The sequence below is a fragment of the Lynx canadensis genome, chromosome A2, assembly GCF_007474595.2.
Source record: "Lynx canadensis isolate LIC74 chromosome A2, mLynCan4.pri.v2, whole genome shotgun sequence".
Taxonomy (NCBI): domain Eukaryota; kingdom Metazoa; phylum Chordata; class Mammalia; order Carnivora; family Felidae; genus Lynx; species Lynx canadensis.
In genome coordinates this window covers 16464416-16751221 of record NC_044304.2, presented here as the reverse complement: position 1 = coordinate 16751221, position 286806 = coordinate 16464416, and the positions used below count along the sequence as shown (strand labels likewise).

At 45.6% G+C, this 286806-nt stretch overlaps 4 protein-coding genes, 1 long non-coding RNA gene and 1 other non-coding gene across 18 annotated transcripts in view; 3 read left to right on the top strand and 3 right to left on the bottom strand.

The window, feature by feature from the left end:
* The window catches only part of LOC115508009 (SREBF chaperone), a 72647-nt gene extending 6136 nt beyond the window's left edge, over nt 1–66511 (top strand). Inside the window, exons 1-23 of one of the 3 annotated variants that reach the window (XM_030306440.1) lie at nt 27531–27744; nt 29852–30071; nt 43387–43516; nt 52728–52885; nt 53668–53888; nt 54066–54171; nt 54811–54983; nt 55380–55506; nt 57061–57173; nt 58183–58277; nt 59491–59589; nt 59738–59956; nt 60791–61167; nt 61655–61843; nt 61937–62138; nt 62218–62333; nt 62440–62962; nt 63058–63143; nt 65091–65173; nt 65284–65441; nt 65599–65679; nt 65859–66065; nt 66147–66511. In XM_030306440.1, coding sequence (XP_030162300.1) covers nt 29950–30071; nt 43387–43516; nt 52728–52885; nt 53668–53888; nt 54066–54171; nt 54811–54983; nt 55380–55506; nt 57061–57173; nt 58183–58277; nt 59491–59589; nt 59738–59956; nt 60791–61167; nt 61655–61843; nt 61937–62138; nt 62218–62333; nt 62440–62962; nt 63058–63143; nt 65091–65173; nt 65284–65441; nt 65599–65679; nt 65859–66065; nt 66147–66392 — 3831 coding nt within the window. In that variant the 5' untranslated portion in view covers nt 27531–27744; nt 29852–29949 and the 3' untranslated portion in view covers nt 66393–66511. Of the gene's footprint in view, nt 1–27530; nt 27745–27789; nt 27910–29851; nt 30072–43386; nt 43517–52727; nt 52886–53667; nt 53889–54065; nt 54172–54810; nt 54984–55379; nt 55507–57060; nt 57174–58182; nt 58278–59490; nt 59590–59737; nt 59957–60790; nt 61168–61654; nt 61844–61936; nt 62139–62217; nt 62334–62439; nt 62963–63057; nt 63144–65090; nt 65174–65283; nt 65442–65598; nt 65680–65858; nt 66066–66146 lie in introns of those variants that run through there. The other 2 variants (XM_030306442.1, XM_030306441.1) reach the window with 2 other exon arrangements.
* Nucleotides 2879–2981, bottom strand: LOC115509471. The gene has a single exon (XR_003967372.1). It is a non-coding gene; the product is annotated as a U6 spliceosomal RNA (small nuclear RNA).
* A 335-nt stretch (nt 66512–66846) lies between the features above and the next one.
* On the bottom strand, nt 66847–101830 carry PTPN23 (protein tyrosine phosphatase non-receptor type 23). 2 transcript variants are annotated; one of them, XM_030306437.1, is made up of 25 exons: nt 101690–101773; nt 93282–93356; nt 75560–75687; nt 75231–75307; nt 74535–74584; nt 74245–74376; nt 73898–73978; nt 73672–73803; nt 73529–73576; nt 73118–73174; nt 72919–72977; nt 72680–72759; nt 72451–72565; nt 72292–72357; nt 71775–71920; nt 71163–71483; nt 70934–71088; nt 70695–70846; nt 70422–70601; nt 68545–70348; nt 68258–68442; nt 68067–68171; nt 67850–67988; nt 67638–67751; nt 66847–67559 (listed from the first exon to the last, which is right to left on the bottom strand). In XM_030306437.1, the coding sequence occupies exons 1-25, from the start codon at nt 101771–101773 to the stop codon at nt 67080–67082; spliced, it is 4965 nt and encodes a 1654-aa protein (XP_030162297.1). In that variant the 3' UTR covers nt 66847–67079. The 2 variants fall into 2 exon arrangements, with proteins under 2 accessions (XP_030162297.1, XP_030162299.1); XM_030306439.1 differs by lacking the exon at nt 93282–93356 and having other exon boundaries at nt 101690–101830.
* On the top strand, nt 71851–72605 carry LOC115508054. Its single transcript, XR_004343141.1, has 2 exons — nt 71851–71941; nt 72237–72605. It is a non-coding gene; the product is annotated as an uncharacterized LOC115508054 (long non-coding RNA).
* A 27129-nt stretch (nt 101831–128959) lies between the features above and the next one.
* Nucleotides 128960–184902, bottom strand: KLHL18 (kelch like family member 18). Of its 5 annotated transcripts, XM_030306398.1 has the most exons (12): nt 184671–184760; nt 178103–178207; nt 176839–177071; nt 151277–151407; nt 148708–148848; nt 144462–144660; nt 141485–141645; nt 140134–140270; nt 138545–138782; nt 135297–135401; nt 133184–133295; nt 128960–132192 (listed from the first exon to the last, which is right to left on the bottom strand). In XM_030306398.1, exons 4-12 carry the CDS (start codon nt 151339–151341, stop codon nt 131806–131808), a joined length of 1545 nt encoding a protein of 514 aa, XP_030162258.1. In that variant the 5' UTR covers nt 151342–151407; nt 176839–177071; nt 178103–178207; nt 184671–184760; the 3' UTR covers nt 128960–131805. The 5 variants fall into 5 exon arrangements, with proteins under 5 accessions (XP_030162258.1, XP_032447743.1, XP_030162251.1 ...); XM_032591852.1 differs by lacking the exon at nt 176839–177071 and having other exon boundaries at nt 138545–138767; nt 184671–184823; XM_030306391.1 differs by lacking the exon at nt 176839–177071.
* A 257-nt stretch (nt 184903–185159) lies between these two features.
* On the top strand, nt 185160–242281 carry KIF9 (kinesin family member 9). Of its 6 annotated transcripts, none has more exons than XM_030306334.1 (22): nt 185160–185259; nt 186268–186509; nt 189888–189985; nt 191726–191891; nt 193662–193768; nt 196335–196559; nt 203229–203312; nt 203442–203534; nt 204306–204453; nt 205524–205588; nt 208177–208254; nt 215780–215848; nt 216553–216657; nt 217818–217873; nt 218879–218969; nt 219426–219559; nt 220885–221076; nt 223086–223300; nt 227620–227796; nt 228248–228363; nt 228773–228877; nt 240021–242281. In XM_030306334.1, exons 2-22 carry the CDS (start codon nt 186473–186475, stop codon nt 240069–240071), a joined length of 2412 nt encoding a protein of 803 aa, XP_030162194.1. In that variant the 5' UTR covers nt 185160–185259; nt 186268–186472; the 3' UTR covers nt 240072–242281. The 6 variants fall into 6 exon arrangements, with proteins under 6 accessions (XP_030162194.1, XP_030162187.1, XP_030162203.1 ...); XM_030306327.1 differs by having other exon boundaries at nt 186265–186509; XM_030306343.1 differs by lacking the exon at nt 186268–186509.
* Nucleotides 242282–286806: the final 44525 nt, after the last annotated feature.

Here is a 286806-nt window from a genome sequence, read left to right as displayed (position 1 = left end):
GCCTGGAGCCTGCTTCGGATTCTGTGTCTCCCTCTCTCTCCCTGCCTCTCCCTTGCTCATGCTCTGTCTCTGTCTGTCTCTTGAAAATAAACGTTAAAAAAAAAGTCTCCCTGCATAAAAAAAAAAAAAAATATATATATATATATATAGACACACATACACATACATATATATAAAACACATTTCATCCCTATTCTAAACATTACTGTAACTATATTGTAACCGAATCTCTGTTCCCCTATTTCCTTTCCTTCTAATACACTTAATCCCTCCTAGCCCTGTCTTCCTCCCCCCTACCCCCTCCTGTGTGCTCCTTCTTTTTTGTTGTTTAATTTTTTTATTGTGGTAAATATATATAAAACTTGTCATCTTAATCATTTTAAGTGTACAGTTCAGTGGTTTAAATAAATTCATAATGTGCAACCATTAATACCATTCATCTCCCATTTCTCTTTATCTTGGAAAACCAAGACTCTATACCATTGAACAGCTTCCCATTCCCTTCTTCCCCAGGCCCCTGGCAACCACCATTCTACTTTCTGATTTTGTCTACTCTAAGTACATCATATAAATGGAATCATACAGTATTTGTCTTTTTGTGACTGGCCTATTTCATTTATCATGATGTCCTCGTGATTCATCCATGTTGTAGCATGTGTTAAAATGGAATTTATATATCATATTTTATTTACCCATATATCCAGTGATGGATATTTGGGTTGTTTGTACCTTTTGTATATTGTGAATAATGCTGTTATGGATATGGGTGTACAAATATTCAAGTTCCTGTTTTCTGTTTTGGGTATATACATAAATGGAATTATTGGATCATATAGTAATTCTTTGATTAATTTTTTAAGGAACCATCATACAGTTTTCCACAGTGGCTGTACCATTTTACATTATCACTAGTGATGAACAAGGTTTCCAGTTTCTCCACATCCTTGCCAGCACTTGTTATTTTCTGGGGTTTTGTTTTGTTTTGATGGTAGCCATCCTAGTGGATGTGAGATGATATCTCATTGTAGTCTTGATTTGCATTTCCCTAATGGTTAGTGATGTTGAGCATCTTTTTATGTGCTTATTAGCCATTGATGTATCTTCTGTAGAGAAATGTTTATTCAAGTCCTTTGCCCAGTTTTACATCAGATTGTTTGTTTTTTTGTTGTTTTAGGAGTTCTCTGTGTATGCTGGATAGTAATCCCTTACCAGGTACTTGATTTGTAAATATTTTCTCCCATTCTTTGTGCTGCCTTTTCACTCTGTTGCTGGTGTATTTTGGTGCACACAATTTTAACATTGTTAAGAAGTCCAATCTGTTTTTTTTTTTTTTTTTAATTTTTTTTTTCAACGTTTATTTATTTTTGGGACAGAGAGAGACAGAGCATGAATGGGGGAGGGGCAGAGAGAGAAGGAGACACAGAATCGGAAACAGGCTCCAGGCTCTGAGCCATCAGCCCAGAGCCCGACGCGGGGCTCGAACTCACGGACCGCGAGATCGTGACCTGGCTGAAGTCGGACGCTTAACCGACTGCGCCACCCAGGCGCCCCAAGAAGTCCAATCTGTTTTTTTCTTTTGCCTGTGTCCTTAGTGTCATATCCAAGAAATCATTGCCAAGTCCAATGTTGTGAAGCTTTTGCCATTTTTTTTTTTTTTTTTAAGTTATCTTACACCCAACATGGGGCTTGAACTCATGACTCTAAGGTTAACTGAGCCAGCCAGGTGCCCCTTGCCCTAGGTTTTCTTATAAGAATTTTATAAGGATGCCTGGGTGGCTCAGTTGGTTGAGTGTCCAACTCTTGATTTTGGTTCAGGTCATGATCTCATGGTTGTGGGATTGTGTGCGTGGGGTTCTCTCTCTCTCTCTCTCTCTCTCTCTCTCTCTCTCTAAATAATAAATAAAGCATAAAGAAAAGAATTTTATAGTTTTAGGCCTTCAGCTTAAGTCTTTTAACCTTTTTTTTTTTTTTAAGTTTATTTTTTTTAGTAATCTCTACCCAATGTGGAGCTCAAACTCCCAACCCCCAGATCAAGAGTCGCATGCTCTTCAACTAAGCCAGCCAGCTGGAAGGTCTTTGAACCTTGCGTATTCATTCTTGCTAAATTTTGTAAGGGGATAAATTCTAAAAAGGTTTCACACATTACAAAGACTTCCTTGTTTATTAATGTTTATTATGGTAAAATTCAAATATATACAAAAGCAGAGAGCAGTGAGCTTTTGTGTGCCTATTATTCAGTTATATCTGTTATTTACTAATTAACTCAGGGCACTCTTGCTTCATCTGTATCTTTCACTCTTCCTCTTTTTATACTTTCATTTTTTCTTTCTAAATTGTTTTATTTTTAACTTTTTAATTTTAATTTTTTTTACATTTAAAAAAATGTTTATTTTTTTTTTACTTTGAGAGAGAGCATACATGCGTGCAAGCAAGGGAGCAGAGAGAGAATCCCAAGCAGGCTCCACACTCAGCACGGAACCCAACATGGGGCTTGATCTCATAACCATGAGATCATGACCTGAGTCAAAAATCAAGAGTTGGATGCTTAACCAACTGAACCACCCAGGCACCCCCTTTCTAAATTATTTGGTGAGTTTTTTTTATTGTGATAAAATATACATAACGTAAAATTTATCATTTTAACCATTAAATTTTTTTTAATGTTTATTTTTGAGAGAGAGAGACAGACTGTGAACAGGGAAGGGGCAGAGAGAGAGGGAGAGACAGAATCCGAAGCAAGCTCCAGGCTCTGAGCTGTCAGCACAGAGCCTGACATGGGGCTTGAACTCGTGAACCACGAGATCGTGACCTGAACCAAAGTTGGACACTTAACAGACTGAGCCACCCAGGCACCCGTAACCATTTTTTTTGTTTGTTTTAATACATGGAATGCTTCATAAATTTGTGTGTCATCCTTGCACAAGGGCTATGCTGATCTTCTCTGTCATTCCAGTATTACCATATGTTACTGCTGAAGCACCATTTTAACCATTTTTAAGTGTACCTTTCAGTGGCATCAGATATATTCACAGTATTGTACAACCATCACCACTGTCCATTTCCAGAACTTTTTCATCATTCCAAACACAAACTCTGTACTCATTAAACAACTTCCCATTCTTCCCTCCTCCTACCCCTGGCAACCACTATTCTCCTTTCTGTTTCTATGAATTTGCCTATTCTAAGTTCCTCGTATAAGTGGAATCATACTGTGTTTGTCCTTTTATATGTGGCTTATTTCACTTAACATAGTGAACATTGTTCAACCATGTTGTATCATGTGTCAGAATTTCATTTTCTTTTCATTCCTTTTGTAATATTTTCCAAATATTCTCTTGTATGTATATCCACATTTTATTTATCTCTTTATCTGTCGGCAGACATTTGGGCTGTTTCTCCCTTTGCCTATTGTGAATAATGGTACTATAAACATGACTGTACAGATATCTGTTCAAATCCCTACTTTCAGTTCTTTGGATATATACCCAGGGGAGGAATTGCTGGAACATATGGTAATTCTGTATTTAACTTTTTGAGGAACTGCTAGATTGTTTTCCACAGTGGCTGCCCCATTTTACTTTGTACCAGTAACTTACAAGGGTTCCCAGTTGCTCCACATCCTTGGCAACGTTACTTTCCATTTTTATTTGTTTTTATTTATTATTTTTAAAGATGTTTAAATGTTGACTTATTTTTGAGAGAGAGAGAGAGAGAGACAGAGGGAGAGGGCATGCGTGCAGAGCAGGGGCAGATAGGGGGAGAAAGAATCCCAAGCAAGCTCTGCACTGTCAGCACAGAGCCTGACATGGGACTTGAACCCATGAACCACCAGATCATGACCTGAGCCGAGATCAGGGGTTGGACATTTAACTGACTGAGCCACCCAGGTGCCCCTGTTTTTATTTTTTAATAATAGCTATGCTTGTGGATGTGAAGTGATATCTCATTATGGTTTTTGTTTTTAATTTTTTTTTTCTCATTTTTTGGAGACAGAGACAGAGTGCGAGTGGGGGAGGGGCAGAGAGAGGAAGACACAGAATCTGAAGCAGGCTCCAGGCTCCGAGCTAGCAACACAGAGCCCGACGCGGGGCTTGAACCCACGAACCGCGAGATCATGACCTGAGCTGAAGTCGGACACTTAAGTGACTGAGCCACTCAGGCACCCCACTGTCATTATGATTTTAATGTCATTATGGTTTGCATTCCCTAATGATTAGTGGTGTTGGGCATCTTTTCATGTGCCTCTTGGCCATTAGTATATCTTCTCTAGAGAAATGTCTATTCCAGTCCTTTTCCCATTTTTGAATAGGCTTTTTTGGTTTTTTGTTGCCAAGTTATAAAAGTTTTTTTTATGTGTTCTAGATATTAAGTCCCTATCAGGTATGATTACTTTTTCCCACTCTGTGGGTTGTCTTTTCAGTCAATAGCTTCCTTTGATGCACAAAAATTCAGTTTTTGAGGTCCAATTTTTTTTTCTGCCTGTGCTTTTGGTGTCATATTCAAGAAATGCTTGTCAAATCCATTATTCTGAAGCTTTTACTCTACTTTCTTTTAAGAGTTTTATAGTTTTAGCTCTTTGTTTAGGTATTTGATGAATTTTGAATTTTTATATGTGATGTAATGGTCCCATCTAACTATTTTGCATAGTGGCTGTCCAGTTTTCCCAGCACCATTTTTTGAAAATGGCTGTGTCAAGGAGAAGAGCTCCAGGTGAACTTCATCTCAAGCTCTCTCTCACAGTGCTTTTGCAGATTTATGTTGGGAATGAAACCATTTTCTGTGTAGCGTTTATATTAGAAGCTTTTGTGACAGTAATGAAAAAGAGTCTCTTCACACTCTCACTTCAGGGTAAGCTATCAAGAACCGTGGTGCCCTCCATCAGGCCACACTTCTGTCAGGAAACCAGGCAAGGGGCCTCTGTCCTGTGTGGATATGGCTGTGCTTGCCCACGGTTAGCTGGGAGCAGGCGGCTGGTCCTCGCCATGCTCCTGCCAGCACCTGCTGGGACTGAGACCGAGGGCACCCTCCCCCTCAGCCAGAAGTCTTATGAAATGACTGGGCTGTCCCATTGGGTTCCTGGGTTGCTTCTAGGTTTAAAACAAATTTCTTTGCCTACATTCTTAGCAGGGGTCAGTTCAGTCCCTGACCAGGTCAGAAGGGAATAAGAATGTGGTAGCTGGCACTGTGGAAGAAAATCTGTAATATATTTGTTGTTGTCCAGTTGTGAAGAGAGTCGGCGTCATGTACGTGGTTACTTGTGATGACCATCACAACCAGTTGATATAATTTGGTCTTCCCTTCAATCTGGGTATCTGGGTATTGCTGTGCCATCCTAACAGTTACTCTAAATGTGGCAGTAATCATCCTCTTGAATATATATGTATTTTCAGGCTTCAAGTTCTCTGAAATCAGCTTTCATTCATGAAGTGAAACTCCTCTCTCTGTTCATTTACTTTTAACTTGGTCTGCTGAGAATTCTCTGGATTGTTTGGCTAATTTTGATGCTTTCAGAAGCAGAATTTCCTGTCCTTATCATTGGGCCGCCTTGCAAAACAACTTTCCGAAAAAATCTTCTTTCCCCCAAGGATGAATTGTTTGCACCAGTGGACTAGTTTAGCACAGTGAACAGACTTGCAGTGACTTTCCGCTCGGCACCAAATGAGATGCTGGGTACTCTAGGGAACACAAAGGCGATTCAGCTGTGACCTTCTTCCCAAAGGGACCATAATCAATCAGAGGAGGCTCAGAGAGTCAGAACGAACACAGGCATGGGGGAAATACACAGTGACAGAAATTCAGGGAAGACTGCTGCTTCCACAGGGAAGCATTGTTCATTATTTTTAATTTTAGCTTTTCAGTGCAGTAATACATTCACATGGCACAAAATTCAAAAGGAACAACAGAGTATACACAGGGAAGTTTCCCTTCCATCTTGCACTGGCCACCTCATCCTCTCCCTAGAGGCAGCCAGTGTTACCAGTTCTCCAGTATCTGCAGGGGTGTTCTTTGCATAATACAGGCAGATACACAGAGAGCTCTTTGCTTTTACATGAAAGTAGCCCACTATATCCCTTGCTTTTTTTCTCTGTTTGTGATAGTTCATTATCGATACATAAGAACTTTCTCATTGTCTTTCACAACTGGATAATTTTCCATTGTCAGGATATACCTTTATTTAGCCAGAGCTCTGTTGATGGACATATAAGGTGTTGTCAATTTTGCTAGTGCAGAAACACTTCTGTAGGCATCATTTGATGCATGGCCAAGTGCATCTGTCTGGTCACTTAGCAGAGGCAGGATTGCTGGGTTGATGAGTATGTGCTTTTGCAATTTTGATAGCTCTTTGCAGATAAACCTCCATAGAGGCTATGTCCAGTATGCTCCTCAGCTGTGTGTGGCAGTGGCCTCACCGGCACTGTGATAGCACACAGTTTGATCTTTGCCAGTTTGATAGGTGAAAAAATTATTCCTCTGTATATTTTTTCTTCCAAGCTTAGTTCAACCTATAGAAAAGTTAAGAGTAGTAGAGTGAACACTCCTATCAGGTGTAGTTTTAATTTGTATCTCTCCTGTTGCTATAAGGTTGAAGGACTGTTTTCCATTTTCTTTTCTGTGAATAAGTTGTTCATATCCTTTGCCCATATTTCTATTGGGCTTTGGTGTATTTATTATTTTTTAAAATTTATTTAGAGAGAGAGAACATGAGTGGGGGAAGGGCAGAGAGAGAGGGAGAGAGAATCCTGAGCAGGCTTCATACTGTCAGTGCGGAGCCTGATGTGGGGCTTGAACTCACAAACTGTGAGATGGTGACCTGAGCCAAAACTGAGTCAGACACTTAACTGACTGAGCCACCCAGGCACCTTGGGCTTTGGTGTTTTTAAAATTGATTTTGTAAAAATTTTTTGTATATGGAGGAACGTAGCACCTTGCTAATGATATAACTTGCAGTTATATTTTTCCAGCTTGTTATTTATCTTTTTATTTAGAATGATTTTGTCGTGAAAAAAATTTTAATTTAAATTCACGTTAGTTAACGTACAGTGTAGTCTTGGCTTCAGGAGTAGAACCCAGCAATTCATCTCTTACATATGACATCTAGTGCTCATCCTGAAAAGTGCCCTTCTTAATGCCCATCACCCATTTAACCCATCCCACGACCCACCTCTCCTCCAGCAACTCTGTTCTCTGTATTGAAGAGTCTTTTATGGTTTGCCGCCTCCTCTATTTTGATCTTATTTTTTTTCTTCCCTTCCCCTATGTTATCTGTCAAGTTTCTCAAATTCCACATATGAGTGAAATCATATGATATCTGTCTTTCTCTGACTGACTTATTTCACATGGCATGAATACCCTCTAGTTCTTAATTAGGTCATACTCATTGAACTTTTAAGGCTTCTTGGTTCTCTATCATACCTAGAAAGATCTTCCCTAGTAGAAGAGTATGAAAAATTATCCTGTGGTTCCTTAAAGTACTTTTAGAATTTCATTATTTACCTTTAAATCTCTTATCCATTTGGAATTTATTTTGGTGAAAAGTGTGGGTCCAACTTAATTTTTTCCCAAATGGCCCCCCATTTGTTGCAATGCCTTGTATTAAACAGGTCATCTTTCTTGCACTTGTTCAAATATCCTTTACTATATGTTATATACTTTGCCACATGTCATATACATTTGGGTGTATTTCTGGACTTTCAATTCTGTACGTCAATTTGTGTATTTATGTTTCAGTACACGTTTTAATTTTCTAGTTTTAGAGCATGTTTTGATATTTGGCAAAGTGAATTCTCATTCATTACCTTTAATTTTCAGAATTTTCTTGGCTATGCTTTACTATATGAACTTTAAGGTAGATTTGCCTGTTTCAAAAAAATCCTTTTTGTTTTTATTGGTACTGTGTTACATTTTTAGGTTAATGTAGGAAGAATGACATTTAGGTGATGAGTCTTTGCCACTGAGAAGATTGTATGCCTTTCTCTTTGCTCAAGCCTTCTTCTGTGTCCCTCAGAGTTTGAGAGATTTCTTGGCATTTCTTGTTAAGTTTATTCTCAGGTCTTTTTCTTTGTTTTTGGTGGTATTGAAGCATTTTATCTTCTACCTTCTTGTTGATGGTGTATGTGAAAGCATTATTTTCTATATATTAATTTTCACCACCTTACCTGATTACAAAACTATAAAGGTTTTTAGTTGATTCTCTAGGTATATAATAATATCATCTGCAAATAATGGTCATTTTACTTTTTCTTTTACATTTACATTCCTGTGTTTTCTTTCAATCACCTAATTGTGACAGCTCATACCTCTACAACAGTAGTAAAAGGGATAGGCTTGTTTGGCCTTTGACTTTGATGGAAATTATTCTAATGTGTTCTCATTGGACTTGATTTTAGCTTTAGGGTTGAAAAGGATATAAATATGTAGCTGAAGTTTGTATCTTTGTGTGTGTGTGTGTGTGTGTGTGTACAATGTAAATGACAGGATTTCTTTCTTATGGCTGGATAATATTCCATTGTATATATGTACCACATCATCTTTATCCACTTCTCTGTTCACATTTAGGTTGTTTCCATATCTTGACTCTTGTGAATACTGTTGTACTGAACATGGAGATGCAGATAGCTCTTTAAGATAATGATTTTGTTTCCTTTGGATATACCCAGAAGTAGGATTGCTAGATTATAAGATAGTTGTTGTTTTTTAATTTTTGTGGAACTTTCATACTGTTTTGCTTAATGACTATACCAGTTTACATTTCCACCAACAGTGTACAAGGATTCCCTTTTCTCCACATCTTTCCCAACATGTTATCTATTGTCTTTTTAAATAAAAGCCATCCTAACAGGTGTGAGGTTATAACTTGTGGTTTTGATTTGCATTTCCCTGATGATTAGGGATGTTGAGCACCTTTCCATGTACCTGTTGGCCATTTGTATGTTTTTTTAAAATCTGTTAGCAAATTATTAGAGCTACAGTTACTAATAGTTTTGTCTTTTAACTTAAAACAATTTTTTTAATGTTTATTTTTGAGAGAGAGACAGAGTGCAGATGGGGGAGGGGCAGAAAGAGAGGGAGACAGAATCTGAAGCAGGCTGTCAGCACAGAGCCTGACACGAGGCTCGAACTCAAGAGCTGTGAGATCATGACCTGAGCTGAAGTTGGAAGACTAACCGACTGAGCCACCCAGGCGCCCCTTAACTTTTATATTAGAGTTAAGTGATTAGCAAACCACCATATTCTGAATTTGATGGTATACTTGCCTTTACCCAGGGTATGTTTTCCTTTTCCTGGTTAGTATCCTTTCATATTGGCTGAAGAACTGCTTTGAGCATTGCTTGTAAGTGAGGTCTAATGGTGATGAATTCTCTGAACTTTTGTTTATCCATGAAAATCTTTATCTCTCCTTCATTGCTTTTTTTTTTTTAATTTTTAAATTTTTATTTACTTTTGTGATAGAGACAGAGTGAGAGTTGGGGAGGGGCAGAGAGAGAGGGAGGCACAGAATCTGAAGCAGGCTCCAGCCTCTGAGCTGTCAGCACAGAACTGGATGTAGGACTCGAATTCACGGACAGTGAGATCCGTGACGTGAGCTGAAGTCAGACGCTTAACCGACTGAGCCACCCAGGTACCCCTTTCCTTCATTTCTGAAAGACACCTTTGTTGGATATTCTTGGTTGGCAGTTTTTCCTTACGATACTTTGTGGTTTTTTGTTTGTTTGTCCTAAATCTTTATCTGAATCACCCAGTACTCATCACAAGTGCACTTCTTAATCCCCATTACTTATTTCACTCTTCTCCTCATCCCTCCTCTCTATAGTTAAGAGTCTGTTTCTTGGTTTGTCTCTTTTTCCCTTTTGCTAGTTTGTTTTGTTTCTTAAATTCCACATATGAGTGAAATCATATGGTTCTCTGACTTATTTCACTTAGCATTATACTCTCTGGCTCTGTCCATGTTATTGCAAATGGTAAGATTTCATTCTTTTTTTTTTTTTTAGGCTGAATATTCCATTGTGTATATATACCACATCTTTATGTGTTCATCTGTCGATGGGCACTTAGCTACTTCCATATCTTGGCTATTCTAAATAATGCTGCTGTAAACATAGGGGTGCATATATCTCTTTGAATTCGTGTTTTTGTATTTGTTGAGTAAATACACAGTAGTGCAATTGCTGGATTGTAGGGTAGTTCTATTTTTAATTTTTTGAGGAACCTCCATACTCTTTTCCACAGTGGCTGCACCAGCTTGCATTCCCACCAACACTGCAAGAGGGTTTCTTTTTCTCCATATCCTTGCCAAAATCTGTTGTTTCTTGTGTTTTTGATTTTAGCCATTCTGACAGGTGTGAGATGATATCTCATTGTAGTTTTGATTTGCATTTCCCTGATAAGTGACAATGAGCATTTTTTTTATGTTGGCCTGTTGGTCTGTTGGCCATCTGAATGTCGTCTTTGGAGAAGTGTCACTTCATGTCTTCTGCCCATTTTTAAATTGGGTTAGTTTTTTGGGTGTTGGGTTTTATAAGTTCTTAATATATTTTGGATACTAACCCTTTAGCAGATAGGTCATTTGCAAATGTCTTCTCCCATCCTGTAGGTTGCCTTTTAGTTTTGTTGATTGTTTCCTTTGCTATGCAGAAGCTTTTTATTTTGATGTTGTCCCAATAGTTTAGTTTTGCTTTTGCTTCCCTTGCCCTAGGGGACATATCTTAAAAAAAAAAAAAAAAAAAAAAAAAAGCTGCTAAAGCTGATATCAGATTAATTACTGCCTGTGGTCTTTTGTAGGATTTAAAAAAAATTAATGTTCATTTATTTTTGAGACAGCATGAGTGGGGGAGGGGCAGAAAGAGAGGGAGGCACAGAATCTGAAGCAGGCTCCAGGCTCTGAGCTGTCAGCCCAGAGCCTGATGTGGGACTCGAACTCACAGACTGCAAGATCATGACCTGAGCCAAAGTCAGATGCTTAACCAACTGAGCCACCCAGGCACCCCTCTTTTGTATGATTTTTATGGTTTCAGACCTCACATGTAGGTTTTTCATCCATTTTGAATTTATTTTTGTGTGTGGTGGAAGAAAATGGTCCAGTTTCATTCTTCCACATGTTGCTATCCAGTTTTCCCAACACCATTTGTTGAAGAGACTTTTTTCCCATTGCATATTCTTTCCTGCTTTGTCAAAGATTAATTGACAATATACTTACGGGTTTATTTCTAGATTTTTTATTTTGTTCCATTGATCTATGTGCCTATTTTTGTGCCAGTACTTTGTGATTACTACAGCTTTGTAATGTAACTTTAAGTCTGGAATTATGATGCCTCCAGCTGCTTTTCTTTTTCAAGATTGCTTTGGCTATTCAGGGTCTTTTGTGGTTCCATACAAATTTTAGGATTGCTTGTTCCAGTTTTGTGAAAATTTCTGTTGGTATTTTGATAGAGAGTACATTAAATGTGTAGATTGCTTTGGGTAGTATAGACATTTTAACAATATTTGTTCTTCCAGTCTATGAGCATGGAATTTTTTTTCATTTCTTTGTGTCATTTTGGATTTCCTTCATCGGTGGTTACAGTTTTCAGAGTGATAGGTTTTTCACCTCTTTGATTAGGTTTATTCCTAGGTATCTTCTTATTTGGGGTGCAGTTGTAAATGGGATTATTTTTTAAATTTAATTTATTTTTTAAACTACATCCAAATTAGTTAGCATATAGTGCAACAATGATTTCAGGAGTAGATTTCTTAATGCCCCTTACCCATTTAGCCCATCCCCCCTCCCACAACCTCTCCAGTAACCCTCTGTTTGTTCTCCATATTTAAGAGTCTCTTATGTTTTTGTCCCCCTCCCTGTTATTATATTATTTTTTGCTTCCCTTCCCTTATGTTTATCTGTTTTGTATCTTAAAGTCCTCATGAGTGAAGTCATATGATATTTGTCTTTCTCTGATTCGCTTAGCATAATACCCTCTAGTTCCATCCACATAGTTGTAAATGGCAAGATTTCATTCTTTTTGATTGCTAAGCAATACTCCATTGTATATATATACCACATCTTTATGCACTTATCCATCAGTGGGCATTTGGGCTCTTTCCATACTTTGGCTATTGTCGATAGTGCTGCTATAAACATGGGGGTGCATGTGCCCCTTTGAAATAGCACACTTGTATCCCTTGGATAAATGCCTAGTAGTGCAATTGCTGGGTCATAGGGTAGTTCTATTTTTAGTTTTTTGAGGAGCCTCCATACTGTTTTCTAGGGTGGCTGCACCAGTTTGCATTCCCACCAGCAGTGCAAAAGAGATCCTTTCTCTCCACATCCTTGCCAACATCTGTTGTTGCCTGAGTTGTTAATGTTAGCCATTCTGACAGGTGTGAGGCGGTATCTCATTGTGCTTTTGATTTGTATTTCCCTGATGATGAGTGATGTGGAGCATTTTTTCATGTGTCAGTTGGCCATCTGGATGTCTTCTTTGGAGAAGTGTCTATTCATGTCTTTTGCCCATTTCTTCATTCTGTTTTTTGGGTGTTGAGTTGGTAAGTTCTTTATAGATTTTGGATACTAACCCTTTATCTGATATGTCCTTTGCAAATATCTTCTCCCATTCTGTCGGTTGCCTTTTAGTTTTGCTGATTGTTTCCTAAGCTGTGCAGAAGCTTTTTATTTTGATGAGGTCCCAGTGGTTCATTTTTGCTTTTGTTTCCCTTGCCTCTGGAGACGTGTTGAATAAGAAGTTGCTGTGGCCAGGGTCAAAGAGGTTTTTGCCTGCTTTCTCCTCGAGGATTTTGATGGCTTCCTGTCTTACATTTAGGTCTTTCATCCATTTTGAGTTTATTTTTCTCATGGTGTAAGAAAGTGGCCCAAGTTCATTTTTCTGCATGTCACTGTCGAGTTTTCCCAGCACCATTTGCTGAAGAGACTGTCTTTATTCGATTGGATATGCTTTCCTGCTTTGTCAAAGATTAGTTGGCCATATATTTGTGGGTCCATCTCTGGGTTCTCTAGTCTGTTCCATTGATCTGAGTGTCTGGTTGTGTGCCAGTGCCATACTGTCTTGATGATTATAGCTTTGTAATACAGTTTGAAGTCTGATAAATGGGATTTTCTTAATTTCTTTTTCTGCTACTTCATTACTGATGTATAGAAATGCAACAGATTTCTGTATATTGAATTTGTATTCTGCAGCTCTACTGAATTCATTTATGAGTTCTAGCAGTTCTGGGGTGGAGTCTTTTGGGTTTTCTACATATAGTATCATGTTATCTGCAACTAGTAAAAGTTTGACTTCTTCCTTGCTGATTTGGATGCTTTTTATTTCTTTTTGCTGTCTGATTGCTGTGACTAGGAATTTCAGTACTATGTTTAATAAAAATAGTGAGAGTGGACATCCTTGTGTTGTTCCTGACCTTAGGGGAAAGGCTGTCAGTTTTTCCCCATTGAGAATGATATTAGCTGTGAGTTTTTCACACATGGCCTCATAAAAACAACATGTTTTTATGTTGAGGTATGTTCCCTCTAAACCTACTTTGTTGAGGGATTTTATCTTGAATGGATGTTGTACCTTGTCAGATGCTTTTCCTGCATCGATTGAAGTGATCATATGGTTCTTATTTCTTTCTGTTATTGATGTGATATATTACATTGATTGATTTGGGAATATTGGACCACCCTTGCAACTCAGGAATAAATTCCACTTGATCGTGGTGAATGATTTTTTTTCTTTTAAGTTTGTTTATTTATTTTGAGAGAGAGTGCGAGTTGGGAAGGAGCAGAGAGAGGGAGAGAGAATCCCAAGTAGACTCTATGCTGCCAGTGCAGAGCCTGGTGTGGGGTTTGGACTCATGAAACCACAAGATCGTGACCTGAGCCGAAACCAAGAGTTGGACACTTAACCAACTAAGCCATCCGGGCACCCCTGTATCATTTATTTCTGCTCTAATCTTTATCATTTCCTTTCTTCTGCTGGTTTTAGGTTTTGTTGTTCTTTTTCTAGCTCCATTAGCTGTAAAGTTAGGTTATTTATTTGAGATTTTTCTTGCTTCCTGAGGTAGACCTGTATTACTGTAAACTTCCCTCTTATAACAGCTCTTGATACATCCCAAAGGTTTTGAACCATTATGTTTTCATTTTCATTTGTTTCCATGTACTTTTAATCTTTACTTTTTTATTTTTTGAGAGTGAGAGCATGGGCAGGGGAGCGGCAGAGAGAGGGGGACAGAGGATCTTAAAGTAGGCTCTGTACTGACAACAGTGAGCCTGACATGGGACTCAAACTCACCAACTGTGAGATATGACCTGAGCCAAAGTTGGACCCTCAGCCGACTCAAACTCACCAACTGTGAGATATGACCTGAGCCAAAGTTGGACTTTATAATTTCTTCTTTTGTTTTCTGGTTGACTCGTTGATTTTTTTTTAAAGATTTTTTAATTTTTAGATAATCTCTATATTGAACATGGGGCTTAAACTTACAACCCAGAGATCAAGAGTCGCATGCTCCATTGGCTGAGCCAGCCAGGCACCCCTCATTCATTGTTTAGTTGCATTTTTTTTTTTTTTTTTAAGTAGACTTCATGCCCAGCATGGAGTCCAGTGTGGGGCATGAACTCATGATCCCGAATTTAAGACCTGAACTGAGATCAAGTGTCGGTTGCTTAACTGACTGAGCCACCCAGGCACCCCTAGTTGCATGTTATTTAAACTCTATATATTTGTGGTCTTTCCAGATTTTTTCTTGTGGTTGACTTCTTGTTTCATAGTGCTGTGATCAGAAAAGATGCATGGTATAAATTCCGTATTTTTTAATCTGTTGAGGCTTGTTTTGTGGCCTAATATGTGATCTTCTCCGGAGAATGTTCCATATGCACTTGAAAAGAATGTGTAGTCTGCTGCTTTTAGGATGGAATGTTCTGAATAGATATGTTAGATCTACCTGGCCCAGTGTGTCATTCAAAGCCATTGTTTGCTTGTTGATTTTCTGTTTAGATGATCTGTCCATTATGTAAGAGGGGTGCTAAAGTCTCCTACTATTACTATATTATTATTGGTTTGTTCTTTTATGTTTTAACTGTTTCACGTATTTGGATGTTGCCATGTTGGGTGCATAAGTATTTATAATTGTTATATTTTCTTGTTGGATTTTCCTCTTTATCGTTATGTAGTTCTCTTGTCTCTTATTACAGTCTTTGTTTTTATGTCTATTTTGTCTGATGTAAGTATTGCTACTCCGGCTTTCTTTTGACAGCCGTTGCGTGACAAATGTTTCTCCATCTCCTCACTTTCCAGTCTGCAGGTGTCTTTAGGTCTAAAATGAGTCTCTTTTAGGCAGCATATAGATGGGTCTTTTTTTTTTAACCTGTTCTGTCACCATGTCTTTTTAGTAGAGTGTTTAGTCCATTTGCATTTAAAGTAATTATTGATAGACACATATTTTTGCCATTTTATTACTTGTTTTGTTGTTGTTTGTGAAGATTTTCCCCGATCCTTTCTGTCTTTCATGTGGATCTTCTTTATGCTGGTTTTCTTTAGTGCTATATTTGGATTTCTTTCTTTATATTCTTTACATATTTATTAGTGGTTTTTGATTTGTGGTTACCATTAAGTTTCTATTAATATATTCTGCATATAGCAGCTTATATTAAGTTGATGGTTGTTTAAATTTGAGTCCATTCTTTACTTTTCCCCATGTCTTAGGTGTAAGATGTCATATTTTACATCATTTTGTGTTCCTTGACTGATTTTTTACAGAAATACTATTTATTTTTTAAAGTTTATTTATTTTAAGAGAACATGCACACAAACGGGAGGGGCAGAGAAGGAGAGAGAAGCCCAAGCAGGCTCTGCACTGTCAACATGAAGCCTGACGCAGGCCTTGAACTCACAAACTGCAAGATCAAGAGCTGAAACCAAGAGTTGAATGCTTAACTGACTGAGCTACCCAGACATGCTCAGCAATATTTATTTAAAATTTTTTTTCATGTTTATTTTTGAGAGTGAGAGAGAGAGTGAGAGTGAGTGGGGGAGGAGCAGAGAGAGAAGGAGACACAGAATCTGAAGCAGGCTCCAGTTCTGAGCTGTCAGCGCAGAGCCCAATGTGGGGCTCGAACCCATGAACTGCAAGGTCATGACTTGAGCCAAACTCAGAAGCCCAACTGACGGAGCCACCCAGGTGCCCCTGGAAATATTTATTTATTTATTTATTTATTTATTTATTTATTTATTTATTAAAAAAATTTTTTTTAATGTTTTTATTTATTTTTGAGACAGAGAGAGACAGAGCATGAGCAGGGGAGGGGCAGAGAGAGAGGGCGACACAGAATCCGAAGCAGGCTCCAGGCTCTGAGCTGTCAGCACAGACCCTGACGCAGGGCTCAAACTCACAGACTGTGAGATCATGACCTGAGCTGAGGTCAGACACTTAACCAACTGAGCCACCCAGGCACCCCTGGAAATACTTATTTTTAATGCTTTTGTGTTTCCTATCTTCATACTGTCATTTTTCATCTTTCCTTTCACTCAGAAAAGTCCCCTTTAAGTAGGTTCCACTCTGGGCATGGAACCCAACATGGAACTTGAACTCACAACCCTGAGATAAAGACCTGAGCTAGGATCAAGAGTCAGAACTCAACCAACTGAGCCATCCAGGTGCCTCCTCCAAAAGTCCCCCTTAGTATTTCTTGCAGGGCTGGTTAATGGTCATGAACTCCTTTAGTTTTTGTTTGTCTGGGAAATTCTTTCTCTCTCATATTCTGAATGATAGCCTTGCTGGACAGAGTATTCTTGGCTGAAGGTTTTTACCAATTAGCACTTTGAATATTGATTCATGCCACTCCTTTCTGGCTTAGAAAGTTTCTGCTGAAAAATTCACTGATAGCCTTATGGTATTTCCTTTGTATGTAACTGTCTTCTTTTGTATTGTTGCTTTTAATACTTTTTTTTTTTTTTTTAACGTTTATTTATTTTTGAGACAGGGAGAGACAGAGCATGAACGGGGGAGGGTCAGAGAGAGAGGGAGACACAGAATCTGAAACAGGCTCCAGGCTCTGAGCTGTCAGCACAGAGCCCGACGCAGGGCTCAAACTCATGGACCACAAGATCATGACCTGAGCCGGAGTAGGATGCTTAACCGACTGAGCCACCCAGGCACCCCAGCTTTTAATACTTTTTTATTTACCACTATATTTTGCCATTTTAATTACAATTAAATTTTAATAAATTTAAATACAAATTAAATGTCTTGGGGTGGATCTGCTTTTCTGATTTTGTTGGGGGTTCTGTGCTTCCTGGATCTGGATGTTTGTTTCCTTGCCCAGTTTAGGGAAGTTTTCAGCTATTATTTCTTCATATAGATTCTTTGCCCCCTTTCTCTTTCTTCTTCTTGTGGTACTTCTATAATACTGTTATGTTTGAGGGAGTCACAGAGTTCCCTAAGTCTATTCTCATTTTGCATAATTCTTTTCTCTTTTGTTCAGCTTGATTACTTTCCATTGCTCTGTCTTCTAGGTCATGAATTCATTTCTCTGCTTCTTCCAGCCTGCTGTTCATTCTATCAGGTGTGTTTCTCATTTTGTTTATTGAGCCTTTTAATCTTTGCTGTGTTATTCCTTATCTCTATGTTAATGGTTTCACTGATGTCCTCCATTTTTTTCAAGTCCAGTGAGTATCTTTATGATTATTACTGTAGATTACTGTAGGGTTTTTTTTTTTTTTACTGTAGGTGTTTTTTTTTTTAATATTTTTAAAAGATGTTTTTGTTTATTTTTGAGAGAAGAAGAGAATGCAAGTAGGGAAGGGGCAGAGAAGAGAGGCAGAGACAGAATCTGAAGCAGGCTCCAGGCTCTGAGCTGTCAGTACAGAGCCTAATGTAGGGCTCAAACCCATAAACTGCAAGATCATGACCTGAGCTGAAGTTAGATGCTTAACCAACTGAGCCACCCAGGTGCCCCCCCGCCATTATTTTTTTAAATAAGCTTTTTATCCCTTTCTCCTTCTGTTTTCCTTCTAGGATACCAACAGGGCTCAGATAGTTTCGATGGTGTCTTATCATTCACATGGGCTTTCTTTTCTCTCTCTCTCTCTCTCTCTCTCTCTCTCTCTCTCTCTCTTTTTGCTCTACTCTGACTGGATAATTTCAAGTGACCTATAAATTCACAGATTCTTTCTTCTGCTTTGATCGCATCTGCTGATGGTATTCTTTACTGCATGTTTCATTTCATTCGTTGCATTCTTCACTTCCAGGATTTCTGTTTGGATCTTTTTTATAATTTCTTTTTTTTTTTTTTTTTTTTTTTTTTTTTTTCAACGTTTATTTATTTTTGGGACAGAGAGAGACAGAGCATGAACGGGGGAGGGGCAGAGAGAGAGAGAGACACAGAATCGGAAACAGGCTCCAGGCTCCGAGCCATCAGCCCAGAGCCCGACGCGGGGCTCGAACTCACGGACCGCGAGATCGTGACCTGGCTGAAGTCAGACGCTTAACCGACTGCGCCACCCAGGCGCCCCTCTTTTTTATAATTTCTGTCTTTCTGTTAAGCTTCTGGTTTTGTCTGCGCATTGTTTCCTGATTTCACTGAATTGTCTTTCTGTGTTTCCCTGTAGCTTACTAAGCTGAATTCTTTATTAGGCAGATTGCAAATCTCTATTTCTTTGGGGTCAGTTACTGGGAAACTGTTCTTGGGTGTCTTGTGTTGCTGTCTTCGCATTTGAAGAAGCAGTCACCTTCTCCAGTCTTTACTGACTGGCCTTGGGAGAGAAATACTTTCTTCTGTCAGTCTGCTGGGGATTCTGAGGCTTTCCCAGTGCATGATATTCCAAATGCTTTTTAAATGGTTGTCAAGTTCTAGAATCAACCTATACAAAATGTACTAGAGATTTTTGTAACAGTTTAAGAAGTAAATATAAACGTTTACAACATATGAAGAGATAAGCATCACAATAGCTAAAATCAGAAATGTGTTCCAATAAGGGCACCTGGGTGGCTCAGTCAGTTAAGTGTCCGACTTTGGCTCAGGTCATGATCTCATGGTTCATGGGTTTGAGCCCCGTGTCAAGCTCTGTGCTGACAACTCAGAACCTGGAGCCTACTTTGGATTCTGTCTCCCTGCCCCACCCCACCCCCACCTCCCTGCTTGCACTCTGTTTCTCTCAAAAATAAATAAACATTAAAAATATATGTGTGTTCCAGTACTATTTGTATAAATGTATATGTACTACTTTTGTAACTGAAAAGCAATCACTATTGGGGCGCCTGGGTGGCTCAGTCGGTTAGGTGTCCGACTTTGGCTCAGGTCATGATCTCACAGTTTGTGAATTCAAACCCCGCATCGAGCTCTGTACTGACATCTCAGAGCCTGGAGCCTGCTTCAGATTCTGTGTCTCATTCTCTCTCTGCCCCTCCCCTGTTCGTGTGCGCGCTCTCTCTCTTTCTCTCTCTCCCTCTCTCTCAAAAATCAATAAACGTTACAAAAAGAAAATTAAAAAAAAAAAGAAAAGCAGTCACAATTGTGGCTGGTAATGGGGAACTTTTTTTTTTTTTTTTTTTTAATTTTTTTTTTTCAACGTTTATTTATTTTTGGGACAGAGAGAGACAGAGCATGAACGGGCGAGGGGCAGAGAGAGAGGGAGACACAGAATCGGAAACAGGCTCCAGGCTCTGAGCCATCAGCCCAGAGCCTGACGCGGGGCTCGAACTCCCGGACCGCGAGATCGTGACCTGGCTGAAGTCGGACGCTTAACCGACTGCGCCACCCAGGCGCCCCGAGCTCAAGGGAACTTTTGGGTAATACTCCTTGATGTGAGTGGTATTTAGGTTAAATGACTATGTTTACTTTCATGGAGCTGTATGCTTGTAATTTGTATACTTTTCTGTAATATTTATGCTAAATTCAAAAAGTTTAAGATAAAAAGGCAGTACTCATCATAAAAAATGTAAAAGTACAGAAAGTTGACTTAAAATGTCTCTCCACATACTCATATCACATGAAGACCAGCAACCAGTACTAACATTTTCTTCCATTCTTCTGATGTGTATTTTTTGCCTATAACCTTTATTTCATTATTTCAGATTGTAAAAAGATTCTGTGAGATTGTAAAAAGATTCATGTAAAAAGAATACATGCCCTGTATAGAAAACTTGTTAAACACAGTAAGACACTACATACTTCTCACAATGGAATATGATTGACAGAAAGATGCCAACAAGTATAGTGTAACCATTAAGTTTCTTTAATGGCAAAGAATATAGGAATTTATGAAGATATTTACATTAAAAAATGAAAGGGTTCTGGGGCGCCTGGGTGGCGCAGTCGGTTAAGCGTCCGACTTCAGCCAGGTCACGATCTCGCGGTCCGTGAGTTCGAGCCCCGCGTCAGGCTCTGGGCTGATGGCTCAGAGCCTGGAGCCTGTTTCCGATTCTGTGTCTCCCTCTCTCTGCCCCTCCCCCGTTCATGCTCTGTCTCTCTCTGTCCCAAAAATAAATAAACGTTGAAAAAAAAAAAAAATTAAAAAAAAAAAAAAAAGAAAGGGTTCAGGGGTGCCTGGGTAGCTCAGTCAGTTAAGGGTCTGACTCTTGATCTCAGCTCAGGTCTTGATATTAGGGTAGTGCGTTCAAGCCCCATATTGAGCTCTACGCTGGGTGTAGAGCCTACTTAAAAAAAAAAAAAAGGTTTCTGATTCTGGTCAAGATGTAGTAAGCACATTCTATCCTTTCTCTCTGATTGAATACAACTAAAATCTCTGGACAGATTGCATGCATCAGTTGAGTATCCTGGAAGATAATGGTAGCAGGTGGTTTGGGGAAGGAAACTTTTTGTTTTTTGTTTCTAAAGAATACCTTTCAGTCTTGGGGCACTTGAGTGGCTCAGTTGGTTAAGCATCTGACTTAAGCTCAGGTTCAGGTTGTGATGTCACCATTTATGGGTTTGAGCCCTGCATCTGGCTCTCTGCTATCAGTGCAGAGCCTGCTTGGGATCCTCTGTCCTCCTCTCTCTATGCCCCTCTCCCGTGTGCACACTCTCTCCCTCTGTCAAAAAATAAATAAACACTTAGCATACCTTCCAGCCTGGACTCAAAGGTAGAGGAAAATCTGGAACTGGGTGCATACAGAATAAGGTCCAAGAGAATCCCTCTCTAGTCTCAAGAGCAGGAAAGGGGATTCCTATGGGTCAGAGAGTAGAGGTGGATGAAGATCTTTTTGTTGTTGTTGTTCACATGCCTCCCTCCCCCATTTTCTCCTGCCCTAGCCCCCATGAAAGTCTATAGCAGTGGAGGCAGCAGTGACATTGGCAGCCAGATGGGAAAGGAGCCCTTTTATTTTTAGGGATTATGGTCCCAAGAGCATGGTGACATTCACTGGTTTTGTTTTCTCTATCCTCTCACCACTTTACCCTAGGGACAATCACAGTAGTGGGAGGTACTCAGCAGAGAAGCTAAAGCCTTTCCTTTTTAGCCAAAAGACCAGGAAAGGGGCCCCTGAGAGCTGAAAAGTGTTAGGAAGATTGCAGAGAGGAAGGAACTCAACAAAGTGAACCCATAGTATTGTGTATGAACTCCTGGGCTCTCCTTTGAAATAGCATGCATGCATCTGACCCCTGAACAGCATACCAAGAGCTTTGAGGATTCAGCGGTGAAGTGTGCTGGCCACTGCATGGTATACCTGGGACAGATCACAGTAGTATTACAGGGGCTGTGAAAACTAAACTGACATCACAACACAGCCCACAAAAGATGGATAGGAACTTGTGGGTTGGACCTAATCAATGTAGTTACTGTTCAAACAAACAAAAATCCACTGTTTTCCATTGCACCTAAACAAGATCCAGAGTAACATAGCATAATATCCAGAAATTCAAAATTGTCCCGTATATGAAGAGTTGGGAAAATCTTACTGTCTCCTAAGGAGAAGGGACAGTCAACAGATGGTAACTATGACATGTTATAGATGTTGGGATTATCAAAGAATTTAAGGCAAAAAGCATAATTAAAATATAATTAAAACTTCAAGAAGTAGGGGTGAACACCCTGGAAACAAATGGGAAATTAGACATTTAAATTTAAAATTGTAGGGGCGCCTGGGTGGCTCAGTTGGTTAAGCATCTGACTTCAGCTCAGGTCATGATCTCGCAGTCCATGGGTTTGAGCCCCGCGTCGGGCTCTGTGCTGACAGCTCAGAGCCTGGAGCCTGTTTCAGATTCTGTGTCTCCCTCTTTCTCTGATCCTCCCCTGTTCATGCTCTCTCTCTCTCTCTCTCTCAAAAATAAATAAACGTTAAAAAAAATTAAAAATAAAATTGTAAAATTTATAACTAAAACTAAATTAAAAATTCCTTAAAGGGACTCAGTAACAGGGTGGAGAGAAAAGAAGAGTGAGTTAACTTGAAGGTAGAACAGTGAAAATTATCTGGTCTGACCCAATAGGAATTATTAAACTGAAGAGAAGTGAACAGAGCTTCAGGGAATTATGGGATGATAACAAAAGGTTTAGCTTTTCATGTTATTGAAGTCCCAAAAGGAGAGGAGATGGAGTAGTACAGAAAACTGTTTGAAGAAATTATGGAAAGGAAGAAATAAATGCAACCCTATTTGCAGATGACATGATAATCCACGTCGAAAATCCCAAGGAATCTACAAAAAGGACTCTAGATCAAACAGTTTTGAATGGGAGGAATCAGAATACCCATTTCAAAACTTTTTTATAGTTTCGGTAATCATGAGTAGTATTGGTAGAGGGATAGACACATAGATCACTGGACCTAGGAAACCTAGAAATACATCCACACAAGTACAGCCAACTGCTTTTTGAATGTTTGTGACTCCCCCAAATTTACATTTTAAAATCCTAACCCCGGTGTGATGATACTAGGAAGGTGGGGGACTTTGGGAGGTGATTAGGTTATAGGGTGAAGCCCTCAAGAATGGAATCAGTGCTGGGGCGCCTGGGTGGCTCTGTCGGTTAAGCATCTGACTTCAACTCAGGTCATGATCTCGCGGTTTGTGGTTTCGAGCTCTGCGTCCAACTCTGTGCTGACAGCTTAGAGCCTGGAGCCTGCTTCGGATTTTGTGTCTCCCTCTCTCTCTGCCTCCCTCCTGCTCCCACTCTATCTCCCTCTCAAAAATAAATAAATAAACGTTTAAAATTTAAAAAAAAAAATGGGATCATTGCCCTCATAAAAGAGACCCCAGAGAGCTCTTACCTCTTACTCTCTGTCATGTAGGGATGCAGAAGATAGCCATCTGTGAACCAGGAAGTGGGCCTTCCCCAGAAATGTAGTCTGCTAGTGCCTTGATCTTCTATTTCCCAGCCTCTGGAGCTGTGAGAAATAAATATATATATGTTGTTTAAGCCACCCAGTGCATGATATTTTTGTTGTAGTAGTTCGAACAGACTAACATGTGTCAGGACAGTTCAGTGGAGGAAGGGTAGTCTTTTCAACAGTTGCTGTGGGAACAATTGGATATCTATGGGGTGGTCGGGAGAGAACAACCTAGGCCTAAGCTTCACAGCATATAAAAAAAGTAACTCAAATGGATCATAGATTTAAATGTAAAACTATAAAAAATGCTAGAAGAAAACATCAGAGAAAATTTTCAGAAGCACAGCAGGGTAAAGAATTCTTATACATGGCAAATAAAGCATGATCCATAAAAGAAGAAAAATGGATAAATTAGACTTCATCTAAATTAGAAACTTTGGCTATGTCAAAAAGTTTGTAGAAAGAATAAAAAGACAAGCTACAGAGTGGGAGAAAATATTTCCAAAGAGCATATCAGACAAAGACTCCTATTGAAAGAATATAAGGAAACCTCAATAACAACCCCTAAAAACCCAGTTATCAAAGAAGAAAGCATAAGAGAAATGAGAAAATACTTTGAGGTGAATGAAAACAAAATTACAAATATGAAAACTTACAGGATGCAGCTAAAGTAGTTTTTGGAGGGAAATTTATAGCTGTCAGTGCTTATATTAAGAAAAGAGGAAGAGGGGCACCTGGGTGGCTTAGTTGGTGGCTCAGGTCATGATCTCATAGTTCATGAGTTCGAGCCCCACATTAGGCTTTGCACTGACAGCTCAGAGCCTGGAGCCTGCTTCAGATTCTGTGTCTCCCCCTCTCTCTCTGTCCCTCCTCCATCTGTGCTCTCTCTCTCACCCTCAAAAGCAAATAAATAATAAAAAGAAGAGGAGGATATCAAGTCAATAACCTCAACTATTAAGGAGGTAACTATTCTTCAACTTTAAGAAACTAGAACAAGAAGAGTGAAATAAACCCAAGGCAAACAGAAGGAAGAAAATTATGAAACTAGAGTGGAAACAAATGAATAGAGAATAGGAAAACAACAGAGTAAGTAAAACTAAAAGTTGATTCTTTTAAAAGATCAACAAACTTGGCAAGCCTTTAGCTAGAATGACCAAGCAAATAAGATTCAGATTACTAGAATTATTAATGAAAGTGGGGACAATACCACCCACCTTCCAGAAATAAAAATGATTGCAAGGATATACTATGAATAGTAAATACTACGCCAGTAAATTAGTTAACTTAGATAGAATGGGCAGATCCTGAAACAAACTAAGAAAACTGACTTAAGAAATAGATGGGAATGCAAGCTCGTGCAGCCACTCTGGAAAACAGTATGGAGGGTCCTCAAAAAACTAAAAATAGAACTACCCTACAACCCAGCAATTGCACTACTAGGCATTTATCCAAGGGATACAGGTATGCTGTTTCCAAGGGACACACACACCCCCATGTTTATAGCAGCACTATCAACAATAGCCAAAGTATGGAAAGAGCCCAAATGTCCATCAATGGATACAGAAGATGTGGTGTATTACTCGGCAATCAAAAAGAATGAAATCTTGCCATTTGCAACTATGTGGATGGAACTGGAGGGTATTATGCTAAGTGAAATTAGAGAAAGACAAAAATCATATGACTTTACTCATATGAGGACTTTAAGAGACAAAACAAATGAACATAAGGGAAGGGAAACAAAAATAATATAAAAACAGGGAGGGGGACAAAACAGAAAAGATTCATGGAGAACAAAGGGTTATGGGAGGGGTTATAGGAGGGGAGATGGGCTAAATGGGTAAGGGGCACTAAGGAATCGACTCCTGAAATCATTGTTGCAATATATGCTAATTTGGATGTAAATTAAAAAAAAATAAAAAATAAAATGAAATCACAAAAAAAAGAAGAAATAGAAAATCTGAATAGCAGGAAACAAGGAAAGAGTTTGAGTTAATAATTTTAAAATGTCCCACTAAAAACAAAACAAAAAACTTGCCACTAATAAAAGCCCATTATCTGATGGCTTTACTAGTGAATTCTGCCAGATGTTTAAAGATTTATCATGAACTCTTCCAAAAAATAAGAAGGGAGCACTTCCAAATCATCCTGTGAGGCCAGCATTACCCTAATACCAAATGCTGGACAAAGATGTCATAAAAAAAGAAAACTGCAGGGCAGTATCCCTCATGAATACAGATACAGTAGCCCTCAACAAAATATTAGCAAACCTGGTCTACTAACATTTAGAAGTAATGCAAAGTTGGTTCAAAATATGAAGAAAACTCAGTCTTTATAAACCTTGTTAGGATAAATAAACACAAGATTATCTCAAAAGACACAAAAAACAATACTCTTTAATGATTTTTTTAAAAACGTCTCAAACTAGGAATAGAGGCCTGATAAAGGCATTTATGAAAAACTTCCATGTAATGTCATATTTAATGGTGAAAGACTGAATGTTCTCTTCCTGAGCTCAGGAATAAGATGAGGATTCATTCTCACCAGTGCAATTCAACATTGTACTAGAAGGTCTAGCCAAGACAGTTTTAGAAGAAAAACACATAAAAAACATCGAAATTAGAAAAGAAATTAAACTAACTGTATTTGCAAATGACATGATCTTGCATATATAACATCCTGAGGCATATACACACAGACATGTGGCACACGTGTGTGTTCAGTGTCACTGGTCATTAGGAAAGGATAACTTAGGACCCAATTAGCTATCAGTACACACCTGTTGGCACAGCTAAAAAAAAAAAAAATAGTGGAAATACTGAATGATGGTGGATGAGAAGAAATAGTTTCATATGTTGCTGGGGGGAATGTAAAGTGGTACAGGCACCCTGGAAAATATTTTGGCAGTTTCTTAGAAAATGTAAACATAACCATAGTACCCTAGGTGTTTCACTTCTAGGTGTTTATTCCAGAGAAATGGGATAGTCCGTAAACCTTTGTGGTAAGAACAAGTGTGACAGTTCCAGTGTAGCCAAAGATTGGGGGAGATGGTGAGTATTTTCAACAGTCCTGGAAAGCTGTGGGACAGAGCCTGTAGTCTGTATAGTTTTTTACATCTTTTTTCCCTATTCCTCCACCTTCCTTTGGCACATTTATTTTTCTTGGTTGATTTTTTTTTTTTAATCTTTTTTTAACATTTTTTTATTTTTGAGAGAGGAGTGGGAGAGGGGCGGGGAGAGGGAGACAAAGAATCCGAAGCAGATTCCAGGCTCTGAGCTGTCAGCACAGAACCTGACGCAGGGCTTGAACCCACGAACTGCAAGATCATGACCTGAGCCACTGTCAGGAGCTTAACTGACTGAGCCACCCAGGTGCCCTTTTCTTGGTTGATTCTTAATGTGTGAGTTGGTTGAAGAGAATTTTAAATGTTGAGTGGTGAATATAGGCGCAAAAAGACCATCATCTTAAAAAAAATTGTGTCTTATGTTAACATATCGTGTATGTGTGGATTTTTCTGAAACTTTCACATGTATTTTCATAATTTGGCGCTGGTTCAGAACTGTGGGCACCTCAAGCGAGCTCACAGCAAAGTGGGATGCGCCTGCCTCCCCAGTCTGTCCTCATGGACTCATTCCATTCCTAGTGCCCTTTATTTTCTGAGCCAGAGTGACTGACTTGATCTATGCTTGTTCCTCTGTAAAATTCCTGAGGGCTGTTCTGACTGGTTCTAGGAGTTTTTTCCTTCGTGTGCACAGCTCTGTAATTTAGGTGTCTAATAACAAACCCCTTTGTTTTTGCTTATAGTGGGGTCTCCCACAAATGCAGGCAGCAGGGTTGTTTACATTTTTATGTAATGTGGTCCACTCAGGCCTCCTGGCCTCCATCCTTTGTGCATGTTGTGTCTCTCTCTTTAAATTCAAGGAGAGCCATAGGTTTTGATCTGAAGAAACCTATGAGTATGGGGCAATGTAAGAAAAACAGGTTTTTGGATCAGGTTGGGTAAATTTTGCTTTGGAGTAGCTTTGCATTAAAATGTGTACAGTGGAGTAGAGATGAATAATGTCTCCTCTTGGTAGGTTCAGGTAGGTTGGCTGTGTCATGAACTAGAATTTTTTTTTTTTTTGCTTTGTTTTCCAGGTGCTGTGAAAATTAACTATTAGTATAACTACTAAAGGTCAGTGGGAGGTGAAATTAACTAAGATCATATCAGAAAGAGTTGCATTTGCTGCAAACCGGAAGTGAATTGGATAGTTTTTTCTCTTGTCTATAGTTCCGCTTGTAAGAGCTGGACTGCAGGGGTGCGACCTGACCCCTCCTGTATTGCCGATGTGTGTGCAGAGGCCAAGAAGGAGATTGGAATTACAAAATCAGAATTCCCTGGAGGGCTTGGTTTTGCGACACTTCAGGGAAGTGACGAGAGATTTGTCAGAGGACAGAGGTTGGAAAAGCTAGTTTATGGCCTTCGGTCTTCAGGGATCCTCTTGATAGTGTCTCTCCACAGGTGTGCATCTCATCAAGGTTTGTTTCCCCACCCCCACCCCAGGGGCAGGATGGAAGGCCGGTGGCGAAGGAGCAGTAACAAATGCTTCCCAGAATCCTTGTTTATGCTGGGTGGTGAGCACTATTGTGGGTCGCCTGCTGTGGGTGCACTGCTAGAGACTTCTTTGACCTGTCACGCTCCAGGTGAGCCTTGTGAATTGTTGAGCTATTGTGAACACCTCTGCTACTTGGGCCAGCAGCTGCTACCTACTGGCTCCTCTATCCATTTCCTATTGAATTGACCCACAGAGGATTCTTTGTATTTCCTTAGAGGGTTGCTGGACTGGAAAATTGCATATGCACTGAAGGCTTGTGTTTCCAGGAAGGTGGAAAGATTGGCAGCCATTTGTCTTCTTGTGAATTGGCTGTCGTGTGACTCCTTTTGCTTCTCGTTTCTGGTCTTGACACTGCTGGAGTCACCTCTTTGGCCTAGGTTTCCATCAGTGAGCCTGATCAAGCCAAGACACAAGTCCCAGCAGGTTCCCTGTAGCACAGACCAAAGAAAACAGCAACGGGGAACAGGAGAAGTAGGTTTATTCTAGGGTAACATTGGAGAGCTCAGTAAGGAAGGGAATTCTAGATCCCTGGCTTCTGCTGGAGTTTTCTATTCTGAATTTACTGGTTTAAGGTTTTCTGGTTGGAAGCAACAGAACTTAATTTTGACTCGTACAAGCAGAAAGGATTTATTGGATATAGGATGGCTCACAGACTGGAAAGAAAAGCTGTGGAGCCTCATCTTCAGAAAGTGCTGGTGTCAGAGGAGCCGTGATCTTAGGAGCGGGAACCTCTTGGGGTTGAATAAGCACCACCACATCCAGTTCCTGCTGCTGTCTGTTCAGAAGTCAAAGTCCAGGGACAAAGGCCCAGCCGGCCTGGTGTGGGTCAGGGAGTGGCACCTTGACTGACAGTCTGTCCGGGCCCAATCCTGTGGAGGGAGGTGGTTCCCTTGTGCCAGAAAGAAGACAGCTGCTGGGCAGGCAGCAACAGGATTGTGTCCCAGGAACAACTGCCTCACCAAGAGCAGCAGCTTCCACCTAATGATGCAGCCACAGTGAATTTGTTTTCTATCAGGAGCCTGGGTTTTTTGGTGTTTTTATGTTAAAGGCTGACTCCACTGAACATTTTTTTTTTTTTTTTTGAGAGAGCGAGTGCACAAGTGGGGAGGGGTAGAGAGAGAGGGAGAAAGGGAGAAAGAGAATCCCAAGCAGGCTCTGCACATTCAGCGCAGAGCCTGATGCGGGGCTCAAACAAACCATGAGATCATGACCTGAGGCAAAACCAAGAGTGGGACGCTTAACTGACTGAGCCACCAAGGTGCCCCTCCATTGAACATTCTTTACCAGTGGAACACTGTGCAAGAATATGTTTTCTGAGGGGTCACCTCTGTGTGAAGTTTTCCCCCAAGGATTTCTGTCGATCTGCCTGTGCCTAGAGAAAGGTGGGGAGGGTGTCCAGAACACCCCTCTGTCAGAGGGCAGCTGAAGGTGGTATCTGTTACTCAGCTGTGCTTTCTTGTGCCACCTGTGAGAACAATGCCCTGTCTGGGGAGTGGTCTTTTTTTTTTTTTTTTTCAAGAGAGAGGGGGCACACATGCGTGTGTGCGCATGTGAACAGGGGAGGGGTAGAGGGAGAGAGAATCCCAAATGGGCTCTACACTTAACTCGGGGGCTTGATCCCACAACCCTGGGATCATGACCTTAGCCGAAATCAAGAGTCAGACACTCAACTTGACTGAGCCACCCACCCAGGAGCCCCTGGGGAGTGGTCTTTTAGAAATTCCTTCTATGGAAGAGGGTTGAGAGTTTGTTATCAGAACTAGAGGGGCAGTCTTTTGGCCTCTTTAGTTAGACTGACTTAGAAACTGCCCACAGTCACTAAGAGCTGACCAGGGGTGTTTGTGTGTGTGTGTGTGTGTGTGTGTGCGCGCGCGCGCACGTGCGCACGTGTGTGTTGGGATTGAGGTCTCCAGATTTTGCATGTGGGCATCCTGAAACATGTCTCCACCCACGTCACAGCTGCCTCCCCCAGCAGCCCTAGTGTGCAGAACCAGTACTAGCTGTTAATGTTGGCTTTTCTCCCTTGCCAGGTATCTGCAGATGGTGTCCATTGTCAGTGCTGTCCAGCGTGCACCAGGCTGATCCATGGTCACTTTCCGGGATGGCAGCAAGGTGACTTCAGCTGAGGATGACCCTGACTGAAAGGCTGCGTGAGAAGATATCTCAGGCCTTCTACAACCATGGGCTGCTCTGTGCATCCTACCCCATCCCTATCATCCTCTTCACGGGGCTCTGCATCTTAGCCTGCTGGTATGTTTCTGAGTTGTCCTGGATATGTTGGGCCAGTGTGTTGGGACAGTAGGTTTCCTAATTCTGACTGCTCCGTAGCCCTTGGACTGTGTATACTTTTTATACACTGACTGGCGGCTGGTTGAAGCTGCTGGTTGGAGAGCTCTAGTCCTGGGGTATTTAGCCACTAGACTGAAATAGACCAGTCTGGCCCTGACATAGGGATTCTCCAGATTTGTTCAAAATTATTTCAGAATAATGTTTAAATGCTTTTAAGAAACCACAAGATGATTGAAAGGCATGATTTTTTAATTTTCCTTCTCAACAGTGACAGTTTCATTTTGGTACATTTTGGTACCTGGTTGAGAGCAGGAGCATTTGAGTGTGTTGCAAAACCAAGTCCATTTGAACAATTTCTTGGACACCCTCGTTCAGGCTCACCCAGAGACTTGGTTCTGTGCTCTCCAGTCATTTTCTTGTGGCCACGAGGAGCCTCTTTCTGATCTCTTGCTGATTCTCAGGGCCAGCTGTGGTCACCAAGGACTGTTGTGGTAGCTGCCTTCCATCCACATCTGTCTTTCTGTCACAGGGCCTCACAGAAGCTGAAGGCTGTGGCTTATAAAAGGATAGGCTCGGTGTAAGAAGATATCTGATGGCCTTTTTGGCTCCAAAACACTGACACCCATGAAAAGAGCCAACTGTATGATCCTTGCCTCTGGAAAGAATTCTGGTTTCCATATTCATTGTACATCTGACATTTGTTAGATGTAGTCATTGCTGTGCTGGAAGGAGGGTGGCTCAGGACTGAGCTCACTGTTCAGTTTGTTAATGATCCCAAGCTCTTTTCTAATTAGGACTAAGAAAGATGAGCATCTTTCATTGAGAATTTCCTGCTGGGTGCTTCATAATAACCTTGGGAAGCAGTCCAGTTATATTTCCATTTAACCAAAGTGAGGTCGAGGATTGAAGACTTGCATGGTGTGCAAAGTTAATAAGCAGGGACGCTGGGATTTAAATCTAGGCTTAGGGATTCTGGTGCCAGCACTATGGCACTCTGTCACCCTGACTGTCCTCGCTGTGGATGTGTATTTATACTGACGTTTAAATTTTGTTACATTGTGTTGTACAGGATACTTATGGCTACATCCTATAGGAGATAAATTAGTAGAACATAGCTCTTGTTTTTTCCTCTAGGTTAATTATTTCTTTCAGAATCTCTTTCAAGATCATACTTTTCAAAAATCGTCTCTCTCCTTCAAAATCGTACTTTCCCAGGCTTGGCCTGTGTGATAAGTCCATGGCTCTTAAACCTGAGCTGGCAACAGAATCACCTGGACGGCATGCTAAACACAGATTGCTGAGCACCACCCTAGAGTTTCCATTCATCAGGTCTGAGATAAGCCCAAGAATTTACATCTCTAACAAGTTCCCAGGCCTGGGGACCATGTGCTGAGAACCACTAGACTGTGTCTTTCTTGAAAATTTCTCTGAAGTTCTATCACCTTTCAGTGAAAAGAGTTTTCTCTCTTATTCTGATTCTTGGAGCAGCAGTGTGTGGGGACACTCATGGTTATTATCACTGATGTTGCCTTCTGTTGAGGGTGGTAGAACTTAGCTTCCCCTCCACTAAGTTCTCAGCTCCTCGATGGCCTCTTTACACATGCCTCAGCACATGGGAACATGGTAAGAAATACTTGATGGATGAGTACATTGGATTAAACTTGTCTGCTCGGTGAGCAGTTTGAGTTGAGGAGGTGGTAGTTGTGATTCCCCTTCCACAAACACAACTCTGGCTACGGGAAACGGAAAGTATGTTTCCTCTTTGCTGTTCATCTTCTGGGTATTGGGTGTAGCCAGCTGAGACCAGGCAGCTTCCTGGACAGGGAATGTAGGATATGTGTAGCAGCTGCTTGGGTGCAGTTGGGCCTTATCTTTGAATGAATAATTTGATATTACACAAATGTTTCAGAACAGACAGTCCTTGGATTTATGATATGAGGGCCTCTGGTATGAAAACCTTAGGAGACAGCTGACATGTCAGGTTTGGAGAACTCCCTCTTGACTCATGGTGAATTAGAATAGGATGGAAGTTGGGGAAGAGGCAGATGTGATGAAAACAATATTTAACAACCAGTACAGTCCAGATGCAGCCAAGCCTGCCTTATATTTCACAGGTGCTTCTGGCTGAACATCAGTCTAGAGGAAGAGGTGGGTGGTGAGGCTCAGGGTAGGACTAGGCTGATGGGAAGGAAAGGAAGACTGATCTTCATTGACCTCCGGCTTTGTAGGTCCTTTGATGTTTTTCCTTTCACACACACACTGTTCCATTTGGTGCCTGACATCCTTGGAGGGGGTGGTTGTGTCCTAGATTTTTTTTTAAGGGTGATTAAACTAGTGTGGAGAGCTGGTAAGTGGTAAATATTATGACTGGCAGGTCCCTGTGGAAAGCCCTGTACTTTCTCTACTTCACCCAGGTGATAGGAACGTTTTGAAGAATACTATTTGGTGCTGATAGCTTTCATTGCAAGATGTTTGCTCTCTGAACAAGAAGCCTGAGAGAGATGGTCTCAGTTGCAGTGGGCCAGGATTAGGGCCTGGCAGGATCTGCCTAGACAGAGAACAGTCTTTTTGAGGCAGTAGCCCTATATAACAGAAGTTGGGGAGAGAGCACAAAGTTGGGTTTTCTCAATAAAGATGGCTTAAAAAAACAAAAGATGGCCATAATAAATGCCAAGCACTATGCCAGACCAGTGATGCACACATCATTCCTCTCAGAAGTGCACAATTGTGGGTCTAAGACATTGGATATTGTGCCCAGCAGATGTGACCTGGCCTTGGGGCAAAGGGAGACAATGTCAGGGAGGCTTCTTTGGAGGAGAGCCTCTGAGCTGAACCCTGCGGGAAGAGTAAGTGGTGTCTTCGTCTTCATCATTTAAGGTCATCAGTCAGCTCGTTCAGCAAATGGGCAGGGAAGGGAGTATCCCGGCAAGCCCCTCCAAGAACCTGCTACCTCCTCTGGTCCCGCCCTCTGACGGCACCACAGTTTCCTCATGTCTTTGCAGTCCAAAGTTTTTCTTTGAAGAGAAAAATCAGCCTTGTACTCTCCCATTCTTAGTGCTGTGTACTTACTTTCTCAAACCAACATCTTTGTCGAGTTATCTCAAAAGAGTTTTTTAACAACTTTTCTTAAAATCTGATTGGCTTAGGAAACATTTTCCAAGGCTAGATGAAGTCTCTTAGCCTCCAAAAATGATAAAGTTTGTATCAGAGAATCCACGGGTTGTGGGTCTTTTGGGGCAGGAGATGAGATGTTGTGGACTCAGGGCACAAGCCTCCGTGTCCTCTTCTGACCCGGGAACCTTCCCTCTGCAGAGCAGCTTCCTGCTTCTGTTCAGAGCCTCGGGTTGCCTGCAGAAAACAGAGTGTGAGTAATAGCATTTAGTAGTTTCATTAGATACCTAGATTCTGTTTAGTTGTTCATCTTGTATTGTTCCTGGAATGAGACCCTTGTGCAGCTTGAACTCAAAGGGCCCTGCACTTGATGTCCTTGTTCAGATCTGGCAGCCACCTGAGCTGTAGACCCCATTCTTCAGCACTGGACCACCCTGGGAACAGTGAATGCTTTTTCCTCCAGGAAAATCTGATGAAACTTGCAGCACGTAGACACTGGCAAGAGGTGTCTTCACATTTCCTAGAGGTTAGGCCATCAGGACCTGAGGGTGTGGCCCAGCAGCAGCCCAGCAAGGCAGAGGGCGCCGTTGCTCCCATTGCGCCCTGGGATGTGGTGGGTGCACTGTTGGGTGAAGAGAGAGTGCTCGAGCGCCAGGCTAGCGAACTGCCTGTGTGCAGAACAGAGGTCACCGTGAGGGTCGTTGGGTCACTTGTTGATCCTACAGCCTGCTGCTCATGGCTAGAGATGGTGATTTTCATTTGGAGAGCAAGTTAAATCATAGTGAGGCCATTCTAAACCTCATGAAGGACGGTAATCTTGCAAACTATGTGGGTATTCCAGAGCAGGCTTGGCCCCTTTCCTCGTCCATTTTCTCTGGCAGAATGCAGTACCTTTGAGCTGAGGCTGCACATCTCCGTTGCATGGTCTCTGTCCACCTCTCCCCCCATCTCCCCACATCTCAAGTTTCCCCAGATCACCATGAGTCCTTGGGAAGTGTGCATACAGGGGCCTGTATTAAAGGTTCCTTCTTTCTACGCCCATGTGGTCACTGTAGACACATTTATATTCTCTTTGTGATCAAGAAAGAAATCTAAGTAACTGAAGCCTTATGTGCAATTGTGCTTTGGAGAGCCAGCTGGGTAGCTGAGAATGAGTCCCAGAGCACCCCTCGTCTCTGCCCTGAAGCCTGCACTTGAGAGCCCAAGGGACCAGCTCCTGCAGCTGCTCCAGGATGCTGACCTGTTCAGCATGCCAGAGCCAAAGCCTCCCCCCAGCAGAAGTTAACTCCTGGCCTCACAAACAAGCTCTGGAAAAGTTCTGAAATGCCTGTGGGAGATCAAAGACTCCTTTACCACCCCAAATTTCCTCAAGCAGGAAAGGGCAGGAGATCTCAGAAATACCGCCTTCTAGTCTTTTGCTACCCCACCTCTAGCCCTGTACTGTTCTCCCCTGAGAGGCGAAGAGAGAAAACATCTCCCACCCTGATGCCTCCAGATAAGTGCCTTGTGCAACATCTCTGAGTGTCATTTCTGAGGCTGATGTTTCCATCTGTCTTCGGCATCTCCTGAACCTCCATCCTAGATGACTGGGAGTGAGGAGGAGTTGAGACTAGAGCCAGTAGCATCCGTGTAATTGTGGGATGCAGGGCAACAGGACAGTGCACGGAAGCTTGGTCAAGAAGCAGGGGAAAGGACCATTAAAGGTCCTAAATATACTTGCATGGGAGTGGTTGAAAAGTCCCCCCTCCCCATCCAAAAGCCCACCCTGGCCCAGGGGATGGCCGTCGCCTCACCCTGCCCCAAGACACAACGGGATGTGTACATCTGACCCTTGTTTTTATATTCAGGCCCCTGCCAGGGTGGCAACAAAAGGGATATATGGACAAGAAGGGCAGGGCAAGGTCCTGGGATGTGAGAGGGCAGAGGAGCTGGTGGTCAAGAACCTGTCCCAGGGAGGAGGGACCATGGGTGAGCCTACAGTCCGTACCCTCAGCACATGCTGTGTTGTGATGGACTTCACTTCAAAAGCAAGTTTAAAGATAAATTTATTAAGAATTTCCATACCAATGAAGACATCCAGATGGCAAACAAACACATGAAAAGATGTTCAACATCACTCATCATCAGGGAAATAAAAATCAAAACCACAATGAGATACCACCTCATACTGGTCAGAGTGGCTAAAATTAACAACTCTGGAAACAACAGATGTTGACCAGGATGTGGAGACAGGGGAACCCTCTTGCACTGTTGGTGGGAATGCAAACTGGTACAGCCACTCTGGAAAACAGGAGATTTCTTGAAAAATTAAAAACAGAATTACCCTGTGACCCAGCAATTGCACTACTAGGAATTTATCTGAAGCATATACAAAAATGCTGATTTGAAGGGCACATGCACCCCAATGTTTATAGCAGCACTATCAACAATAGCCAAATTATGTATATACAATGGAATACTACTCAGAGATGAAAAAGAAGGAAATCTTGCCATTTGCAACAACGTGGATGGAACTGGAGGGTAGTATGCTAAGCGAAATAAGAGAAAGACAGATATCACATGATTTTACTCATATGTGGAATTTGAGAAATTTAACAGGATCATAGGGGAAGGTAAGGAAAAATAAGATAAAAACAGAGGAAGGCAAACCATAAGAGACTCTTAAATACAGAGAACAAAGTGAGGGTTGATGGGCATGGAGGGTGGGGAAAATGGGTGATGGGCATTAAGGAGGGCACTTGTTGGGATGAGCACTGGGTGTTACATGTAAGAGATGAATCACTGGATTCTGCTCCTGAAGCCAAGACTACACTGTATGTTAACTAACTTGAGAATAAAATAAGTAAGTAAGTAAATAAATGAGAATTTCCATAGAGCTACTGCAGAGCATTAAACCCCAAGCGCCGAGACCTTCTGAGCGCAGAGTCCTGTGCAGCCATATGGGTTATGAAGCCAGCCTCGTGCGTGGAACATCTGGTAGATAAATAATCCTGAACATTTCCTGAACATCTTTTATGTGACTGATATTGGGGATGCAGAAATTAAAATGGCATGGACCCTCCCTGTACATTTCTTATATTAATCATGCAGATGAGAAGTCTCTAGGATCAGTGTTTGCAGGCTGCCATGGAGAACAGAAGACATGTGCCTACCTGCCTGGGATTGGAGGAATACAAAGGCTGTGTTGCCCTGAAGGACAAGCAGGAATTTGGCTGGCCTTGGGGAGAGCAAGGGGAGCCATTTCGTTTTGGGCTCCCCTGAGACAAGGATTTGAGTACATACATGTAGCTAATGTGTAAAATGAAGTGAGCACTGGTAGGAAGGTGGAAAAGTGAAATAGGAAGGAGCATCATCCAGCAACTTACCACCACAGGAAGCTGTGTAATCTCACTGGGGCACGCTGAGAAATGGTACAGGACGTCCACCTCAGAGCTCGTTACCTGGGTGTGGGGGAGCCAGACTGTGTCAGGGTCAGCACACTCTTTCCCTACAGGGCCGCTTGGTAAGGCCACATACGGTCTCTATCACGTAGTTTTGTTTTGTTTTTTTAGTAACTCTGTAAATGTGTAAAAACCATTCTTAGCTCACAGGTCACACAGAAACAGGCCAGGGGCTGTAGTTTCCCAACCCCTGATCTACACAACATCAGCCACTGGTTGAGGGCTGCCTCCAGCCAGCATCAGTTCCCACCGCCTAGTCAGAGAGGCCTCCAGCGGCAACAGAACAGTCTCAAGCGAGAGAGATGCAGATGCTAACAGTTGGAAGTTGAGCCAGCATGCCCAGAAGTAAGACTAGAAGGGAGAAGGGGAGGGCAGCAGCCTCTGGGGATGTGTTGGGCGGCCAGATGTGGGGAGCAGGCCATACAGGCGTGGTAGCAGGTGGTGTGTGGGCTGGGTGGGGGGGAGATTGGAGATTTTAGTTCCGTATTTGATTAAGAGATAAGTGATTTCAGGGGTAGAAGCGGGGAGTCTAGCTGGGCTAGTGCATTCATTGCTCTAGGTGAGAGGTGATTGTTGCTTAGTCTAAGCTGAAGGTCTGGAGGTGGTGAGATGTGGTGGTGTCTGGATATATTTTGAAGGTGGAGCCTTCAGGATTGTCTGAAGACCAGATGTGGAATATGAGAAAAAGAGGATCAAGATCAAAGTGCTTGGCCTGAGCAGCTGGATGGGTGGAGCTGAGACAGGAAAGGCAGGGGAGGTTTTGGAGACCTGGTTCATTTCCTTTGCCCCTGTAAGATCAGTCCAAGCCAAGATATAATCTGGTCTTAGAAACGAGTTTTGCGGAAGCAACATGGGGGTGGTTGTAGAAATCTCCAGACAGTTTCTTTCTTTAAATGTCTAGTCTGTTTTCCAACCTTGGAAAAGTGAGTGTTTTTACTTTTGCCTGACGGTTTTCTTCCAGGTTTTCCTTTTGGCTAGAATTTGGTAGCTGTGGATGATGATTATTCCCTTGCATTTTGCAATTTTGTAGACTCTTTTTCTTGCGTGTTTTTCTTTTGCCTATGTTAAAAGGAATGTGTGGATGTTTCAGTTTTTTAACAAGACAGAAATGCAATACACGGTATTAGAGTGTGACGTTAAGAGCACAGACTCTGATGCCTGTGCTGACATCCTGGTTTTGTCACCTTCTGGTGAGGATATAGCTTCTGCATGTCACACTGGGTTGTGCTGAGGCTTAAATGAGCAGATAGATGGAAGGCACTTGGATTGGTGCCAGACACATAGTAGGTGCTCAGTGAGAGGAACCATGGCTAGTATAGAGACAGAGACAGGCAGGTCCGCTGCCAATGGTAAGAACCATGTTGGGGTGAGTGTAGGGTCCTTTGGTAGCTCACAGAAGGAGGGGCCCCGACCCAGATTTGGGGAAAGATTTCCTACAGCAAGTGGTACTGCAAGTGAGGCCGCCAAGGTGAGTTATCTAGGAGAAGAATAGGCAAGTGTGTTCCAGCAGGGGCAGAGCCTCAGAAGCAAGAGAGCAGTTGTGTGACTCCGAGGCAAGGTTGGGGAATGGCTGGGAGCCTTTTGAAGAACTTCAAGGCCTGTAGACTTCATCCTGAGAAAGCTGGATGCTCTGGAGTGTGCTGCCCTTCTTTTTCTTCCTGCTGCCATGTTTAGACTCCTGGAATTCACAGATATTTTTTAATTCACAGTTTGAGAAGCAGGCTGCCTTTGGTTCAGTCAGTGTGTTTTGGGCAGCTGTGGTATGGAAAGTGAATGTAGATGTAGAGTGGACTGCCTGCTTTCATCTTGCAGTGAAGCTAAAGCTCCATCATTCTTAGCTCTGGGCCCCGAGACTCCTCTCCACATTCAGAGCCCAGAGGTTAGTCTGTGTTGTGCAGGGCTTTCCAAAGCAGAACCTTAGCTGAATCTCCAGAGACAGCCTTTGACGCCTGTCTCCAAACAGCTGAACCTTGGCTTTTGGAAGCATCGAGAGAGAAGCAAGTGTTCATGTACAAGGGAGTCTCCATGTGATTGACAGCTGATTTCTCCTCAGAAACCATGGAGGCCAGAAGGCAATGAGAAAACGTTTAAATTTTGAATGAAAAAAATCAAGTATCCTATATTCTACAAAACTAGTCTTCAGTAATGAAGGAGAAATAGAGATATCCATATAAACAAAAGCTGAGCGGGCCTGCACTACAGGAAACACTAAAGCAAGTCCTTCAGGCTGAAGTGAAGGGATACTAGACAGTAATTTGAAACCATAAATAAAAGTAACACTAGTAAATATAACCAGACTTTTATATTTTTGGTTTGGTTTGTAACGTCTGTCTTTTATGATTTAAAAGGCAGGGGCACTGAATAGTAATTTTAGATCTGTAGTGATGGGCATACAATGTATAAATCGTAATCTGTGGCAATAACAATATAGAAGGGAAGAAACAGATATATAGCAAAGTGTTTAGATACTATGGAAACTAAGCTTCTCAGGCTGGATAATTTTCAGCTGTCTTATTTTCAAGGTCACTGATCTTTCTCCTGCCTGCTCACATCTGCAGAACCCCTCTTTAACAATGCTATTCGATCTGGGTTGTTAATAATAATTGTAATCCCTATGGTAACCAAACAGTAACTTGAAAATACAGAAAATGAAAGAAGAAGGGAGTCAAAGTGGCACATAAAAAAATTAGCCAAATACAAAAAAGGGCAGCAATTGGAGGAATTGAGGAACAAAAGTCATACAAGACATAAAATGGCACAAGTAAACCCTTCCTTATTAGTAATCACATAAAATGGGAGTGGATTTAACTCTTCTATTAAGAGAGACATTGGGGTTGCTTGGGTGGTTTGGTTAAGTGTCTGGCTCTTGATTTCAGCTCAGGTCATGAACTTACGGTTGGTGTGATCGAGCCTCGCACTGGGTTCTGCGCTGACAGTGCTGGCTGCAGAGCCTCTTTGGGATTCCGCTCCTTCTCTCTCTCTGCCCCTCCCCCACTGGCACGCTTGTACATGCGCTCTCTTTCAAAAAATAAACATTAAAAAAAATAAGAGGGGCGCCTGGGTGGCTCAGTCGGTTAAGCGTCTGACTTCAGCCCAGGTCATGATCTCACGGTCCGGGAGTTCGAGCCCCGCATCGGGCTCTGGGCTGATGGCTCAGAGCCTGGAGCCTGCTTCCGATTCTGTGTCTCCCTCTCTCTCTGCCCCTCCCCCATTCATGCTCTGTCTGTCTCTGTCTCAAAAATAAATAAACGTTAAAAAAAAAAAATGAGTAACTTTAAAAAAAAAAAATAAGAGAGAGGCACCTCGGTGGCTCAGTCGGTTAAGCGTCCAACTTCGGCTCAGGTCATGATCTCACGGTTTGTGGGTTCGAGCCCCACATTGGGCTTTGTGCTGACAGCTCAGAGCCTGGAGCCTGCTTCGGATTCTGTGTCTCCCTCTCTCTCTGCCCCTCCCCCGTTCATGCTCTCTCTTTCTCTCAAAAGTAAATAAACATAAAAATTTTTAAAAAAATAAGAGAGACATTGGCAGATTAAATTTACAAAGAATCTATATACTGTCAACAAGACACTTCAGATACATAGTACACTTGAGATATAAGAACACAAAGAAGTTGAAAGTAAGGATGGAAAAATATATTCCATGCCAAACAGTAACAGAGAGAGAGACCTAGAGTGGCTCTATGATTGTCAGACAACATCTAAAAGGTAACAAAATAAAGGACATTACATATTGATAAATGCTTTAGTACAGCAAGACTGCATCACAGTTATAAACATTCACACACCTAATAACAAGGCTACAAAATAAATGAAGCAAAAACGGACAGAATTGAAATGAGAAATTGAGAAATCCACAGTTATAGTTGGATATTTCAGTTCTGTGCTGTCAGTACTAGATACAAGAAGAGACAGCAAGATAAGGAAACGGAGGACTTGAGCAACAGTGTCAACCAGCCAGACCTAACAGACATGCAGAGAGCACCCAGCGACAGCAGAAGACATGTTCTCAAGTGCTCGTGGAGCAGTCTCCAGGATAGACCATCCGTTAGGCCACAGACAAGTCTTGATGAATTAAAGAAGACTGAAATCAGATAGAATATCTTTTCCAATCGCAGGGGAATGAAACTAAACATACTAGAAGGAAAACTGGAAAATTCACAAGTAGGTGGAAGTTAAACAGGATATTCTAAAACAACCAATGAGTCAAGAAGTCAGAAGGGAAATTCAGAAAATACCTTGAGGTGAGGACAAAAACAAAGACCCGAAATACCAAATCTTTTTTTTTTTTTAATTTTTAACGTTTATTTATTTTTGAGACAGAGAGAGACAGAGCATGAACGGGGGAGGGTCAGAGAGAGAGGGAGACACAGAATCCGAAGCAGGCTCCAGGCTCCGAGCCGTCAGCCCAGAGCCCGACGCGGGGCTCGAACTCACGGACCGCGAAATCGTGACCTGAGTTGAAGTCGGACGCTTAACCGACTGAGCCACCCATGCGCCCCACGAAATACCAAATCTAATGGGATGCTGTGATAGTCGTACTACGAGGGAAATGTGTAGCTGTGAGGACGACTCAGTACTCCTGTCTAGAATATATAAAGAACTAAAAATCAATGAGGAAAAGACAGCCAACCCAATTAAACAGAAGAGGGACTTCACAAGAGGTTATGTCTGAATGGCCAGCAAGCATATGAAAGAATTTTCCACATTGCTGCACATTGAAACCGCAGGGAGATACCACTACGTCCTCTTCCACGTGGTTACATTTAATTGGCCTGACAGTGTCAAGAGGTGGCAAGGATTTGGAACAGTTGGAACTCTTGTCACAACTGCTGGTGGGAACATACGTTTGTACAACTACTTTGGAGAATTGGTATTCTCTACAAAGCCAAACACATACACTATAAAGTAACACTTCCTTCTGGGAACACACCCAACAGAAATGAGTGCTGATGGCCACCAAAAGCCATCTATGAAAATGACCGTAATAACTCCATTCTTCATAACTGAAACCAGAAACAGCCGCAGGTTCCTCGACAGTGGAATGGATAAATGCAGGGTAGTGTATAATTCAGCGGAATAGCACATACCTACAGGAAAGAATGATCTGATATGTATGGATGAATCTAGCAGATAAAATTTAGGTGAAAGCAGCCAGTCACAAAAGAGAACACCCGTAGCATGGGTGATTTTATGTATAAGTCATTACAAAGGCAAAACGAGTTTATGGTGATGGAAGTTCTGATAGTAGTTTGGGGTGCTCTTCACTGGGCAAGGGCACAAAGCTGCCTTCTGAGGTCCTGGAAATGTTCTATAGCTTGATCTAGGCAGCGGTTACCCAGGTGTGTGCCTATGTAAAAGTTCATTGCACCAGATAGTTAAGGTTTGTACATGTATTGTATCAAAGTTGTAAGTTAAAATTAAAAACAAAAGTTTTGTTAAAAAGTGAGACATGACACAAAATGAAAACGTACATGGGTTTGCCAGCTTTTTGTTGTAAGGCCAGGGCTTTTCCTGTGTGAGTGGTGGGTCTAGTGTAAAATCTAGTGTAAAATACACTCTCAGTGTGTTATATACAATTTTTGTGGTCTTTTTAAATTGGAGCAGTTGCCCAGCAATGTACATCAGGATCCTTCTGGATTTTTATTTTTATTTTTATTTATTTATTTATTTATTTAATGTTTATTTATTCTTGAGAGAGACAGAGACAGAGTGTGAGTGGGGGAGGGTCAGAGAGAGAAGGAGACACAGAATCCGAAGCAGGCTTCAGGCTCTGAGCTGTCAGCACAGAGCCTGACACGGGGCTCAAACTCACAAACTGGTAGATCATGACCTGAGCTGAAGTCGGACGCCTAACCGACTGAGCCACCCAGGCGCCCCTCCTTCTGGATTTTTATACATCCCCCCCCCCCCCGGTTTCTTATTGTTGTCTTACTTTTAATTTGACAAGGTTTTTTTTTTTTTTTTTTTTTAGCATCTTTATTATGTCTCTAAAAATATTCATCCAGTCTGTTTTATCAATTGGACTTCCTTGTAAGCTTTCTGTGGCTAAAAATAAGCTTGAAAGTTTTTTTTTTTTTAATGTTTATTTTTGAGAGAGAGAGAGAGAGAGAGAGAGACAGTTGCGAGCAGGGGAGGGGCAGAGAGAGAGGGAGACACAGAATCTGAAGCAGGCTCCAAGCTGTCAGCACAGAGCCCAACGTGGTGCTCAAACCCATGAACTGTAAGATCATGACCTGAGCCGAAGTTGGATGCCTAACTGAGCCATCCACGCATCCTGTTTTTTTTTGGAAAAGTTCTTTTTTCTTTTTCTTTTTCTTTTTTTTTAAGTTTGAGAGAGAAAATGGGCACATGTGTGCAAGTGGGGAGGGGCAGAGAGAGGAGAGAGAGAATGAATCCCAAGCAGGCTCCATCCTGTCAGCTCTGAGCCCAACATGTGGCTTGATCTCACAAACCATAAGATCATGACCTGAGCTGAAACCAAGAGTCGGACACTTAACTGGCTGAGCCATCCAGGTGCTCTGAGCTTGAAAAATTCTGATATTCTGATCTGGGTGTCTTCTGAGTGTCTTTCTAGTTCCGAAGTTTTATGACTCCGATATTGTGCACACACATACAGTCCCAGCAGGGAGAATGCAGTGCGACTGTGCTGGCCCCTGTGTCACTCATTTCGGCGCAGATTGTGCTCCTGCCGTGTCCTAACCCTTCTCTCCTTCTTGTTCGTCCCAGCTGCCCACTGCTGAAACTGCCCCTACCAGGGACAGGACCGGTGGAGTTCACCACTCCTGTGAAGGACTACTCGCCCCCACCTATGGCCTCTGACCACAAACCAGGGGAGCCCAGTGAGCGGCCAGAGTGGGTAGGTGCTCAGTGTGTGTCTGGGGAGAGCCCCGAGGGTTTGGGTGGAAATTGGCCAAGGCAGGGGTTCTGGGAGTGAGAGTGAGGGTGGCCAGCTTCGGATTGGTGGGCACATGTACTTGAACAGCTTTTACAAAGGCACCACAAATATTTCATTACACAGTTAATGAATAACCTTTTTTGAAAGGAAACGCCAAGTGACACAAAAATGTGACTGTCCTCAACAGCCAGGTGGGATCTGTGGTGGTTGTAGCTATGGCCAGATGGGTCTGGAGTCCTACCTGGACTGCTCACATACCATGCCCGGGCCCAAGCAGTGCTCTGGCAAGCAGGCCATCTCCTCCTTGTCCCAAGTGGTCACGAGAGCCATGGAGCATCCTTAGAGAATTTTCTGTGATCAGGGTCTCATATATCAGTGTGCACCTCATGTTTTCAGATGTCACGTCTGATTTTCTCCTCACAATGAAGTTTGGTAAAAAGTGTTGAGTTTTTGTGTTTTGGGTTTTTTAAATCTCTTTTATAGTTAGGGAAGGGGGCCCAGGGTGATGAAGTGCCTCAGTTACCTAGTTATAGATGGGGTCAGCACTGGATCAGAACTCCAGGACTCCTGACCCCAGGTCCCTGCTTGTTCTGGGCCATAGTATTCTCAGTTGATTGCCTCTGAGCTGAGCACTGATGTAGCGGAGGACGTAACGGTTGCTCTAGCTGAGGGTCTCAGGTAGAGGACTTAACCCGCTGTGACGCTGGACTCGTTATCTGGAAATCTTACAAGCTCGATTAGCCCATCTCGAAAGCTTTTACCTGCCAGGTAGTAGATGAAGTGTCCTTCCTTCATACATTGTGCTTTGGTCCCATGGATTTGTGCTGGACTGAGTGTATTGTTGAGGAGGAAAACCAAAGCCTGGGGAACAGAGCTCTTCCTTTTCCGCCCTGTCTCTGACAATGATGATACATTCCTCTCTGTCTTTTATAGGTAATATAGCAGTCAGGTAACTTGTTGTAAACTTGCCCCTCCTGTTGCTGAAATAGAGACATAGCTGGTAAGATAGGTGTGTGTTAAACCATATATTAATCTGGCTTAATGGGACTCTGTCCATGAAGGTCAGAGGAAGCATGGTGTGGTGCTGGCAGAAACTGGTTCTGTAACTTCATGTACCAGCTTGACCATTGGTTCACTATGGGACCTTCTTGGTTCAGACCTTTTACCTTCATTAATCTCTTGAAGCAGTTATACCACATTATGGAACTGATGGTTTGTGGTCACAACAGGGGAGTCTGTGTTTGTGGATGTTTCATGACTAGAAGAGTTCGGTTGGCCTGATAATACATGGTAGGTATTTAATGGTACGGCTGTTGGGGAGGTGACTTGTTTGTGAGCTCTTTAAACTTCCTTAATGCCCTTCATTGGTCTGGGATGATGATAGTAAGTAGGTGTACAAATAACTTCAGGGCTCAGCAGTCAGAAGATTGGCTGTTTTCTCTCTCTTTGGAGCCCCCACCCCTTGAAGGATTGAGAAGGACCCAGGCCTCAGTGCAGTCACCTAGTGTTTTGCAGGTCAGGGGTCAGTTCTCTTACCTCCACTGACCATCCATGATAAAAATTCAGGCCAGCAATATAGGAGCAGTAAGGACTGATTTAGTTATAAGGAACAGAAATCTACTCAGCTCAAACCAGAGTAATCAAAAGGAATTTTTTAGAGTCCTAGAACTCAAGAACACTATGGTTTGGGCCTCAAAAGGAGTTCACCTCTCGGCTCTTTTGGCTCCACTCTTGATCTGCTTAAAAGCTCCAGCAGCTTGAGCCTTATGTTCTTGCAATATCTAATCCAGTGCAGGACAAGAAGGTGCCAGGTTGTATCTAAGTGAGGTAGCTTGCCTGTCCCCAACCCAAATCCTGTGATGAAGGTGGTGCTTTGTTGACTGGCTTCATCAGCTAGTTGTCACCATCACTAGGCTTAGAACAAGAGAGGACCATTTCCAAAGGAAAATCAGGAGGCTCGGGCACTGGGCACAACAATGCAAGCACCTGCTGCCCACTAAGGAACCAGAACATCCTTCATTCCTCCATTCATTCCTGTATTCAGCATATGTTTACATTCTGCAGTGTACCCAGCAGGATGATCTAGGGGACACGTAGAGCCTCACAGCTTCTGGGGAGATCTGTCTGGTTAGAAAGAGAAGACAAAGATGTCAGTTCAAAATAAATATATGTCAAAGGGACACAGGAGCCAACTGAAAGAGTTCCCAATGGCCAGTGCTGGAAAACAAAAGATATTTTGCAATAAAATAAAGTAGTATTGGATTATAACCCAGAGTGTAAAATATCTTGAGTTCATGTGATTAAGTAAATGGGGGAAAATAGATAAATCCAGGCAAAAATTCTAAATAATTTATGTAAATACTCTCCCTCAAGGGATTAGAATATAACTTCTCTTCCTTAAGCATGGACTGTGTGTAGTGACTTCCTTCCAAAGAATACTATATGGAGAGAGGGAGCAAAGAATCACTTTACAGTAGAGAACCAGACAGTTACCTCCCCAGCAAGGAGGTCAGGGTCAATGTCAGCAGTGATAGATCAGGCTGATAGTACATACCCTTGATGTATGACAGGTGAGGCACTCTACCTCTGGTCTTTCTCCCAGAAACCCATAACCCCAGCCTAATTATGGGAAGTTGGATGAATCCCACTTGAGGGACTTTTTATACAGTACCTGACCACTACTCCTTAAAATTGTCAAGGTTATCAAAAACAAAGAAATTCTGAGAAACTGTCACTAAGGAAAACTAAGGAAACCAAATTTTCTTAGTTTTTACCTAATGTCCTTTTTCTGTCCCAAGATTCCATTTAGGGCACCACATTAAATTTAGTGGTTACTTTCCCTGTGGCCTCCCTTGGCTACAACAGTTTTGCAGACGTCCCTTATCTTTGATGACCTTGACAGTTTGGAGTGGCGGCCAGGTATTTTGTAGAGTGCTCCTCCAGTGGGATTTGTCTGTTTTTTTCTAGATTAGACTGGGGTATGGGTTTGGGGAAGACCGCGGAGGAGAAATGCCATTCTTTCCACATCCGTCAGCCTCTTAAGTTATTTTTTACATTCCCAAACATTAAAGTTCAGTCTTCAGGCCATAAAACTCTTGGCACAAAATTTTTAAAAAGCTTTCTAATGGATGTATAGAGTAATCTCCCTATGGTTTTAATTTCCGTTTCCCAGATGACTAATGTCGTGTTTATTGTATTTGCATATCTTTCTCTTGGTGTTTTTAGGTGTTGCCCATTTTGAATGAAGTTGTTTGGATTTCTTTTTATTGAATTGTAAGTCTTTCCATATGCTGGAGGTGGCTTTCTGTACAGTCGTCTTTCTCCCCTTTAGCTGTAGTGGCCCCATAGTGTGATGACAGCTGCAGTGTGCATTTTTGCTTTTGTGTGTCCTGCAGAGGGGACTCTGATCCACCCTGCCAGGTCCTGGTGCTCTTAGGCCCATCCTCTGTTGGAATCACTAACCAGTAGCCTTGTTGGGTTCAGAGGGACACTTCTTTCTGAAAGAGGGATGTTTCTACCAACGGAAAGGAAGAGCAAAGCAGAAATGGTAGAGACTTTCCATTTTGCACACGCGTGTGACCTTGGGCAAGTTACTTAATACCTTTGTTCCCTCGTTTCTGCATTCAGAAAATGGGGATGATAATCATACCTACGTTAGACGTTGTCAGAGGATTACATGAAGGCATGCAAAGGCTTAGTGCAGTGCCTGGCCCATCACTTGCACTTGACACATGTTTGTGGCTAGCACTGTTGTCATTGTCCTTGATCAGATCTGGCCAAAGTTCTGGAGGGTGACCAAAGTTCACATGCTTGGACTGCCCTTTGGGGCGCACCAGGCTTGCACTCCTTATCCTTTAGCCTGAGCTCAGATGCCACTGTCTCCAGGAAGCCTTCCCCAGCTCTCTTGCAGATTCGTGACCTGTCTCCCCTCTGTGCTCTGTTTCCACCCACTAGAGATCATTTTCCATTCAAACGTATATAGTCCAACATTTTAACATAGTAGATGCTCAAGAAAGTCTTCTTGTTGAATAGAGAAACAGCACGGCTTATTTAGCAGACCAAGAGTGTAAAGTGAGGCATTTTTCTTGGAGCATGATAGTTGATAAGGTGGGACCAAGTTGAACCCCAGGTTGTGGGGTTTCAACTTTAATTGGGCAGTGGGAAGCCAGTCCCCCAGAAGCATCAGCTTGAGGAAAGTGGCGATAAGAAGATCAGTTGTATTGAACTTGGAGAAACTTAGAGACAGAGGTGACCATGCTTAGGGAAAGGGTCGGGGTGTGCAAGGGATGGAGAGAGAGATCCTCAGGAGATGCCAAATCCAATTATAATAGTTTTAAGCCATGATAATGTGACTACATATAAGTGACCTGTTTTTGGCCACTTTGCCAGATGGTTATGTGTGTTGTTTTGTTTGGTCTTCGCAGTGATGAGGTGAGGTCTGGGACTCCATCCCTGTTCCCTAGTAAGAGACTGGGGCTTAGAGAATGTAGACACCATTGTCCAAGGTGCACAGCCAGGGCTGACACTGGAAGTTGAACCCAGGTGGGTCCCCTGAGACCGCCATTCCCACCACACCACACCCGCTTACCTGCCCAGGGCTGGAGGACAGATCAGCAGCCACGTTTTCCAGAAGAGCTGAGTTAACAGGAGTCCTCTGTCATGTTCTGAAGAGAGCTTCTGGGTGTGTCAGTGTGAAGGTAAACTCCCTGGAGTTTGCTCTGTCTGCATGTAAAGGAAGGACTGTGTTTTAAACAAAACAAGCCTGAGGTCTCTTGCACTGGCCTGGCTCTCCCAGACCAGGTCATCATGAAACCTGAACTTCACACTAAGCCCTACCTGGCAGGCCGCAGAGCTGGTTAGGCTACCAGGGGCAGCATTGCAATGTTTGTGGTGGCTGGCTGAGCCTGGACACGGAATTCCAAGGAGCCCTGGTCAGGGGCCTCATACTGTCAGTGCTGGTGGCCAGAGACCCCAGGGATCCCTAGGACCTCAGCTCCCCTCCTACACTGTTCATGTTGGGCCTTCCCATCTGTTTCCTGCAGGAACTCTCATGGTTCCCAACCACCCAGGCATGCTGGCTGTTGAGAAACAACAGGATTGAGAATTGGGCAGCCCTGGCTTTAATCCTGGCTCGACTGTCTGTCAGCTGTGTCCTTGGACACATCCTGTTGTCTCTCTGGGCCTTGGTTTTCTTATCTGGGTCCCATAGCTCCCGGTCTCCCAAGGCTGAACTCAAGGTGGCAGCCAAGGCTGCACTCTTCTCCAAGCCCGGTGGGGGGACACCTGACTTGCAGGCTCTCTCAGCACCCACCTGGCAACAGGCTCCTTGCAGGCTGTTGAGCTGAGGGTCTTCATTCCTCACCGGGTGTTGGCCGAGGGCCCCTTTAATTCCTTGTTTCGTGGACCTTCCAGAGCAGCTGACACATGGCTGACTTCATCAGAGTGGTGGTTCCAAAAGAGGGGGGCAGAGGAAGAATCATAGTCCTTTTTTCCTTCCAATTTTTACTTTTGTGTGTGGCAAAATACAACATAAAATTTATCATCTAAACCCTTTTTAAGTGTATAGTGCACTGGTATTAAATACATTCATGTTGTGCAACCATCCATCTCTATAACTTTTCGTCTTGTAAAACAGAAACTTTGTACCCATTAATACCCCTGCCACCTGCCATTCTTTCTGTCTGTATAAATTTCACGACTTTAGGTACCTCATATAAGTAGAATTGTACAGTACTGACTGGCTAATTTCACCCAGCATAACGTCCTCAAGAATCATAGTCTTGTGTAACCAAGTCTCAGAAGTGACATGTCATTACTTTTGTTGTAGTCTGTTTGCCAGAAGCAGGTCGCTGGGTGTAGCCCTCTCTCCGAGGGGATTGCCTGTGGGCAGGAGCACCAGGAGGTGGGGGTTACTGGAGCCGTGTTAGAAGACTACCTGCCACAGCCTCCATCTAGTGAGGAGTCCGCCCTCTTTGCCCACAGGCATCTGGATCCACTGGCCCTTATGCTTCCTCCATCGCTCACTTTGGATACCATGTGTTGTGTCTGTTTCCATGTCTGTTTCTCCCTTGAACGTCCAGTAGTGATTATGATAGGGCCTAGTGCAGTGAGTGGTGGGCCCTGCCCACATCCCGGCTACCCGTTTATTTTAGTGCCTGCCTGCCTGCTTTCCAGCCACCAGTTTCTGCATCTCATACATCAGAGATCTCTGGTGAAGGCCTGAGGTGCTGGAGGATTCATGCCCCCTGGGAGCAGCACTCAAGCAGTAGCTGCAGGGGTTGGTATGTAATACCTCAGCTCTCTGATCTTTCAGATGGGATGACTCAGCTAAACCCCATTACCGACAGAGGTCACTTGTCCAGTAACACCCTTTGTTGGCTGCTTTCCCTCCCTTGTTCCTGCCTTTACTCCCCTTCCTGTATTTTCTGTACCTTCCAAATAAACCACCACCCAGCTTAGGGTCTGCTACTGGGGATCCCAAACTGAGGTAGTGAATGACAAGAGTCAGGCGCATGCCTATTGAATAAACCACTGTAAGAGAATTTTGATGCCCATAAGAGGGGGTTGCGGGCACATATGTTGGGTGACGAGTTTGCTACGATCGTGATAAATGAGGGGACTCAAGATCTTGGAAGAGTTGGAAAAACTTGGAATAGCTGCTTGAGAAGTTCATTTGGAAGTCAGGGAGGGTGTATCAAGAGCTGCCAGCAGAAGGAGGCCAAGGCCGGGAAGCAGGGATGTGCAGTAAGAATCACTGGTACGTGGTTCTTGTTTGTTGAGGCTGGCCACCTGAGGCATGCAAACAAAGGAGCTGTGGATTTACCCAGCGCTGGTGGAAGGATAAAGGAGAGAGAGGTCTGGGGTGAAGGAGTTACATGTTCCTGTGAAAATCTGATGAAAGCCTGGATCCTCTCCCCTAAAACTGATGATGGTAGTAGTAATATGTACACTTCCAGGCAGAAACTTAAAAATATTTGGGAAGCAGTGTGCTCCTAGAACTCCTAGAGCCATCCCTAGAGCCCAGGGAGAGGGCTCTAGTTTCTGAGATGTTCATTAGTACTTCATTGAAATGGTGGTCCGAATGGTCCTGGCTGGGGAGAAGGTGCCTGGGTGGGAAGGAGGCTGGAGAAGAAGCGGAGGTCCCAGGAGCTAGAAGGAGTTTTGTACCCAGAAACTAAGGGCTCAGTTGCACAGGCTCGGTGGGCCTGAGGGTGGAGGTGGAAGTGGAAGGCAGAAGAGGTGGTATGTGCAGTCACAGCCTTGTGCCCAGTGGGAACAAACCCAGGTCTGGAGGCTTCCTGGTGTCATGCTATCCCTGGATGATACGCTGTGTCCCTCACAGGGCTTGAGGATGATTGCCCTGGGGATGGCTCTCCTCGTAGAGCTGTTCGTCTCCAGACAGCTCCTCCCCATTCAGGCCTGTGTGAGGACTTGAGTCGATGACCTGCTATTCAGGTCAGAGCCTGCGGCAGCGAGCTCCATCCAGGTTCCTCTGTGCCTTTAGGCAGCTTCTAGCAGCCTGAGTCCGGTGCAAATGACAAAGCAGGTGCAGCCTTCTGTCCCCAGAGCCTTTGTAAGACATGGCTTCATAAATGTAAACTTCACAAAGGCGTAGGTGGTTGCCTTGAGTTGTTCCTTTGTGTCCAGGGGCCCAGGAGGCCTTAACTTGCCATTCGTGTTCAGCATCCTGACCTTCGCCCGTGCGATAACCTGTAGTCAGGCATCATCGAGGGGCTAAGTGGCCTTTCATCTACTCCCCCACCCTGTGGAGTCCCTGATGGCGGCACAGGTGTGGGGATCTCCCTCTCAGCTCCCTCCAGCCAGCACCACAGTACGTCACGGCCGTGGACGGTGTTCCCTGCCTCCAGTTGGATGACAGTGTAACTCCAGGGCAGCCTTCCAGAGCACTGCGTTCATCTGGTCACCATCTCAGAGACACTCAGGGGCTTTTCTTTGGCAACTGGTTAGAATCCAGGCAGCTCAGTCAGGCGTCATCATAGCCACCCCTCATTTTAGCTGTGATTTGTGTTACTACCTGACAGGACTCCTTAGTGCTATCTAGACCGTCTGTGCTCTCAGTGTCCCTGGCACCCCTGAGGCCCTCACCGTCCCTCTCCTGCCAGTCCTTGCCCACCTCGTGGCTCCACTCACCTTCTCCCTTGGCTGTAATCCTGCCACGGCTAATCCAGTACCTCATTATGGGGGTGCTCCATGACCGCTCCATCACTGGGAGTTCCTGGCTTGCGTGAGACATGTCTGAACACTTTGGTTACTTAGGTGCTTGTTGTTAGCTCTTTCAGGGCAGATGGCAGGTTCTAGTGAAAAAGTGTGTGATGTCCATTGAGGAGACATAGGTTTGAGACCTTGCAGCACCCTGCGGGAGTTATGAAGCCCCAGCTAGTCACCTTGCGTCTCAGAGGACTGTTGTGGGGGGTGGATGAAATGATGTGCCACACTGTCTATTGCTAACATTTCCATTAATACCTGTCTCTGCACGCGCTATTTGTATACACACGTGTGTCTGTGTGGTGTGAGATGTGTGTGCATCTTGATGCTGCAGGGTGAATGTCAGTCACCCCCTTTCACGGTGAGGAAACTGAAATCCAGAGAAGTCAAAAATGTTTCCAGGGCCATACACTTGGAGAGCTGGGATTTAAAGTTGGGTCTTTCGGTCTTTAAAAACCGCTGACCTGCAAATGGCAGGATCAGTAAGACAGGCTGCACCCTGTTGGGAGCTGATGGTCTACTGTGAATTCGGCAGACGTTTTCCATAGAGGGCTAGATGATGAATGTTTGAGGCTTTGTGGGTTACACGGTCTCTGTTGTGAACACTCACCTCTGCCGTTATTGTGGGAAAGCAGTCGTGGACAGGACGGAATGGAGTGGGCCTGGTTGTGTTCCAGTAAAACTTGATTTAGAAAAGCAGGCGCTGGGCTTGATTTAGCCTGTAGCCATAGTCTGCTGACCCCTGATCTATGGGGAAGTGTGTAGGAATGTGGTTCATAAATTGCAAAGAACCCCTTGGAGACGTCTTCACTTTTGAAGGCCCATCCTTTGGGCCCCACAGTGCTTTACCCATAGTAGATGCTCAGTAAATCCTTATTGAGTGTGGGCCCGTTTCTCCCTCATGTGCCGAGCTGACATTTTCACCCCTGCCCTGTTTCTTCTGCAGTACGTGGGTGCCCCGGTGGCTTATATCCAGCAGATATTTGTGAAGTCTTCAGTGTCTCCCTGGCACAAGAACCTCCTGGCAGTAGATGTGTTTCGTTCACCTCTGTCCCGGGCATTCCAGCTGGTGGAAGAGATCCGGAACCACGTGCTGAGAGACAGGTATCCCTGTCAGTGCCCCCAGCCTCCCTGAATCTGTTCCCTACTGAAGGTGGAGGGCGTACGGTCCTCGGTGTGATTCCACTGCTCCAGCCAGTGCTGCAGAAATTGCACAAGTGAGAATGGCGGGTGAGCCACTTTCACATTGTGGCCCCACTACCCCTCGACCTACACGGATGGCACACATAGTTTCATCCGCAGGTCTCAGAGTAGGTGTCCACGGGGCTGACCCTGTGATGAGCTGACGGGGAACTGCCTGCCTTGCGCCTCAGATGGCTTATTGCCCAACGGTTATGAGATGTGGATATGGTGGTGGTAGCCGAGCTGAGGAGAAGCACACTTCCCCTGGGGATCGCTTCTGAAGCCCCAGCCCGGGTGGCGCTCCCCAGCCTGTGCTGGCTTCACAGGCTGCTTCACCCGCTCCGCTGGGTTTTAGTTAGCTGAGGGCTTTGACATGCATTCTGGTGAATGAAATGAAGCCCCTAATTTTCACCCTCGCCTCTTTGCCCACTGAATTGGCTGAGGTGTCTTCATCGGTGGGAGGTTGTGCATGTTCCCAGAACTTACTTAGAGAGGCTTGGGCCCCAAATGTACTTTGGAGGTCAGTCAACCACATGGTTTGGCTGTTGGCCACCTAAAAGAACTTTCTCCTGCTGCCCTAATCCTTAGGCTCTTAGAGATACCAGGCATCTGGGAACCTGATGACAGAGGGTCCCTCTGTAAGTGCAGTGGGCCTGCCCTGTGCTCGCAGACATGACAGATGCCTTGTCCTATGTCCTGCACAGTTCCGGGACCAGGGGCCTGGAGGAGGTATGCCTGCAGGTGACCGACCTACTGCCTGGCCTCAGGAAGCTCCGGAACTTACTTCCTGAGCATGGGTGCCTGCTGCTATCCCCTGGGAACTTTTGGCAGAATGACCGGGAACGCTTCCATGCTGATCCTGACATCATCGGGACCATCCACCAGCATGAGCCCAAAACCCTACAGACCTCAGCCACGCTCAAAGGTACCCCAGGGCAGATTCCCTAGGGGCCCGCAAAGGTGCCTGTTGGTCACTTTGTCCTTTTTGATGGGTGCTCTGACAGATCAGCGGTTACCCTATGTTTTTTAGGGTGGGAGGGGTCCTTGGCGGCTCTACGGCAGCTGCCTTTTTCTGTCAGTACCCCCTGGTTTCCATCTGCAGACTTGCTGTTTGGTGTTCCTGGGAAGTACAGCGGGGTGAGCCTCTACACCAGGAAGAGGATGGTCTCCTACACCATTACCCTGGTCTTCCAGCGCTACCATGCCAAGTAAGGCTGTCGGCTCGGGGCTCCTGGCTGGGAATGGTATGAAGCTTTGAGTAGTCCCTGTTCTGGTCTAGGGTGTCCAGAATGCCCCCCTGGGAACTTAGAGTTTTCAGGCCTCCTGTTGAAATGTTTCTCTCTCTTAGATTGAGGGATGCTGTCTTTTCACATTTGAGCGGGGTGACCTGACTCCTGGTTAAGAATAGGGACTAAGGCAGGGCTGGCAAATTTAGTGTCTTGATGCCTCCACACGGCTTTCTTGAGCCTGTGGCAGGGGTCCCCAGCTGGAGACTACTGAGCCTCATGTGGCCTCAGGCCTCCCCAGCAAAGTGCTGTAGGCAGCTCCCTAGCAAGGGAGAGAGTGCTTGAGATGCCTCCGGTTGGCTGTCCTGGTGGGCGTTTGGCATTGATAGGTTGAGAAAGGGACGTTGAGGAAGGAGCAGGGCAGGGTGGGGTGGGGGGCTCCTGAGACAACTTGAGAATTCTTCCAAGACCCCTTAGAGACTGCAAGGAAGTTCGGACACCACAGAAAAGCCCCCTCCAACATGGGGAGGAGGGAAGCCCTGATGGGCCTTCCTTTCAGGGATTGCCTTTGCCCCTGGCCCAAGAGGGCCGGTCCATCTATCCCACCTGCTCCATGACCAGGTTCCTGGGCAGCCTGCGGGCCCGTCTGATGCTCCTGCACCCTAGCCCCAACTGCACCCTTCGGGCGGAGAGCCTGGTCCACGTGCACTTCAAGGAGGAGATTGGCATCGCGGAACTCATCCCGCTTGTGACCACCTACATCATCTTGTTTGCTTACATCTACTTCTCTACGCGTAGGTCCAGAGCACAGAGGCTAGGGGCTTCCTCCAGGCTAAACGGGCATTCCAGACCGCCTGCTTCCCTGCCTCTGGAGGTGGCTTGGGGAGAGATGTCAGACACGCCCAGGGCTTCATCCCCCAGCAGAGTCTCAGGGGCTTGGGTGGGTCCATGGCTTTTCTGGCTTCTCAGGAAAAGATCTTTCCTGGGTTAGGGTTCCCAAAAGACACACTTCTCCTCTGAGACTGGGAAGTATGAAGTATACATGGTCATCCTTTTCTTAGGTTAAACCAGGGGCCGTCCCTTCCTCAGCTGTCAGGGCACACTCTACTCCTAGGAGCTCTGCACAGAAGGGCCCTGTGAGTCTGGTTCTGGGAGAGATGCAGCCCTGATGTGCCCTCTCTGCCCTCCAGGCAAGATCGACATGGTCAAGTCCAAGTGGGGGCTGGCTCTGGCTGCCGTGGTCACAGTGCTCAGCTCGCTGCTCATGTCTGTGGGGCTCTGCACACTCTTCGGCCTGACACCCACCCTCAACGGCGGGTAGGTCCCCACTAGGCTCCGCTGAGCTTCAGGGAGTACCCTCAGGCTGGAGAGCCCCTGGGCTTGCCGTTACCCTATATCTTCACGTTGTTATTTTGACATTTAAGAGGTACACTTTTTACCTTTGAGTTACTGGGCTTATATTCATATACGTGTATATGTAGTATATCTATATATACATATATATAGGCATGTGTGTGTACATACATGTGTGTATATGTGGAACGTGTATTCGTGTATGTGTATATAAGTGTGCATGCATATGTATACCCTTGTATTGCATGTGTGTGTGTGTATATAGGTGTCTGTGTGTTCACATATTACATATACTCCTGCATTCTACTCCTTGATGGCTTAAGGCACACACGGGTTTTCCCTTTTTTTTTTTTTTTTTTTTTTTTTTTTTTACTATTAAAACATTTAAGTGACTAATAGAATAGGTCATTTCAGAGTAAGTTTTTAAAAGACCATAAGCACAGGGGCACCCAGGCGGCTCAGACAGTTGAGTGAGCGACTCTTGATTTTGGCTCAGGTCGTGATCTCATGGTTTGAACCCTGCATAAGCTCTGCACTGTCAGTGTGGGGCCTGTTTGGGATTCTCTGTCTCCCTCTCTCTCGGTTGTTCCCCTGCTTGCACTAGCATGCACTCTCTGTCTCTCTGTCTGTCTCTATCAAAAATAGATGGATAAACGTCATTTAAAAAAAAAAAAAGACACAAGCACACTTGAATTTGCCGCCTTTCCAATGATATTTGCTTTCTTTTGTCCTTTATCTCCCAGTCGGCTGGAAGCCCTGTCTCCTAGGCCCCGCCCACCTGTCTGTTAGTGGTCACTGACTGGCTGTCCCCTCCCTGGCTTGTCAGGCCAGTTGCAGGAGCAGCAATGTTGTGTTCTCTGTTACTTCCCTTACTCGTAGAACACTTGCTTCCTTTCCTGAACCTGATGCTAACACCCCTCCCCCGTGGCTGGCTGCTGTGCCAGAGCCTCCTCAGAGCCCTCATTTCCACTGCCCCACAGCAGAGGTCCCATGAGGCACACACCTCAGCTGGTGTGCCCTGTTCATCTCCAGTGGTGTGAGCCTGTGGTCCCAGAGAGCTTAGTAGTTTTCTTTAGGACCAGTTCTCCAAACAGTCTCTCCAGAGCCGAGCAGGGCTTGGAGCTCCTCTCGTTCCGCTTCCACTTAGTCCCGATGGCTTGGCCTGCAGTGCTGCCGAGGGGTCCTGGCCACGGTCCTTTCCTCTGGCCAGCAGAGTCCTGTGTGGGAGAAGGCTGCTCCGACAGCTGGGGGCTCCTCTGGCCCTCCTTCCGCTGTGCTGCATAGTCAGAGGCAGGGATGCTTGCCGGCCTGAAAGCCGAGAACTGGGTAGGCAGAGGCCCTATGTAGCACAGCGGGGGAGTCTAGGGTTTCTGCTCTGTGCTTCTGGAAGTCACTCAGCTGCCTCTCACTACAGGCTTCAAACCCCACAGCCTTCCTGGGGCCCAAACCTGTTGAGAACCAGCCTGTGTTGGGGGCCCTCCTCAGCACTGTCCTCACCCTCTCCCTCTCTGTCCTCAGAGAGATTTTCCCCTACCTTGTGGTGGTTATTGGGTTAGAGAACGTGTTGGTGCTCACCAAGTCCGTGGTCTCGACCCCAGTGGACCTCGAGGTGAAGCTGCGCATTGCCCAAGGTAACACGGCCGGCTGTGGGGGTGCGCCAGGGCGGGCGGGCGGTCTGTGCTGGGCTTCCTCCTGCGGGGGAGATGGGGAGCCCCAGACGTCACCCTCGCTTTGCCCTCTAGTGTAATCTGGTGTGGGCCACCAGGCCTTGGCAGCTTGTTAGCGTGTGCCCCGAGGAACCAAAGAGTCACTGGACTTCACCGTGTCCTGGTTCACATGTCAGTAAGAACACAAACTGGACTCTGCTGCGGGACTCGTGTGTTCAGTGGCCCTTTGTCCAGACTGGTACCTGGTGCTTTCTCTCCCTGCCACACTCCACCACACTAGGTCCAGGCTTCTGTGGCTGCTCACTTCAGAGACGCTGTCTCCACAACTGCCAGAAAAGGCCCCGTGGACTCAGTGCCAGGAGCTGGGGATCGGGGTTCTCAGGAAAGTGGGCAGGGAGCCTAGGCCTGAAAGTCTGAAGTGTTGCACTTCCTCCTCCGGACCCCAGGTCTGTGGGAACAAGGCCAAGGGTAGACTGTTTGTTCATTCGAGGAACCTTCGTGAGCTCCTGTGAGAGGCCAGGCCCTGCACTAGATGGGGAGCTCTGAGGATGTGAGGGGACATGGCGCCTTTCCCACCAGGGGCTCGCTATGGGGGAAGGGCTGGAGGAAGAACAGCTGGCACTTCCATTGCTCGGGCCTCTGCCACGTGTGGGCAGGCACACTCACACCATGCCCGTGCTGACCGGACAGGACAATCCGTGGAGGCCGGCTGTGCCAGAGTGGGTGGCACTGCTCACCTTGGCACCCTGCCTCTCCCTGCCTCTGTGCCCCCCTCGGCCCCTTCTTCATGGCGACTGTGCAGTGACGGCAGCACCTGGAGCCTGGGCCCCGGCAGCGTCCCGAGCCAGGGGCGCCGTGGTGGAGTCGCCGCCTCAGAAGGCTGGGCGCCCTCCCCGTGCCTCTCCCCTCTGAGGAGCACAAGGTTGTGCGCAGACATGTGCTGGCCCCAAGGCCCTGTTGTTGTCCTCTGCAGGCCTAAGCAGCGAGAGCTGGTCCATCATGAAGAACATGGCCACAGAGCTGGGCATCATCCTCATTGGCTACTTCACCCTGGTGCCCGCCATCCAGGTAAGGCCCCAGGGCCCGCCACTCGGGTGAGTGCAGAAGCGGTTGACCAGTTCCCCAGCTGTGCAGCTCTGTGCAGGGTGCACCCTTCTCAACACAGGCACCCTCACCTGGGAGATGGGACCTCTCTGCTGCCGGGATGGTGGTTCTGTGCACAGTGCTCCTGGCAGCCCTGGTTCAGAGGTTCTCAGCCCAGTTCCAGTCACACCTGTTTCTCTTTTCTCAGGCAGAAACATTGTGGGGTCCCTGAATCTGTGCCCTCCTCTTTCCTAGGCTTAGCCCTGACCCCCATATGTGGCCTCCAGACACATGGCCACCACCCATTGCTCAGAGTGGCTCCTCCTCTTGGCCAAGTGCCTCACTCAGCTGTGGGGCTGTGAGCAGGTGGAGGAGGACCTCCACTGAGCCAGAACCTGGACTCGATGACTGTTGCTTGAGGGGTTGACGGAAGGGAGTGATGTCCTCCCTGTCCTTCCCCAACGCTGGTGGGCCTACTGAGTTGTGGGGGTGAGCAGAGAACAGAGGGCTGCAGGCTTTTACCCAGAGGGCATCTGCAGGACATATTGCCATCTTGTGACATAGGAGCGGACTTGGCCACTGTGCCACCATGGGCTAGATCCCTCCTCTGCCCCCCAGATTCGAATGGCAGCTGTGGTGAAGGGCAGGGGAAGAAGGCTGAAATGTGAGCAGAGTTTGGGGAGCAGAGAGACTACCTTTATTCATTTTCAGGGCAGAAATTAATTCCCTCCTGTCCTCTCGCCCACTTTGGACCCTTGCAGTCACTGGCCAGGAAGCTTTCTGAGAGTCCTGATGATGGGTCAGCCTGGGCTCCAGGCAGGTGTTGGTCATAGCATTTGAGTAGGGCCAGGGGGTTAGTGGGGGAGGGCTTTTTGGGGGGCAGGCTGGTGGGGCTCAGAGCTTTCAAGATTGGATCAGGCCCTCCTCTCTCGGGGGATGGAAGATGTAGGGAAAGCTCACACCCTTCAGCCTTCTGTGCATAAAGGTGCATGGGGTCTCTGCTGCCCCCTGGTGGGGCGGTGGGAGCAGCTGGCATTGTCCCTCCTTGGCCACTCCCAGACTCAGAACTTACCAGCATCTCTTTTTTGCTGTGCTCTGCCTGCCACTGCCTTGCAGATTCTGAGGTGCCTGCAAGCAGGGAGCTGCTTCTCGGGTGCTAGGCCATGATGTCATCGTGTCCCCTCATCTTTGATTCCAGGAGTTCTGTCTCTTTGCTGTTGTGGGCCTGGTGTCAGACTTCTTCCTTCAGATGCTGTTTTTCACCACTGTCCTGTCCATTGACATTCGCCGAATGGAGGTAGGAGTGGGCTGTGCCTTGCCCCACCAGCCTCCCCCCTGGCTCTCGCCATGCTCAGGGCTTGGGGTGAGAGCAGTGCGGGCTTTGGTCAGGGGCGGTCCCCCGCCTCCCGTGCAGCCTTGAGCCCTGACTACCGTGCCCCCAACAGCTAGCAGACCTGAACAAGCGGTTGCCCTCTGAGGCCTGCCTGCCCCCAGCAAAGCCAGTGGGGCGGCCGGCACGCTTTGAGCGTCAGCTGGCTGTGCGGCCGTCCACACCCCACACCATCACACTGCAACCGTCGTCCTTCCGAAACCTGCGGCTCCCGAAGAGGCTGCGTGTCATCTACTTCCTGGCCCGCACTCGCCTGGCACAGCGCCTTATCATGGTACCTGCCACCCCTGCCCTGCCCTTCGAGGGCCAGCACTCAGTTCCCTCCAGACTCTTGCACTTTGCCTTGGAGGTTGGGGTGCTCCTTAGGCCATCATGGCCCCATGAAGCCTGACTTTGGGAGGCTGCCCACCGTACCTTCCTGGCCAGAGCCTGGTGGCTTCTGAGGTGAAGCCTATCTCTGGGAGAAGCAGCCCCAGGGGCATCAGGTAGAAGAGTCGTCATCTCCCGAGAGGGACCCAGGACAGGAGCCTGGTAGACAGGGCGGAACCACCATGGTTGGAACTACCATGGTTCCCTGAGCAGGGTTTCCCTGCTACATAGTGCGCAGGCATCAGAAAATTCTGGCCCACATAATTCACTGGCTGGACTGGGGAGCAGCAGAGGAGCAGGGCTGGCCGTTGGCCAGCCGTGGTGCCCCCATGGAGCTACAGTGAGAGGGAGCAGGACTGAGGTCCTCTGAGGATGGGCGCACCCGTAAGTGTCTCTGGAACAGGTCAGCCAGCCCGTCCTTCTTGCTGTGCTGACCGTGGGAATGGTGGCCACTTTTTGATATGGGGGTTGGGGAAGTTCTGAGGATGTTCTTTGTATTTCTAGGCCAGGAAACCCAAACTGTGACCATGGAAGGGGAACTAGGTCCCTTTAATGGCAGTTGGCCCAGGTGGTAGTGAAAGGACATGACCAGGCAGAAGGGAAGACAGATTGGGGCCTGTGTCCTCTCCCCATCCCCAGACGTGAGGTCCCTGTGCTGCTGCTTCCTGGCACGACGGCCAACGCTGCCGGGGCTCGGGGCCACCCAGAGGCCACACTAAGCACCCACTGCCCCCTGTAGGCTGGCACGGTTGTCTGGATCGGCATCCTGGTGTACACGGACCCGGCAGGGCTGCGTACCTACCTTGCCGCGCAGGTGACAGAACAGAGCCCGCTGGGCGAGGGCGCCCTGACTCCCATGCCCGTGCCTAGCGGCGTGCTGCCTGCCAGCCACCCGGACCCTGCCTTCTCCATCTTCCCCGCTGATGCCCCTAAGTTGTCCGAGAACCAGACGTTGCTGGGAGAGCCACCCGAGCCTGGGGGTCCAGCAGAGGGCGCCCAGGACAGCCCAGTGCCAGAGGTAACCTGGGGGCCTGAGGATGAGGAACTTTGGAGGAAACTCTCCTTCCGCCACTGGCCTACGCTCTTCAGCTACTACAACATCACCCTGGCCAAGAGGTGAGCTGGGCTGTGCCAGGTGCTACCTCCCCACTCGGTGTCAGCTCACCCGCTCCAGAGGGGGAGACCCACCGGTTTGAATTCTGCGTTTCCTTTCAGAAAAACAGCATAGGGTTGTGAGGTAGGAACTAGGGCTCAAGTCAGCAGCATTGCGCTGTGCTCCAGGGAGTCCCAGGCCGCTGCCAGCCCCTGGGCTGGAATGAGATCGACTCGCGTGGGCCTTCGCCCGCTCTGTGCCACGATGGGTGGTGGGGGCGGCCGGCATTCGGTGGCGGCAGTATGGGTACTGCTGCCTGTACCAGAGCAGGGTTGGGTGCCCTGAGCTGGGCCGGGAGGGACAGGACTCTGTACCGCCCCCACCCACCCAAGACCGTCCCCAGAGGGTGGGCTTGGAGTCCGGCAGGTTGAGCCAGTCCGCCTGGCAAGCGGGGAAGGCCCTTCTGAAGGCACCCCGCCGACCGCGCCCCCCTCCCCCGCCCTCCCCCAGGTACATCAGCCTGCTGCCCGTCATCCCGGTCACGCTGCGCCTCAACCCCAGGGAGGCCCTGGAGGGGCGGCACCCTCAGGACGGCCGCAGCGCTTGGCCCCCGCGGCGGCCCGGGCTGGGTGGGCCCTGGGAGGCCGGTCCCAGGGCGCCGGGGACGGCGCAGGCCCACGGCGACGTCACCCTGTACAAGTAAGGCCCGCGGGGGGGGGGGGGGTCGGCGGGGGGGGGGGTGGTGGTAGGCGGGGGCCGGCGACGCGCCTAACCACGTTCCCGCCCGCGCAGGGTGGCGGCGCTCGGCCTGGCGGCCGGCATGGTGCTCGTGCTGTTGCTGCTCTGCCTCTACCGCGTGCTCTGCCCGCGCAACTACGGGCAGCCCGGCAGCGGGCCCGGCCGGCGGCGGCGCGGGGAGCTGCCCTGCGACGACTACGGCTACGCGCCGCCGGAGACGGAGATCGTGCCGCTGGTGCTGCGCGGGCACCTCATGGTGAGCGTTGCGGGCCGGGGGGGGCGGGGCCGGGGGCGGGGCCAGGTTCTGCCCATGCCCACGTGCCCCGTCCCCGCAGGACATCGAGTGTCTGGCCAGCGACGGCATGCTGCTGGTGAGCTGCTGCTTGGCGGGCCACGTCTGTGTGTGGGACGCGCAGACCGGGGACTGCCTCACGCGCATCCCGCGCCCGGGGTAGGTGCCCGGCCCCACCCGTGCCCCACCCTCCTCCCACACTCCCTGCCCGTCACCCCCTTCCGTCCTCACTCCGTCATCCCGGCCCCCCCCCCCCCCCCGACAGGCAGCGCCGCGACAGTGGCGTTGGCAGCGTGTTCGAGGCTCAGGAGAGCTGGGAACGGCTGTCCGACAGCGGGAAGGGGGGCCCGGAGGAGCCGGGGGACAGCCCTCCTCTGCGGCACCGCCCCCGGGGCCCTCCGCCGCCCGCCCTCTTCGGGGACCAGCCAGACCTCACCTGCCTGATCGACACCAACTTCTCGGCGCAGCCTAGGCTCTTGGAACCCGTGCAGCCCGAACCCCGGCACCGGGCCGGCTGCAGCCGTGCTCGTGACGGCCCGGGCTATGACTTCAGCCGCCTGGTGCAGCGCGTGTACCAGGAGGATGGCTTGGCGCCGGGGCCCGCGCCAGCCCTGCGCCCGCCCTCCCCTGGGCCCGGGCCGCCCCTGACCCCTGAGGAGGACGGGGTCTGTCCTCCAGAGAAGGGCTCCCCGTCCCTGGCCTGGGCTCCCAGCGCAGACGGCTCCATCTGGAGCTTGGAGCTGCAGGGCAGCCTTATCGTGGTGGGGCGGAGCAGCGGCCGCCTGGAGGTGGGCAGGGACCCCGGGAGTGGGCAGAGGGCAGTCCCCACGCGGCTTTGAGGGCCTCCCCGGCCCACAGGTGCTCACCGCCTCTGGGTCTGCAGGTGTGGGACGCCATCGAGGGCACGCTGCGCTGCAGCAGTGAGGAGGTGTCCTCGGGTATCACTGCCCTCGTCTTCCTAGACAAGAGGTGAGAGCACTGGGCTGCTTGCCCTGTCCCTAGATGTTCCCTTCCTCGTCCCTTCCCGGTACTCAGCCCCACATCTGTGAACAGGGGTAAACCACACAGTGGGAGGTGACCACTAAAGCCCTCAGAATAGGCCCTTGACCACTGTGACAGCATGCAAGAGGGAAACCACAGAGTTTTCTTTCCCCCATTAGCCTATCACTGCTGACCTGATCCGGTCTTGGCTGCATTTTCAGTGGCAGAAAAATGCTTTTTCAGCAGAATTTTTGTGTGAAAACTTCCCTTCCTGGTTGGTGCTGGACACCTCCCTCGCCTCCTTCCTTGGCATGCCTGTTGGCTGTGGGTGCTCCCTGGACTCCACCTGCTCACACTGCCTGCGGGCCCGGCCACCAGAGCTTTTGCTCCCTGTTCTGGGCTGATAAACCCAGGACTCGCTGCGACCAGATGCCTCCTCAGCACTTCACCTGTCCGTCCGTGCTGGCCCTGCCCTCCGGGGTCCCTGATATCTAAGCTAGAGCTGGAGCCTTTTTCTTCTCGGGGCCAGGGTACCCATTGCCCTTAGCGCTCAGGTTCTGGTGGCTGCTGTTGTTATTTTTGCCCCGTTAGGCTGTGATTGCAAAGGCCATGGCTGATACCCTCCCCTTCAGCCTGGCCAAGTTCTTTGGGTCCCTTCACACTTGTAAATTCTTCCCCGCTGTTTGTTTCATCAGGTTTAGGGAAGGCCCCCAGGTCTCGGCCGAGCCCTCTGACACGATACTTTTGCAGGCTTTGGCTCAGGCCCTTCAAAGTCAGGGCTTGTAGGCCTTTTGCTGGAGTAAGATTTTATTTTATTTTTTTACTTTTTTTTTTTTTAAGTTTATTTTTGACAGCGACAGAGACCCAGAGCTCGAGCAGGGGAGGGGCAGAGAGAGAGGGAGACAGAATCTGAAGGAGGCTCCAGACTCTGAGCTGTCAGCATGGGGCTCAGACGCTCAACCAAGTGAGCCACCCCTATTTTGTTTTTTAAAATTTTTTAATATTTATTTTTGAGAGACAGCAAACAGGGGAGGGGCAGAGGGAGAGGCTGACAGAGAACCCGATGAAGGAGCTCCAACCCACAAACCAGGAGATCATGCATGACCTGAGCCAAAGTCATGCTCAACCAACTGAGCAAGATTTTTTTTTTTTAAATGTTTTTATTTTTGAGACAGAGCATGAGCAGGGGAGGGGCAGAGAGATGGGGAGACACAGAATCTGAAGCGGGCTCCAGGCTCTGAGCTGTCAGCACAGAGCTCGATGCGGGGCTTGAACTCACTAGCTGTGAGATCGTGACCTGAGCTGAAGTCGGACGCTCAACCAACTAAGATTTTAAACTCCTGGAGTTTAAAATCCAACCCCTGGAGTAAGATTTTAAACTCCACTCACTTTGAGGTTTTGGGGCCACTGGGCAAATGCCCCCACCTCTGCTTAGGAATTCCTGGGCTGTGAAGAAAATCTTTTCTTTGTGAAAAAGGACGTAGAGTGGGTGGTACTTGGACTGAAGCTGCTTTAAGAGGGGACGCCCAACAGTACCTCCTGTGGCTCCGACACACAGCCTTTCCTTGGGGCTGATTTCCCCTCCTCAGAAGCCCCTCTGTGAGCTCCAGGCCGTGGAGGGGAACCCCACCCAGCACGTGCTTGTTTTTTTAACTTCCAGTCTCACATGATGTTCTCCAGGTACCACCTCACACACTATCCCTCGTGACTACCCTGTAAGGTGGGCAGTTGTCCCCATTTCACAGATGAAGAGACTGAGACACAGAACAGAATTGTAACCTGGGTCCCTCGGCTTCAGCATGTTCCCCAGCCCCTGCGCTTGCCTCTTGGCCACGGTCCCTACGTCTGGTGGAGTTGACCTGGCGGGTGCCCACAGTGCTCGGCCCCGGGCCTGGGCGTTCTGAGGGAGAGCCATCAGCGGCCACTCTTTTCCAGGATCGTGGCTGCCCGGCTCAACGGTTCCCTCGATTTCTTCTCCTTGGAGACCGGCACTGCCCTCAGCCCCCTGCAGTTCCGAGGTCAGAGGGCCCAGGCTGGGTGGCTGAGTGCGTGCACCTGGCAGGTGGAGTGTGGTGGCTGCCTGCACGGTGTCTTCTCGGAGATCCCTGACTGGGCCTGTCGTCCCCAGGGCGGAGCAGTTCCCCCGCATCCCCTGTGTACAGCAGCAGTGACACGGTAACGTGTCGCCTGACCCACACCGTGCCCTGTGCACACCAGAAACCCATCACGGCCCTGAAGGCGGCAGCTGGGCGCCTCGTGACTGGGAGTCAAGACCACACGCTGAGAGTGAGTCGGCTCCATCTCTTGGGTGCCGGGTGGCCTGCCACAGGTGGTGGGGGGCATCCGGGGGTCAGCCAGGGAGGGGATGCAGGAGGGACTTCCTGGCCCACATGTAATTGGGAAAATGCCAGAGGTCAGAACTTGATGCCCGTCCCTGCCCCAGGTGTTCCGTCTGGAGGACTCGTGTTGCCTCTTCACCCTGCAGGGCCACTCGGGGGCCATCACAACCGTGTACATTGATCAGGTGAGGGGGCCGTGTGTGGGGTGCAGGGATACCAAGCCATGGGTTTTGTTTCTGACTCTCAGCAGCTGGCCCTCAGAACCTGGGAAGCAGTGAGGATCCCTACTCCCAGGGCACCGGGACACCCTTGGGTCCAAAGGTGTTCCACCGGTGACCCGGCTCCCTTGGGCCTATTCCTTTAGACCATGGTGCTGGCCAGTGGAGGACAAGATGGGGCCATCTGCCTGTGGGATGTACTGACTGGCAGCCGGGTCAGCCACATGTTCGCTCACCGTGGGGATGTCACCTCCCTCACCTGCACCACTTCCTGCGTCATCAGTAGTGGTCTAGATGACCTCATCAGCATCTGGGACCGTAGCACAGGCATCAAGCTCTATTCCATTCAGCAGGTGGGCACACTGGGGGCCACAGGACTGTTGGTGTTGTAGAGAGGGATTCAAGACACTAAGTTATCCTGTCTTTGCCTCTAGGACCTGGGCTGTGGAGCAAGCTTGGGTGTCATCTCTGACAACTTGCTGGTGACTGGCGGCCAGGGCTGTGTCTCCTTTTGGGACCTAAACTACGGGGACCTGTTACAGACTGTCTACCTGGGGAAGAACAGTGAGGCCCAGCCCACCCGCCAGATCCTGGTGCTGGACAATGCCGCCATCGTCTGCAACTTTGGCAGCGAGCTCAGCCTGGTATATGTACCCTCCGTGCTGGAGAAGCTGGACTGAGGCGGGGTGGGGGGCAGGAGCTGCGGTGCAGAGCTGAGGCTTCTGGAAGCTGCCTCTAGAACTGTTCTGCCTCGTTGACTGTAATATTAAAGGTTTTTTTGGTTTTTTTTTTTTTTAAATCCCATCTGTCACGGGCCTTTCAAACCACTTGCATCTTCCCCTCGAGCTGCTCCATCACTTCTGCGTGCCCTCCGTGTGCCTGAACCCCAGCACTTAGTCACATGCTTCTGAGAGCTGCTCCAGGCAGGAGCTGTACACGACTGTAGAGGGGTGGTTACAGGGTGGAGCAGTCCAGCAAGCCAGTGCTGCAGGCCTTCTTTCTTAACCTTTCCGAGGTGTGGACACCAGGGGGAGACCCCACTGTCGTCCTCCTACCTGTCCACGTCCAAGCTTGCTAAGAGGTTCCGGCTCCCTCCCTAAGGCAGCAGTGGGCAGACACTGGCCACAGAACGGGTTGGTTGATTACTTTAATAGCAAAGAGCTGAAAAATGTCAGGTCCCACAAAGGAGAACTTGACCCAAGGGCCGCGATACGTCTCAACCCCACAGGGGTGCGGGCTGGGCCAGGTAGGGCTGAAGGCAGTGGGAATGGGAGTGAGAGGCCAGGCCCACCTGAGAGGCCCTGCTAGGCATGGGCAGACCGGCGTGGGAGATGATGTGGCGGAAAAACCGGGTAGGCAAAGCCTGTTCAGGTCTTGTTGAGCGTCCAGAGCGGATCCAGAAGACTAAGGGGGTCATCGGTGGGCCTGGCAGCCCGCAGACCCTGCCCATTATGGGCCTGCAGAAAGTTCTGCTTGCTCATCCGCTGCTTTCCTCGCAAGGAGCTGTCCAGGGAGAAGGCCTCCGGAGTTAGGGAGGCCAACAGCTCCAGGGAGGAAGAGGGGGGCCCCAGGCTGGGAGGCGCAGGTGCTGGCTGTTCCTCCTCAGGCTGGGGGACCTCGGGCAGCGGTGAAGAGAGAGGGGGTGGGGAGGAGGAGGGGAGCTGGGCAGACTCCGGGAGGCTGGCTGGCGGCAGGCCTGCGGGCTCTACAGGGGCAGGGAGGCCGGCAGCCGGAGAATCCAGGCCCCCAGCAGGCCGAATGCTGAGCTTGGCGATGGTGGCCTGGATGGAGCTGATGGGCACGTCTCCACCAAGAACCAGGTCCTGGGAGTCCTGAGGAAGGTGATTCTGTGGACACAGAGGCACGTGAAAACGAGTCCACGGGGCTGTGGCCGGCCCAGCCGCCCCCAGGGGCGCCTTCCTCACCTTCTGACTGCTGCCTGTGCCGGCCGGAGCCCTGCCCGGAGGGGGCACACCGTGGCGCTGCAGCACTTGCTCCACGTGTCTCACCACCGCCTCGTGGCAGAACCTGAGGTGCAGCTGCAGCGGTGCCCCCGGCCCGGTCAGCTAGGCGGGGCCTCGTCACCCCCGGGGCAGGCCCCCCGCCCCGTCCAGCGCCCACCGGCCCAGCCCCTTACTTTCTCCTGCAGCATGTGTTTCCTCTGCTGCCGCATGCGCCGCACCAGCCGGGGCAGCTCGGGGATCCCGTTTCCGGCCTCTACCTCCTGCACAGCCGCGTAGAGCAGCGCAAAGGCCCCGGTCCGGCCCACCCCGGAGCTGCGGCGGGAAGGGGGCGTGAGGCCGGGGCCGGAGGACCCCCGCGGGCGAGTGCCCGCTCCTCGCTCCGTGCCTTACCTGCAGTGCACGATGACCGGCGTGTGCAGGGGCCGCTGATGCAGGTAGTGCGCGTGCACCTCCTGGATGAAGCGCAGCAAGTTGCTGGGGCTGTCGGGCAGGCCTCTGCGGGGGTGGGGGCAGGACCCGTGAGCCGGAGGGGGACCCCATCCGACGCCCCGACCGTCCCCACCCCGGGGCAGCAGACGCACAACTCGGGCCACGTGGGGAAGTGGAGGTGCACGAGCGAGCGCTTGAGGCTCTGGTCGCGGAACTGCAGGCTCAGCACGCGCTCCACGTGGGTCTCGGTGGCGCGGACGCTGCTCAGCGCCAGGCTCAGGGCACCGTGCACCATGGGCTGGCCCCTCTCAGTGGGGAAATAGCGTGCCACCTTTTGCTGAGAGAAAACAGATGAGGCAGTTAGGGCTCTTTGCAGGGTCCTTCTTGGGCACCCCCTGCCCCCTCTTACCTTCTCCGGCACCCCTCCCTCCCCCCTTACCTTCTCCATCTCAGCCTCAGACACCAGCATGACAATGACCGACACCTTCTGCTCGTGCACCATGAGCCAGAAGTCAGCGGCTGTGCCGGGCAGTGGTGCCTGGGTGGCCACCAAGGGCGGGCAGTACGGCGAGAGCCCCTCCACGCGGCTGGCGTTGATGTAGTCATCCTTGCCCGAGCGCAGCACCACGCGGTTACTGTCATAGGGCATGACGTCCTGGTGCCGGTTCTTCAGCGAGTAGCAACGCGCGATGGCGATGGACCGGCCCCGGGCGTCCTGTTCCTGTGCTTCCTGCAGCTCTCGCCACACGGCGTCCAGAGCCCCTGCGTCGCCCAGCTGGCCCCTGAAGGCCTCCAGCTCCTGCTGCAACTGCTGCAGCCTCTCGGGGCGCTCGTAGGGGTCCCGCTCAATCAGCCGCAGGGCCTGTGGCCGGCGGCCCTCAGCCGCGTCCACCTTCGTAGGCTGCAGCAGGGGCTGCCCACCCCCGGGGGGCTGTGCGCCCCCGTGCTGACTCTCAGGGCTGGAGGAGAGCAGGTCCGCGGTCGCGGTGCCCCGGCGCGCGCACGGGGGCGGCTCTGCTGCGGGGGGCTGAGGAGGTACTGGGCCAGGCCCTGGTGATGGGGCCGGAGAAGGCACCAGGTGGGGGTTGGGCGGGGGCTGGCCAGCAGGTGAGGGACCTCGAATGGAGAGAGGGGCTGCCTGGGGGCCCAGAGGCCGGGAGGAAGGGGCAGGACCATATGCCAAGGTGGGATGGGGAGACTGAGGTGGCCCAGGGCTGGGGAAGGGCAGAGCCCCTGAATGGGGGGGCAGAGGGTCCTGAGAGGGGCCCGGGTAGAGCGGTGTGTGCAGGGGCGGCGTTGGCTGTCCCAGGACACCAGGCTGAGGGGTAAAGGGATAGGGAGGCTGGGGGGGCTGGGAGGGCTGGAGGGGTACCCGCCCTGGAGCCTGGGGTGGGAAGAGGTTCGGATGCTGGAGTGGAAGGGGCTGCTGGGGGGGCTGGGGCCCAAATGCTACTCCTGTGGGATGAGGCTGGGGCTGGGGCTGGGGCTGGGGCCCCACCCTCGGGGCTGGAAAACCTGGGGGAATCCCAGGAGGAAAGTGGTGCTGGGCAGGGGGAGCTGTGAGGGGTTGCTTGGTCCCCAGAGGGTAGGTGTAGGGTGCAGGGAGCAGTTGTGGCTGTGGTGGGGACACCGGGAAGCAGGGCTGGGGAGGAGCAGGGCTAGGGTTTGGCCGTGGTGCCGTGTGGCTGGAGATGGGGGCCTGGATGCTATCTACCGTGGTGGTGGCTGGCCGAACCCCCATGGCCAACTCGGGGCCCGAAAACTGGGGAGGTGGGGCTGAGGGTAGACCTGCCACCGGCGGGGGTGGCCCTACCCCCGCATAGGGGCCGCTCACCACGCCGTGCTGTGGGGAGGATCGGGGCACGAGGCCCAGCTCCGGTGCGTAGGCAGGGGCCGGGTAGAGGGCAGGTCCGGGGGCCATGGCCATTGCAGGGTGTCCTGGGGCCTGGGGGACCCTGGGTGGCAATACCTGGGTGTGGCCCGAGTAGGTACCAGGAGGTAAGGGTCCTGAGAGATAGTGGGGTCCCGGGCCTGCAACACTGGGGAAGGGGCCGGGAGGAAAGTGGAGAGGGGCGGCGGCTCCCAAGTAGGTGTCGGGTGGCCGCGGGCCGGCCACCATGTCTGGAGGCAGGCTACGCAGCTCTTCAGGCAGATCTCCTGTCTCTACCACCTCTCCTTCCTCCCTCCGGGGCAGCAGTGGCTTCGGGGCGGTGGGCCGTGGGGGTGGCTTCTTCTTCAGCTCCCTGCAGAACGAGGTGAGGAAGTCATGGAGCCAGACCCCTGTCGGCCTAGCCTGGGGTGTGGGGCCACACCCACCTGTCCAGGAGCTGCTGGCGGGCAGCCTCTCGGGCCTGGCAGGTGGACTGGGCCCGTTCCAAGAGGGCAGCCACCTTGCTCTCCAGGTCGGCATAGAAGTCCTTGCCCTCCTGGGACTTTTTCATCAGGTCCTCATAGGCTTCACAGGAGGCCACCAGGGTCTGCAGTGTGGACTTCCACCTGGGGGGCAGAAGGGCCAGCACGAGGTGAGCAGCTTAGGCCGCGCTCTGGGCGGGAGGCTGGGCAAGAAAGAGCAGGGGGCCGGACACTGACTTTTGGTCCAGGTCACTAAGCACCCGCCGCACGGCCGCGTACTGCACGTTGGCCTCTGTCAGTGCCCGCAGGACGTTGTCCTGGGCCGCCAGGTTCTGCTCCAGGTACACCCTCAGCTGGTCATACTTCTTCAGCTGCTCCTCGAACAGCTTCTGCGGGAAGGAGGCGGAGGACAGACACTCAGGGCCTCGCCGCTTACAGGCGGAGCCCAGAGACACTCCCCCTGCTCACCCACCCACCTTTATCTCCGAGTGGTCCGTGGTCACCAGTGACGCGGTGATGTCATCCTTCTGGATAAGCTCACGCAGCTGCTGCTCCAGGGACACGCGCTGGTCCCGCATCTCCTGCACCTTGGCCAGGATGCGCTTCAGATTCTGCAGCACGGCCTTGTCCTCTGGGAGCAGCAGTGGTCGTGAGCCTGGAGCCTCCAGCCCTGCCTCCCTTGCCCTGGGGAGGGGAGGGACTCACCTGGGGTGAGGGCTGGCGTGGGCAGGGCAGCCCGGACCTGGTCCAGCGGCCCGCTGAGCAGGCGCAGGTTACCGACGTGCAGATTCATGGCGCGGTGCAGCTCGCTGTTGGTGAAGGAGGCCTTCTCGTGGACCTCCATGTACTTGGCCCAGTCTCGCCTCACCTCGGCCAGCTCTGCCTTGCAGCCGGCCCCTCCCGCCAGGCTGGCCCCGGCCTGGCCCAGGGTCTCCTGCAACTTCTGCTCAAGCAGCTCATCCTCCTCCAGCAGCTCCCTGATGTCCTTCAGGGAGGCCTCCACATCCGTGAACACACCTGACAGCACTAGGGGGTGTCGGGGGAGGGGGGGGCGCAGTTCCTGAGGTAGGCACACTAGGCACCCGTTTGTGTCCATCCTCAGGGAGACAGAACCACCCACTCAGTCAAGGGCCCGTGTGTGACCCAGTGCTCGCCGAGCAGGGCACACAGGGTGCAGGGGGGATCCACGGAGGGATGGAGGTGGGCGCTCCTGCCTAGTGCTCAGAAGTCTAACCTCTGTCCTCGGGGAACAGAGGACACGGAGGCGGCCACTACAGGTGACCTCCGCCACCCACTTGTTTCTCCCCACTTGCTCACCCTGCATGGACTGGACAAGGTTCCTGACGGTGTCGGGCCGGACACTGAGAGCGGCACACTTTTCCATAAGCTGGGGCGGGATGTGGCTGTACGCATCAAGGTTGTCCACGGTCTCCGGATCCAACTGCATCGAATCCATGAACTGGCTGTGAGGGCAAGAGGACCAGGTGGGTGTTGACCTAACTTCTCACTCCTCTCCCGAGAGCGAGCCCCACCACTGAAACTGGGTCTGAGGTCCTAGCAAAGGGCAAGTTCGCATCCTGACTCTACCACTGGAGGTCTTGACCTGGCCCCACAGAACAGACCCAGGGCACTGGTGAAGAAAATGCGACAGAGGGACACTGTCCTCCCAAGACATGTGACTTTCACCCTCTAAATCCAGCACCCGAGACCACGGGCAGGAAAAGCAGTACTAGGAAACCTGGGGCAAGAGGACATTCGTTATTCCTTTCCCTGCTGCAGGCAGCACTGGGGACCCCACAGACATCTGCTGTGTCACCTCCAGCCCCACACTCACTCCAGGACTTCATTCTTGTCCTCAATCTTGGCCATCATCTCCCGAAGCAGCTTGGCCTTCTCCTCACTGCAGAAGTGACAGAGCAGTTGTTGGAAACCTATGTCCTGAGACATCCCAACCCCACGTGTGCTAAGAACGGGGCCGGCCCCTCCCGCCCACCTGTACAGTGACGACGCTTCGTGGGCAGCCATGGGTACCAGTTTGGCAAAGATGTCAGGGCCCGTGACGGCCGGGTCTGTGGGGTTCACTGGTAAGGGCTTTACCAAGGGGGCACCTGGGAGGGAGAGGAACAACTGGAGACCAAGTCCACACAAGCGGAGTCTGCCTCTGTTCTGTCCTCCCGTCTTCACCCCCTACCCCAAGCCTCAGCCGCGGCTCAGCTCCAGACCTTTCACGGGCTGCAGGGTGTCCAGTACTGGGACAGCCTCGTGGTAGATGAAGTCATTGTCCTTTTTGGCAGAATTGTACCTGGGGTCAGAAGGGGAAGTGGAGAGTCCAGCAATCAGCAGGGATCCAGGACCTAGCGTCCCAGGGGGCCCACTATTCTCAGGTACATGATGCAGGCAAAGGGCCAAGACCCTTCCCAACAAATAGGAACCAGGGCCACCACCAGCCCCACAGACTCACTTTCCCCCAATGACATCCATAGTGAAGCGAAGTGCATCTTGCACAGTGTCAGGCTGGCCCTGTAGGACAGGGAAGGTGGGGGGGGACGGGGAGTGGGGAGGACACTCAGCACCAAGTCAAGCCGGCGTCAGGACAACCCTCAGTCCCACCATGTACTCTCAGGGCTCTGAGGGGCAGCCATGCTCTTCCTCAGCTTTACCTTGGCTAACTTGATGGCTTCATTAAGCTTGTCCAGGGCACTCTGGAAGTATGCGACCTGTACGGGGCAGCAGGCAGAGCCCGGTCCATCCTTCCCTCCTCCTGCCACCCCATTAAGCCCTGCCTGGCCATCGGGTGACCCATTAGAAGACCAGAAGCTGAGGAAGCAGCCAGGCACCAGCCAAGCCAACAGCTTAGTGTCACCCCCTGCCCCACCTCCTCAGGCCTCTTGGGATCAGGGTGAAAACAGATGGGACAACATAAAAGAAACACCAGGCCTACAGCCAGCGGTGGCCAAGGATGTGGGCGTGAGGGACGGCCAGGACAACCTCTCCTACTCCGTAAGGGAAGTTTCCCCTCTAGCACCCCCTAGGCTGCACTTAGTCCTAACCCCCTGCCGTGGCTCACTCACCCGCTCCCCGAACTTCTGCTGCTCCTCAGCCTGCTTCCCCATGTGCAGCTGGCGAGAGAGAAGAGACGCCACCACTTACTTCCCAGCTGTGGCAGCCCCACCCCCGGCCCATCCCCCCCCCTCAGTGGTCACAGTGCTCGCACATGAGCCACAGCTGCAAAGTAGTAGATCTTCATCTGTACGAGCTTCTTCCAGTCCTTCTGGATCCGGCCCAGCAGCGAGGCGGTGTCAGGGTTCTCCAAGGCCCGGCATGCCTCCTTGTAGTAATCCACCACCTGGGAGCCAGGATGGGGCCGTCAGTGGGGGTCAGGAGTGAACTAAAGGCCTGCTCTCAGTCCCTTGAGGGCCACCACCCACCCCCGTCCCTACCTGTGCGCTGATGCGGGCCACCAGAAAGCTCTTCCTGTTGTCCAACATTGACTTCTCCAGAAGGCACTCCTGAGCCTGGCCCTGGACCAACAAATGCAGGTGCGTTCGCTTGTTTACCCGGAGATCTTACCCTTCCCATCAGGGGGACCACAGAGGGATTCCCCTCCCCTGTCCTCGCTCCTCCAACCTCCCCTACTCCAAGAAGCGCTGCCCTGCTCTGATCCACCGGGGCTCAAAAGCTCAAAGCCAAGGCCCCACTGCCATCTGCACAGGGCCTGGTCTAGGAGCCGGCACCAGCCGTCCCCATCCCCGGATTCAACCGGGCCCCAACAAGGGCACCTCCTCACCAGCATGAGGTTGACATTGAGAGTGAGGATCTGGCGGCTCATGTCAACGCTGTAGGCATGAGGGAAGTGCTCACGCAGGTAGGCAAAGGCGCCTGCCGCGCACTGGAAGTGAGTGCAGGAGACCTTCATGCCCTGGGAGGGGAAGAGGCGGAGGATGGCCAGAGGCAGAGCCAGACAGCTGCCCGTGTCCACTCCCACAGGACAGGACGCAAACTCTGGAGGTGAAGGACACTCAGCACCCCTCCTGGGTTATGTCCTCTGTCCCACCCACTGCCCCTCCCCCTCCTCACCTCCTCAGACACCCGCTTGTCCATGGCCCCCAACATGGAGTGCAGTGCCCCTGGGGAGTCAGAGAACATGGTGTCAGGGCTGGCCTGGGGCTGCTCCCCAGGCTGCCCACACCTTTGTCAAGTGTAAGGCAGAGGGGGCAGTGTTGTCACTCACAGGAAAACAGGGATCTGAAAACTGGGGCTGCTGGCCCAAGGACACATCAGAAGTCCAGCCTAGCCCCTCAGTCTACTGCTCTACACCAGGCAGAGGTGTGGGTGTTGGAAGGAGGAGCTCCCATCCATAGCCCCTAGCCTACAGGTCCAGTCTTGAAGCCCCAGGGGTGCCTACACAGGACTCTGGGGCTCCCCAGGCGCCTCCCCTGAGCCACACTAAGGCCAAGTCATCAGGGCTAGATGAGAGCAACCAGAAGCCAAGGCAGTGCTGTCCAGTCTATGAAGACAGGTCGCTACTCCTGGCCAGAGCACACAGCAGCAACACCATGTGGCAGCCAGCCCAATGGAGCTTCTCCCCAGCAGGTGGCTGCCCACGGCCCAGAAAAGAGGTGCTGGCAGAGCTATGGGGGAGGCAGTGAAGGGGTCAGAATCTGGGGACCTTCTGTCCATGAGCACACTGCCTTTGTGACTTTCTGCTGAGCTGAGATCCTGGGTTGGCGGGCCTGGGAGGTAGGGACATGGAGAAGGGGTTAGGCAGCTCACCGAGGTTGTAGAGAATGCAGGCCTGCTCATACTTGATGTCCTCATGGGCCACAGACTTGCCAGAGAAGATCTCGGTCCTGCAGACAGGCCACCCCCATCATCTTAAGGGAAGGAGCTGGCCGGGACCTTGAGGCCAGGTGATGGGACCAGCTACCCCACTGCAGGTCAGAGGGAGGCCTGGGGAGACCACACCAAGCCACTCCCCATCCTCGGCAGCAAGGAAGGGGGCGGGGAGGAGAGTAAAGGGAAGGGACACCCCCACCATCCAAACACCCTGGGCTGCCCAGGCACCCTCCATGCTCCCCCCAGCCCTGCCTGCCAGCTCTTACCAGGTGACAGGAACAGCGGCCTCTTGGCCCGAGCCCATGGGGACCCGACTCTGCAGGTAGTGGAGCTGGCCTAGGTACTTGCGGAGGACACTGCAGCCCTCAAAGTCCCGTGGGACACGGACCGCATTCTGGGGGGCAGATGGGAGAAGCAGGCCTGCCATCATTTGGGGTAGAGTACAGGCAGGTCTGTCTGCCCACAGATGCCCAAGAAACATACATCTGAGCTAGGAGACTGCACACTCCAAGGGATGCAAAGAAAGCCAAAGCTATACCTGTAGTTGTTCAACACCCATCCCACCAGCCAGGGCTGGCTGGCTGGCTCAGTCCCACCTTTCTGGAAGGCAGTTTTAAAACATACATTAAAAATGTTAATGTACGATGTGTCTGGGTGGCTCAGTTAAGCATCTGACTTCAACTCGGGTCATGATCCCAGGGTTTGTGAGTTCCAGCCCCACATCAGGCTGTCTGCTGTCAGCTCGGAGCCTGCTTCAGATCCTCTGTGCCCCGCCACCCCTAGCTTCTCTCTGCCCCTCCCCGCTGCTCTCAAAAAAAATAAATACTAGGAAAAAAACGTTAAAGTACTTAATGCTGACCCACAGTTCTGTATCTAAAACCTACAGTAAAAGATACCCAGTAAAGCAAATGCTTGGATGAACACACAGGGTATTTATCACAGTATTATTAACAGGGCCAAATACTGGATGCCACCAAAATTTCCATTAAAGAGGACTGTTTAAATAAATTATGTCAAACCTACCCACAAAAGAGAATACTCTACAGCCACAAAGGCTGAAGACAAGAGTCTCTATTATGTTTAGATGTTTATGAAATATTTATCATTGGGGGAAAAAAAAAGTAACCGATGAGCAGTATGATTTCATTTATGTAAAATTACATAGATACTGAGAGCCAACTAGGTATATACACAAAGACAAAAGATTCTAGAAGGTTATACACCAAAATGTTATGTGATTACCACTGGGTCTAAGTAATTTATCCTATTCTCTATATACATAGGGATATGTATTTAATACTCTATTTTTTATATTGAATACTTTTACTCTTTATAAAAAACAAAACTTTTCCCATTTTGGGGAAACAAAACAAAGCAGACAAAACCTGTGCTCAAAGAGAAGAGTAGACAACATACTCTCCAAGAAGCAAGTGCCCAACACAAAAAAGGGCTGGGCCGGAGGCACTGTGCACGCCCTCGCCCCCCAGCTGGGTGAACCAGCCCCCCCCCCCCCCGGACTCCAGGGGACAGCTAGCCAGCACCACCTGCTAGAAGAAACCCTCCAGGACACCACCCTGTGGAGCCGGGCTCCAAGGCCCCTGCCTCAGAAGGGAGAGCTGGGGCCCGTCCCACTCGGCAGCTCTCCCCCGGGGCCCCGTCGTCCTCTCGGAGCAGGAATGTAAGCTCCCTTGTGGAGCAGCCTCCAGAGGGCGCAGAGCAAGGCGAAGGCTCACGGCCATGCTGGTAAGGTGTGACCGGTCCCTCAGGCCAGGGCGTCTGGAATCTAGTCACCACCCCCTCCCCATCAGAACCTCTGCTGTCATCAAATACCATGGGGACTTAACCTTTCCCTTCAGGCTGACGCCATTTTTCAAAGCGGGAGCCACATCTTAAGCAGCCACCTCTTTGAAACAACAAATCTGATGTGCTAGCTACACATTTTTTAAAATACTCGATAAAGCACATATAAAAAGGTTAAAATAGAGAAGATTTGTCTTTGTACTTCCTAACACCGTCTTTGGGAGACAACGGAAGCAACCCTCCCTCCAAGCCACACAACTCCACTGGCACTTTTAATCCAGCCAAGAAACGCGGCCCTCCGTGTCCCACCTGCCATGTTCTCTGTCGCCTACACACGGAGGAGCCAAGCAGAACAGGAGTCAGAAAGGAAGCTCTGAAGCCGCAGCACTCCCACCACCCTCATGAGCCCCTCACCACGCCTGCCAGCTTTATGCCCTGTAGTCACAGAACTGAGAATTTTGGAGTTACAACTGGAAGGTCTTCTTAGAGGACGACTCTTCCAGCCCCTGCTTTTCAGGTGAGGAACCTGGGGCCAGATCGCACAAAGAGGGTTGCCCATAGCTTCTCAACTTATATCCACCCTCCACTTGAACTACAAATCACAGAGTCATGGTAAAAGCTTAACTTCACTTATGCTGACTCTGCTTTGCATGTCTCTCTGCTTTGACACATTTTCTGTAATTCACTAGACCAGTGTTAAAAAATTGCTGTAATAGTTATTTTTAAATTTTTTTTTTAACATGGAATTTATTGTCAAATTCATTTCCATACAACATCCAATGCTCATCCCAACAGGTGCCCTCCTCAGTACCCCTCACCCACCCTCCCCTCCTAATTTAAACCCTTATTTTCACTTCATGTACTGCTGAACTTGGGAGGTTTTTTGGTCTGGATTATACACAAAAGTTTGTTTGCTGAAGAAACACGAATCCAGTCCAATTCTCACACTTTCTGGATAAAAAAAATCAAGTCCCGGCTAGAGGAAGTAGCTATCCTAGTCTCTGTCCTCCCAGGGCCTGGGAAGAGCCTTGGGTCCCGGGCCGGTGCTCTCCAGCCCACTGCTCTGTGCAGGCCGCCTGCCCCACACCTGAAAGAATGTGGCGCAGAAGAGGTTTTGGCGACCAGGAGGAGTGCTGCTCCCAGGGCGTGGCATGTGCACACAATGGTGGCAGTCCTGGGGGTTAAGATTCTCTCACTAGTTTGCAAACTGTCCAAGTAAAACCTTTTTAAAAAATTTATGAGGAATATTCTGGGAAGTGGAAGAGCAGGAAGCAGCAGAAACCTGTGCCCACCAAAACAATGGCACTGGTGGAATCTGTCTGAGGTGACTATTTTGGAGCTCTGGAGTCTACTGAAGGCTTGTAGCTCACAGAGGAAGGCTTAGGTGGTAAATTTTGGTGAATTTTAGCTCTTGGCACAGTAGCAGCTACCCAGCCCCCAGCCCTGCACGTGTTTCTGGAGCAGCCTGCACAGTCTGTGGGAGCCAGAGTAGGCAGCAAGGACTCTGTCCTCCAGATACGGGGGATCTGTGCTCTGATCACGGACTGCTGCTTCCGATCCCAGAGGAGCAAAGGGGAAGGTGGACAAACACCTCCCTCCACTGCTGCACCTTCCCTCAGGTGGAAGTGACTTCAAAGGGGATTTAAAGCTCCAGTGCTGGGGGACCTGGGTGGCTCAGTCAGTTGAGTGCCCGGCTCTTGATTTTGGCTCAGGTTGTGATCTCACGGTCTGAGTTGAGCCCCATGTCAGGCTCTATGCTAGCAGTGCAGAGCCTGCTTGGGATTCTCTCTCTCCCTCTCTCTCTCTCTGCCCCTCCCCTGCTCACACTCTCTCTCAAAATAAACACATTTTTTTTTAATTTTTTTTTTCAACGTTTATTTATTTTTGGGACAGAGAGAGACAGAGCATGAACGGGGGAGGGGCAGAGAGAGAGGGAGACACAGATTCGGAAACAGGCTCCAGGCTCTGAGCCATCAGCCCAGAGCCCGACGCGGGGCTCGAACTCACGGACCGCGAGATCGTGACCTGGCTGAAGTCGGACGCTTAACCGACTGCGCCACCCAGGCGCCCCAACACACATTTTTTAATAAATAAAGCAACAGTACTTCTCCTTCCACTCACCCCTCCATTTGTCTTTTTTCCCTTCTCTGAGCCAGAGTGACATGTGGGAGCCAGACTGACATTCAAAAGCAACCATATACACAGGGGAAATGAGAAAGTCACCATGCGCATCCAGGGAAAGGCACAGGCTTAGAAGACTTGAGAAGACCTTAAGTTCAGAAACCTCAGCTAATTCTTTTCCTTTTTTTCTTTTTGATATTTATTTTTGAGAGAGAGAGAGAGAGAGAGAGAGCGAGCGCGCAAGCCAGGGTGGAGGGGGTGGGAGGAGGTTTGCAGACAGAGAGGGAAACACAGAATCCGAAGCAGGCTCCAGGATCTGAGCTGTCAGCACAGAGCCTAACGCAGAACCTGAACTCATGAACTATGAGGTCATGAGGTCATGAGCTGAAGGTGAATGCTTAAGTGACTGAGCCACCCAGGCACCCCTAAACCTCAGCTAATTCTTGACACACAGGCTACAACAAAAAACAAAAAACAAAAAGCCCAGCAAACCCCGAGGAAGGGAGAGATTCTGATTTCCAGAGTTACCGCATCATTAGATTCAAATGTCCAGTTTTCAACAAAAAAGCACAAGGCATACAAAAAAACAGGAAAGTGTGGCCCATTCAAATGGAAAAACAAAACAAAACAAAAAAACAGAAATTGTCCCTGAAGGGGCACCCGGATGGCTCAGTTGGTTGAGTGTCCAATTCTTGATTTCAAATCAAGTCATGATCTCACTGCTTCATGAGTTTGAGCCCCCCATCGGGGCTCTGTACTGACAGCACGGAGCCTGCTTGAGATTCTCCCTCTTTCTCTGCCCCTCCCCTGCTTGCACTTTCTCAAAATACATTAACTTAAAAAAAAAAAAAATTGCTCCTGAAGACGACTTGGTGGTAGATGTACTAGACAAATACTTTAAAACAACTATCTTAAAGATGCTCAAAGAACTGGGGCACCTGGGTGGCTCAGCTGGTTAAGCATCCGACTTCAGCTCAGATCATGATTTCATGCTTTGTGAGTTTGGGCCCCACACTGAGCTCTGTGCTGAAAGCACACAGCCTGCTTCGGATCCTCTGTGTGTGTGTGTGTGTCTCTCTCTCTCTCTCTCTCTGTCCCTCTCCAGTTTGTGTGCTTACTCTCTCAAAAATAAACATTAATAAAAATAGAAATAAATTTTAAAAAGAAGATGCTCAAAGAACTAAAGGAAGATGTAGAGAAGGCCAAGAAAACAATGTAAGGAAAGATGCAAACATCAACAAAGAGAAAATGTAAAAAGAAACCAAAAAAAAAAAAATCTGAAGCTGAAAAGTACTATAACTACACTGAAAAATTCACCACTAGACTGAAAAGCAGATTTGCACAGGCAGACAAAAGAATCAGTGGACTTGACAATAGGACAACTGAAATTACCAAGTCTAAGGAACAGAAAGAAAAAATACTGAATAAAAGTGAACACAGTCTAAGGGACCTGTGAAGACATCTTCAAGCAGACCAACAAAAGCACTGTAGAAATCCCAGAAAAAGAAGAAAGAAAGGGACAGAGAAAACATCTGAAGAAATAATGGCCTAAAACTCCTTAGGTGAAAGACATGAAACTTAAAAAACTCAAAGTAGGATGAACTCAAAAGACCCACACAAGACGCTGTAGTCAACTGTCAAAAGCCAAAGACACGGAGAATCTGGAAAGCAGCGAGAGAGAAGCGACTCATCACATACAGGGGATCCTCAAAGAGATTCTCAGATCTCTCGCCAGGAACTCTGGAGACCAGAGGCAGTAGATCCATACATTCAAAGAACTGAAAGAAAAACGCCTGCTAAGGTGCCTGAGTGGCTCAGTCAGTTAAGCATCCAGCTCGACCTCAGCTCAGGTCTTGATCTCAGGTCTTGATCTAAGTTCAAGCCCTGCACTGGGCTCCACACTGGACATGGAGCCCTACTTTAAAAAAAGAAGAAGAAAAAGAAAAAAACCCTGCAAACAAAAATCCTATATCCAGCAAAACTGTCCTTCAAAACTGAGGAGACATTAGGACATTCCCAGATAAACAAAAGCTGAACAAATTCACTACCACCGGATCTCCCCGGCAAGAACTGCTAAAACAAAAGGACACTTGATAGTAACCTGAAGCCACATGAAGAAATAAAGATCACAGTAAATGTACATACGTGGGCAATTATAAAAGCTAAAATTATTTTAACAAAGATGTGTGACTCCACTTTTTGTTTCCTACATAAGAGACTAATATATTTCAAAAAAAAGGAAAAAATTCAATTTATACACAGTAGTTTACCTCTTTAGTATATATAAACATAGCAACTGGGGCACCAGGGTGGCTTAGTCAGTTGAGCGTCTGACTTTATTTTGGCTCAGGTCATGATCCCAGGGTCATGGGATCAAGTAGCACATTTGGCTCCACACTGGCTGTGGGGCCTGAGTAAGATTCTCTTTCTCTCTGCACCCTCCTACTGGCACATGCTCATGTGCTCTCTCTCTAAAATAAAACAAGAAAAAAAAAAAAAAAACAATTATCCCTGCTTTGGGAGAAAGACACAATCTCCTACACTTTGAAATTGTAAGTAAAATATTTATTTCAACTTTTTGTTATTCAGATAGGAAAAGTTGTTTTTAACTTCTTTGAAACAGAGTAGCGAGATATTTCACCTTTTGGACAGATTTCCTAAGAACAGTGTCACCTTCTACAAAAGTCAGTTAAGTTCCTCTATTTCAACATAATAAAGGCCATATGTGAAAAACTCTTAACTAACATCATATCAAACTGGTAAAAGCCTGAAAGCTCTTCCTCTATGACTAGGAATAAGACAGGCTTCCCACTTGTACAACTTCTATTTAACATCATACTGGATTGCCAGAGCAATCAGGCAAGAAAAAGAAATAAGAGGCATCTAAACTAAAAAGGAGGAAGCAAAAATTATCTCTGTATACAGACATGATTTTATATATAGAAAGCCCTAAAGAGTTCATAAAAAGCCTGTTAAAAATAAATTCAGCAAAATTGCAGAATAAAAAAATCAGTACACAAAATTCATTTGTTTGTATATAATCACAATGGACAATTAGAAAATGAGAAATTTAAAAAAAATTCCATTTACGATAGCATCAAAAAGAATTACACAGAAGTAAACTTAACCAAGAACACAAAAGACTACAAAATTTTGCCAAAAACTTTAAAGACATAAATAAATGGATAGATATCCATATTCATGTATTAAAAAAATTTAATACTAAGGTGGCAAACCTCCCCCAAAATGATCTACTTTTTTGGATTTTTGATCTTTAGGGATTCAGTGAAATCCTTATCAGAATCCCAATGGCATTTTTTGCAGAAAGAGAAAAATCCATTCTAAAATTCATATGGAATCTCAAGGGACTCCAAAGAGCCAAAACAGTCTTGAAAAAGAAGAACAAAGCTAAAGATTTCACAATTAATTTAAAAAAAAATTTTTTTAATGTTTTATTACATTGTGTGTGCGGGCGCACCAGTGGGGGAGGGGCAAAGAGAAAGGGGGACAGAAGATCTGAAGTGGGCTTCCAGGCTGACAGCAGAGAGCCTGATGCGGGGCTTGAACTCATAAACCATGACATCAGAACCTGAGCCAAAGTCGGACAATCAACCGAGAGTCACCCCGGGGGGGGGCCCCTCACAACTGCTAATTTCGAAACTTATTACAAAGCTACAATAATTGAAACAATGTGATACTGGCATAAAGAGACATATACACCAATGAAAGAGAGGAAAGAACCCAGAAATAAACCCTTGCATATATGATGTTATGAGCTGAACTGTACTGCCCCCAATTGATATGTTGAAGTCCTACCCCCGTCATTATCTCAGAATGTGACTGTATTTAGAGATAAAGCCTTAAAAGAGGTAAAGTAAACTGAAATTATACAAATGGGCATTAGTCCAATAGGACTGTTGTCCTTATAGGAAGAGATTAGGACACAGACATGCACAGAAGGACAACTATGTGAAGATACAGCGAGAAAATGGCCATCCACAAGCTCAAGAGAGAGGCCTCAGAAGAAATCAACCCTATCAACACCTTGATCTCAGACTTCCAGCATCTAGAACTGTGAGAAACTAAATTTCTGTTATTTAAGCCACAGTCTGTGGTACTTTATTATGGCAGCCATAGTAAACTAATACATGGGGTCACATGATTTTTGACAAGGGTGCCAAGACCATTCAACGGGGGACAGCCTTTTGAGCAAACGGTGCTGGGAAAACTATAATCCACATGCAAAAGAATGAAGTTGGACCCTTACCTTATACCATTTACAAAAATAAACTCAAAATGGATCGAAGACCTAAATTTAAGAGCTGAAGCTATAAAACTCTTAGAAGAAACAAAGGAGAAGAAACAAAGGAAGGACATCTTTGTGACATTGGATCTGGCAATGATTTCTTGAGTAGAACTCCAAAAGCACAGGAAACAAAAGAAAAAACAGATAAACAGGACTACATCAAAATGTAAAACTTCTGACTATCAAAGGACACAATCAACAGAGTGAAAAGGCAACCCATGGAATAGGAGAAAATATTGGCAAGTCATGTATCTGATAAGGAGTTAATACCCAGAACATATAAAGAACTACAACATAACAACAGAAACTCTGTTCAAAAATGGGCAAAGGACCTGAATAGACATTTCTCCAAAGCAGATACACAATACATGAAAAGATACTAAACAACACTGATCATTAGGGAAATGCAAAATCAAAACTACAATGAGATACCATCTCACATTCCTCAAGGTGACTACTATAAAAAAGATGGAAAATAATGCATGCTGGCAAGGATGTGGAGAAACTGGAACCCTTGTACACTGTTGGTGGAAATATAAAGGTGCAGCTGCCGTGGAAAACAGTATGGAGGTTCCTCTAAAAATTACAAATAGAATTACCATATGAACCAGCAATTCCATTTCTGGATATATACTCAAAGAATTGAAGGCAGGGGCTCAAACAGATATTTGTACATGAGCATTACACATACAACCCATTCACACCCACGGTGGCATTATTCACAATAGGCTAAAGGTGGAGGCAACCCATGTGTCCACCAATGGATAAATGAATAAACAAAATGTGGTATGTACATACAATGAAACATTACTCAGCCTGAAAAAAGGAAATTCTGAAACATACTAAAACACAGAGGAACCTTGAGGATATTTTGCCAAGTGAAATAAGCCAGTTATAAAAAGATAAATACTATGTAAGTCCACTTATGTCAAGTAGTAAAGTAGTCAAATTCACAGAGACAGAAAGTGGAACAGTAGTTACCAGGGTGTGGGAAGCAGAAATGGGGATTTGTTGTTTAATGGGTGCAAGGTGTCAGTTTTACAAGATGAAAAGAGTTCTGGTTGCATGACAATGTAAACGTACTTAACAACGCTATACACTTAAAAATGGTTACGATGCACACACAAAAAATGCTTAAGATGTGGGACTCATCAAAATAAAAAGCTTCTGCACAGCAAAGGAAACAATCAGCAAAAGTAAAAGGCACCTGACGGAATGGGAAAAGATATTTGCAAACGACATATGAACTAAAGGGTTAGTATCCAAAATCTGTAAAGAACTTATCAAACTCAACATCTAAGTAACAATTCAGTGAAGAAATGGGCAAAACACATGAATAGACACTTCTCTAAAGAAGACATCCAGATGGCCAACTGACACATGAAAAGATGCTCAACATCACTCATCATCAGGGAAATACAAATCAAAACCACAATGAGATACCACCTCACGCGTATCAAAATGGCTAACATTAACAACTCAGGCAACAACAGATGTTGGCGAGGATGCAGAGAAAGAGGATCTCTTTTGCACTGCTGATGGGAATGCAAACTGGTGCAGCCACCCTGGAACATAGTATGGAGGTTCCTCAAAAAATTAAAAATAGAACTACCCTATGGCCCAGCAATTGCACTAGGTATTTATCCAAGGGATACAGGTGTGCTGTTTTGAAAGGACACATGCACCCCCATGTTTATAGCAGCACTATCAACAATAGCCGAAGTATGGAAAGAGCCAAATGTCCATCAATGGATAAAGAAGATGTGGTGTATATATATACAATGGAGTATTACTTGACAATCAAAAAGAATGAAATCTCGCCATTTGCAACTACATGGATGGACTAGAGAGTTTTACGCTAAACGAAATTTGTCAGAGAAAGACAAATATCATATGACTTCACTCATATGAGGACTTTATGATACAAAACAGATGAACATAAGGGAAGGGAAGCAAAAATAATATAAAAACAGGAAGGAGGACAAAAACATAAGACTCTTAAATATGGAGAACAAACAGAGGGTTGCTGGAGGGGTTGTGGGAGGGGGGATGGGCTAAATGGGTAAGAGGCATTAAAGAATCTGCTCCTGAAATCATATGCTAACTAACTTGGATGTAAATTTAAAGAATAAATAAAAGTAGTTTAAAGTCCAGTTAAAAAAAAAAAAAGGCAGTTGAGTAAATCTGATTTAATTATTTTAGATCTCTCTAAGAAAACATGGCAGGTTTAATCCCTAAGGATTGCAGATAGCTAGGTAAAATAATAATGATAGCTAATACTCACTGAGTGCTTACTGAATACCAGACATTGGACCGATACTGGATTATCTCACTTAATCCACACAATGATAAAATGAAGTAAGGATCATCGGGAAACCCATTTTTTGGACAAAGAAACTGAGGCTAAAGGAGTTCTGAGACATTTCTGGAAAAGGAAAGTCTACACAGACAGGAAGCAGACTGGTGGCTGTCTGGACTGGGAATAGGAACAGGGAATGACCACAAATGGGCAAGAAGTTTCTTTTGGGGATATAACAAATGTTCTAAAATTAGACTGTGATGAAAGCTGCATAACTCCATAAATTTACTAAAATTCATTGAACTGTACACTTAAATTGAGTAAATCTTATGGTATACAAACGATACCTCAATAAAGCTGTAAAAAACAATGTTTAAGATGTTAAATTTTACATTACCTGTATTTTACCACAATGAAAAAAATGTTTTAATATTTTTTAAAAGTCAGGTAAGTTCCTTGTAATAAGGTTTCTAACAAATTACAAATAATATATTTTTATATATTATCTTCCTAATCATTTTATGCTCTGTTGTTAAGACGTGTTTCCCCCTGGGATTTTTGTTAGAAGTCTGAAGGTCTGAAGTCTGTACTGGCTTGACTGAGCTCGGGTCTCAGAGATGTACATACGTGCTGTAGAAATCATTAGCTGTTAGTATTTTCTGGTCTATCACCGGCCACATATCTAAGCAGTCATCCTTGCAATAAACCAATAGTACTCGTGACTTTTTAGTACACAAGTGACCTGTTAACTTTGGATGTATTTTCAATTAGACTACCAACATTTTTTTTTTTTTTAATTTACATCCAAATTAGTTAGCATATAGTGCAACAATGATTTCAGGAGTAGATTCCTTAGTGCCCCTTACCCATTTAGCCCATTTCCCCCCCTCCCACAACCCCTCCAGTAACCCTCAGTTTGTTCTCCATATTTATGAGTCTCTTCTGTTTTGTCCCCCTCCCTGTTTTTATATTATTTTGGTTTCCCTTCCCTTATGTTCATCTGTTGTGTCCCTTAAAGTCCTCATATGAGTGAAGTCATATGATTTTTGTCTTTCTCTGACTAATTTCACTCAGCATAATACCCTCCAGTTCCATCCACGTAGTTGCAAATGGCAAGATTTCATTCTTCTTGATTGCTGAGTAATACTCCATTGTATATACATACCACATCTTCTTTATCGGTTCATCCATCGATGGACATTTGGGCTCTTTTCATACTTTGGTTATTGTTGATAGTGCTGCTATAAACATGGGGGTGAAGGTGTCCCTTCGAAACAGCACACCTATATCCCTTGGATAAACGCCTCATAGTGCAATTGCTGGGTCACAGGGTGGTTCTATTTTTAGTTTTTGAGGACCCTCCATACTGTTTTCCAGAGTGGCTGCACCAGCTTGCATTCCCATAGACTACCAACATTCTCTATATCAGCTATTCAGAAATTAGTACTAGCAAGGACTGGTAAAACTTTAACCAAATCGAAAAATGTATGGATAGGATCTGCAATGGAGGGGCACCTGCCTGGCTCAGTCTGAGGAGAGTACAATTCTCGATCTCAGGGTCTTGAGTCTGAGTACACATTGGATGTAAAGATTACTTACAAATATATAAATAAATAAACTTAAATTGCTCAGTTGCTTTTCTCTACACCAACTCTTAACAGGTGAAAAATATATATAATAGAAGGGGGAAGGACACTCAATAGCAACAACAACCAAAAAAAAATCTGGAAATAAACTCAACAAGACATATGAAAAACCTACATGAAGGAAATTTTACTGAGAAGCCTGGGGAGGAAAAAAAAAAAGATGTACACACACACACACACACACACACACACACACACACACACACACGTGTGTGTGTGTGTGTAATATATATGAATAAATGCAGAGAACAGCAACCTCATAAAGATATTAATTCTATCTCATCAACCTGTAAGGTGTATGAGCTCACAAAATTCCCAACACTATTCTGCAGAACTTGACAAAAAGATTCTAAGTTCACTGAGAAATACTCATTTGAGAATAGCCTTGGAAAACTTGAAAAAGAAAAGTTATCACCAGGAATTAGTCTTAGCAGATAGAAAAACTACAATAGATACAAAACTTAAAATACTGTGGACCTGTCACAGGCAGATACATGGTGGAAGAGAACAGGAAATTCTGAAAAGACCTAAAGTACATATAAGAATTCAGTATAAGAGTGTTTCCAACAAGTAGAAAACATATGGAGAAAAAGTTAAAGTACAAGCTTCCCCTTACCTATCATATACTTAAATATATGTCATATAAAGACTTAAGTAAAAATCAACCAGAACACGTACTAGCAGAACATATGTAACTGCTCACAATTTTACATGGGTGACAAAGCTTTTCTGGGTGCATAGCAAAGCCAGGTAAAAGGAAGGATGGGATGGACCTTACACATTTATATATAAAATCTGAAGTGTGCATTAAAAACATAATAAACAAAAACAATGAACTGAAAAAAATTTGTATAATAGAAGATAAAGGAGCAATATCATTAATGTGTGAATAAGTCTTATAAAGTAGTAAGAAGAAAGGTAAAGGCACACATCAGAGATATTGCAGGTTCAGATCCAGACCAAAACAATAGAGTGGGTCAAAATGAATTTTTTGGTTTCCCAGTGCATATAAAAGTTATGTTTATACTACACTGTAGTCTACTAAGTGTGCAGTAGCATTAGATCTTTAAAAAGTTCATACCTTAATTTAAAAGCACTTTATTGGGGCGCCTGGGTGGCTCAGTCATGAAGCATTCGACTTCAGCTCAGGTCACGATCTCACAGTTCGTGAGTTTAAGCCCCACATCGGGCTCTGTGCCGACAGCTCAGAGCCTGGAGCCTGCTTCAGATTCTGTGTCTCCCTCTCTCTCTGCCCCACCCCTGTTCATACTGTGTCTCACTCTGCCTCTCAAAAAATGAATAAATGTTAAAAAAAATTTTTTTTTAAAGCACTTTATCGCTAAAATAATGCTAACCATCATCTAAGCTTTCAGTGAGTTGTAATCTTTTTGCTGGTGGATGGTCCTGCCTCCACACTGATGGCTGCTGACTTGTTCAGGGTGGTGGTCACCGATGGCTGGGTGGCTGTGGCAATTTCTTAACCAAGACAACAATGAAGTTTGCCGCACTGACTGGTTCTTCCTTTCAAGAACGATTTCTCTGTAGCGTGTAATGCTACTCAAGAACATTTGACCCACAATAGGACTTCTTTCAAAACTGGAGTCAATCTTCTCAAGTCTCGCTGTTTTATCAACTAAGCGTACATGATACTCTAAATCCTTTGTTGTCATTTCAACAATCTTCACAGCATCTTCACCAGTATATTCCAGCTCAAGAAACTTTTTTTTGCTCATCCATTAGAAGCAGCTCCTCATCCATTCAAGCTTGATCACGAGATCACAGCACTTCAGTCCCATCTTCAGGCTCCACTTCCAGTTCTCTTGCTGTTTTCACCACACCTGTGGTTACTTCCTCCACTAAAGTCTTGAACCCCTCAAAGTCATCTGTGAGGGCTGGAATCCACTTCTTCCAAACTCCCATGAATGTTGACATTTTGACTTCTTCCCATGAATCATGACTGTTCTTAATGGCATCTAGGATGGTGAACCCTTTCCAGAAGGTTTTCAATTTACTCCGCCCAGATCCATTAGAGGAATCACTATCTATGCAGTTATAGCCTTAGAAATATCTTTCTTAAAGGGGCGCCTGGGTGGCTCAGTCGGTTGAGTGTCCGACTTTGGCTCAGGTCATAAGCTCACAGTTGGTGGGTCTGAGCCCTGCATTGGGCTCTGTGCTGACAGCTCAGAGCCAGGAGCCTGCTTCAGCTTCTGTGTCTCCCTCTCTCTCTACCCCTCCCCTGCTCATGCTTGTCTCTTTCTCTCTCAAAAATAAAAAAAAAAAAACATTTAAAAAATTAAAAAATAAAAACAGGAGGGGCACCTGGGTAGCTCAATCAGTTAAGCATCCAACTTCAGCTCAGGTCATGATCTCACGGTTCATGGGTTTGAGCCCCACATCAGGCCCTATGCGGACAGCTCAGAGCCTGGAGCCTGCTTCGGATTCTGTGTCTCCCTCTCTCTCTGCCCTTCCCCTGCTCATGTTCTCTTTCAAAAATAAGTAAACACTTAAAAAAAAAAAAAAAAAAGAAATGGATTTCTTAAAGAATAAGCTTGAAAGCCACAATTACTCCTTGATCCATGGGCTGCAGAACAGATGTTGTGTTAGCACGAATACAACATTTATCTTGTACATTTCCATCAGTGCTCTTGGGTGACCATGTGCATTGTCGATGAGCAGTAATATCTTGAAAGGAATCTTTTTTTTTTTTTTTTTTTTTTTGAGCAGTAGGTCTCAACAGGAGCCTTAAAATACAGTAAACTACATTGTAAATACATGTGCTGCCATCCAGGCTTTGTTGTTCCATTTATACAGCACGGGCAGAGTATGTTTAGCATAATTCTTAAAGGCCCTAGGATTTTCAGAATGGTAAATGAGCACTGGCTTCAACTTACAGTCACCAGCTGCATTAGCCTGTAACAAGAGAGTCAGCCTGTTCTTTGACGCTTTGAGGTCAGACATTGACTTCTCCTCTCTAGCTGTCAAAGTCCTAGATGGCATCTTCTTCCATCAGAAGGCTAAGTTTTGTCTCCATTGAAAATCCGTTGTTTAGTGTGGCTGCCTTCACGAATTATGTTAACCAAACTTTCTGGATCACTTGTTGCAGATGCTACATCAGCACTTGCTGCTTCACCTTATATTTTTATGTTAGGGACATGGCTTCCTTCTTTAAACCTCATGAACCAGCCTGTGTTAGTTTCAAACTTTACTTCTTCACCTCTCTCAGCCTTCACAGAATTGAAGAGAGTAAGGACTTTGCTCTGGACTAAGCTTTGGCTGAAGGGAATGTTGTGGCTGGTTTGATCTTCTATCCAGACCACTCAAACTTTCTCCACATCAGCAATGGCTGATGTGGTTCTGTTATTAATCACGTGTTCACTGGAGGAGCACTTTTAATTTACTTCAAGAACTTATCTTTTCCATTCACCACTTGGCTACCTGGCTAACTGGAGCAAGGGGCCTACCTTTCAACTTTTCAACATGCCTTCCTCCCTAGGCTTAATCATTTCTAGCTTTTGATTTAAAATGAGAGACATGTGGCTCTTCCTTTCACTTGAAAACTTAGATGTTATTTTAAGGTTATTAATTGGCCTAATATCAATATTGTTGTGTCGCAAGGAACAGGGAGACCCAAGGAAAGAAAGACAGGGGAACAGCCAGTTAGTAGAGCAATAAGAACACACCCAGCATTTACTGATTAAGTTCAGTCTCATATGGAGTCTGTAGTATGCAAAACAATTACAATAGTAACATCAAAAATCACTGATCACAGATCAGTGGGGTGCCTGGCTGACTCAGTTGGTGGAGCATGGGACTCTTGATCTTGGGGTGGTGGGTTCTAGCCCCCCATGTTGGGTTATCGAGATTCTTAAAAACAAAATCTTAAAAAAAAACACAATAAAGCAAAGCACAATGCAAGGCATGCCTAGGGGCGCCTGGGTGGCTCAGTTGGTTGGGCTTCCAATTCTTGGTTTCGGCTCAGATCATGATCTCTTGGTTTGTGGGTTCAAGCCCTGCATCCGGCTCTGCACTGTCAATGCATAGCCTGCTTGGGATTCTGTCTCTCTCACTCTCTCTCTGTCCCTCCCCCATTCTCACTCTGTGTCTCTCTCAAAATAAATACATAAGCGTTTTTAAAAAAAAGTCTTAAAGAGAAAACAAAACAAGGTATGCCTATATAGAATAGAAAAATAGGGGCACCTGGATGGCTCAGTAGGTTAAGTGGCCGACTTCAGCTCAGGTCATGATCTCACACTTCATGAGTTTGAGCCCCATGTCAGGCTCTGTGCTGACAGCTCAGAGCCTGGAGCCTGCTTCGGATTCTGTGTCTCCCTCTCTCTCTGCCCCTCCCCTGCTCGCACACTCTCTCTCAAAAATAAATAAATATTAAAAAATTTTTTAAATAAAAAAAAATAGAAAAATGGCAAAGGACATTGACAATTTCTAAAAGAAGGTATACAACAAACACACTGGCAACCGTGAAACCTTACTATTAATGAAATAACTGAAAATTAAAATTAAATACCCTTTTCAACTACCAGACCGCCAGAAGTGAAAAGTAACAGCAGGAGTAGGCATGTATATCATCAGAGTTAGGGGTGCACATGAAAACAAGTACATCCCATCTGCCCACTAATTCCTACAGAAACAATCCCATATGTGCCCAAGAATGCAGACAGGGATTATATTCACAATGCCGAAAACTGAAATAACCTAATGTTCTCTGAGACAAGACTAATTAAATTCTAGTGCAATGTGATGATTACAGGACGTTAAAAATACTACTGTTCTACTTTCATCAATACAGAAACAAATCTACAATACATGAAGTGAAAAAAGCAGACTACATAAGCAGTTTGGGTGGTGTATGATCCTACTGTGGTTTTATACAGTATACACAGTTGACACTTAAAACAGTGAGGGGGGTACTGGGTAGGGGCACTGACTCCCATGCAGTCAAAAATCCACTATAATTTCTGACTTTCCAAAAACTTAACTACTAATAGCCTACTGTTGACCAGAGCCTCACTGATAATAGTCAATTAATACACATTTTGTATGTTATATGTATTATACACTGTACTCTTACAATGAAACTAGAGAAAAGGAAGTGTTAAAGAAATCACAAGGAAGGGGCATCTGGGTGACTTAGTTGGTTGAGCATTGGACTCTTGGTTTCAGCTCAGGTCATGATCTCACAGTTCGGGAGTTTGAACCCCAAGCCAGGCTCTGTGCTGACAGCATTGAGACTGCTTGTGATCCCTTCTCTCCCTTACTCTCTGCCAGTCCCTTGCACGCAAGCATGCGCTCTCTCAAAATAAATAAACTTAAAAAAAAATCATAAGGAAAATACATTTATAGTACTGTACTATAAAAAAAATGCATATAAGTGGACCAACACAGTTCAAACCCATGTTGTTAAAAGGTCAATCATATTATATATGTGTATATATATATATATATATACACACACACACGCACATATACATATTTACATAATTTAACATATATATTTGTTATAATTATATATAGTATATAAACATACATACACATTTAAATATAAGTATATAAATTATATATAAATATGTATAAATTATAAAATATATATGCAAAACTTTCTGAGAAGGATTTTTAAGTTTATCTTTTACTTTTTACATTTTTTTTACTTTTTACATTTTCAAACTTTTCTATCATTAATTTTGCTGCTTTTACAGAGGAAAAAATACTAAATTAGAAGAAGAACACAGTTCCAGGTGGTTTCTTTACCTCCCTATCAAACCAATCCTGTTCATATGTGCATAAAAATACTATCCTCCTACCTGTCTGAGCAACTCCAGTTTCTTCAGTTCCTCATTATAGGCTTCTGGGTTCTCCCCATAATTCTTCAGGACAAACTAGAGAGAGACACATAGAGACACACACACACATAGAGAGAGAGAGAGAGAAAGAGAGAGAGAGATGTAAGCCAGGAATACAAAACACTCCCCGGCTCCCACTCCTGCCCAGAGTCCTTGGAAGTCACAAGTCAGGGCTCAGGATTGGGTCCAGACCCACAAGCATGAGCTTACCTCCTGGTCCACCGGGAACTCTACCTCAGTAACAGGGCAGCACTAAAAGCTGACCATGAGAGCCTCCACCTTTGAGCAAAATGGAAAGTAAGACTGGATGACCCTGTGTGAACACCCTGGCTGGTCTTTGTCATGCTACTGCCCTCTTTGTAAAGTCCAGGGCTCTGGCAGGTCAGGAATTGGGGAACTTAGCTGGCTGAAATAGGATCCTACCGAGCATCCCAAAACAGGCCACAAATTCAAGACTCCTTCAAGGACTGGACCCTGCTGTGTTCTGAGATCACAACCATAATCCCAACCCAACAACCAACACAGACAAGAGATACCAAGTAAGAGTGGGAGTGCAAAGGCTTCTTCACCAGCCAGCCCTTCTCGCTAGGAAAAAGCACCACAGAATAAAGGATTTACATGAGGACAGGCCCACAGGTGTGTGATGGGAATGATCCAGACAGGAGATGGGAAAGTCACTGCCCGCATCAGAGAGGGGACTGGCACGCCCGCCCACAACAGCACTCTTCACCTCAGGAGCTGACTCTCTAGGACAATGAGCACACTCATCGGTCTGGAGGCAGAGCCTGGGCCAAAAGGCCCCTTGTTTACCTAAGATCAACAGGCTAAGGCAGCTGAACTATTGCCATTGCAGTTCCCGCTGCCTGAGTTAGCAATCTGGGTGGGGGGAGGGGGGCAGATGCATCCATTCCACAAACACTGAGCACTGATGCCCACCTCACAGGTTCCCTGAGGTTCAAAGACTGAAAAGAGGTGGCCTCTCTGTCCAGCAGCGCACTCGCACGATGTCTGTGGCCCACTCACCTGTTGTGAGGTCCCTTCCCAGGACCTATGCCTCATGGCTAGGGAATTGGCCACATGGAAACCTGGAAGGCTGTGGAACAGCTCCTATCTGCCCTGGCAGGGAAAGGGAGAGGTGGGACAGACAGAAGGGAGGCTACTGCTGAAATTGTTTCAGCATCACCCAGTCACGTTCCCAAAACCTCTGACCCTGACCACTCTTCTGTTGGCTTTACCTCCTGAAAGTCCCATGTGCCCATGAGCTCTCCTTTCTATCCTCTTGCAACCCCTTCAAAGCTATCGCTTACTTAGAGGCCAGAATGATCTTTCTAGCACAACTCCAATGTCACTCCTAACTTCAGAGCCTTCTGAAACACACATGCACCTGGGGAAAAAAATAAACCAAAATATGCTTTTCTTAGGATAGTGAGATTATGAGAAATGAGTTGCAATCTAAAGAGAAAAATTGTAATCTAAAAAGAATGTGCAACAGTAGCTCCCCAAAGCCTCCAAGTCCAAATCTAATCTCCTAGGCACAGAGTTCAGGGCTCTTCACAACCTGCTCCCAACAGCCTTCAAAGACTGTCCTCTAGCATGTTCCAGGGACATCCAGCCAACAGTCCTATGGAATTGCTCTCAGGTCTCAATACCTGTCCCCATGTTGTCACCTCTTCTCCATTAAGACTCAGATGAAATGTCACTTCCGTGAACTTCAGCTGCTGCTCTCTCTACATTCCAAACATGCCTGCACCAGACTGTGCCTTGTGGCAGGGTCATGCCAGTGACACCCCTCCAATCCACACCAATCAATGAGTGCGTCAGGAACAGCAGGGGCCTCATTAGTATGTATTAGATCCTCAGCAAATGGCTGCCTTTACAGGAAATGCAGAGGAGGGATGAACAAATTGAAAATACTAAAAGGAGACACTCCGAAAAATTCAGAAGATGGGACATTCTGCCCAACAGGGCCTTCTGTAAGTCCTTTGACAATATGATAAAAGCCATGAAAGAAATCTTCCTAGAAATACTCAACTATGCACAAACGCAAAAATGTGCAAACAATGTTAGGAGTTCGCAGACACTCTTAAGCCCGTTTATGGGCTCCTGGTTTGCAATCCTCGCTTGGATCTAGCCAAACCTCTTCTTCTCAACCAGCCCTCCAAACACCATAAATATAAAGTGTGGCCTGGGCTGTAAGGTAGAACTTGACTAAAATGGGAATGTATTCCTTGATTAATTCCCTTTTGGTAAGAGGTTTTAGAGTAACAGTACACACAGCCTGGAGGCCCCATGGGATAGAGGGATACTGGAGTCTTAGAAACAAGGCTTCTCCTGGCGTCGCTAAAAACACCTGTCCTTGCTGTTCACACATGGTGAAGGAGAGAGAAAGGCTGCTCCCAACCCCAGCAAACTGTCCTTAAGAGGTCACCTTCTACCTGTCTCATTCCTCCTCTAAGATCAGCAGCAGGAAAAACTGACTGAGCTCCTGCCACAGACCAGGCTCTGTGGTGAGCACCTAAAAAGTTCCTCAAACCCTGTAACAACCCAAAGCAGTAGATACTATTATCATCACCATTTTACAGATGAGGAAATGAACAAACTGAGGCAAAGAGGTCAGGGCATCTGCCGAGTTCACAGCACTAATAACTGATGGAACAGTAACTAAAACCCAAACATTTGGGTTTCAGAGCCCAGGTTCTTAATCGCACATTAGACCAATTCATTCCCTCTATTTTTAATACAGTTCTCATAAATAATTCTGGGGAAAGAGTTAGAGAAAATGAATCTCTAGCCACATAGTGAATCTCATAGCCACAATAGAGCAGCCAGGTTATTTTTTAAACTCTGATGGAGTCCTCTATGACTGCAGATCACTCCCCCACCAAAGAGAGGAAAAAGGCTGGCTGAAGGTTCTAGAGCAAAAAACAGAGACCATCTTGCAGTCTGTGTTCTACAGAGCTCAGAACAAAGTCTGGTCAGGATGTGAAGCTCCCGACAATCTGAGATAGAAGGCCTAGCAGCAGGTCACTAACACCATAGAAGGCAATGACAGGACCCCAATGCACCCACACAACCAACAGGTAGTTAGGGTCAACAGGACCCAGAGAACCTCCAGAGCCCGGCCGGACTTTGAAGAAGTTGGGGATCCTTTTCTGAGGAAACAATAAGACCTATGGACATGTCTATGTTAATTGAGAGCATGTCTAAGGATCAGAGCCACTGGGGGGGGGGGGGGGGTGAAGAAGAGAGGAAGGAGTTACAAGTGCAAACAATAAGAATACAAAGGCCATTTCCAGAGAAATATCAATATAGTATGCGAAGACCTCTCATAGGGACCCACATGCATTAATTCTTGTTCTCACAGGCTTAAGAGGTATATTATTTCCATGTTATAGGTGAGAAAAATGAGGACCAGATTAGTTATATAATCATTTGTAGCAGCTGAAGGTCACCTAGCAATTAAGTGGAAGGGATGGGACCTAAACCAAGGTCGGTCTGATTCCAATGTCTAGGCTATTTCCATGATACTACTCGGCTCTTTTACTGAGCAACAAATGGCACAGAATTTTGTAGGCAGATAAGATCACATTCATCACAGATGAGAAACATTCATCCTAGGTCCTGCCATTCTTTTGCAGATTGGAAAAATGGAAACTAGACATCAGCAATGGCTGTGCTAGAACTCCAAGCCAGGTTTCCTGACTCCTGACCCAGGGATATTCCTTTTGTGTCACTTTCTCTTGTATTAATTAGCATGTTCTCATTCTTCTGTGCATGCTTCCCACCCCCCCCCCACCCCACCCCCAGATGCTGGCGGTGTTTAGCTTTTGCTCTTAATTTGATAGAACATCTTGGAATTTCACGGAACTAATTAAAGCAATAATCCAAGAAGAAAAGAGAATAAAAGGCATCACAGGTGTAAACATTACCTTCATTCACTGTACATATACTTCTCTTTTCTCCACTTGCAGGATTTACTCAAATATGGGGAAATGGGGAATTCCTTGGGCTGGTCCATGGAAATACACACAAAACTAAGTCCCACATATAGGATTATTAATAAATACAATATGATATATGTTTTGCTACTGAATTTCACATGAGATTAATTTTATTCAGAGAAAGGAGTTGGATTGCCCCTTGGTGTCAGCAAACCTAAAACCAAATAACAAGCCAACAGTACTGAGGATGAGAACAGAGTTTCATCCTCGCCTAGTCTAACCTCTGTCTCTACACTCAAGGAATCTCTCCCACATCTCTTCTAAACAACACCAGCAAGGACAACTCAAGTTACATCTCCTGGCAGGTGCCAGAACTAGACTAGGTCATTCATCCAACACTTATGAAGCATTCTCCACACGTAAGTATTTATTACTTCCCGAGGAAAGGAAAGAATCTCAAGTGAAATGGATACAGGCTTTTGGTGTAGGAGATTAAAATCAGAGAAGAATGAACTGGACAGTGCACGTCATCTGTTCCTGGAGCCATTCTGCTGTAAAACACAGTGGGCAGACAGGCTCGGTAACTCCAGATCTGTGATAAGAGAAAAGACAGGTCATCACCACAGGTAATTGGCAATGTCCCATGCTCCTCACTGTTGAGAAGGCAGGGCCCCCTTTTAGGCCTCTGGCCATTTGATTTCCTTTTCTATGTAGCAAGTGTTTCAAAGGAGTCAACTATCCCATGAGAAATCGCAGCGGGGAGGATTCCACAAACCTGAAAAGGAGGCTTTACCTACACGTGAATAAGATCAACAGTAAGAAGAGGTAATAAGAGTGTGCACTCTGTGGTGCAGGTCAACTGAGTGTTAACAGCGGTAGGCCTGGTCTGAATTTAGGAGTGTGGTATAACAGCCAGGCAGCTAAAGGGGCCCTGAGGAGGTATGGTTCAACCTGAGTAATGAACAGGAAGAAAGGAATTCCAGTAAGGACCAGAGCAAGAACAATGACCAGATGTGGAAGGAAAAGAGACTGAAAGTTCCTATAGGAGAGGCCTGGGGGAATGAATTAGAGAAGGAGGCTGAAGCCAAGTGGTGGCAGGCCTTGAATAGTAGGCAGATTCTCTGGAGGAACCTGGTGGAAAAGTGGAGATTCAGAAATCAATCCAGCTAAGGGTGGGGAAGGGAGAGGCCAAGAAGTCACTGAGTTGGCAGGGTGGCTACTACATGATACGTCTGCCCTTGAGGATAGATAACCATGTGGACCCTAGAAGGTAAGCTCCATGAAGGCAGGAATTTTTATCATAACATATAGCCCTGAATTCCCAGGGCTGGCACATATAGTCACTCAATAACTATTTGTTCAATGAATGAATCAGAGATGGATGTTAACACCTAAGTCCAAGTGAGCTTGACTTAAGCTCTAATGCAGTTGATTAAAGGCAGATATTTGAGACAAGAGGAAACAACTTCAAACACCAACACCTGTCACCAAAATCACTCAGTGATGAAAAGTATCGGTCAGCCTTCATTAGTTGCCAATGAGTCAGCACTGTGGGCTCCAAAGCACAGGAAACAAAGTGAAAAGACAGCAGCATTTTCCCACTAAAAAATTATGTGGGTCCAGGTATCCCAACCTAAAGCTTGGCACTGCAGCTCAAAACCAGCTTGCTGTTCTCTTGGCTCTTATTTCACATTATTCCATAATTGAAGGCATGTCCATCAGGAGCGAAAACTAATACTAACCACTATGAAAGGTCTTTTCAACAGCCCAGGCCTCACAAAGAAACAAGCCCTTTAGCTATCTAGAAAATTCCTATTCATCTTTCAAAACCCACCAAGCCTTCTCTGATGGCCCCTCCTTAGGCTGGTACTTCTGTATAGCGCACATACACTTCCACTAATATTACCATTTAATTTTAAGTTTCCTCTACCAAACTGAATTCTTTAAAAAAGAAAGAAAAAAAGAAAGAAAGAACAGTCTCTTATTCATCTGTATTACCAAGGCTCAGCATAGTGCTCAACAGGTTGACCTCAACAGAACCATTTTTACCCTAGTATTCTACATTCAATTCTACCTCTCAGCTCCAAGTCATTGGTGAAGGTTCCCACAGCTGAGAGAAAGGGTAGAAGAAGACAAGGGTACGAGTGGCAGAGGCAGAGCAGGGGCTCTAGGGCTGAGGAGAGGAGTCCAGGTCAGGAAGAGTTCCCAGGCTGCAGTGGCTTCCGCAGTCTTCTCTGCAGGAAGAGATCCAGGGTACTCCGAGGGAGCTGGCCCTTCTCGAGCCCAGCCTACCCACAGGCTGCTATTCCTTTTCAGTGGGTTCACGCAATACAAGCCCCAATCTTAACCTATCAAATAAACTGGTGGTATCTTCCCCAGTCCCAAAGAGGAAACAAAAAGAGGTGATGTCTGCAAAACGAAGTTTCTTCTGCATCTGATACCACCTCAGGCTAAATGGTAATGAGCAACTACTCCAGCGAAGTCATTACTCACAGAAAACCTTGTTGGTTAGGCAAGAGTGATCAGAATATCAAAGGATAAGTTAAAAACAAAACGTCTCCTAGGATTTTCTGGGCTAGGATTTTATCCACTGGATTTCCATAAATGTATGGTCACCATGTCTAAATTCCCTTTCGACTGTCATTCAATCATTTGAGAAATGTTTTCCTGAATGCCAACTATGTAGAGGGGGCCCTGCTAGGCTTCGAGCAGCATGCAGATGCCTCCCAGGTCACTTAGAATTGAATAGAGGAATTAAAACATAGCACACATACTAACACCAGGAAAAGAATGGAAAAAGGGATTCAGAGAAGGGAAAGATTAATCCAGATGAACGGATTCAAGAAGCCTTTTGGAAGAGACAGAACTTAAACTGGACCTTGAAAGGTGGACAGAATATACAGACATTAAAGAAGGATCCCATTCCCATCCCACAAGGCAAAGATGAGAGTTCTTCTGGGTGGGAGAAAATCCACAACCAAAGGCAGAGAAGAGCAAATATACAGAGAATGTTAAGGGAACAGCAAATGGCTGAATGTGAACAGAATCTGTAACAAATACATAGATCAAGCACACACTGGACCCTCAAAAAATACTGAAAGAACTGGGGTTGGTCAGGCAGACCTCTAAATGGGTTGGGACTGAACTAGAAAACAAAGGAGTTTTGTTGTTTTAGAAAAAGTCATCTAATTGTGCTTGTATGAAAGAGCAGATAGAAGACCAAAGTCTGAGGAAAAGGTAACAAAACTCTTAACTTTTAGATTAATCTAATTTCCTGTCTTTACAAATGAGGAAACAGACACCCAAAGAGATTTAATGACAGAATCAAAGGAATACAAACTGTGAGTGTCTGAACTAAGGCAGGGGCAGTATAAAGAGGAGGGAGATAGTTTACTGGGGTAACTACTTCCAAACCTACTGTCTTTCTTCTAACCCTCTTCTTCATCACCCTGCTGGGTGGTGCACTGCCTAGATTACCTGGGACTTACTTTGGTAGCTGCTCTACTGAAAACACAAGGATGCCAACCCGCAACAACCTGGCTCCTTTTCTCTTCTGCTCTGACCCACTGCAACTAGGTGGCCCTCCCCACGGGAGATGTCTCAGAGGGCACCCGATGCTCATTCAACACACCTGGCCCCTCTCTGTACCAGCCCCACCTGATCTCGCCAGAGGTCTCTTCCTCCATCACCACCAAACCTGCCTGTTTTCCCCGTCCAACTGACGGTTCAACACAACGACTGCAAATGTTTCTTCAGGAGCTACAACTGGTATCCCCTTCGGGCAGTTAAGAAAAGCAATAACCCTCCCCCAAAATGACAAGGACCTGTATCTTTCGGCCCAAGGGGGCTCCTGAATATGGTTCTTATTCTCAAGAGACCGGAGAGAATCGCACTAAGTGTCAGAGAGACCCCAAACGCAGAGGTCAGGCATTCCTCTGGTTCCCATCTTGAAACACACATGCTGAGCCATCACCGGCGTCCATCCCAGTCCGCTCCTGGACTGATAGCGCACGGAGGGCACAGTTCAAACTAGACGGCCAGGGCCGCCCACCGCTCCCCCGCGGGGCGGTCCCGGCGTGGAGGAGGGGCGGAGCAGAACTAGGTCCGGAGCGTCACACCGAGGAAGTCTGGTGCCTCGGTGGGAACCGTGGATGGCCCGGGGCAGAAGTAGGGAAGCGGGTTTTAAAAAGGCTGCGGATGCTGGCCCCGAGCGGGCGAGGAGGGGAGAGGAATGTCTGCGGAGGGCGGGGGGGGGAGGGGGGGGGGAGGGGGGAGGAACCAGGCTGAGAAAAGGCAGGGGAGGCCCCTCCTGGCCTCATCCGACCCTGCGACCAGGGCCTAGGGAGATGATGGACGCGCAGGGGGCGTCACGCGCTGGCAGACGGAGCTACGCCGGAGAGGTAGGAGGGTGGGGGGGGATGCACTTACCTTCTTCACCGCCGGCTGGAAGAGGAAGTCACCGGCCTCCTTCAGGTCCAGCCAGATCATGGGCATGCGGGGCACAGCCTCCATGGCGGCTTGTGCCCGCCGGCCACCCGGCCGCTCCCCTAGCTGCCCCAGCTGCTGCCTCAGCCTCGCGCCCCGCCCCTCCACGCCGGAAGTCACTCGTCACGCGGGGCCGAAAGTTGCACGCAGGGCCTGTTGGGAAATGCAGTCCTCCCCCGCGCAGCCTTCAGCCCTAAGCACAGCTGCCGTTGCGCATGCTCACTCCTCCGCGGGGAGGGCGTGGAAAGCGAATCTCTAGCCCCCTTCGAAAGGGTGTCTGGGAATGATAGTCTTCCTCCATTTAGCTGCGGAGCTGGGGCAGGGTGGTTTTCTCCTCCCTCCCTAGCCAGGACCTCGGGTCCTGGCCTTGGCCTTGGCGCTCCTGTGTCGGAGCAAGTGCATTGGAGCCCATAAGCTTATAGTCCCAAGTAGAGTCGGGGACATAGAAGACAGGGGCAGGCGTTCTATAAAGATAACGTGGCAAGGGGAGCCTGGCTGGCTCAGATGGTGGAGAGTGCCACTCTTGATCTCTGCGTTGTAAGTTCGAGCCCCAGGTAGGACGCAGAGATAACTAAGCCTGGGTGGCTTAGTCGGTTAAGCGACCAACCTTTGATTTCGGCTCAAGTCATGATCTCAACAGTTTGTGACATCAAGCCCCACTTGGGGCTCTGCGCAGGGAGTTAGTGTTTAATGGGCATAGAGTTTCAGTATGGGATGATGAAATAGTTGTAGAGATGGATGGTGGTAATAGTTGCAAAACAATGTGAATGCACTTAATGCCAAATTGTACGATTAAAATACAAACTTTATGTTAGGTATATTCTACTACAATAAAAATTTTTTGAAAAGAAAATGCAGGACCTTGCAATTATTTTTTTAAGGGAAGGGAAAAATTGACCAGTACCTTAAAAGAGCTTATTTCTGGAAGACCATCTTGAGGTCACCTGGCCATAGGTGAAGGCATTGAAGATAATGCCCATGCCCTGAAAAATCCCAACCATGAGGAAGAGGAGAAAGTTGCCCCAACACAATTTATAGTAAATGAAATGCAGGAACATAAAGTAGCCCATCTTGGGGTCCTCTGATGGTGTGGTAGTGGCCAGCCATAAGGGAATCATTAGACCTGGACACAGCAGCTGGGACCAGAGGAGGCTATGGCGGTGGGAGACATAGCATAGCATCGCTGAGCAAGGAAAGAAGCAAGATAGGACATGGGACTATGAAGCAGGCAGCTACAGGAAGCAATTTGGCCACAGGACAGACAGCAAAGGGTCAGGATTAAGCAGTTGGAAGTCAGTATGGACTGGAACAGTCAGAAAGGGACAGGACAGGTTGGGAGTAGGAAGCCTCCTCCTAAGACAGGGAGGACCTAGAGAGGCAGGCATTCCAGGTGGGTGGAACTGCAGCTACAAAAGAGATCTCTGACTAGGCTCCAGGATTCAAAGGAGCCAGGCAGATGGGTCCCTACCTAATCAGTTTCCTAGAGCAGCACCTTTGGCCCTACTGTCCTTCCTTCCCCTAGCTTCACTCTCCTCTTTTCTTTTTTTCAACTTTTTTTTTTATCTTTATTTTTGAGAGAGACAGAGAATGAGTGGGGGGGGGGAGAGAGAGAGAGAGAGAGAGGGAGAGAGAGAGGGAGAGGGGGAGAGGGAATCTGAAGTAGGGTCCAGGCTCTGAGCTGCCAGCACAGAGCCTGACACAGGGCTCGAACTCATGAACTGCGAGATCATGACCTGAGCTGAAGTCAGATGCTTAGCTGACTGAGCCACCCAGGTGCCCCTCACTCTCCTTCTCTTTAGAATGGGACCACCTTGTCCCCACATGGTGCTTCTGGGGTTGAACTACAATTACAGATATGATCACAGACTGAGTGGCTTTAACAGCAGAATTTAATTTTTTCACAATTCTGGAGGCCACAAGTCTGAGATGAAGGTGTTAGCAGGGTTGGTATCTTCTGAGGCCTCACTCTGGTTTGTAGATGAATGTCCTCTACCTGTGTCTTTGCATGGTCTTCCCTCTGCATGTCTGTGTCCTAATCTCTTAGGACACCAGTCATACTGGATTAGGGCCCACCCTCATGACCCCATGGTAAATTAATAACCTCTTTCTCCAAATACGGTTACATTCTGGGTCCTGGGGGTTAGTACTTCAACATATGCATTTGGGGGAGACACAATTCAGCCTATAACACAGGGTCAGTGATGTAAAGGGCAATTGGTGTGAGATGTATCAAAAACCAAGAGTTTCTGTGAGAGGGCCTTGAATGTTAAGGCAATGGGTAGGGATAGGCCATTGGAGGCGAGACAGCAGAAAGGATGTGCCTGGGGAAAGAAGTGCCCTCCCAATGCACATATTTCCTCACAGGAATGGACAGAGTTGGGAGTCTGGGGAAGCCTAAGACTCCATAGGACTGAGGAAGAGGAGAACCCATCACAAGGGGGCAGCAAACACCCCATTCAGCCAGATCAGTTCACCCCTTTCTCAACACAATCCCATCACACTCAGCAGAGCTGGAAGGTCCTCAGAGACACAGACATCCACCCCCCCCCCCCATTTTATGGAAATGGAAATTGAGGCCTGGATTGGTGAATGGATCGCTCAAGTCTCCCAGCAAGCGAATTGTAGAGTCCAGGCTGGGCCTGGGTATCGTCCCTCCCAGCTCAGTTATTCAACAAATATTTACTCAACACCCCCTGTGCCCTGTGCCCTGTGCACCGTTCTAGGTGCTGTTGAATAAAACAGGTAAAGATCGAGGTGCGTGGGTGTCTCAATCAGTTGAGCCACTGATTCTTGATCTCGGCTCAGGTCATGATTTCGTGGTTTGTGAGTTCGAGCGCCACATCAGGCTCTGTTGGTGGGAGCACAGAGCCTGCTTGGGTTTCTGACTCTCCCTCTCTCTGCCCCTCCCCAGCTCGCTTGCTCTCCCTCTCTCTCTCAAAAATAAATAAACTTAAAAAAATTTTTTTTTAATAAAACAAGCAAAGATCTCTGCCATAATGAGCTCACAATCTAGTGAGGGGTCACAGACATTAACAGAATAAAGAATATACGGTATGTTTGATGGCAAGAAGAGCTATGGTAAGACAAAACATATAAAGCAGCAGAGAAAGGAGGATGGGAGTATGAGGAAGGGACATTTACAATTTTGTATCTATACGGGGTGGGGTGGGGAGAAAGATTCACTCAGAAGGTACTATTTGAGCAGAGATCTGAGGAAGTAAAGGAGCAAGCCAGGGACATAGCTAGGGGAAGAGGGTCCTAGAAAGAGAGAAGAAAAGAAAATGCAAAGACCCTGAGCCAAGATTGTGCCTGGAGAACAGTAAGGAGGCCAGAGTGCTGAGTCCAGGGCGTGTAGAAAACAGCAAGAGATGGGGTCAGAGAGGGTGGAGGTGAGGTCGGGGGTTGCATGTGGTATACGGTCCCTAAAACCATGGTGTGGACTTGGGCTCTTCCTTGGGTGGTCTGGGGAACCACGGGAGGGTTTGGCACAGAGGAGAGATGGTCGTACATAGGTTTACAGGTTACACTGGCTGCAATATTGATGGACTGGGGAGGAGGGTGGTGACTCGGAGGAAAGGCCCATACCAAGAATTCTGGATTCCCAGGATTCTGTTCTGGGCGCTACAGAGAGGAGGTGGGGGCAGAACTGCTGCCTCAGGGTCTTCACAGAGAGGACCCGGGCACACACAGGAAACGTGGGGTGGACTTGAGGAAAGAATATACCACAGGGAAGAATGGGGTGGGATTTGGTGTGTGTTTAGGCCACATCGCCTCCACAGAACAGGGTAGAGGGTGGGTAGAGTGTGAATCTCAGGGGTGGGGAATGGACAGAGAGCCTAATGGGGTAGGTGAGGAGAGAAGTCTTCCTAGAAGAAGAGAGGTTATCCTCACACTCTGTGCAACTCCTGTCAAACTCCCAATGTCTGTGTGTGTGTGTGTGTGTGTGTGTGTGTGTGTGTGTGTGTGTAAGTTGACAAGATGTGTCTCAAATTTATATGGAAAAGCAAAGGTCTAAGAAGAAAGTATACAGTCTTAAAGAAGAGAAACAAAATGAGAAGATCTGTTCTACCAGATGTCTAATCCTGTTAGAAAGATGAGTAATTGGAACAGGGTGGGTATTTCATCAGGAACATAACATTAGACCATTGGAACAGTGTAGAAAACCCAGTAACAGACCAAAGCCTTCCATGTCCATCTTTTATTATTTTTTAAAAATTTATTCATTTTCAGAGAGAGACAAAGAGAGAGAATCCCAAGCAGGCTCCATGCTGTCAGCACAGAGCCCGATGTGGGGCTTGATCCCACTAACCATGAGATCATGACCTGAGCTGAAATCAAGTGTTGGCCGCTTAACCAACTGAGTCACCCAGGGCCCCCTGAACCCTTCCAAGTCCATCTAATGGACTCCAGAGTTAGCACTGCAGGCCAGAGAGGAAAGGGGAGGGGGGGCGCTACTGACAAAATGATGCAGGTCAACTAGTCACCCACGTGGAAACAATTAATTGGAGTCTGTTAAGGGGTGAATTGTATCCCCCATGAAGATATGTTGAAATCCTAACCCCCGGGTATCTGTGACTGACTGTAGTTAGAAATCAGGTCTTTGCAGACATAATCAAATTAAGATGACATCATATTGGATTAAGGTGGGCCCTAATCCAGCAACTGGTGTCCTTAACATACTTTGTCCTTAACATACCTACATACTTTGGTTGTGGCAAACCCCTCAATCACGTTAGCCAATTCCTTAAAATCAGTCCGTCTATCTACATGTCTATTAACTATCTATCTGTCTTCTTTTGGTTTTGTTTTCTCTGGAAAACCCTGGAGTCTACCTCACATGTTTCCAGTAGTGCATGAAGTCAGGAGAATGGTCATCTTTGGGAGTGGGGGAAGAGAAGTGATTGGAAGTAGGGGGCACACGAGGAGCTCGTGGGATTCTGTGAATGTTCTGTCTCTCGAATGATCAGGGTGCTGGTTACAGGAATTTGTTTCCTTACTTCTGTAAGAGGTAAATAAACCAGGCTGTACACGTCTCTACTGAGCATTTTTTGTATTCGTGTTACAGTTCAAAAGTTAACATAAATTAATTCCAGGTAGAGGCACCCGGGTGGCCCAGTCGGTTAAACTTGATTTAAGCTCAGGTCATGATCTCACTGTTTGGTTTGTGAGATTGAGCCCCGAGTTGGGCTCTGCGCTGACAGTAAGGAGCCTGCTAGGGGTTCTCTCTCTCCCTCTTTCTCTGCCCCTCTCCTGCTCGCACATGCATGCACTCTCTCTGTGTCACTCTTTCTCTCTCAAAAATAAATAAACTTTAGGGGAAAAGTAGTTAATTTTAGGGATATTAAGGACTGAAACGAGAAAGGCAAATACCTCTAACTTTTAAAAGTAGATATAGGAGAATATCTTTATAAGTCAAACAGGGAAAGATTTCTTAAGGTATAGAAAATACCAGCCATGAAGGAAGGTCAATAAATTCAACTTCATCTGAGTTCAGAAATTCTGTTGAGCAAGACATCATAAAACACAGGAGCCAGCTTAAGAGGCTTCGTCCACCAAATCTGGGACAATTTGAGAATCAAAATATAAGGATACTAAAGGATTATACCCCATCAAATAAAAGAATACATGAACTTATACAGGTATAAGTAAATAACAGGACAAACAGCCGAAAGCCAACTGCTAGATTTATTAGGAAGGAAGAAATTAGAAAACCACTCTTCAGCAACCATCATATTAATAATTCAGGCAAAATCATCAATGGACATAAAACTAGTGAACTTAAGAAATAAAGGAACACAGCAATTATATAGTCCCATAGTATCTCCCCACGATATACTTATTAATTACAAAGGGAAAAATAGTAACTTTCAAATGAAGAAACTTGATAGACTCCACTTTAACTAAGTGATGGAATTTAGTATCACCAGCAATGGGATAAATCGACATCATGTGCTTCTAGGTATTAGGCATTGAGGACAAAGCCTCAAAAATGCATTGCTTTACTCTAATCTTGAATCAAAGTTAGACAAACCTACATTAAGGGTTTGATGACATGACTGGTTTATAATCTTCAAAAATGTCGGTGTTATGAAACACAAAGAAATGCTGTTTCAAACTGAAGGACACTAGAGAGACATAACAATGGAATGAAACACATGATATGGGATTTTCTTTTGCACCAAAGGACATCACTAGGAAAACTGCTGAAATCGGAATAGGGTCTGTAGATTAGATAATGGTAGTGTACTAGTGTTAATTTCTTAAATTTGAGACTTGTTCAATGTTATATTGACGTATAAGGGAATGCTCTTATTTTTAGAAAATATACACCGAAGTATTTAGGTGGGAAAAGGCATCATTCTGTCCCTGTCCCTTACTCTCAAGTGTCTGGGAGGAAGGGGCAGGGAGAGAAGAGAAAAAAGTGTGTGTGTGTGTGTATGTATTATATATATATAATATTATAGAAAGAGGGGAAGAGGATGCAAATATGATAAAATATTAACATTTGGGGAATCTGGGTAAAGAGTATGAAGAAATTCTTTACACTACTTCTGCAACTTTTCTATGTAAGTCTGAAATTATGTAAATATATAAAATTAAAAACAGGACACCATAAAGAAAATGGAAGGACAATACAAAACTGGGAGAAGGTATCTGTCAGACATAACCAACAAAGGATTACCATCTAGAATATGTAAAAAACTCGGAGTGTCTGGCTGGCTCAGTCAGTAGAGCACATGTGACTCTTGATCTCGGGGTTGTGAGTTCGATCCTCACGTTGAGCATGGAGCCTACTTAAAAAAAAAATAAAATAAAATAAAATAAAATAAAATAAAATAAAATAAAATAAAATAATAGAATACGTAAAGAACTCTCACGAGTTCCCAAGAAAGACAAACAGCCTGATAGGAAAATAGGCACACAACTTGGAAGGGAACTTACAAGAACAGCCCGACACAAATGGAAAGATGTCTAGCCTCATCAATACCCAGGGAAATGCAAACCCGAACCATGATGAAAGTCCATTTTATACTAATCAGATGAATGAGTAAACATCAGTCAAAAATAAGCAGTAGCACAGCTAAACATGGCAGAACTCTGAGACATCCTGGCCTTTGCAGTGACAGCCTGGAGGTTGGGCAGCACCCCCTGAGGGGGGAGAGGGGTGCCAAACCTGCTGGGCCAGGGCTGGGGTCAACACACGGGATTCTCAGATGCCAAGGTCTTCCTAGCCGAGGTCTCAGTGTCTGTGGGTAGTAGAGCCAAATTGCTGGTTCTGTAACAGGTGTGTGTCCCCATGGGCCCAATACGGCCACAGCTGCTTTCTCCACCCCATTTGACACGTGCAGGCCACTGGGCGAGGGCTGTGTTCCTGGAATCTGTGCCCCCTCTCTTGGCTACCCCATTAGAGCGAGGGGGAAGCTAAGGCCCGAGAAGGGGAGGGGCTTGGCCAAGGGTTCACTGGGCTTTTCTCATAATTCTTTGGCCCGTGTGAAAATTTCTTGCTCCAAACATCTTCTCGAGGAGGTGAAGAAGCTGTGGGGACATTCAGAAGGAATTGCAGGTCTCAGCTGCCTGTGGTGCTGGCTGAAGAAAAAACTGGCATAGACCACTCACGTGAATAGGATCTCGCCTCCCGAAGGTGGATGACTTTTCTGGGGAGTGTCCACTTCCTGCTCGCTCCACCCTCCAGAGTCCCCCAGAACCTCACCCACCCCCTGGCTCAACCTCAGGCCCCGGGGCCGAGTCACCTGCTCTGTGGGTCTCGGAGAAACCTCCTGCTGGGCAGACGCCTGGAATCCTGTCTTCACCCTGTGCAGCTCAGCTCCCAGCAGGCTGGACCACCCCGCAGCCCTCATGCTGAAGACGCAGTAGTTGGGATCCCAGCACCTCCACTTACCAGCTCTGTGCCTGGGTCCAGTTCTTAATTTCCCAGTGCCCGAGTTTCCTCATCTGCAAAATCGGGTCCTGGTCAGAGCCCAGTCTCAGCTGCATCTCTAGGCCATCACTGCCCCCCAAACCACCACTGCCCTAAAAGCCACCTCAGGTGACCGAGGTCACCCAGGGTCCTCTAGGTAAGTGGAGCTGGAATTGGTACAGCTCCACTCACATGGCTTCCAGAACTAGGGAGCCCACCCCCAAAATATCTTTCTGAGGTGGCAACTTTCAGTGACTGTCCCTATTTGGACTGGCTGCTCAATGGGGTCTCTGGTTTCTCCAGCAATCAAGACTCCCAGGTGTCTCTTACTGGACGATATCCTGGCCAGCGTGCAGTTTCCTCCATCTTTGCCTGCAGGGCAAATATGCGTATCTGTGTAGGTGAAGGCTTGCTATTAGGATGATGCCAGGGACCCCTCAACAGGCCTCTCCCATGAGTCAGCCTTGCCTGACACACTGTCCTGGCTACCCTGATGTGCACTGCCTGAGCATGCACCGGCTGCACGTTATTAGCATGCCTCCGTCTGCAGGGGGCACTCTAGGTCCATGGATCTGTGGCTGGACTCCAAACACCAGAATGACCTCAGGCTGTAGAGTCCACACTTCAGAAATCTTTCTGAGGCTATATTTTAAATTTGGTGTCTCTTATCGGATAGGATAAAACTTAAAATTAGGCGGATGCCAGTTACTCTAATTAGCCTGTTCCTGTGACCAGGCCTCTTCCCCACAGCTGACCTGTTCCAGGTCCCTGGTTTCCCTGGCCTTTGCAGTCCCCTTGTGCACAGCCTGCACTATGTCAGCTGGCATTTGGCTGCTGGGTCCTTTCAGGCCACTGGGACTCTGGCCAGCCTCCAACTCCTGGATAGCCTCCAGAATAGAGGGAGCCCACCCCCCAAAAAATCTTTCAGAGGCTCCATTTAAAACATAAGTTTATTTCTTTATTTTTGAGAGAGAGACTCAGAGAGTTGAACTCACAAACCTCGAGATCGTGACCTGAGCTAAAACCAAGAGTCAGAGGCTTAACCACTGAACCACCCAGATGCCCCATCGGAGGCTCCATTTTAAACTGGGGACTGTCAGTCCCCATTTGGACTGGTTGCCTGATCTGCAGCATAGGAAAGGAGGCCTCTTTCAGGAAGGCGCCAGCCCTACATGTTTTACCAGCAGGCCCTTGGGCAAAATGGCCAGGGTAGCACCTAAAAGGGATTGCAAGTGGCAGTGGATCAGAGAAAGGACAATGGCGGGCGCCTGGAGGACTCTACGGCTAGAGGTAGGCTTGGCAGCAGTGGCCTGTGTGGCCCAGTACCAACCGAGCTATGAGGAGACTGTCACCCAGGCTTTCTGGTTCTTCAGCGGGGGCAATGAGGTCAGCCCCTCTTCAGCCTTCTGGAAGCCATCCTGCCACCTAGTTCGGTAAGTGTCTGAGGGCCCAGGCTGGGGAAGCAGGTACCATCTGCCTTAGAACAGGAAAGAATGCCTGTCAACAGGCACAGAATGTTTGGTTAACATTAGCTATTGCTGTTATTATGATAATGTTTCTTCCATGGTAAGGTAAGACAGAGATTGTAATCTCAAGGCCTGACAGCTGGCTAGCTGGTAAATTTGGGGGTTTGCCCAAGGATGAAATGTGGGTCTAGGGATTCAGCCTATACTGAGGCCCTGGGCTTAAAGGAATATGCAGAGCTGTTTTTCAAAGGACAGACGAGAATTGAACTGGTCTCTCTAGAGCCTCACACGGGGGTGGGGGTGGGGGTGGGGGACTTCCGGTGTCTGGTGCCAGCCCTATTGCCCTTCTCCCCGCAGCTGAATATGCAAGGCAGGTATTCTTACGTCACAGAAGTGGAAATTGAGGGGCAAAGCCAGGAAGTGACCCCTCAAGGTCATATGCAGCTATGCAGTGGCATCCTGTAGCTAGTTCCCGAAGGCCCCCCACACACTAGATCTCCGGGGAGGCCACTTAGGAGGCCCCTTTAAGAGGTTTTGGTGGGAAGTGCAGACACCTTGGCTGAGCCCCTTCCGACGACGTGTAACTGTGCTTTTGTTCTGTCATCTGAAAAGGGAAATCTGATCACCAGTTTCCTCCTGCTTCTTTGGAATCCCAACACCACCACCCACTTCAACTTCAGGAGAAAAGAGAAGGTGTGCCTTCAGGGAGGGTGGGGTGATTTCCCAGCCCCAGGGAGTGGAAGAGAGTCCTGTCCACTCTCCCACCTCAAGGGCGCTCGCTGTGTGTCTGCCTCCACCCACCTCAACCTGGCCATGTGAGGTTGGATTTTTTAAAAACCTGTTTTTCCCTTATTGCTTTTTCTTCTTATAAATGATTATCAATCATGCTTTTAAAAATTACTAAACATAAAAAAGAGAACAAATCAGGACCAAAATCCGCCCAGAGATCATCGTTTTTATAAAATTAGGAAAATGACGTTTTATTATAGCGAATGAACAAAACGTGGAGACGCAAAATAAAATTTTAAATCTCCTGCAACCCCACTACCCAGGGACCGACATTAACCGTTAATGTATCGTCCTCTGTATCTTTTCTATTGTACACACTTCTATTTTCCACAAATATGGCCTCCTCCGGGCATGCTAATTTATGGAGGCCTTTTCCCATTTAATCACTTACTGAACGTCCTTTATTTAGTGCACGCCTCCACTGTGGGCCCGGCTCGGGGTCATCCTCTGTCTGCATCCCTGGTTCGAGGAGGGTTCGAGTAGGGCCGCGGAGGGTCGTGCAGCAGGCGGGCTCCCACGGGGATCCCGTCCGTGTGCTTGCTCCCGCAGCAGAGACCAACCAGCCTCCTCGCCCTCTTGCTGCCCGCGCCTCCGCGGAGGGAGCAGAGATGGGCCCCGCCTCCTCCACGCCTCTCCACCCGTCCCGCCCCCTTCTACTCCCCTCCCCGCCTCCTCCCCCAGTCGCTCCCACTCCCCATCTCCCCTGCCCCCTCCCCCAGTCCTTCCCACCGCCCCCCCCATCTCCCCTCCAACTTCCCTACCTCCCTCCATTCCCCCCCTACTCTTCCCACGCCTCCACCCACCCCTCTTCCTCCTCCAACCTCCCCGTGATTAGTTCCCATTGCTGGTGGCTTTCTGCCAGGTCACTGTCAGACCACTGAGGGGCCACCACTGGGGCCATTGACTTCAGCACAGTGGGGCCTCAGTTTCCTCATCTGGGAAATGAAAAGACTCATCAAAGTCTTCTCAAGGCAAGTTGTCTTGAGAAGGTGAGGGGAGGAGATGACTGCCCAAGGCTTGGGAGGTGGTGAGGTGGGGAGACACTGGTGGTCCTGGCTTCCCAGTTCTCAGGACAATGCCTGTGCTCTGGCCCTGAGCTCTGGACCCAAGACTCCTTGGAAACTGACCCTTCTTCACATCCCACGTTTGGGAAAATGGGAACCAGAGGTGGGGCCTCCTGGCCACTGAGTGGAACAGCCAGAGGAGAAACAAGTCTCACAGCCCAGGCCTGGCCAGGCCCTTTGGGTTCCAAGGGGAAGGGCTGACTGGGGACCTCCTCCAGTCCTATCACCTACCTTGCTGCTAGTGCCTCAGTTTCTTCACCCCTGCCTTGGGAGAGATGGGTCACAGGCAGGGCAGGAAAGGGGGTCAGTGAGGATGATGGGACTGACTATCCAGCATCACTTCTCCAGCTCCCTGTACCTGCCTCCCCAGGCATTCTGCTGGGTCCTCTGGGGCAGCCACTCCAGGAACTGAGAGCTCCAAACTGCCACCTTTGCTACACGTACCAGGAAGCCAAGTATGACACCGTGGCCAACATCCTGCAGAATTTCTAGGGCTGGAGAAGGGAAGAGAGGCCCTGCAACCCACCTTGACCTCTTCTCACCCATCCACTTTCCTCTGCTGCCCTAAGCACGCCCCTTTCCTGTATTTCCCCATATCCCTCTGCCTTTGCACACCTACTTCTCTCTGCCTGGAATTCCTGCACCACCCCGTCTATAAATCCTACTCACCCTTTAAGACACAGCTCCAAAGTCACCTCCTCCAGGAAGCCTCTCTGCTCTTCCCCAGGCAGAAGTGTTCTTTCCTTATTCATGATCCTCAAACCAGCTGGTGTTACCTGTGTCGCCAGCCAGATAACACTGTGTCTACTCACAGCTAGGCCCTCTGGAGCCAGCTGCAGGTGGCTGTGGAATGAGTTTCTAACAAGGCGCCCCTGGAATGCCAGGAGGGCAATTCTTTTCACGCAGGACCCTGAGCGCCCCTGCACCCTGCCCAGTCACTGTGACAACTAAATGTCCCTTCACATATCCAGGTTCCTCCAAGGGGGTCAGTCAGTCCACACTCTGGTGAGAACCACAGGAGGCTCAATCAAATGTTTCTGAAATAAATGATTGAATGAGTGAATGAATGAAGTGTTAGAGATGAGTTGGACTTGAGGGGAGAAGACCGGTGAGGCAGCCCTGGGTGCAATTCCACTGTGCATCATGGGAACCCAGACTCCTTGAGGTCAGGTCAGGGATGGAGGAGAGAAACGGGCTGAGGGCAGAAGGAGGCTGTCCGAGGGCTGGCCTGGAGATTCAGGAAAGCAGAATAATCTGACCAGCTCCTTCAACTGCCATTGGTTCCTTCACGCTACCTTTATAACCCTCCTTTCTCTCTCCCTGAACCCCAGACTTGTGTAGCAGACTGCCTCCTTCCCATGGATGTCCACAGGGTACGACACACTCAGTATCTTCCTTCCAAACCTGCCTTTCCTCCAGCCCATCCCAATCCAACCGATGGCAACTTCATTCATCCAGAAACCTGAATGTCATCCCTGGCTCCTCACTGTCTCTCACGACTTGCTCCTTGTCTACCAGCAACCCCCTGGCTTTGGTCACTGGGGCATCCCTCCCTGAGAGCAGTGTCTGGCCTGGCACACCATGAAGAAGGCTCAGTAAATGCTTGGTCACGGACATATGCTCGTTCCTTCTCACTAGCCTGCTTCTTCGAGTCATTGCTACAGAAATAGCCAGGAGAAACTCTCTCATCTGAGGGGCTATGGTGCACAGCTCCTTGGGGAAATGGACTTTTTAGGAATAGTCCCACGGAGGCCAAAGACTCCTCTCTGTGAATGAGAATACTAGCCATTAGCATTATGAATGCCACTTCCCATACAGTCTTCTCAGGACTCCCTTGCAAGCTGCAGGTACCATCTACAGCTCTTGGGGAGGAAACGTGTCCAGGAAATTGGTTGACTGAACAGCAGCCCACACTCCACCCCCTTGCCACCTAAATCCTGGATAGCACCCACTGGTAGGTGAGAGGAGGAGAGGGATGCTGCAGGGGGTGAGCCTTGGGTGGGGTTGGGAAATAGGTAGGTTTGGGCTGAGCAGGATAAATAAGCCCCTCAGACCCTCTCCCCATAGTGGGGAGACGATGTTCAGCTGGAGGCTACTTCGAACACTTGTAGCCCCCACAGAATGCACAAGCACCTCATTCACACCCGCATGCCACTTCCCTGCTTGGCCCCCTGCTCCTGAAAGGGCATACTCCCAGTCCTCCCAGCCCCTTGGGCCCTGGACACTGGGCTGAGGAACTTCTCTCAGGAGGCTCCAGGCCCATCTGTGATGGTCAACAGCATATCACACAAGGCCTGGGGAAACTGGCCCATCATGCTATACCCTGCAGGAGAGGGGGGCCCATAGGACCAGCCACAGGCCCTGCGGGGGCCTGCTACACTGCTACACTCTCACAGCCCCTGAGATAACTCAGAGGCTCCAAACTGCTCAGTTTCTTGGCCTGGCAGCTTCTGAAAGCCTTCAGGGCCACAGAAGCAAGATTAAGAAGGAAGCATTCACTGGATTTGGGGGTGGGAACACAATGGGTGAACAGACCTCTAGGGCAACATTTAAATGGCTGCAGGAATCAAATTTTACTCCATAAATGTGCAGATATACACACGCACATGTGAGTTTTATATATTTTTTTAATGTTTATTTTTGAGAGACAGAGAGACAGAGAGAGCGAGCATGTGCACAAGCAGGGGAGAGGCAGAGAGGGAGAGAGAGAATCCCAAGCAGGTTCTGCACTGCCCGACATGGGGCTTGAACCTACAAACCACGAGATCATGACCCAAGCTGAAACCAAGAGTCAGACACTTAACTGACTGAGCCACCCAGGTGCTGAGTTTTATTTATTTATTTATTTATTTATTTATTTATTTATTTATTTATTTTAACGTTTTCAAATTTTATTTTGATTTTATTATTTTTTAATTTGAGGCAAGGAGGGGCAGAGGGAGAGAGAGAGAATCTTTTTTTTTTTTTTTTTTAATTTTTTTAACGTTTTTTCATCCTTGAGAGATAGAGCATGAGCAGGGGTGGGGCAGAGAGAGAGAGGAAGACACAGAATCCGAAGCAGGCTCTAGGCTCTGAGCTGTCAGCACAAAGCCCTTCGCGGGGCTCGAACTCATGAGCAGTGAGATCATGACCTGAACCGAAGTTCGGCGGTCAACCGACTCAGCCACCCAGGTGCCCCCTGAGTTTTATTTTTTAAACAAAAATGACCTCATGGTATATGCTCCATTTTATAACCAGCTTATACTCATGTAAACATATCAGCAATTCAGTTGCTTCTGATCCAACGTATTTTTTATCTGCCCGATGCAGATATGATTTAAATCACTTCTGCTGCTGAACACAGAAGCCGTTTCCATGTGTTTTGTTCTGAAATTGTGGTAAACAACGCTGAGATGACAGTAAGTTCCTAGAATGGACGTGGCATCCAGGTGTGTGGCCATATAAGAACTGAACGTATTGCTAAACTACTATCTAAGGTGGGGGTAGAGGTGTTTAGGCAGGTTTATTTATGCTACTGGGAAATAGGGAATTGCCTGAGTGCCCAAGAGGGGAATGGTTAAGTAACTTATGTCATATATCCAGTAGATGGAATATTGTGCAGCTGTTAAAATGAATTTGAAGACACTGTTATATCAAGGAAGATGCTTGCGTTTCGTAAGCCTGATAAAGAGGAGAGAGGGCAAAGTGAGTTCACGTGACATGAAAGGGGAAGAGCCACAGGTACCCAGAGACCAGAGTGATGGAATTCGAGAATTTGCAATAAATACAGACACAAATACATACATACATACATAATAAATATTACTTTATGACTGTTTACAACCCTGCCACAGAGAATGAAAAGCTGGAGGAAGTGAACGATTTCCTAAATATGAAATATCAACCTTGACCCAGACGGGGAAAAAGTGGAAAGGTCAGTTTTCTCAGACAGAGCCTGGAAAGGTGATGAGAATTTCAGGACAATATGGCCCACAGCTGAGATTTACTTAGGCTGTAGAGGGGGGCTGCTCAGTGCACACAAGGGTCCTCCAAGGACTTGTCCTAAAACACAGCTTCCAGTCCAGTAGGCCTGGGTGAGCCCCGGGAATCTGCTTTTGCCAGTAGCTTTCAGGTGCTGCTGGTTCTGCTGGGTCCAATGGACCACACTTGGAGTAGCAAGGCTTTAAAGGACATCATTCTAGGGACACATGGGTGGCTCAGTCGATTGAGCACCCGACTCTTGATTATCAGCTCAGGTTGTGATCTCAAGGTCATGAGACTGAGCCCTGCATCAGGCTCCACACTGGGCATCATGGAGCCTGCTTGGGATTTTCTCTCTCTCTCTTTCTCTTTCTGCCCCTCCCCTACTCGCTCAGGTGCTCTCTCAAAATAAATAAATATTTTTTTAAAAAAGGACATCATTCCAGGGGCGCCTGGGTGGCGCAGTCGGTTGAGCGTCCGACTTCAGCCAGGTCACGATCTCACGGTCCGTGAGTTCGGGCCCCGCGTCGGGCTCTGGGCTGATGGCTCAGAGCCTGGAGCCTGTTCCCGATTCTGTGTCTCCCTCTCTCTCCGCCCCTCCCCCGTTCATGCTCTGTCTCTCTCTGTCCCAAAAAAAATAAATAAATAAACGTTGAAAAAAAAAAATAAATAAATAAAAAATAAAAAATAAAAAAGGACATCATTCCAAAGTTATTTAAACTTTGTTAATACAGACAGTCCCTGACTTAACGATGGTCTGACTCATGATTTTCCTTGACAGTGATGCAAAGCGACACGCATTACTACAAACTGTACTTCAAATTTTGAATTTGGTTTTTTCCTGGGCTGGCGACACGCAGTACGATCCTCTCTCCTGATGCTGGGCGGTGGTAGGAGCCGTGTGATCACAGGGTGAACAATTCATATGCTCACAACCATCCTGCACCCACACTACCACACTGCTTTTCACTTTCAGTACAGCAATCAATAAATTACATGGATTTTTAAAAAAAAATTTTTTTTAATGTTTATTCTTGAGAGAGAGAAGAGACAGAGTGCAAGTGGGAAGGGGCCGAGAAAGAGAGAGAGAGACACAGAGAGGGAGACACAAAATCAGAAGCAGGGTCTAGGCTCCAAGCTGTCAGCACAGAGGCCAACACGGGGCTTGAACTCACAAACTGAGAGATCATGACCTGAGCCAAAGTCAGGTCCTTAACTGACTGAGCCACCCAGGTGCCCCAAATTACACGAAATATTTCATACTTTGTTATAAAATACGCTTGATATTAGATGATTTTGCTTGATATTAGATGATATTAGATGATTTTGATACTGTAAGTATCCTGAGCACGTTCAAGCTAGGCCAGGCTAGGCTGAGATTCTCAGTGGGTTAGGCGGTGTATTAAATCATTTTACAGTATTTTCAGTTTATGGGCTAATCAGGACATAACCCCATGGTAAGTCAAGGAAGAGCTGTATTTCTGTAAAATATACACAAAATCACATCTATCTATATATGATAGTTATTTAATTCAAAATCAAGGAAAAAGACAGAAAAGCTCTTCAGTTAATTTTATTAATCTCAGAATACACTTCACACTAAACCTAAAGATGGTATAAAAATCACTTTATGAAGCAATTCTCTATAGACTATTGGCAACTAATAACAATAGTAATGTTGGGAATCGGGCCTCTTGTACTGCCTTCCCTGGGATCTGAAATCCCGTGTCCCTTACCCACTCTGTTACACTAGCGGACATGAAGTCAAATCTTTTCTGATCTGAAAAATCCCAGTTTAGGGAGCTTCTAGAGGAAGCTCTAGATTTTTGCAGGTTAAATTCAACCAAATTAGAGCCCAATCAAAATGGAAAGAGAAGCCTTCTAAGTTAAGCTCCAAGAGGCAGGGAATTTGATTGGTTTGTTTGCTGCTTTATCTCCATAATTAAAAATTCAGTACTTATTAATTAAAAATAAATCCTGGGGTGCCTGGGTGGCTCAGTCAGTTAAGCATCTGACTCTTGGTTTCGGCTCAGGTCACGATCTCATGGTGGTGAGATTGAGCCCTGCGTCAGGCTCCATGCTGGGCATGGACCCTGCTTGGGATTCTCCAGCTTGACCCTCCCCTGCTCGCTCACTCTCTCTCTCTCTCTCTCTCTCTCTCTCTCTCTCTCTCTCAAAATAAAATAAAAATGAATTCTGAACCAAAATATTTTCTCAAAATATATAAATTTGATCCTAAAAGGGTTTGTGTGTTTTTGAAGGGAATAATCTTATTTATTTATTTTTTTAAAGATTTTAAGATCTCCACACCCAGTGTAGGGCTCAGACTCACAACCCTGAGATCAAGAGTTGCATGCTTCACTGGCTGACCCAGCCAGGGGCCCCTAGTCAGCTTAAAATTCATTTGTGAGAGGGGCGCCTGGGGGGCTCAGTCGGTTAAGCGTCCAACTCTTGATTTTGGCTCAGGTCATGATCTCACGGTTTGTGGGATGCCAGGCTCCGCACTGACAGTGGGGAGCCTGCTTGAGATTGTCTCTCCCTCTCTCTGCCCCTTCCTCACTCATGCTCTGTCAAAAATAAACATTTAGGGGGCGCCTGGGTGGCGCAGTCGGTTAAGCGTCCGACTTCAGCCAGGTCACGATCTCGTGGTCCGGGAGTTCGAGCCCCGCATCAGGCTCTGGGCTGATGCCTCAGAGCCTGGAGCCTGTTTCCGATTCTGTGTCTCCCTCTCTCTCTGCCCCTCCCCCGTTCATGCTGTCTCTCTCTGTCCCAAAAATAAATAAACGTTGAAAAAAAAAATTAAAAAAAAAAAAAATAAACATTTAGGGGCGCCTGGGTGGCTCAGTCGGTTAAGCGTCCAACTTCAGCTCAGGTCGTGATCTCGCAGTCCGTGAGTTCGAGCCCCGCGTCAGGCTCTGTACTGACAGCTCAGAGCCTGGAGCCTGTTTCAGATTCTGTGTCTCCCTCTCTCTGACCTTCCCCCGTTCATGCTCTGTCTCTCTCTGTCTGAAAAATAAAGGTTAAAATTAAAAAAAATAATAATAATAAACATTTAAAAACACTTCATTTGTGAGAATAAATGTTGAAGAACAGCCAAGAAAACTGAAAAAGAACAGTGAGTTGGGTCTGGGAAGGGGGGTAAAGGTCACGAAAGAACCCGGAACCAGGTTGCCGTATATCAATGAGAGGGTGACTCTCATATGTGGACGATGAGGACAGCAGTGCAGTTCAGTGGGAAAGGGTAGTTTTCAAATGAGGCAGGCCTGGGGCGCCTGGGTGGCTCAGTCGGTTAAGCGGCCGACTTCAGCTCAGGTCATGATCTCGCGGTCTGTGAGTTCGAGCCCCGGGTCAGGCTCTGTGCTGACAGCTCAGAGCTTGCAGCCTGTTTCAGATTCTGTGTCTCCCTCTCTCTGACCCTCCCCCGTTCATGTTCTGTCTCTCTCTGTCTCAAAAATAAATAAACGTTAAAAAAAAGAATTAAAAAAAAATGAGGCAGGCCTTACTGGTTTGCCACTTGGAGGAAAGAAATATATAACATCTATTAATAATTCCAGCTGAATTAGAGACACGGGTGTAAAAAATAAAACATCTTTCAAGAAAACCAAGTGGCCAAAATGTGGAAACATAGAGGCAACCAGGAATGGCTGGCGGAATGGCCGAATGAGCGGTGCGACAAATACGTGGGGTAGATCAGAGCTTCGGCAGAAGGTGCGAGGAAAAGAAGGCTCAACAACTATGTACAGTAGAATCCATTTTCTGTAAAACAGACAAAACCTCGCACATGTGGACAGATGCACACAGATGGTTTGTAGGAATATAGAGAACAACAGAGAAGAAAATACATAAGTGTTAGCAGGGGTCTTTGTTGGGGGGTTACCGATACAAGCGGTAGGAGAGTGAGGAGAAGTCGAACAGAAAAGGACAAAAGTGGGGGGTGCCCTGGAGCGAGGCACACTTCTTCTTTATGTGAAAGGGGAAGGAGTCCGTATAAGGTGAGTGTATGCATAAAGAAATTGAACAGTGATAATCTTGAGGACTGCTGGAATGTCGAGGAAAGTGTTTGTGTCAAATGGCAAAAGTAGGACCCCAAAGTCTACCTACACAGAGGACATACCAGGCACCCCTTGGGAGCTGCTGAGCTGGGGTTGTCCCCGTGTGATGGAGACTACAATGTCCTGAGAGCCCCCAGGACCCCGTACAGTCCTGGGAGCCCCAGAGGACACAGCTGCCCTTGGGGACTCAGAAGCTGCAGTGAGGTTCTCTGCAGTCAGTGTTCTGCTGCTTTAAAAAAAAAAAAAAAAAAAGAGCTTTATTGAGCTCTACTTGACATACAATAACCTGCACGTATGTATTCCAAGTATGCATTTTAGATACACTTGACATAGTATACACCAGTGAAACCATCACCACCAATCAGAACAGTACACACATCCACCACCCCACAAAGTTTCCTCACACACCTTTATAATCCCTGCCTCTTCCCCAACCCTGCTGTTCTCAGGCAACCACTGCTTTCTTGATGTCACTACAGATTAGCTTCCAATTTCCAGAGTTTTATATAAATGGAAGCTCCTATAGATTGGATGATTGAGTCCCCTCAAAATTTGTATGTTGAAATCCTCATCCCTAAAGTGATGGTATTTGGAGGTGGAGCCTTTGGCAGGTAGTTAGGTCATGAGGGTGGAGTCCCCATGAATGGAATTTGTGCCTTTATAAAAGAGGTGGCAGTGAGCTCCCGGTCCCCTCCCCCCACCTCCACTCCCACTTTGTGAGGGCGCACACAACAAAAAGTTGGCTGTCTGTGAACCAGGAAGCAGGACCTCACTAGACAGTGAATCTGCTGGTCCCTTGATTGTGGACTTCCCAGCCTCCACAACCATGAGAAATAAATTTCTGTTTAATAAATAAGCTACCCGGTCTATGGTATTTTGTTATAGCAACCTGAGTGGACTAAGATCGAATCATACAGCGTACATTGTTTTCATGCCTGGCTCTTTTTCACTGAGCACTATTATTCTGAGATTCATTCATGTTGTATCAATAGTTCATTCCTTTTATTGCCAAGTATAGACGTATCACAATTTGTTATCTACCTGTTGATTTTCTGTTTACCACTTATTGTTGAGTGACCTTGGGGAGGTCTCCTCCCCCTCTCACCTTTAGTTTGCTCATCTATAAGATGGGGATATCCCTGCTGTCTCTTTGGGAGGATCCAACGAGACCTGTTGGACAAATACTCTATAAAGAACCAAGGAGAGGGGCGCCTGGGTGGCTCAGTCGGTTAAGCGGCCGACTTCGGCTCAGGTCATGATCTCGCGGTCCGTGAGTTCGAGCCACGCGTCAGGCTCTGTGCTGACCGCTCCGAGCCTGGAGCCTGTTTCAGATTCTGTGTCTCCCTGTCTCTCTCTGTCTCAAAAATAAATAAACGTTAAAAAATAATAATAATAAAAAAATAAAGAACCAAGGAGAGCTCTGCTTGGGGTGGAGGAGCTAAGTGTCCTATGCCCTCCATCTCTAGGGGCCACACATCTTATCTGTTACAAGAGCTGTGTCTGAACTGCTCCCTAAACCATCCCAACAGAACAGGGCCTGAGGCCCTGGGGAGCCTCTGGAGAGGTCTGAGCAGGGTAGTGACAAGATCTGATTCACAGCTTTACAATTTCACTCTGGCTGCTCTGCTGCCTATAGACTGCAGGAAGCACAAGGGTGGAAGCAGGGAGACCAGTTAGGAAACCATTATAGTGATCCAGGTTCCAAGGGATGTGCTGATGGTGTGGACTCGCATGGAGGCAGCAGACAGAACTGGACTGGAGGTAGAGTCAACAGAACTAGGCCATGGCTTAGCTGATGGAGAAGAAAAAGACAAATGACTCTCATCCCTTCCCCAATCCGAAACCCACCACTAGGTTCCTGAGTGAGCAACTGGGAAGATGAGAAACGATACACTCCTAGGGTGGAGAAAACTAGGGGATGACGAGTTGAGGCTCCACTTGGACATGGTCATATTGGGACACATCCAAGTGACTATGAGAATCTGTGCCCGTCTAGAGATGGACTCCAGATGCCTTCTTCACACAAGAGAAAGGGCAAGATCAGCTAGGGGGAGAATGTATGGGATGAAGTCAGAGCCCAGAACAGAGCTCTAAGGCCTCTTACACTTGGAAGTAAGAAAAAGGGGGAGGTGGGCAGTACAAGTGTGGAGAACAGAGATGATCTTTGAGACAAAGAGATGGGAGCATCACCAGAGAAGGGAGAGAGGGTAATCTCAATCCCTGCTGAAGGGGCAACAATTTCGTGAACCATAAGGATCCAACTCCCTAAGAGAAGCAGATGCCTACCCTCAGGGTGTCACCAGGCAAGTGAAGAAAACACGGAGCTCAAACTCACAAACCATGAGACCATGACCTGAGCCAAAACCAAGAGTGAGACGCTTAACTGACTGACCCACCTAGGTGCCCCTCAAATATTTTAAATTAAAAAAAATGTTTATTATTTTTGAGAGACAGAGACAGAGTGCTAGCGGGGGGAGGGGGGGGGCGCAGAGAGAGAGGGAGACACAGAATCTGAAACAGGCTCCAGGCTCTGAGCTGTCAGCACAGAGCCTGACGCAGGGCCTGAACTCGGGAATGGCAAGATCGTGACCTGAGCTAAAGTCAGACGCTTAACCGACTGAGTCACCCAGGCACTGCTCAAATATTTAAAAAATAACACCAATCCTTCACATACTCTTTCAGAAACAGAGGAGTAAGAAACACTTCACTCCTCCCATGAGGGCAGTATTACCAGCCAAAGACATCACAAAAAGGGAAAACTATAGAAAACATCTCTAGTGAACACAGATAGAAAAATACTTAACAAAATATTAGCAAGCCACATCCAGCAACAGAAAAAAGATTATAAAACCATGGCTGAGTGGGATTTATCCCAGGAATGCAATGCTGGATCAACATCTTAAAAAATCACTGTTATATGCCATAATAACAGGTTAAAGGATAAAAATCACATGATCATCTCAATAGATGCAGGAAATACCTCTGATGAAATCTAATACCCATTCATGACAAAAACTCCCGACAAACTAAGAAGAGAATAAAACTTCCTCAATTTGAAAAAGGTCACTAATGAAAAATCCACAGCTTAACATATTTAATGGTAAAAGACTGTACGTTTTCCTCCCTAAGACTGAGAACAAGGCAAGGATGTCTACTTTTGCCACTTGTACACAACATTGTATTGGAGGTTCCAGCCAGTGTAATAAGGGAGGAAAAAATTAAAGGCATCCAGATTGGAAAGGAAAAAGTAAAACTGTCTTTATTCACAGATGATATATATCTAATATATATATCTTGTATATATCTTATATATATCACAGATGAAAATCCCAAAGAATATACATGTCTTTTTTTAAAGATAAAAACTAAGGGGCACCTGGGTGGCTCAGTCGATTAAGCATCTGACTTCAGCTCAGGTCATGATCTCACGGTTCGTGAGTTTGAGCCCCACATTGGGATCTGTGCTGACAGCTCAGAGCCTGGAGCCTGCTTCAGATTCTTTGTTTCCCCTCTGTCTCTGCCTCTCCCCTGCTCATGCTCTGTCTCTCTCTCTTTCTCAAAAATAAAGAAAGAAAGAAACGAATAAAGATAAAAACTAGTAAATGAGTTTAGCAAGGTCACAGGATACAAGATCAAGCTTAAAAAAACATTTCTAGGGGCACCTGGGTGGCTCAGTCAGTTAAGTGTCTCACTCTTGGTTTTGGCTCAGGTCATGGTCTCATGGGTTTGCGAGCCCCACGTCAGGCTCTGCACTGACAGCACAGAGCCTGCTTGGGATTCTCTCTCTCCTGGCTCTGCCCTTTCCCTGCTCACATGCACTCTCTCTCAAAATAAACAAATAACCATTAAATTTTTTTTTCTAAATAACTAGCACCAAAAAAAATCTGAAAATAAAATTAAGAAAGCAATTCCATCAATAATAGCATAAAAAATAAAAATACTTAGGCACATTTTAACAGAAGAAGCACAAGATTGTACACTGAAAATGACAAAATATTACTGAGAGAAATCAAATATCTAAACAAATGACAAACATTCTGTGTTCATGGGTTGGAAGACTTTATATTGTCAGGATGGCTATTCTCCCCAAATTGATCTATAAATTCAACACAGTATCTATTAAAACCCCAGAAGGCCCTTCTGGAGAAGTTGATGAACTGATCATAAAAGGCATGAGAATGCAAAGTACCTAAAATAGTCAAGAGAATTGTGAAAGGAACAAGGTTAAGGACTTATATTATCCAATTTTAGGACTTACTTTAAAGCTGGAGAAATCAATACCATACAATCAATGTGGTATTGGCTTGTGGACAAGCACATAAGACCAATGGCACAGAGTTGAAAAGCTAGAAATAAACCCTTATATTTACGGTTAACTGATTTCAACAAAGATGCCAAAGCAATTCAGTGGAGGAATAATCTTTACAACAAATGTACTGAGACAAATGGATATCTATGCACACACAAAAAATGAATTTTTAAAAGTTAATTCAAAATGGATCATATACCTACACAAGAGCTAAAATTGTAAGACTTCTAGAAGAATTTCCTCATGATCTTTGCTTATTATGCAAAAAGTTCCTAGGATATGACTCCAAAAGCATAATCCATAAAAGAAATAATTGGCAAACCAAACTTCATCAAAATTAAAAACTTGTACAATTCAAAAGATACCACTGACAAAATGAAAAGACATACCATATACTGGGAGTAAATACTTACAAATCCTATATCTGGTGAAAGATTGGTATCCAGAATATGTAAAGAATTCTTACAACTCATTCATAGGACACATGACCCAATTTACCCAGATTTGGGGGCACTGGGGTGGCTCAGTCGGTTAAATGTCTGACTCTTGATTTTGGCATGGGTCATGATCCCAGGGTCATCAGTTAGCATGCTTAGCTTCAGTTTGCATGCTTAGCTTACCATAGCTTAGCATGGAGCCTGCTTGAGATTCTCTCTCTCTCCTCTGCTTACGCTCTCTCTAAAAAATAAAAATAAAAACATCTTTTTAGAAGGGCCAGATTTGAATAGATATTTCACCAAAGATATGGCTAACAAGCTCCTGAAAATATGCTCAAAATCTTTAGTGGTCAGAAAAATGCAAATTAAAATTACACAGAGATGCCACTTCACATCCACTGGAACAGTTAAAATCAGGGGCGCCTGGGTGGCTCAGTCGGTTAAGCATCCGACTTCGGCTCAGGTCATGATCTCACAGTTCATGAACTCGAGCCTTGCAGTGGGCCTTGTGCTGACAGCTCAGAGCCTGGAGCCTGCTTTGGATTGTGTCTCCAGCTTTCTCTGCCTGTCCCCTGCTCACGTGTGTGCCTTCTCTCTCAAAAATAAATAAACATTTAAAAAAGTAGAAAACAGCAACAACAAAAAAAGAACAGTTATAATCAAAGAGAGACAATTACAAAATTGGCAAGGCTGTGGAGAAACCCGAACCCTCATACACTGCTGACAGGAATGTAGAATGCACAACTACTTTGGAAATGCTCATCAGTTTCTTAAACAGTTGGACATTCACTTACCATGTGACAGCAATCTTCTAGGAATCTACTCAACAGGAATGAAGATGTGTGTCCACGAAGACTTGTACGTCATTCTAGTAGTATTCGTAACAGCCACAAACAGGAAACAATCTAAATATTCATCAATTAGTGAAAAAAAAATAGGGTGTATCCATGCGGTGGAATACTATTCAGGAACAATAAAAGAAACAAGCTGCTGATACATGCTACAGCATAGATGAACCCCTAAAACATTCTAAAGAAGCCAGACACAAAAGATCACATATGATAGGATTCCATTTAAATAAAATGTCCAGAATAGGCAAATCTATAAGATATAGAAAGCAAAATAGTGGTTACCTGAGGATGAGAGTGAAGGGGGGACTAACTGCACGTGGGCATGAGGGAACTTTTCAAAATGATGAAAATATTCTAAAATGGGATAATTCCATATAAAAATCGTTGAGCACTTAAAATGGGTCAGTGTTAAGGTATGCAGATTATGCCTCAATAAAACTATGAAAAACTTAGTGATGGGAGATTGAGGAAGAATAGAGAGAGAAGCATGATTAGGCAACCTTTGGATCTGATATACCCGAGTGTCCTCAAGTTCAAGAAACACAGTTGTTGTGCCTCCTCTATGTGCCTGGTGCTGGGTACACAACAAAAGACCCCATCTACCAGGTAAGGCAAGCAAACAGGCCATTGCCCTGGTGGGATACAGCGGGGACAAGCACACAGAAGGGGCACCAGGCTGACGAGAGATGCTTTCCTGCAGGGGTGACATCTAAACTGACACCCTGAAGGACGATTTCAGGGAACCTGGTGAGAAAAAGTGCCAGATCACGGTGGCCTTCTGTGCCATGCTATGGAGTTTGGGCTTTTATCCTGAACTGCAAAGCTAGTAGAAAAACAGAATAGGGAACTGAGCTCCGTTACAGAGAAAAATATCTATGTATCACTAAAGACGAAATTGGGAACAGTGAGTCTGGGGTAATCACTATGAGAACCGCATGACCCCCCGTTGTCAGTTTTTGGTTGTGTCATGTTACGTGATCGGGAGCAGCAGCAGAAAACAGTGCTGCTTGCTTTGGGGTGAAGAGGGGCAGGCTCTGCTGTTGGCTGTGAGGGGAGAGGAGTCCACGGAACAACGAAAGGACATGGGAAGTCAAGCAGATGAATCTAGCTGAATAAAGGTCACAGTCCACTCTTCACCCATGGGCCCTTTGGTTCTGAGCAAGAGGGTGTAGGTTACATGGAAAGGGCAGCTCTTATTTTAGAGACTTTTCTCCCCTAGCACAGAGCCCACAGATAGTCTGGCTTCCTCTGCTTCAGCACAAGGGTGCTTGCCTCTATAATCCGATGAGTTCTTCCCTTTCCCTCACTGCCCAGTCTTCTCCAAGGTCCGTCACGGTACTAGGCAACCACCCACCACGCACAGCACGAGGCCGGATGGACTAGCTGCTTGCAAAGGTCAGACGCTGTTCCCTTCCGGCAAGCTGGACTGAGTGGAAATCCGGTCTCAATTCTTGACAACACTACAAGTTAGCTGATGAATCAGGTCAGTTACTCGGCCCTTCTGAAGCTCTTTCTTTATGCTAAAATGAGCCACGCAACCTACCCTGTGGGGATTCCTGAGGGGACCTGGTGAGAATCAATAGTGTTTATGTGTGAAACGTGCTGGTGGGATGTACGTGGGAGAGACCTACCCTTCTGAAGTCTTGAAAAATAAAAGTGGCCGTTCAAGCATAATCCTTACCCACTAGATAGGACTGACTGTAGCTGGCTTTTGGGAAAGTGTGAATAAAGAGTTTCCTGACATCCACAACCACAGTGACCAGGGTGTAATCTCAGGAAGGCAGCTCTGGAATGTGGCTGTATTTGGAGAAGTGGAAATTAAACACAGGAGTCCAGTTCTCTCACACTTTGAGGAGTGGACAAACCACCGTGGAAATCTGCCTGTGCCCGTGTACCCGAGCTGCACCCCAGCCGTTGGTCCCACAGGAGGGATCTGTGAATCAGTGTGTGGTTTAAGAATTTGTTAGGGACTTTTATGTACGCCAAAGTTAAGCACCTCTGGCCCAGAGTTTTAAGGAGCTGTCTGGGTTCTCGGCAGTAGACAGGCTAGCCGCACTCTGCCAGGGAACTCTGGAGTTTTACGGCACTGAGCGAAGAAAAGGGGAAATCCAAGAAGAGTGCTGATCTGCACAGCAGCAAATACGCAACATGCTAGCGAAGACTTTCGTGTATTTTTCACCCGAACTCATTCTTATAAAATAAAACATACATGTGTCTCTCCAAAGACTGATTTTGCTATACATCTGGCTCTTCCCTTATTTTCACAGGAATGTTTTTACTTTGTCCAATATATCTTTTCACTGAACTTCAATAAAAACATGATTTACTTCTGATATTTAAAAAATAAAACAAGAAAGGACAAGAAGATATTAGGAGTGTACTTTTTATTTTTCTTTGGTTTCTTAACACAAAAGACATGCGTTCTATAAATAAAAGGAAATAAGATTTTCTGGGAAAGGTTAAACTGCCGGGGGGTGGGGGGGCAGGAAGAATTTCTACCTACTTCCATCTCTGTGACCAAAAGGCTGGTCTTCAGCTCCCATCCTGGCTTTGATCTCAGGTGAAACCCAGAAGGCTCTGTGTGTTATCTGAGGAGGGGAAATGCCCAAGGACGTTGAGTGCCGCAATCCCGTGCTCACAGCTGGGCTGGACCCCAAGGTCCACTGAGCATGACATCTCTCCTACCTCCTAGTTACATGCTTTTCACAACATCCTTGGGTGAGGACTCTTCTTTTCACAGGGCTACTGGAAAGGCTCCAACACCAAAGAGCCAGCCCAGTCATTTGCAAACACCCCCCTCAGACCGAGGAAGCGACGGCTGGAAGAGTGTGAAAATGTTGGTGTTGGCTCACTCGTGCTCACAGCCCACCCAGATCAAAGCACTGGCCCCGGGTGCAGCAGTGTTAACTTCCACACCAGGAGGTGGGAGTGGACTCAGGAAGGCCACTACAAGAGCAGCAGATGGTGGGGAAATCATCTATCAGCCTCAACGGCAACATCCGTGCCAGCATCCTGAGGGCCCGGGAGGCCCCCTCATTAGCCCACTGACTGATCCTTAACCCCTCCACAATCCGGGATGGCCAGGACTGCTTCTAGTTCACAAAAGGGCTTCTGATAATAAGAGGAGCACTGACACACGCCTCTCTAACAGGAAACGCAGACCCAACCGCCTTCCGAGTCTACTTCTGTAGGCAAACCCAGAGGGAGTGAGAGAGAAATGCTGAGGCTCCACCACGAGCCCAGGTGAAACTACATCAGACTGTTGGGTCTTTTGAAATAAAAACATCATTTTCAAGTGCTTGTAGCAGAGGCCCGGCTCCTAAGTGGCAGGTAACAAAGGTACATCCTTCTGGATACGTGGCGATTGCACACACTCGTAAACCTTGTGGTGTGGGGGTGGAAAAGACATCTCAGGATCCACACTGTGCCTTTCTGAACAGGCTTCCAGGCCACCCTAGTAGGCAGCAAGGGACAGGAGACCAGCCAGGCAGAGAATGGGATCCTAAGACCCAGTCTTGCATTAAAGGAACTGTGTCCTCGTTTAGTCTGTGCTGGAAGCAGTTTAGAAAACCAGGTTTTGGCAGCAGCAGCTGAAGCCCAGCCCCACTGCCCAGTGCACTGGTAACAGAAGTGTCCTCCTGCTCAGGCCCTGCTGTGTGACGTCAAGGTCCTGTTCAGGGAGGAGGAGGAAGGAGCATGGAGTCTCTTCAAGAGGTCATTTGCTAAGATCAGAAGAAGAAATATAAAATCTGTTCTTTGCAGCAGCAAGAGATTCTTTCGGCCTTTAGTTCTTTGCCATAAAGTCAGCTTTACTTGAGTGTAAAGGTCCACCTTCCTGGTCGGTCTGCCAAGGGCTGGAGGGAGGCCAGACCCCTGGAATTGGCGAGTGGATGGAGAAGCAGTGGACTGGAGGGTAGACGAGGCTACTGGACCAAGCCAGCCATGGCTGGTGGAAGGACCAAGTCCCTGGTTAGGTTCTAGAGGTACAAATGGTCAATGTGCCCCAGAAGTATCGCAATGAGGAAAACTATCCGAGAATGATAGACGGGCGAGAATCTGGCCAGACCTGCTGTCTCCTTGCTGGTCATATGAGGAATGAAAGTAGGGGCGGAGAGTCTGAGTGAGCGCCATGGTGGCAGTGGGAGGTGACCACAGGGGCACCCTGGAGCCTCTAGCGACCAGCTGGAAACTCTCCCCTAGAAGAGTGGCCGTAATTGAGCCGATTCACTAAGCCTACGATTAAAAAAGTCCTCTGATGGTGAGTGTGAGTACAAACCCCATGAGCACCTTGCTAGAGGACCAGTGGAGAGCGTACTGACCCCAGACACGCGAGGGCTCAGAGGCAACCCCAAGTGCTGTGCGAGGCCTCAGGACCCTGGGACCCGAATGTGGGAGTGGATGCCGCCCGCCCTTTTTCGTGGTGGGCAGTTTTCCATTTAAACTCACATTTGCCTTTAGTGTCTTCTAATGCCTTCTACTCGCAAAAAATGTTCACTTAAAAAAAGGTATTTTTCTTTCCAGTTTCTTTCAACTGTTTCGTTGTTTAAATATCTTTCGGTTTCTTTCAAGTATCTTTTTTCTCCTTCTATTTCTCCTGAACAAGATGAAAAAGGCCTCGTTAAAATTCCAAAATTCAGGAAAAGCTTCTGCTCTCCCTGGTCACCCAGCAATGAAGACACAGTCCTCTGTGCCCTAAGATGGAAGAGGGAGGTGCTTGTGTGCAACGGGCATGTTGCTGTGGCTGCACCGCCACAGGCAACGAGAGCCCCTGGGGAGTGTCCTTCCTCCCCTAGCCACACCCCAGCTTCCAGCAGTCTTGGCCGCTGCAGCTACCCCATTGCAAGCTGGCCGCCGCGTGGCCAGAACAGCAGGCGAGGAAGAGCGTCAGATGGCAGGCTTTCCGCCAAGTGGCAGGTGGGAGGCCGACCTGGATGGAGCCTGTGTACGCGTGGACCAGCAAAGTAGTCCCATGCCACCAGCTGTGGAACCTGGAGGGGCTCGGTCCCACTCTGTGCATCTTGGTGACCTAGGCTTGAAGGTCACAAGGGCAGCACAGTGAGGGAGGCTGTGAGCACTTGGAAAGGCTGTACCTCCAGCAAGCTCACATTTACCCCATCCCCTGGTCTACCACCTCTCCCAAGGGGGCCTGTCCCTGGAAGGGAGTGCCTGTACCTGTACCAGATCCCTACCCCGCCACATCCCCTGCCTCTGCCTTAGATGGTGAGGAGGGGGATGCAGCCCACGCCAACCCCTCCCTCGTGACACGCCATGGGGGCCATAAATGTCCAGCGGTCCGTCTCCGGGTCATACATCTCCACCGAGCTCAGGTTTGACTGTCCATCATAGCCCCCGACAGCGTAGAGACGCCCACAGCTGGCCACCAGGGAGACCCGACTCCGGCGCGTGTGCATGGGGACGATCAGGCACCACTGGTCTGCCACGGAGCTGTACACCTCAGCGATACTGAGGAAGCCCGAGCCGTCGTAGCCCCCACAGACGAACATCTTGCTTCCCAGGGACGCAGCTCCGTGCCGGCAACGCTTGTTGAGCATGCTGGCCGCTGGATGCCAGGTGGCTGTGTGGTGGTTGTAGTGTTCCACCTGCATTGGGGACAGAGGCACGGGGGTCAGAGCCGAAGCTCAGTCCGCAGGGCGACCTCACAGGGCACGGTGACCTGCATGGTGTCAGACTCCAGTCAGAGGCCAGTGTGTGCCCTGGCTCCCATGCCCTGCTTCCTTGGCTGTGCACCTGCTCTGGGGCGGATGGGACAGGAGAGAGATCACTTAATCTGACCCCCTCTGTCTTACATCTCAGGGAACAAAGGGGTTGCCCAAGGATACACTGCTATGTAGTGACAGAGCTGGGATGAGAGCAGGGTCTCCCGAAACCTGTCCAGAGTGCATTCCACCACAGGACTGAGCAACTCCATGGATCTACCACTAGATGGCGGTTGAGAGTTTTTTTGTTTGTTCGCTTTTTAAAGAATAAATGTTTATTTTAAAGAATAAACAAATCATCCAGAATACAACTGTTTGAAACTTCACACTGTGTATAATTGCGCCTACTCTGGGCAGGGATTTTGCCAGGTCTCATGAAGCATTTGTGAACTGGACAGGGTGGGGTGGGGCTGGCATGGCTATACTCTACCCCTCCTTTGTGTGCACTGGCTCCCATTCTCAGAAGAATTTCAGAGCACGTGGCAGATGGCCTGAAACCTCACTAGATGACGCTTTACCCAGCTACGGCAAGGCTGGAGTTTCTTCCAAAGAATTGCCTTTCAAAATCATTCTCAAAGATGGAAGGAGGGGGGCGCCTGGGTGGCGCAGTCGGTTAAGCGTCCGACTTCAGCCAGGTCACGATCTCACGGTGCGCGAGTTCGAGCCCCGCGTCGGGCTCTGGGCTGATGGCTCAGAGCCTGGAGCCTGTTTCCGATTCTGTGTCTCCCTCTCTCTCTGCCCCTCCCCCGTTCATGCTCTGTCTCTCTCTGTCCCAAAAATGAATAAACGTTGAAAAAAAAAAAAATTAAAAAAAAAAAAAAAAAAAAAAATGGAAGGAGTGGGTACCCTTTGCCCAGGGGGAGCCCAGACTCACACTGTTGAAGATCTGCAGACCGTCGTGGCCACCCGACACATATATCCTGCCCTCAAACACCGTCACCCCAGCAGCACTGCGACTTGAGCTCATCGGGGTCACCACGGTCCACCTTCAGGGAAGAGCCGGAGGGGGGGGGGGGGCATGAGATTCGGCGTTGCTGTCCTCCCAGGACAGCTCAGAAGGGCTGGGGTGAAGCGTGGAGTGTTCCTTCTCACCCCGCACAACCTCCCCACCTCTGCAGGCACTCAAAATCAGCACGTCCCAAACAAGGCCCCTCTCCCTTACAGATCTGCACCTCCCTTGCACTGCCCAGTCTCGTTAATGGGACCACCAGCCATTGAACCGCCATACTCAGATTCAGTGTTTTCATGGTCTTTTCTCCCTCATCATCAACATTCCTGTGGTCACCAAGTCCCAGCTGGTTTGCCTTGGTAGTCACTGCTCGTTCCCATCCCTGCTACCTCTGCCCTAGCTCGGGCCTCTCACCTGGTGGCCTGCCACAGCCTCCTTACAGGTGGCCTGGCTTTCAAACCCTCCCCATCCCAACCCTATGCAGCCCACCCCGGTAGTGGCTCCTTACTGTTTTCTCCATGGCAGAGTCCCAGTTCCCTATGCGGTTCTTTATCTCTTGGTCCCCATCTACTTCACTTTCATTTCCTGCCATATGCCATGCATGCTGGCTGCTCGGTCACACTGAGCACTCGCTGTCCTCTGGGCCTCTATTTTTGTTCCCTGCCTACAATGCGCATCTCCCACTATCCATAATGGGTCTCCTCTCAGAAGTCAACCCTGACACCCTGCCTCTCCCTGCCAGCCACAGTAAAGATGAAGGTGTTCCCAACCCTGCACCCAAGAGCTCCAAACAGACGCCCCCAGGGTAGGAGAATCACGATGCACCTGTGGCCCCTGCAGACCGGCTGCTAGGATCTCAGACACCCAGCCTGCTGCCTGATACATAGTAAGTTGGTTAAGTGAATGGAACATTGGCTGAAAAGCATTCTGATGAATCAACTAACTGGCTTTTGAGAAGATTCAAATACTGAAATGAAAAATTTGGGCTAACCTTGCCAGTTGTTTTCCAACAAGTATTCCATAAAGGAAGATGGTGACAGGCGTTGTGTAAGATGAGATTGAACAGACTTCTTCACTGCAGAATTTTTCAGTCTTTAAAATGTTAGTATGTTTTATGGAAAGATAGGAACTCTAGTGGTACATACATCAATGTCTTCTAAGCTTATTTGACCATATAACTTTTTTTTTTTCTCTAAATCACATCCTACCCGAGTCATACCTATCCTGCTTTGGAAAGTGTTGTGCATTTATTTCTTATCCCCTTTCACCTGCACTTCCATTAAATGGGCTGATTTAGGGGCGCCTGGGTGGCTCAGTCGGTTGAGTGGCCGACTTCGGCTCAGGTCATGATCTCATGGTTCGAGCCTCACGTCGGGCTCTGTGCTGATGGCTTGGAGCCTGGAGCCTGCTTCGGATTCCGTGTCTCCCTCTCTCTCTGTTCCTCCCCTGCTCGCACTCTCTCTCTCAAAAATAAATAAAGATTTTAAAAAATGGGCTGATTTAACAAAGAGGTATAGATGATTAAATAAACATTTCCAGCTATCTACACAGACTTATCTGTTTTAAAAATTTATTCAATCCATGGGTGCCTGGATGGATCAGTTGGTTGAGCATCTGACTCACGACTTTGGCTCAGGTCATGATCCCAGGGTCGTGGGATCGAGCCCCATGTCGGGCTTTCATGCTGAGTGGAGCCTGCTTGGGATTCTCTCTCTCTCCCTCTGCCTCTCTCTCAAATCAAAAAAATTAAAAAACTAAATAAAATAAGCCTGGCTGGCTCAGTTGGTACAGCTTCCAACCCTTGACCTCAGGGTCATGAGTTCAAGCCCCATGTTGGGTGCAAGCTTACTTAAAAAAAATAAAGTAAAATAAAATTTATTCAGTCCTTCATTCATTTAACCAAAAGTTATTAAATACTTATTATATGCAAGGTACTATATGGGCTGAAAAGGCGACTAGGATATTCTCTATCCTGCAGGTCTAATTCTTTATACTCTGTTTAACAAGTTTCAGTTGTCCTGGGAGCTGGAGTCCTTACTTGTCTGTCTCGGGTGAGTAGGTCTCCACAGAGTTGAGAGAAGAGTTGCCATCGTAGCCCCCACAGACGTAGATCTGCCCGTCCAGCACGACCGTCCCCATGGCACTGAAAAAGACAGAGCTGTCATCCAGATGGGCCTCCGACTTCCAGGGCCAGCCTTTCATGCTCCCTGGGGGATGCCTCTTTCTAGAGCAGACCTAAATCCCACACGTGTGACTAAGTAAAGGTGTAAAATTGAGGGGGAAAGAAAGAAGCTGCCGTGTGGTACCCCCTGCCAGGGTTCGCTCTGGGGCCCGTTCTCAGTCCTCGATCTGTCTGAAATGCTCACCTTCCACCTTGCTGTGCTCAGGGTCTCATCACCTTTGAGGCCCAGGTCAAATTCCTCTTTCTCCTGCTCAAAAAGCCATCTTGGATCCTTCAGCAAGAGTCCGTCCCTCCCGCCCCTCGCTGCCAGGGACAGCTTCTTTATCACAGCTTGGTTGTGGTCACTCATTCACTCCTCAGATCCCATGAGGTACTCAGGAGGTTCGCATCCCAGGCACTAGATTCACAGTGCTGAGCAAGCCAAAGCTCCCACCCACAGGCACTACATTCTGGCACCTGTCACCTCTCAACAAGTGGGGACCTCCTGGAAGACAGGGGTCTTCCTCTGTGTGACTCTGACAGTGCTTAGCATGGTGCTTTGTACGTGATAGGCCTTCAACGTGTTTGTTGTGTTAGCCTGATTTTATTTAATTCGCTGTGAAGTTTGACAGATGTCTTTTCATGACAGATGTGGCCCCGCTGGCCCCTACTTTGTCTCAGTGGGTGACGCTAGTCTCCTGTTGTGCACTTACGACATAGGGCAGGTACTCTAGGCTTGCTATCTCCCACCCTCACCACACCCTGCAAGGAGGCACCACCATCTTCACTGTACAGATGAGCAGCTGTGGCTGGGGAGGTCGGGTGCTTTTCCAGACTGCCCAGGGAGAGGCATGCTTCCTATCTAAATGCGACAAGCCCACTCCCCTGCTGTCTACCATGCCCCACTCTCCTCAGATTAAAGACCCAGTGGTCTGGCATAATCACATAATCTTCCGTTCTACATAAAGCCTCATGAGAAACATGAGTGCCAAGTTGCCCGATTCACGGTTTTCAAATCTGATGTTGGAGAAGATTAAAAATGAATCTGGGTGGCTGACAAACAGGAAAATAAAATATACCGGGCTAACTGCCACCTTTCCAATGTAAAATCAAGCTGATTCCATGCAATGTCCCTTTGAGGGACTCGGTAACAGAACCCCACCCCCACCCCGAACCAGCCTAGAAGAGGAAAAGGACTCTTGCCTCAGGCAAGGACCGTGGGAAGACCACAAATTCACTAGACACATCACTATCCTGCTAGAAGCAGACATACGTAACAACACAGGAATGAGCTCAACAGCAATATGAGAGAAGAGGTGCCACAAAACTGCGTCAGGTTAACTGTCAACTAAATGGTAGAGACCAGCGTGAAGGGGGAGGGGGGTGGGGGGCACGCTGACCAGCATGGACTAGAATGGTCCACAAGAGAAAGCCTGAAGGGGAAGGGCTGACAGCAGGGAGGAGTTTGTCACCAACTGGCAAGACAGACTGCCATGTGGGGTGTCAGCAGGCAAGGGACTCAGAACATTTTTAGGCAGCCTGTAATTTAAAAGGGAGGAAATGGAGCTGGATCCACGCTACTAATAACAGGGCATTAGCCACAGTGAGGGAAGGGGATGCCCAGGGGACTCTCCTGCTGGACAACACTCCAAACCCGGGGACGTCAAGGCAAGGCAGTTGCCCAGAGCAGACACACAAGGAAGAACAAGTAGTTGCAGTGAAAGCAAAAAAGGCAGTCAGGGGTTGGGGAAATGGAGCGATGAGTCATTCGAGGCCACAGAAGGCCACAAAGCACCCAAGGAGCTGAAAAGGGAAGCACTGAGGCAGGGAGAGGGAGAGAAAGGAACCACAAGCCTGTTAGCTCAGGGTCTCGAGAGGAGCAGATCGTGTATACAAACTTTATTTTTCCCAAACGAGCCTAATTTGACCCTTTGTGAATCTGGTCTTATCGGTACAGAAGCAGACTCCTTCCGGCTCGAGGCCACGTACAAACTGCACGACGGGGCACATGTGCCTCCCGGCCCGACACTTTCACATGGTAAAGGTCTCCCACCCCGATTCTTCCTCCTCACCACATATGCAGTCACTTGATCTTACAAACAGAAAACCCAAAGCAGAGCATCTGCCCCAGTGGTTTTCAAACTGTCCCTTTCAAAAATAATTCATTTAACTTTCCCTCTAGAGTTGGGCTTCTGTCAAGGAAGCTCAGTTTATGAAAGAGAAATGCAGAACTGTTCTGGTTATATGGGTAGGGACAACTTCCTCTCCTCTGTCAGCCCCGGAAGAGAAACCTGAATGCCACTTGAAACTGCTGATCCGGGTGGCCCCACGGAGGGCAGAAGAACTTGTCCAGTTATCCCCTCCCACTCCAGAGCTCCCACCGCCCAACCGTGCACATGCTCCACACACGCCTGGTGTAAGGGAAGAGGCTGCCTGCCTCTTCAGCACTAAGAAGGCTGAATGGAGGTGCTATTTGGATGCCCTCGAACCCTTCTTCAGGAAATCTGAGCAGGCAAGCGATGGAGGAAACAAGTATCTGGAAGTTGTTAAGCGACATAAACTTGGTCCACTTCACAAATACCTATGTGCTCACACCTGGGGGTGGGGGCCCTGAAGTAAAGTGCATTGCTGCGGCTCACATACTCCCTGGGGTAGTGGAAGCCTGCATGTGGCAGAGATGTGGGGGGGGGGGGGGGGGAAGAGTATAAGGGACAACATCGCTCATTTCCTTTTATCACTAATAAAGTGAAATCCTACTCATTCTTCAAGTGTCGACTTTCATCCCACCTCTTCCCTGAAATCTTCCAGAGGTTCCCATCCAGTTTTTTTCCCCTTCTCGAATCTTCCATAATGTGCATTTTCAGTCCTTATCTGACACTTAAATAATAATACAACTTCCACATGTCTGTGTCTCATCTCCCCAGGTTCCTCAAAGGACAAGGCAGGGATTTTAAAGCAGATGGGGGGGCTGGCTCCCGGGAGGCGCTGGCTGTGGCTGGCCTGGCCGCAGGAAACTCCCAGGCCAGCTTGTGTTTTACATTATTATGTGCCTCTGCTTGTCTCTCATGGTGCTCCCCAGATGTTCAGTGTGTGTGCTCGGGCTGCACAAGTGGCTTCCAGGATACCTTCTCTTGCTATTCATGCTCCCCACTCTGGTCCATGTGTCCGTCTCTGGGTTGTAGACCTCCACAGTGCTCAGCCGTAGCTGGCCGTCATACCCTCCGATGGCATACAGAAGCCCGTTCACCACAGCCACACCGACACGGCTGCGGGCTGTTGTCATGGGATGGCACTTCTCCCAGCGGTTGGCGATGGGGTCGAATACTTCTACCACATTCAGGGAATCACCTGCATAAAAATTTGCTACTCAAATTAAAACAAATGAGACCACGTGTTTAGATCACGGCTGCTGGGCATTGATTATATGGAACGTTTGACCTGACTCTATCAATTCTTCCCACAGAATTACTGGAGCCAGATGGGCCCACTACGACATTCCAGCTGTGTTAACCTCAAACCTAATTCTTCAAGGAAAATCAGAATCAGACAAGAGGCATGTACTTTCTAGAGAGGGCAGTTTTACAACTGCAGTGAGGTATTCCACCTGCTTAAAGCCAAAGATGGGAAATGGGCACACTATCCCCCCAGGGCAGGAAGCATGCCTGGAGGGAAGGGGTGGGTCCCCTGCTGACTTTCACTTACTAGCATGTGACTCTGGGCAAGTTGCTTTGTATTCTTACCTTCTATTCTCACACATGAAATGGGGATAATCTCTGTGGCAGCTTTGTTGTCAAGATCAAATGACAGAATAGGCAAAGCACCTAGCATAGTTCTAAAACATACTAAGTTCTCAATAAACAGTAGTTACAGTAGCCAGGAGTGATTCCAACCCTACCTTCATACAACAGGTTTGTTTGTTTGTTTTGTGGATCAAATAAGATAATCCACCTTCCCTGTGTTATTCTGTTGTGGGGTACCTCATACCGTCCACACTTCAGCGTGTACTAGTTAAGGACTTCCCTTCTCCAGGTCACATGGTTAACAAGCAGCAGAGACTTGTACCCACCTCTCATTAACCTTCAATTAAAAATGAAGCTGCCTAGGATTGCCCACCAACGCCCCACCTCCACAAACCGAGACTGACTCTGTGAACCGGCCTGGCCTTCACCTAGATGACAATCTCACGCCACTGTACCACAAGGATTCAGGCGCCACGTTACAAATCTCTCCTGCCCTGCAGCAGTGCCTGGGTGGGCAGGAGGGCAGAGGGGCCCACAAGCTTTCCTGAAAACTTGACTGTGTAAGAGCTGCCAACAGCATACGGATTCCGAAGCATGTGTGCTTTTCATTGCAGGTAGGAAGTGAAAACAGCATTATTGATAGTGGCAGAACCTGTGTATATGGAGAATTTTCCTTCTCATGGGGACATGGTCATAGTCTAACTCCAGAGATCCGTATGACCAATGTGATTAGCTTGGTAACAGAACTGGGTATTTAACTGAATTTTACCCAGGGCTGTATTTAGCTCTGATATTCTGATTCAACAGTATTAACATCTGACATGCTTTAACTGCAGTACAGTTGTACAAAATCAAGAGGGACCAGGGTGGTGACACACGAGGGAGGGGAACCAGAGGGCTGGGCTAGGTTGTTTGGGTGCCTTTTCGTCCACAAAGTCCAAGACAGGGCGCTGCAAAGAGGAGCTGCAAGATACCTGCTGAGTTGAGGCCCCCCACGGCATAGATAAGGCCAGTGATGGATGTGCAGCAGCGAGGCCTAGTTCTGAAAGCCGGCAGGTGGGGCCGGCGCTCTGGCATGAGGTGATAGTCCTTTGCTTCGTCTACCAGGTCCCTGGAACAAGGCACAAGATGTTATGACAGGAGGTACTCTCCCCACGTGGTCTACATGTGTATTTCCAATCATGGCTTCCCCACCCGAACTGCAGGGGAAATATGGGAGGAGAAGCCTTCTGGAAGGTTTGGTCTTGAACCCAGGTGAGTCCAGGGGAAACCATACACAGCTATTGAAACATGCTCAAAATTGGAGAGGCAGGGTGAGCAGAGCCCATGTCAGCAGGTGTAATCAAAATGAGTATCTTCTAACAAGCACACACCTGGCAGAAGAACAGGGTGACGGCCACAGCAGTTGGCATTGGGGAGGTTCAACAAGCAGCCTGCATCCTGTCACAACGGAGACCCAGCCCTTCCTATACCTATGGCTCGCACCCTGCAATTCGCTATTGCTCACCTAGACTGTGGCAGCAGAAGCCGACTGCTCCTGGTGGATTTCTCTGCCTCCAGTCCTGCCTCTCCATTCCACCCTCCACACTATAGTCCAAGCTGTCTCTAAGAACCTCCGATAGCTACCCATTGCCTACAGAATGAAGTTCAAATTTAACAGCACCGTTGAGATGGCTGGTTGCGGGGTCCCACCTACCTGTAGCCATACTTCCACCCCTTGCCAAAACACACCTTCATACTGCTCGCACACAGCCACTGACCTCCCTTGAACCCGCTGGGAATATGACAAGCAGTTTGGAGGAAGGTGAACATTGTTCTTTGCTGCTCTGCTTTTATAATGATCCTCCTAAAGGGCTACCGCCTTCTGAGCTGTTTGGGGAGCTCTGCTGTGCCAGGTCAGCACTGATTTACCCAGGGTAAAAGTTTCAGGTGCCGTAAACATGTCCCCCCACCCACTTGCCCATCACTTAGATGGGCCCAAACCCACCCAAGGCCAGCACCCTAATGTTTACTGGAGACAGTAAGGAGCCCCAGGGAGTCGTCACCAAGTGAGCTCCTGGAGATGCTAGGAAATCTTCAGGCAGCATGGGGGAGGAAGCCCCTTCTGCCTTGATGCTCCCTCATGGCACATTTCTTTGCCCAAGAGGTCAGACTTGGGCTTTTCCGGGCTCTAGACAGAAGACAGATCAATCTGCGTGCTATAAATTAGAACTGATCACTCAATCCTTCCTCCCCTGAGCTGGAACATAAACAGCCTAAGTGGGGCCACGTCCTCTCCTCTGCCTGGACCCCGGCAGCATCCTGTGCAGGCTGATCCTCACTCACCTGCATTTGTGGCAGCAACGCACCATGTCATCCTGCTGCACACGGTCCGACAGGAACTGGGGCCGGCAGAGGGGTAGGCGGATATTGGACAGCAGCTCAGGCAGGCAGGGCCCCCTCTGCTCCCGGTCGTATCTGACCCAGGCCAACGCAGCTTCAAAGACCTGCCGCGGCAGAGATGCAAGCTGTACAGTAACTCCTCTCTCCTCGGGCCGTATCCCCAGGCACCCCACCCAACCACCCTGTCTCCATCTCTCCACTCCCTATATTCAGCTAGTCCCTTGGGTCCATCAATCTTTCCTCCTCCTTGTTTCCTGAAGCCACTGTTTCTACCTCCCCAAGCTGCCCCATTTGGCCATCTTTTGAAACACAAGCCTCGTGACTATAACAAGCTCCTGGCTTTCATTATACCTTCCTAATGAAAAGCTAGCTGCCGGGGCTCCTGGGTGGCTCAGTCAGTTGAGCATCCAACTTCAGCTCAGGTCATGATCTCACAGTTCATGGGTTCGAGCCCTGCATTGGGCTCTGTCCTGACAGCCCAGAACCTGGAGCTGCTTTGGATTCTGTCTCCCCGTCTCTCTCTGCCCCTCCCCCGCTCATGCTCTGTCTCTCTCTCAAATTAATAAACATTAAAAAAAAGAAGAAGAAAAGAAAAGCTGTCAATGGTTCCTTATTCCTTTCTGCATTCCACCCTGCCTGCTTTCCTCCTTAGCCCCCTCCCCCACCGCCTCCCAGGCTGGCTAGTTCTCTGTTCATACTGCCACCTTCACGTCACCTCCAAGTCCCCTCACCTCCTCCTCTTCTTCTAAACCCACTCCCCTTTTCTTAACGCTGGCTCCAGATCCACGTTCTCTGGAGGTCTCCCTAACAGCTCTAGCCACAAGGGTATGTCCCTCTAAAACCCCTGAAATGTACCACTTGTAACTGAACTGACCCAGGTCACGCTCATTAGTGGAATGGCTAGAGAGGGGCTCGCTCTTGGGACGGAGCTCTTCCCTGTGAATCACAGGGCCCACACGACCACACTCAGGGCCCACTTTCCCCCTGCTTTTCTGACATTAGGGAAATAAGCAGCCTCCTGGAGCCTGGGGCTCCTCCTGCTGAAGCAGAACTTCACGACAGGCCAGGACTCTCCACTGCAAATACCCCAAGCTGCTCTGCCCTGGACTTTGGTTAGTTTCCCAACGACTGAACAGGTGGAGGCCTTGTCGGGTGGTGCTCCCGGTGTCCGTAGGGCCAGATCTAAACACCTCACCCCTGCATTCGAGCCCTCTGCTGTGCAGCCCTCGCCCCACTCTGCTCCAGGTAACATCTACTCCCAGTCCTCTTCAGGCGCTTACACCCACCTCTGCTCACCTAAAGGGTCACCCTTCGCTCCTCTGCTAACACCCTGCACTCCCATTTATTCACATTCTTCTCGACCATTCCGATAAGAGGTCTTCTTTGTCCTTCGAGGACCCTCTGATCATCCAAAGGCTCCGCCTCTTCCATCAATTTCAATCTGCCGGCAGTGACCAACGCCTCCAATCCTTTCTGCTCAGTAACTGATGCCAATGAGCCTTTGACAGTGCTCCCTCTCCCCCAACCTCCCTCTCAGGGCCCCCTGCAGAGCCTGGTTCCTCCCCACTGTCATCCAGCACCGGCTCCATGAGTTATGATGTGGGTGCCCTCAGTGCCCATGCTGAGCCTATCTCCCTTAATCACGCCCACCTGGGAAAAAAGTCTCTACTCTGGTGAGGTCCAGCTCTTTAAGCTCACCCCCACCCGCACTCTGCAGCTGACAGAGCTGGCCCACCCATTCTTTTTTTTTTTTTCTTTAAGTTTATCTATTCTTTTTGGTAATCTGTACACGCAGCATGAGGCTCCAACTCACAACCCCAAGATCAAGATGAGTTGCATGCACCTCCGACTCGGCCCAGCCAGGCGCCCTTTGGCCGGCCCATTCTAAATATGTGACTGCTAATCTCATCAGGGCCGCTTCCCACCAGGCCCTCTTCCTTCCTCTAGCTGCATCTTCTTTCCAGCTCCCACAGGGCTGGTGCATGCCTCTTCATCCGACCTCACGTTTTTACTACTCCTCCTGATCCCCATTCTCAGTTGAGAAAACAGAACCAAGCCAGAAGAGAATGTCAATGGAATCTGCCAGCACCTCCCTTCTCACCCCACGCCTCCCTGCTGCCACTGGGTGCGGGGGTTCTTCCTCCTGTGGTGACGGATGAGAACGGCTGGCACTTCTAACAGGTACACGCCTTGTGCCCTCTGCTCTGCCTCCTCTCACTTACTGAGGACATTGCTCCAGCAGTCATTCTCCCTTTTCTCCTACATCACCAACTCTTCCCTCTTTTCTGGAAAATTCCCACCAGCAGCCAAATGTACCCGTCATTTCTCTCACCTTAAAAAACAAACCAACCCCTCCTGACCTCATACTCCTCCCCAGAGACTGCCCCGGTGCTCTGTTCTCCTTTAGAATAAGATTCTTTCATGGCAGCATTACTTCCAATAGTAAATGCTGGAAATAACCCGAACATCCAATAAGGGATGCAATGTTGATAAAATCAACTGAATGTTAGACACTAACATGGATACAAATGTTCATGAAAGATGTACGTAGTATAATAAAACAAACCCACAATCAACAAGCTGCACACACATCATGATCTTCATTAAAAAAATAACAACTGGGGGCGCCTGGGTGGCTCAGTCAGTTAAGCGTCCGACTTCGGCTCAGGTCATGATCTCGCGGTTCGTGAGTTCGAGCCCCGCGTCGGGCTCTGTGCTGACAGCTCAGAGCCTGAAGCCTGTTTCAGATTCTGTTCTCCCTCTCTCTCTCTGACCCACCCCCATTCATGCTCTGTCTCTCTCTGTCTCAAAAGTAAATAAACGTTAAAAAAAAAACAACAACAACAACTGAAAACAAAGATCAGAAAGAGCAGTAGTCCCGTGTCACCTGCAGACCAGACCGCTGCCCTGCTCTACACACCTGCTCCTCAGATTTTACATTCAGCTCATCCCGAGACACCAGCTCAAGCACGTCTTCCAAGGGCAGGGCCAGGAATTCTTCTGACATGGACACCTCCACAAAGTGCTGGTGGATGAAGCTGTTGGCCGCGTCGTACAGCACCGCGCACATCATCGTCTCAGCAAACTGGCGTACACCCAGGCAATTTTTGGGGTGGAGGCTTTTGGCGTAAGAGAAAATGAAAAGAAACAATTTAGAGGAAGAATGTTCTCTTCGATCATTCTCAGGCTGGTTCCGGGGGGTGAGGTGCTACAGAATGGAAAAAACCCCAGCTTTGCTGGAAACTCCCTGTGTGATCTCAGGGGTGCCTCTCAGCGCCTAAACTGTACAGGCTTAAAATTAAGAGAGTTTATATCCTCAGAGGGCCCTGCCTCTTGGGCCTCGTGCTCAGTGCGTCTAGGTGGAATGAGCTCTCCGGGAAGTCCCGTGAAGCAGCCCTGAGGAGAGAAGAGAGCACATACTGGAAAACCTGTTTGCTTTCCTTCAACCGCTGGCATGCTTTGGTGAACATCTACCTCTGTTCCCCAGGGGGGTACTGAGGTTGTAGGATGAGACTTTAAACCATGTGGGGAGACGACTTCTCTAACTTCAGGACCCTTCCACTTTTTCATCTTTTTAGTTGATCTAAAATCTTATTCTTTTACTTACTTTTTTCATCTTTTTTAAATAGCAAGAAGCTCTATGGGTCTAATTGTTCAGACGCCCAGAAGAGACAGCAGCAGCTACCACTCAGCACCATCGGTGAGCCCAGTACTTTGCCAGGCCAGAGTCTCCAACTGCACTGCCAAGCAGTAATCGCCTCCATTTTTAGATGGAAAACTGAGGCTCAGAGAAACTAAGAAACGTGCCCACAGCCTTCTACAAGCAAGTGGCGGTGCCGAGGCTGAACCCTCTGCGCGTTCCCATGGCCCCAAGGCAGACCTGCCCTCACTGGGGCCATCTGGGTAAATCTGGGCCTTGCATGGCACCAGGTGACAGGGGAGGATCCCTCAAGTGCCACTAACAGCCTCACCTGGAAAAAGCCTCACCTGACAACAGCTACCCACCTCCTCAGGCTGTGGCCATGATTAAGCAAGAATGTGGCAAAAGCACTCAGCGTGGTGGTTGGCATGAAGTCAGGGCAGCTGCCTTCATTTTTATAATGGTTTTCTTACTACTGTTGCATCTCAAATGAGCCCAAAGTGGTGCTGAAATCTTAGTGACAGCAGGAGATCCTGGGGGGATGGGGCTTTTCTTATTTTGACTTTGTGACTGATAATCCATGGAGGGAGAGGGTATGTATCAGAAGGTTTGCTCCCCCCACCCCGTCACCATGTTGTTTAAAGTTCTAGGCAGAGTTGTACTCACCAACAAGCACCCCTGCCCCTCATCAGCAGACCTGAAGGGCAATCTCAGGAGTCTGGCTTTGGGATAGTCTAAACTCCACAAGATGTTGTTTCCCTTCCAGACTGAACTGGCTCTGTCTGTCCATTGCTTTGGAAACCTACATGCATTTCCACAAAGGCCAGGGAAGCATGAGCACTGAGCAACACTTAGGCAAGGCAGCATGTCCAGTGAGGAACACAGGGCTTAAGATCAGAATGTCAGCTCAGTCATCAAATAACGCCTTTCTCCTGCAGTGCTCACAGTGACTGAATGAGACTTGTGCACATTCCCATCCGCTCCCTCTCGGGCTAGGATTCCTGCACCTCACCTTTGCCTTTCACTGGCTTGGCATTAAGAACAAAACACATCTTCAACTGAACTGGGCTTTGACATCTAAAAGGATGGGATGTGGGCAGCCTGCTTGTGAGGCAGCAGGTGGGGAAGGAGGAGGGAATGCTGGCACACAGGAGACGGCCCCGTTCAGGAGCAGGAAGAAGATAAGAGGGAAAATGAACCCAAAGTGTTGACACAGACGTACATCTTTCAGTGGACGACCTCCTTCCTTGCTGGCATAGCTTGTAAGCAAGGAGGCCACCGTAAGATGTAATGCTTTATCAAAGTCAGGAAGCAATGACTTGAATTAAATAACTTACTGGCTTGGTTCACTGATGCATTTGATGTTCTGAGACGAGTATTTTAGAAAATACACAGCTCCAATGCTCACCTAGACACAAGGAGGTCCATACATCTGAAGACGTGGAAAGGGGCCACAAGAAAAAAAATCAACCCCAGTCTCATGAAAGAAAAAAAATCAGGAGAGGCTGAAGACCCAATAGGTGGAGAGACTTCAGGAACGACTGCTCTAAGAACTCTGATGGCTTTGCAGCTTCTCTGTGCCCTGGCACATCCTGTCTTTTCCACCACTGCTCAGAATGGTTTCTCTCAAGTCATTAGCAATCAAAACTTGAAAATGGAAGGTCCACATGCTTCCATGGGAAGCGGATACATAGGAAGGGGGCAGCTGGGACACCCTAACACACTCTGCAGCCAGGCTCAGGAGAACCACCCCAAGGAACAGAAGCAGTGATGGTAACTACTGGAAAGAAAATAGAAAGCAGGCCAAGCCTCTGGGGCCTGTGTGGAGGAATAAAGACAGGCTTCCCACATCCTATTCTTTTAGATGTCAAAGCCCAGTTTAGTTGAAGGTGTGTTTTTCTTGCAGGGCTGAATGGAAAAATGTCAAAAGACAGACATAACATCAGGCTTTGTGTTTAAGTATGTCTTCCTAAAATGTCACTGATGCATGTAAAAATTCCACTGGTCTAAAAATCACTTTTTAAGCATCTTTTGGACGACACTACTTTATAAAAGAGGCTGGTCCAGTATTGATAGTGATGACCTCAAAAGCCCCTAGGTGGAGCTGCTGTCCCCTTGTGAGAGTGGCCAACCTTAATTCTTTCCAGAGTGCCTAATTAATCATTGAGTTCTGTGGGGACAAAGAGACAAACAAGAGTCTCATCTGTGTCCTTAAAAAGCTCACAAATGAGGGGAGCCTGGGTGACTCAGTCTGTTAAGTGTCTGACTCTTGGTTTCAGCTCAGGTCATGATCTCACAGTTCGTGGGTTCAAGCGCTGCATCTGGCTATGCAGCTGGCAGCACAGAGCCTGCTTAGGATTCTCCTTCTTCATCCCTCCCCCACTCATGCTGTCTCTGTCTCTCCCAAAATAAATAAATAGACAAAAAAAAAAAAAAAGAAGAAGAAGAAGCTCACAAATGAGTAGGAAAGACTGTGTGCCCCACACCCCCCGCATTCCGGGGCAAGGTCAGGCGGGGCTCTGGGGCTGTGCTCTCATTATGTGGTCTCCATCTGTAAAACCTGAAACAGACCATCTACCTCATGATGAAACCACTCACTCTGAGCCCAGCAGAGAGCGCCTTGCATGCTAAGCATCATTACCACGGTTATCAAGACTAGGTGCACACACAGCAGTGCTCAGTGACATCCAAGAACACCGCATGGGCAGGACATGGACAGCAGGTGGGCTCCACAGAGCTGCTAAGTGAACTGGTCTGGTGGAGCAGGAATGGGAGGGGGCAGCTCTACGACGCAATGAGGTTCAGGAGGGCAGATCTGAGGTGGGAAGAATGCTGGTTTTCAGGTCAGGGACCTGTGATCATAGAAGCTCAGGTAGAAACGTTGTTCTGCTTTCTCCCTGCCTATGTGGAGCCCAGTGCTAACCTGCACCCTCAAGTCTCTAGTGGTGAAGGCGCAGCTTTTACCCTGTGGCTAAGAGCTCTGCCTCCGGAGGGGGAGGAAGAGCCTTCTTATCTGCTCTGTCATCAAAAGGTCATTGCCAAATGCTGGACTTAGGTAAGGATACAGTCCATGATTGCTTCTGGGAGACGGAGGGAGACAGAGAATTCTAGGAGGTGAAATCTGGGTAGGCTCCTCAAGAGATGAAGGGAAAAGAAGCCAAGACATTCAAGGAGGGGGCAGGATCTACACAAAGATGGAGACAGGCTAGGCAACAGGTAGCACTGAACCAATCGGCTTGGTGAGAACAGTCAGCTAAATTAGTGGCTGGTCAAACTGAAGAGAGGACCAGAAGAAGAGGTACATGTCAGGCCAGGGGAGTGCAGGCGGGGGTACGTAAATCATGTCCCCTCAAATGTTCATCCCAAATAACTGGACACTACTTGACAGAGATCTGAAGAAAGGTTATTTCTGCAGAGTAAACTCCCTGGCTCACTCCCTTCGGAAAACTCGGCATGCCCCAAAGACTCAACAAGTTCACAGGGGATTCCAGGAACGAAATGGGCCAGGTCCATCGCACGACCTCACCGTTCTCGGAGGAACGTGCAGCAGGCGTCTTTGATGCTCTGCAGCTGCAGGAAGCTCGCCCCCATCAGCAACGACTGCACATTTTGTTGGTCAATGGCAAGGTGGCCGTTGTAAGCAAAGTTGATCAGAGCCTCCAGGGCGCTAGAGGAAACAGAAAAGATACTCTTCAGAGATTCTGGCCCTAACCAAACTGACATGCTGACCTGGAGAATGTGTGGGCTCCTCTCTAAAATCCATTTTGCCCATGCCCTTTGAGAATCCATCTGAAAGGAATAATTACTTCACCAGGAGCCAAAGATACATTCTACTTCTTAAGCTGTCTTTATTGCCTAATTTTATTCAGAAAATTCTGAAAAAAGAAAGCAAGTGCCCATTATCTTACTACTGAATGAGTCAACAGTGGTTATTTTTCTAGGTTCATTTTCAATCCCCATTTGCCTGCATGTAGAGATGGTATGGATATAATCATGTAATACTTATCAACTCCTTTCCCATGTTGCTATACTGTCCTCATGTTTATCATTTTTAGTGACTGCTATATAGTATTTCAACACATAAACAAGCTATAATTTATTTCCTTTATTGGTAGGCAAAATAGCTCATAGCATTCATTGTATTGCAATCATAAATAATGTTTCTTATTATTTCTTCGAGATGAATTTCCAGAATGAGACTCCAACAAATTTTTCTGCCTTTCTGTTCCCACTGAGCATGAAATCCAAATTCTGTTTCTAGGGCCTTATGTGGTCTGACCCCTCTCCAGCTCTCTGACCTCATCACCTTCTACTCTTAGCCCTCACTCCATTCCAATATGCCAAACACACTCTCACCGCAGGGCCTTTGCATTGGCTGCTCCTCTATTTGGAGGTCTCTTTCCCCAGATGGCTCACTCCCTCACTTTAATTAAGGTCTTAGCTCAAATGTCACCTCATCACAGAAGCCTTCCCTGATCACCCTGGAACAGCACAGAAGCCCACCTTCATTTGCTTTACTTTTCTCATATCACTTTCACTTGCCAGCCATATGACGCATGTGCATGTTTAATGCCAGATGCTCACGACTAGAAAGCTGGTACAATAAGAGGTGCTGTCCTCTCAGTGCTATTCCTCAGTGTCTACAGCAGCACACATAACAGGTGCTCAGTCTACCTCTTTTAAATGAAGCGCGTGTGCTGTGCGTGGTGATGAGCACAGCTCCTTCAGACACAGACCTGAGAGAAGAGAGTGCCTAACTGCCCTTGCACACCCACTTCTGTGTCTTTCCTTAGAGGGAGCTGGCCTGAGATTTCTGCCTTGCACTGGGTATATAAATCCTCCCCATGTGCTGGGGCAGATCACCTTCAATCAGTCAGAGCGTACTACAGTTTCCTGGCTCCCTTACCCCTTCTTTCCATCACTGTGAGATTAAGAAGGTAGGCAACAAATGACAGGTTACTGGCTGACGTTTTAGAGTCCCTGTTTTGTTTATTATTTCTCCTCCAACGAGAATGTCATGGCCCTGAGTCACCCTGTGTGTTTTGTTCGCTACTGCATTTCCAGATCTCAGAACAGTGCCAGGCACATAGTAGGTGTGCAGCGGGCCCCTGGATACAGCCTAGGTTATAAACATACATTCTCAGTTCATAGACTTGCATAGAATCAGTCACATAAACATCCATTTCCCTTTCGAGGCCCAAAAAGGCATACTATGGGATATGTTTACATAAAGTCTGCATGCAGTAATCAGGAAAGTATTTCCATGTAGAGGGTCCAGTAGTAAGCGACTCTACATGTAAGGACAACTTTAAGTAAGTGCCTAAATGGCATGATTTCAGGGGTTATGGTACTGCCTTCCGCCCCCAAAAATTCATCTAGCGCAAATTCATCTAGCGGCAGTACTGACATTTGAGGCCAATAACTGTTTGCTAGGAAGGGCTGTGTTGGACAGTGGAAGAAATTTAGAGGGGATCACTTTTGGGCCTGACCTCTTTGGACATCAATGTTCTCAACCATCAAATAACCACAATTTTGCCATCTTCTGAATCTGTGTTGTCTCAATAGAGTAGTCACCAGTCACACGTGGCTATTTAAAAACTGTATTAATTACAATTAAATTTAAAACATTTTAAATTCAGCTCCTTTATCCCCCTAGTTAAAATTCAAGTGCTCAGTAGCTATGTATGGCTAGTAGCTACCACTGTAGAGAGTACAAATGCAGGAAGTTCTGATGGATAACACTTCTAGACTGGTAAGGAGGGTAATGAATGAAGACACTTATTTGAAAAACTGTTTTGCCAGCTACAATGGCTGGCACAAAAAAGCACACAGAATAGTATTCCAGCACCTTGTACCCAGTCCTAGTTATAAAAAATATCTTGGTCTAGTTCCTATTAAATGTGTTACTCTAATAGAGTAAAAACGCATCAGAAAAACTCTCCTCAATTTAACCCTGTCTCAGGCCACTGGGCAGAGGTTCTAACTGGTTTACCAAATCACCTACTGTGTGCGCACAGCTGCGCTAGATGCCGCGTCCCGCTGCAGGCCCCCCAGTGGCACTGCAGGCTGTGAGACCTAGCGGAGACATGGAGTACCTTGGGTCCATTCCTTGCATTACAATCTCATCCTGCTTGCACTCCATCATGTCATTTGTAAACATAGCGTGGAAGTACGGGATTGAGGCCGCTAGGACGATCCGGTGGGCACTGAATTTGTGGTCCCCAATCTGTGGGCAGAGTGAAATATAAACAGAGACACTGAGGAATGCACATCCAAAACCCAAACTGCCCCTTCCCCCGCTTAAGCCTCTGCCCCTTGCAATGGTACTGGAGGCATCCCAGTACATGAGAGCTGAGCCTGTCATAGAGACCCTGAGATTTTCAATTCAACACACTCAGTTATAGTAGAAGAATGTAAGCAATACATCTTAATGAGGTATTAAAATGGTTAAAAAATTAGAAGCCTGAATGCTTCCAGTGGTAGTTTTTACTTATATGGCAGTCTCACTGCACTGTTCCCAACTCCCCGCCAACTCAAACACCTGATTTCTCATGTTATCCTGACCCCGATTAAAGGCAGATGGAATTGACAAACTGTCCAAGAATCCTGGAGCTCCTGACAGCAGGCTCAAGAAGGGTAAATACACAGTGACAGGAAGAGATAAGGAGAAACAAGACCAGACTTGAATAGGGGCACATGTGGGGATGAAGGACAAAGCAAGCATTGTGGGCACAAATGTTGGGGGGTCCTGGGACAACAACCAGTTCAAATGGCTGGTGCTGTGTACTGGCAGGGGCTCTGCATGGCCCACAAGGCTCAGGCCACACAGGGACAGAGACTCTCTCCAAAGTGTGTCAAACCCTTACTAAGGAGACACATCCTTAGCCTGGGGAGTCCTATAAAGAGCTTTCCAACTATCTGTCAAAAGGATAGTCTTTTTCACAAGGTTTGCCATTTATAGCTTCAAACCACATAAACATTTCCACTTAAGAACTTTCTAGTCTTCAGAAAGAACAGTCTCCCCCCCCACCATCCCTGCCCAGTTCCACATTAGAGAAATGCCAGAGCATCTCATTACCCAATGCTCTTCCCCGGGTCACATTTATTTAAGGGTTCTAGTTCAAGTTCTGTCACTATGGCCTCTTTTGCACCACTTTAGGTTTATTATCTGGAAGCTGTTCTTTAAGATCACACCATCTTCCAAACACCGAAGGGGCCTCACTGATTCAGATTCTATGAGTTCCTCGCATAATCCATGTGCTGCTCTCCTACTGGTGTTCAGGGGCATTAAATGGCTGTGTGCTCTGGGGCGGGGGTCAGAAATTAAAAAAAAAAAAAAAAAAAAGGAAATATTTCTTTTTTTTTTTTTTTTTTTTTAAGTTTACTTATTTATTTTAAGAGAGACCACGTGGGACGGGGCAGGGGCACAGAAAGAATCCCAAGCAGGCTCTGCAGGGTCAGCGCAGAGCCCGATACAGGGCTCAAACTCCCGAACTGGGAGATCATGACCTGAGCTGAAGTTGGATGCTTAACTTACTAAACCATCCAGATGCCCCTGGAAATATTTCTTAAAGTTGTTCTACAAGGTTTTTCACACCAGCAGCTTGTGGTTCCCTGATTCCTGCTCTCAGGGGCAACTTCTTTCTTCTGGTATTTATCTCACCTTTCTTTTTCTTTTTTTTTTTTTTAATTTTTAATGTTTATTTACTTTTGAGAGAGACAGAATGTAAGCAGAGGAGGGTCAGAGAGAGAGGGAGACACAAAATCCGAAGCAGGCTCCAGGCTCTGAGCTGTCAGCACAGAGCCCAACGTGGGGCTCACACTCATGAACCATGAGATCATGCCCTGAGCCGAAGTCCAACCCTTAACCGAATGAGCCACCCAGGCGCCCCTATCTCACCTTTCTAAGTAATGTCCCTATAATAGTTCCTGAGTTTTCACTTCTAGTTATTACTTGTGGCAGCCTAACTACAAACAGCCCCCAGTGATCCCTGCCTCCTGGTGCTCACACCCTTGTGCTGTCCCTCCTACACTGTCTCAGGGTTGGCTTGTCTGGCTGGGCCACATGTACTTCTGAGCAATTGGTGATAAAGTCGGGGCAGGGTTGAGGGGGGAGTGTTCCCCACAACCCTCTTCTCAGGTGTAATAATTTACTAAAATGGCTCACAGAACTCAGGGAAAATGGATTACATACTGTTACTGGTGTAATCATAAAGGGATACACCATAAAGGGACAGTGTAAAGGGATACAAAAGAACAGCCAGATGAAGAGGTACATAGGGCAAAGTCTAGATGGGTCCTGAGCACAGGAGCTTCGGTCCTTATGTGTGCCACTCTCCTCACACATGGCTACCTTCACTAAGCTGGAAGGTTCCCAGGGGTCAAAGGGTGGGACTGAAATTCCAACCCTCTAATCACATGGTTGCCTCCTCTGGGAACCAGCCCCCATCCTGAAGCTATCTAGGGGCCCACAAAGAGTCACCTTATTAGCATAAACTCAGGTGTGGCTGAAAGAGATTTGTAATGAATAACAAAGGACACTCCTATCACTCAGGAAATTCCAAGGGTTTTAGAAGTTTTTGTGTCAGGAACTGGGAAAAAAGACCAAATATTATAACAAAAGATGCTTTTATCACCCCTATTCAGGAAATTCCAAGGGTTTGAGGAGCTCTGTGCCAGAAACCAGGGAAAAAGACCAAATACATATTCTTATTATATCAGAATATCATAGGGCATATGCACAATATGTTTGAAAATGTCTTTATTAGCCTTAAACCTGGGTGACAGTTTAGCTGGCTATAAAATTCTAAGTTGGGAATATATTTTTCTATCAGAATTCTGAAGGCATTGCTCCAATGTCTTCTACTTTGTTGCTTTTGAGGAATTTAATGCCCTTCTGAACACTAACCCTCAGTATGTGACTGCTCTCGCTAGAAGCTTTTAGTACTTTCTCTTTATTCTCAGAGTTCTGAATCTAACAGGATTATACCTTGCTGTTGGTGTCCTTTATTCAGCGTGCTTTATCAATCTACAGACTTGATTCTAGTTCTTGGAATACTTTTCCATCCTATTTCTTTGATAATTTCCTCCTATTTTCTATTTTTTCTTTTCCAAAATTTCTATTAGTCGGATGTTAGGCCTCTTGGAATGTGCCTATATTTAAAAAAAAATTTTTTTTAATGTTTATTTTTGAGGGGGGAGGGGCAAGGGGCAGAGAGAGAGGGAGATACAGAATCCAAAGCAGGCTCCAGGCCCTGAGCTGTCAGCATAGAGCCCGACATGGGGCTCAAACCTATGAACCGCGAGATCATGACCCAAGCCAAAGTCAGATGCTCAACTGACTGAGCCACTGAGGCGCCCCATGTTTTTTTCACCTGTTCCCCATTTTCCATCTCTTTCATTTGGTCAGTCTCCTGGGAATCTTCTTCAACTTTATCTTTCAATATTTCTGTGTTGTAGCTTTTTATAAAGCTATCGTGTATTTTTAATTTCCAAGAGGCCCTTCTTGTTTTCTGAAGGTCTCCCCCATCCAGCTTTTTACTGAAAGAATCTTATTCATCTTTCACAAATGCAGTATTTTCTCTAACCTCTCTCAATATTATAGTTAGGGACACCTGGGTGGCTTAGTTGGTTAAGTGTCTGACTCTAGACTTCAGCTCAAGTCATGATCTCATGGCCATGAGATCAAGCCCTATGTGGGCTCTGCCCACTGGCGCGGAACCTGCTTGGGATTCTCACTCTCTCTTCCCCTCCTCCATGCTCTCTCTTTTCTGAGACTCTCAAAATAAATAAATAACCTTTTTTTAAAATGTTAATTTTTTTTCTTCTTTTTCTCCTCTTCCTCCCTGCTTTTACTGTTATTCCTCTGAGTTCCCCCCCCCCCATTTGTTTTGGTCTCTGTCTTTTATGTTAGAGGCTTGCTTTAAATGCTTCATGACAGTGGCTATCTGCTGATAATTAAAAAAAAATTTTTTTTTAATGTTTAAATTTTGAGAGAGAGACAGAGTGTGAGCAAGGGAGGGGCAGAGAGAGAGAGGGAGACACAGAATCTGAAGCAGGCTCCAGGCTCTGAGCTGTCAGCACAGAGTCTGACATGGGGCTCAAACTCACGAACCGTGAGATCATAACCTGAACCGAAGTCAGATGCTCAACCGACTGAGCCAACCAGGCACCCCTAACTGCTGATATTTTTAGAAACTGTTTGAAAGTTCTGTGTGGGAGAACTAGGCTTATCAACTTGTGGACGTCACATTGGTGACCAAGCAAGACCCTGCCATTCTGAGGACCCCTAAAAATAGTATCTTTGGAACTTTTTCTCTGTGGCAAACTTTATCAGAGATGGATCTTCCAATCTCTTGGATGGGAGTGCCTGTCTGCAGATATTCTGAAAAGTAGGTTAGAGAGGTGATGGTCCTACCATTCACTATTTAGACCTCTGCCTTAAAGCCTTTATTTTCAGTTTTGCACCATATTCCATCCCCCCTTCTTCCATCCCCCCTTCTATCCTTGGTATGTCTCTGGTTCAATATGTAAGACTGAAATTCTGGTCTCCTGGGAGAGTGGGGGAGGAGTTGTAGGCAACTAATTGCTTTTCACACAGACTTTCAACTAATCTTCCTGTTTTCAGTATTTTGTTTCTCCAATTCTGGAACTATTCCAGGGTTCTGCATTACAAATCCTCTTTCTTCTTAGTCTCTCCCCCGGCAGGCACTTTCAGTTCCTCTGGCCCTCAAAGCTCACCACACTTCCTACTTTCTGGTGTCAACATTCCATTGACCTCTCATCTACTGATACCTCTTCTCCCTCTTACTATCATTTTAATGGGATTACAGCAGAGCACGGGGGTTAAAATGTGTGTTCAATTAGCTGTGTTAAACTGCCATGCATTTATTTTTCATCTGGGAAGTAGACAGAAGACAAAAGAATAAACGGTACATGCATAAACTAGGTGACCTGGTTTCCCCAAAAAGCTCAGGTAAAGAGAAGGCAGGCCTATCTTGGGATACATTAGCCAGATTACAACTGAACTCTGTATTTTGTTAAAGGGGACAACAAATTTGTCTTTATCCAGAAGGGGGAGACCAAGCTGGGAGAAGGTCTGGAAGCTACATCTTAAGGGGAATGGCTAAAGGATAGCCCATTTGTAAAAGATAATTTGGGAGGGGGGACACAGCAGCTGTCCTCAAACCCTAGAAGGGCCATCACATGGATGAGGGCAGATCCAGAAATGACAGGGAGGCAGATTTTAGTTTATTACAAAGAATAAGGTCCTATCACCTAAGAATGTTTAGGGCGGTTCTTCACCAGTCCCAAGCCTATGAAAGGATCTTCCAATTCTATAATCCTAAGATACCACATTTTTGTGAAAAGCTTTAAAAAACCCAAATACTCTCATTTATAATCTCAGTTTTAAAAAATCACTTAAAAAATGAGATGATCAGGGGTGCCTGTCTGGGTAGTTCAGGTCGGCTGAATGACCAACTCTTGATTTTGGCTCAGGTCATGATTCCACGGCCATGGGATCAAGCCCCCTCAGGGCTGTGTGCTGAGTGTGAGCCTGCTTAAGATTCTCTCTCTCTCTCCCTCTGCTTCTCTCTGCAGCTTGTGCACACTTTCTTTAAAAAAAAAAAAAAGGAAAAGAAAGAGAGACAGAGATAGAGAGAGATGATCATTTACTGAATTCCTTTTTGTTAAGTACCCATTATGCATTATTTTCTCATTTTGGCCCTCATAGCAACCTGTGCATTAAGTAGCTACTGTGAATTCCATTTTGTAAAAGAGGAAACGAAGATTTAGAAGTTAAATAACTTGCCTGAAAATTAAGTAGCTATTATGTAAAAGAGAAGGAATTATGCTTGAGCTGTTTACTAGTGGAGTTTGAGAGGGACCCAGTAAATAAACACCTCCTCCCAGCTCAAGTTCTCAGCCATGTGGGAAATTTTTGAAATAATAAAAAAACTTACACATGATAAAAAAAATTAGATAGAACTAAACACACATACACATACCAGTGAATAAAAGTAAAGCTGGGGGAATCTGAGTAAGAGTGTTGAATTACATCAATGTCAAAATCTTAGTTGTGATGTTGTACTGAAGTTTTGTAAGATTACCATGGGGGAAACTGGGTAAAGGGTAAACAGGATCTCCCTGTTATTATTTCCTCTTTTTACTTATTTTTATTTTAGAGAGAGACAGCATGCATGGGGGAGGGGGCACAAGGAGAGGGAGGGAGAGTGGGGGAGAGTGGGGGAGAGGGAGCGAGGGAGGGGGGAGGGAGGGAGGGAGAGAGAGAGAGAATCTTAAGCAGGTACCACGCTCAGTATGGAGCTTCATGTGGGGCTCCATCCCATGACCCTGGGATCATGACCTGAGTCGAAATCAAGAGTTGGACGCTCAACCGAATGAGCCACTCAGGCGCCCTGCACTGTTATTTCAAATAACTACATCCAAATCTACAATTATCTCAAAATAAAAAGTTCATTTAAAAAAAAAAAAAGGAATAAAGCAAGGGTGCTTTGGTGGCACCACTAGAACGGAATCAGACCATTAATTTAAAGTATTGGAAAGAGCTAGGTTCCAAGTCCAAGCTAGGGCAGAAGGAAAAAAATAAATATGTGGTATAATGAAACACTCTGAACTGAAAGAGTTAAATGCATGACCACATATGGAGCTGCCTGGGTTGGATCAGGATATCAGGTCTCTGTGCACAAAGCACACACCTAGTGCCTGTGCTCACACTACTCCTTAGTAAGCGCATGGATCAACACCAGGCACTTAACTGCTCTGGAATGGTATGCGATGACTAGCATCTACAAAGCAAATTAGGGGCAATCCCAGGACTCCCTAGGTACATAAGTGTGCTTCTGAGAAAAAAACACCAATTCCAACTGAAAACCCAAACAACTTCCACTAAAGCTGCAGCAAAGACTCGGCACTCAGGCCATCTGGCTTCTACAAAGAGTGGAAACAGAACCTCTTTCTAAGCAGGGCCTCTGCACAGTAGGATCTGAAGACACTGAAGCTCACCTATAGAGTTCCTCTGTATGGTTGTTTTTTTTTTTTTTTTTTTTAATTATGAAGCCCCTGTAACTTAAAATGTCTGTTAATAGCTTTGTTGGGAAAATTAAGAGCTAATGGGGTTAAATGAAGGGGAAGAAGGTAATGGTAACGTAAAGCCACATGTGTTGTAACTCCTCTATACTTGGTTTTAAAAATCATGAACACACTATTCCGTCGATAGTTGTTAAAAATCAAAGTGGCCTCCGTGATGCAAGTACAGATATGAAAAGGAAAGTGATGTGATGTGAAGCCGGAAAAGTAGATAGGGCACTCAGAAATTCTACATTTTACTTTAAGAGTGTTAGGAAACCAGGAAACAGTACAAGGAAGGGTCTCTAAGGCCATGGAGCCATTCTCTGCAGGCAGAGCATGAACTAACTGGGAGTTGCCATTCACTTAGATGAGAAATGACACAGAAGGGCTATGTTAGGGGTAGAAGATGGAGTCAAGTTTGGGACAAGCTGCCACTGAGTGCCTGGGAGGCATCCGAACAGATACCGTGTAGTAAGTGGATGGCTACATCTGGAACACAGAGAGATGGAGTCTAGGCTCAAATGACACTTTTTGGAGTTGTCAGTGTAGAGACAAGAAGAGGTCACCGAGGGAGAGAGCTTAGAGTGCAAAGAGGGTATAAGAAGCCTTGTGGAACTCTGACAGTCAAAGCCTACCTACTGGGGACGCATCTGCAAGGCAACAGAAGGAAAGTACAGGAAGGAAAAGAAAAGAAGAGAAGCAAGGAGCCGCCTGAAGGAAGAGAAGAGCGTGGGGGCAGCGGTGGCTCATGATGCCATGTAACCATAACACATGGCCATGTGACACAAATGTGCAAGCTAGAAGGCCCAGCCTGTGCTAGCAAGGTCACCTCATACAGGCCTCCTCCATGTTTGGCTTCTCAACTTATGAGATCGTCCCTATTCATCTGACTTCTCAAGAGTTTTTTTGTTTTTTTTTGTTTTTTTTTTTTTTTAATTTTTTTTTTTCAACGTTTATTTATTTTTGGGACAGAGAGAGACAAAGCATGAACGGGGGAGGGGCAGAGAGAGGGAGACACAGAATCGGAAACAGGCTCCAGGCTCCAGGCTCCGAGCCATCAGCCCAGAGCCTGACGCGGGGCTCGAACTCACGGACCGCGAGATCGTGACCTGGCTGAAGTCGGACGCTTAACCGACTGCGCCACCCAGGCGCCCCTCAAGAGTTTTTAAGAAGATCAAATAGAAAGATGTACAAATAGAAAGATGCTGCGAACGTCATTCGACCAAATCAGCAGGGTCACTCCAAATTCCTGAAGTTCTAGTGGGAAAAAAGTGTTGCCCTGTGCAGATCATGCTGATGTTACTGCCAATCCTGAGTCTTGTTGGAGGAATGGATCTGTGCTGATTTGTCCCAGCTTGGCCACCAATGGGACATGACTCAACGGCACATTTGCAAACCTGATGTTGGTGCTCCACCACAGTAAATAGATGAATAAATCAATGACTAGATGGATGGGCTCTGGAGCAGATTGAAGCTATTTAGCTTTTTCTGAGCAGAGCCTCAGAATTGCAACATTGGTCTTATTAAATCAAGTGATAGGTAATACATGTGAAAATACCCTAGCACACTGCCAGGCACTTAGCAGAGATTTAACAAAAGTTTGTTTTTACACCCAGCTGAGAGTAACAGCCATAGAAGGCTAAGATATAAATAACTAAAATCCTCACAAGTTCAGTCTGATTCATAGAGATTAAACCTTGAGTTTTAGAGCCAGCTCTACTACAGATATAAGCAAGCTGCCCAATCCTCCTATGTTTTGCTTCTAGGTTGGACTGCATTTCCAGGTAGGATTACTACTTAATGCTGGTATAGCAAGGAATACAGTAAAAACAAACAAACAAATAAAAAAAAAACCCAAAAAACACATTAAAATTCTCAAGAGAAGCACTATAAATACTGGTAAATGTTACTGTGATCAACCACTCTATTAGAAAGTACAGCGCAGTATTAAAGGTCAAAATATTTACCAATCGCTTTATCTGATCATCCCAAGGGAGACAGCATAAGCCATATGGTACATACAAACCGTGCCAACTTCCAGGCCAGCTGTTCTCTTTCTGTGTGACCAAGGCAAATCTCTTCCCTTCACCCCTGAGCCTCAGTTTCTTCATCTGTAAATAAAGGGCTCTAACTGGATCGGGTGTCTCAATAGGTAGTAACTGTATTAATAACAGCCATCTAACACGAATTCAGCAAAGCTTTGCTTTTTGCTCATGATGGTACCCACATATGTTTGAAAAGTAATTACGCCCACCTCTTAAACGTATCATTTATCTGGCTGACAGACTGGTGCACATTTGGATATGAGAGCCCCTGGCAATAACTCTGCTGAGTCCCTGTGGCACAGGAACCTCTTCACCAGAGGTTAGTAGAATCTGAGACTATAAGCAAAAAGAACCAGAAGACCTGAGCACCTCATCATTTACCTAAATTTTGACTTGCTTTCACACACACACACACACACACACACACACACACACACACACACACACATTCACACCTAGCTTCCGTTTTTTTCCTTGGAAAGACTGGGAAATTTTCCATTCACAGCCCTGCTTTGGTGGTATCTTTAGATCAACAAGGATAGTGTAGCATGACACCACAAATTCTGTTTCCTATCAACAGACAGGTGGGGCTCAAGATTCAACCAGCTGCTTATTCAAGCAGGAAAAGCAGCAGGGCAAAATCTGAGTTGGGAGTAATCTGAGACAGGTGTTCCCAAAGAAAGCAAAAGATATGCCCAGAATAGATTTCTCTTTGATGGAAAGCATTTTGATACTTTTGCTCCTACCTTCAAACATCTCACAAGGAACATAAATAAAACACTAAGGGAACAGTTAAGTGCCCAGCCTGTGCAGACAGATTACCCTTGGGATAAGTGGGATTTAAGACTAAGCTTTTAGGCAGTCACAAGAGACGCTGAAAGTGCATAAATGGTAATCCATGATTTTACTGAGGCACAAATTTGAATCATAAAGGCTATGCAGGAAGTTGGTGCGTGAGACTGTGTCTACAAAATGGAAATGTAGTAGGGATGGATTAATCTCTAAAATTCCTTTAGGCTAGAAAATCAATAATTATAAATCCTTTAAGACAGATAGCATATCATTGTAGATAAGAGCAAGTGCTCTGGAGCTATAATACCTGGGTTCAGATCCAGGTTCTGCCATTTGCTAGCTGTGTGACTCTGGGCTAGTCACTCAACCTCTCTGTGCCTCAATTCACACATCTGCAAAATGTTATTAAACAGTACCTTTCTTGGGGCGCCTGGGTGGCTCAGTCAGTTAAGCGTCCAACTTTGGCTGAGGTCATGATCTTGCGGTTCGTGAGTTTAAGCCCCACGTCAGGCTCTGGGCTATCAGCTCAGAGCCTGGAGCCTACTTTGGATTCTGTGTCTCCCTCTCTCTCTGCCCCTCCCCTGTTCACACTCTGTCTCTCTCAAAAACAAATAAACATTAAAAAAAAATTTAAACAGTACCTTTTTCCTGGGGTTAATTGTGAGGATTAAATTAATCTCTGTAAGGCATTTAAAATAGTGCATGGCACATATTAAGTGCAATATAATTGTTAAATAAATGTCCTCAAATACAAGACTGTGTAGAAGTTTTCTTAACTATTTATTTATTTATTTATTTATTTATTTATTTATTTTGAGAGAAAGAGAGAGAAAGAGAAAGAGAGAGAGAAAGCACGAGTCAGGGAGAGGCAGAAAGACAGGGAGAGAAAAAGAATCCCAAGTAGGCTTTGCACTGCCAACACAGAACCTGATGCGGGGCTTGAACTCACAAATAGTGAGATCAAGACCTGAGCCAAAGTCGATGCTTCACCAACTAAGCCACCCAGGTGCCCCATTTTTTAATAAATATTTTATTTTTAAGTAACCTCTACACCCAAAACGTAGGGCTCAAACCAAGATCCAGAGTCCTTTGCTCCCAGCCAATAGAAGTTATTTTTAAGATCTTTAGAGAAGGGGTCAGCAAACTATAGTCTATGGGCCCAAATCTGGCCTGCCTCTTGTTTTTGTGTGGCCCATGAGCTAAGTGTAGTTTTTCACATTAAAAAAAAAAATTTTTTTAATGTTTATTTATTTTTGTTTTTTTTTTTTTAATTTTTTTTTTTCAACGTTTTTATTTATTTTTGGGACAGAGAGAGACAGAGCATGAACGGGGGAGGGGCAGAGAGAGAGGGAGACACAGAATCAGAAACAGGCTCCAGGCTCTGAGCCATCAGCCCAGAGCCTGACGCGGGGCTCGAACTCAAGGACCGCGAGATCGTGACCTGGCTGAAGTCGGATGCTTAACCGACTGCGCCACCCAGGCGCCCCTGTTTATTTATTTTTGACAGAGAGAGACAGAGCATGAGTGGGGGAGGGGCAGAGAGAGAGGGAGACACAGAATCGGAAGCAGGCTCCAGGCTCCGAGCTGTCAGCACAGAGCCTGACGCGGGGCTCGAACTCACGGACCACGAGATCATGACCTGAGCCAAAGTCGGATGCCCAACCAACTGAGCCACCCAGGTGCCCCATTCACATTTTTATATATTTGGGGGGGGGGGTAGGGAATCAAAAGGAGACTAATATGACACGTGAGAATTATATGAAATCCAAATTTCAGTGTCCACATACAGTTTTATTGGAACACAGACATGTCCATACAATCTCAAAGTTGAGTAGCTATGACAGTGACCATTGGCCTACAAAGCCAAAAATATTTACTGTTTGGACCTTTATACAAAAAGTTTGCAAGGGATGCCTGGGTGGCTCAGTTGGTTAAGCATCTGACTTCAGTTCAGGTCATGATCTCACAGTTCGTGAGTTCGAGTCCCATGTCGGGCTCTGTGCTGTCAGCTCAGAGCCCAGAGCTTGCTTCAGATTCTGTGTCTCCCCCTCCCTTGGCTCGTGCTCTGTCCCTCTCTCTTAAAAATAAATAAACATTAAAAAAAGAAAAAAATAATAAAAGTTTGCTAATTTCTGCTTTAGAGTCACAGGGAACACATATTATGAAGAGGGACGTGAATACATTCTCTAGAAAGGAAAAGATACCGATTGTAACTTAAGAACCCCCTCACCTTACATCACACCTGATTTGCTGGTATTCACAGACTCACTGAACCAGTATGAACTGTCTGCACTTTGTGGATTCAACACTGAGATAAACAGTATCTTATACAAAATGCTCCTTTTAAAAAAGGAAATGAGCTAAGCCCGATATAGAAGCATTCACACTTGAGCCATTAATGGCCTGTTATAGGCCTACTCACCACCAATGTCATTTTTTTTTTTAAACTTCAGTTTCTTAATCATAGTTACACAATTATTCTCTCTTTCTGCCCCCACCCCCACCCCCATGGAGTTTAAATGCTAATCAGTTTCAGCAATAAAGCAGCCTTGTCCATCAGAAATGGAAGAGGTGGACTGAATGGAGATGCCTTGAAGCATCTGTTTTCCTACCTCAGGTATCAACCAAACCCCTATCTTATGCAGCAACTGCCAAACACAAAGTCAGCTCAACCCAGCTCTCTACCCCTAAACAAAATCTCATTCAGATTTTAGACAAGTAAGGCTATTTCATGTTGGAGATATGAAGCCTCAGTCACAAGCACTGTATTTTTGTTTTTACCCCCTTAGTAGACTTCAGACTCCTTGAAGGCAAAAAGGGTCTCCTACATCCCTCACATAGCTCAGTAAATAGTCATTGGTATTAAAATACCAACTCTATCCTCAACAGCGACTCAGAAAGTCAACAAACAATTCCCTGTGAAAATAAATTAACTGCACATTCAGAAAGATGGCAGTTTCACTGAAGGTTATAGTCAAAATGGACAGCAGGTTCTCTTGGTTAAATTTAGAAAAGCCTATCAAAAATTGAGCAGGAGGGGCGCCTGGGTGGCTCAGTTGATTAAGCCTCAGACTCTTGATTTCGGCTCAGGTCATGATCTCACGGTTCGTTAGGCTCCACGCTGACAGTATGGGGCCTGCTTGGGATTCTCTCTCTGCACCTCCCGGGCTCTCTTTCTCTCTCTCTCTCTCTCTCTCTCTCAAAATAAATTAAAAAAAAAAAAAAAAAGATTGAGTAGGAGGCATTATGATTTTCTACTCATGTCCTTCAAATTTTTCTTACATATATAAATAGGTACAGTAAGTCTGCAAATAAGTCTAACACTTGAGGGCTACTGCAATGACAATATGTTTATTATTATTATTTACCTTTAACTAGATATATGTCACTAAATAGCCATATAATTAGGTAACTATGTATACTAATAACATATATTAGCTATCAATGATCTGTAATATAACGATGATCTCTTACTAAACTATTTTAGGTTACTTGAAGATTAACAGAAAACACTTGTGGCTTCAACACATGCCACTAAAAACCTTCCAAAAACATGACTAGCTATAGACTCCCTCTCGTGTCAGCTTTGTCTAGTGCTCCTTACCTTCTGGGAACTTCCATATTCATTCCAACCACACTATATAACATATGATTTAAACCCTAACAATGAGGCCCTTCCTCAGGACTTTTCAAATGAGAAAGAGGGACAATCCCCCCCAGGATAACAAGGGCCCATCAGATGCTCCACCACCCTCCATGTATGAAAAACCAGTCTGCAGCGGGAGGAGCGCATTGAACATGCAGGGAAGGTATCTTGACAGCATTTCAGTCCCCGGCACATCATCAATACTGTCTTTTCTCCAGTTGGATTACATGAGCCAATAAATGGTTGGTCTTGCTGAGGGTAGTTCTGCTATTAAGAGCAGAGTTCTGAGCACCGTGATCCAGAGAAAGCCCTGGGGAAGATCAGAAAAGGCGGACCTTCTTTCCCGGCTTTAGTAGATGGGTGGCTTTAGCTCTGACTGGGCCCTTGTCGTGCCTCAAGGCCCCCATTCTGCTCACCAGTCAGGTCTTAAGGGATTACAACACTCAACACAGTAAAGAGAGGTAGGTCATTTCTCCCCCCAACTGATGTGTGGATCTGATGCAATTCCTAACCACAGCGAGATTATTTTTATAGATACAGACAAGATTCTTCCAAAATTCATATGATGGGAAAAAGAACTAAAATATCTGAACCAATTTCAAGTAATAAAGTGCACGCAAATGGTCAATATGCACATGAAAAAAATGTTTAAAATTATTAGTCATCAGGGAAATGCAAATCAAAACTACGATAAGATACCACTTTACACCCACAATGATAGCTATTACCAAAACAAAACAAAACAAAATAACAAGTGCTGGTGAAGATGTGGAGAAACTAGAAGCCTTGTGCACTGCTTGTACTGCTGGTGCAAATATAAAATGGTGGAAAAGTTTGGAGGTTCTTCAGAAAGTTAAACATAGAATAATAATATGACACGGCAATTCTACTCCTAGGAATATACCCAAAAGGATCGAAAGCATAGTCTCAAAGAGATATTTGTATGCCCATAAATTCACAGCAGCATTATGGACAATAGCCAAAAGGTGGAAACAGCCCACCCAGGTCTCCATCAATAGATGAATGGGTATACAAAATGTGGTATATATACATACAATGGAATATTAGTTAGCCTTAAAAAGGAATGAATCAAGAGAATGAGAAGATAAGCCATAAATGGGGAGCAAATATTTGCAAAGGACCTAACTGATAAAGGGCTGTTAATCAAAACAAAGAACTTTTTTAAATTTTTTAACATTTATTTATTTTTGAGAGACAGAGAGAGGCAGAGTACGAGCAGGGGAGGGGCAGAGAGAGAGAGAGAGAGACACTGAATCTGAAGCAGGCTCCAGGCTCTGAGCTGTCAGAACAGATCCTGATGCGGGCTCAAACCCACAAACCAAGAGATAATGACCTGAGCTGACTGAGCCACCCAGGAGCCCCTCAAAACATACAAAGAACCCTTAAAACCTAACAATAAGAAAACAAACAAGTGAATTTAAAAAACAGGCAAAAGATTTTAACAGACATCTCAGCAAGAAGATACACAGATGGCAAATACGCATATGAAAAGATGTTCCATACCATGTCATCAAGGAAATGTAAATTAAAAAAGAAGTATCTCTGTGCATCTATTATGATGGCCAAAATCCAAAACACTGAAAACACCAAATGCTGACAAAGATGTGCAGCATCGGGAACTCTCATTCGTGCTGGTGGGAATGTAAAATGGTATAGCCACTTTGGAAGACAATTTGGCATTTTCTTTAAAAAGAAAATTTTTTTAAATCTTTATTTATTTTTGAGAGAGGGAGAGAGAGACAGAACGTGAGCAGGAGAGGAACAGAGAGAGAAGGAGACACAGAATCCGAAGCAGGCTCCAGGCTCCGAGCTAACAGCACAGAACCCGATGCAGGGCTCAAACCCACGAACTGCGAGATCATGACCTGAGCCCAAGTCGGACGCTAACCGACTGAGCCACCCAGGTGCCCCTAATTTGGCATTTTCTTATAAAACTAAACATATTCTTATCATACAATCTAAAATCACACTCCCTGAGATTTCCCCAAAGGAGTTAAAAACCTATGTCCGCACTAAAACCTTCACGTGAATGTTTATAGCAGCCACATTCATAATTACCAAAAGTTAAAAGGATACCCTGAAGATATCCTTCAGGAGCTGAATGGATAAATAAGCTGTGGTCCATCCGTCCAGACATGGAATATCATTCAGCGCAAAAAGAAATGAGCTATCAAGCCATGAAAGATTGTAGAGGAACTTTAAAACGTATATTGCTAAGTGAAAGAAGCCAATCTGAAAAGGCTACATACTACAGGATTCCAACACTCAGGAAAAGGCAAACTATGGAGACAATAAAAGGATCAGTGGTTGCCTGTGGGTGTAGGGAGAGAGAGATGAAAGGTAGAGCACAGAGGGGTTTTAGGGCAGTGAAACCATTCTTTATGATACTATAATGGTGCTTACATGTTATTATATATGTCAAAAATCACAGAACATACGCGACTAAGAGGGGACCTTGATGTACACCATAAGCTCTGATCATGATGTATTCGTGTGGGTTTGATTATGACAAGTGTACCACACTCTGGTGCAGAAACTGATAGTGAGGGGTGCTGTGTGTGCTGTGGGGGTAGTGGGTATACGGGAAATTTCTATACCTTCTGCTCAGTTTTACTGTGAACCTAAAACTACTCTAAAAAATAAAGCCTTTTAAAAAATTTTTAAGTAAATGCTGCCCCCAATGTGGGGCTTAAACTTATGACCCCAAGATCAAGAGTTGCATGCTCTACTGCCTGAGCCAGCCAAATGCCCCAAGTCTTTTTTTTTTTTTTTTTAAGGAATTAAATTAGAATACATACTACAATGTGGATGAACCTTGAAAACATTATACCAAGCAAAATAAACCTGACACAAAGGCCAATACTGTATGATTCTACTTACAGGAGAGGTCTAGAATAGGCAAATCAGAGACAGAAAAGGAGGCTCAAAGGGTTATAGGGTTCTGTTTTGGGTGATGAAAAAGGTTTGTAATAGACAGTGGGCGAGGGTGATGGTTACACATTTTAAGTGTATTTAATTGAGATAGGGAGACTGAAGGATTCCATAAATAACTGCACTTTACTCCTTTTCCTACTTCTATTCTTGCTAGGACCTAAACGTCCACCCCACTTTACACAGGCCTTATAAAGCAAATAGTGTATGTCCTCTTGTAAGTAAGGGACAAGTTAATAATGATTTCTTTAGAATAGATAACATCTAAGGAAGAACCAGATGAGAATGGCTGGGAAGCCCTCGTATGCGCATTTCAGACCACCACAGCTCTGGACATCTTGACACCCAGGCCCTATGGCTCCTGGGAATAACACCTGGGCCCCCCTCTTTGTTCCAACCAGTTCCTGGATGCGTGAGTGGACACGTAATCCACCACACCACAGTCTTCAACAAAAACCCCAAGACCATGAGCAAAGACGAGACTCCCTCTTTTCCCTTCTGAGTCTCCAGAATTCTCTGTACCTGCACTCTCTCCATACCTTCAATAAACTCAGCTTTCACCTCCTGCTGGCTTACATTTAAAGTCCATCCATCCTCTGGGTCTCTGGACCCAACTTGCTGGCATCATAATGACAAATGAATTATACATTTAAAAATGGTTTAAAATGTAAATAATAATAATAATTAAAATAGTATAATAAAAGGATAATGTGGGAGGAATCACTCTCTCCATGTCAAGATTTACTATATAGCCAGAATAAGTGGTGTAGGGATGGGGACCTTGACCAATGGAAGAGAACTAGGAACCCAGAAGTAACCCCACCCAAGTATGACCAACTGATTTTTTTTTTCTTAGTAGGCTCCATGCCCAGCATGGAGCCCAAAGCAGGGCTTAAACTCACAACCCTGAGATCAAGACCTGAGCTGAGATCAAGAATCAGACGCTTAACCAACTGAGCCACCTGAGCATCCCCCGCCACTGAATTCTGACAAAGGTACGAAAACATCTGTACCTCAAATGGAAGAAAGATAGGTCTTTTCAGCAAATAGGGCTGAGCAATTGGAAATCCACAGGCAAAGAAAAGAACTTCAGCTTACACCTCAGCACACACAAAAATTAACTCAAAATGGATCATAGATTTTTAATTTTTTTTAAGTTTATTTATTTATTTTGAGAGAGCAACCAAGCACAAGTGGGGTAGGGGCAGAGAGAGGGTGAGAGAATTCAAAGTAGGCTCCGCACCGTCAGTGCAGAGCCCAACACAGGGCTTGAACCCACAAACCAGGAGACCCTGACCTGAGTGGGGACCAAGAGTCGGACGTTTAATCGACTGAGCCACCCAGGCACCCCAGATCATAGATTTTTAAATGTAAAACTTAAAAATATAAAACTTAGATGAAAACATAGGAGAAATTCTTCAGGACCTAGGGCTTGGTAAAGAGTTATCAGATAGGAGACCGAAAACTACAATCCATAAGGAAAAGATTTAATAAATTAGACTAAATCACAATTTAAAACTTTTGTGCCGCCAAACACCCTCTTAGGGGAATGAAAAGACAATCTACAGATGGGGAGAAATATTTGCAAACTTGCAATATAAACAAATTTTATTTGCAAATTAAATACAGGCCCAATTTTTCTGGGCCTCAACTTTATCTGCTATGAAATGGGGAGACTTATATTGACTTTAAGAAAATATTTTTGGGGGGCACCTGGGTGGCTTAGTCAGTTGAGCATCCAACTTCAGCTCAGGTCATGATCTCATGGTTCATGGGCTCGAGCCCCACTTCAGGCTCTGTGCACTGACCTCAAAGGAGCCTGCTTTGGATTCTCTGTCTTCCTCTTTCTTCCCTCCCCCACTTGTGTGCACTCTCTTGCACACTCTCTCTCTCAAAAATGAATAAACATTTTAAAAAATATGTTTTTCAGAAAAGAAAGAAAATCTTTTTTTCAAAATTAAATGATACAAAAGAAATAAAAGCATTGTTTAAATTAAAAAGACACTCAGGGGTGCCTGGGTGGCTCAGTTGGTTAAGTGGATAAGTGTCCAACTCTTGATTTCGCTCAAGTCATGATTTCAAGCTCCACTTTGGGCTTCCCGCTGACATCGTGGAGCCTGCCTTGGACACTTGGGATTCTGTCTTCTCTCTCTCTGCCCCTTCCCCACTCGGATGCACGTGCATGCACTCTCTCTCTCTCTCTCAAAATAAATAAATAAACTTAAAATACTTTATAGGGATACTCAGCAGGATCTCACTTAAGAGTTCAGATCTTGGATCTTGTCCTTTCTCTGCAGGAATCCAAGGACAGGGGATCAGCAAAGAGTATGTTTTCTGTATGGTAGGAACAGGTTTCCCCAGAACTGAATAAGTGGCAAATTATCAGATTCATTACAAAGGCAGACCAGGCTAGTGTAGAAATCCTCTCACTCTGAGAGGTGTGGGATTGAAAGAAAAATGAAAGTATTATTATTTGCAAATTACACTTGTAAATTTGTATTATTACTTGCAAATAATACTATTTAATAATAGGACTTGATGCTATTTAACACTGTATTTTTGACCTATTTGCCAAATGTGAGTCCATCTGACAAAGGACTCCTACCTCCAATACATAAAGAACACTAAATGCACAACAGTTGTCTAACAAAAATAATCCAACGAGAAAATGGGCAAAAGACAAGAAGAGACAGTTCATCAGAAAGGATATACAGCTGGCAAATAAATACATGGGATGTTCAACCCTACCACCCGTTAGGGAAATGCAAATTAAAGTCACAATTAGATATCACTATATATTTAACACAATGGCTACTATAAAGAAAGTGGTAACACCAATTGCTGGTGAAGATGCAGAACTCAGTCACTCATTATATTAGTCAGGGTTCTCCAGATAAACAGAAGTGTTGTGTGTACGTATAGGGAGGGAGCCAGAGAAAGGAGGGAAGGTGGGAGAAGGAGGGGAGATTGATTTTAAGGAACTGGCTCACACAATTACAGGGGCTGGTAAATCTGAAATCTATATGGTGGGCTGACAGGAAGGAGATTCAGATCAGATTTGATGTTGCAGTCTAGAGTGTGAAATCAGCAGGGCAGGCCCCCAGGTGGGAAAATCAGACAAGGTTTTTATGTTACAATCTCGAAGAATTGTTTCTTCTTCAGGAAACCTCAGTTTTTGCTCCTGAGACCTTCAACAATTTTATGAGGCCCACCCACATTATGGAAGGTAATCTGCTTTACTCAAGGTCTACCAATTTAAATGCTAACCACATCCAAAAAAATACCTTCACTGCAACATCCAGACTGATGTTTGGCCGAACAACTAGACACCATAGTCTAGTCAACTTGACCCCCAAAATTAACCATGGTATTCATACATGCCGGTATGAATGTAAAATGGCACAGCCACTCTGGAAACTAGTTTGGCAATGTCTGTTAAAACTAAAACTCCGTTAAAAAAAAAAAAAAAAAATTAAAAAAAAAAAAAAGAAGGGGCGCCTGGGTGGCTCAGTCGGTTGGGCGGCCGACTTCGGCTCAGGTCACGATCTCGCGGTCCGTGAGTTCGAGCCCCGCGTCGGGCTCTGTCTGGGCTGATGGCTCAGAGCCTGGAGCCTGCTTCCAATTCTGTGTCTCCCTCTCTCTCTGCCCCTCCCCCGTTCGTGCTCTGTCTCTCTCTGTCTCAAAAATAAATAAAACGTTAAAAAAAATTTTTTTTTTTAAATAAAAAAAAAACTAAAACTCAATTTACTGGATGACCCAGCAATTGTACTCTTTGGGCATTTATCCCAGAGAAACGAAAACCTACCTTCATGCAAAATCCCGTAAATGAATATTCATAGCAGCCTTATTTGTAGCCCCAAACTGGAAAGAACCTAAATGTCTTTCAATGAGTAAACGGTTAAACAAAACATGGTACATCCACACCACGGCATACTAGTCAGAAATATTAAGTTAAAAACTATCAGTACATTTAACAACCTGGATGGCCCTCAAAGGCATTATGCTGAGTAGAAAAAGTCAATCTCAAAACGTCACGTACTTCATGATTCCATTCATACAGCATTCTTGAAATGAGAGAAGCAGAACAAATTCGTGGCTGCCAGAGACTAGGGATGGAGGGTGGGAGGGGGATGGGTGTGACTATAAAGGGGCAGCACAAGGGAAATCTTTGTGGTTACAGAATAGTTCTATACTGTGGAGGTCATTCCGTATGTGGAGGTCACGGGCAACCTTGACAAGAGCAAATGGTGGCGGCCTGACGTAAGTAACTTACCTATCTTACTAAATCATGAGGTCTACCAAGGGAGCAATCTTTGTATGTTTCCTGAACTAGTTCTGGCAATGAACGCTCAGTATTTGTTGAATGAATAAAGTTTCTGAACGAATCAACTCAAAATATAATGGAGTCCGTCATGTCAGTCCCCATTTTGTTGGGCTCCCTATTGCCTACAAGTCAGATCCAAATCCCGAATTAGCCTCTATCTACCCCAAATCCCCACCATGCCTTTCTTCTCAGCTCTTGGCAATTCCCCTAAATCACCCTATTTCCTCTGCTGGGATCCTTATCCCATATTTTTCTGCCTGGTGAATTACTGCTCATCTATGAAGATCCAGCTCAAATGCTCCCTCTTCTATGGGGCTTCCGAGACTCCCAGGCAGTGGGCATCCCCATCCTGTAGTGCCTGGTACAAGCCTCCAGCATAACTTGTAGCATTTTTATATTGTCTCTAATGAATGTCTCCCCATCCAGAACGAATGTTCTTCCCGCAGAAAGGAAAGGCTATGATGTCCTAGCACTTAACACAGTAACTCATTGCCAAGTGTACTTAATGAATCCCAGAGCCCATTTCATCTAAGAGATAGCTCTCAGTCTTTCATCTGAGATACAAACAAATAACAAAACTTCTGATGAGTGCCATCTCTTCTTTTTAACCTTGATCTTTTGGCTCAGGACTACAGAGCTGGTGGGAGGAAGGCACTGAAGCATCAAGAGGGTTACTATCTAGGGGCCCCTGGGTGGCTCAGTCGGCTGAGTGTCTGACTTCAGCTCAGGTCATAATCTCACAGTTCCCGAGTTTGAGCCCCGCATCAGGCTGTCAGTGGAGAGCCCGCTTCAGATCCTCTGTCCCCATCTCTCTCTGCCTCTCTCCTGCTCACACACTCTCTCTCAAAAATAACCTTAAAAAAAAAAAAAAAAAAGTTCAGTGGGTTACTATCTAACATCTGGAAATTCAGTTAGCTGAAGTAAGAGGCTCAACAAAAAGATGGTAAAGCTTAGGGACGGCCAGAGGAGGACCTGGTGTCCAGGCTGACAGTGCAGTCCCAACCCTAGAAGAAATAAACAAGCCACACTATAGTTGCCTTGTTCAGGTGCATTTCTGACAGGGTGGCATGTAAGGAAATGAAGGTAGGGGGTGTGTCCTTTCATTTTGAATGTTGGATGACCTGCCCCCAGCCCAGAACATGGGCTGAGGGATGCTAGTCCATCCCACCAAAAGGAAAAATGATCAGTATCCCAAACCCACAGGGTTGAGAAGCAGACAGCAGGCATAATAAAACACACTGGGTTCAGTCTGGGGTTTTGATGGCATCTTAAAGCTCACTGTGTGAAACCCTCTATTGATGAGCTATAGGGAGCCCCCACTGGCTAAGTGACTCCGGAAGGGGGTGAGGGAGGAAGTGGCTGACCAGCTAGGACTAAAAAAAGACGTGGGCCATGGTCCCATAAAGAGCCAGTAAAGAGCCAGCTACAATATTCAGGCCTGTCCCACTGCTTCTAAACCCTCCCCTGCCTCCCACCATGTCCAGCAAGGTAGAATGGGAGAGAGGGAGAGAGGGAGACAGGAGGGCAGAGTCCCTAGAAACCAGTGAACATCTAACTGCAACAATAGCATGTGATTTTCCAGTTCCTCACCAGTCCAGACTCCTCACCACTAGAATTCCAGGAGTTCAGTGCACACGCACGCACCTCCCCAATCACACCTTCCACCTCTACGTCTTACTTGTTCAAGGAACATCCTGTCTGTGCACTTTCATGCCTAGGCCCTTGAACAGGCTCTCCCCAGCCTGGAATGCCTCCTCCCACAAAGTCTGTTTGTCAAAGTTCTATTCATCGTGCAGGGCACCAATCGGACACTATCCTCTCCATGAAACTATCACAAATCCTGTGAACTGGAAATAGCTGCCATTCCTTTGGCATTCCCTTAGGCCTCTGGTAACAGCTGGGTACTTACAGAATTTACCACACTCCACCTTGTCTCATAATTAATTATGGGTATCCATCTCACCCACCGATCTCTCAATGCCAAAGTTAGGGGCTGATGCCCACTCAACAGCAGGGTGCCTCGTGCAGTGGCAAAGCACCATGCACAGTTAGGCACTTCATTAATATGTTGACTGAAGGAGCATCTCAAACATAACACCAGGGGCCCTTTCAGATAATACAGCAAACACTTTTGAGCGCCTGAAACATGCTAAGAACTATGTTGGATAATAGAGGCTTCACAGGCCACAGGAGCTCAACGTCTGGATGGGAAGAGTGAACACTCAAGCACGTCTACACTGTGTTCAGGATGGTAAGGGGTGCGAAGTGTGAAGGCAATGCTTCTCAAATTTTCATGTGCACAGGATGTAAGAACCACCAGATTCCGGTTCAGCAGGTCTGAGGTGGGGGCAGAGAGTGTGCATTTCCAACGAGCTCTCAGGGGACATGGAAGCTATCAGTGCAAGGGCCATATTGTCAGTAACAAGGGGGTAAGGTACAACAGAAGAAGGAGAGATTGATTGCACCTGGAGGGATATGAGAAGACTCCAGACAGACAGGATTTCACACCACCCCCCACTGCAACAGGGCAGCGCAAAAGAGAGAAGGTGGCACAGGCCTGTGCCTCACAAAAACACAGATTGGCAGGGAGGCAGGAGTGCAAACTTGTGACCACAAGACAATGCTGAACAGAAACAATGCAGCGTGCCTTAGGAGAACAGAGGAAGGAGTGTTTGGCCACTTCTTTCCCCTTAATTGGGGAAAAAAAAAATATGAAAGGAGCCTTGCACACGGGTAAGAATGCTGGCAGATGTGAGCGATACTCTAAGCCAGAAGAATGCGGGAGCAAAGGCTTGGAAGTGGGAGAACACAGATCACAAAGACACAGTCGGCAGGAGGAGCCTACAGACGACTAGGAGAGAAAGGCAGAGAAGGGCCGGTCTGGTGGAATGTGTATATCAAGGATGCCGCTGGTGGCCCTAAAGAAGTCAACCAGGAGTAGCGGTCAGCACCAACAGGGCATGCTTAAGCTTCTCTTACGTCTCACAGACACAGTGGCAGATTTCTGTGAGCAGCTTAGAATAATCAGAGAAGCAATTAAATCAGCAGTCTTTCCTCTAATCCCACCGAAAACCAGCCACCACCTGCTGCTCCTGCACTCCCACCAGCCAGTGGCTTTCCCCAGATGTCCTGCTGACTTAAAAGTACAGCCTATGGACAGGGGGAGAAAAGACAAGCTTTCCCAAACATGGGTAGGAGCACCTTTTAAACCACCAAGAGTTCTACTTCCTGTTCCCCTGACAAGTTTCTAACTTCTGATGTTCTCTGTGGTGAAGAGAAGTTACTTCAAGAACAAGCCAGGGGCGCCTGGGTGGCTCAGTCAGTTAAGTCTCTGACTTCGGCTCAGGTCACAATCTCACGGTTCGTGGGTTCGAGTCCCACATCCAGCTCTGTGCTGACAGCTGGAGCCTGCTTCAGATTCTATGTCTCCCTCTCTGCCCCTCCCCTGCTCATGCTCTCTCTCTCTCTCTCTCTAAAATAAATAAACATTAAAAACACACACACACACGCCAACATTGGTCTCTCTAGCTCTGGCCAGAGAGCTCATGTCTCCTGAATGGGAGAAGGGAAAAGTCCAAGTGAAATCCTGTGCTCTCTTCACCAGTGAATAATTCAGTCACAGTCCCTGCCCTCTCCCTACGTTTCTTATGTGTACCCCAAACACCCTGCCCTGATTCTAAACTCATAAACCAATAAACGAATAATTACTGTCTAGCTTCATTCACTCATTCATTCATTCATTCAACAAGTATTCACTGAGCCACACAAGGAACTATGTTGGGCCTGCGGATCTACCTCTCCAACCTTGTGTTCTTCCACTTGTCACCCAGGTCACTCTCTTCCTATCACACCAGCTGCCTGGTGTGTCCCCAAATACCAAGTATGCTCCTGTCTCAGGATTCTGTGCTTGCTATTCCCTCTGCCTAGAATACTTTCCCTTAGATATGCTCATGGGTCAGTCCCTCATTTCATTCAGACCTCTACTCAGCAAGGCTGGTTCTGGTCTCTCTGACAAAAACAACACCCTCAGTCCCCTTTATCGGGCTTTATTTTTCTCCATAGCACTTATCACCACGGGACATTTTATACCTATTTATCTGTTTATTGTCTGCCACTCCACCTCCCACCAGAACGTGAGCTCACACTCACGGAGGCGCTGCCTACCCTGCCTAGGGCTGCTTGCTCAGCACATGGAACAGTGCTTGGCACGCGGAAGGCGCTGACATATCTGCTGAGCACACTGCTGAATGAGAATGGAATGGGAGGTCACTCACAACAGGAGAACGAATGATCAGACCAGAGCCTGGGGAGAAACAATCCGGCAGCTGCACAAGGACCATTCCCTAAAGGGTCTGTAAGAATTCTCTCAACACACTACTCCAGAAATCCTGGGTTTAGGGAAAAGATGAAGAGGACCTGAATTAGGACAGTGGCTTACTAGACACATTACATAGACACATCGGTGAATAATTCAGTCACAGTCCCTGCTCTCACGGAGTTATGATATTGTAAGTAATGTCATTATTATTGTGATAAATGCCATAAAATATACAGAAGAGAGAGAGGATGAGCCAAAGCCAATTCCAGAGCTTCCATTCTACCTGACTACATGGATAGTGTGCCATCCATACACAAAGTGAACAAAAGAAGAGATAGTTTAGGAGGGAAAGAGCCTTCATTTGAGACATAATTAGCATGAGGATCAACAGGACAGGTGAAACGCAGGTCTAGTATTTAGAAGCAAAATAAGCAAAACAGAGATACTGATTTGAAAGCCACTGTAATTTACAGATTATGCCAACAAACCTTTAGTGGGAAGACAGGTTAGCACAGTATGTTTTGCTGGTCCTCAGAACAGCTCTGTCAAGGTTACAGGACATTTAGATTTTACAAATCAGCACAGGAAAAATAAGCTTACGACACGTGTGCATCACTTTAATATGTATCTCTCAGAAATCGATTCCTTTTAAGTGACCATTTGAAGTGCAGCTCCAGGGCTGAGCTAATAAAATCTGGCTCTTAACAGCTGAGGCAGCACACTACAAAGCAAAAGAACAGGAGAGATCACCCCTCAGTATCTGTGTTTCTCCTCAGTGGGTCTGGACACAGAGCCAGATTCTATCTTTAGTGTCTCCACAATCACAGCACTACAAGCAGTCTCACGTGCCCACCTGGTAACAAGTCTTCTTGAGCTTACTAGCTTTTTAAAAAATTGTGGTAACATACACATAACGTAAAGTTTACCATTTTAACCATTCTTAAGTGTCCAGTTGAGTGGCGTGAAAGACATCCACATTGGTGTGCAACCAGGCCCACTATCTGTCTCCAGAACTTTTCCATCTTCCCAAACTGAAACTCTGTCCCCTCCTCCCAATCCTAAGCAGCCCCCACTCTACTTCCTTTGTGCACTCTGGTTATGTCATTCAAGTGGAATCTTATGCTGTTTGTCCTTTTATGAACGGCTAGTTTCACTCAGCATAAATAAAGTCTTTAAGGTTCATCCATATTGTAGCAGGTGTCAGAGTTTCTTCCATTTTTAAGGCTACATAATATTCCATTGTATGTATGAAATATTATTCCATCGTGTATATTTCAACAAAATGGAGTAAATTTTATCCATTCAACAGTCGGTGCCCCTTGGGTGGTTTCCATCTTTCAGCTACTGTGAATAATTCTGCCGTAAATATATAAAAATATCTGTTCTTGAGCTTGTTTTTTGGAAAGCATTTTTGTGTTTTGTTTTTTTTTTTAATTTTTTTTTTCAACGTTTATTTATTTTTGGGACAGAGAGAAACAGAGCATGAACGGGCGAGGGGCAGAGAGAGAGGGAGACACAGAATCGGAAACAGGCTCCAGGCTCTGAGCCATCAGCCCAGAGCCCGACGCGGGGCTCGAACTCCCGGACCGCGAGATCGCGACCTGGCTGAAGTCGGACGCTTAACCGACTGCGCCACCCAGGCGCCCCTTTGTGTTCTGATCAGATATGCAGCACACTCTGCCCAGATGTATTGGGCCATATGTGAACTGTCTACTTTGCCTGCCGGCAGGCAGCCCCAACTCTGGCCCTTACCTTCACGGCCCTGAACACAGCCGGTCAGGTCCACTGGAACACAGGAGCCATCACGGTCTCCTCTGGCCTGCCATTCTGCAAGCAGCTAAGCATCCTCAGCTTCAACTGAGACAGAAAGGGAGCATGGTGTCTTTAGTTAATGCTTCAGAAACAGTCTGGTTCAAGCTCCAGCAGAGCTAACAAGACTTTAGAGATGCAAAATTTAACAGTAACTTCTCCTATGTCAGTTATTCAGTCACCAACCAGGATAGTCCCATGATCCCCTGCAGTGAGCTGGAAAAAGAAAGTGCTTCACTTCGGGCTCATTTGTACTCTTTAACAAGAGATGCTTCCCACTGCTAGATACTGTGTTGAAACCACAGAAGTATATGCTGGGGCAATAAAGCAAGTGGAGCCTACTTCAAAAGCCTTTAACTTTACAAAGGCCATATCACTCTACAACAGGGGTCAGCCAGCCACAGCCAATGGGTTAGGCCTACACCTGTTTTTGGTAGATAAAGTTTTAACAGGACAAAGCCATACCCATTTGTTTATGTATTCTGTACAGCTGCTTTGGTGCTACAACATCAGAGTTGAGCAGTTGCAACTGAAACTGTATGACCTACAAATCCTAAAATATTTACTATCTGGCTCTTTACAGAAAATGCTTGCCAACTCCTGGTTCACGCATCTTGGTTCATTCTCTTCTCCCCTGCTGGAAACGGGTGATGTGGTCAGTGGTTTGTGCGGAAGGGGCCTCCCCAAACTGACTGTGGGGAAACTGGCTGGCTCTACACCAAGGAGGCAACAGGAGTGCCAACACGCAACAAATCAAGAGTAGGAAGGGACACGCCATGCTTGCAATTTAGAAGGGGCGAGGAACACACCTTTAGAAAGATGTGATCTCATTTTCCATCAACCAGCCTCTAAGCTGAACCAGGTGTGGCCAAGGGGCAAACGATGGAGTCTCATGTACAAAATAATAAAGGAACCACCTGCATTAAGAAGCATCCCCAACATAAGCTTCTTAAATTCACACAGCCGGCTGGCCAAGCTCCAGAAGCCTCAGGGTGAACCCCAGGAACACTGCTTGGGTGGTAACTGATTTTCCAGGATGCCTCCGACTCCCTTTCCCTCCCTACATCAGGCAGCAGCAAGTTCTCTCATCCTCTGCCCGGTGTCCAAAGGTAACAGCATTACCCACCACATTAACTTGAGGAAGAAAGAGCAAAACTGACTTTTCGATGAATATGAATTCATATCCCAAGTGCACACGTGCTCTCAAGGAGCACACTCTTCCTCTGAGGTCTAACTCTTCACTAAAAAGAGGAGAGGCTGGAAATGAACACAGACGCCTGGAAAAAGTCAGTAGAAAACACCAGGAATGAATGACATTCAGAGGCTCAAGTTTTCCAATACAGTGTCATTTCAAATTCAAAAGAGTTCACAATCCATACGTCCAAAAGACTGGCAGCATACCCATCACTGTCCTCCCTGCTCAAAAATGACACTGCAGATGGTGTTCCCTGCTCTGCTGCATAACACCAGCAGGGCAGGTGAGTAATCTGATAGAGGACGCAAAGGCATTCCTTCCACCAACAAACAGCTATGTTGGATCCCAGAGAATATAGCTTTGTGCCTTGGGCAGTCCCTTAATATCTCTAAGCCTCAGGGTTTTTTAATCTGTAAAATGAATGGCTTTGATAGAGGACCTCTATGGCTCCTTTTCATAGGATTCCTCCAGCTCTGTAATTATACCTGTGTAACACCACACACAACATAAAAGTGGCATGTATCAACAAGTTCTTACTTCACTTCCTGATATCCTTCTCCACATACTCCTTCATCACAAAATCAGTGTGAGAGAAACTTAGGCAAGATTCCACTCAAATGTGTGGCTTTTGAAGACAGTCTCAATGAAAATTGCGTACTTGGGTTTAGTGGGTCAAAAGGAAATATTCTAATACTGTGCCTTTTACCCATGGAAAAGACATTTCTTTCCAGAGGATAAATTCTCAGATCTGGGCTCAAAACTTTAGCAAGGGCCTTGGGAAAATGCTAGAAGACTGATGCCAGAAAACTGTTGGAGAACCATTCATTAGTGGTTGCAAATCAGGGTGAGAGAGAGAGAGAGAGAGAGAGAGAGAGAGAGAGAGAGAGAGAGTGTGTGTGTGTGTGTGTGTGTGTGTGTGTGTGTGTAGGAAGCTGTTCTCCTAAGCTGATGGATCAGTGAGTAATATTCAGGTTTGGTGACCCCATTCTGTCCTCACAAATAAAGAAAAAGGAGTATGTGAGGTGAGAGGAGAACAGACAAATGTTAAAGTGGTGGGTCTAGATCTTATGAATAACAACCCGTGGTGAGCACTCACTGAATCTGCTCAACTCGCTGGACGCACGTGAGCCTGACAGATGTGGCCTGAGCACTGGGCAGCTGGTGGCCCAGAGGAAAGGACATGAAACCAGCTGTTGGAAAGAGGGGCTAAGAGCCTTGACCGGACGCAAACCCCTCTACCCAGACCAAGCCTTCTGCTATATGTTGCCAAGAAGTCCTGCACTGCTATCCTCCGTACCTTCAAGATAAAATGATTTGTCAAGTAGATGGACCATGGGTTTTTCCTAATAGGAGAACAATACTCAGCTGGATTCATGACCCATGACCCAAAGGTGGGCTTCAGGGGAATCGCGCCTATGACTGAATGCAAAATTTTGTATGCACATTTTTCCGGGAAGAGGGTTCATCATTTTCAGTTTTTAAGAAAAAGGTTCAAGTCAACATAGATACAGAATATGGTTTTAAAAATCCAGCATTATTGCCCTTTCTGTTATGCCTCTTCTTAATTATCCAACAGGTGCCCAAGGAATTTAAATTTCAAATATTTCCAAAAACAAAACTAGGAAAGGTTTAGGAGTTGGCAGTGAGCTTACAGACTGCATCATACCTGCTAACGCTAACTTGCACACTCTCACTAAAACTCGGGAGGACAGAAAAGATGACATGTTGTTAAGGATGAGTGAGGGTTGACCTGAGGTAGATTAATCCACTTTGAATCAGCAGCTGGAATCAGTTCTGCCACTGTCAGTGACAGAAGAGGCAACAGGAGAGCACGAAAGAACACTTGGCCAGGAGAACAGAGACCAGGAGTCCAGTCTCTAGTCCTAGCTCCACCTAACTCAGTCTGTGACCTTGGACCAGTCCCTTCTTCTGGGCTTGGGTCCTCATCTGTAAAATGCAGGCTACTGAAGCAAAGCAGTGGTTTGCAAACTCTTTTAAGGCAATGAACGTTATGTTTAGATAAAATCATCCAGAATTCGTCAGAAGCTAAAACAAATTCAAAATGGCAGGTTGAACATACCCAATTATTTCCCCTCCCTTCTAGAAGCGCCATCAAATTATTAGTCATAAATATCTACTGCTTACTGAACATTTACTACATGATTGTTTTAAGTGCATTAACTAATGGAATCCCTAACACACTTACTAGGTAGGTGACGACACCCATTTTAAAGATGAAGGAACTGAGTCACCAGTGTTCAAGAAACTTGCCCAAGTTGTCACAGCTAATAACTGGCAGAGCCAGGGTTCAAACCCAGGCAGTCTGGCTTGAGTCTGTACTATATACTACCTCTCAGACTGACAATCAAGAAACAGCAAAGCTCCCAAGGAAAAAGAAGCTGAAAGAAAGAGGATATTAAAAGCATCACCAAATTTTGGAAGATGAGTAGTAGCTGATTTAGATGGAGAATACTGAGTGCTACAGATGGCAAGTCCCCGCAGAGCCCCCTCCAAAACTCAACTGTTGGAGACTCAGGCTTCCTCTGAAGGTGTGGGGATAAGGGAGGCCACAATCAGACAGTACTGTTCCCCTCCACTAGGCAAGCAACTGTTCCGTTGCTGGATAAACGCTGGAGGTTTATCATCTGGACAGGACGAACTAGACTCCAAACTTGGGCAGCCAGGGAACCACTGAAGACAAGGAAGTGGCACCATTCAGGGGACTAAGTGAAAGTCTGCACAGAGAAGCAAGAGCCCCCAGTCCCCTCCCATCACAAGGCTCCTCGAATGGTAACAGCCAAGGTTATTCCACTCAGGCAGAAGCCTGAATGAAGATCCATGGACTCTGAACACATCACATTGAAAAGGTCAGGTCCATCACCCTACAGTTTTGGCTCTCAGAATGCAGCTCCAGGCCAGCAGTAGCATCACTGGAGAATTTGTCAGAAATGTAAATTCTTGGGCCCATGCCAGACGAATTGAATAAAAAATTCTGGGGTGAGGTCCAACAACCAGTGTGTGAACAGGCCACCGAGTGATTATAATACCTGCTAAAGATTGAGAAGCACTGCCCTATAAGGAGGACCACTAGTCAATAAACCCATCCCACACCAAAATGCTTCCAACCAGCTTTTCAGTACCCAATTTATTTGGAAGATAGTCAGGAAACATCAGAAGTTTCAGGAAAGACTCTATCTTGAGGGACAGAGAGAGAGAGAGAGAGAGAGAGAGAGAAACCAAAACAGATTTCACAGGGCAGCTTTAGTGAAGCGGAGAGAAATGAGAGAGAGCCTGGTTTGTATGACCTCTCCCTGGCCTCCGACCTCACATTGCCACTGAGCTACTCCTCAGGCTGTACAGAAGAGTTAGAAAACCAATGAAGCAAACACTCTCTAGGTCCTGTTCAGTTCTACTCTGTGCCTTTATACTTTATCCTTATGTGCCAGATGCTCGAAACTAACACAGCAATTTAGACTGACACTCTGGGTTGGAACTACCTCTGGTAATTATCTTGTCTCTTTGAATGAATAAATAGCATTTTAATGGAAAAAAATCATACGAGCATTGTTTGCCAAAGGCTTGTTATATTCTGTGTTTGCATTACATGTAGAGGCAAACTGCACTGCTTTATTTTATGTAGAAATATCTGTAATCATCCCCCTGTATCATACGCTTTTGCTTCTCTCTCACAGGCTTTCCATGGCTCACCCTTACAGCCTAAATCTTAATCCAAAAACCCTCCCCTATTACTGCTCTTTACCAGTCTCTACTCACCCTAAGTGTCACCGCCACAACCAGATCATTCTTGTGCTTACAAACCTCTAGTAGCCGCGACATCTACATGTAACCGCCTGATTTATATTTACTTCCTCTGACTCCTTTAGTCCAGCTCATTTTTCTCAAACCCCTTGGTTCCCCACTAAAGATCCTTTTCCCTCTCAGGCCACCTCATGCCTCTCCTGGAAAACTGAGCCCCCTCAAGGGATGAAAACGTAGGCCAGGCCTCATGCAAAGAACACCACAAATTGTCTCATTTAATTCTCACACTAATAAGAAAGCATCCCTATTTTTACATTTGGAACACTGATGTTTAGAGACATTAAGTAACTTGCCCAAGGTTACGACTAGGATTCGAATCCAAATCCTTCTATCTCCACACTCTTAAATCTACTCTCATGTCTCCAGAGGTCTGACTCAAATATGGGAAGAAAAAAAGTTTCCTTAATTCTGCAGAAAATGAGAAGAGCAAAAGGAGCTCTGCATGTGTGTGTGTGTGTGTATATATACACATATATGTGTATATATGTGTATATATACTTATATATACACATATGTATGTATATATATATATAAATATATATACACATATATAAACGTATCCACACATATATAAATATAGATACATATATAAATATGTATCTATACATGTATACATATATGTATACATATATGTATACATACACACACACATGTTTTAGCGTGGTCTTCCACAGATGCTCAGAGCCTCAAGTCAAAGCCCAACAGGGAACACAGTTCACAGCAGTCTCTCCCCACCTGGAGGGCTCCTGAGGGCTCAGGAATCTGGCCAAGGAGCAGCCCAGCATGCCTCCCCAGCAGGAATGGATGCAAAGCACAGGAGGAAGGCTGGCTCTTGCGCCCAGAATACCGGTAGGAAACAGGTGGTTAAGAGATCCCTCTCCCCACGCAGACCCAGTCCATCCTCAGAGACCCTTGTGGAGGTGGTAGTGGTGGTGTGACTTCCAGTATGGGGTGGGGGGCAGAATAGATGCCCACCTTAAAAGATGTCCAGATATGATTTTAAAAGCTCTTAGGAAACAAGGTAGTAATCTAACGACCAAGGGCAAGCAATGACTCCTAAGGTGTAGCCTGCGCCTCTACAACAGCACAGCTAACTTCGAGGGGCACAAAGAAATGTCTATGGTGACAAGAGAAGGTGCTTCACTGGTGCCCATCAGAATGTAGAGGCGGCCACCGCCCCCTCCTCCAAAGAGGGGCTGCAAGTCCATTTTCTCCTGTCTGACAGAAAAGGGAGGCGGCACCCCAATGTCTCCCACGCCGAGGGCCTCAGTCGCGCACCTCTCAGCCTTTCCTTCCAAGGGCTAAGAGGCTGTTCCTGTCCGTCTCCCCACTCAGCCCCAATCCCCTCTCCCACTCGGCACCTCTCTCTCCCCTACTCGGTCTCCAACCTCCTTGCCCCACCGCTCTGCCCGCTAGACCTCTCTTCCCCTACCCCCCGCCCTTTCCTCCCCACTCGGTTCCTTATCCCTCAGCCTCGCGCTGCCCAGCCCTCGGTACCTTGAGCGTTACGTCGCACAGCTTGCCTTGCCGCCGGATCTCCTCCATGACGCCGTAGCCGCGACTAGGCAACTCGGACACGGAGAAGTGCACCAGGTCCTCCAGCTCCTCCGCGCCGTCCTCCACCATCTTCCCCGGCCGCCGCGACTGCGCAGGCCTGGGCGGCCGGCTAGAAACCAAACGGGGCGGGGCGGACTGCCGCCGCGAGCACACGGCTAGAAGCAGACGGACCTGCACGGCCGCCGTAGTCTCGGCTGCTCTGCGCCGGAAGCGCCGCTGCCCCGCTTCCTGGTGCGAGGGCAGCCTTCTTTCCCTCGCTTTCCCGACCGTGCTGTCGCGCCTGCCGTTGCCGCAGTCTTTCTGGATTAACCGGTCCCATCTCCCGCCTTTCCGATTCGGCCCTGACCTTACTCGTGTCTCCACCCAGGGCCGCGGACTTCACTTCCGCCACTACCCGACACTTCCGGAATCTGCGGAAACGGTCCGTTGCCATGGCGGCTTTGTACACAGTTCTGCAGCCGCGAATGCAGGGCTGCGGTCGTTGCTCCTGCAGCGGTCGCGCGGCGGGAGGGCCTCTGCCTCGGGAGCGGTGAGCAGCGACCACGCGCCGCACGGATGGGGAGAAGGGAGGCCCGAGAGGGGGTATACGCCCAGGCGGTGGGCAGGGGCTGGGATCCGAACACCGCCCTACCCGGGAGTCCCTCAGCTTGGCTCGCTGATTTGTGAAACCCGAGCGGAGGAGAGGGCGCGGCATCGTGGGGGCTCTTTCAGGCTGGCTGCAGTTTAGGGTCTTCGGATCTAACGTTCCCTGGCCCCACGAGACCTCTGCGTCTCTGCCGAGGTTGAGAGGGCGTGAGGTGGGTGGGGGACCAGAGGTCTGCTGGACCCTTTCATACACGGCAGTTTTCGAACTGGAGGGGGCTTCGGGATCGCTAGGTAGAGCCCTTCGCTTTATGGATGAGGAAGCCGCTCCAAAGAGGGACAAGAATGGTCCCAAGTTCCACTGCCTCCCACACTCCACACTGGGGTCCGGTATGTTGGGTGAGGAAAAGGGAGAAGACCAGGTCTGTCGGGAATCGAGTCTTTGGTTTAGCCTAGGGCCGGGTGCGTTTGGACCCTGTTGTTTCGGGGTTCAGGTGCTGCCGCCGCTTTAAAACGATGAGGGTTCCATATGAGAGCGTCTGGTCTGGGCAGGAGCGCTGGAAGGTAGGGATTCACCTGGTGCCCACCATTCCAGCAGACGCTTCCTCTTCTTTAATCCAGCTTTCAGAAACGCTTGGTAGCAAATTCTGTTCATTCCCACCACTAAAACGAATAAGGAAACCACGAACCTTCAGGGAGATCTGCTGGTGGCCACTCCGAGGTTCATTTATTTACACCAGAAATATCTAAGGGTGGTGCCCATGAGAGAGAAGCATTCCCCATAAGATCCTGAGGGAGGAAACCCCTGCTAAAAGAGAGGGCATGGTGAGGGGCTGAATATGGCTTGTTGTAAGTGGTGCCTAGAAGCTAAGCCCTTCTGGAAGGGCTGTGGGCTCAGGGGTTGGATGTGCTGTGGGAGGGAAGTGACATATGCCCCTTGGGACTCTCTCAGTAGTGACCGAAGATGGACCCACATGTGGAGATTCAGCCAGCCACCCTCTGACTTCCAGCCATGACCATCACTACCAACCATCATTTCTTGAGTACCTGTTCTGTGCTGGGCACTGTTCTGGACATTGAGGGGGGATTCAAAAGAGAGAAAGCACAGTTCTGTCCCACAAGCAACTTGTAATTTAATTTGGGAGCGGAAACCCACTCAAATGATGCGGCGTAAGAATGGTAACAAGCGTTATTTCAGTAAGTGCAAGATGGCATGGGGTCTCTGAATGTCTGGGTGTTGAGGGGCTGCTGAGTAGGAGCCTTATAGGAGGAGTTAAGTTAATAGAAAAAGCTTGCAGAGCGCCTGGCTGGCTCAGTGGGTAGAGCATGCAGCTCTTGATCTTGGGGTTGTGAGTTCGAGCCCCACATTGGGTACAGAGATTACTTAAAAATAAAAAAAAAATCTTAAAATAGAGAAAGCTTGTCTTAGGTGGGTATGACTCCTGGCATACTTGAAGCTATGGATGTGAGCACGGGGAGGGTCTGGGGAGGATAGGGGAGCTGCATGTGCATGTGCATGTTGGCAAATTACAGGTCCCACTCTGAGGGGAGGGCGATGCTCAGGCTGTCCGTGCTGTTCCTGTGCTTGGTGGGTGGAGACTTCCAGGAGGGAGTCCTGGGCACCTGCCACCTAGGCTGGTTCCTTTCAGAGGGCACCTTGGCCAGGAGGCTGGGTCCTCAGACCCAGAGCTATTGACCTTCAAGCTATTTGTGGCTCTTTATCGCTCGACCTCAATGTTGTAGACAAAAATTTTAGAACTGAAATTGGATAAGCCATCATCCTTGATCACCTGAATAACTTTTCAGCTTCGTTTTCTAAAAATTGAAAGGTCTGAATGGTCCCATAGTGGCTGGGAAAAGACTTCCATGAACTAATTACTTGAGGAATGTAGCAAGCAGACACACAGTTCTACAGTTGGCAGATGTGAAAGTGTCATGTTTGCTTATTTGATTTTACATCTGAAGGGCTTGTAACAGGGGTTAGAGTTTCGTTTGTCTATATCATTGAAACTGTAGACTGAAAGGGCAGGACCTGTCTCTATTCAATTTACTTCTATAGAGATATTTCACGCCACTGATGATAGTTAATATAATTGTAATAGGAAATCTACCGGTCATTGCAAGTTGTGTCTAGAAATATGTTTAATATCCTTAAAATCTATCAGGTAACATTCAGTGAGCCTGTCTTAGATAATACAGGGAAAATGTTAATATTCTTTATTTAATGTGCTTTAATTTTTTTTTTATATTTATTTATTGAGAGAATGAGAGACAGAGCATGAGCAGGGGACGGGGAGAGAGAGAGGGAGACAGAGAATCCAATGCAAGCTCCAGGCTCCAGCTGTCAGCTCAGAGCCCGATGCGGGGCTCAAACCCACGAACCATGAGATCATGACCTGAGCTGAAGTTGGCCGCTTAACTGACTGAGCCACCCAGATGCCCCTTAAAGTGCTTTTTTTAAAAAAAGTGAAATAATTAACTGTATTTCAGAGAAGAAATCCCTGTCATGCATGATTTTTTTCTTTACAGTACAGGTCTTAACATTTCGTTTTTTAAAAATATTAAGCATCATAGCAGTTTATTAGAGTGCTTTGCAGTAGTTCAAGCAAGCTATTTTTCCTTAATTGCTGTGTTATTGCTCTTTTCCAATTTGAATATGAAATTGAATCAGCTCCCTATGTCTCATGTTTCCCTAACTCTTCCTAAATTCAACAAATTCCTTTGCTGGTTGTTGTTGTTGTTGTTGTTGTTGTTTACAAAAGCATACAGGTGATTTCTTTGGCCTTAACTCCTCTTTCCTGCCCTATGAAGATGCAAGTTATTTTAGCATCAAATGCCTCATCTCTTATTGAACTGATTCAACCCCAATAGGAAGGTCAGAAGAGAAGTGTACCAAGCAGCATACATCCTGACCCTCAGGCCTTGTCCCTATTCCAAATGTGTTTGGTACATTTGGAACATTAACGCTGAATGAGTTTTTAACATTCTTTCTGTATATTCATAGTTCCGTAAAAGTGAAATTATTGAAATGTGAGAGCCCAATGTTCGGACTGCATGACCATAGACCACTTGATGATACTGTTCACATCATTTGAAAAAGAAGGAAAGAAAAAATATTAGGTTGATATTAGGAAAATGTATATGTAAAATTAGAAATGTTTCCCCTTTGAACAAATTAAAATTGTATTATGTTAATTCCCCTAATAGTTTCAAATAACAAAGTTTAGTATATTTTCATAGACTTTCATCTTGTTTAGTGGTATTACTTAACTAGGTTAAATGTATTGATGATGATTACAGGTTGATTTTTCCTTAGCTTTCCTTAGAGCTTTTGACATTTTCTCTCAATATTTAATCCTTTGTCATCAGGGTATAAGAGGCACCTAAAGAACTAAGTTTTGTTTTTTATTTTTTGAAGAACTAAGTTTTAAGTTCCCCTTAAAGCAATAAAAATAGCACAATTGTTACTTCTGTTTAATAACCCTCTTTGCTTTTCCACTCTATGTCAATGTTGGAACCAAAATTTACTGTCTGATTAGTATTCAATATTTTTACACAGGCACTCTCAGGAAAGGGCCTAGTGTGATTTCACCAATGAGACTAATAGCCAATAAAATACAAGATTTCTTGGTTATCATTTGATTGTGCAATCAATTTTTTTAAATTTTAATAAAATACTTCAGTTGGACAGGATCTTAGAAATTAATTAACTCTCCCCTCAGTGCAACAGTCCCTGCTAGCAACATCTCTGCTAGCTGGCATCTTGACCTTGCTTGAGTCTTTTCCATTATAGGACAGCTCTACATAGTAGGAAGGTCATTTACCTAAATCTCCCTCCCTAAACACATACACCTATATGCTTACATCCTATTCCATGAAGCCACACCAAGCATTTATTTTGACATTTTGTTATACACGGTAATTATCTGTGGTAGTATAAATAAAGGAATACAGATTAAGTGGATCTACCTGAAAGAAAATGATGAAACTCTAGTTAGGTTGACGAGGAGGTAGAGGGCTGTTTGATTTTTTCTCAATGGACTGTCAGAAAAGAAAGAGTATCTGATTGTGGACTAGATTAAATACACTTCTAGGGAATCATTTTCTGATCTGAGCTGGTCAAATGGAGGTAAAGGAGGGGCTGCTGCATCTGAAATAACATATGTTCGTGAAGACAAGAAAATTAAGTTTAAATGCATTTCATAGTAAGTATTTTAGATGAAAGCATAATGAATGAGGCAAAGCATAAGCGGACATTTTTAGGTACAGACCATTTTTAGGAAACACGTCTAAGATTAGGCCACTAAAGGGAGTGTTCTTCTTGCTTCGTGTTTCTGTCTCTTAGGGGGCCATGGTGGAAAATGGTGAGGCAGCCTGTAAAGTAGGAAGCGCCTGTACTTGTTGAAGAGCGGGTCCTGTGGGTAGAGCACTGACACGCGAAGGGGTGAAAAGGAAGACTGGGTCTCATTGGGACAGAAGAACACAGACCGAGTGTCAGTCACTCCATTCTGATCTTCTTAATGCGTTGCCACTTGATGATAACTACTGAAAGCTGCACTGTTTTCTTCTTTTTAGCTAGAATGGGTACTAGGAAAAAAGTTCATACCTTTGTCCGTGTCAAACCCACCGATGACTTTGCTCACGAAATGATCAAATACGGAGATGACAACAAAGTAAGTGGATGTGCTTGCTTTCACCAGCTTGGTCCTCTCTGTCCCACCTTGCTGCAGTGGGACCCTGTTTCCAAACAGCCTTTAAGGACCAAGACAGAATTGATAAAAGTTCAGATGGAGTCCAGACTTCCAACAAGTCCAAACCACTCCCCTTGAGTCACTTTTGATAAGGAAACTCCTGAAGCTCCCACTTGTTTTTGTTTTAATTTTTTTTAATGTTTATTTTTTTTTGAGAGAGAGATTGAGACAGAACGTGAGCAGGGGAGGAGCAGAGAGAGAGGGAGACACAGAATCCAAAGCAGGCTCCAGACTCCGAGCTGTCAGCACAGAGCCCGACGTGGGGCTCGAACTCATGAACCGTGAGATCATGACCTGAGCCGAAGTCAGGCACTTGACCGACTGAGCCACCCAGGTGCCCCAAAGCTCCCACTTTTAATTGTATTTGTGGTTAATAAGTTTGCCTTCATCCTTGTGTCTGACACAGAAAAGCTGACATTTGTCCACACTCATAAAACTCTGTGGGGATCAGATCTGCTGTTACATGATCCCTCAGGGAGGGGGTCAAGTAAGATGTCTTAAGTTGATAACTGTTCAACTTACCAAACCAGTGGGAGAAACTCTTTTTGAAAGAACTGGAAAGATGTATCCATCCCTGTGTCCCGACCACACATGAAGCCCATGACAGGCTTAGGACAGGTTGAGAGAGTTCTATGTTTTCATTGAGCAAACATCTGTGAACCTACATGGGCAGCATGAAGACATTCTTTAAGGGAAGAATCCAAGAGCAAACTGCCCAAGCTTTGAAAGTCTTGACAGTCAGGGAGAAGCTCATGTGCAGCAAATCCTGCAGGACATGGTCTCAGTGAGCACAGAAACACAGAGCATTTCATGTGTGAATGGACAAAGCCCCTCCTCTTGCTTGATCTTACTTTTTCTGCATGTGGCTGTGTGTTGGCTCCTGGATTAGGGCAGCCAGTGTAAAATTCCAACAAGAGTCTCTTTACATCAGAAGGCCCCACGGTGAAGATTGGAATCTCCCCTTGACCTAACCCAATATGTTCCTAAACCAGCTGTTGCCTTAGTGGCTTGCTATGGAGAGATCTAAAAGTCTAAAAATGTTTTTAGGAATCTTTGCATCTAAAAAAAAAAAAAAAGAAATCTTTGCACCTGAAGATATGCTAATTACAAGTGGTAGACACCCTTGATTTGCTATAATACCAGTGAGGAACTGTCTGAGAAGCCAAGAGCCATTTCTGTGGTTATTAATTCATCATTCCTCACAATGCTCCATAGCATGTAAAAGATGTGGCCCAAGCCCAGGCCTCTGTCACCAAGCCCAGTCTTCTCTCTGGCCTAAGTCAAGGCCTCCCTGTGCTTATTAAATGTGTCTAAAGCTTGTTTAATAAAAAAAACATGATAAATGTGCTTGACCTCGTATCATAGATGCGGGAATCAAGACAAACAGCACCCTGTAACCTAGGGTGACAAGGCCTGAAACCAGTAAGTGCTCCAGTCTCCTGATCCTTCCACCGTAAAGGTGGTGTGGCCTCCCTTCTCCTCTCCCATCCCAAAGAAATCATCTGAATATCAGCCCATGTGTGAGAATCCCTGTTCTTCCTAAAGTTTGCTTCCTCTTATTTTCTCCAGGTCAGGCCTCAGCTATCAGTGAGTTTTTCGTACCAGTTTCCTAATACCTAACTAGCTGGCTAACTCTCTCTCTCTCTCTCTCTCTCTTTCTAGAGCATTGATATTCACTTAAAAAAAGATACTCGGAGAGGGGTTGTCAATAACCAGCAGACAGACTGGTCGTTCAAGCTGGATGGAGTTCTCCACAATGCCTCCCAGGACTTGGTTTATGAGACGGTCGCAAAGGACGTGGTTGCTCAGGCTCTTGACGGATACAATGGTAATTTAGTTAATTGACTGTTATTAATTGACTGTAAGAACCTGCAGAACCCTTCCTGGAGGAAGAGGTGCAAGTATTTTATGGTGAATAAAATAAAATATAACCTCTTGTGCTAACTTTTGTTTATGTGTCTATCTCATATTCTTATAGTAGAAAACTTATTATTTGCTTGGTGGTATTGTGGGCATGACTTGATCCAAACTTCTGGGGTCCTATTTTCCTAGGAAGACTAAGTGACTGTGGCTCTCTATAGGTCATGGGGATTGAACTATTATCCTGTTTCAAATCTCTCAAATACTAGTTTGAAGATAATGGCCTTATGAATTTGATGGAGTCCAAATACTTCTCTCTTGACTACCTGCCAGGAGTTATTTCCATTCATTTTGCCAGCAAAATAAATCTACTCTTCCTATTTTAGCATAGAGTTATTTACATATAGCATGAAAAAATGGAGTAGAGTTTGATTTTCTTAACAAATGGAAAGCAGCTTTATTGGGAGATTTTTACAAACTAGTTTGGTCTAAGATTGCTTTAAAATCTTAAGATTTGAAAATCTGTAGAAAGAATCTATCACAGTTTGTAAACTTTGCCCATGTGACTAGAATGTCCCCTGTCTGCAAGTTTTAGGTCTTCTGTTTAAAAGTCTCTTTTAAAGTCTGTTTAGTGTTGATAACTAAACATTGTAATGTATCCCACTTGTGAAACATAGACGTGGTCCTTATTAATCCTGCGGGGATATGGCCCTGAGGAGGTAGAGACAGAGGAACCAAGAAGGCCAAGGAAGTTAAGAGTCTTGGGCCCTGGCTGCTATAGAATTACAAGTGGGCTCTGAGTCCCAGCTGAAGTGACTCCTTCCTGCACATCTGTGCTAATAGGCACTGTTTCTGACCTCAGCTCACATGCTGAGTTTGAGCCCCGTGTGCAAAACGTACCAATCCCAGGAACCAGAGCATTGGTGTGGTGAAGGCAAATGCTGATTTCCATGGCCCAGCGTTGCCCGGAAGCGGCATTTGGGATGGGGTCTGGCTCAGGTTGGCCAAGCCAGGAGAAAGAGCGGATGGGAACCGGAGTCCAGGGTGACAGTGTGGTTCGTGTCCCAGAGCCTGGTGGTGACAGTAGACCTAAGAGATGTGAGAGGTGCAAGTGGAAGTCTTTCCAGAGAGGGCTGTGGGACCAGATCAGGACCTGTCATGGTCTGTGTTTGGAAGTGGCTTGGGGCCAACTAGTAGCCCTGTTTGATCCTGTGGGAACTTGCAGGCTACAAAGAATCCTCACCATCAACAGGAAATTCTCTTCCCACTCCCATCTCTTCCTGGGGATTTTGAAAGCTCTCCTTGTCTCCTGCCTGGCCAGCCCCTGGGAGGCCTACCCCGAGATTCTTGACAGTTCATGGCCTTGCTAAAGAAGGGCTGGAGTTCAATGTTCTATCGCCCTCCCTACCTGTCTAGAAAAATTCCCAGTTCCTCTGTTCCCTGGGATTCCCCACTCCGCTCAGCAGCCCTAGGGTCTGATCTCTTGGCAGAGGGATCAGTAGAACACTACCTGGGCCACACATTCAGAGCTGCAGTCTGTGTTTTGATCATTTATGTCCTGTTTCCTTGCCCACTCACCCTGCCCCCCAAGGCAGGAATCCCTCCTGTCCCTGGCTGCTCCTGATGGCCACCTTCGCGCCAGGGTCCAGGCTGGCACCAGGCATGCTGGGGGATAGGAGAGCTATCCTTGGAGCTATTTTCCTGGACATCACCAAGACATGCTTCCAAATGTTTGCAGGTACCATCATGTGTTATGGGCAGACGGGAGCCGGCAAGACATATACCATGACAGGGACAACTGAGAATTACAAGCACCGGGGGATCCTTCCTCGTGCCCTACAGCAGGTAGAGAGTGGGCCCACAGGCAGGGTACCACACAGGTCCCCTTTCTACCACACCTGCTGCTAACCCGAGGCCTGCTACTAGGGACAGGATACACATGGTGGGGGGTGGGGGGTGGGGGGCAGGGTGGTGCAGAGGCCTCAGGAAACTAGGAAACTGGGACTTCAAGTTTCAGGGTCTGACCCAAGCCCATGAGGAACCTATTTCCTCACTGCAAAAGAGGGAGTTGGACGTGCCAACCAGCTTCTTGCTGCTGTGATGGTCTGTGAACCTGTAATTGAGGATTTGGAAGTCCTAATCATGTTCCTGCCTCATTTTAATGAGGGGGATATGGCCTCTTGCAAAGCTTCCTCCCTGGCCTGCTCTGGCTTCTTCCACTGCCACAGCCCCAGAAAGAACAAAGGGAAGAAGCGGGGCCCAACATGAACTTTCAGGATCGAGTGAGTCCTGGGGGTCTGGGAAGTATGATTGAAGACAGTACACAAGGGCCTTCCTTTGGAGTTCTGTGAGGACCTTCTGTTGGAAGGTAGGAGGCAAAGGGCCTTTCCCCAAAAGCATCTTGAGGTTTTATAGCCCTGTCCTATAAAAAACATAGATGACCGTCTAGTGTATAAAGCATCCATGCTCTAATTTATGAAGCAGTAGCCTTCACATCCCACTGTCCAAGCTTCAGTATCTCGGTATCTTAGACTTCAGTAGTCGAGCCCAGCACTGCCCAGTAGAGACACGGTGTAAGTTACACATGCAATTTTGAGTTTTCTAGTAAGCACAGTTTAAAAAGTAAAACAGGAAGGGGCGCCTGGGTGACTCAGTTGGTTGGACGCCCGACTTTGGCTCAGGTCATGATCTCACAGTTTGTGAGTTCAAGCCCCACATCAGGCTGTGTGCTGACAGCTCAGAGCCTGGAGCCTGCTTCGGATTCTGTGTCTCCCTCTCTCTCTGCCCCTCCCCGGCTCACACTCTGTCTCTCTTTCTCTCTCTCAAAAATAAGTAAACATTAAAATTTTTTTTTTAAGTAAAACAGGTGAAATTGATTTTAATAATATATTTTATGTAACTGAGTATATCCAAAATATAATTTCCACATATAATCAATATAAAAATTCTTGAAATACTTTACATTATTTTTCTCACACTAAGTCTATGCAGTGTGTATTTTACACTTATGGTCCATTTCAATTTAGACACTAAGTACTTATCAGGAATACTCAATCTGCATTTAGATTTCATAAAATTTACAGTTGAAAAAGTAGATTTATAAACTCAAGTTGTTCCCAACATTCTGAAAAGTTTACCAGTAACTGAACTTAGTGGCCATTTTTTAAAGTTTATTTATTTATTTTGATAGAGAGAGAGAGAGAGAGAGAGAGAGAGAGAGAGTGTGTGTGTGTGTGTGTGTGTGTGTACGCATGTGCATACACATGCTGGGGGAAGGGCAGAGGGAGAGGGAGAGAGAGAATCCCAAAAAGGCTCCTTGCTGTCAGCTCAGAGCCTGACGTGGGACTCAATCCCACAACCGTGAGATTATGACCTGAGCCAAAATCAAGAGTCAGATGTTCAACTGACTGAGCCACCCAGGTGCCCCTTTAGCAGCTAGTTTTAACTTTCAATTCAAATTAATTACGATCAAGTAAAATTTAAAATTCCATTCCTTATTTGCATCAGCCACATTTCAGGTGTTCAGCAGCCACCTGTGGCTAGTGTCTACCGTGTTGGATAGCACTACCCTCGACTGTTAGAGCAAGGTGGGGGCCTCAGGGATCATCCAGCCCAACCCCTCCCTTCATGTGGCAACTAAGAAAGTTAAGGGGAAAAGACCAGTCCAAAGTCACCACCTCTTCAGAAGTACCAGGAAGGGTATTTGGAAGTTATTAGTTGGGAAGGCTGAGTTTTGGCTTGGCTTTTTCTCTTACTAGCTGAGGCCACAGACAGATAATTTCATTGCATGGGCCTTTCCCCAGATGGGCATTGCCCCTATCCTTCTTCAATCACAGGGGAGTTGTAAGAATAGGATTAAATAATGGATGTGTAAGAGGCTTATGTATGGCGAGACTCCATAAAATGAGGGATCTTCACTCCAGAGTCCTTTCCATTCATCATGGCCGTACAATCTGTTAAGTCAGTCTTCAAAATTCTACAAGATGTGGGGCACCTGGGTGGCTCAGTCAGTTAAACGTCCGACTTCAGCTCAGGTCATGATCTCACGGTTTGTGGGTTCGAGCCCCGTGTCGGCTCTGTACTGACAGCTCAGAGCCTGGAGCCTTCTTCAGATTCTGTATCTCCCTCTCTCTGCTCCTCCCCCGCTCACACTCTGTCTCTCTCTCAAAAATAAATAAAAACATTAAAAAAAAAATTCTACAAGATGATAATAAGTGCCACTCAATGAACTATTAATAGTAATTGTTGATGATGATGACCATTATGCCAGCTAGACTGTAAATTCTTTAGGACAGATTTTTTTTTTTTTAATTGTACTTCTTGATGTTTCCTGCTGAGGTAAGAACTCTCCTAACACTGGTTGGTCATTGGAGTTTTGCTCTTGGTGACTACTGTCCGATATTCCATGTAGGTTTTTAGGATGATTGAAGAACGCCCCACACATGCCATCACTGTGCGTGTTTCCTACCTGGAAATTTACAATGAGAGTCTGTTTGATCTCCTGTCCACTCTGCCCTATGTCGGACCATCAGTCACACCAATGACCATCGTGGAAAACCCTCAAGGGGTCTTCATTAAGGGCTTGTCAGTCCATCTTACAAGTCAGGAGGAGGATGCATTCAGCCTCCTTTTTGAGGTGAGATGACCAAGTCTAAGGATTCCTTCTGCCCTTTCTTCCTTCCTTCCTTCCTTCCTTCCTTCCTTCCTTCCTTCCTTCCTCCCATCCCTCCCTCCCTCCCTCCTCCCTCCCTCTCATCCCTCCCTCCCTTCCCCCTCCCTCCCTCCCTTTCTCCTTCCTTCTCTCTCTTCCTTTGTTCTTTTTTTTCTTTTCTCCCTCCCTCCTTAGTTTTTTTTACTTACTTTGATAACCAGAATAAATGTTAATATATGCTCATTTAGCAAGTTCAGATAGTAATGAAAAAATACAGGAACAAAAATTAACATAGTTGAAATTGTCTTTTTCAGTTAATGTGAAACATGGTATAGAAAAAAAAAGAATTAACATTCTTAGTATATAAAAGCTCTTATAAATCTATAAATTCCTCAGCATATGTTATTCTTTTAAAAGTCATATAGGGGGCACCTGGGTGGTCAGTCAGTTAAGCCTCCGACTCCGGTTCAGGTCATGAACTCACAGTTCGTGGGTTTGAGCCCCACGTTGGGCTCTTTGCTGACAGCTTACAGCCTGGAGCTGCTTTGGATTCTGTGTCTCCTTTTTCTGCCCCTCCCCCACTTGTGTTCTGTCTCTCTCTCTCTCTCTCAAAAGTAAATAAACATTTAAAAAATTTTTTTAAAGTCATATACATTGGAACTCTTATACCTCACTGATGAAATATAAAATGGTGTGGCCATATTGGCAGTATCCTAAAAAGTTAATTAATTTTATCATAGAACTTAGCAAATATCCTAGGTATTTTTCCAAGAGAAATGAAAGCATATGTTCACACAAAGGCTTGTAGGCAAATATTATAGCAGAATTATTCAAAATAGTCATAGACTGGAAATAACCAAAATTCTATCACCTGGTGAATGGGTAAATAAAATGATGCAAAACTATTTAACAATAAAAGAAATGGAGTACTGATATATGCATGCTACAACATAGATGAATCTCAAAAAAATGCTAAGTAAAAGAAATACAGAAGATCACATCCTGTTTGGTTCCATTCATTTGAAATGTTCCCAGTAGCCACATCTTTAGAGATACAAGTAGATTAGCTGGGAGGAGGGGGTGGGAAATGGCTACAGATGAGCCCAGGGAACTTTTTGGGTGATGTAACATTTCTAAAACAGGATTGTGGTGATGGTTGCACAGCTCTAAATCTACTTTAAAAAATCACAAACTGTATACTTAGAGAATTTTATGCCATATAAGTTATATGTCAATAGAGGCACCTGTATGACTTGATTAAGCCTCCGACTCTTGATTTCAACTCAGGTCACGATCTCACTGTTTGTGAGGTTGAGCCCCGCATAGGGTTCCACACTGACTGTGCAGAGCCTGCTTGGGATTCTCTGTCTCCCTCTCTCTCTGCCCCTCCCCTGATCCTCTGATCTCTCTCTGTGTGTCTCTCTCTCAAAATAAATAAACAAACAAACATGTTAAAAAATTATTAAATTATATGTCAATAAAAGTTTATTTAAAAAGTCACATAGGTGGAGCGCTTGGGTGGCTCAGTTGGTTGAGTGCTTGAACAGCCAACTTCAGCTCAGGTCATGATCTCACAGTCGTGAGCTGGAGCCCCACATCAAACTCACTGCTGTCAATGCAGAGCCCGCTTCGGATCCTCTGTCCCCTCTCTCTCTGCCCTTCCCCCCTCCCCTCCCAGTCAAAAATGAATAAACATTTACATATTTAAAAAAAAAAGGTCACATAGGAGTCCTCAGGGTGATTTAAACCTGGAGCCCTTGGATCTACAGGGAGGAAAGAGCATTCCAGGAGGCAGCAATAGAGCATTCTTAAAAAATTTTTTTTATTACATTTCTTTATTTTTTGAGAGGCAGAGACGGAGTGTGAGTGGGGAGGGGCAGAGAGCTAGAGGGAGGCACAGAATCCAAAGCAGGCTCCAGGCTCTGAGCTGTCAGCGCAGAGTCGGATGTGGGGCTCAAACTCATGAACTGTGAGATCATGACCTGAGCCGAAGTTGGACGCTCAACTGACTGAGCCACCCAGGCGCCCCCAGCAATAGAGCATTCTCATTGTTGCTCCTGACATTTCACCATGACTAATGGTATTTGCTGTGGGGCTTTGGTGGCTTAAGGTTGAAGAATGTCCAAGTTTGGGAAGAGTTTTTACCATTAATAAGTATTTATTCATACCCTTAGTAGTAACCACTCTCCTGACTTGTAATCATTTCATTGGTCTTCTTTATAGCTTTACCACTTCTAGCATACCATGTATGTTTTCTCAAACAGCATAGTTTAATTTTTTTGAAAACTTTTATATAAAAGGAATCACGTAGGATGAATTCTGATTACTTTTCCCTCTTATCTACTTTTTATGTGAAATTCATCTATGTTCTTGCTATATATTTTTCATTGTCATCATCACTGTATTACATTGGGTGTTAGGTGAATATACTACAAGTTAGTTATCCACTCTCTTTCTTTCCTTTTCTTTTTTTTTTTTCTTTTTATTTTTCTTTTAGAGAGAGTGAGTGTGCTCATGAGCAAGGGAGAGGGGTAGGGGGAGAAAGAGAGAAAATCTTAAGCAGGCTCAATGCTCAGTGCAGAGCCCAACACAGGGCTTGATCCCACGACCCTGGAATCATGACCTGAGCTGAAATCGAGTCAGATGCTGAGCCGACTGAGCCGCCTCGGTGCCCCTATCCACTCTACTTCTGATGGACATGTAGGTTTTCCTAGTTTGAGGGATATTTCATACAATGCCACTGGGAACATTCTTGTATGTCTGCCTCGTGTACATAAGCATGAATTTTTCTAGGTAAAACCAAGGACTGCAGTTATGGGTCATTGAGTGTGTCTTAAACTTTCTTAGGCAATGCCAACTCTTTCCCATAATGGTATACTCCCACAGTGGGTTAGACCTTAAGACCTTAAAATTTTGACCAATCTGGCTGGTGTGTGGTTTTTCCCACTGTGATCTTTGTTTTCTTCTCCCTAATTACTAATGAAGTGAAGGGCCTTTTCATATGTTTATTGACCATTTGGATTTCCCTTCCCATATTTTTTATCTTCTTTATAGATGTCTTTTTTTTTCTTTGTCTTGTTTGCATGAATTCTTTATATACTCTGAAAACTAATCCTTTTTCAGTTATATGTATTGTGAATATGTTATATTTCCCATGGCTTGCTTTTTTTTCACTCTTTATGTGTTATTTGATGAGCAAAAATTTTTGATTTTAGGTTAATTGAATGTATGTAAATTTTTTGTTTTGACTTTTTGTGTAAAGAGCACATAAGAGGATTTTCTTTTAAAAATCCACAGGTAGAGGGCCACCTGGGTGGCTCAGTCAGTTGGGCATCTGACTTCAGCTCAGGTCATGATCTCACTTTTCTGGGTTTGAGTCCCACGATGGGCTCTGTGCTGACAGCTCAGAGCCTAGAACCTGCTTCAGATTCTGTGTCTCCCTCCCTCTATCCCTCCCCTGCTCGTACTCTGCCTCTCTCTTAAAAATAAATAAAACATTAAAAAATTATTATTTTTTTAAGTTTATTTATTTATTTTGAGAGAGAGTGAGCAAGCAGGGGAGGAGCAAAGAGAGAGGGAGAGAGAGAATCCCAAGCAGGCTCTGTGCTGTTAGTGCAGAGCCTGATGTGGGGCTCGAACTCATGAATGGTGAGATCATGACCCGAGCCAAAGTCAGATGCTTAGCCGACTGAGCCACCCAGGTGCCCCCCCCCCACCAATTTTTTTTTAATCCACATGTAGAATTCTCCAGTTAAGTCATCTGACCCTGGACTTTTATTTGTTGAGAGGTTTTTGATTACTGATTCATAAATTGGTCTGTTTAGATTTTCCTTTTCATCATAATTCAGTCTTGGGAGTCTGACAGTCTTTATCTTTTAACTGAAGCATTTCATTGCATTTGCACTTAATGTAATTACTGATATATTGGGGTTTACATCTGTCATGTTATTATGTGCTATCTCGTTGTTCCATTTGTTCTACATTTATTTTTCTTACCCGTTTTGCCCCTGATTTAATTTAATTTCATTAATTTATTTTTTTTAATTTACATCCAAGTTAGTTACCATCCAGTGCAATAATGATTTCAGGAGTAGAATCCAGTGATTCATCCCCTACATATAACACCCAGTGCTCATCCCAACAAGTGTCCTCCTTAATGCCCGTTACCCATGTTTTGCCCCTTTTTTATTAGATATTTTTTATTATACTTGTTTTCCCTTTTACTAATTTAGAAGTTGTATGTTCATTCATATTTATATTCTCTCACTCTCTCCGTTTAGCCCAGAAATAACAACTTGGCACATTTAGTTAATACATACACACCCAAGTGAGTGTATCTAACTAGTGAGATGTGAATAAGCTCTGTGGATTATCCAAAGTCAGCTTCTTGGTTTTGATATTGTGCTATAGTTTTGCAAGATATTATCTTAGGGAGAGACTGAGTGAAGAGTACAGGGGACCTCCCTGTACATTTCTTCAAAACTCCTCTGGATCAAAATAAAGTGTCATTTTATCATAATTTTTATTATATTTTACTATAACATTATCATTTTAATTGTGTTATAATTACGTTAAAATATTTAAAAATAGGGGTGCCTGGTGGCTTAGTAATTTAAGCGTCCGACTCTTGATTTCAGCTCAGGTCATGTATGATCTCACTGCTCATGAGTTCAAGCCCCATGTCAGGTTCTGCACTGATAGCTCAGAGACTGCTTGGGATTCTCTCTGTCTCTCCCTCTCTCTCTGCTCTTCCCCTGCTTGCTATCTCTCAAAATTAATAAATAAACATATATATATTTAAAAATAAAACCTCTGTGGTGCGCCTGGGTGACTCAGTCGGTTGAATATCTGACTTCAGCTCAGGTTATGATCTAACACTTTGTGAGTTTGAGCCCTGCATTGGGCTCTGTGCTGATAGCTCAGAGCCTGGAGCCTGCTTCAGATTCTGTATCTCCCTCTCTCTCTGTCTCTCCCAGCTCATGCTCTGTCTCTCTCTCTCTCTCAAAAATAAATAAACATTAAAAAAATTTTTAATAAATAAAAAATAAAACCTTTAAAAATCTAAAGTTCATGAAAACTTTTTACTTCCTTCTGCATTCTATAAGAACCTTAGGATTGCTACCTTGTCTTTTATGTTTTTGTTTTTTGACTCTGCAGGGGCATCATTATTAATGTTTTATATAGTACACATTCTTTTACATTTACCCTCGTATTTACCACCCTCATTGCTTTTCCTTTCTTTTCTCCATCACCTTCCACTGGAGATTGTTTTCTTTCTTCTGTTGTATATCCTTTATAGTGAGCATGCTGGTGACAAAGAGTTTCTTGTTTTTTGAAATGTCCTTATTTTAGCCTTAGTCTTGAGAGATATTTTTGCTGGGTATAAAGTTCTATTTTCACATTTGTTTTGTTCTACCATATTTATTTTTGGGACAGAGAGAGACAGAGCATGAACGGGGGAGGGGCAGAGAGAGAGGGAGACACAGAATCGGAAACAGGCTCCAGGCTCTGAGCCATCAGCCCAGAGCCTGACGCAGGGCTCGAACTCCCGGACCGCGAGATCGTGACCTGGCTGAAGTCGGACGCTTAACCGACTGCGCCACCCAGGCGCCCCTGTTCTACCATATTTAAAAAAAAATTTTTTTAATGTTTATTTATTTTTGAGAGACAGAGAGACAGAGTGAGAGTGGGGGAGGGGCAGAGAGAGAGGGAGACACAGAATTTGAAGCAGGCTCCAGGCTCTGGGCTGTCCACACAAAGCCCGACATGGGACTCAAACCCAAAAACTGTGAGATCACGACCTGAGCTGAAGTCGGACGCTTAACCAACTGAGCCTCCCAGGCACCCCTGTTTTGTTCTACCATATTAAAGAAATCATTGCAGAGTTATGGTTTCCATCATTAGTAGTGAGAAGTCAATGTCAGTCTGTTCAATAGTCCTTTAAAAGTATGTTAGTCTGTGCCTTCTGAGAAGCAGATGCCAAGATGGGATTAAATGTGCAAAAAAAATTTTTTTTAATGTTTTTAAATTTATTTTGAGAGAGAGACAGAGAGATTGAGTAGGGGAGGGGCAGACAGAGAGAGGGAGAGAGAGAATCCCAAGCAGGCTTCCCACTGTGACCGCACAGCCTGATGCAGGGCTCAAACTCATGAACCGTGAGATCATGACTAAAATCAAGAGTCAGACACTTAACTGACTGAGCCACCCAGGTGCCCTGGTACATGATCCTTTTAATGTGCCATTGAAGTCAGTTTGTTATGATTTTGGATTCTGCATTTCTCTATTATAAAAAAAATATTTGTCAACATTTTCCTGGCTATATAACATTCCATTGTACAGATAGACCTAATCATTGGGTATGTAGGTTAATTGTTAGTCAATATTCGTGAACATTTTTAAGACTTTTTCATTCTTATTGCTACTTGGCTTCTCAGAAAGCTCTACAAATTCACACATCCCTAGCAGAGGGTGAAAGTCTAGGTCTGGACTCCAATTGGTCTCCCATTCTACTAGTGTATAAATGAGATATCTCTGGAAGGTCTGATTGCAGTAACATGAAATCACTTGTATACCTGTCAGAATAGTTGAAAATAACCCAAATGCTTTATTGTTTTAATTCTTCAAAGTGCTGTCTACTTTTCCTCTCCTCTTCAGGGAGAGACCAACAGGATTATAGCCTCCCACACAATGAATAAAAACTCATCCAGGTCGCACTGCATTTTCACCATCTATGTGGAGGTGGGTCTGAGCTCCTTGAATAGCCCAGTGATGGGGGGATGGGGGGGGGCACAGCCCAGTCCCACTGGACCTGCTGCAGACTAGAAGCTTCTCCCTGTGATATCTAACCTCTGTTTGGATGTTTTGTAGGCTCATTCGAGGACCTTATCAGACGAAAAGTACATCACTTCCAAAATTAACTTGGTGGATCTAGCGGGCTCAGAAAGGCTGGGAAAGTCTGGGGTAAGTGGGAGCAGGACATCCCTTCTCAAGCCACAGCCCTGTTTCCTGCACAGTGCCTATGTACATGGGACATCCCTCATGGGGCATTTGTGCGCCCAGCCCTGAGCTGGGCGCAGTGGAGCATGTGGGCATGACCCCATGGAGCTTTGAGGGATGGAATTAGTGGAGGGGAAACAGCTGCACCATAGTTGCATCCTACCTAAGAGGATTTTTGTAAATATTAAATGAGAGGAAAGCCCCTAAATTCTTAGCCAGGTGCCTAGCCCCCCATAAGTACTCAGAAAATGCTTGGTGCTGGTAGTAACATTTCTCTGCATATGAGTAGCAGTGTCCACATGAGTCTTTCCATGAGTATTTCAGCTCAGCTATTCATGGGCTTGGCCATGAATTAGTATAAGTATTCACACAAGTATGCAGTGAGCATTCCTATGTGCATTCAGCTAAGTGTTTGTATGTGTATGATAGTCACAGGATGATTTGCCCAAGTGTCTGCACAAACATTCCTGTGCGTATTCATATAGATGTGACTCTTACGTGAGAATTCACGTGAATATTCACAGAAGTATTCATATTCCCGTGAGCGTTCCCATGAATATTTGCACGAGCATTCCTGTGAGTATTAGTATTAGGCCATGATGGAATACAATCCCATGATATTGAGAAAAGAGCTGGCTCTGGAAAGGAGGCTCCGGCCTGGCCACCCACCCACAGCATTCCCAGTGAGGCAGCCTCCCCATTTGGTGTGAAGTGGAATTGACCTTTGGTTTGTAGTCTGAGGGCCGAGTCCTGAAGGAAGCCACCTACATCAACAAGTCGCTGTCATTCCTGGAGCAGGCCATCATTGCCCTCGGGGACCAGAAGCGGGAGCACATCCCCTTCCGGCAGTGCAAGCTTACCCACGCCCTCAAGGACTCATTAGGTAAGGGCAGGTGAGGGCGAGGTCCATGCACAGGGAGGAGGGCCAGGCCGGGTCTAGCTGCTGCTGGTGGTAATGGAATTGCTCCCTTCCGGCAGCTGGCACTTCCCTGCAACCTTTTCACTCTGATCCCAGACACAGCTGAAAAGGCAGAGTCATGCATGGTCCCCTCTTTCACCCACAGCATGCAGTGCTGCTCCCTCAGAAGCTTTGCTTAAACTTTGGCCTCTGTTGGGACTACCTTCTCACTTCCCCTCATCCCTAACCTGGCAGAATCCTTCACGGCCTTCAAGGTGACCAGGTGGAGGGTCTCTGTCATGCCTCCTTCTCTTCCCCCACAGCCTCCCTGACAGATGAACAGGGGTTGTGTTTGTCATATTTGTGTCGCCTGATGGCACGGTCTTGGGTGTCTGATTACTAGTTGAGAGCCACCAGTAGCAAAGCCCTGGCCCACAGCCCTCTCCCCTGCCCCGTGCCATCTCTCCTCTGCTGTTCCCCCGGCTCCTCTTTTAGGTACATCCAGTGGCCTCTCCCCTTCCCTGCCCTCCTCCAGTCTAACACATGCTTGGGCATGTCCCTCCTGACTCTGTCTGAGTCAGCTCAGGTGGCTGTAACAAAACGCCACAGTCTGGAGTGCTTCAACAATAGACATTTATTCCTCACAGCTCTGGAGGTTGGAAGTCCCAGATCAGGGTTCAGCATGGATGGTTCCTGGTGAGGGCTCTTTTTGGCTCATACACAGCTGCTTTCTTTCTGTGCCTTCACACGGCAAAGAGCAAGAAAGAAAAGAGAAAGGGACCAGAAAGAGAGACAGAGTTCTGGTCTTTCTCTTTCTCTCACATAAGGGCACTAATCTCATTATGGCGGCTCCGCACTTAGGACCTCCTCTAAACCTGATCACCTCCCCCAGGCCCCATCTCCAGATACCATCACACTTGGGGATAGGACTTCAACATAGGAATTTTGTCAGAACACAAACTCTCAACCCATAGCAGACCCCCACCAGCCTTAAAAGAATCTCTTGGCAGAATACCCACATGGTTCATGGCCCTTCTGTGTCCTGCTTTCTGCAGGGGGAAATTGCAATATGGTTCTCTTGACAAACATCTATGGAGAAGCCGCCCAGTTAGAAGAGACGGTATGTAAAGATAGCCGAGGCGACCTGGTTGGAATCCCTTCTCGTGGGTTCCAGGGCTGGGTAAGGCTGGCTCCGGGCTGGCTAAGCTGGCGTACTGGGCCATAGATATTGTCAAGAGGGAAGAGATCCGGGGACCGAATCAACCAAAATTGTTGCGGGATCCAAATACCAAGTACCAAGGGGCAGAGGCTGTGTTGAGGAAGAGGCAAGGCAGGGAGCAGGCGCAGCGTGGGAGTCTTATGTGAAGAGGGTTTTGTGGGGGCAAGGACCATGCTTCCCACGGTGCTGCTCCTGTGAATTGGGATCTAGGGCAGCTGATTTCTTGTTCTTCATAATTACACGCTGAAAAATCTTAGAAGCACCACAGGGTTCCAGGCTGTGGTTATGAGGCTGGTGCAAACTGATGGGCATTGAGCACGTACTGTGTGTGCGTGTGAGGGGAGGAGCAGCTCGGTAGAGGTGACTTATACGTGGCCTCGCGCCTCAGAGTTCCTTGCCATGGCCCTGAGTAATGTGAGAGGTCTGGATGAAAGAATCCTTCAGAGGAAAAGGTACTTTTCCTGAAAGTGGGGTGAGGAAGGTGGGCACCGAGCTGGCTGGGTTTAAAGGGTTGGTGGTACAGAAAGCAGAGAGGCGGGTTGCCTGGGTGGCTCAATTCGTTACGTGGCTGGCTCTTGGTTTTGGTTCAGGATTAGGCTCTCATGGCTTGTGGGTTCAAGTCCCACATCGGGCTCTGTGCTGACAGCACAGAGCCTGCTTGGGATTCTTTCTCTCCCTCTCTGCCCCTTACGCACGTGTGCGCGCTCTCTCTCACAATAAGTAAAATTTTAAAAACAAATAAATTAAATAAAAGAAAGCAGAGATGCTTCTGGCAGAGACAACTGTGGGCCTGATGGTGTGGCCCATGCCGGGAACACCTGGCTGCTGCAGGGGGAGTGGGGGTGGTGTTCAGGAAGGAGAAGGGGGAGAAAAGACTCCAGAGGCTGCTCGGGTCCTGGCGGCCAGGGTGCTGCCTTGGCTGTTCTGTTGGTTTGCTGGGTGTCATGGGGTTTGAGCAGGGAGGGCTGTGGCCAGAGTTGTGACTCAGGAAGATTAACCCAGCAGCAGGACCCAGGGGACCTGGGAGGGGACAAGCTTAGGAGACCCAGAGGCAGGAATATGGGCTCTAATGGCTGAGGCAATGACACAGGTGAGCTCACACAACTGGGCATTCCGGCTGAGGCTTCCCTTCTTCCTCTGAAGGGCCACTCATCATAAATAAGGCAGATTTGGAAAGCGCTCCATAGACGTTTTGTCAGGTGTGGATGTTTAAGGCAAGCCTCAGTCATCTGGCGAATCCACTTAGGTGAAACAGGTCCTTTCCAGGCACGTTGCAGGGCAAGATGCCCCTGCAGGGCCTCCCAGTTTCTTGCATCAGGGACCATCCCAGCTTCCAGAGAGAGCACCCTGGGGCTTGGGAGGCCGGGGAGGGAGCTCCCACTGACATGCAGGCAGCATCCCCAGCGGGGGAAGGCTTCAGGAACCGCATAGTATAACAAAGCACGACGGTGAACCCCGAGAGAGCCATATGAAAATTGGGCCTCCTGACTGCCTTGTTGAGCAATGCCCTCCAAGACGGTGGAAGCCCCTCTCTCTCATTCCCACCCCTAGATGGTCACCGCGTAGAAAGCCATTCTGCTGGTACCCCGCCATCCCGTCCTGTGACTCAGGACGGTGCCCAACGGAGCCCAGAGGAGCTGCTGGAGGGGCCCTCAGGAGGTTGGGACGAAGGCATATTGGGGTGTGGAAGCTAATGAGTCTCTTCTCCAAACGCTTTAAAACCTTGACAGTGTTCCTGTCGTGGATCACATTGCTTTATTCAGGGCCGCTGCACATATGTGTGGGAGTAAACACAGCGAGGGGGTCGTGGCCACACTCGCTGCTGTGTTTGGAGCAGGAGAGTCCGAATCCACCCCACACAGAAGCAGCTCTGACTAGTGACAGGGGCCTCCTCCGGAGGGCCTCCTGTCAGCTCCATCCAGAGCACACCACCCACCTCTTCATGAAGTCTCCCTGACTTTACAGAGAAGCTACAAAACCTGTCTGAGGTCGCGTGGGTGGGTCAGCGGTAGGGTTTCTTAATCACAGGGTGGACTGAAGAGCACTTTCGGGCCTTCTTCTGGGCCACTTCTGGGTGGCCCTCCCCCAGGCCCGCCCCCCCTGTTTCGGGGCCCTGCGACAGCCCACCATCGTGTGAGGCTGGGATCTCAGGGCCCGCCCCGTGCTACCACTGGCAGTTCCTCGTTGCCAAGGGACAGGCCTCCACCTGTCGTGTAACATCGGTGCAGTGGGGCACAGTGCCGGGGCTGTTTCTCAAGTGCCTACTTACGTGGCTGCCTCCTGGGCCTGCGGCCATAATTGCCCCTGCCTGGCTGCCCCTCCAGAGGGACTCGGGTGGAACTCCCAAGGAGACCCCACACTTCACATTGGAGTAGACTTATATGCAGAAGTTCATCTTTCCTAGTGGACTCCTTTGGCCTGTTTTGAAAATATCTCTATTCATAAGCAATTGGCCAAAGACATAGAGGGCTGTCTGATCTGTTTTTCAGCTGTCTTCACTGCGGTTTGCCAGCAGGATGAAGCTGGTCACCACTGAGCCTGCCATCAACGAAAAGTATGATGCTGAGGTAGTAAGGGGTTTGTGGGCAGATGTCTCACCGTGGAGGTGTGTGGGTTTGTTGCCTGGGTCACACAAGCCTGGCTTCCCTTCCTGCCTCAATGCGATCCCGGGTCAGTCCCTTTCCACTCTGGGACAGGCCAGAGTCTTCAGAGCCCCTGGAGACCCCCCCACTTGGGGGCCACCACACAGGTGAAAGGACTAGGTCAGGTCCCCACCCAGTTCATGTGTGAGGCTTCAGGGCCTCTGACTACCCTGGGCTTCTATATGAGAGTTCCTTAGAGCTGTTTCAGAGTTCAGTCAGTGTGGACCATCTCTCAGACTCCTCTGGTTATAACGCTACGGAACCTCTTTGCTGCCGACCTGTGTGATCCCTCTCAGCAAGCACAGCTGACCGATCAGAAGGAGTGCTCAGCACCACCACCAGGGAGGTGCAGGTTGAAACCTTAGTGAAAGTCCACCCTCAGACTAGCAAAAATTAGCACGTTTCCACAATGTAGAGTGGTGGCGAGAATGTGCAGAAACGAGAGCCTTTGTCTGTTCCTGGCCAGAGCATAATCTATAAAATTGCTTTCGAGAGCATCTTGGCAACTTCTTGTAAAGTAAAAACTCATTTACCTCATTTTCCTTCAGGATGCTTGTGGAATCATGGTTACCAGAGACAGGAGCATGTACGTGCCCTGAGCTCATGACAAAGTAGTTAAACCTTCCAGATTCCAAATCCTAAAGGAAAATAGTGGTCCCCGTGGCTCTGTGTAACCCATGGTTTGGAGGTTGAGGAGGGGGGTGGGTTAGAGCAGTGGCTCTCAGACCGAGCTGGTAGCAGAACCCCAGGCTGGCTTCTTTTTTTTTTTAATGTTTGTTTGTTTGTTTTGAGAGAGAGAATGTGAGGGGGCGACAGAGAGAGAGGTGAGAAAGAATCCCAAGCAGGCTCCACACCATCAGAGCAGAGCCCCACACAGGGCTTCATCTCAGGAACTGTGAGATCATGACCTGAGCAGAAACCTGGAGCCTGTCGCTTAATCGCCTGAGCCACCCAGGAGCCCCTCTAGGCAGGCTTCTGGAACCACAGGTCACTGAACCCATTCAGAGTTCCTGATTCCATTGGCCAAAGGGTGAGGCCTAAGGATTCACGTTTCTAATAAGTTTCCAGATGCTGCTGCTGCTGCTCTTTTGGGGCCACACTCAAGAACCACTGGCACAGTAGTTAAGAGCCATGGCCCCCACATTGGGGGTTCAGCAACCTGCTCTTTCCTTCCATCAGCTGTACAGCTTCAGCAGGATACTTATTCTTAGTAAGCCACCATTTCTTCAATAGTAAATTGGGGGAGTGGCAGAATCCACTCTCTAAGAGAGACTGTGGAGAATCGTACAATGGGGAGAAACCTCTTCCCACAGTGCTGTCGTGGAGTGAATGCTCAGTAAATGTTAGCTAGCGCGCTGCTCGCTGTATGGGTCAGCAGTGTTCCCTTTCCCGGTGGACAGTCTGGAGGCATTCCCCGCATATGTACGTGAAGAGCCTCGAGGCAGAACAGTGCCTGTGCTGCTCATTGTACTAGTGAGCAGCTGGGCACGGGACCGCTAGCCCGTCACCAGAGAGGAGCTGAGTGAGTCAGGGAGGGAGAGAGCCAGGGCTCGAGCTGCCAGCTGGATAATCTCAGGCGGATTGAAGCGGGCCAAATGGTAGCATCTGTCTAAACACATGTGAAGCATAGCTGAATATCGTTCATCGATACATGTGTGTGCATTAAAAAAAAGCAACAACAACAAAACACAGGGGCAAAAAGACCAACCTGAGGCTGGGGGTTCCATCTGGGATGTCGGGGGGGCGGTGGACTTGGAGAGAGGTACATAGGGGCTGCATATTTGTCTGCAGTGTTTTATTTCTTTAAAAAGGTGGGGGGGGGGTACCTGGGTGCCTCAGTCGGTTAAGTGTCTGACTCTTGATCTAAGCTCAGGGCTTGATCTCAAGGGCTGTGAGTTCAAACCCTGCAATGGGCTCCATGCTGGCTGCGAAGCCTACTTAAAAAATGAAAAATTTTTTTAATTAAAAAAATTTAAGGGGCACCTGGGTGGCTCAGTCGGTTAAGTGTTCGACTTCAGCTCAGGTCATGATCTCGCAGTCTGTGAGTTCGAGCCCCGCGTCAGGCTCTGTGCTGACAGCTCAGAGCCTGGAGCCTGCTTCGGATTCTATGCCTCCCTCTCTCTCTGTCCTTCCCCTGCTCATGCTCTGTCTCTCTCTGTCTCAAAAATAAATAAAACATTAAAAAAATTTTTTTAATTAAAAAGAGCTTATCGGGCTCTGCACTGATAGGGCAGAACCTGCTTGGGATTTTCTCTCTCTCCCTTTCTCTCTGTCCCTCATGCTCTCTTTCTCTCTCTTTCTCTCTCTCAAGATAAGTAAACTTAAAAAATGATGAGCATTTATAAGCATGAGTTCTTGAGAGAGGCATGGAAAATTACCTGGGCTGCCGCCTTCCATAGACCACAGCCAGTCTGCCTGTGTTGTTTCTAGCGCCCTCTTCAGTATAGATGCCTGTTTTCTGGACCATGGGGTAGCTTCTGTGGAATTGCCTCAGAGTTTTCACCTATGGACTAGGAGGCTGGACTGATGACCTCCAGGTGACCCTCGTACTCTGTCAGTCTGTGATTCTGTGAGGTGGTGTAAAGGTTGTGAGCCTTGAGTGTAAACAGGCAGCAGACAAACACTTGATATTCTGCTCTGCTGAGAGAAGATCATACCTGCAGGCTGCAGTGGGGTCAACCAGGGAAGTTTCCCGAGCGGAGAGGTGCTCCTAGCCTGGTGTGCTACTTAAACAGAAGGCGCTGAATTATCCTCATTATGTTTATGATGAAAACCCCTGACCGTCAGGGAACTTACTTGAGTCTGTGCTGTTTCCAAGGCATTAGTTCCATCCAGAAAATGTCCCTGATCTTTAAAGGCATTGGTCAGGTTCGTGTTCCATCTGAGATACAAAAAAAAAAAAAAGGAGTTGGTCAGCCAGGAGGTGCTGCCAGGCCCTGTTCTGTGGGGTCTGGTGCTCCAGCCCTGTGTTTCCAAGCAGCTTCTTTCCAGTCAGTACAGGAGGGCGAGTCTGCCAGGCATGAGGAGAAGCACCTATGGTCTCGGGATGTGACATGGAGGCTGGTTACAGGGGGAGCCAATGACCCATTTCCTCACATCACCTGATTGGCCCAGAGATCTAAGCCTGGCTCCCCGCGCCACACTGGACAGTCATCCAGCTGGAGGCCCTCAACAGCCCGACTTTCCCTAGCGGCGGCATGATGTATTTTTTAGAACTGAGATCCCTCAGCTGAGGGGAGGGGCTTGGCCACCAAGCCTCTCCCGTTGACCTCATAGGAAGTCTACCTGAAGGAGAACCTCTTGGGGCTTCCCAGAGGGGCAGAGCCGGGATTTGGACCCTGGTCATGCGCTTTGAGTCTTAGGCTTTGTGCCCTGAATTGCCACAAAGACACCAGAATGCCAGGGTTCTGTCACCTCTCGCTGCAGACTGGTCACAGCCCTGGTCACCAGTACCAGGATCCAGTTGTCAGGGGCTCCCTCCAGTGGCCATTTTTTGACAACTGAAGAACGCCCTGTTGTTCACAGAGAAGGTTCTCAGCATAAAATCCCTTGTGCCTCTCATTTGAAAGACAACAGGACAGTATCCAGCAAATGTAAAATGACTCAGCAATTCTGTTTCTAGAAATATGTCATTTATTCATTCACCTAAAATCTATAGAGCGCTTACCATGTGCCAGGCACTTTTTGAAGCACCTGGGGTGTGTTAATATACAAAAAACACAAATCTGTGTCCTCAAAGAGCTGACTACTGGGGGTGGGAGAGAGAGATATGATAAATATAAGAAATAAATGAGCCTGGCTGGCTTAGTTGGGAGAGCATATAATTCTATTTAAAAAAAAATTTTTTTTATTAGTTTTCTTTATTTCTGAGAGGCAGAGAGAGACAGAGCATATGTGGGGGAGGGGCAGAGAGAGAGGGAGAGACACAGAATCGGAAGCAGGCTCCAGGCTCTGAGCTGTCAGCACAGAGCCCGATGCGGGGCCTGAACTCACCAACTGTGAGATCATGACCTGAGCTGAAGTCGGACGTTCAACTGACTAAGCCACCCAGGCGCCCCAGGGAGAGCATATAATTCTTACTCTCGGATTTGTGAGTTTGAGCCCCAGATTCGGTGTAGAGATTACTTAAATAAATAAACTTAAAAAAAATAAAAGAAGTGAATCTAGATCCTGCCATTTGCAACAACATTGATGAACTTAGAAGACATTATTCCAAGTGAAATAAACCAGATACAGAAGGAAAAATACTGCAAGATCTCACTTACATGTGGAACCTAAAAAGTCAAATTCACAGAAGCAGGGAGTAGAGTGGTGGTTACCAAGAGTGGGGGTAGGGGCTGAGGAAAGGGGAAATGTTGGTCAAAGTACACAAATTTTCATTTATAGGATGGATAAGTTCTGGGGATCTTATCTTATCCCCAGTTCAGTACAGCATGGTGACCATAGTTAATAATACCATATTGTAGGGGTACCTGGGTGGCTCAGTCGGTTGAGCGTCCGACTTCAGCTCAGGTCATGATCTTGCACTCTGTGAATTCAAGCCCCACATTGAGCTCTGTGCTGACAGCTCAGAGCCTGGAGCCTGCTTCGGATTCTGTATCTCCCCCTCTCTCTGCCCCTCCCTTGCTCATGCTTTGTCTCTCTCTCTCAAAAATAAACATTAAACATTTTTCAAAAAATAATACCGTATTGTATACTGTATTTAAAAAATGCTTTATTGCTCAAAAATGCTAACCATCATCTGAGCTTTGCTGGGAAAGTAGATGTCAGATGCTCTTAACCACACACAAAAAATTGTCCCTAGGTGAGGAGATAGATATGTTAGCTAACTTGACTATAGTAATCATTTTACTATGTATGTGTATATCATGTTGTACACCTCAAATATTCAGGCATACCTCCAGAGATATTGTGGGTTCAGTTCTAGACCACTATAATATAGTGAATATCACAATGAAGCAAGTCAAATGAGTTTTGTGGTTTCCCAGTGCCTGTAAAAGTTACTTTTATGCTATACAGTAGTCTGGGGCGGGGCAAAGAGAGACAGGGAGAGAGAATCCCATGCAGCCTCTGGAACTGTCAGCATGGAGTCTGATGCAGGGCTCAATCTCACAAACTGTGATATCATGACCTGAGTTGAAATCAAGTGTTGGATGCTTAACTGACTGAGCTACCCAGGCACCCCTATACTGTAGTCTGTTAAGTGTGCAATAGCATTATGTCTAAAAAAACAATGCACCTACCTGAATTTAAAAATACTTTATTGCTGGGACACCTGGGTGGCTCAGTCAGTTCAGTGTCTGACTCTTGATCTCAGCTGAGGTCTTGTGATCTCAGGGTCATGAATTCAAGCCCTGTGTCGGGCTCCATGCTGGGCATGGAGCCTACTTCACCCCAAGTCTGAGCTTTCAGTGGCTCATAATCCCTGATCACAGATAATATAACAAATAAAATAATAATGAAAAATTTGAAATACTGCAGAAGTTACCAAATGTAACACAGAGACAGGAAGTGAGCAAATGTTGTGGAAAAATAGTGCCGATAGACTTGCCTGATTCAGGGTTGCCACAAATCTTCAATCTATAAAAAACAGTATCTGAGAAGCTCAGTAAAGCAAAGAACAATGAAATGAGGTATGCGTGCCTACAATTTTTCTTTAAAAAATGTTTAAAGGGGTGCCTGGGTGGCTCAGTTGGTTGAGCATCTGACTCTCGATTTCAGCTCAGGTTATGATCTCATGGTTTGTGAGTTGGAGCCCCACATTGCGCTCTGCACTGACCGTGTGGAGCCTGCTTGGGATTCTCTCTCTTCTTCTCTCTCTCCCCCTGCTCTCTCTCTCTCTCAAAATAAATAAATAAATTTAAAAACAAATTAAAAAGGGGCGCCTGGGTAGCTCAGTCGGTTAAGCAGCCGACTTCGGCTCAGGTCATGATCTCACGGTCCATGAGTTCGAGCCCCGCGTCAGGCTCTGTGCTGCCAGCTCAAAGCCTGGAGCCCGTTTCAGATTCTGTGTCTCCCTCTCTCTCTGCCCCTCCCTTGTTCATGCTCTGTCTCTCTCTGTCTCAAAAATAAATAAACAGGGGTGCCTGGGTGGCGCAGTCGGTTAAGCGTCCGACTTCAGCCAGGTCACGATCTCGCGGTCCGTGAGTTCGAGCCCCGCGTCAGGCTCTGGGCTGATGGCTCAGAGCCTGGAGCCTGTTTCCCATTCTGTGTCTCCCTCTCTCTCTGCCCCTCGCCCGTTCATGCTCTGTCTCTCTCTGTCCCAAAAATAAATAAACATTAAAAAAAAAATTAAAAAAAAAAAAAAATAAACGTAAATAAATAAATAAATAAATAAATAAATAAATAAATAAAAATTAAAAAATAAAAATATTTAAAAAAAAAAGAAATAGGTAAGTTCTAGAGCTCCACCATCCAGTATAGTAGCTGCTACTCGCTTGGGGTTATTTAAATTAGTTACATAAAATTAAAAGTTCACTTCCTTGGTCACCCTAATGACATTTCCAGGGTTCAGTAGCTACGTGTAACTCAGGGCACAGATATAGAACATTTCCATCATTACAGGAAGTACTGTCAAACAGCACTGCTCTAGGGTGTGTTGGTGATAGGTGCTATAAAAAAATTTAGAGCAAGATTTGAAAAAAGAGTGGTGTGGGAGTGGGGAGTGTGTAAAACTGCAGTTTTACATCGAGTGATTGAAATGTGCCTAATTTAGGAGCTTTTGAACAAAGACTTGAAGGAGGTGTGGGGGTGTGCCAGGGCAACACCTGGGGGAAGAGTGTCCTGGGCAGCGGGGACAGGCAGTGTAGAGGCGGGAGTGTGCCAATTTGGTAGGAGTGGAATGAGCTTGGAGGAGAACAGTAGGGAAGAGTTAATGGGGGCAGATCACAAAGAGCCTGTGTTATCCTACAGAAACCTGTAAAGACACAAAGATGTAAATACAAAAATGTCGTGCAGCCTTGTTTGTAACAGCAAAACTTTGGAGGTGACATACATGCTTATCAGCAGGGAATGTGACATGTTTGTGCAGTGGTTGGGAAGGATGAGGGTAAAAGGTACGACTGCGTGGAGAGCCTCCTGGAGGCAGCGGGCTGCAATGAGAAGGCCTTCACCCTGGTAGACTGGAAATAACCCAAAGTTCCTGGAAGTTGAGGTGTGAGGTTGCCCTGTGGGTGCCTGTGCTCACTCTGTTAAATCTCCTCTGTCTGCTGAAAGAAGCAGAGGCCAGAGGACTTGTGAGGCCCCCAAAGGCCCTAAACTCACCCCAGTTGGGGAAGAGTCACTGGCGGGGAAGGAATTGTCCAGATGCTGAGATCACACTCCATGGATTACCAGGAGGGGCCAGGATGTCCGGCCACAGGTTGGGGAACTGTGGGCTTGATGTGGAAGAGGCAGAGTGGCCTCTCTGACTGTCCTCCCTGCCCCATCCCAAACTGTGTTTCCCTGGCAGCGAATGGTCAAGAACCTGGAGAAGGAGCTGGCACTGCTCAAGCAGGAGCTGGCCATCCACGACAGCCTGGTAAGGGGCTGGAGGCAGGTGGCTGGGTGAGGGGCTGGCCGGAGTGCTGGAGGGACTGCGGTCACAGTACCAGGTGGGCAGAGGGACTGGGTGGACAGGCCCCAGGAGGGCCAAGTAGGCAGGGAGACTTTGGGGTCAGAGGGGCTAAGGAGCCAGGGATGCCTGGTGGGCAGGGGAATTGGAAGAGCAGGAGGATGTGGGCAGGGGTGTCAGATATCAGGGAGCAGAGGCAGACAGTTGGCAGGAAGATGAGGGGCAGGGGGCCAGGTGCCAGGCAGGTAGGGCAGGGATAGATAGCATGATGGTCAAGGTCAGAGGAGGTGGGGCTTACTGGGCAGTGGGGGAGGGGCAGCAGCATAGAGCCCTGAGGGCAGAGGGTGGGGACAGGAGACCTCTGGTGGCTTGCCTGGGCCTGCTCATGGGTGGGGGGGGAGGTGTCTCAAGGCAGAGGCAGCCACCTCCCGCCCATGGCTGTCATCCTAGAGTCTCCTGAGACTCAGCCAGCAGAGCCCTTTGCTTGGAGTGGCAAGCTCATGACAGGTGGCTTTCCTTCCCTCCAAGACCCAGTTGTCCCTCTGTGACCCGAGCACCTGGCCAGGACCTGTGCCCAAACCTCTCTACCTTGATTCCCAGAATGACCCCTCCTGCCCCTGTCGGGCTCAGGTATTTGGAGCTCGTTGACATGTTCTTCATCCTCCTCCAAGGCCAACCGCACCCTTGTGAACTACGATCCCATGGACGAAATCCAGATTGCTGAGATCAACTCCCAGGTGCGGAGGTACCTGGAGGGGACACTGGACGAGATTGATGTAAGGAGCATCTCCTTGGGAACACCATGCCCAGTGGCCTGGGTCTCCCTATCCTGGGCATACCCCCACTTGTGCTGTGCTGGCCTTAGAACCTTACACTGAGTGGGTGCAGTGGGTGTCGGGTGGGTGGTGCTGGACCGCTGGCCTTGGGCCCTGCAGCCCACTGAAGCCTCAGCATCCATGTTTAGGGTTACAAGTATGGGTGTGCCCCACAGAGTGGCCAGAAGCCTTGACCGGCCCTGACCACACAGGGGGTGGCCCATCACAAGTGCAGGCCCTGGAGCCAGGCTGCCCTGAATCACGTCCCAGCTCAGCTGCCCCCTTGCTGAGTGATGTCAGCAAAATGCTTAACCTCGTGGACTTTGGTGGCCACACTTGTACAGTGAGGAGGGAAAGCAAGCTGGAATTAACTGAGCTGTAGGAGCTCAGGTGCTTGGCTGTGCCAGGTGGGGTGAGGCCATTCAAGGATGATGGTCATGCTGGTTTACAAGGCAGACACCCAGGGCCCGAGTTGGAGTAGGCCAAGGAGGAAGAGACGGCAGCCACATGGGGAAGGGCCCTCAGGAGGAAGGTTGCATTCTTTTTTCACAGTGCAGGCCAGCAAACCCTTCATCAGGGAGCTACGTGACAGACGCCTCCCCATCCCTAGCCTGTCACTGTGGCAGCTATAACTGGCAGGCCTCAGACGATGGAGGGGCAGGCCCTTCTGGCATTGTAACAGTGCTAGTCCTAGACTGACCCTCAGGGGTAATGCTTGTGGTCCCTAGGGCCAAGAGGGAAGCCAATAGCCTTCCCCCAGCCATAGATGTATATGTGTCTGTAACCACACAAAAGTTCATAACAGAACCTTTCAGCAACAGGAGAGAGCTGAGGACAATACATTTTATTAAAATGTTTTTTCTTAGTATTTTCAAGTACCAGAGACATTCTAATTTTACAGAGATCTTCCTTTAGAAAAGGTCATTTTTATAGCCTCAATAAATACTTAGCTTGAAAACTATTAACCAATTGTTTCTTTGTTCTTGAGGAGAACAGATATGCCATTCTCAAGACAGAGGATCAAAGGGTTAGTCAAGGAGTCCTGGTTTCTCTGTGAACAGAGACACACCCTGTGCTGTGCTGCCAGAGGCCTAACCTCTGCCTTGCTCTCTTCCCTCCAGATAATCAACCTCAGACAGATCCAGGAGGTGTTCAACCAGTTCCGGGTGGTTCTGAGGTAAGGGACCCTCCCCACCCACTGGATTCCTACATCAGGCTGCCATTTTCATTTCCCGTGGTCAGGGCATGGCCTCTAAGTGCACTGCCTTGTCTCTCGTGGGTGAAGAGCCAGATCAGAGTTCTTGGGGTGTGCCCAGGCCCCTGAGCTCTCAAATCCTCCAGCCCTTCCCTTCCCCTGGGGGAAGCAGGGAGGACAGACATCCATTTAAGGACAACACAGAGAGGAGTCCCTGGTAGTCCCTGGTAGATGTTTCTTGAGTTCATTAACTCAACAGGAGGTCCTTAAGGAGTGCCGGCCCTGAGTGCCCTGAGCATGGCCAGAGCAGGGCATCGTGAATGCTCCCTGCTCCCCACCCCCACCTCAAGAGGCATTTGTGGTTTATATGGGTGCAGGCATACCTGTAAACTGAGTGGCTTATGCTGGGTGGATCACAGAAGTGGGTCACGCGATTCCAAAGGGCCCTTTTTAAATAATTTTTAAATGTTTATTTATTTTTGAGAGAGAGAGAGAGGGAGCTTGAGTGGTGGAGGGGCAGCAAGAGACAGAGACACAGAATCCGAAACAGGCTCCAGACTCTGAGCTGTCACACAGAGCTCGATGTGAGGCTTGAACTCACGGACCATGAGATCATGACCTGAGCTGAAGTCGGACACTTAATCAAGTGAGCCACCCAGGCACCCCCCAAAGGGCCTTTAAAGATAGCACCTAGGAAAGCATGGTCCTGAGGCAGGCTTACAGTCCTTGTTAAAGTTATCTTGGAGCAGAAGTTCCTGGCAAGCAAGGGTGGCCATTACAAATTTGGGAGGCTGGACAATAGATGTGTGCACTGAGAAATCGGGATGTGGCATGAACTTGTTTTGTCTGGTCTGGTTCATGAGGAGGGTGTGGTTCCATCAGAGGGGGGCCACACCCACATGAGTTCTACCTCCAGTACTTGGTTCTTGCTCCAGAGGGTTCAGCATGGCCCCAGGTGTCAGGTGTTCTTTCATTCTCTCTCTCAAGCCAACAGGAACAGGAAGTGGAATCTGCTTTGCGCAGGAAGTATACCCTCATAGATAAGAATGACTTTGCAGCCATTTCTGCGGTCCAGAAGGTATGCATGGTTGCTTCTTGTTGACAGCATTCATGTCAGATGTTTCCATCCCCAGACCTTTTCAGAAGCAGCAAGTGTTCCACATTAAAGCAGATCTAAGGTTGCAACAGGTAAAGGTAACACCAGGATGAGTGTGACCCGTGCAAGAGTCTGCCATACAGGAATTCAAAATGGTCTCCAAAATTAGAGACATGACCACAGACAAGACCAGTTCCTGGAGTCACGTTGGCAACAGGACTCGAGATTCTTGGTATGGTGTGGTGTTGATGTGGAAAGTGGACATTTGGTAGAATGGCCAGAGATAGTGCTGTTGGGGGCAGCTTGAAGTCAGCGGCACTGGCGACAGCTATCTTGGTGTGTGGGGTCAACGTGCCCACCAGAGCACGCATGCACTTGGGTCCCCCACAGGCCAGAACCCTTCAACTAACTCCTTGCCCTGTGGCTGGCCTCTTCCAGGCAGGGCTTGTGGACGTTGATGGCCACCTAGTAGGTGAGCCTGATGGACAAGGCTTCGGACTCGGGGTCACCCCTTTCTCTGCCAAACCTGGGAAGAAATCCAAGTCCAAGAAGACATTCAAAGAGCAGCTCAGGTGAGTAACCTTCCTGCTGCTCTACCTGCTCAACACCTGGCCCTCCTTGGCTGGTGAAAGAAGAGAGTAGCTAAGCTAGTGTCTTAGCTACTGGCTGGTCACAGTTGCTCCCATTACTGCCAGTACTAGCAGTATCCGCTGGACTCAGGTTGGGCTGGTTACCTCTTGTCCACACAGCGACCCCATGAGGTGGGCATTAATGTCTCCATTTTACTGATGTGGAAACCAAGGCCCAGGGGTGTGGTCCAAGGCCACACCACTGATGAGTGGTAGAGTAGAAGACAGAGGCCAGGCTAGCACTCCCCACTCTAGTACTGCACGCAGAAACCACCTGTGACCCAGCTGCCTGGTGCTCATGTCACCTAAAGACCACAGTTCACCTTTCAGGCAAGGATCATTTGTGTATGCAAGGCTCACTTAATGAGACACTCTCCCTGGGAGATGCTGGTAGCAGTGGACAAAGAGCATAGGCTCTAGGAAGCGCCTTTCACCCTTGTGTGAGGTATGACAGCCTCTCTGTGCTTCCATTTTCTGGTCCCTAAGTTGGGACTCATAATGGTAGCATCAAAATCACGGGGGTTGTGAAGATGTGGGTGAATGCAGTCCCCGTACCTAGAAAGTACACAGTGGGAATGTGTTGTTGTTGTTACTATCACTTGGTAAAGGACACAGTCCAAAGCTGATTGTGCAAAACCATCACATGCAGGACAGGAGTCAGGTAGCGGGGGTTGCTGAGGCCTCTCGCATCCTCCTGATGATTCAGGCCTGCTCAGACGTGCTTCTCTGAGAAGGAGGACCCTGGGCACCGTCACTCGGAGGGGGAGGGCAGCTACCTTCCTGGGAGCTGGTGTGGGCACCCATGTAGGTGGGAGAATGCAGAACTCATGGGCTGGTCAAGGTATCAGGGCAGACATGTCTTGCTTTACCTTCGGTCCCCAGACCTAACCTGGATGGGGGCTCTGCCACTCCTTCCCAGGGGTGCCTGTGTGATAAGTGCCTCAATGGCCAGGATATTCCCAGGAGCCTGTGGCCCACCCCACAGGTGCACCTGCTTCCAGACCTGGAGACTGCCATTTTCCCAGGTGTCTCCTGCTGAGGCTGCTGAAGGGAGGGCTGCTTATTCTGATGAGGAGGGGAAGAATGCTCTCCTCTTCCTATCCATAGGGTCTTACTCTTTGCGTTTGGGCCCACATGTATGATCTAAATAAGACTGAGTGGGATGGGGCTTCTGATATAAGAGGGTTTGGAAAGGTCACTCTCCTCAGCACCAGAGACACCTTACTGCCCATGACTAAGCCTGGGGTCTCCCTGCCTTCTCCTTCTAGCTCCTCAGCAAGAAAGGAAGGTGCCAGCAGCCCTGTGAGTGGCAAGGAGTTGGATGTCTCTACGTCCAAGACCCAGCTGACCCCATCCTCCAAGGAGGGGGATGTCAAAGACATGACTATACGGGAACGGGAGACCTCCAGCATTGAGCCCCTTCCTTCAGACTCCCCAAAGGAGGAATTACGCCCACCCAGGTGACCCTCTAATGGTAGTTCCTGCTCCAGATCTTTCAAAACCAGAATGTGATCCTCAACATGTGAATAGTGCCTGTAGATACATGAGATACAACAGGGGATAACAGGCAAAGACTAGGAGTACAATCCAAAAAGAAGTAACCAAAAAAAAAAAAAAAAAGAAGTAACATGATGGCTTATACACATGCAAAATGGTCCCGCCTCAGGACTCCTCCAAGATATGCAGTTACACATGGAATCATTTTAGACCCTTCAAATAGCCATTATTTAAATAAAAATTTTTAGGGGCGCCTGGGTGGCTCAGTCAGTTGAGCGTCCGACTTCAGCTCAAGTCATGATTTCATGGTTCGTGAGTTTGAGCCCCACATCAGGCTCTCTGCTATCACTGCAGAGCCCGCTCGGTTGCTCTGTCCCTCTTGCTCTCTACCACTCCCCTGCTCGTGCTCTGTCTCTCTAGAAAATAAATAAGCATTAAAAAAAATTTTTTTTTTAAATAACTAATGCATTTAAAAGGCCTCTCAGGGTGCTTGGGTGGCTCAGTCAGTGTCTGACTCATGATCTCAGCTCAGGTCTTGATCTCAGGGTCATGAGTTCAAGCCCCATGTTGGGCTCCATGCTGGGTTTGAAGCCTACTTAAAGACAAAGAAAAAAAAAAGGCAACAAATTCTCAAGGTATGAGACCTCTTCCTCTGGCTACACAGTTTCTCTCCCTGGTGAGTCAGTCATTGAGTGTTCAGTAATCCGTCCTGAGGAAATACTTAGAGATGTGTACAAAGATTTGTGCAAACAGATGTTCATTGCATCAATTTAAAAAGGTGACAACAGTTTTTTGTGAAATACCTTCAGGAGCTAATGTGATGGCAAAGGCACTAAATGAGTTATTATCTCTGCCCTTGGGATGTACAAGGATGTGCATGAAGAATTTTTTCCCCAGCAGGTGAACAGTTCTAAGCACTCAGAAGTTGGAAGTACTGGACAGTGAATACTGTCTTGAGTCTACATTTAACATATTACTATACCTATTTCATCACACATCCATCTTTCTCTCCATCCCTCTTATTTAAAAAAAAAATTTTTTTAACATTTATGCATTTTTGAGAGTGAGAGAGACAGAGCGTGAGCAAGGGAGGGGCAGAGAGAGAGGGAGACACAGAATCCGAAGCAGGCTCCTGTCTCTGAGCTGTCAGCACAGAACCTGACGTAGCGCTCAAACTCATGGACCACGAGATCATGACTTGAGCTGAAGTCGGACGCCTAACTCACTGAGCCACCCAGTCACCCCAATCCCTCTTATTTTTTCGATGCATTTCATAGGAAGTTGCAGACGATCTGCTTCTCCCTGCCCCAGCACTTCAAATTATATCTTGTTAACCAGAGTTCTCGGGGCTCCTTATAACACGAAAGAATGGTTCTGTGAATGACGTAAGATGTAAAATTACATCTACTGTGTGACCTCAAACATTAAAAAAACTTTAATTATTTATTTATTTTTATTTTAGAGAGAGAGGGAGAGAACATGTGTGAGCGGGGGAGAGGAGCAGAGGGTGAGAGAGAATCCCAAGCAGGCTCCATGCTCAGCACGGAGCCCGAGATGGGGCTTGATCCCACGAGCCTGGGATCATGACCTGAGCCGAAATCAAGAGTCAGATGCTCAACCGACTGAGCCACCCAAGTGCTCCTCAAACATTAAAAAAATTATCGAAGAGATCCCTGAAGTAGAGACACCAAAGTGTAATTGCTAATAGGCAGTGAGTGGTTTTTTGCTTTGTTTTCTGTTTTTTACACTTTTCCTTGCTGTCCTCACTTTCTGCAATGGTCATGTGTCCTTGCTTGCTGAGTGAGACAGACACTGGTGAGCGGTTCCCACACAGGGTAGCTCCAGTGCAGGATAGGTGGTGCCTGGGAGTTTCGGCCTTCTACCCACAGAAGCCCCGGCGAAGAGAGGCCAAGTGCCTCTAGGCTCTAAGACCCTGCCCCACTTTCTCCTTCCCCTCCCCCTCTGTCTTCAGGCCCAGTACCCCACCCCCCAAACCTGTGGCCTTCGAGGACTTTAAGAACGAGCGAGGCAGTGAGATCAACCGCATCTTCAAAGAGAACAAATCCATCTTGAACGAGCGGAGGAAAAGGGCCAGCGAGACCACACAGCGCATCAATGCCATCAAACGGGAGATGGACGTGACCAAGGAGGCACTAAATTTCCAGAAGTCACTCCGGGAGAAACAAGGTAAATATGATGGGAAGATAGTGGGGTGGGGGGGCGGCTGTGGGAGCTGAATATCCTGCGTTAAATGGGGCAGCCCTGGGTACTGGAGGACTCAGATGGGAGGGGGCCGCAGGGCATGTTGGGGTGCAGTCTTCACCCCTGGGTCATCACGTGGCTCTAGTCAGCCCTGGGAATCACAGGGTCCTTCCCTGTCAGTCAGCTTCTGCCTGTGGGCCCCTCATTATTTTGTTATCTCAGACCTAGGTGCTTCTCCCAGTGGAGAAGCAGGCCGTGGGCTTATAGAGGCTTCCCCAGGAAGATGGGCAGCTGGTGTCCCCCACAAGGCCCCAAGATCCTGGTGTGGTCTCCTTACTACCCAGGGTAGTCTGACTGACATGAGGGTGCTGATCAAGACACAGGAAACTGAGGAAGGAAAGAGAATATGGATACCAGAGAGCCTGGGGATTCATTGTCACTAGGACCATTCCTTATGCCAAACCCTCAACACCCAATGCTGGCCTGGCAAAATCTCATCCCCTAAGCCAGGTGGTATGGGGGGCCCTCAGGCTCAGAAAGCAGGGACCTTACTGTGAGGAGGGTGCTCACCTGGTTACCCTGACCTGGTGCCCTTGTCACAGTGGCAGACACTGCCCACACCTGCACTGTGGGCCAGGGACCCTCAAGCTTGAGTATTCAGAGAACTCCTCTGGGAGGGCTAGTCAAACACAGGTTCCCAGGCCCAGACTGCTGGTTCTAACTCAGGGGATCTGGAGCAAGGCTCAGAACCTGCATTTTAATGAGTAACCATCCTGACTCTGAGGCCAGAGGTTCAGAAACCACATCTTTGTTCACATTCCTGGCTTGGTCCCATTGTCCTTTCAGCAGGGCACACCAGAGGTTACTGGGCTTTATCTTGCTAAATCACAACCTTTTTCTAGGTGGTTATCAGTGGGGACATCTCTAGATGTCATCTGTTTTATTTCTGCAGGCCAGGTGGATCATGTCACAGCGAGACACGTACCTTGCTCATTTACTTCTCAGAGGGCACCTCCAAATTCTTGAGGCCACTCTGCTCACACCCTACAGAGCAACTGTCACACACTATTCCAGAGGGCAAAGCCTCCAAGGATCTGGGGACAGGGAAGGGCTGGTGACGGTGGCTCTCATGCCCCCACCCAGAAGCTCCAGGCGCCCCCAGAGCCAAGTACTTCTTTGTCTCTTCTGCCCACACCTTCTTTGAATATATAATTTCTTATTACATATTTACATACCTTAAATAATATATACTCATGCTGTGCTGACATATCATCTATGCCTAAATATACCTGAAAACAGATGTTTTTAAAGGATGAGATGAAGAATAAATAAACAGTATTTTAACATATTTTAGGGGCACCTGGGTGGCTCAGTCAATTGGGCATCCAGCTTCGGCTCAGGTCATGATCTCATGGCTCGTGAGTTCAAGCCCCGCGTCGTGCTCTGTGCTGACAGCTCAGAGCCTGGAGCCTGCTTCATGTTCTATGTCTACCTCTCTTTCTGCCCCTCCCCTGCTCATGCTGTCTCTCTCTGTCTCTCAAAAATAAATAAACATTATAAAAATAAAAATAAAATATTTTAAATTAGGGGCACCTTGGGTGGCTCAGTCAAGCATCCAACTCTCGATTTCAGCTCAGGTCATAACCTAACAGTCGTGACATTGAGCCCTAAGTTGGGCTCTGCACTAGGCATGGAGCCCACTTAGGATTCTCTCACCATCTCTCTCTCTCTCTGTCCCTCCCCCGCTCATGCACGCACCCTTTCTCCCAAAATCAATAAACATTAAAAAAATTACATTCAATTGATTAAAAAAATAGTAAAATAAAATACTTAAAATTTTATCTGTCAGGGGCACCTGGGTGGCTCAGTTGGTTTAAGCATCCAACTGTGGATTTTGGCTCCGGTCATGATCTCATGGTTCGTGGGTTTGAGCCCTGCATCCGGCTCTGCACTGATGGCACAGAGTCTGTTTAGAATTCTCTCTCTCTCACTCTTTCTCTGCTCCCCCTCATGGTCCTGAACTCTCTCTCAAAATAAATAAACTTATAAATAAATAAATAAATAAATAAATAAATAAATAAATAAATAAATAAATTTTATCTATCAGTACCAAAGAAAACATTTTTGCTCTTACCCCCAACATCACTTATTTTCCCATTGGTTGTTAAAATACCAAATAAAATACTTTTATCTTGAGGAAATAGATCAACTGAATTCATTTTTTGATTCATTTTGATTGATAGCCACTTATTGGCCCAGAAGGTCAGCAAATTTGGCATGTTGATTAGTGTTTTGTGAAAGAAAAATGAAAAATCATTTTTTTTTAAATTTTTTTTTCAACGTTTATTTTATTTTTGGGACAGAGAGAGACAGAGCATGAACGGGGGAGGGGCAGAGAGAGAGGGAGACACAGAATCAGAAACAGGCTCCAGACTCTGAGCCATCAGCCCAGAGCCTGACGCGGGGCTCGAACTCCCGGACCGCGAGATCGTGACCTGGCTGAAGTCGGACGCTTAACCGACTGCGCCACCCAGGCGCCCCTCTCAAAATAAACATTTTTTTTTAAATTAAAATGATTTTTGGGGCGCCTGGGTGGCGCAGTCGGTTAAGCGTCCGACTTCAGCCAGGTCACGATCTCGCGGTCCGGGAGTTCGAGCCCCGCGTCAGGCTCTGGGCTGATGGCTCAGAGTCTGGAGCCTGTTTCTGATTCTGTGTCTCCCTCTCTCTCTGCCCCTCCCCCGTTCATGCTCTGTCTCTCTCTGTCCCAAAAATAAAATAAACGTTGAAAAAAAAATTTAAAAAAAAATGTTTATTTTGAGAGACAGAGAATGCGCAAGCAAGGTAGGGGCAGAGGGAGAGGGAGAGAGAGAGAATCCCAAGCAGGCTCCATGCTGTCAGCGCAGACCCCGACACGGGGCTCTATCCCATGAACTGTGAGATCATGACCTGAGCCATAACCAAGAGTGGGATGCTTAACTGACTGAGCCACCCAGGTGCCCCTGAAAAATCATTTTAGGTTGAAGTGTTTTCCTTGCAGATAATCAGAGAACCCCCCTCCCCTGCAGTAGGACACAGGGTGCTCACAGTCCCTCCCCATGTCAACAGAATACCGTAAAGACTCTGTGAAATAGAATACTGTAACGACTTTATAAAGGATTTGTGTCTGTCACAGTGACCACACTGGGGACTGCCCACAGTACACAGACCAGGTCACTCCACACTGTACCCCCCAACTCAGACTCTTTGAATTGGGACCAATTCAAGGTCCCAGTTGCCTTTCCATATGTGGTGTCTGTGACAGCATCTTAACTTTTCTGCAGTAAACTTCAGCGGAAGGGCACCTGGAGACTGCCTCGCACACCCCCGCCACACACCTCAGTCGCACGCAGGACTCACTCTCCAGGGGTCCTGGGGTGGAAGCCCCACACTCCCTGCTGGGGTTGACATGATGCCTATATTGAGCTTTCAAGGTGCTGTGGGCAGTGGCAGTGGCTGAGGTGCGTGACTCCACAGACCATGTTATGTTGTCTTAACTCAGCAACCCTCGTCAACTGACAGACCTTCGAAGGTCATGCAGAGACCGTGAGTAGAGCTGACGAACAGCGCAACTGACCCCTCTCCTCCTGGAGCTTCTGACAGCCACTCGACATGATACAGATTTACAGCCACTGTTATTAATAGGGAACCTTGCCCAAGTGCTGGCAGTTCATGTATATAGCTTACAAAAAAGGAAAACATCCATTTAATCCAGGTGCTTACTAAATTATCTTTGGCCACTGAGGTTTAAGATCAATGTAAGTGTGAAACATGGGCCATCTCTACCCTCTCCTCTGCCACCCCTCTTGTTCTTTTTTTTTTTTTTTTTATGTTTATTTTTTGAGAGAGAGAGAGAGAGACAGGGCATGAGCGGGGGAGGGGCAGAGAGGGAGAGAGGGAGACACAGAATCCGAAGCAGGCTCCAGGCTCCGAGCTGTCAGCACAGAGCCCAAGGCGGGGCTTGAACCCAGGGACTGTGAGACCATGACCTGAGCCGAAGTCGGATGCATAACCGACTGAGGCACCCAGGCACCCCCACCTGTTCTTAAAGGTGCCAGTGTGGCCCCTCCGGCCTGAGTTCCCTCTTCCACATATGTCCTGGTCGCCTGGCAAGTCCAGGTGCTTTGTCCACCCGCACACCACACCCCAGCCTTTCCTCTGGTTTCTGGTCTTCAGGCTTTGCCAGCACTTTGTTCTGTCCTTCCAGAATACCTTCCTCCCCACACCCCAAGTGAGCACCTCATTCTCTGACTCCTGTGTCCCTGCAGGTGAGTATGAGAACAAGGGGCTGATGATCATCGATGAGGAGGAATTCCTGCTGATCCTGAAGCTCAAAGACCTCAAGAAGCAGTACCGTACTGAGTATCAGGACTTGCGAGACCTCAGGGCAGAGATCCAGTACTGCCAGCACTTGGTGGATCAGTGTCGTCACCGCCTGCTCACAGGTGTGCCATTTGGGAAGGTCGGCTGGCCACCTGAGGTCCTGGGAGACAGAGGGCAAGACCACCACCTGGGTTCTAGAAGTGGCTTCAGAGCGTCTCTCTGACAGAGGCTGGGGCTGGACAGGGGCTTCAGAAGTGTTTCCAAGAGGGGCGCCTGGGTGGCTCTGTCAGTTTTTGGCTCAGGTCATGATCTCGCAATTCATGAATTTGAGCCTCTCATCAGTGGGGGGCCTGTTTGGGATTCTCTCTCTCCCTCTCTAAACAAACAAACAAACAAACTTAAAAAAAAAAAAAAAAACAACACTCCGAGGGCAGGGGAGGGAGATCGGAAAGGGTGAGACCCTGGGACAGGAAGTGAACAGAGGGCGAGCCTGTGACCTGCACACATAGGCTGTAAGTGCTCCCTCAGAGATGCCCCCACAGCTCACAGTGCCGTCTGCCTGCCTGCTTGCAGAATTTGATATCTGGTACAACGAGTCCTTCTTCATCCCCGAGGACCTACAAGTGGCACTGAAGCCAGGCGGCAGCATCCGGCCAGGCATGGTGCCTGTCAGCAGGATCATGTCCCTGGTGAGTGGCACAAGGGCAGGAGTGGGGCTAATGGACGAGCACGGGGTAGTGAGTGCGCAGCGCCCTTCATCCTCTCTTTTCTCCGCGAACATGGCAGTGTACAGGCTGCTCCTGGCCTCGCCCATGGCGGACCCAGGCAAACAGACAGGTATAGGTCTCTCCCCAGGTATCGAGAAGATGGGGACCCAGGAGACATCACTTGCTGCCGTCACCTCTCTGGGGCGGCTCATCCTGCCCCGAAGGCAGTTGCGGAGTGTCTGGCAAACTTGGGGCTGGGGGTCGTGAGCTACCTTGAGCAGGGGTTTGCCAACCCTGCGAGGGGCTGCCCTGATGCCCCCCATAGGCCGTGTCAGGGTCGATCTCGACAGTGCTAGGCTGAAGGGACTGTACTGAGTTGAGCCTCTTCTAGGGAGAAGATGCCCAGGACAAGTTCAGCCAGCTGCAGCAGGTACTGCTGCCCGAGGGCCCTGACTCCGTCGCCTTCTACAATGCCAAAGTCAAGACAGAACAGAAGGTAACTTGGGGGTTCATGTCTCCAGGAAGGTGAGGCCTCGGGGGCCACATTACTGGGACACCCAAGATCACACTTCCTACTTTGAAAAGACAAAGAAGGAATATGCCAGCCGCGGGAAATACAGAGTCACCTGGAGTCACTGGGATCTCCTGCTGACACCAGAGTCCTGGGAACCAATAGGAGCCCCACAGACCATGGCCAGGCCTGGACATGGCTATTGGGAGCTAAGCTGGTCCACGTGTGGTTCGTAGCCCAGGACAGGGTCTGCCTGCTGGGGACAATGTCTCCATGGGGACCATGAAGAGGAGGCAGGGGACAGAGGACCACATGCAGCTGAGGCAAAGCTAGACCAGGTGTTGGCCATGGGGTGGGCCTGCACTCTCCTCCCTGAGCAGCTTGGGCTGGAGCAGAAGGGTTCGGTCTACTGAGGCTCAGTCTGGAGCCAGAACACAGAGGGCCTGTGTGCTGTGTATTTCTCTGTGCCCACAGACTCCTATACTCAAGTGGCAGGTGCACATGGGGGACTGCTTAAGAGAGCTCATCATGTAAGATATATAAATACAGGGCACCTGGGTGGTTCAGCTGGTTAAGTGTCTGACTAGATTTCAGCTCAGGTCAAGATCCCAGGGTTGAGGGATCGAGCCCTGTGTTGGGCTCCACGTCCAGTGTGGAACCTGCTTAAGATTCTCTCTCTCTCTCTCTCTCTCTCTCTCATTGTCTTCTCTCTCTCTCTCTCTCTCTTTCACCAGCCCCAGTGCCCCTCCCCTGCTCACACTCTTTCTCTCTGTCAAATATATATATGTATATATATATATATATATATATATATATATATATATATACACACACACACACAAAATATAAATACAAATACCCAGTCCCCATCCATCCAGTTCCCACCAACCCGCTCTGACAGGGAAACACTGTCACTTGTTTCTACTGTTCCCCTTGCACATTGTGCTATATCTTGGCTTTTTGCACTTAACAGTGTATCCTGAAGATCATTCTATGTCAACTCATAGCTGCTTGTTTTCTTTTTTTTTTTTTTTTATAGCTGTATAGTGGTACTCCATTGTGAGGATGTATCAAAATTTATTTAACCCATCTCATATTGAGGAACATTTAGGTGATTCCATTTCTTTACAATACAAATATTGTTGTGATGATTAACCTTGTAGAAATGTGAATTCACATATGAGTGAATATATGTGAGAGAGAAGTTTGTAGAAGTGAATTTCTTGGTCACAAAGACATATACTTTTTTTTTTTTTTTTTTTTTTGAGAGTGCCTGTGCAAGCTAGGGAGGGGCAGAGGGAGAGGAAGAGAGAGAATTTTCAACAGGCTCCACACTCAGTGCAGAGCCCAACACAATCCTCGATCTCATGATCTGAGCTGAAATCAAGTCAGGCGCTCAACTGACTGAGCCATCCAGGCACCCCAAGGACATGTGTACTTTTTTCAAACTTTTTTTTTTTTTTTACATTTATTTATTTCGGAGAGACAGGGAGAGACAGAGAGAGACAGAGCACAAGTGGGGGAGGGGCAGAGAGAGAGGGAGACACAGAATCTGAAGCAGGCTCCAGGCTCTGAGCCTTCAGCACAGAGCCCGACGCGGGGCTTGAACCAACAAATCATGAGGTCATGACCTGAGCAGAAGTCAGATGCTTAACCGACTAAGCCACCCAGGCACCCTAGGACATGTGTACTTTTTTTTTTTTTGTACTTTTTTTTTTTTTTAACGTTGATTTATTTTTGAGACAGAGAGAGACAGACCATGAATGAGGGAGGGTCAGAGAGAGGGAGACACAAATTCTGAAACAGGCTCCAGGCTCTGAGCTGTCAGCACTGAGCCCGACGCGGGGCTCGAACTCACAAACCGTGAGATCATGACCTGAGCTGAAGTCGGCCGCTTAACCAACTGAGCCACCCAGGCGCCCCAGGACATGTGTACTTTTTTTTTTTTTCAATATATGAAATTTATTGTCAAATTGGTTTCCATACAACACCCAGTGCTCATCCCAAAAGGTGCCCTCCTCAATACCCATCACCCACCCTCCCCTCCCTCCCACCCCCCATCAACCCTCAGTTTGTTCTCAGTTTTTAAGAGTCTCTTATGCTTTGGCTGTCTTCCACTCTAACCTCTTTTTTTTTTTCCCCTTCCCCTTCCCCATGGGTTTCTGTTAAGTTTCTCAAGATCCACATAAGAGTGAAACCATATGGTATCTGTCTTTCTCTGTATGGCTTATTTCACTTAGCATCACACTCTCCAGTTCCATCCACGTTGCTACAAAAGGCCATATTTCATTCTTTCTCATTGCCACATAGTATTCCATTGTGTATATAAACCACAATTTCTTTATCCATTCATCCGTTGATGGACATTTAGGCTCTTTCCACAATTTGGCTATTGTTGAGAGTGCTGCTATAAACATTGGGGTACAAGTGCCCCTATGCATCAGTACTCCTGTATCCCTTGAATAAATTCCTAGCAGTGCTATTGCTGGGTTATAGGGTAGGTCTATTTTTAATTTTCTGAGGAACCTCCACACTGCTTTCCAGAGCGGCTGCACCAATTTGCATTCCCACCAACAGTGCAAGAGGGTTCCCGTTTCTCCACATCCTCTCCAGCATCTATAGTCTCCTGATTTGTTCATTTTGGCCACTCTGACTGGCGTGAGGTGATATCTGAGTGTGGTTTTGGTTTGTATTTCCCTGATAAGGAGCGACGTTGAACATCTTTTCATGTGCCTGTTGGCCATCCGGATGTCTTCTTTAGAGAAGAGGACATGTGTACTTTTAATGGATGGTGCCAAATCGCCTGCCTAGAGCTGGACCCATCTGTACCCCCACAGCCTCACTACAAGATGTATTATCCTGCTTTTTGTTTTTTTTTCCAGTCTAAAAGGTGAAAAATGGTCTCTCAGGTATTCTATTTTACATTTCTCTTATTATGAGTGAAGTTGAGCTTCTCCTCATATATTTAAGGGCCATTTTATTTTCTTTTCCTATAAATTGCCTGTTCATATTTTTGCCTATTTTTTTTTAATTTTTGAGAGAGAGAGAGAGAGAGAGAGGTGAGGGAGGGGCAGAGAGAGAGAAGGAGACACAGAATCTGAAGTAGGCTCCAGGCTGAGAGCTGTCAGCACACAGCCCAATGAGGGGCTCAAACTCATGAACCATGATATGACCTGAGCCAAAGTCAGATGCTTAACCGACTGAGCCACCCAGGCGCCCCTATTTTTCTATTGTATATTGGTCTTTATTCTTATTAATTTGTAGGAAGTCTTGATATACTGGGGAGATTGGCTCTTTATGATATGAATTGAAAATATTTTTCCCTGTTTGTCATTTGTCTTTACCTATTTTTTTGTAGTTATTCTGTTGATTTTTATGAAATCAAGTGTATTAGTCTTTTCTTACTTGGCTTCTGGATTTTGTGTCATAATTAAGTCCTCTCCTTATTGAATTCATTCTCTTTACACTTATAGTTAAGCTGACATCTGTACTGACTTGTTAGATTGCAGATTCAGACGTAGCATGTCTAGGGTGGAGCCTGAGATTCCACATTTCTAATAAGGCTCCGATGATGCCCATGCTGCTCGTCCGAGATCACACTTTGAGTAGCAGGCCACAGAGCTCATCTGCAGGAAACACCCTCCGGCTCCTCTCCCTCCAGGCCCCTCTCTGTCCCTGAGCTTCTTCCTGAGGTCTACTCCTTCCCCTATCTGTTCTTCCCACTCACTTCTCAATTTTAGCCCCAGTCTTTGCCCCCAGTCTGGCTATTTTCTAAGACTTCCCAGCTCCAATGTCCAGTATATCACCTGACTACTTACTTTGTGTCTCTCCAGAGGGAAAGCCTAGATGACTCTTCTTGGGTTAAATGTACATTCCTGGCCTAATTAGTGGTGGTTTGGAGCAGGTTCCCCTGCCCACTCCAGCTGCCTGGTCCAATTCCCTCAGCAGAAGAGAGGATGGGAGCTAAATTTAGCCATTTAGCTTTGTGCTGTGAGCATCAAGCTTTATTAACCCTGGCCCCTGGAGGGATGCCCAGAGCAGTGGACAGGGCCCTGCCTCTCTGAAAAAGTTTGCTGGAATGCAACCACTTTGGCTGGGGAAGGAGACCCTGGCCAAGCTGTCCCCCTTGACCCCACTACCTGACTCCAAAGAGCTCACTCAGGGTTGTCCATGAAAATCTCTCTGTGGGGAGGCAGGGCTCTCCCAGAACATTTGGCAGAGAATGGAGTAGGGGCAAGTAGGCCTAGATAGCCCAGCCTCAAAGATCATTTGACTGTGACCACCATGTAGGAATTTCCTGCTTTGGCCATAAAGAGGCCTGCCCCTGCTGGGCTCAGTGGAGGGGGCACATGATATGAGGCAGGGGTCCAACTTTATTCTCTTGCAGGTGGATATCCAGTTTTCCCAGTGCCAATTATTGAAAAAAAGTCATTCTTTTTTGAATTATCTTGTTACCCTTGTTGAAATTCAATTGACCAGAAATGTGAGGTTTTAATTTTTGGACTCTCAGTTCTATCCCATTGATCTATATGTCATTATGCCAGTACTATACTGTGTTGGTTGCTGTAGATTTGTAGTTAGTTTTGAAATTACAAAGTAGAAATTCTCCATCTTTGTTCTTTTTTAAGATTGTTTTGACTATTCTGGGTTCCTTGTATTTCCAAACAAATTTTCAGACCAGCTTGTCAGTTTATGCAAAGAAGCCAGCTGGGACAGGGGTTGTGTTGAATCTATCAGTTGCTTTGGGGAATATTGACATCTTCATATTGTCTTCAAATCTATGAACATAGGCTATCTTTCTATTTATTTAGGCCTTTAATTTCTTTCAGTATAATTGTACTTTTCAGAGTATAAGTTTTGTACTTTAAAAAAAAAAGTTTATTCCTAAGTATTTTATCCTTTAAAAAAAATTTTTTTTACATTTATTTATTTTTTGGGAGACATAGAGAGACAGAGAACAAGTTGGGGAGGGGCAGAGAGAGAAGGAGACACAGAATCCGAAGCAGGCTCCAGGCTCCAAGCTGTCAGCACAGAGCCCAATGCGGGGCTCGAACTCACAAACCGTGAGATCATGACCTGAGCCGAAGTCAGATACTTAACCGACTGAGCTACCCAGGTGCCCCTAAGTATTTTATTCTTTTTGATGCTATTATGAATGGAATTTTGTTTATTAAAATATTTATTTATTTTTGAGAGAGAGTGAGAGAGCGGGAGAGGGACAGAGAGAGGGAGACAGAGAATCCCTTGTCTGCACTGTCAGTGCAGAGCCTGAATCAGGACTTGAACTCACAAACCGTGAGATCATGACCTGAGTTGAAACCAAGAGTTGGACACTTAACCAACTGAGCCACCAGGCACCTCTATTATGAATTGAATTGTATTTTAAATTTCACTTTTGGATTGTTCATTGCATGTGTATAGAAATACAATTGATTTTTTTTCTAAAGTTTTTTTTTTTTTTTAATGTTTTTTTGAGAGAGAGAAAGAAAGCATGATCAGGGGAGGGGCAGAGAGAGAGGGAGACACAGAATCCGAGGCAGGCTCCAGGCTCCCAGCTGTCAGCACAGATCAGCACAGAGCCCAACACAGGGCTCAAACTCACAAACTGTGAGATCATTACCTGAGCCGAAGTCAGACACTTAAGCCGAAGTTGGACACTTAACTGACTGGGCCACCCAGGTGCCCCCAATTTTTGTATAATGATGTGGTATTCTACCACCTTGCTAAACTAATTTATTAATTTTAATAGTTCTTTAGTGGATTCCTTAGGATTATCTCTATATAGGAGATCATGTCATATACAAATACAAATAGTTTTACTTCTTTCTTTCCAATCCAATGCCTTTTATATCTTTTTCTCACCTGCTTTGCCTGGCTGGAACCTCTAGTACGATGTTGAAATAAGAGATGAAAGTCGCCATCTTTGTCTTGTTCCTGACCTTAGGGGGAAGGTGTTCATTCCTTCGCCATTAAGTATAATGTTGGCTATGGGGTTTTCCTAGAAAAAAAAAAAAAGAAGAGCCTTATAGCAGAACTTCTCACTCTGCGCAGTACACATGAATCACCAGACTGTTAGAATAGAGTCTGATGCAGCAGCCCTGGGGTGGAGCCTGAGATTCTGCATTTCTGATAAGCTCCCAGATGATGCTGATGTGGCTGGTCCAGGGAACACACTCTGAGTAGCACACTTTGAAGTTTATTCTTAGAACCTTTCTTCTATCAGGGTGAAAAAGCTCTCTTCTGTGCCTAGTTCACTGAGTATTTTTATCACGAAAGGATATTGGAGCCTTATCCTTTTTTTAAAGGGCATGAAATAAGAGTTTATTAAAAATGACAAAGCAGATTTGAAGAAAAACGAAGTACAGTTTTTAGATATGGCTGACTAGACACAGCTGAAGAGGGCATTAATAAACTGAAATAGGAATGTAACAAAATTACCCAAATTACAGCATAGAGAGGTGAGAGGCTAGAAGAAATGACAGACTTTAGGAGATACACAGGACATAATGAGAAAGTCTAACATACATCTAATCATAACCCTAAAAGAGAGAATAAAAATAAAAAGAAACAAAGGGGGTCATCTGGGTGGCTTATTCAGTTGAGTGTCTGACTCTTGATTTTGGCTCAGGTCACAATCTTGTGGTATGTGGGGTTGAACACCACATAAGATTTCCTATTGATGGCTCAAGGCCTGCTTGAGATTCTCTCTCTCTCTCTCTCTCTCTCTCTCTCTCTCTCTCTCTTTCTCTGCCCCTCCCCTGCTGACACTCTCTCTCTTTCTCTCTCAAATAAATAAATAAATAAATAAATAACCATTAAAAAAAAACCTTTGAGATATAATTTAAATACCATACAATTCACCCATTTATAGTATACAACCAGTGTTTTTTTCATATATCCACAGTTAAATGCAACCATAACCACAGTGAATTTTAGAACATGTCATTCTTTTGGTTTTTTACTCCTAAATATTTCAGTGCTTACTTTTTAAGAACAAGTACCTTCTCAGGGTGCCTGGGTGGCTCAGGCAGTTAAGTGTCCGACTTCAGCTCTGGTCATGATCTCACGGCTTGCGAGTTCGAGCCCTTTGTTGGGCTCTGTGCTGACAGCTCAGAGCCTGAAACCTGCTTCAGATTCTGTGTCTCCCTTGCTCTCTGCCCCTCCCCCACTCACGCTCTGTCTCTCTCTCTCTCTCTCTCTCTCTCTCTCTCAAAAATAAACACTAAAAAAAAAAAAAAAGAGCAAGTACATTCTCCTACATAATCATGATATAGTAATTGAAATCAGGAAAATTAACAATGATGCAACAATATTATTTTACCCAAGGTCCATATGTAACTTTTGACAGTTGACCTAATGGTGTCCTTTATAGTTGTTTTCCTCTCACACCCTGGCCAGGATCAAGTCTAGGATTACACATCACATTTAGGTGCCATGTCTCCTTTAATCTAGAACAATTCCTGGGTCTTTCCTTGTGTTTCGTGATTTTGATTTTTAAAAACATTTTTTTTTATGTTTTTATTTTATTTTTGAGAGAGAGAGACACAGTGAGAGCAGGGGAGGGGCAGAGAGAGATAGAGACAGAATCTGAGCTGTCAGCACAGAGCCTGACATGGGGCTTGAACTCATAGACTGCAAGATCATGACCTGAGCCAAAGTCAGACGCCCAACCAACTGAGCCACCCAGGCGCCCCATGATTTTGATATTTTTGAAGAGTACAGGCCAGTTATTTGGTTGAATGTCCCTCAGTTTAGGTTTGTCTGATGTTTTCTTGTGATTTAAGTTCAAGTTCTGCATTCTGGGCAGAAATACCACAGGAATGATGTCATGTTCTTCATGTACATCATATCAGGACATGTCTTATTCAGCCTGGGATGCTATAACAAAATGCCATACACGAGTGTCTTAAACAACAGACATATCTTTCTTATGGTTCTGGAGGCTGGGAAGACCAAGATCAAGGTGCTGGCAGATTTGCTCCTTGGTGAGGGCCTTCTTCCTGGCTTGTAAGCAGCCATTTTTTGCTGTGTGCTCACATGGCCTTTTCCTAGACATATATTTGTGTAGAGAGAGTCTTCTCACTCTTCCTCTTTTTATAAGGACACTAAACCATCATGAGAGCTCTACCCTCATGATTTCATCTAAACCTAATTACCTCCCAAAATTTCCCACCTCTAAATACCATTACAGTGGCGATAAACAAATGTGTTTTGAGGTGGTATAAACATTCAGTCTGTAACAAGAGGCACAAGATGTTGCTTTGTCCCCTTATTGGTGAGGTTAATTTTGATCAATTGGTTAAAGTCATCATATATATTGAATAAGAGGACCAAAAGGTCTTTGGCTTTGAGGAAAGAGCTTCCAAAATTTTATTCCTTATTGTAAATTGTTGTGAACTTGTTTTGACTGGCATAAATCATTTCAAGATCACAGAAAAGATGGACCAAAGTGATTTGCATGGCTACCACCATGAATTTCTCTCTTGACATTCCAGGCAAACCTTCCTTTTTCTTTTTTCTTTTTTTTTTTTAATGCTTATTTATTTATTTTTTGAGAGAGAGGTAAGTGTGTGTGCACAGGGGAGGGACAGAGAGAGAGAGAGAGAGAGAGAGAGAGAGACTCCCAAGTAGGCTCTGTGCTGTCAATGCAGAGCTCAATGTAGGGATCGAATTCACAAACCATGAGATCATGATCTGAGCCAAAACCAAGAGTTGGAAGCATAACAGATTGAGCCACCCAGGTGCCCCATAACCTTGTGTTGTCTTTACTTCCAAAGTCTCAGATAAACATTTAAATTCTAAATCATTCAACAGGGGAATCCTGCATTTCTATAGGTCAGTATTATATTCTCCCACCATCCCTCAATCTCTAGGAGAACTCTGCATTGGACAATTTTTATGTTTAAGATGTGCCCACATGGGGCGCCTGGATGACTCAGTCAGGTAAACACCTGACTCTTGATCTCAGCTCAGGTCTTTATCTCAGGGTCATGAGTTTAAGCCCAGTGTGGAACCTATGAGAGGAGAGGAGAGGAGTCAAGGGTAGGGGAGGGGAGGGGGAGAGGAGGGGGGGAGGGGGGGAACAGAAGAGAGAAAGGAAAGAAGGAAAGAAAGAAGAAAGGAAGGAAGGAAAGAAAAACATGCCAACACAGAAACTTGATATGTAAATGTTATACTTGAGCCATTCCATCTTAATATTTATTTAAACTTTTCATATATATTTTTATACGTAAAGTACACAGGATCAGATTTTTCAAGGTCAAAATGTTTTCCATTTTGCTAAATTTCTCTTATAGTGGCTTTTATCTGTGTGTGTGTGTGTGTGTGTGTGTGTGTGTGTGTGTGTGTGTGTGTGATAAGTTCATGTTTGATTGAACTGAAGGTGTAGGAGTCATGAGTGCATAAGTGCATTCTGTCCCCCTGATGGCATTTGCACTTGATTTTGCAGTTAGCCACAGGGCATTGCCAACCTAGAACTGTTTTAACTTCCCTTCAAAAATTCCAACTTGATAAGGTATTAATATCCTGAATATATAGAGAACTTCTTTTTTTTTTAATTTTTTAATGTTTATTTTTGCAAGACAGAGATAGAGTGCAAATGGGAGAGGGGCAGAGAGAGAGGGAGACAGAATCTGAAGCAGGCTCCGGGCTCTATGCTGACACAGGCTCAAACCCATAAACTCTGAGATCCAACCCGAGCCGAAGTTGGATGCTTAGCCAGCTGAGCCACCCAGGCCCCCCTCTAGAGAACTTTAAAACTAAAAAATGGGCAAAGAGTAGACATTTCTCAAAAGACAATATACAGATGGACGGTAAGCGTATGAAAAGATGCTCAACGTCACAAATCATCAGGAAAAGGCAAATTAAAACTACAAGATACCTCCTTATACCCATTAGGATGGCAATGATCCAGAAAAAACGAAACAAACAAAACAAAACAACAACAACAACAAAATAACAAGTATTGGTGAGGATGTGGAATAATTGGAACTGTTGTGTGTGTGCTATTGGCAGGAATATAAAATAGTCCAGCCACTAAGTGAAATAAGCCAGTCACAAAAAGGCGAATTAGCTATATGATTCCATTCACATGAGGTGCTTGAAGTAGCCAGAATCATAGAGACAGTAAATAGAATGGTGGTTGGTAGGGTCTCGGGGGTAGGGGAATGAGGAGTGAGTGTTTAATTGGTATGGAATTTCAGTTTTGCCAGATGAAAAGACATCCAGAGATGGGTGATAGTGGTGGTTGCACATTATCAGTACATCACCAAACTGTACACTTAAAAATGGTTAAGATGGGGGGGCCCAGTTCGTTGGGCATCTGACTCTTGGTTCTGGCTCAGGTCATGATCCCAGGTCAGGGGATCGAGCCCCACATCAGGCTCCACACTGAGCATGGAGCCTACCTAAGATTCTCTCTCCTTCTCCCTGTCCCCCTCTCCCACTTGTGCACGCACCCTCTCTCTAAAATAATAATTTAAAAAATTTAATGGTTAAAATGGGAAATTTTTATGTAAGGTAGGTATTTTGCCACAATAAAAACATTGGGGGTAGAAAAGAATTCTGGCTGAATACGGGAGCTTCAGTTTCCGTTCCCACGTTGTGGAGGATCGAGGATTCATACCTACATTTCAAGTTGGTTTTAGGACTTGCTTGCTTACTGCCCACTGTTTCTGTTTCAGCGTACCTTTCCCACCTGCTTTCTGAGGGCCTAGAACTGCATTAAAAGGGAAGAATTTGTGAACATCAATCTGGTTTGCAGAGGGAGGGCCCTTCGGAATACATGTGTGCCCACCCCTGTGGAGACAGAACCCTCTTCTTTTCTTTTTGAACCTAATTCTTGCCAGAAACTTTCAAGTGGGCCTTTGAAGCATACACATCTCCTTTTAAACATGCCTGCCACACCATTTTAAAACAGTTTTACACACTTTCTCTAGGATGAAAATATGAAAGGGGATGAATGGAACATTATTTCTCAACAGAATTGGGGCTGGTCAGTGGGCATCCTCGTCCCCAGAATGTGATGTTTGCAGGATGAATGGTGGGGTGGATGTAAGCGGCCTGGCTTCTGGTTCTTAATTCCATACCTGCTAATCAATTCCTGTTTTCTCCCCCTTTCTGCGTCCAGCACAATTACTTGAAAACCATGATGGGCCTCCAGCAGGCACACAGAAAATAGGGATTCATCACCAGTGCCTTCAAGGACAAGACCCCCAGTAACTCCTGCTGCTCTGGAGTGGGGCTGCCAAACCCCTTGCCCAGAGTTCCAGACAGCCTGCTCCAATGCTGGAGCCCAGCCCAGAGGACTCACAATGGCCTGCCTCCCAACAGGAACATCCTTCACAGGACACTCATCTTCACAGACCACTTTTGGTTTCAATTCACTGTTTTATATGCAGGGACAGGATAAAATAATTTTCTAGCTTGGACGTTCAGTGCTCACTCAAGAGCCTGATTTTATTTCCCGTCAGGAGGATGCTTCCCTATGCACAGGTGGGGTCAGAACCGAGTCTCCGGTAAGAAAGGGAAAAAGTAGCTCAGCCACCTTCCTCTGGCATGCCTTTGTCCCACTGGTCACCCTCTTTCCTTCCTTGGATGGGCATTCTTGGGGGGAGCTAGTTCTGAGGAGCCCTGGTTCTCTCAGTCCCTGTCAGACTGTAGGTTCTCTTGGGACATCCTCTCTGTGTTCCTGAGCCAGTGAAAGCGGGAGGCCCTCCTTCCTCAGCAACCAGCAGAGGAATGGGTCTAGGTGGAAATGGCTGAAAGGCAGATTTTTATCTCAGAATAAGAAGAGGCTTAAAATGAGCACAGCCCTACCTGAAGTTAGCAGCAATAGCCCCACAGTGGGAGGCTGTCTGGCAAGGAGGTTGCAGACCTGTACCAGATAGAAGGTTGAACTGGATGGCATCAGTCTATTCAAACACTCGGTGACCCTGTCTCAGCCCAGCAGTGAGCAGATGGATGGGGGTTTGTGGAACAGAGAAAGTAGAAAGGCATCCGTGAGGTCTCTGCCCTCTTCCTCTTCAGCCCCTTTCACTTTCACTGACTGATACATAATGGTCCTAAAACAGCTTTCAGAGGCTCCTACTACACCGAGGCTTCGCAGAGCGGCTTTGAAGTGCCCCCGCTCCCTCACCCTGGATGACACACATGGGGACTGTCACTGATCGGCACTAATGGTGTGCACACAGCCCTACTGGTCAGTCCTCATGTCTCCTTTGATTGTGGCCAAACAGACGAGTCTGCCCAGGCTCTGCCTCCCCTCCCAGCTAGTGCAGGCCTCGGGCTGCACCTAATTCTTTCCTTTCTCGGCTTCCCCTGCTCTTACCGGGACTTGTTTGGGGTTCCCAGGTCTTTAGGGCATCTCAGGAAATAGGCCATAGCAAATGGGGTACATCATCTTTTGGGGGCCATAGGAAGCAGCTGTTTGTGGCATTACTGGTCCCCCTTCCCTTCATTCTCTGCCACTGGCTGCAATGGCATGGCCCTACTGGACGTCGCTCCATAGGATTTCTAGACAGCCAGTCCTGGGGCCTGCTGGCCAGGGCGAGCTAGGCCTCTGTCATGGCAGCTGGGCACATTGGTCTCTAGCTCAATTCATTACGACAAAGGCCTCTGTGGCACAAAGTGAACCAAGTAATCATCAGCGTGGGCAGAGCCAGAGAAATAAGCCAGGATGGTGCCTGGCAGATCACCCTCCACAAACTCCTCACGGGAGCAGATGCTTCCAACATGACAGGGAGCTAGGGGGCATCACGTCCACTCAAATGGGCCTGTTGTTCTAGAAAATAGTTTCTGCTGAGCTAATCTGACCACCAAAATCATCCCTGAGGGGACTTCCAGTTCCAACATGGGACAGATAAGATAACCTGAAAATACTCCTGCTACAAACAGAAATGCTGGCTCAAGTAGAAATTCTTTTCAATGCAAACCTAAATTCACAGGAAGAGACAGAGAACTGCCAGGAGCTGGAGAACTGAAAACCCAAGTGGTCAGCATGGGAACTGGCTGTGGCTGCTAGGGGTAGGAAGGGGTGTGCGTGGATTGTTGCCCTTGAGTGTGAATGTCCACACAAGTGTGAGAAATAAGGCTCTGGCCATGCCCCATAGGAAGTTGGAAGTGGGACCTTGGGCATAAAGCTGGCACCTTGAAGGCTTCATCCTTCATAAAGAGGTAAGCTAGAAAAAGTCCCCCTGCTTTTGGGGGAAAAGTTTCTAGAGATGAGGGGAAACAGGTCCTGAGAGAATTTGCAACCATGCACAGGTTTGGGATTCAGATTTACACTGTGTCCAGGAACCCCAGCCTGAGGAATTAGTGTAGAAATTAGCCCAGAGAGGGGCGCTTGCGTGGCTCAGTTGGTTCAGCGTCTGACTTTGACTTGGGTCATGATCTCACAGCTTGTGAGTTCAAGCCCCACATCGGGCTCTGTGCTGATGGCTCAGAGCCTGGAGCCTGCTTCAGATTCTGTGTCTCCCTCTCTCTCTCTGCCCCTCCCCCGATCATGTTCTGTCTGTCTCTCTCTCAAAAATAAATAAAAACATTAAAAAATTTTAAAAAAACTTAGCCCAAGGATAAAACACCCAGCAGAGTAAAAAAAAAAAAAAAAAAAAATCTGTACATGCCCTTACTGAGCCACACAACACTCCTACAAGACCCTCATAAACATGAGCTCCAAAGATTAAACACACACACGTGCATGCACATGTGCATGTGGAAACAGCCTGTCATAGTGGAGGCATAATGAGAGCATGGTCAGATTTTAAGAACTTCAGATAACAAATTATTGAATAAAGATTATACAACATATATGTTTTAAACAAAGACAAAAGTAGGAATCGATATGATAAAGGCTATCAAAATAGAGCACAGATTTCTTTTTTTTTAAGTGAAACCTGTGGGAATGAAAAACTGTAGTTCTAAAAGTTTAAATGACAGACTAGAAACAGCAAAAGAGAGAATTGCTGACCTGGATGTTTGATCTGAAGAAATTGCCTGGAATGTAGCATAGTGGGATGAAGAGAGAGAAGATTGAATGTGTGGATAAGAGACATGGTAGACAGCATGAGAAGTGCCAGGATACAGGTAATCACAGATTTGGAGGCGATCCCAAGGAGATCACTCTCTTAGTGAGCTCATCCAGCGTTCATAGCCAATTATCCATCTTATATATCGAGACTAGACTGCTCTCCTGAGCTCCAAACCTGTTAACGTGGCATCTCCATTTGAATGTCTGTTAAGACATCTACAAATCACCATGCTTAAAACTAAATGCCTAATTGTCCCCCAGATATGCCCCACCCAAAGTCTCCCTAATCTCAGCCCAATTGCTCAGGCTAAATCCTTAGTAGTTTTATACTTCTCTTCCCCCCAACACCCCATATCAAATCCGTCAAGAGATCCAATGGACTTTACCTTCCTACTACATTAAAAATTTGACCACTTCCTACTTCTACTGCCCCTGTTCTGACCTAAGCCATTGTCATCTCTTGCCTGGATATTGCAGCAACTTCCTATGTCCTTGCTTCCTCCCCTGCTCTTATGTAGTCCATTTCCAGAACAGCTGCCTGGTTGATCCTTTTGAAATAGAAGTTAAACCACGTGACACATCTTTTCAAACGTCACATGGTTCCTGTTTCTCCCAGAGTGAAACCCAATTCCTCAAAGCAACTCGAAGGCCCTACATGATTTTGTCTCCTATGACTTCACTCTCTTCTCTCTTCTCCCCCTTGCTCACTATGCTCCAGCCATGTGGGCCTCCTTACTGTTCTTCAGACATGCCTGGGAGCTCCTGCCTCAGGACCTTTGTACTTACTGGCTGTTTTCCTCTGCCTGAAATATTCTCCCAGATGTCCACATGGCTCACTCTCTCACTTCCTTCAAGCCTTTGCTTAAATGTCACCTTCTGTAGCAGATACTGCCATGCCTTGATCATAACCCCATGCACTTGCCATTCCTGCTAGTAGGTTCCCACCGAAAGCATCTGTAGCTTTCTACATAAAGGCTTTCTCAACCATAGGTACTTATTTGCTGCAAAGTGGGCCCAAATGCCAGAGAGTTAACACATTCAGGAGCAACTCAACCAGTGAGTTGGTAGATGAGCACCCTTACCTCCTCTCCCTTGGTGGGACAACTCTGAGACAGGTTCTCCACTATTCCCTGGGACTCCCCAATAAAAGTACAAATTCACACACAGATGAATGGAACCAAAGGGGGAAAAAAGATGGTTGCTATGTATCGTGGGATTTTTAGTGAAATAATATGACAAAATCATTAAAGTAATTAATGATAGAATTTTTAATGATCTATGTTATGAAAGTATAATGAAAAGGATAAGATTGGACCATTATAGCACCCAAGTTTCCTTCAGAAGTGCAGAGATTCAAGATAGGATAAAGAACTCCGGGTAGTCCTTCCATGTCCTCCACAATCTGTAACCTGGAGGGCTCAGACACCTCTGTTGTTGTGTCCCTGGCATCGTATGGAGGTACTAATCCACTCACCGCCCCCCACCCATGGCCCCCATCAGCTGGGCCTGGGGAGTCTCACTCTGGACTTGACTTTTTTTTTTTTTAATGTTTATTTTTGAGAGAGAAAGAGAGAGACAGATCGTGAGTGGGGGAGGGGAAGAGAGAGAGGGAGACACAGAATCCAAAGCAGGCTCCAGGTTCTGAGCCATCAGCACAGAGCCTGATGCAGGGCTCAAACTCATGAACTTCAAGATCATGACCTGAGCTGAAGTCGGACGCTCAACCTACTGAGCCACCCAGGCACCCCTGGACTTGACTCTTGATAGCAGGCTGCACGTATCTGAGGCAATACATCATAGGGGTAGAGCACAGGCTTTGGGCCAAGACATACAAGTTAAACTGGGACTCCATATCTTACTGGCATGGAACCTGGGTCAAGGTGTCCAATTTCCCAGCCTTTTTTCATGTGTAAAACAATGATTAATAATCCTGGCACCATGTATGTCTAGCGCACAGCTGGGCCTCAACCAAGTACAAAAGAAGGATATGAATGTGCCCAGCATTATGTCTGATAAATGGTGAACGTACAAACATACACCCCCCCCCAAACGTTGGGCTCCGTTTCCACTCCCCAAAATGGATTTTGAATTTGAAAAGGCAGCATTGAGACTGGCATTATCTTTCTTTAATTAACTGATTCTGATGGCCTTTAAAGACCAATCCAAAAGCTGACAGTAGAGAGAAGTAGTTGCTAAAAATATACCTGGTGTCATCGTGGGTGGTGTTACTGGAGGTCAGGCATCTAGAGTTAGGGAAGTAGTAGTCCCACTGTATACCACGTCAGCCAGGCTGCACTTGGAACTTCACGTTGGGGGCTGGAGGCAGGGTTTTAGCTGGACAGACTGCCCAGTGGAGGGTGACCAGCATCACGAAGGGCTCTGAAAACACTGTCAAGTAAGGGATAGTCACAGAAATTAAAGATATTCAATCTGAGAAGTGAAGTCCAAAGCGGGCTGTGGGACAGGGGTGGGGGTAGTGGATTTTCTGCCCCTTAGGAGGAAAAAACAAGATGAAGTTTCTAAACCCAGAATGGATGGTCTTGGTGCAAACTGGGCCCCCAGTCCCTGGAGGATGCAAGCCGTGTCTGAGCAGCCCCAGTGAAGGTCCATGTGAGAGGAATCCTTAAACCAGGAAGACAGGACTTTGAGGCCTCTGAGTTCCTTCTAAATTTAAATTCTGTGATTCTGTAAAAGCAGGTGTGAAAAAGCTAATTCACATATCCAATACATAGATACATTTATATTTGAATAAAAAAAGACTAAAATGTTGAAAGGTCAATGGTTGTTTCCAGATGAAACTAGAAGTGATGTTTTTCCCTTTTGAAATTTTAATTTATTAAATATGAGTTGCTATTATTAACGAAAATATCTAATTTATAAATAATATTTTAATAAAAACAATCTGTCTATGAGCAGATGACAGACACTTCTGCCAGCTCAGCTTTCCAACAATAAAGGGAGAGGCACCCTGTTTGCAGAAACGTATCCGCAAAGGCTAGAAGGAAAAAGGGGGTCTTACACATAGGGAAGGGGCTTCCCTCGAGGCCAGACACGACAGTGTGATTTGATGACTTAAGTGGCTTGTGAGAGATGAATTTCTGAGCACAGGTGGGATTTTCCTGTTACAAGTTGCTTGAAGGACAATCTGTTCTAGCCAGAAAAGCTATAAAAGGCATTACGAAGCTGGGGTTGTGTGTGTGTGTGTGTGTGTGTGTGTGTGTGTGTGTGGAGTAGACAAGTACTATTCTTAAATTTGGGGATGATTTACTATGGGCCGGTGCCCTGGCCTTCTGCAGAAAGTGGGCAAGTTGAACGAGAGAACGTGTGGGGCCACACATGTGGCCAGGTGTACGAGAAAGTAACACTGGATCTGAGAACTGCAAGTCCAGATGCTGCCACTCAGCGTCTGGGACCTTGGGCACACTTCTCTGAGTCTCAGTCTCTACATCTGTAAAAAGGAGGCAGCAGCTATCACTGCCCTCTCCACTACAGGGACGCTAAAAGGATCATGGGAGATAAAGTCTATGAAGACTTCACAATGCCTAAAGCCTTCCATAAATATCTGTTATTATTCCTGTTCCCCCAGAATGGCAGAAAGCTGCATAAGGTAAGAATCCCTTCTGTTGGGGTGGGGGCCTTAGAAAAGAATGGGAGTTTTGACATCTAGGAAGAACATTAAAAAGCCCCAGAGCTACAGAAAAACATGGTGGTGGCAGCAGCAATGGTGTCCAAAGCTAAGAAAGATTTTGGACCTGAGACGTGACTTTTCTCAAACCTGACACGAAACCAGGTCTTCTGCAGCACAGAAGGATGTTAGTGAGAGGAACATCTAATGGTATTTAGGTGTTTCCATTCCTTTAAATCTTTTCACCTAAATTTTGTTACCATCTGTTTGAGTATTCTAATATTAGTAAAGATGTATAATTAGCTCCTGGAACAGACCTCGTGGTCTTCTGCCAATGCCACTTTCTTGAAAAGCTCCAGAAGCAGAAAATGACTTAAGAGCCCTTCCCTTGATGGTCGGCAATCCTACAATTCTGGGGGCCTGTGATTCTAGGTCAATCCCACACACACAAAATAAAGCAAGCCAAGAATCCAAGGACAAAGAGGATGCAGATTAACTCAAACATTATTTTAAGATTAGACTCTAAATTGAAAAAGAAAAAACCTGTTACAAACATGCCAAAAAAAATTAGCCAATAAAAAAAAAGAGAAGTGCATTTCTTTGAGTTCGGATGCAGCTGTTCTTTTTTTTTTTAAATGTTTGTTTGTTTGTTTGTTTGTTTGTTTAGAAAGTGAGGAAGAGGCAGAGAAAGAGGGAGTCAGAGATACTCAAGCAGGCTCCACTCTGTCAGCACAGATCCTGACGTAGGGCTCGATACCATGAACCGTGAGACCTTGACCTGATCTGAAATCAAGAGTCAGGACACTTGACCAACTGAGCCACCCAGGTCCCCCAGGACACAGCTGTTCTTACCCCTGGTTGCACATTATAATTATCTAGGGTGCTTTTATAAAATCCTGATGCCTAAGGCACATCCTAGACCAATTAAATCAGAGCCTCTGGGATCTGGGCGTCAGTATTTTTTAAAAGCCCCCAAGTGTTTCTAATGTGTACATTCAGTTGAGACTACTCTGGTAGAAGGAGTACTGGACATTTATTTGTTTTTCACCTTTGGTATATTCCCTGATTAATATGGTGATAAATTTTTTGTTAATCTTAGCAATTATTTAATATCATATACTATCTTAGGAACAAGCATAGAAGCTTCTCTGCTGATTAACTTTCAATTCACAAACTTCCATAATTTCTGATTATAAAAATCCAAATACTCAAAGGGAATACCTGGGCACGTGTATGTTGTATATGTGCACAGGTGACTCTGATTTGCAGTCAAGACTGAGAGACATTGTGACAGGTGTTCCATAAACATTGAAATAGATGGGTGTGTGGGGCACCTGGGTGGTTCAGTCGGTTAAGCTTCTGACTCTTGGTTTTGACTCAGGTCATGATCTCACAGTTTCCATGAGTTTGAACCCTGTGTTGAGCTCTGTGCTGACAGTGCAGAGCCTGCTTGGGATTCGTGCTCTCCCTCTCTCTTTGACTCCTCCCCATTCGTGCTGTCCCTCTCTCTCAAAAAAAATAATAAATAATACTTTAAAAAATAGATGGGTGTGGGTGTATGGGTGGGTAGGTTGTCGGATGGGGACATATGAGGGATTCTCAATCTTGGCTCTACTGACATTTTAGGTCAATTATTTGTTGGGGGAGATCCTGTGTGTTGTAGGATGTTTATCAGCATCTCCGTCCATTATCCACAAGATGCCGGAAACATCCCCCAGTTATACAGCCCAAAATGTCTTTAGACATTTCCAAATGTTCTCTGGGGACAGAACTGCCCTGGTTTAAGAACGACTGGAGTAGATTAATGAATGGGTAGATGGATGGATGGATGGATGGATGGATGGATGGAAAGATGGTTGGATAGGAGGAAGGGTTATATTCTCCTTTGAACTAGCTATAACATGTTAGCGGTGCCCTCATTAATTAAGGAGTTAAAAAAAATCTTTGACACATGTTCATTTTATATCTGTAGGATAATCATGATTACAACTTCTTTGAAAAATTCTTTAACAGATAAATGGGCATTATTCTTCAGTGTTAGGAGAAAATCAGTTGGCTTATGTTTTCTGGAGGACTCTTAGGCAGTGTATTTCCAGAGCCTTAAAATACACATATTGGTACATACTATATACATTAGTACCTACATTTTGGATACAAATTTGGCAATACCTTAACACTTTTAATTGTGTATACCAGAGTTCTACTATAAACACATTTTGTTCAAATGCAGATTTTAATTATTATTTTATTTTAAAATTATTAATTATTTTAATTATACTATATAATAATCATAATTATTTTATTTTAGTAACCAAATTTCAAAAATTCAACATTTTAATACTTATGGCCATTGGAATTTCCAAGCAGCTTTGGCTGCTCAACTGCTATGTGTACTTCGGAGATACTAAAAAGACATTCACATTGTTCAAAAAGGAACAACAGACCAAAAACAGAGTCACTTGCCCCCACAGCAAACCAAGACGGAATTGCAGTTTCAGTGACTTCCAGGAAGGTGACCTTTAACCAGTTGATCTGGGATTACCTGGTCAGCACCAGTGAAGTCATCTGCATGAGAGACACCCTCCCCACCAAAGAAACCTTGTCTGAGAGGCACCTGAGTGGCTCAGTCAGTTAAGTGTCCGACTTGATTTTGGCTCACAATGTCACGGTTCATGAGATGGAGCCCTGCACTGGGCTCTGAGCTGACAGCACTGAGCCTGCTTGGGGTTCTCTCTCTCTCTCTCTCTCTCTCTCTCTCTGCCTGTCCCCAGCTTACACAGTCTCTCTCAAAATAAACAAATAAACTTAAAAGAAACGTTGTCTGAGATAATCCACTCTTTGTTAGTAAACTTCCTTCCCAGCCCTTCTACAAAAGCCTCCCATTTTGCACAGCTCCTTTTGAATGCCTTTCTACTTGCTGAATGGACTGCTGCTAATTCATGAATCAATGAAGAAAGCCAGTGAGATGCTCAGCTTTACTCAGATGAATTTTGTTATCTACAGCTTTCAGCAAAGGTGAGTGGAGGAGCCAGATTTATGTCCACAGGTTCTGCAGTAAAGGGTTCAGCTGACAGTGATGTCCTCAAGTTACTAAAGTTTCCTTCTTCCCTAATAGTAATTGGGTAAAGATTTATCACCTCTTTGATTCCTGGACTTGAGACTAGGGTGAGGATACCATTTCTTTGAGGTAAACACACAAACTACAGAGTTTTTGCTCTACTTGAAGAGGATGCTTAGTGAATATTAGGTGTATCATTGCCACTTTTGCATTTTTTTTTCGTTTATTTAGAGAGAGAGAGAGACAGTGGGGGAGGGGAAGAGAGAGAGGGATAGAGAGAATCCCAAGCAGGATCCGTACTGTCAGCACAGACCCCAACACAGGGCTCGAACTCAAGAACTGTGAGATCATGACCTGAGCTGAAGTCAAGAGTCAGACACTCAACAGATTGAGCCACCCAAGCACCCCTATGTATTTTTATTTTTATTTTTTAAAATTTTTTTGATTTTTAAATTTATTTTTGAGAGAGAAAGAGACAGAATGTGAGTGGGTTGGGGCAGAGAGAGAAGGAGGCACAGAATCTGAAGCAGGCTGCAGGCTCCGAGCTGTCAGCACAGAGCCCGACATGGGGCTCGAATTCTTATTTTTTAAAATTTTTTTGATTTTTAAATTTATTTTTGAGAGAGAAAGAGACAGAATGTGAGTGGGTTGGGGCAGAGAGAGAAGGAGGCACAGAATCTGAAGCAGGCTGCAGGCTCCGAGCTGTCAGCACAGAGCCCGACATGGGGCTCGAATTCACGAGCTGTGAGATCATGACCTGAGCCAAAGTCGGACGCTCAACCAATTGACCCACCCAGGCGTCCCTACATATTTTTATTTCTAATAGTGTCCCATCATACCATCCTTTGGCCTTGGATCTAGAACTGTGGCTATGGAGCAGTGTAACTTGTTTTTAAGGTAACAAGATACTCAGCTTCCATTGCACACACACCAATTTTAGCATCTTCCCCGGAGTGGGACCAGTGGAGGATCTCTACAGCTGGTTTCGCAGGAGACATACACTGGCACTCTCAAGATTACTTCTGTTAAGTAGAGACCTTCCAAAAGACTGCCTGGAAAGCTATTTATCAAGTAAAGCTAAATTTGATAGACTTACTGCATTAAGAATGCCAACTTGACTAAGTCATAATTTCTCAGAAGGTGAGAGTCAGGGGAGGATAGTTATAGAGTGTTAGGGCCTAAACTAGGTGATTTTAAGGAGGCTCTTGCGAAGCAGGAAACTGATTAAGACTAGGCAGAGTTTATAACAACCATTTTGGATTGGTAGGCACAGTGAGGCAACAGTCTTTTTTTTTTTTTAATTTAAATTCAAGTCAATTAACATACAGTGTAATATCAGTTTCAGGTGTAGAATTTAGTGATTCAACACTTACATACAACACCTGGTAAGGCAACAATCTTTAAGCAGGTCTTGAGTAAAATGCTAGTTTCAATAAGTAAGCTCTTCTTGTTAGTCCATAGTGTTCTGGGAGCAAGTATTTCTTGGAGCAAATAGCTAAGCTATTTTTGCTTGTTCTCCATATTATTTAATACAAGGACAGGAAAGTATGCCTGGTATTTTTTAATGCAGAGACAGGAAATTAAGTTGGTTTTAGTTCTCTTTATCAGGTTCCTGCAAACTACTTTGGTTGTAAGCCACCATTGGTTGCTAGTAAGTCCTACGCTGGTATTATTATTATTAAAAAATAGTGACAAGTCTTCTTGTTGTTGAACTGAACACCTAACAGCTGCCATTTCACCTTATTTGAGCAACTTGTATAAGCATGACAAGGCAGTTCCCAAATCTTTGACAGGTCAGGTAATATCTTAGCCCGAAGAAAAATGGTGAAAACAGCCCACTTTCTGCCTTCAACCAGCAATTCTGTTACATCCTGCTGTGCCAAAGGGACTGTCTTTTTTTATTATTAGTATTAAAAAAATTTTTTAACATTTATTTATTATTGAGAGAGAGAGAGCATGAGCAGAGGAGGGGCAGAGAGAGGGAGACATGGAATCAGAAGCAGGTTCCAGGCTCTGAACTGTCAGCACAGAGCCTGACACAGGGCTCGAACCCATGAATGTTGAGATCATGACCTGAGCTGAAGTCAGACTCCCAACCGACAGAGCCACCCAGGTGCCCCTGAGGGGACTGTCTTGAACAAACATCTGAAACATGTGAACGAAACTTTGTATGCTTGTGATTCCCAAAACACTCCTGGTTTTTGCCACGTGTGTCCCATTAAGCATTTACTTTACTGATCTTCCATCCCCTAAATACTTCACCAGACTCATTGTTGTTAGGCCCAGAAATCCCCTGATGACCATATTAGTGTTCTATTGCTGCTGTTATAAATTATCACAAACTTAGTAGTGTGAAACAATACAATTTTATTTAATACAAACAGTACACATTTATTGTTTTACAGTTTGAGTTTTGACATGGGGCTAAAATCAAGGTGGCACTAGGGAAGAATCCATTTCCTTGCCTTTTTCAGATTCTGCGGGCTGCCTACATTCCTTGGCTCATGGTCCTGCTAACCTTAAAAATAAAACTGTCCGTTATTTTACCAGCAAAAATGAGTTTAAGAATAGCAGAGAAGGGGCGCCTGGGTGGCGCGGTCGGTTAAGCGTCCGACTTCAGCCAGGTCACGATCTCGCGGTCCGTGAGTTCGAGCCCCGCGTCGGGCTCTGGGCTGATGGCTCAGAGCCTGGAGCCTGTTTCCGATTCTGTGTCTCCCTCTCTCTCTGCCCCTCCCCCGTTCATGCTCTGTCTCTCTCTGTCCCAAAAATAAATAAACGTTGAAAAAAAAAAAATTAAAAAAAAAAAAAAAAAAAAAAAAAAGAATAGCAGAGAAGCCAGAGCTGCGGTGGGCGGTGCAGATGAGCCATTGGCAGCGATGCTTTGTATTCCACATCACTGCCTAAGGTTATGTTAACCTGCATTGTAAAGGTTACAACAACTCTACATTTACTAGTTGGTTTTACGTGAAAAGTTTTCGTTTTTGAACAAATGGAGCTAAACACTGTAGAATCTTAAATTTATAGGGCATAATTCCTTCCAACTTCAAAGCCATATCTCTGAAAATTCTTCCAGTGTCATGTCTCCCTTTGACTCTCCTTTTCTTCTCCCTCTTTTAAGGATGGTTGTTATAACATTGTCCCCGTCTGGATAATCCAGGATAATTTCTTTATTTTATTTTTAATGTTTATTTTTGAGAGAGAGAGAGAGAGAGAGGGAGAGAGAGAGCATGAGTGGAGGAGGGGCAGAGAGAGAGGGGGACAGAGGATCCAAAGCAGGCTCCATGCTGACAGCAATGAGCCTGATGTGGGGCTTAAACTCACAAACCATGAGATCATGACCTGAGCCAAAGTCAGACACTTAACTGACTGAGGCACCCAAGTACCCTGGATAATTTCTTTATTTTAAAACCAGCTAATTAGAAAACTTGGTTCTAACTGCAACCTTAATTCACCTTTGCCATGTAACCTAACATATTCACAGGTTCCAGATATTAGGACTTAGGACATGGACATCTTTGGAGAGAGAAGCACTATTTTACCTACCACAGTCATCAAGTGAAGAAGGAGCCTAGCTGGCTAGATGGACTTCCTGATGTCTGGGCCTACCATGTGATCACTGGTGACAAATTCAGGGAAGTCAGAAGTAATTATGAGGTAGGTATTTGGGTATTTGGTTAAACCCAAACTCAAATACCACATTTGTTTAAATGTTTATTTATTCTAGAGAAACACAGAGCATGAGCAGGGGAGGGGCAGAGAGAAGGAGACACAGAATCCAAAGCAGGCTCCAGGCTCTGAGCTATCAGCACAGAGCCCAACGTGGGGCTCAAACCCATGGACCATGAGGTCATGACCTGAGCCAAAGTCGGACACCGAACTGACTGAGCCTCCCAGGCGCCCCTCAAATATCAGATTTTGGTATAATACAAAGGCTGAGACTGAACTGCAGTGCATTCCTAACACCCTTTGGTCCAGCAGTCCACATCTAGAAATTTACTCTACAAAATTACTCATATAACTGTGCAAATTTATACCAACAAGAATATATACTGCCACATGATTTGGATAAGAGGAAAACTGTAGACAATTGTCTGTCCATAGGGGAAAAGTTCACGAAGTATACTATACCCTTATTCTGGAACATTTTGCGACTTACATAAAATGAGGTAAAATTATAATTATCGACTAGGAGAATAGATGTTCATGATCTATTGTAGTTTTTATAAAAGAGCAAGCTGTGGAACAAAATGCATAGTATGAAACCATTCTACCTTCTATAAGTGTGTGTCTGTGTGTGTGCGCACAAATGTGTAGGAATGTCCAGAGAAAAAGGTCTAGAAGGATATATACCTGTTAGCAATAGAAACTGCTGAGTTATCTAGTTTTTTGACACTGAGCATGCATCACTTTCATTTATCCCTGGACCCAGAAATTCTAATTTTGGGAATTTACTAAGGAAAACATCATGGTGATGAACAGAGATTTATCTACAAAGATAAATACCATTGTTTAAGACTGAACAATCATTAGCACCCAAAATGAAGGGGGAATTGATTAAATGAGTTGTACGAGTATACTTGGAAGAGTATACAGCTGTTAAAAATACGACAAACATGGCACAAAAACAGACACTCAAATCAATGGAACAGAATACAGAACCCAGAAATGGACCCACAAACATATGGCCAACTAATCTTTGACAAAGCAGGAAAGAATATCCAATGGAATAAAGACAGTCTTGTCAGCAAGTGGTGCTGGGAAAACTGGACAGCGACATGCAGAAAAATGAACCTGGACCACTTTCTTGCACCATACACAAAAATTAACTCAAAATGGATGAAAGACCTAAATGTAAGACAGGAAGCCATCAAAATCCTTGAGGAGAAAGCAGGCAAAAACCTTTGTGATCTTCGCCGCAGCAACTTCTTACTCAACACGTCTCCAGAGGCAAGGGAAAACAAAGCAAAAATGAACTATTGGGACCTCATCAAAGTAAAGAGCTTCTGCACAGTGAGGGAAACAATCAGCAAAACTAAAAGGCAACCGACGGAATGGGAGAAGTTATTTGCAAACAACATATCAGCTAAAGGGTTAGTATCCAAAATCTATAAATAACTTATCAAACTCAATACCCAAAAAACAAATAATCCAGTGAATGAATGGCCAAAAGACATGAATAGACACTTCTCCAAAGAAGACATCCAGATAGCCAACTGATACATGAAAAAATGCTCAACCTCACTCATCATCAGGGAAATATTACTCGGCAATCCAAAAGAATGAAATCTTGCCATTTGCAACTATGTGGATGGAACTATTATGCTAAGCGAAATTAGTCAGAGAAAGACAAATATCATATGACTTCACTCATTTGAGGACTTTAAGACACAGAAGAGATGAACACAAGGGAAGGGACACAAAAATAATATAAAAACAGGGAGGGGGACAAAACATATGAGACTCTTAATGCGGAGAACAAACAGAGGGTTGCTGGAGGGGTTGTGGGTGGGGAGATGGGCTAAATGGGTAAGGGGCATTAAGGAATCTACTCCTGAAATCACTGTTGCACTATATACTAACTTGGATGTAAATTAAAATAATAATAATAATAATAATAATAATAATAAATAAGATAAACAGGGGCACCTGAGTGGCTCAATCAGTTAAGCATCTGACTTTGGCTCAGGTCATAATCTCGCTGTTTCTGGGTTTGAGCCCCATGTCAGGTTTTCTGCTGTCAGCAAGGAGCCGGCTCCAGATCCTCTGTTTTCCCTCTTTCTCTGCCCCTCCTGTTTGTGTTCTCTCTCTCTCTTTCAAAAATAAAAATTTTTTAAAAAATCAGATAAACAAATATACTATTAAATGAAAAAAATATATGTATAGTGTGTTCCATTTCAAATACACACACAAATAAATATTATTATGCAAATATCATCAGTATTTATTTCCGGGGTAATGTGTGATTTTTACTTTCTTCCAATGTTTTGGAAGAGAGGAATAGGAAGTAAATAAGTCAGAGGTGCGACTATTTCCTCACTTTTCTCCAGGTTGAACGTCAGAGGACAATGTACACTAAGGAGCCACAGTTTGGGGGTTGGGTGAGAAATACCAGAGGAGGCAGCTGGTCCCAGGTTCTCTGGAACAGCCAGTTATAAAGCCCGTGCAGCACTCAGTAATCATGCTGAAAGTGTAGTGGTGACTGGTCTTTGCAGCTGGGGCTAACAGCAGGAGGGGTAGACCAGGCAAAAATCCCACAGTCCCAGATGTCCAAGTCTCCTGACTTGAGCAGAAAAGTACTTTCTTCCAGGCTTTCCCTGGGGGCTGAGCTGACCACAGGGCAGCATCAGGATGATATTAGGCTATCGTTACATGGCAGGTGAGGGGTATCCAAGGGTCATAACCAGTCTCAGACTAAGACTCCATTTTTCTGATGATTCTTATGCTTTTTTACGGAGATCAATTTATCAATTGTCTTATGTTCAATTACTAAAGGAGGAAGGCAACACTGAAAACTAAATCACAGTTGCTACTTGAAGTTGATGGACTAGAAGGAAGCTACTCAGAGAGGCTGTGATTTTTTTTTTTTTTTTTTTAGTTAGACCATCCAGCCCCTGAACACACAGACTGGAGGTAGAAGTTCTAGCTTAGAGCTTCCTCACACCATGTGGCCTCTTCATGCCCAGTCCGTCTCCACAGCCAAAATGCCAGCTGCTCTTGCCTGGTCCAATTCTGCTCTTTGAGCTCTATCTGCTGTGCAGGGCTGGATGCTTGTCTGATGCCACTGCCTACAGCCTAGACTTCCTTCCCTCTAGGGGATTCTGGGGGGCTCTATTCCATTCCCTCTTCGGAGCTGATGTGCCCACCCCTCCACTGCTGGAAATAATAGTTGCTGACAGTTCATAGCTGCACTCCTCACCACAAGCTGTCCTCAGCCAAAGGGAACTGCCTGTGCAGAATATGCCCCCTTCCAGGCTCATAGCTAGTGGTTGGTGCATATGGAGATTTAAAAGCTTGCTCTTCATTACACAATTTGAGTCAACTCTGTGGGGCTATCCCAGCTCTAGATCTGCTTGTAGGATTATCTGAGGCCCCATTTGCAATCTCACTGGGGGTCAGCTGCTCCCTTTGCCCAGTTCTGCCTCCCTCAGCCCCTTACTGTTATGTCTACTGAGCACATCCTCTAACAACCTTGCTGTACCAGTTTGCTGAACAAATTCTCTGCAGCTCAGAGTCTGTTTCAAAGGAAACAATCTAAGACATCCTCCTATTGGGAGTCAGGCCTGTGCTTGCTGCAGAATCCCAGGAAACAAGCAAATCCATAAAAGGGTAGAGAGGTCTGTGTTCAGCCAGGCCTGTGTCCATCACTAATAGGGTGCTTTGGGGAGTGTTCCTTGACTTCTTGGGTTCCCAACTGGAACACGAGAAAAGAAGACAGGTTGTCTCTGCTAGTCTCGGAGGTGGTAGGAAGTCCTACCTTAATAAATGTGTTTGTGTGCGTGTGTGTATTCACATGCCGATATTCCCTATATCCCTAGCTCTGGGCACTGAGAGGGTTTTGGAGCAGTAACACCTTCAACAGCAAGGTACCAGACTTAACACCAAGTACCAAGACCTTGGCTTCTAAATACCATCCTCCACCAAAAGAGCCAGAATTCCTTGGCTGTTATAAGAAAAGTTATGAGATGAGCTTGATATTCCTTGCCAGAAAGCAAGAAAGTCCTCAAAGAATAATACAATTTTTATCAAAAGGACCTGGAGGAAAGTTGGAAGAGGCTCTCATGGTTAAATCAGACAATTTCAGATAAATTTTTTAAAATGATCTCCTTAATTTGATCTGCAAATTTAACATAATCACTATCAAAATCCAGCAGTGTTTTTTTTTTTTTTCCAAAATTGACAAGCCAATCCTCAAATTAATATGGAAATGCAAAGAACCCAGGATAGCCAAAACAATGAACAAAAAGAACAAAGTTGGAGGACTCACATTTCCCAATCTAAAACTCACTGTGAGGGAGAGATTGGCAAACTTTTTGGTAAAGGGCTAGATAGTAAGTATGTTAGGCTTTGTGGACTGCACAGTCTCTGTCACAACTATCAACTCTGTTTTTAGTATATTCAGTGTTGTGCAATTATCCCCACAGTCTAACATTAGGACATTTTTCACCCCTTAAAAAACCTTGTACTATTAGCAATCACTCCTCGTTTCCTCATGCCACTTTCCAGTCATAGACAACCACCAATCTATTTTCTGTCTATAGGTTTGTCTGTTCTGAACACTTCACACCACGTTTGACTGGCTTTTTTCACTTAGCATAATGTTTTCAAGGTTAATGTATGTTGCAGCATGTATCAGTATTTCATTCCTTTTTATAGCTGAATTATAGTCCATTGTATGGATATATCACAATTATTTTATCCACTCATCAGTTGATGGATATTTGGATTGTTTCCACTTTGGGGCTATTATGAATGGTGCTGTTATGAACCAAGTACAATGTTTTGTGTAGATGTATATTTTCACTTCTTTTGAATATATACCTAGGAGTGGAATTGCTGGGTCATATTGTAGCTCTGTGTTTAACCTTTTGAGTAGTTGCCAGACTGTTTTTCAAAGCGGCTGTACCATTTTGTCTTTCTCCAGCAGCGTTTAAGGGTTCCAATTTCTCCACGTGTTAAACAATACTTGTAATTATTTGTCTTGTTTATTATAGCCATCCCAGTAGATATGAAGTGCTATCTCATTGTGGTTTTGATGTGCATTTTCCTAATGACTAATGACGTTGAGTATCTTTTCATGTGCTTATTGGCCATTTGTATATCTTCTTTGGAGAAATGTCTATTTCATCCTTTGCCCATTTTTAATGGGTTATTTCTCTTTTCATTATTGCATTGTAAGAGTTCTTTATATAGTCTAGATACATGTCCCTTATCAGATACATAATTTGCAAATATTTTCTCCTATATGTGGGCTCATTTTCTTGATGGTGTCCTATAAAGCACAAAAGTTTTTGATTTTGATGAAGTCCAATTCATCTATTTTTCTTTTGTTACTCATGCTTTTGGTATCATATCTAAAAAGTCACTGCCACATTCATAGACGTGAAGATTTACCCCTATGTTTCCTTCTAAGAGTTTTCCAGTTTTCATTCTTTTGAATTTATTTTGTGAGGTAGTAGTCCAAATTCATTCTTTTGCATGTGGACATTTGATTGTCCCATTATCGACTGCCAGAGTTAACAGTCTATATCCTTTTTGTGTGTGTGTACACACACACACACACACACACACACACACACACACACACAAATATATATAACAGTCTATATCCTTCTGGTTTCCAAGGTTTTATGATTTCTTTTCATCAGAATTGTCAAAGCTGAATTTAGTCATGTTAAGTTTCAACATGATACCACAAATTTCCCACCAACTGTACAAAACATCCCTTTGGGTCAATTCTAAATTAGGCTCATGCAATAAAATGCACATTTCATTTTAAAGCTTTTGTGCAGGTGCGCCCAAGCTGTCAAATCCAATTTAACAGGATCAAATGCCTTAACAGTTGAAGACTTAGTTTTTCATCAGGCTGTCTCTAGAGAGGTTCCAGGCAAATAAATAGTGAAATCCCAAGAAACCTTTTTTTTTTTCATACCAGCCAAGAAAGATCGGTACTGAGTAATTTGGAATAGTATCAAGGGGGATTCAATTCATTAACAGCACTGACTCTGAGGGGAGATGCCAACTGCATTGCCCTTGAAGGGTGAGTGGTACCTTGACCTCTGGCAGTGAACCACGGGATCTTTGGTTGATAAGGAGGTTGGGGAGAAATTCTAACATAGGAGAGTATGGGAAAGGTATAGAGGGAAGATGAACTTATAAAGGCATGCTGGGACAGATGGGCGGCTGGGAGAGGGCTCAGATCCCTGGCTGAAGAAATACAAAGATGTTGTTAAAAATTACTTGGAACATGGGGTGCCTAGGTGGCTCAGTTGTTTAGGCGACCAACTTCAGCTCAGGTCATGATCTCACAGTTTGTGAGTTCAAGCCCTTTGTCAGGCTCTGTGCTGACAGCTCAGAGCCTGGAGCCAACTTCAGATTCTGTGTCTCCCCTCTCTCTACCCCTCCCCTGCTCATGTTCTGTGTCTCTCTGTCTCTCAATAATAAATAAACATTAAAAAAATTTAAAAAATTACTTGGAACAAAAAAAGAAAAACTACTTGGAAAAAAAGGCAAAAAGGTAGTTGGTATGTACTTTCAATGTCATACTGAGAATTAAGGGGGATGATGGTCTCATCTAAGAGTTATTTAATTATCTATCTTAAAGTAATGTGCTTTGTCATTTATTAATTACTCTAAAGTTATATGCTAAATATTATCCACTGGAAAAGATAACCCCAAAGGTTATGGTTTGATTGCCCTCTCAACACGAACCAATTTTATATCTTATCTAACATTTTATTTATTTTTAAAATATTTATTTATTTGTTTTGAGAGTACATGCGCATGCACTTTTGCATGGGCAGGGGGAAAGACAAAGAGAGAGGAAGACAGAGAATCTGAAGCAGGCTCCAAGCTGTCAGCTCAGAGCCTGATGTGGGGCTTGATCTCATAAAATCGTGAGATTAGCCAAAATCAAGAGTTGGATGCTTAATTGACTGAGCCACTCAGGCTCCCCATCTAACTTAACATTTTAATTTTTTTTTTTTAAGGTTTATTCATTTTTCAGAGACAGAGAGACAGAGCGTGAGCGGGGGAGGGGCAGACAGAGAGGGAGACACAGAATCCGAAACAGGCTCCAGGCTCTGAGCCGTCAGCACAGAGCCTGACGTGGGGCCCGAATTCATGGACGGCGAGATCATGACCTGAGCCGAAGTCAGACACTTAACCGACTGAGCTACCCAGGCGCCCCTAACATTTTAATTCTAACATTACTTTTTTTTCTCCCAATATCCCTTTATAAATGTCTGTGAATACCCAGTTGCTCAACCTGCTCTTTGAACCAGCTTTTTTTTTTTTTTTTAATTTTTTTTTTTCAACGTTTATTTATTTTTGGGACAGAGAGAGACAGAGCATGAACGGGGGAGGGGCAGAGAGAGAGGGAGACACAGAATCGGAAACAGGCTGCAGGCTCCGAGCCATCAGCCCAGAGCCTGACGCGGGGCTCAAACTCACGGACCGCGAGATCGTGACCTGGCTGAAGTCGGACGCTTAACCGACTGCGCCACCCAGGCGCCCCTGAACCAGCTTTGACATCTTACTTGCTCCCTCATATTTGTATAAGTCATGTTTTCAATTTTTGGAAAATTATACTTTGCCAGGATTCAGCCTGTGATGACTCACTGACCAAAGGTTGTTAAGTGTCCTTTGAGGAGAAAAAGTAGCCCTCATTGCAACAAGGAGCTCAACTCTAAATTGCCATTGGATTCCTCCTTCTTCATGGATTTGTAAGGAACTAGATGCAAAAGCTGTGAAAAATGCATTCCAAGGGAGAGGGAGGCTCTTTCCCGATGGCTGTGATATTATATCATTGCACAAATGCTAGGAGGCCTGACATGTCAAGTGAGCCAGACATTCTCACAGAAGCATATGTTTAAGAATGATTTTAGGCAGTATTTCATCTCAGCCCCTGCCTTGGCACCCTGCTGCTCCATTGTTGAAAGTCCATGTTAAGGGGTGCCTGGGTGGCCCAGTTGGTGAGTGTCCGACTTCAGCTCAGGTCGTGATCTCACGGTTCATGGGTTCGAGCCCTGCATCGGCTTGCTGCTGTCAGAGCAGAGCCTGCTTTGGACCCTCTGACCCCTTCTCTCTCTACCCCTCCCCCACTCACACTCTCTCTGAAAAATAAATAAACATTAAAAAAAAAAAAACAAAGTCCATGTTAAGACATTAGGATGATCATAACTTAGCACATAGAGCTGACTACTACTTTGGTTCTCTGTGGGAAAGGACAGAATAACCCTCTTGGCTTCAAGTATGGTCCAAAGTGACTAACAAACTCACCAATGGGGTTACTGTTCACCGCCTGGAAATGTTAACTGTTTAGAAGTGTTTCCCAGTTAGTTTGAGAGCTTCCCAGAGACAGAGATGATCTCATTTATCTCCATATCCCCTATTTCTACCCACAGGAGTTGGCATTCAGAAAGCATTTGATAAACTGCAGTTGAAAGAACACATTTCTGGAAAAGTCCTATTGGCAGGTACTATAACTGGTGAACCAAAAAATAAAAATAAAAGATGTTCACAGAGAGAAGCAGAAATCTACTAATTTATTGCTCCAAGCTTGGGATTAATTTCAACTTGCTTGGGTTTCTCATGGTAGGGGTGAAATAGCTTGGGTTAGATAAAACAGTAAAAGAAAAAAAAAGTAGCATTTGTGTAACTTAATAGAAATTAGCCTTTTTCAGTACAATCTGAGCACCAATTATCATACAAACCAATTTCTCAATTAAAAAAATGCATAGGACATTATTGTACTTCCTTAGAGTGTACATATCATTTTTCTTTCTGAGATACAAATAGTTGTGACTTCTTTCTAGGGAGGCAGAAATTAGAGTGTCAGAGGGATAAAATGACAGAAAATTGTTTCTACCATGTGGGGGGCTTGGCTGAATTATGTTCAGTCATATGCTAGGGTTAAATAATGTGAACTAAACAGACAAAAGCTATGCATATTATAATAGTGTTAAAAGACAGTTTATAAATATTAATCTCTAATCTCAAAAACAATTCACATTCATTTGGAATGGACAACAGTATACATTTACAGTTTTTTTTAAGTTATTTAATGTGAAAAACTATTATTTATTAAGTTTGTTTTAATGCTTATTTTTGAGAGAGAGAGAGAGAGAGAGAGAGAGAGAGAGAGAGAGAGAGCATGAGCAGGGGTGGGGGGTTGGGCAGAGAGGGAGGGAGACACAGAATCTGAAACAGGCTCCAGGCTCTGAGCTGTCAGCACAGAGCCCAATGCAGGGCTCGAACTCATGTACTGTGAGATCATGACCTGAGCTGAAGTCAGACGCTCAAAGCTGCCTTAATTCTCCTGACTTCTGTCAAATTATAAAATGGAGAGATCTAAACAATCTCGACATCCACCAGATTATCACATTGGTCAACCGTATTGATGACATCATGCTAATTGAACCAAATAAGCAATAAATGGATAGTATTGTAAAGTCCTTGGTAAGACTCATGTGCTACAATGGCTGGGAGATAAATCCTTTGAAGACTCAGGTGTCCATCACATTCAGTAAAATTTTTAGTTCAGTAGTCTGGGACATCACCTCCAAAATAAAAGACAAATTATTGCATCTCATACCTCCCACTACCAAGAAGAAAGCACAACACATTCTTGCCAATATTCAGTATGGTCAGTTTCTTTAACTTCAGCTATTCTAATAATTGTTGTGTAGTGGTCTCTTGTTCCATTTTTAATTTGCATAATTAATTTGCATGATGTTGAACATCTTTTCATGTTCTTACTTGCCATCTGGATATCTTCTTTGATGAAGTGCCTGTTCAAATCTTCTAGTCATTAAAATTGTATCATTTTCTTATTGTTGATTTCTCAGAGTTCTATACATGTGCAAGTCCTTTATCAGATATATGCCTTGCAAGGATTTTCTCCTAGCTTATGCTTTCTTTGTCTTTTCATTTTCTTAACAATGTCATTTGAAGAGCAGGAGTTAAAAAAATTTTTTTTACTGTTCATTTATTTCTGAGAGAGAGAAAAACAGAAAATGCAAATGGGGGAGGGGCAGAGAGAGAGGGGAACAGAGGATCCAAAGCAGGCTCTGCACTGACAACAGACAGCCCAACATGGGGCTGGAACTCACGGACCATGAGATCATGACCTGAACCAAAGTCTGATGTTTAACTGAGTTAACTAAGCCACCCAGGTGCCCCTGAAGAGCAGGAGTTTTAAATTTTCACAAAGTCCACTTTCTTTTTTCCAAATTTTTAAAAAATTTATTATTATTATTATTATTATTATTATTATTATTATTATTATTTTGAGAGACAGAGGGAGCCACAGCATGCACAGCAGAGAGGCAGAGAGAGAGAGGGAGACACAGAATCCAAAGCAGGCTCCAGGCTCTGAGCTGTCAGCACAGAGCCCAAGGGGGGGGGGGGGCGGCGCTTGAACTCACAAACTGTGAGATGGTGACCTGAGCTGAAGCCGGACACTTAACCGACTGAGCCAGCCAGGAGCCCCTTCCGTTTTCTTTTCTAAGTTTTATAATTTGGGGTTTCGCATTTAGGTCTATGATTCATTTAGAGTTAATTGCTGTACATGCTGTGAGATATGGATCCAAATTTGTTTTGTTTGTTTTTTTGCACATGTTAGTCCAGTTGTTCAAGTACCGCTTGTTGAAAAGTATATCCTTTCTCCACTAAGTTACCTTTATGTCTTTGTTACAATAGTTGTCCCTACATGTGTGGGTTTGTTTTGGCACTCTATTCTATTCCTTTGATATATGTGTTCCTAACTTTATGTCAAAAACAAACTATTTTGATTACTATAGCTTTGTAATAACTATTGTGATTACATGGTATTAGCCTTCCAACTTTTTTTCTTATTCTGAGTTGTTTTGACCCTTCTAGTTCTATGAATTTCTATGCGAATTTTAGAATCAGTAAGTCAATGTTTTCAAAAAAGCTTGCTGGGATTTTGATTGGTATTGCACTGAATCTATAGATAAATTTGGGGAGAATTGACTTTTGAACACTATTGAGTCATTTTTTTAACTTCATTTATTTATTTTGAGAGAGAGGGAGAGAGAGAGAGAGAGCAGGGAGGGGCAGAGAGAGGGAGAGAGAAAATTCCAAGCAGGTTCTGCACTGTCAGAGTAGGGCTTGACTCGGGGCTTGACACGGGCTCACACTCATGAACCGTAAGATCATTACCTGAGCTAAAACCAAGAACCAGCTGCGTAACTGACTGAGCCACCCAGGGGCCCCAACACTATTGAGTCTTTTAACCATAAAGAAGGTATATCTTTCCACTTAATTTTTGTCAGCATTATTTTAATTTAGGTTTTATTTTAAGCAGGTTTTCTTTAATTTTTCTGAGCAGTATTTTATAGTTTTCAGTATATAGATCTTTCATATCCTTTGCAAATTTATCCCTAAGTAGTTCATATTTTTATATTATTAATGATACTGCTTTTCAAATTTAATTTCCAGTTGTTTATTGCTAGCATATAAAAAAACAACTGACTTTTTTTCCCTGTGGTTTCTCCTATTAAATGCTTTATTAAGATATATTCCACACACAATAAAAGTCACCCATTTAAAGAATGTAATTCAATGGACTCTAGTAGATCCACAGAGCACTGCAGTCTGAGAACACCTGTCACCTCCCCAAAAACCTCATATGTATTATTAGTCACTCCTCTTTTCTCCACCTCACCTCCGTCAGCCATAGGCAACCACTGTTCTTTGTTCTGTCTCTATGGATTTGCGTATTTGCACATTTCAGATGAATAAGATCATACAATATGTGGTCTTTTGTGGCTGGCTTCCCTCACTTAAAACAATGTTTTTAAGACTCATCTATGCTGTAGCATATTATCAGACTTCGTTCCTTTTTTTACTGCCAACTAATATTCCTATTGTGTGGATATACCATATTTTGTTTATCCACTCATCAGTTAATGTACATATTTGGGTTGTTTCCACTTTTTGTTATTGTAAGTAATGCTTCTATGAAATTCACTTGCAAGTTTTATGCAGATGAATTTTTTAATACTCAGAAGTGGAATTGCTGGGTTATATATTAACTGTGTATTTAATATTTTGAGGAATTGGGGGGCCTAGGTGGCTGAATCGGTTGAGCATCTGACTCTTGATTTCAGCTCAGGTCATGATCCCAGGGTTGTGGGATTGAGTCCCGTGTTGGGCTCTGCACTGACCATGGAGCCTGCTTGGGATTCTCTCTCTCTCCCTCTGCTCCTCTCCCCTGTCGTGCTCTTTCTCTCTTTTGAGGAACTACCCAGACTATTTTCCAAAGTGGCTTCACAATTTTATATTCTCACTGGCAATGTATGAGAGTTCTAATTTCTCCACATCCTCTCAACACTTATTGTTGAAATAAGTGCCTTAATTCTAGCCATCCTAGTGGATATAAATCAGTATTTCATTATGGTTTTGATTTGCATTTACCTAATGATAACGGTGTTAAACATTTTCTTCATAAGCTTATTAGTAATTTGTATATTTTCTTTGGAAAACTGTCTACTCAGATCCTTTGGTCATTTTATTTTTTAATTGATTAATTAATTAATTATTGCATGGAAGAGATTATTCTGAAGTTTAGTTTCTAAAATTAATATTTGATACATTATAGTTACAAAGTTAAAACCCTAGTTTTTCCTGTCCTTTTAAATTTTGCATATAAATTTTCTTATTCTCTTAGTGATTTTTTTTGAAGTTTAGGTGACACACAATGTTACATTAGTTTCACTTAATATGCAACATAGTGATTTGACAAATCTATACATCATGCTCTGCTCACTACAAATCCACAAATGTAGCTACCATCTGTCACTATACAACTTTTTTGCCCATTTAAAAAAAATTGGGTTATTGGGGTGCCTGAGTGGCTCAGTCGGTTGAGTGTCTGACTTCGGCTCAGGTCATGATCTCACGGTTCGTGGGTTTGAGCCCCGCGTCGGGCTCTGGGCTGACAGCTCAGAGCCTGGAGCCTGCTTCAGATTCTGTGTCTCCCCTCTGCCTCTACACTGCTTGCACTCTGTCTCTTGCATTGCCTCAAAAATAAACATTAAAAAAAAACTTTTTTTAAAAAATTGGGTTATTGATCTTTTATTAACTTTTAGGAGTTCTTTATATATTTTGGATATAAGTCTTTTATCAGATATATGACTTGCAAATATTTTCTCCCATCCAGTGGGTTACGTTTTTACTTTCTTGATGGTATCATTTCTAGCACAAAAGTTAAAAAAAAATTATGAAGTCAAAATTATTTTGCTTATTCAAATTCTTTTGTCTTTTCTTTCTTTCTTTTTTATGTTTGTTTATATTTAGAGAGAGAGGGACAGTGCATGAGCAGGGGAGGGGCAGAGAGAGAGAGAGAGAGAGAGAGAGAGAGAGAGAGAGAGACAGAATCTGAAGCAGGCTCCAGGCTCTGAGCTGTTAGCACAGAGTCCAACATGGGGCTCGAACTCATGAACCGTGAGATCATGACCTGAGCTGAAGTTGGACTCTCAACCGAGTCACCCAGGTTCCCCTCTTTTTTTTTTTAAGTTAATCTCTGCACCCCACCAGTGGCTCAAACTCATAACCCAGAGATCAAGAGTCACATGCTCTTCTAACTGAGCCAGCCAGGTACCACGCCTTTGCCTTTTCTTATAATAGTCATGATTTTTAAAAAATTTACTCTCCTTGGGATGCCTGGGTGGCTCAGTTGAGTGTCTGACTCCTGATTTAAAAAAATTTACTCTCCCTTAAAATTTTTTTTAATGTTTATTTATTTTTGAGAAAGAGAGAGAGAGAGGCAGAGCACGAGCAGGGGAGGAGCAGAGAGAGGGGGAGACACGGAATCCAAAGCAGACTCCAGGCTCTGAGCTGTCAGCACAGAGCCCAACATGGGGCTTGAACTCATGAATTGTGAGATCATGATGTGAGATGAAATTAGATGCTTAACCAACTGAGCCACCCAGGAGCCCCTGTTTATTTATTTTGAGAGAGACAGAGACAGTGCAAGCAGTGGAGGGGCAAAGAGAGAGGGAGAGATAGAATCTCAAGCAGGTTCCACACTGTTAGCACAGGGCCCGATGTGGGGCTCAAACTCACAAACTGTGAGATCATGACCTGAGCCAAAACCAACTGAACCACTCAGGTGCCCCTAAAAATTTACTCTCCTAATCTCTGTTAATTACTGTATTTAGATAATTTATATTTAATTTGATCAATGATATGTTAGAGCTTAAATCTGTCATTTTCTTTTTTGTTTTGTTCATTCCTTCTATTTTCCATTTCTCTTTTTTTCTTTTTCTTGCCTTCTTGTGAGTTGATTGATTTTTTAAAAGAATTCCATTTTGGAAAAAAAAATTCAATTTTGATTTATCTATAGTGTTTTTGAGCGTATAGAGTTTTTTGGTAGTTGCTCTAGATATTACATTATACACACATTACTTATCACAGTATGCAGGTTTTAATATTTTACCAGTTCAAATGAAGTTTCAAAACCTTACCTCCCTTTAAGTCCTTTTACCCTCCCCTATTTATAATTGTCTTAAATATTTCTTCTACATACACTGAGAACCATATCAGGCAATGTTATATATATTGCTTCAACTATCAAACATCATTTTTAAAACTTGAGAGAAGAAGGAAGGTATTTACCAATATTTTCACTGTTTCTATTGTGGTTTAATTCCTCCTGATATTCTAAGTTTTCATCTTTTATCATCTTCCTTATATTTTAAGAACATTCCTTAGCAATTTTTAGAGTATGTTTAGTGGTGACAAATTCTTGCTTCTTCTAAGTTTTCTGTAGTTTTCCTTCATTCTTTTTTTCCCTAATATTTATTTGTGGGGGGGGTGCATGAACAGGGGAGGGGGCAGAGAGTGAGGGAGAGAGAATCCAAGCAGGCTCTGCTATGTCAGTGCAGAGCCCAACATAGGGCTCAATGTCATAAACTGTGAGATCATGCATGACTTGAGCCAATCAAGAGTCAGCCACTTAACTGACTGGGCTACCCAGGTGCCTCTATTTCCCTTCATTCTTGAAGGATAATTTCACCAGATGTAGAATTTGGGGTTCACAGTTCTTTTCCTTGAGTACTCGGAAAATGTGCTTCTTTTGACATTCATAGTTTCTCATGAGAAATCTGATGTCATTCAAAAAAAACCTTCTCCTATAGGTGTTATTTCTCTGTCATTGCTTTCAAAATTTTTTCCTTTGTCTCTAGTTTTAAGAAGTTTAAATATGATGTATCTTGGGGTGATTTCTTTCGGTATGTCCTGTTTATGATTTGTCCAGCTTCTTGAATCTATAGGTTTATGTATTTTGACAAATTTGGAAAATTTCAGCCATCATGTCTTTTTTTTTAATACATGAAATTTATTGTCAAATTGGTTTCCATACAACACCCAGTGCTCATCCCAAAAGATGCCCTCTTCAATACCCATCACCCACCCTCCCCTCCCTCCCACCCCCCATCAACCCTCAGTTTGTTCTCAGTTTTTAAGAGTCTCTTATGCTTTGGCTCTCTCCCACTCTAATCTCTCTCTCTCTCTCTTTTTTTTTCTTCCCCTCCCCCATGGTCTTCTGTTAAGTTTCCCAGGATCCACATAAGAGTGAAACCATATGGTATCTGTCTTTCTCTCTATGACTTATTTCATTTAGCATAACACTCTCCAGTTCCATCCACGTTGCTACAAAGGGCCATATTTCATTCTTTCTCATTGCCACGTAGTACTCCATTGTGTATATAAACCACAATTTCTTTATCCATTCGTCAGTTGATAGACATTTAGGCTCTTTCCATAATTTGGCTATTGTTGAGAGTGCTGCTATAAACATTGGGGTACAAGTGCCCCTATTAATCAGTACTCCTGTATCCCTTGGGTAAATTCCTAGCAGTGCTACTGCTGGGTCATAGGGTAGGTCTATTTTTAATTTTTTGAGGAACCTCCACACTGTTTTCCAGAGCAGCTGCACCAGTTTGCATTCCCACCAACAGTGCAAGAGGGTTCCCATTTCTCCACATCCTCTCCAGCATCTATAGTCTCCTGATTTGTTCATTTTGGTCACTCTGACTGGTGTGAGGTGATATCTGAGTGTGGTTTTGATTTGTATTTCCCTGATGAGGAGCGACGTTGAGCATCTTTTCATGTAGCCATCATGTCTTTGAATACTTTTTCAGCCCCTCCTTCTTTCTCTTCTTCTGGGACTCTGATTACACAAATGTATATCTTTTGTTATACTTCCACTGGTTGCTGATGACCATTTCATTACTTTTTTTCTATTTTCTCTTTGTGGTTCAGATTGGGTAGCTTTAATTGTCTTAGCTTCAAGTTCACTGGTTCTTTCCTCTGTCTTCATTCTGTTTTTGAGCTTACCCACTGAATTGAACGTTTCCATTTGGTTCTACTTTATACTCTATTTCTTTGCTGAGACTTTTTGCTTTTATTTGTTTCAAGCTTATTTGTTTCATCACAAATGCTTGATGAAGCTGTTTTATGATGGTTGCTTTAAAATCCTTGTCAGATAATTCTGACATCTGATTCATTTTGGTGTCAGCATTTTTAAAGTTGTATTTTGTCATTCAAGTTGAAATTTTCCTGGTTCTTGGTATAGTGAGTGATCTTTTTTTTTTTTTTAAATTGTACCCTGGACATTTAGAGACATGAGACTCTGGGTCTTTAAAAAACTTTTTTTTTTTAAATGTTTATTCCTTTTTCGAGAGAGCGAGAGAAAGAGAGAGAGAGAAACAGTGTGAGCAGGGGAGGGGCAGAGAGAAAGGGAGACACAGAATCTGAAGGAGGCTCTAGGCTCTGAGCTATCAGCACAGAGCCCAACGTGGGGCTTGAACTCATGAAATGTGAGATCATAACCTGAGCTGAAGTTGGATGCTTAACCAACTGAGCCACTGAGGCGCCCCTGAGACTCTGGATCTCACATAAATCTATTTTAGCAGGTTGTCTGTGACACCATGCCAGAGAGGAATGGGGTACCACCTCCTTACTGCCAGGTGGGAGTGAAATTCTAGACTTCCCATTTGACTTTCTTGATCCCTCAAGAGGGAAGTGGTACCTCAGTGCCTTGTTCCTTTGTATGGAAGTCAGGTATCTTACCTCCCACTATGCTTGACATCACCGTGGGTGAGAGGGGAGGGGTGACTTGCTGGGAGGGGAGGCCTCATTATTGTTGGGTGTTGGTGAAAGTTCCATCTTCACACTCAGCCTTCTCTGATACTGAAGGGTAAAGGGAGGAGCACCATTTTATGGTTGGTGGGAACACATCCAGAATCCCCATGTGGCCTCCACTGACACTATAGAGGGGCCTCAATACCACCAGCAGGGATAAAAAAAAAATCCCAACTTCCCATTCAGTCTTCTCTAATACAACCCCTCTGGAAGTGAGGGGTGGTGCCACGTTACAGTTGGGAGTGGCACTCTAGGCTCCCCATTCCCGAGGTATTGCTGACAGGAGTAGAGAGAGACCATGGTTTTGTTCCATGTTGTTTGGTAGGGTAGGGAAGTATTGTCTATTTCTCTCTTGGTAGGTGGCCCCTTTCTTGGGGCATGAGCTAGAGAAGCAGCTTGTGGGGGGCTTTTTGTGTGTGTATTCCTGTTGGCCTTTCTTAGTTTCCAGCTTCTCTAGCACTCAGTCTAGGGTATAGGAGACCAAAAGAGAAAACCCAGGTGTATCATCACTATATCATCCTGTGATCCCAAAGTCCCAAGCCAGTAAGACTTCAGAGTCATTTTGGTTTATTTTATGTATAATGTCCAGGGTTTTTGTGGTTTTGTTTTGTTTTGTTTTTTAGCTGATCTTTGTAGAGGAGTAAGATGTGTATTTATTCCCTTTTTATCCAGAACCAAAAGTCAATATTATCTTTCTATCTAGGTATAACATTTATTTCCCCATTTCTTAAAACTTTACTTTTTTCAGTTTTCTTAATATAGGGTGTGCTTATTTCTTATTAAGTTTATTATACTTTTGTTGCCATTATGAATGGGATTCTTTCCTTCTTACATTTTAAAATTGGTTAAGACTGTCTGGGTGGTTCAGTAGGTTAAGCATCCGACTTTGGCTCACGGCATGATCTTGCAGTTCATGAGTTCAAGCCACGCATGGGGCTCTGTGCTGACAGCTCAGAGCCTGGAACCTGCTTTGGATTCTGTGTCTCCCTCTCTCTCTGCCCCTCCCCTGCTTGTATTCTGTCTCTCTCTCTCAAAAATAAACAAAACACTAAAAAAAAAACTGGTTAACATTGTTCATTTTTGCAAAGAAAAGAGTTAATACAGTAGGTCTGGTTGCTCAGTCTTTGCATGTCTCTTGGGGAGCCTAGAACCCTGTTAACCGTTGGCCAACCACTAAGAATATGGCCTTCAGAATGCTCTTTATGTTCCTGATAATGTTCTGTATGCCTAGAATAATGGATGATGCTGTACCACTTTATCAGGATTGCTTCGCACAAACACCAAGATTGATGATGTACCTCATTTCACTGCTGGGGTCCCGAGTATCAGTTATCATGGATGGTCATGTAGCCAAAACAGTTGCCTATGTGACCAACCTGTGATAAGAGCTTCAGACCCCTGGACCAGAGTGAGCTTCCTTGGGCAGACATTTCACATATCCTTCCAGTTTGCTGCTAGAAAGAGTGTATCCTGTGCAGTCCCAGGAGGGGAAAGACTTGGAAACCTATGTCTGATTTCTCTGGACTTCACCCAAGGCATATTTTTGTTCTGCTGCTCTTACTTGATATCTTTTGCTGTAATAAAGCCTTAGCTGTGAGAATAGCCTGCAAGTAAGTCTTGAGAATCATTCTAGTAAAATACCTGACCTGAGAATGATCATGGGACTCCTAAAACTTAAAAAAAAAATAGGCTAACCTTGTATCCAGCCACATTGATATTAAACTTTTATCAGAGCTACTAGTTAACCAGCTGATTTTCTTCAATATTCTATATCCTACATCACATTGTCTGCAGAAAATGTGTAATATTTTCCTTTCCCTCTTTATTTATAGGCATTAATTAATCTATTAGGCCCTCTAGTACAGTGCTATCAATATACTTACATTTCTACTTTTAATGGGAAAGCTCCCAGGAGTTCCCAGTGTTCCACATTATGATGTTTGCTATAATTTTCCAATAAACATTTTCATATTAAATTTTCTTCTGCTTCTAGTTCACTAAGCGTATTTGGCAGTAATGAGTGTTAAACTTCATTAATATTTTTTACATTTACTGAGATAATCATATACACTTTTCTTTTTCTATTTGAGAGAGAGAGAGAGAGAGAGAGGGAGAGAGAGAACACCAGGAGGGAGGAGGGACAGAAGGGGAGAGAGAGGGGAGTGGGTGGAGAATCTTAAGCAGGCTCCACATTCAGCATGGAGCATGATATAGGGCTTGATCCCATGATCCCGGGATCATGATGTGAGCTGAAATCAAGTCTGGCACTCAACCAACTGAGCCACCCAGGTACCTCTAAAATTTTCTTCTTTAATGAAGCAATCTGGCATCTCTTTTAGATATTTGACTACCCTTTATTTCCTCTGTGGTTATTCAAGCTTTCTGATTTTAAGATTTTTTTTTAAATTAAAACATTTTAAAAATATTTTTGAGAAAGAGAGACAGAGAGCAAGCATGGGAGGGGCAGAGAGAGGGAGACACAGAATCCAAAACAGGCTCCAGGTTCTAAGCTGTCAGCACAGTGTCCGACATAGGGCTCAAACCCACGAATTGTGAAATCATGACCTGAGCTAGAGTAGGACGCCTAACCAAATGAGTCACCCAGGTGCCCCTAACATTTTATTTTCAAGTAATGTCTACACCCAATGTGGGGCTCAAACTCACAACTCTGAGACCAAGAGTCGCATGTCCCATCAGCTGAGCCATCCAGGGGCCCCCAAAAGCTTTCTGATTCTTCTTGATCCAAGTTTGGGGATTTTCATTTTTCTAAGAATATCATCCAGTGTCTACTTTTTTCTTTACTTCATTAAAAAATTTTAACTTTAAATTAAATGAAATAGCAAAGAACTGGTAATATTAAACATGATTTTTCAAAAGAGATCTTTTTATATGGACATACTAAATTTAAGTGATATTGTTAATATGAATAATGTTGTGGTCTTTGTCACTTAACATGAAAAAAGTATCTGCCCAATCTATGCCTCATCTTATAACCAGGCTTTCCCCTTCAATTATGAAATATATATCGCATAGAACTCTTTTTGAGGTACTGCATTAAATGTGATTCTTATACACTTGGTTGCAATGTTGTTTTTTTTTTAATGTTTATTCATTTTTGAGACAGAGAGACAGAGTGTGAGTGGAGGAGGGGCAGAGAGAGAGGGAGACACAGAATTTGAAGCAGGCTCAAGGCTCTGAGCTGACAGCACAGAGCCGGATGTGGGGCTTGAACTTACAAACGGTGAGATATGACCTGAGCTTAAGTTGGACGCTTAAGTGACTGAGCCACCCAGGCACCCCAAGCAGTTTCTTTCTAATATACTCTGTCAATAAATTTGGCACCCATCTGTGCAGACATTGCTAGGCTTTGCTTTTTAGCTGTTAAGCCAGACTAGTTTTGTGTAGATATTTTCATCAAATGGTAATGATATTTCCCATCCAAAGTGCTCTTCCAAAACCTCACCACTCCCCCATTAAGAGGTGGAGTTATGTTCTTTCCCCTTGAACTTGGGTGGGTCTTGTGATTGCTTCAATTAATAGAGTATAATGGAAGTAAATGCTATGTGACTTAAGGCTCGGTCATAAAACGTAGTTTTTACTCAGCTCTTTCTTAGGAGGCCCACTGTTAGAAATAGCTACTATACTATGAAAAAGCCCAGGCCACATGAAGAGGTCTAACAGGAAGAACTAAGGGCCTTGGTCCTCGGCCTTGGCTGAGCTGCCACCCAACAGCCTGTATCAACTTGACTGCAGCATGTGTGAGCCACCTTGGAAACAAAACTGCTAGCTTTCAGTAGAGCTGTCCCAGGTGATCCCATGTGGAGCAGAGACTAACCTTCCTTGCCTGAGTCCTGACCAGGCTGAAAATTTGTAAGCACAATAAATGACTATTTTTTATTTTATTAAAAAAATTTTTTATGTTTATTTTTGAGAGAGCAGTGTTTTATGTTTATTTTTGAGAGTGTGAGCAGGGAAGGGGCAGAGAGAGGGGGAGACGCGGAATCTAAAGCAGGCTCCAGGCTCTGAGCTGTCAGCACAGAGCGTGACGCGGGACTTGAACTCACAAACCGTGAGATCATGACCTGAGCCAAAGTCAGCCACTTAACCAACTGAGCCATCCAGGTGCCCCATGACTATTTTTTATTTTAAATCACTGTTTTATTATGTAACAACTGATAACATACTAAGATAAATATGAAAACTAGTTAAGAGTGGGAAGCACATCGCTTCTGAATTTCTCTGTTCATTCATTTAAAAGCTTTCTTCTCATGGCTTCCACAAGACCACACTCTCCTGTTTTCTTCACCTTTGTCCCTTTGGTGGCTTATTATTCTTTATGACCTGTAAATACTAATGTTCCCAAATGCTCAATCCTGGGCCCTGTCCTTTTACCTGCCCTTTTCTCTAGCTATACTTTCTCCCTAGTAGATCTCATGCAGACTTGTACACTGATGACTTCAAAATCTATGTGTTTATATCTATAGCATTCCTCTAAATTCCTGACTGGTATTGTTGAACTGGTCAGTTTGTATCTCCATTTGAATGTTTAGCAACATTCTCTGCCTTAATATGTTCAAAGCAGAATTATTAATCCCACATCCCCTGACCTATTTCTCCCCCAGTCTCCATAAGTCTCCACCAGTCTCCATCAGTCTCAGTTGCTGAGGTAAAAAATTTAGGATTTATCTTTGTTTTTCTCTCACTTCCTGCATCCAAACCATCAGCAATATTAACAGACAATATAATACTCCGCATCTCTCATTGTTCAGATATATTTATAAAAGCTCTTACATGAATATACATATTATATGGCTTTTGGCTTAATTGAAATGACTAGTATGACTCCGAACACATACTACTCTGGAACTTAACTTTTTTCAGTTGATATCCCTGTGTCAGTAAATATATATTCAACTCTATTTTTTCTCCCAATTTCTTAATGGATCTCTAAATATATACAAACATCTGTAGTTTTATATATACACAGGATCACAATATATTTACTCGGATGTGGTGGTAATTTTCTTTTTTTCCTATCATTTCCTCCTTCCTTCATTTCTCCTAACTCTCAAATCAAGATAACTAGAGGCACTTGGGTGGCTCAGCCAGTTAAGTGTCCCACTCTTGATCTCAGTTCAGGTTATGATCTCACAGTTTATGGGATCGAACCCCAGGACAGGCTCTGTGCTGTCAGCATAGAGCCTCCTTGGGATTCTCTCTCTCTCTGCCCCTCCACCATTTGTGTGTGCATACTCTCTCTCAATAAATAAATAAACTTTAAAATAATGTCCAAAAAAAGATAACTAGACAGCATATATCCACTTGTATCTTTCTCTGTATGAAAAAAAATTTTTTTAAATGCATGTATATAGAAGTTTAAGCATCTTAAGCTTTTCCCACTCAACAAATCCCAAAACCTCATGGAAACTCCTCTAGAACATCTAGTATAGCAAAAATTCATTCCTTTATTTTATTAAAATTTTTTTTTCAATGTTTATTTATTTTTGAGAGAGCACGAGCAGGGGAGGGGCAGAGAGGGAGACACAGAATCCGAAGCAGGCTCCAGGCTCTGAGCTGTCAGCACAGAGCCCGACACAGGGCTCAAACTCACAAACCGCAAAATCATGACCTGAGCCGAAGTTGGATGCTCAACAGACTGAGCCACCCAGGTGCCCCTAAGAAAATTCATTCTTTATTATTTTTTGATTTAACTTTATTTATTTTTTAAAATTTACGTCCAAATTAGTTGGTATATAGTGAAGCAATGATTTCAGTAGATTCCTTAATGCCCCTCACCCATTTGGTCCATCCCCCCACCCACAACCCCTCCAGTAACCCTCTGTTTGTTCTCCATATTTATGAGTCTCTTCTGTTTTGTCCCCCTCCCTGTTTTTTTTGTTTCCCTTCCCTATGTTCATCTGTTTTGTCTCTTAAAGTCCTCATATGAGTGAAGTCATATGATTTTTGCCTTTTCTGACTAATTTCACTTAGCATAATACCCTCCAGTTCCATCCACGTAGTTGCAAATGGCAAGATTTCATTCTTTTTGATTGCTGAGTAATACTCCATTGCATATATATATCACATCTTCTTTATCCATTCATCCATCGATGGACATTTGGGCTCTTTCCATACTTTGGGTATTGTTGATAGCACTGCTATAAACATGGGGGTGCATGTGTCCCTTCGAAACAGCACACCTGTATCCTGTGGATAAATGCCTAGTAGTGCAATTGCTGGGTCGTAGGGTAGTTCTATTCTTAGTTTTTTGAGGAACCTCCATACTGTTTTTCAGAGTGGCTGCACCGGCTTGCATTCCAAAAATTCATTCTTTTAAATGACAGCGTTAACATTCCTTGGTATGAATATTACAAAATGTATTCTTCCATTCCATTGTTTAGGAGCATTCTCTTTATTTCCCCCAACATAAGTAACAATACAATATCTTTGTACATTTATTCTTTGTAAAAGTATTTTTATTTCTATATACTAGAATTTCAGAAATAGAATTTGCCGAGTCAAAGGATACACACAAATTTTTATTAAATAGTAAGTAGATGGGGCACCTGGGTGGCTCAGTCAGTTAAGCGTTCGACTCCTTGTCTCGGCTCAGGTCACGATCTCATGGTTTATGAGTTTGAGCCCCACGTCGGGCTCCACACTGACAGTGCAGAGCCTGCTATAGATTCTTTCTCTCCCAATCTCCCAATCTCTCTCTGCCCCTCCCCCTCTCACTCTCTCTCTCTCCCAAAAATAAACTTAAAAAAAATTAAAAAAAAATAGTAAGTAGATACAATTATGAATCAAGCAGAGGGTAGACAAAATAACAGTAAAACAACTATGTACTTACAACCTAGTTTAAGAAATAGAGTTTTAGTGATTCTCTGAAGCCTCCTGGATGCTTCCATATGATTCCTTTTCCCCCTATAGAAAAAAAAAGAACCTGAATTTTTTTACTTCTCCCTTCAGTTTTTTTCCCTTTGAGTTTTGACATGTTTTTTTAAAAAATGTTTATTTATTTACTCTTGGGGGGAGGGGCAGAGAGAGAAAGAGAATCTCAAGGAGGTTCCACACTGTCAGTGCAGAGTCTGATGTGGGGCTCCATCTTATGAACCATGAGATCATGACCTGAGCCAAAATCAAGCTTCAGATGCTTAACTGACTGAGCTACCAAGGCACCCCTGAATTTTCTTGTTTAAATCCCTGCATAATCTGTTAATTTTGACTTGTAAAACTTCATATAAATAGAAAAAAAATTATATATCCTTTTATGTCTTTTTTTCTGCTTATTATGTTATTAAGATTTATTTTTTAACATTTATTTTTATTATTATTATTTTTTGAGATACAGACCATGAGCAGGGGAGGGGTACAGAGAGAGGGAGACACAGAATCCAAGCACGCTCCAAGCTGTCAGCACACAGCCCGATGTGGGACTTGAACCCATAAACCATGAGATCATGGCCTGAGCCAAAGTGGGACGCTTAACTGACAGAGCCACCCAGGCACCCCTGTTCCTGAGATTTAACCATTTTGATAGGTGTAGCTGGAAATTTCATCTTATTTTTTATTCTTTGGGGGGCGGGGGCAGAGAGAGAGGGATACAGAAGATTTGAAGCAGGCTCTGGGCTGAGAGTGGAAAGCTCAATGTGGGGCTTGAACTCATGAACTGTGAAATCATGACCTGAGCTGAACTTGGACACTTAACCAACTTAGCCACCCAGGAGCCCCTGTTTTCAAATGCTGTTTAATCATTCCTTACATAAATACACTACAGTTGATGGGACATTTGCCAATACTGCTAAGAACATTTCCAAACATGGCCTTTGTGGTACATGTGCAAGTTTCTCTAGTTTGCATATCTAAGAGTGTAGTTGTTGGGTTGTAGGGTATGCCCATACTCATCTTTACTAGGTAAAGTCAAATTGTTTTCCAAAGCTATTATACTAATTAACACTCCCACTAACACTGCATCGTATCTGATTTCCCTAAAACATCTTTTCAATGTTTCTTAGCTATTAATTTGTCCTCTTTGGTGATATTTGCCAATTTAAAAAACTGTTTTTTTCCCCTGATTTGCACGAGTTCCTTATATATTCTAGATCAGTGCTGTCCAACAGAAATAAAATGCAAGTCAAAATGTAATTTCAAATTTTCTAGAAGCCTCATTTAAAATAGTGATAAGAAACAGGCCAAATTATTTTTTATATTTTTTACTTAATAATACAATATACTTACCAAGATATTATCATTTCAACATGTAATACATGCATACATATATACATGTATATATATATATATATATATATTTTTTTTTTTTTTTTACTAACTCTTTGCAATCTGGTGTCTTTTTCATACTTACACACATCTTAATTTGGCCTAGTTACATTTTAAGTACTTGCCAGTTGTATGTGGTTAGTACCACTATACTGGGGTGTAGACACTTTTGTTGTTGTTATGTGTGTTGCAGGTCTTTCTGTCCAGTTTATGATTTTTCCTTTCACTTTCTGTCTTCTGACGACAAAGTTTCAAAGGAGCTGAGTTTTGACCCCTTTGGTTTGCACTTTGAATTTTAAGAACATTTTTTCTATCACATGGGCATGTACTAAAGATGATGTATTATTCTATATTTTATTCTAAATCTTTCCATGTTTTGCCTTTCATATTGAAGTCTTTAATCCATCTGGAATTGACTTTTGGGTTAAATATGAAATAAGGATCCATTTTTACTTGCTCTCCAGATGGATAACCAGTAAGATAACCTAGCTCTCATATTTTGATGTTGGTGTTGTTTTTGTAAATGGTATGTTTTATTTGCTTGTGCTTTCTAACTGCTGGATTATGGAAATGAAGTTGACTTTTTTTTTTAATCTGAAAAACTTGAAGAAATGTTTTTAGTTCTAAGTATTATTCTGTAAATGATTTGGGCTTCTCTAAATAGACAATCATACCACCTGTAAATAACAACTGTCCTTTTTACTTCTTACCTGTTTTATTTCTTGCATTGTTTTATTTTGCTGGCTAGGACTCAAGTACAATTTGAAAAGAAGTGGTGATAGCAAAAAAAAAAAAAAAAAAAAAAAAAGAAAAAGAAAAGAAAAAAAGAAAAAAAGAAATGTGATAGCAAACATTTTGCTTTTTAATTTCAAAAGAAATAAAAAATGATTTCACAATGATGTATCATGTTTGCTCTAGATCTTTATCAGGTTAAGGAAGTTTCATTCTATTCCTGGTTTGTTAAAGGTTTTTTTTTTTTCTCTTTCTTTTCTTTTTTTAAAATTAAGAATGGTTACTGAAAGTTAACACTTTTGCCTGCATCTAAAAGTATTTGGTTGTACCATCTTGTATTAGCTTTCAATTGCTGATGTAACAAATTGCTACAAACTTAGAAGCATAAGACAACATAAATTTCCGCACACCAGAAATCCAGTATGGGTCTAACTGAACTAAAAACAGTATTGGCAGGTTGCATTCCATTCTGGAGGCTCTGGGAGAAAATCTATTTCCTGCTCATTTGGGTTATTGGCAGAATTCAGTTCCTAGAGGTTGTAGGACCACAGTCCCTATTTTCTTGCTGGCTGTAAAAATGAGTGAGGGTTATTTTCATCTTGCAGAGGCTGCCACATTCCTTGGCTCATGGCCCTTTTCCTCCATTTTCAAAGCCAGCAACAGGCAGGTTAAGTCCTTGCCCTTTTTCATCTCTCTTTTGCCTTCCTCTTCCATTTTTAGGATTTAGTATTAGACTGAGCCCAGATAATCCAAGATAACCTCCCCATCCCAAGGTGTGGAACTCAATCACATCCAAGTCCCTTTTGCTGCAAAAAGAAAAATACTCACAGGTTCTAGGGATGAGGAAGTGGACATCTTTGGGGAGCTATTATTCTGCCTATCACACCATCATAATTTGTCAGTATGGTGAATTGCTTTAAAAAGTTTGCAACATTGAACCCTTTCATTCCTGAAATAAATTCAACTTGATTATAGTTTTTATCTTTTTGATGAATCGCTGGATTTGCTTTAATATTTTGTTCAGGGTTATTCCATCTTTGTTGAAGAATGAGAATAGCTTGTAACCTTTTCCTTTTTTGTCCTATCTTTGTCTGAATCTGTCTGTCCTTCTACCCCTTCCTTTCTTTTTGAGGGAAAATTGACTACTGATTAATCTTATTAAACATTTTTTAAAAAGTTTATCTATTTTGAGAGAACGAGCGAGGGAGGGGCAGGGAAAGAGGGAGAGAGAGAATTCCAAACAGGCTCCATGCTGAGTGTAGAGCCTGATGCAGGTGGATCCCATGACTGTGAAATCATGACCGGAGCTGAAATCAAGAGCCAGCCACTTAACCGATGAGCCACCAAGGCACCCCATACTACTGATTAATTTTTTCATAGTTTTAGGAACAGATAGGTTTTTCATTTCTCACTAAATCAGTTTTGCTAATTTCTATTATCTTAGAAAGTTATCCGAGTTGATCTAAGTTTTCAGATTTATTGATATCAGATTGTTCATTTTTTGGGTCAATTTTATCATTGCAGTAGTTTCCACAGTTTTGTCCCTCTTCTCATTACTTGTATCTTCTACTTTTTCCCCAGTTTGTCAGAGTTTGGTCAAATTGTTCGTTCAGAAAGAATTGTTGGCTTTGTGCATCTCCTCCATTGTATGCCTTTTCTTTCATTAATTTTGTACTCTCATCTTTATTTTTTCTTTACTTCTACTTTAGGTTTGACAGGTAATTGTCAATTTTGTCTTTTCCTCTATAAGTATTTAAATTCCTAATTTCCCTTTAATTACTGCTTTAGCTATATCTATGATTTTGGTATTTCACTATTTTTTCCAGTTTTATTGAGAAATAATTGCATTAAATCACCATGTAAGTTTGAGGCATACAGTGTGATGGTCTGATTTGCATATATTGTGAAGTGATGACCACATTAGGCTCTGCTAAATGCATCTTCTCATCTAGATACAAAACAAAAAGAAAAAAATTTTTCCTAGTGAGGAAAATCCAGGATTTACATTTCATTGTTCTTTAGTTCCAATTATTTTGTAATTCCCATCATAGTTTTTTTTTTTTCTGACCAACAAGTTATTTGCAAGCATGTGTTTCAATATTCAAATGTATTTTTCTCCCCTTAGTGATTTCTGACTTAATTGCATGTTTGTTAGAGAATGTGGCTTATGCAACATCCGTCATCTAAAATTTGTTGAGAATTACCACATGGACATACATGTGGTCAATCTTCATAAATATCTCACATGTGTGCATTAAAAGGATATGAATGCTCTATTAAGTACATTTAATATGTCTATTAATTCAGTCTCGTTTTTTTTTTAAACTTTATTTATTTTGAGAGAGAGAGCATGAGCAGGGGAGGGGCAGAGAGGGAGGTAGAGAGAGAGAATCCTAAGCAGGCTCCGCACTGTCAGTGCAGAGCCACACGTGGGGCTCAAACTCACAAACCGTGAGATCATGACCTGAGCTGAAATCCAGAGTCAGACGTTTGACACAGCCACCCAGGTGCCCCTTAATCTCTTAATTATGTTGCTCATATCTTCTGATTCTTGTAAGATCTATCCATTCATTATTTTGAGGTGTATTAAAATCTCCACTACAGTGGGAAATTTATACATTTTTCTCATAGTTCTGTGAAAGTTTGCTTTCAGTATTTTAAGGACCTGTAATTATGAACATACACGTTTAGAATTCTGAAGTCCTAGGGTCCTGAACTTACCATTATTTAGCAACCTTCATTTATTCTTAGTTTGTCTGATGTTACCGGTAAGCTTTCTACTGATATATTAGCCTGACATCTTTTTCCATCCTCCTACATTTTTCTATGTTCTTCGTTTTGAGAATGTTTCAAAAATAGCATATTGGTGGATTTTGTTTTCTTGTCTGTTTGCATTCTTTTTTTATTTTTTATTATTTAAAAAAAATTTTCTTAATGTTTATTTTTGAGAGAGAGAGTGAGACAGAGCGTGAGCGGGGGAGGGCCAGAGAGAGGGAGACACAGAATCAGAAGCAAGCTCCAGGCTCTGAGCTGGCAGCACAGAGCCCAACGCGGGCTTGAACCACAAACTGTGAGAACATGACCTGAGCCGAAGTCTAACCGACTGAGCCACCCAGGTGCCCCTGCATTCTTTTTTTAAATTGGAGACTTTATTCGGCTTACATTTACTATAGTTACTGAAATATTTGCATTTATTTTTTACCATATTATTTGTGATTTCTATTTGTTTCACTATTTGTTTCTTTTTTCTATCATCATGATGCTTTTGTTGGATTTTTATTCTATTTTCTCCCTCTATTAATTTAGAAATTAAAACTCTTAGTTACCTGAGATATTTTAACTTGAATACTTAAAAGAATAAAGCTTAATCAATATTTTTATTGTCTTCCCAAACAATACAAGGACTTTGGAAAACTTTAAGTCTAATCATCATCCCACCCTTCCCACTTCAAAGTATGACTTTGTTGTCCAGGATATTAGTTCCATCTTGCCTTACTTCATTAACCACACACATTGTTAGTATTATTCCTTTATTGCATTTTTAATTTTAACCACTTACTTACCAATTTCTTTGCTTCTTGCATCAGGGAGTGTTTTCTGTTGGTGGTAAACTCCAGATATTTTGTCTGAAAATATCTTGAATCAGAGAGCCACAGTCAAATCCTGGCTCTATCATTCCTTAAAAGTCATGTGACTCTAGGTAAGTACCTTAATCTCTAGGATCTTTGGTTTATTAATCTGTTAAAATGAGTTTAGTCCTTTGCTGGGAGAGACAAGGCTGGGAAGAAAGATGCAATAAGTAGCTCCCGAGATCCAAGATGCCAACATCAAAACACAATAGAACAAACGCTCCATCAGTTCCCTGAGTGTTTGATACTCTTGTAGAGAAGATGAGATTAACACATATTAACACATAACTAATAATATTCCTGTGTACTTGACGGTTAAGTGTATGGTTCTTTCAAGTCAGCACTTTCAAGCCCAATGAAATGGTTGGCTCTCAGGGGCTTATGAAGGAGTCTTCACAAAAGACAGTGCTTACCTGGATGTTATTAGCTGGTCAACAATGTAGTCTTGACAGAAAAAGCCAATGTGAACGCTTGAGGAGTTTCTAAAAGAAAAAGAGTAAAAAAAAAAAAAAAAAAAAGGTAAGGTTTTAAAAAAAGTAGCAAAGTATTTGTTACACACCTGGAACATACAAGCCAAACACTATAAAACATGAAAGACCATGATGCTTCTGCTTACAATGACAGGAGTTGGGAAGATAGACTTAGGTAATGGAAGTCAGTTAACAAAGAGATATGGAAGAGAAAAGACAACTACAGAGTATACTACTACTCCAGAGGAAGGTGCTCACTTGACATAAATAATGTATGTGATAGGACTCAGTATGGGTTGCGTATTGTTTCACAGATTCCTCTTGTGTGGAGATCTGCAGATTGAACATGATTGAAGATCAATTGCAATTATACTCTTTTCTCTAAGGAATTCCAGAGCCAAAGGGTGTGATAGATTTGTGTAGAACAGTTAAAATAACCATTATTCTAAAGGATGCTACCTATCTTTTGTATACTGATTAAATCTAAAATAACTTTCAATTATGCCGAGCTTCGGGTATCTACATAAATTTATAAGGTAGCTAATTTTTTGGCGCATGGCTGTTAGTTTACATTCACCAAGTACTTTCTCAGACATTATCACATTTTATCCTCCCTAAATGCTAAGATGTTGGCTTCATATATTTCTATCCTACAGGGAAGTAAATACACATTTAAACCACTTGATCCAAGTGATCCAACCAGTATCTCATTACATTTTTAATTAATGGAAAGGAATCAATTTCAGTTGTAACAGAATAATTTGTTGATCTATTAAAACTAAGCAGTAAATCACCATAAAAAAAACAGTATGTAACAGCTTCTAAATGCCCAAGTCATGTTTCTACTCTAATGCTAGGATGGACCTGTATGCGTTTATGATTTTTTTGGTTAATATACAATCATAGCAACAGCTAATTTTGGGTTCCCAGAGACCAAATAAAGAAAAAGACATTTTTGGAATCTGTAATACACACCATTCCTCTATTTAAGAGCACATGGTGGGGGGGGGGGGGGGAAAGAATAAATAGATAAGGATCATGTCAGCTGGGAATAGATTCAAGATAATATTTAAATAATCAAGGAAACTGAGTAAGTATCTCACAAACTGTTGTGATCTACATGAGTCTTGTACTGGCAAGCCTGAATTTTCAAACATTTGATCTTGATATAACCCAGCTTTGCGTATGTTATTCATGTATACTCCCAAACTGCCTCTCTGATACCATATTCAACCTTTCACATATCAGCAGATGACTACTAACCACAGGCTATGGCTGCCACAATAGGCCTGACTCTGCCAGGGTGAGAGTTTTTGTGGGAGCACATGGGTAGAGACACAACTGCCCACACTGCCCTGCTCCCACTCCCAATGTTGGCCTTGTTGCCACTGTCAACTCTGCCCCCTCTTGGCAAAGCAAGGAACTTCGAGGAGTCCTAGAACTGAAGGCCTGGGGCTTGCTGGTCTGTTCTAAATTGGCATCTCTTGAGCACAACCAGTCTCCTGAGAATCCTCACCTGGGGAAAAGATTTGGTGCGAGAAGAGCGGGATGGGAAGAGGCAACGGTAAGTGGTTAGGAGTGGTTTCCCCATTCAGCTTCAGCTGTGGGTTCAAGGATGGGAATGACCATTTTCCTCTCTCTAGAGCTTTGGCCAGGTTCCTATGTGAGGCAGGAGAGCTTTGGCCTGGGCACAATGGAGGTAAAAAAAAAAAAAAAAAAAAAGAAAAAAAAAAGTACCGTCCAGTGGCACTTTAGATACCTCACTGTCTTGATTGTGTTATTTCTGTGTGTGTCAGTTCTGTCTTGCCAGTATATTACCTTAAACATTTTGTTTACAAATACTAGTTTTGAAGAGGGAGCAACTGGTGCCTCTGCCATCCCCTCAACCACATTTTTCCCCCCAACTCTTTACCAGGTACCTGGAGCCGAACAGTGGACAATGTCCAACTTTTGGCCTTTTGTCTACCCCAAAGCAAGAGATGCCTGAGTCAACTTTGTTTCAAGGTCACTAAAGGCTACCCTGGGGTCCCCTGGGGTGGGTCAACAGGAAGCAGTAATGGCAGGAGCAATTATGAAGGTTTTTATGGTTTTCAGCTCACCAGGGATAAATGCTTCTTAGGTTTCACCTTAAGACGTTTGACATTTTTCCTTCAAACACATTTGCAGAAAGCTTCATGTAACAAAACAGGAGGCAGTCAATATATAATAATAATAATGCTAAAGACCAAATTATTCCACAGCTTTGATCAAGAGGCCAGGCCCAAGAATAAGTTCTGAAGATACATCCTCTTTGGATTTAAAATACGTGCACAAAAAACGCTGGTATAACAACAGATGAAGGCATTTAGTAGTATTCAATCCTCCAACAATCGTGCATGAAAAGTAACGATGCCCAGTGTCACATACTAGAAAGTGGCAGGGCTGGTACACTTAACCACTGCCCTGAAATGTCTGATTAAGTGCTGACATTTACTGGAGGTTTAGAGCTTTACAAATATCCTCTCACTTAATCCTTAAAAACAGTGAAAGGACCTGTCCACATCAATATTCTCATCTCACAATGAGAAAAAAAAAAAAACAACACAGAAATTATGTAACGTTCATGGTCTCTAGAGAAGTGGTCATGGGAGACTTGAATCTAGGGAATCAGATGGGCCCTGCACCTGGATCCTACGCCTAAAGGCAACAGAAAAAAAAAAAAACAAAAGCCAAAATGACCCCCAAGTGAGAAACGATGAGAAAACGCTAATAGACACTGCCTGCATATGAATTTATACACGCAGGCACGGACACGTGCGCGCACACAGGATATAAAAAAGAGCTAATAAAGGATGTCAATTCACTTAGGTCACACTTCAGTAATTAGGACACATACCGTCTTGTTTTAGGCTGCTATAGCAGAATACCATGGACTGGGTGGCTACAAACAGCCGAAATTTAGTGCTGACGGTTCTGCACGCTGGAAATCGGAGTGCAGGTGCCGGCATGGCTGAAGTCTGCTGGAGGAACTCTTCTGGTAGTCCTCCCTTTTCTCCTTGAGTCCTCCCTCACGTGGCACACAGCGCAGCGAGAGAGCTCAATGGGGTCTCTTTTATAAGGGCACTAATTCCATTCAGGAGGGCTCCACCCCCATGACCTAATCACCTCAAAAGCCCCACCTCCTAATCCCTGAGAGGTTAGGGTTTTCAACCGTGTGGAGGGGGGGGGG

Bases quoted from the DNA above. Each gene is read 5' to 3' on its own strand.
- PTPN23 (XM_030306437.1), bottom strand. From the start codon at position 101,773: ATGGAGGCTGTGCCCCGCATGCCCATGATCTGGCTGGACCTGAAGGAG. The intron at 73,804-73,897 runs GTAGGGACGGGG...CCTGGCTCCCAG, and splicing joins TGGCCCGCATCAGCGCACAG to GTGGTGGATTACTACAAGGA. The intron at 72,760-72,918 runs GTGAGTCTGTGG...TTCTGACCCCAG, and splicing joins ATGGATGTCATTGGGGGAAA to GTACAATTCTGCCAAAAAGG.
- KLHL18 (XM_030306376.1), bottom strand. From the start codon at position 184,799: ATGGTGGAGGACGGCGCGGAGGAGCTGGAGGACCTGGTGCACTTCTCC. The intron at 148,849-151,276 runs GTACTCCATGTC...TGTTTCCTCTAG, and splicing joins ATGCAAGGAATGGACCCAAG to CGCCCTGGAGGCTCTGATCA. The intron at 141,646-144,461 runs GTGTGTAGAGCA...CTGCCGCGGCAG, and splicing joins ATGTAAAATCTGAGGAGCAG to GTCTTTGAAGCTGCGTTGGC.
- KIF9 (XM_030306320.1), top strand. From the start codon at position 189,833: ATGCGTTGCCACTTGATGATAACTACTGAAAGCTGCACTGTTTTCTTC. The intron at 189,986-191,725 runs GTAAGTGGATGT...CTCTCTTTCTAG, and splicing joins AATACGGAGATGACAACAAA to AGCATTGATATTCACTTAAA. The intron at 191,892-193,661 runs GTAATTTAGTTA...AAATGTTTGCAG, and splicing joins GGCTCTTGACGGATACAATG to GTACCATCATGTGTTATGGG.